This window comes from Centrocercus urophasianus, unplaced genomic scaffold (assembly GCF_019232065.1).
Source record: "Centrocercus urophasianus isolate 14NV4802_14NV808 unplaced genomic scaffold, USGS_Curo_1.0 seq_10, whole genome shotgun sequence".
Lineage (NCBI taxonomy): Eukaryota > Metazoa > Chordata > Aves > Galliformes > Phasianidae > Centrocercus > Centrocercus urophasianus.
The window spans coordinates 97,537,997-97,814,931 of record NW_024884142.1 but is presented as its reverse complement, the minus strand read 5'-3'; the positions used below and the strand labels follow the sequence as shown (position 1 = coordinate 97,814,931).

The following is a 276,935-nucleotide window of genomic DNA, read 5'->3' as shown; positions in this document are numbered from 1 at the left end:
GAAGGGAAGGGAAGGGAAGGGAAGGGAAGGGAAGGGAAGGAAAAATCCCACCCTAAGCACCAAGGAGGCAGTTGGCATCATGACACTGAGCTGAGCCTGAACTTAGCTTGACCCTGTGTCACTCTTCGTGCCTTCCCACAGCTTTTCCTCCAGAATGGAGATGTAAAAACAAAAGATTAAAATACTGAGTGCCTGATTTCGTTAGCATCAAACTTCATTATTGCGAGCAGCTAATAGGAAATGTGGCTTAATTGTTTTAATTTGCCTGTTAATTTATTAAACAACTGTTTCCTTGGAGCACATGGCCACTTCATCTCCTTCTTCTGTACCTGCATCACCAGAGCCTGGAGTGCCACAGCTCTTGTGGCAAGGGCTCTTCCTTGAAGTGCCAGGGGTTTGGAGGCCAAGTGCCCCAAAGCAGCGCCCAGTGGGAGTTAACACAGAAACACTGGAGCTGTTCTGCTCCATTGTGTGCATCCTGTTACCTGCAGCATGGTTGGAGTTTCTGTCTGCAGATGGGGAACAAATGACTGAGAACATAGTTTTTGAAAGGTTTTGAATCACCCATTCGCATGGCACATGCATCAGCAGGCAGGAGAGGAGTTCCTGGGTCTCCACAGGGTAACATTAGCACATGAAGGAGGAGAAAGAAACGCATAAATATCAATAAATACCTCCTTGGCAAAGGGACAGAGAATTTCTTTTTTTTTTTGAAACAGTTTAACAGGAATTTGGAGAAAACCTGTAGCAACTTGCACTGAATTCATGAGTCAGATATACCTCAGAAAGTATGCTGGTGATGGCAGTGGCATGACTTTACTCAACTCTGCCATGCTCCTGAGCTGTACTGAGGTGCTCCATGCTGTGGGCTGCTTTGGGGACTCCTCCCTTGGCTCATGTTGAGTGTCCTTCCTCTCTGCTCTTCACTTTTTCCCAGGGTAAGAAAAACCCATCTGTGCTCTCTGGAGTTCCTGGAAGGGAGAGGAAACACATTCAAACTACAGAAACCCCAACATTACAGGCATTAAAGGCATTTTCTGAATCTGCCAAGCTTGCGCTCCAATGTGCTATGCCAGTGCTTATGTAAGCAATTAATTTACATAATAAAATTTTAATAAAGATGCCTGATGAGTGCTCAGCTGTGTTTTTCCCCACATGCGATGGAGGATTCTGTGACTAAGCCCAGCACTGCAGAGCACAGGAATCGAACCCACTCATGCAGTGTGCCAAAGAGCTGCATGGGACACCTGTCCTGGCACAAAGAGCCCCACAGAGCTGTCGAACTGTCCCTAATTAAGTGTAAGATGACTGTATTCATTCAGAGGTGCCGCATCGATCGGAGCCAGCACTGCGTCCATCACTCACGCCGATTTAAAGTTCCCGACTCTACGGCAATCAATACATGCAAATGCAGCTGCCAGAGAATTAAGATGATTTAATTCTTACCAAAAGTGCTGGGATCAGAAAGATCACAAGATGGAAATGCAGCTCAGGTCCACGCGACACGCTCCGGAGGGAAGTCTTGTAGCACTTGGCTGCCTTCAGTCTGTAAACAGCAGTTTAGATCTTCATCAGGAGGAACTGGGGAAAGGGAGCAGACCAGATGTGAGCAGATGTGAAATCTACTGTTGTTTGACTTTGTGTGATCTCCTATAGCCCTGACATAGAATCATAGAATTATAAAATCATGTGGGTTGGAAGGGACCCATTGTAGGCTATCTGGTCCTACCCCCCTGCACTGAGCTTACAGCCCTGTCCAGCCTGACTTTGGCTGTCTCCAGGAATGGGGCACAAACACCTCTCTGGGGAACCTGTGCTATTGCCTCATAGCCCTTATGGAAAAAAAACTCCTTCCTTATATCCCATCTAAATCTCCCCTGTTTTAGTTTGAAACCATTTCCTCTTGTCCTATCACACAGACCCTATAAAGAGCCTGTCCCTTCTTTCTTAGAGCCCCCCATTAGATACTGAAAGGGCATCCATGGACTTGGGAACCTGCTTGTAGCAGTCTCAGGAGGGCCAGTGGGAGACATCTGGTCCTGCTGGGGCGTACAGCCAGTGCTCCCTGCCTGTGAAAAGAGCCCCATTCTCTGCTCCCTGTTCCTTACTCCTTGACATGTGGAAGAGCACAGTGGTGAATAACATCAGCAGAGGAGAGAGGTTATAGAGGGGAGCAGAGAGGCAGAAAAAGAAGGGCTGAAAAAGATGACAACTCTACAAAATAAACTATTAGACAAAGCTGGTTTGAAGTCCAAATCAGTCAAAAAAAAAAAAAAAAGGAAAAAAAAGCTTTCACAGCTTCATAGGATTTTCAAGCTATTATGATGAAAGAAAGGTTTGGAAGTTGCCATCGTCTCATCATCGCCCATCTCCGCTGCTCATCACTTTCAGGTTCCATCCTAATAACCTGTGGGTGAAGGAATCCCATTTTGAAATGATCCACTTTCATCTCTTTCTTCTCAGGAGATGATGGCACGGAGTGTCTGTCTGCTGTCCTCAAACTCTTCTGCTACCCCAGAGACCACAGCTCCTTGGGACAACATTGCCGCAACCAGCCACCCTCTAATGAGATCCCCCACCACCATTATGCATATCTAAATACCAACAGGAGCCACTCAAAACCTCCAGCATACCATTGAGAAGTAATTGGAGTGTTTCTCATTTTGAAATGTCAGCAATTAAAAAAAGACCAAAATGGGAAAAAATAGATCTTTTTCTTTTGTACTCTCCCTTTTCCTCCTTTCATTTCCATTCCTTCTCTCAGACACAGGCACAATCTGGGGAACAATGCAATTTCCAGCTGTGAAACAAGGGCAGGAGCAGTCAGCTAGCAGCTGGGCTGCTATCTTGGGTTCTTGGCCAATTAGCTGATCTGCCAATAAAGACTTCTGTATATGCAGAGACTCATGCACATCTATCTCCTATTTACCTACTTTTAGAAGTATGTATAAAGACTCCTTTATCCACAACCAAATCATAAAATCATAGAATCATTAAGGTTGAAAAAGACCTCTAAGATCATCCAGTCCAATCCCAACCCATCCCACCATGCTCACTGATCACATCTTCAGTGCCACAGTTCTTGAGCACCTTTAGGGGCAGTGACTCCATCACCTCCCTGGGCAGCCTATTCCAGTGTCTCAGCACTATTCTGGAGATGAAATTGTTCCAAATATCCAACCTGAACCTCCCCTGGCACAGCTTAAAGCCATTCCTTCTTGTCCTATGGCTGTTGCCTGGGAGCAGAGGCTGACCCCACCTCACACAGCCTCCTTTCGGGTCATTGCAGAGAGCCACGAGGTCTCCCCTGAGCCTCCTCTTCTCCAGACAGAACAGCCTCGGTTCCCTCAGCTGCTCCCCATCACACTTGCGCTCCAAAAATGAGGTATGGCTTCACGAGGGTGGATGACAGTGGGAGAATGTCTTCTTTCAACCAGACCTCCAGGCTCCACTGGCAGCTAAATGCCAGGCGTCAATGCTTAAGTAGCCTCATGACAGAATAAAAATTAAAAAAAGAAGTGTGCAAGAGGCACATATTCACCATGCTCAGCTTCCTGTGGAGGTGCTCATGCAGATTCACCACACCTGCAATGTTATTAGAGACGAGTGGACAAAACCAAGGGTTATAGAGCTCGTTTATCTTTGTATATCTCCTTGGGTCCATTTATCAGCTCCTCTCTTTGCAGATAGTGCCTCTGCCAACGCACTCCAAACTCCAGCAGAGCCAAGCCACATCCACCTCAGCATCTGGGTGCCATTAAATGCCAAGGTACACGCAAAGCCCAGAGTAAGGGCAGTGCAGCAGGAGGCTTTAGGTCTGTTTTCTCCATAACACTGCAGATGGCAGCAGCCAGTGGGAGTACTGGAGGTTGGTGGAAGCTTGCAAGGTGCTGCCTCACAGCTCCATGAACTGACTGCCGGTGCTTAAGTGCCTGAGCATGATTGCAGTGCTCTGTGCAATTACTTTGCTCTTATTCTGTGACCCTGTGAGAAAATACAAGGGTTTCATCTGCAGGTTAAGCTTTTATTTCAAGCTTTGCTCAGCAACAAATCCTGCTCAGTCTTAGCCTGCAAAAAACCCAAAGATTACTCTCTAAATCAAACAGTATAAGCAAAAGCAAGAATAAGGGTGCAGATTCATAAAACAAAGTAAGGCCCAGAAAATCAGGTTATATTCCCATTGTTAGGAAATTACAGCGTTGACACGATCATTTTACTGATCTGAAATACTAACCACCCAAGTCACCTCTAATTAAGTGGAAAGCCACAATATTCATTTAAATGTGCTGTATCGATTACAAGCGCTCCAAAACCAATCAATCTATCTTTCCATTTCAAGTACTGAGCTGCGAGTGAAGCAGCAAACACAGACAATGCTTGCTGACAGCTATAGAAAACTTCACCTACCAAAAACCTCCCAGCTGCCCAGCTCCTTGATACAATCCCCTCACCTCAAGCCTTGGCCACCACCTGCTCCTTCTAGAACCCAGAACCTCTCCATCTCATCCACTGCTCCTCACTGCCACTTCTTACATTAGGGTTTTGCAATGCTAAATCAGCTATGATTTCTAGGCTGTGCGCAGATAAAAGAATGGCATGAACGTGTTTTTCAATCTTGGAAGAAAAGCTATGCTGTAAGCAGTGGATCAGCTCTCAAAAGGGGATTTATTTTGCTGTTAGTCTGCTGCACGCAGTTCCTCACCTCAAGTCCAGCAGAGGAGGGCACAGTGTGTCCCCTTGAGGACACTCCACTTACAAGCATGTGGTGGTCCAGAGAAAAGGCACCCTCTGGGTTGACCTTGGTCACTTTGGCTACTTTTGGGCAGATTGTTTTTTTTTCTGGAGTGAGGGAAAGAATCATACAATCACAGAATCATCAAGGTTGGAAAAGACCTCCAAGATCATCTAGTCCATGCGTCCACTTACCACAAGTATTTCCCCACTAAACCATGTCCTTAAATGTTTCTTGAGCACCTCTAGGGATGGTGACTCGACTGTGACATCTTCCTGGGCAGCCAGTTCCAGCACCTGACTACTCTTTCAATGAAGACATTTTTCCTAATATCCAACCTGAACAAGCCCTGGTGCAACTTGATGCCATTTCTACTCATCCTATTGCTGTTACCTGGGAGAAGACCCCTCACAGCTCTGCTGCCCTTCTTTGGATACACACCAGGGCCTTGATGTCTTTCTCGTACTGAGGGGCTCAAAACTAAACACAGCACTCAAGGTACAGCCTCACTAGTGCCAGTACAGAGGGACGGTCACTTCTCTGTTCCTACTGCCAACACTATTGCTGATACAAGCCAGGATGCCACTGGCCTTCTTGGCCACCTGCGCACACTGCTGGCTCATGTTTTGCCAAGCATTGTCCAACACCCCCAGGTCCTCTACACAGTCTTCCAGCCACTCTTTCCCAAGCCTGTAGTGTTGCCTGTAGGGTTGTTGTGTCCAAACTGCAGGACCTGGCACTTGGTCTTGCTGAACTTCACCCCATTGGTCTCAGCCCAGCTATCCAGCCTATCCAGATCCTTTTGTAGGGCCTTCCTACCCCCAGGCAGATCAACGCTTCCTGCCAACTTGGTGTCATCTGCAAACTTACTGAGGGTGCACTCAATGCCATCATCCAGCTCATCAATAAAGATATTAAGCAGGACAGGCCCCAGTTCTGACCCCTGGGGAACACCACTCACAACTGGTTGCCAGCTGGATTTAACTCCATTCACCACCACTCTCTGGGCCCAGCCATCCAGCCAGTTCTTCACCCAGCAAAGAGTGTACCTGCCCAAGCCATAGGCTGCTGAATTGCAGCTCCCTTGCTTGTGGTGGCTTTCTCCTTTTGTTTGGCTTGTGACAATTAAGATGCCTACTGGCACTGAGCAAACTCTCACCACTCAGAACAGTTCTCTCACTTATTTCCCAAGAATCTGCAATCTTATTATCCTTAATTACGCAGCACATTATAATGTCCAAGTATTACACAAGATTTGAACTCTAGAAAAATATGCAGCATGTTATGATTTAAGTTAGTAAATACAATTTCATCTCAATAAACCTTTTTCTCAGTTTCAGATCTTGGTGAGAAAGTTGCAGCAATTGTTTAGGAGTGTCAGACAACTAAGTCACACCAAGATAACAGCAATTAGCCATCAGCAGTGCACGTTTTGCTCAGAGTTGAGCACGTATTTCCCATTCATGAAAAGCAGCAAAATGAAAAGAGGATTTTTTTAAAAGAGTCATGTGTGCTGTCAGAAACAAAGTATGAAAAAAATATGAAAAAAATCAATATTAATGAGAAGAAGATAGTGAAAATGCTATCAATCTGCTGTCTGCACAATTTTCCTGAAATGCTGTTACTTTATTAAAAAAAAAAAAAAAAAAGAGGGGAAATAAATACATAAGTGAATAAATAGAAGCAAAAGGAAACAGAAGAGAGAACAAAAGAAAGGGAAGGGGAGAACAAACCCCAGCCCAAGGACTTTGCTCACAGATGGGATGGTCTCAGCCGCTCACTTGGATGTGAATGGCGGGGCTCTGTTTGCCAGGCTATGAACTTTTCAAATGCTTGCACCATATGTGTGCTGCTGACTGGATGCTGTTTTCCAGCAAAATGAATTACAGAGGCTCCCTCTGGTGCAAATTGGATGAGTTCTCAATTTTCTTAACTTTGAAGCCTCGTGTTTTCAGCCAAACCTAATCCTTAAACACTTGGCTCGGGAGCCTGTAGCAGAATGAAGAAGTGAGGAGGCCAAATGGTGAAATGGCACCTCCCCAAAGAGGCTCCTCTTTAAGAGGCGTTCTGGTCACATTAGTGAGCAGCTTCAGGGAGCAAAGCTGATGGCTGGAGAAGTGGGAATCAAAGAGACCAGATGCCTTTGTTGCTACCTGAGCACAAGATCCAAACAATGTACTTTTAAGAAATCTGTGGGAAATAGGAATTGGATAAACTTGCTTTGTTTGGAAGAAAGCTCTTCTGTATGCTGCCTATGTGGAACAGAAATTATCTTACCAGAAATTAGACTGCACAGGACTAATTGAGAGTATCCTAAAAGCAACCGATGAATTCTTCTGGACTTCTGTGATTCCGGTTAAGGTCTGAGAAAACTTCTCAAACACGTTGCTCTGTTCCAGAAATGTTTTGAGTTCTCCAAAAACTGTTCTAAATGTTTTATTGAGGAAATGAAGCAGCTATACATGTGCTGAAATGTGAAACACTAAAAGATTTAGTGAACTCCTGCTGCAAAATTCAATCTTAAAAAATATGAAAGAGTAAGGAAAAAGTTTTTTGCTGAAAATATCGAAAAATAGGCTTTAAATTTGATAGCCTTTTAAAAAAGATTCCTTTTATTTCTGATCCTTCCATTAACTGCCTGGTTTGGGACAAGCTATAATAACCTGCCACAGAAGGATATATACTTAATTGATAATGTCAGTGAAAGTCTTGTGGAGCCTTCCCTCAAAGGGGCTTTGAGTAGGCAGGCTCCTGTGAACCCTGAACTCATCACTGCATTCCTTATTACAATGACATCAATCCTCGGACCAGAAACCATCTCCCTGCTTCCACAGAAACCTGATAATTACAGTAATTATCTGGTGATCCAGCATGGCTCTATTCTATTAATTGAATCTTACCTCTGTTGTTAGTAGTGCTGTCTTCAGACTGAAGGACATCAGACCCAGCATCGTAGACCATTGGGCTGATCTGTGTTGTTACGGGTCCTTTGGAGCCAGAAAGGCTACAAGCCACAACTAAAGACAACATCATAAGGTTCTCCCCCAGACTGCTTATTGAGTCAAGACATAAATGCTTGGTCAAGAAAGTACCTGCCTCATGCACACACCAACCAAAGTCCAAAGGAGAAACCCCGGTTCTGTTGAAACAGAAGGTAAAGTAAGCCTTGACATTAGTGAGGACAGATGTCCTTCAGCAAATCTCTGGATTTTTGGAGTCTTGTGGGATTTACAAGTGCTTCACAGGACCCTCCTGTATGAAGCAGCCTGTTAAGAAGCAGCTGCTCATTTGCCCAGGGCTCATTTGTCACCAGCTTCCTCATCTTCTCTGCTCTCTGACAGTCCAAAAGACGAGCTGCCTGGATTCCTGATTCAAGAGTGTTTTAAGACCTCAGATTTTATTTATGTTTATTTATTCCTCTATCTTTTCCCATTGCCTTCTTCAGTAATCCTCATCAAATATTTATGCTTCTTTATTTCCCTGCTGCAGACCATTTAATCATTTCTGCGCTGCTATGGGGTTCTGTATCCCTGGTCCATTTCTTTCTTCTTAATTGCTGTGTGAAAACAGGCAATCTCCGATTTCATTCTCACAGATACATCTTTTTATTCTCACTGTGTTCCTTTCCTACCCACCCAATCTGCTTACAGTGCAATGTTTAAGGAGGCAGCCATCACTCCTACTGTCCCTTCCTTTCCTCATGCTTTCCTTTTGATGATCAGAGTACCTTCGCTTCTCTCCCCTGTGACACTGAGATCCAGATCATAATGGTCTGGACTTTCCTTCACTCAAGCTGATGTTATTGATGGCTGTGCAACCAACCTGACTAATCACACAGGAAGCACGTGAGAGAGTAGGGTTCCATCTGGTTGATTTTGAAGAGCTCAATGGGCAAATAAGATGATCCATAAAATGTTAATTGTGGCCCGAACTCTGTCCGTAGCTTGAGCTGTCATTGCTCATCAAGGCTAAGCCAATTTGCACAGACCCACCTCGGGCTGAGGTGCTACCTTGTCAGTAAAACAAGTCAGTGCACTCTTTGAAATGTGTCGTGATAAATTATGTCATGATTATACATAAAGTTTCCCAGGAAAGCAATAAAACTTCACTTAATGTCAAAAAATAATATTTCACTAAAATACAGCAGTTTATGAAGATTCTGATTTTTGGAAAACACAGGACTTCACAAGAAACTATACAGGCAGTTTCTTCAGTATGAAACATTGCACGTGGGATACCACCGTGGGACACTACATGGCAGGGGGCAATGGGAAATGGAAATGAACTCACACCAGAGAAGTGGGAGGGGGGTTAGGGCTGAGTCCTTGGGCAGGAAAGAGTACAGATCAAATCAAACAGCCCTGCTAATGTGAAAGGAGGCAAACGGAGCTGCTTGGCTGTATAGAATACCTGTCACTGCACTTACTCCCCCAGAAAAGAGAAAGCGCAATCCTTTGAGGATAGAGCAGAGATGAAATATCACCGCATATCTCAAGCTCAGAGCTTATCCAGAAGAACTGGGCAAACTGAGTTGCTCCACGTTCCCAGAAAGGAAGGTCTAGGCTTGGTAACGTATGATAATATCATCTTTCTTCCCTGTTTTCTGTATTTAAAAGTTCATCTTGGTCTTATTAAGTCAATTTTAATAGTGGCACATTTACACAAGCCTGCCAATGCACTTTTAAGAGAGAACTGAAGTACCACAGAGACATACACATGCAAGAAGCCCTGCAGGGATGCAATGCCAGCTCAATACCCCAGGAAGTTAGCAGGTTGTTAAGATAAATGATTATCATGAGATTGGTTTTGAAGTTTGTAATACGTACAGAAATTTAGAGGCCTGTTTAAATTATGGCATCAAGACACCACCTTGTAAGAAAAATTCCACTAAGGTCAAGGAACACGGGATGGAGGATATATAGAAAAAAGTCCATTAAATGTCTATAACCTAAAGCTGGGTTTTAAAATCAGTTTTAAGGTTTTACAAGATATTTGAATCCTCAGCTTCTGTTGAATCACAGTGTTTAAAGCATTATCCTAGTGCTATCCTGGTTGTATAAGGAACAGAACATGGTAAATCCAAGGTGTACTTGATTGGAAATGAACCTTTAAAAAAGGGTAAAGAAACAGCATTGTTTTTATTTTAAAAATAAGCAGTGAACAAGCTCTTTGGTAAAAGGAGGGGACACCTTTTCTGTCCTTGTGGTGCTTCGTGCTGCCACTACAATTTCATAGGCAATTAAATATTTTAAGTTCTGAATTATTTTTCAATGGTCTTGGGAACTTGAAGAGGTCCCAGTTATGCTAAGTAAGTTTGTGGACAGTTTTAAATCTGGAGGAGCTTTTGACTACCCTGGGGTTTGAAAGGCCTTGCAGAGATCTGGACAAATTAGAGAGCTGAGCAAACACCAACCACATGAAATTTAACAACTAGAAGTGCTGGATTCTGCACCTGGCACAGGACAATCCTGGCTCTATGTGCAGACTGGAGGATGAGGGGCGGTAGAGCAGCCCTGCTGAAAGGGATCTATTTGCTCATGGCAAGTTGAACATGAGCCAGCAGTGTGCCCAGGCACTCAAAAGGGAACAGTGGAACTGGAACCGTGATAGCAATTAAATAAAAAAAAGCAACCAAGGTGGACATTCAGTCTTATCAAAACAGAGTCAGTGGGCAGGCTGCTCTGGATAAATTCCTGCTGTCACCAAAGTCAGAGAGAGAGTTGTCAGTGCACGTACTAGAGGCACCACGTGAGTGTCAGAAAGCTGTCTTGCCCTATCCGTGAAGTAGGGATGGTGACTCTGCTTTTCTTCCTTGCTGAAGCTCTGCTGTCTATTTACACAGTCCCAGAACATCCTTAGTAGAGCAGGACCTTTTGTTCTTTCACATTCATTTCTTATGTGGGATGTGATGTTTGAGGTCAGTCCAAAAGCCCCTGGGTAAAATGGTTTTGCACTGTTTTCTTCTTAAAAATGATCTTTTAAGACAAACTACTTCCTCTCCTTCATTCTTGCTGGCTCTGTACCTTCTAGTATTGCAAACCCCTCCAGATAATTCATTTCTTGTAGCTCACCCACAGAAGTGGCCTCTACCATTTAGCATGTCTGTGTTTGGAGCAGGTTGTAACAGTGGTTTGCTACCAGCACCTTCAGCACCTTTGCAAAGACAGGCACTGAAGGACATCTCTAGAGATCAGCTATGCACAGTGGGGTGTCCTACAACCCCAGAGTCATCTCAGGAATTGCTCGTCTGTTAGGGAATCAGAGTCATAGAATTGCAGAATGGCCTGGGTTGAAAAGGACCACGATGCTCATCTAGTTTCAACCCCCTGTTACGTGCAGAGTCGCCAACAACCAGACCAGGCTGCCCACAGTCACATCCAGCCTGGCTTGAATGCCTCCAGAGATGGGGCATCCACAGCCTCCTCTTTTCTCTCTACAAAAAGGGGAGACAGAAGAGAATTTGATAAAAGTCATGGAGCTCAAGACCTGTCCTGTGTTTTCAGTTGAAAAGAATAGCTTGAATCAGTATCAGGTGTGATAATGATGAATGTTGGAGAGGGCATTTAGGAATAAGAGAGCATCTCAAAGGCATCCCCACTGGGTAACTGAACAGTTCATGGGCTGTACCTTGCAGAAGGAATATGGTTTATAAGAAAATGTTTCCATGGTACACAGAGTTGGTGTTTGCACTGCAATACTGCCAAAGAAGAAACTGAAATTTAAGTGAGGTTGCAGGAAGAAACAGCAGGCTTTTTATGGTGTAAGAGCTGTTGTTCAAGGTCGGTGATAAATAATTCTTGTGTTTAAGATAACACAAGACATGCAGAACTAGAGATAAAATGAAATTCTGCACTGAAAGTGGACAAACTTGTACATCAAGCCGCCCTACGTGTATTACAAACTGATTGTAACAAGGACTACATCTTTGGTCATCTTCCAGAGGAAAAGATTTGGACAGAAAAGAAAAAAAGCCTCAAGATATCCCTTTGTAGTGGAAGAAGCTCTGTTTCAGATCCTCTGCTGTTAAGAAGATGCTCTTCTTTCTTGAAGAAGACTAAGACTCAGCAAGGAAACATAATTCACATCATTCCCACTTGATTCATCTGCCCAGTGGGTCACTTGCTCTGCTGTCTGGTGTGTAAGAGACCATCAGGAGGTTCTTCAGGACTTCAGATGAGAGCAAGATTATCTGAAAACAAGGAGAGGGCTGTCAAGGTGAGCATCACCTCGAAGATAGTGAAAGGATGTGAGATATTAGCACATGAAAACAAATGGAGAAAGTTGAAATAACTTTGAAAACAAATGTTTGAAAAAGATTGGGAAGATCAAGCAGAGAAGACAGCATGAAAAATGAAACCGTCAAGGAGATAATGAGGCATAAATGGCTGTCAGAGAATAGGAAGCTCCAGTGGGTGGATCAGATGCATGTGACAGAAAAGTGAAAACAGCCAAAACAAGTGATGAAGTGGGAGCTTAGATCTTCAAAGAAAGCCAGGCTATTCACTAGAGGACTAATACACTTTGAAGCAAAGGATACAGTCAGGAACGTAATTGAAAGGAGGTAGGGAATGGCTGGGAAGAAGACAGCTATTAAGTCAAGGGTCAAAGAGAAGTGGTACAAAGCAGGGTGCTGACAGAGACCAAAGGGAGACGGCTTTTCATGTTCTGTGGGAAGTGCCATTAGAGCAAGGGGCACAGACTGGGCTTGTCCAAGTCCATGGGGAAACAGCAGCTAGTTCGGGCTGATCTTTGACAGTAGGCAGGCATGGACAGAGGGAATGTGGGCTTCAGAATAACAACAAAATAGACCCGCTGGTGGTAAATTAAGGGTGTCAGTGTATGGCTGGGAGGGGGTAAGGAGAGACACCAGAAGCCTTGAATTTAGTATTGACATGCTTTCTGTTCATCTGCTTTCCAAAGTGGTCACGGCGAGGTACCAGGAAAAGCCTGGAGTCATTGCAGGCTTTATGGGCGGTGAAGAAGAAACCGCTGGAGCTTTTAGGTAGCTGTCCTACCATCGTTCTGTAATGACACATTTTTACAAGTGTTGATTTTCTGTCCGCTAATTTTATCCTAGTTTAATTAAAAGCAACCAGAGAGAGTAAGAGAGACAGAGGAGGGGGGGAGATAAAGTTACTGGACTTCACATTCCACAGACACAAGCACGATTTGGCAACAAAGTGAAGCTCTTGAGGTTTTCTTCCTATTTTTTTCCTGTTTTTAATGATATGTGCTAAGTTTATATTTATGGAGCCGCAGCTCCCTTGCGCTGTCACTTCTGGCTGGCCTCATTACAGCTCTCGCAGCACATGGCCGTTAATACTAATTCCATAATGACAGTGGAGCACTGAAGTAAAATTTAACTGTTCCTCAGTTAATCATTAAAATTAGCCTATCTCAGTGGATGCTGGATCTTCTAATGTTTGAGAGCAACGCAATTTCAGGTAATAAATGAGATGGTGAAAGAGGGTTTTTAATGTGTTATCACCCCGTGGAGGGCAATATGAGTGCCTTCATCCTGGCTCACAAAAGTTGGAAGGAGCTGCGCGAGCCAAAGCCTTTCTGTAATGGTTCACCAGGCAAAAACTATTTGGATACAGCCATAAGGCATCAAGAGGTCAAAGAGGCTTAAGCAAATCAAAGATAACCGGAGCACAGCATGTGAATGACCACGTCGTATTTTCTGATGTACTTTCAGAGGTGTTGCTGGGTAGAAGGAAATGAAAAGGGAGGCACAGTGTTGGTCAGGATGATATGCACTGCAATTAACCCTGCCAGGCACAGATGCCTGGGGCTTTTTCAGGGCTTCAGTCAGATTTCTTTTATTATTATTATTCACTATTTTCTATGTTATTATTCCCAAATTGGATGGTGTTGCCTGCAAGATGAAATGCCGTGGCATGACCTTGAGATTGATGCAGCCTCAGAAGCTAAGGGGGACATTAGAAATGGCTCAAGAAAGGAGCAGCTATCCTGTCAGGTTAATGAGGAATTCCTGCCAATGAAGGCTTTTCATCAGACAAAAAAACAAAAACAAAAACAAAAACAAAACAAAACAAAACGAAAAGCATTTTATCACTGGAAAGACAAGATTTGCAACAATAAAAGATAAAAATTTTTACAAGCAGATGACTGGTGGGAAATCATTATTACAGACGCTTCAGAAATAGTCACTGTTGTCTCTTCTCAAACGTTTCTGCTTAAAAGTTGCAGACAAGTTTTCTTAAATAATGGTCTCAAAATCTTTGCCTCATTCCAAGAAGAAAACCACTGAGCTAAATAACTGCTGAGCTAATAAACGCTTTAACTTGTGGTCTAGTTGCTCCTTTATGAACTACTGTCTTTAACATTATTGCCTTGAGCGTTGTGGCCACACAAATCTGTCTGTGCTCTGTAGGTGGAGGATTTAGGATGTAAGTTGGTGCAAGCAGGGCCACTGAATCCATTTCAATGGGTGCAGTCCATCAGTGTGGTACAGCCAGGCTCTGCAGGGGCAAGGAGCAAAGAGTGCCCTGCATGGTGTGAGTGTGGAGCAGTTTGGGGAAGGGCATAGAGCAGGGACTTGCACTCATGCCGTGCAGTTGCTCTAGGGCAGGCATGTCCAACCCATCCTGTGGCTGCCCCCTAACCCACACCATCATAGCAGCAGCTCTGCCCCACCGAGAGGCCTAGCTTTATGGCAGTATGCACATCTGTGAACAACTGCTCTCAAAGATGGAGCACACAAAGAGTAAAATGTCATCAAAAATCTCTGCTGAACATCTGAGAGCTCACTGTGAACAGCTACCACTGCCATCAAACCAGCCTGATGTGTTAACATCACAAAAACAAGGTCACACACTCCTCCAGCTTTATGGTTTTGTTGCTCTCTTTTATGTTTTAATAATAAAAAATATATTAAAAAAGAAACTTTGTTACTTACATACATTAACTATATTCTATATTTTATAGGCAGTCTGAAACACTTCCTCTTCACTCAGTGCAGCCCAACCAAGCCAAAAGGCTGGACACTCATGCTCTAGGGACCTTCCCAGCCCCCAGCACCCACTGGGAGCCTGTAGAAGTCTACAGTGACAGGTCCCTAAACCAACCCAGGGATGCACTGACCAGGGCCACCCCACCGTAACGTATCTTTTTCTGAGCACAATCCTGACCCAAGGGAGAAAGGCAGCAGTGCTGCCAGCCAGCTGTGCTGAATTGCCCCAACATCTGAGAGACATGCTTGCTGATGCCTCACATGTCCCTTTCTTTCTCCTCCTTTCTCCTCCCTCTTTGCCTCCTGCCCAACAACATCCACCAAGCCGGGTTTTTCTCCCTGAGCACTTCTGTGAGTCCATGACCAAAAACAAAGCCTAAATATTTTGAACAGGAAGACACTGGTACAAGTTGGGGGAGGGTAGACTGACTGATGGTACCACATACAATGCTTCTCTTCCTTCAGCAATGAAGCTAAAAGGAAAACACATCAGTAGAGAGGAATGCTGCATTTTCAGGACTCAGCATTCTCATCTTTCCTTTTCAGTGTCCACACATACTATTTTCAGGAAAATAGGAGCTTCATAACAGAAGCACCTGCAAGAGCTCACATAACTTTGCCTCTTCTCCCTCCTGCCCTCCCAGGAGATGCTGAGGCCCTCCCTTCATCTCAAAAGACTGCTGAACCCAGGGTTCATTTTTAACACCATTGACTGCCTATGAGAGATCAAGGCCAACCGTAACTCTTCTTCAAGCACAGAGCAGGGACGTTTTGGCTGGCCTGCCTCTGCCCTGTGTTTTGTGCAACGTCACTGCTCCAGGCTAGTGAGCCTGTGGCTGTGGGGCAGGTCCATGGCATGGGGAGAGAAGTGGAGCTTGGTGCTGAAAAGCTGCCTGCAGCTGGGATCAGTTGTTTGGTGGCTGGTATGGCTGCAGAAAACACACCCAAAATACTTTTTTCAAAGCAAACCAATAGTAACTCATCAGGCATGGCACTAAAATGAAAATTGAACAACGTGTTTAACAAGCAGAGAACAAGATCAGAGGGGACTGTTATGCAGCAAGGCCTTCTTTAGGTGGCAAGAACAAAACAAAAATATATGGAATAAGGTTAGCTAACTTTGTCCGTCCAAATGAATAAGGACAGATATTCTGTTCACATGTACCCTTTCAGCAGCGTGTTTAATTTGTTAAGCCCAAGTGGATTCATAAAGTGAGGCCCTTTATCTTCATTAAAACTGATGAGAATGAATTGCAAGACGTGCCATTATTATTCTGGCTTGATTCATTCTGTGCACGAGCCTCCAAAGCGTTCAAGAGCATAAATAGGCTGCAGCATGGCCAGCTTAGGCTTTGCCACTGCTGCACTGACAAACCTGAGCCATCCTTTCCTTCACTCCAGGATATGTAAAAGCAATAGCAGTCCAGCAGCAGCACTAAAAATAATGATAATAATAATAATAATAATAATAATAAGGAGGAGGAGGAGGAATTAGAGGAATTGGTTTCCTGTTGTCAAAAAGGGACTGTCACAAAAGCAGCAAGCAGACTGTGGAACAGCTCTAGAGCCTTTGCAACACATTGCTTCCTGTCCCTCAGTATATGATAAAACAGTTATTTAATTTTGGAAACATCTCTTTCCGGGCTTACAAAGATTTTAATTAACATTTTGTTCATTATACAGAGGCAGAGCTGTGTCTCTTCTTGCTCTCAGATTCCCTGTGCTATGCACCTTTCTTTTGCTGTCTCCTCCTTGCACTGACATTGCTTCCAGAGCTTTTTAAAGCTTTCTGAAACAGCCTATTACTTGGGCCATCAGTCAAAATTAGGCCAAGAAGGAGATTCAAGAGTAAGAAAAGTACGTAGCCCAACTGCTCCAGCTAGTGCCTGCAGGCTGTGCAGAGCAGCCTTGGGCAGGGCCTAGCCATAAGTCTTTTGCTAAACGATAAAGGTTGCATAGGAAATGGTAACAGCCTGTAAGCAGGGACGGTATGTATCACAGCTTCAGGAAAAGGCATGCATTGGACCATCCAGAAAGTTGCATTATTGGATGGGAAGGCAAAATGCTACAGCTGAAAGACAAAACAGCTTCTAGAAAAACTTTGCTGTCCTGGTGGAGCCCTGCATGAACATAGAAGCCCTTAAACTAAAGTCATTGTTTCAGGATCCCCTTAGGTAACTGAACATGTAGGACACAAACTGTCAGCCATCAGAGTTGCCATATCCACAGCTCTGCTTTGCTCCAGCAGTGATGTCCCAGCACACACCCAGGCAGTTTATGAACCATACAGTGCATGGTTTTAGTCAGAGCTCACCAGCAGTGGGACTGCCTTCCCATGCAAGGATGTAACCCTGTAAGTCATTTTTACCTTCTAGAACATGGCTATGGCCTGGTCACCTGAAACAGCTTGGAACAATTTGATCTCCTGTCTCTTCAGGACAACAGCCCTGTTGCTGTTAGTTCATTAACAATATTCCCATCCCTGGCTTTCTTGAGGCAAGCAGATGTACCAGAAATGGTAAGCACTGATTGAAATGCACCTGCAGGGTAAATGAGACCTCCTCCATGGTAGCTTCACTATGCCAAATCCGTACCCTCACACAGGTGTGAGCAGGAGAATTGCCATTAAAAACAAACAAACACCAAACCAACAACAAAAGCCCTCTTGTCCTTACAAAAAAAGTACATCTCATCCCTCACAGTCTGATACATCAGGAGTCAAACCATGAACCTATAAACAGCACCTCTACACACTCCATGGGAAAGAGTGCAACCTGACTATACAGTTCATTCATTCATCAATCACCTCTTTTTGTTACAGTAGGTGCTTTGAGATCCTCTGGCCAAAAATGAGGAGCCTGTGTTGAGTTCTGAGCATGGTGTGTGCACCCAGAGTGCATTCACCAGCAGCACTGTTACTGGGGACTCCTTGGTGCAGTTTAATGGGCTCATGTCATTTGGATCACCCTGGATTTGGATCTAGTTGTTGACCCAAATCCTTGGATATCGGGTAAGCCAATGTGGCTTGCTTCATGATTAAATTCAAGAGCCTGCACTTGGATAAGCAGTTGCTGACTGTAAAGCCCTTACCCGATAGACTAGCACTGCTCTGAGGCTTCTCACAGACACTGCACAGGAATGGAAATCACAGTGAGCTTTGGGGCAGCAGGCTGAAGGAAGTGCATCTGTAAGGAAAAGGCAGAAGTGGATGGCCTGGGGACACGTCCACGCTCACGTTTCCACAAGGGGCAAGTAGATCTGATGATGAGTGCTCCTGAGGGCACACAGCTCTCCGTGAGCAGAAATGAGCCCAGAGCCTCTGGGGCTTCAGCTCATTTTGCTGTTTGAGGACGGGCATCCTCACCAGGTCCCAGCAATCAGATTTGGCCTAGCTCCATGGTGTTTCTTTTTCCTTCTCTCTTGGCTTTGTTAAACTCCAGACAGTTGCTCCTGATCTGCATCGTCTCGCCGGCGCATGCTGCGACATCTGTTTAATGTGCTGTTGAGGAAGGATGGGGAGTGAAATGATACCGGCATATCGGTTATTAGTTTTTGAGGAGCTAATGGCTCTTTCTGGCATTTTGATGACAGCACTGTTCTTTAGAGGGTCTTAAAATACAAATACAGACGTGAGCAGAAGTCCAGGCAGAAGAGGCAGGATGAGACGTTCGGGCTGGGTCTGACCTCAGGACAGGCCCTTACTTGCTTTGCTGGCTGACTTAAGTGATGGGAGGGATGCATGTAACCAGGGGGAGGCTTTTTGTTCATGTGTTTTTTCTTTAACACAGCTGCCAGACACCCAAATTGGTGCTTGGGTACCTCAGGAGGAAAACAGTTCTTTCCGGGAAAACTTGCTTGTGGCTTCTCCACTGGCATCTCTGGGCAAAGCTGGGTGCACCAAATGGTGAGCCTGAGGGTGCCACGGCTGTCTGCAGAGAGCGCAGAGACAGCATGAAGGGCACACACCCGCCGTTCCCTGAGGTCAGAGAGGCACGCGGATTAACAATTAGCAATGAGTATTTAGCTTGCTGAAAGACCTACACACAGCAGCAGGAAGTTCGTGCTGGGGAGCTTTAACTAAACTAACCAGCTTGCAGAGTAACACACAGGAGATCTCAAGCTGACAGAGGGGAAAGCTGCTCGCCAGAAGGGATCCCAGCTCGGGGCTGAAAACGTGCAGCATGGCCGTGCCGCGGGGCTGCCAGCCACTGCTAGGCTCGGCACAGCCAGCTTTGCTCTAATTACACAGCCTCTGGCTGCTGGCCCGGCTCCTGGTGTTTCCTTGTCCCCGGCTGTGAGAAGGAAGCCAGAATCATTCTGTCTGGGATTCTGTGCTCGCGTTTGGATCTTGCAGAAAAGGATGGGGTTTTTTAGACCCTCTCCTTTCCAGTGGCACAGCTCACCCGGCTCAGCTCTCTCAAGATTGAATGCTTTTGTCCCCAGGCTTCTTCAGGCAAGGTTTTGGCATTTGCTTGGCACCAGCATTTTTGTTGCCCTTCATTTGCCTGTCCACTGAATAGGGATGCTCTCAATTTCATTTGGTTTGGAGCCCCAGGTTGAAAAAATCAGGCGCAGGCTTCACTGTCATTTCATTACGTTTTACTGCCACTGCTGAGCAAGGGACATTAATTTGGACGCTGCCTCCTCTGGTTATATAGAGGGGTTGAACAACAAATCTTACAAATAAAAACTCATCGTATAAAATAAACACGCTCATTCACACGTATTTCCCCTCTGGTATATGATTACTAGAGTCCAGCAGTGAACCGTGTGCTTTGCACTACAGCACTCTGCAGCTCCTGAGTGAGCCTGGATTCCATCATTCTTCATGCGTGGGATGGCACATAGACAAGATGATTTTGAGAAAAGCCTAAAAAATCAATGTGTGGAGTAATGCAAATGGATTTGACCTCTATCACAGGCAAAAGCCCCACCCAGCCCCAACTGCTGCCAGGATGCTACTACCAGGTAAACACAGTGAGCATTTGAGTGAAGAATGGGTGCAAAATTCACTTCTGAGTTGTTTTCACCGGCCTTGATCATCACAGAAGGTCAAGTTCATACACAGCTGGGTCGATGCCAGCATGTAAATAATGCCACTTTCTCTCTCCTGCCCCACAGCAGGCAGCTGGATTAACACATCACCATTTTGGGGTTGAATTGCTCTACTGTGACCAGTGGGTGTTCAGCAGAACTCTGGTGATGGCATTTCCTGGCCCAGGAAAGGACACACACAAGAGATGCCAGGCATCAAAACCATTTCCTCCATTAGGCATTGCTACACTAGGTCCAAAGGCAGAGAGCCTGAATGATGTTGGTCACACTGCCACAACCCCTTGGTGCTAGGTGCTGTAACATGAGGGGCAAAGATTCTTCCACCTGCATGCAGACACATGACATGAGGGATGTCAGAGGTCCTTTCTCCACACTGGGGCACATTGGATGCACAGGGGCCATGCTCGATGCCTGCTCCTCTGTTTTCTGCACTGTCTGTGCTCTCGGCAGCACCAGACCATGGCAACTTTTAAATGATGTTTTTGAAGGAGGGATAATTACCAGCTTTTAGCTTGCTTACCAACTTCAACACTATCAAACCTAAATGCACCCTCTCCTTTCTGAGGAATTATCACCCTGTAATGCAATACCTTTGGCTCACATTGATCCAGCCATGGTGGATTATGCACAGCTGTTGACAGATAAGATGGAAAATATGAACCAGCCCCTTCTAAGCGCTGGTACCATACAAAGCATTTATTGAATAGCAATCTAAACATTCAGGCTGGTCCTCTCAGATAACCTAATCTATTCCTACGTTAACACCTCCACGCTGAAAGGAATCAATTATGTCTATCAGTCCATATAGATTGGGTGCTGCGTTTCTGGAAGCTTAGTCTTGTCCCTTCATTATTGGGCAATCAATAAATCCTTTCAGTAGGAGCATTTTGCTGTTACATAATGAAAAAAAAATCATATAAGTTTAGCTTCAGCTGATCCTCTCTGTTGTCCTTTTGGGGCTTGGATTCTTTTTTAATGGGGGTAGGGAAAGTAGATTACAACTATAAATTAAGTCCACAAAGCAAACCTGAAACAGAAACCCAACCTGCATTTTCACAAACAGAGCATTCTTTATGCTGCTTATAAGAAAAGATTAGAATAAAACTAGCAATAACCTTGAATTTTCCTTGAATTAATTACCACTCCTCCTTTATTAATAAGCTGCAGAAGAACTGCCATAGCAACAGTGGCAGCTCATTGAGGAAACTGTGTGAAACACAGCCCTGAATGTGTGGAAGTGGCTGTGTAGGGGGGACTGGAGCATGGTTCCTAGGGCACCCCATGACAAAAAAAATGGGTCAAAAAGATCAGCAAGTTCTTTACATCACTGTTGAAGGCAGTGGACATTGCTCTTGTTCCCCTGTTCCTCAGAGAGAGATCTGCCTTTGTCACTGCATCCTCTTCTATGCTTCTGTGAACTTTCTCTGGCACTGAGCTGAAAGAAGGGTGCCAAGGAGAACGAATTGAACAGAAATCCTTGAAAAACTCATACCCCCTTTAAAAAAAAAAAAATAATCATTTGAGGGGAAGCTTCTAGATTCCCCAGAGAATTTTCCTTATTTCCCCACGGTTCAGCCAAATAACACTGGAGAACGATATAGGTTAGCTTGGTTTTCAGAAGGATGTTCTCCGTTTATGAAAAAGCTTTGCGTGTCAGGTAAAATTGCACCTCAAGACTGAATAAAAACTTAGTATTCCCCACAGGAAATTTTTTGAAAACAAGTAACTGAGTGGATTTATGGCCTGACTTTTCATAAATGTTTTTTGCAGAAGAAAGTTCTGACCAGCTTTTACATTACGCTCAACAAGGGAACTTGGATTTCACATGGCTTCTGACTTTTAAGATACACTTGTGTGATATTTCCAAGCCTTTCTCAGCAAGCTCAGCAAGAGTACAAACCTGAAAAGTGTAGGAGGCGTGGGTGCTCCTTGTTTGGTGTCCAGAATTGGTTGGTAGCCAGGTTTTTGTGGTTTGAGCTAGCCACTGTTTCCTAGGGGAGTGAAGACATTTCTCTGCCGCACTTCCTCCTTCTTCAGCCCATTGCCTCTCTCAGAAGAACAGATGCAAAATCTGGGATGTTTTCCAGCCTGATTTTTCACATAAGTGAGATGCTTGGTGATGGCACCATCAGATCCGTGCCCTCAGCCGGCACCGAGGCCATTAGCAGCGCTGCAGCAGCTCTGAGTGCCGGCTGGAGAGGGGCCAGCTCAGAGGCTGTGAAGAGGAGCCACTGCTATTTGTAAAGCTTTCCTCCATTTCTGATAAGCCAAGGGAAATTTGCACACCTGCCAAAAGTAGTCTGCAGGAAGCATCCTATCTAGCGTGAGTTTTACTCCAGTGATCTGTATTCCTTGTTCCTGTATTGAGAATGCCGATAGACCAGAGCCAGTGGAGGCAGAATACTGTCAGCTTCCATTTCACCTGGTTTGGCTGCTTTGGGTTTCCATTTGGTGGCAGGTAGAGCGTGCAATTTGTAAACCTGATGCGTGCCAGCATCTTGCTCATCATTTGTTTGCTCCCAGCTTGTTCATAAAGATTTAAAACAGCATTGAAGTGTATCTGAAAATGCTTTCAGGCTTCATCTTCTGAGAAAAGCCAGTGAACGACTCGATGCACAAAGCCGTTGTTCCCAGGCCTTTCCTCAGTCATTGTAAGATCACACTGACTGGGTGCAGATGAACATCAAGGTGTATGGCAGCTATGGGAAAGGATGGTCTTCAGGTGAACACATGCAGCCATATAATTACTTGGTACTAAATGTCAGAGAGACTCTGTGAAGTGTTAAAGAAAATAGTTTTTCAAGCTCTACTACGGTGGAGCAAAAAACAAAAACAAAAAAAAACCTGCATATGAGGCCCAGGAGTCAGCAGTGAAGTGACAATTTGTAATTCTCCTGGTAAGTCTGAGAGAACAACTCTGGAAAAGACACCCTGTCCCAGAGCTTTTCAATGGGCAGTGGCAGAGTGACCTAAATCCTGCAAACAAGGAACCTCAGGCACTTGTCAGACAAGTCACTAACTGATATTAATAATATATATGCAAGCCACTTGGAAACAGCACAATGTAGCTTGATTTGGGAGACTGGGAAAATGCTGGCAAACAGTGCTTTTTCATAACACCTTCCACTGCAGAGTGTGTGCAGTGGCAAACAGTGCTTGGAACAACAAGCCTGCTGCTGCTCCTGCTTCCCAGGGACTGCCAGGCGATGCTCTTTGGGTATCTACTTCACAGCATGCTACATCATACATTTATGCCTACAGCCTCTCTGCCCCCAGGATCTCCCTCTGCAGGTGAAGGGAGCACTCACACACACCCCAGTGTATGCCCAGTGCTGTCTCCTGAAAGCCTTGCAGATGCCAACACGCAGAAGAAAAGCTCTGACAGAAAGATACATCTCAAATGTGGCTACAAGTTCTGAAGAAGTAACAGAATTCCAAAATATAAATGGAAATATAGAGCACACAGAGTTTGTATCTTCAGCATATTACGTGGCTGTAGAAATTGGTATTGTGAATATTTCAGTGCCTCTAGATAACAGAAGCCACAGGAGAAGCCTCAAGTTACTGCTAGTGTGAGTTTACTTAGTGTTGTTTCCCTGGTTTTCTTCTCTACGGGTTTTCCAGTTCTATGCTTCACATCAACAAAATAAAATTCATGGATATTCTATAATTAGATGGACTGCTCGCAGAGTTCTGACAGACCTTTACCTCTCCAGGAGCAGCTTATCTACCCTGATAAAACACCTCTGAAGCACCACCAACTGGAGGTTTCAGCAGGCCCCGACTGGTCACATAGCTTCCAGCAAGGCATCATAGAACCTTGGAATGGTTTGGGTTGGAAGGGACCTTAAAGCAAACCTGGTTCCACCCCCTTAGGCTGGCTGCCCCCCACCAGCTCAGGCTGCCACATCCCGTCCGACCTGGCCTTGGGCACCTCCAGGGATGGAGCATCCACAGCCCTCTGGGCAGCAGTGCTCCCTCTGAGTAAAACATCTCCTCCCAATATCTAACCTAAATCCGTTCTCTTTTAGCTTAAAGATATTCCCCCTTCTCCTATCACTATCAGACCACATAAAAAGTTGGTCTCCCTCCTGCTTGTAATCTCCCTTCAAGTATTATAAGGCCACAGCGTGGTCTCCCTGGAGCCTTCCCTTCTGCAGGCTGAACAAGCCCACCTCCCTCAGCCTTTCTTCATAGGAGAAGTGCTCCCCCATTTGAAAGGTACAGCAGCAAGACAGGGCCAGTAATGAGAAGCGCAGCATCACTAGAGAAAAATCTCCCTTGGCATAAAGAAGCAATGCCTTGATTTTTAGGCCATCAACAGAGAGAAACATAGACTTTAGCCACCTTCTTCTTCAGATTGAACACCTAAATTAGGTTATTCCTCTACAAAACTTCAAAGCACCAAGGTGTGTCTCCAGGACTTCTCCTCAAAGTTTAGATGTCTAAATTAGACCCTGCTTATAACATTCTCCCAAACCAATTCCATCGCATCTATCAACCTACATTTTTTCAACTATTCATGACATAATCACTGCTAAATAGTGAAATATGTAGCTATACAATAGACTAAACAGATAACTGTGGTGTTACAAATAAACATTATACATCCTGGGAAGAAAGCGATAGGACACTTGGGAGCATCTGTGTACCACAAAGGATGTACTGAATCCCACAGTGATTCATTAACCAGTGTCCTTCAATCCACAGCAATTCGGTGTTTGTTTCCTGTGCTGGATTATCCTTTGCCCAGTTTGCTTGTGACAGCATAAAACACCTACAAAAGATCAGCTTATGGTAAAGAGGTAACAAATGCACACACACAGTAATTTTTGGCCGCATCTTTGGGAAAAAAAAATTATACATCTACTGGAAGCACTACCACCTGCAGATTTAAAACTCATAAATCTTTGAGTGTTTACATTTTCTCAAACTCAATCACTCTAATATTCATGGTAAGTTTGTTCCCAAAGACTGGAAACACGTTGGTTGTTCCTTTAAGGTAAAGAGACACTTTCCATCTGTATTCACCTAATACAGTCCCTGGGAAGAGGTCCATTGCCCCCACACCTTGCTGCAGTTACACGCACTCCCCTGGGTCTCACCTCTGCAACTCACTCTAAGGCTGTGCATATGCATGAAAGCCAAACAAGGAAAATGAAATAATTAATATGGACCTAATGCATGCAGTTGTTTCTTCAAAGCAGCTTACAAGGCAAGTCTTGAACTTATTACAAAAAATTCAGTAGAGGAGCAGGCTGCACTGCTGCAACATTTGCTGGTTCAGAAAGCCTCAGTCACAAACAAGCCTGACCTCAGTGTAGTCTGAAGAATTTCTCAGTGCAGGGGAAACTCCAATATCAACTGAGTAACTGTTACAGCTCCAAATGTCAGTGGTGTAAACTTGTCAAAGAGGAAAGACTAAATCAAATTATTAAACCAGTCAACAAGCTGAAAATTTACCTTTTCCTGTAGTGCTTCTGGCAATGGCTAAATGAACTACTAAATCAAACACATCATAGCAAATTAGCAAAGTGTGTTACAGCAAAAATGAAGTTTAATGGCACACAGCAATTGCCAAGATTTTTAATCAATTCTTTGCAGCCTGGGTCCTTAAATGTTTAACAATGGAGGCATACTGTAAAGAAGATTAGCTCAGAACACAAAAGGAAATTCCCTGGTGAAGTTAGCAACATGGAAGGGATTTTTTTTTCCCCTTCAGGACTGTCTCTACAATGCTACTATATTTTCACACTAATTTCAATTTGAGTTTCAGTACTGCTTAAATTAAATTACTAGAACAAAACATAACTGCAAACACAGACATTTACCCACATCCCCCTACGTTTTTGGACGTATGAAATGTAAGACAGGAAAATTACTCAGAGATAATCAAATTATGAGCTCCCCTTTCACACCAGCACAGGCTCCTGCCTGGGAGAAAAGCAACATATTGTGAGGTTCTTAAAATTGCTACAGCTGTTTGCATACTTTTTTTTATGCTTTTTTAATGTCTCCATCGAATATGTAATTTGTTTAAGATGTGTTAAGTTTTCTCAGACAAATGTTGACTTTTCCAAAACATTTTGCTACTCCATTAAAACAAAATCATTCTTGAGTGCCAGCTTGGCGCATCCAGAACTGCTTCTGCCTATCAGCCATGCTTCTTGTAAGTCCCAAGACTTTCTACCCCAAATACTGCCCCAAACTGGGCTTCAGTTCATTTGGGCAGAAAGAAGTGAAAGTGGATGTCAAAGCAAGGAACCACCAAACACCAAGGCTGGCCACTTTTCAAGCGTGTCATCCTTTAGATGGCATCCCTCTCTTTTAACTATGCTAACTGCACCACCGAGATTAGTGCCATCAGCAAACTTGCTGAGGGTAAACTCAATCCCACTATTTGTGTCATTGATAAAGATGTTGAAGAGCACCAGCCCCAAGACGGAGCCTTGGGGGATGCCACTCATGACCAGCCACCACATGCACAGAGAGCTGGTGACTACAACGCTCAGGGTGCAACCATCCAACTAATTCTTTATCCACCACATAGCCTTCAAATCCCACTCTCTCCAATTCAGAGATGAGCATGTAATATGGGACCATGTCAAGGGCCTTGTACAAGACAATGTAGATGACATCAGTTGCTCTTCCTTTGTGCATCAATGCAGTTACTCCATTTTAGAAGTCCACTAGATTGGTTGGGCACGATCTGCCCTTGGTGAAGCCATGCTGGCTCCTTCAGATCACTTGCTCTTCTTGCATGTACCTTAACACCTCTTCCAGGAGGATCTGCTCCACGATCTTCCTAGGCACAGAGGTGAGGCTCACCAACCCGTAATTTCCAAGGTATTCCTTTCTCTCTTTATTGAATAAGGGAGTGACATTTCCCTCTTTTCAAAATTTTCCAAAATCCTTACAGCCAAAATTTTCCAAATATGATGGAGAGTGGCTTGGCAACCACATCAGCCAGTTCCTTTAGAACTCTGAGATGCATGTCATCTGACCACAAGCCACTAGGCAAATAAACATATTAGGAAAACAAGAATGTGAAATAAGCACTGGTTGTTCATTTACATCAGGGTAGCTCCGTCAAGGTCAGGATAATATCAGCAGCGTTGGTCACTAACATTGGCATGTGCCAATGACACTAACAGGCACATGCCTATTCCCGTCAGGATCAATTTTGGCAGGTTTATGTTCATTTCCACACTGATGTGGCCCTGTGCCTTTAACAGAGGCAAATCAAAGACCTGTGCAGTGCCCAGGGAGCAGAGAGTGGGATGTGGCAGGGAGCTGCCGCTCCTGTGCTTCTGATCGGTGCCAGCTGCACTGGTTCCCCTACAGCCCAGCTTTGCTTATGCAGTGAGTTGTGCATCTCAGCCAACATCCCAGGCCACAGCACTTCTCCAGACAAGACTGCACCAGCTGGGGCATGAATATTGCATTGGGTTCACTGAAGAGTGCTTAAAAACAGCCAACACACTCTGTGTGTTCCTGCAGGCAGACCAGGGGGAACGAGGCGGCCTGACTTCACCCACAGGAGATAGGAGATGGGGGACCTGCATCTAGCGCAGCAGATCCAACACAGGGGTGAGTTTTTTTCACGTACACAGTGTGGGACATGCCAGGCTGTGGAAAAGCCACAGGCTGACTGGCACAGCTTGCAAATCATAGCACCCCCCTGTCAATGATTTATTTCTCATTGCTTTTCCTGATGGAACCATAAAATGGCAGTGGTGTTTCTCACAGGGATTACTAATTACTCATTATTTGCTTTATTTGTATTATCTCAGAATCTCTAACCCCTGAGGAGCCGGACTTTGTTATGCAACGCTTCCCTGAATACAAACTGAAGTATTACCCCAGCTCCAAGGAGCTGCTAGTCAATGGGATGAGAGGCTGCCAAATGCTTCAGCACGTTGGATCAGGGTGAGTTTTGGTATCAGGTGCCCTTCAATAGCGAGACCCAATGATTTAATCAGCAAATGCATAACTGAAATGCAAAGAGAGTATAATATAAAAGAGGGGAGATTTAGTTTAGATGTTAAGCAGAAATTGCTTACTCAGGGGAAATTCTTTACTCATTGGAACAGTTTGCCCAGAGAAGATGTGGATGCCCTAGGAGGACAGGTCAGATGGGGCCTTGGGCACTCTCCATCATCCTTTGACAGTCCTGGCAGATTGGAGACTGGCAAATGTGATGCTGTATGGGAACTACTGAGTCACGGCCTGAACCTCTGATTGAGCACCTGAGGCAAGCACTGAGCCAGCCAGAGGAGCACAGGTGAAGGCAATTCACCTGTGATGCCAGAAGGGTGGAGCCTGGCTGCACCCCTCCTAGACCTATTGAAGAGCTGGCTACCACTGGGGAAGGTGCTTTTCTGGAGATTGGCTCTGCTGGTGTTTTTTGAGTGAGCCCAGGATAGGGGTAAGTTTTCTGTCCATTCTCTTTTTATTGTCATTGTCTGCTTTGCCTAACTCTCTTGTTTATTTTGGAATTGTAGCATCCTAATATTCATTGATCATACACTTGGCAAGCCAGCCAGGCTAAATACACTAAAATTTACATTATGTCTTTTCTTTGGAATTTCTATAAAATTTCTATATGGGTGAAGGGGGAGAGATTTTCTCCTCTAGAGAAAATGATTCCAGGGCAGATCCCAGGATTTATGGGATCTCCCTATTATGAGCTAGTGGTTGTCATTGAAAAATGGGGTCCCTTATGCGTTATGGTCCCCATATTGCATGGCAGATTACTTTCAGGGACTTAGCAAGGATGTGCTGATCACTAAAGAAAGACAATTGGCTGCCTCCCCAGTGGCATGGCCGTTATTAAATGCCTTAAATCATGCTGAAATAAGAAATAGTACTTTAGAGAATGAAAAACAACTTTTCAAAGACTGAAAAATTAGAGCAAGAACTTGGCATACTAACAGGGAAGAAGCCAATTCCACATCTTCCCATAGGCCAAGTTCGTAACATCTCAATAAACAATGACCAGACTCCTGAATCAACAGACTTGGTTGATCAGGAAAATAAAAAATCCGAATTAGATCTTGAATATCCAATTTTGACAGATCCACTAGAAGTCTGTCCTGTCACAACCCCCTGCCCAGACTCATTTGCATGTAATAGCCCGGCCATACATGGCAACAGAATTGATGAATTTAGTACAGCAATTTCGGCAGAAGCCTAGAGAAAGTGTGCCGGCTTAGTTATGAAGACTGTGGGATTCTGGGGCAGGAAATGTTTTGGTGAATGGTCCAGAAATAGCCAAGTAGGCCACCATGACTGTCCATCCTGCTCTCAGGCAGAGGTTATATGCGAGTAATCAATATCTTGATGAAAACCTTTCTATAATAGAATGGTTAATGGTAGCCTGCCGTAAGGTATGGCCGAATAAATTGGATATGCCTCTACATACAGGGGTGTGGTCCTCCATGGAGGACCTTCACAATTATACCTGTGAGCTGGGCGTAAGGGAAACATCTATGAAGACACATTTGATGGCCCTGATATGGTCAAATTTTCACCAGGGATGAGAGACTTGATTCTACAGCAAGCTCCCTCTCATCTGTATGGTAGTCTAGTCTCTGTATTAAATCCCCTGGTGGCCTCAGAAGCTGTAGTCCAGCAGGCTGCCCAGTTAGTGGCCAACCTAGGAGAAACAGAATGCCTGTGAACTAGGCACAATATTCGGATGTTGGAGGAAGCAGAGGTCCTGCTGGTAAGTAAAACCAAAATGCTGGCTATTCGAGCTCCTCAATCGGGACCCACAAGGGTCTCCCAAAAACAAACGTTTAATGATTTAATTCGGGCTGGAGTCCAATTTGCCAAGATTGACCACCAGCCCAACCATGTCCTTCTCCAGCTCTGGTGACAACTAAAGGAGAATCAAAAATTTCAGAACTACCCTAAGAAATCAAGGGTAAGGGTTATAGAAAGAATACCAACAATGACATGGAACCTAGAAGATTTTGTTTTTCCTAATAGGAAAAAAAAAGCTGCCTCAGGTGTCTCGGGCCACAGTGCCTGAGCCATTGGAAGCAAAAGAATTGGCCTTAGCACAGTTCATGGCGTGACAAAGGATGTTAGTCCCCCTGGGGCCTCCAGACAGGACTGTAGGCCCTATGTAGAATTAACGACTTATTGGTCCCAGAAAAATATTCAGAGAGTTATGGCGTTAGTGGACACCGGAGCAGAAACATCAATTATCTACAGAGATCCGACCAAATTTGGTGGGGACAGAGTGATGACTGGTGGTTTTGGGGGAACAGACTATTCCTGTCACCCAAACATGGTTAAAACTGGCAGTTGGGCGTCTCCCACCCTGGGAGTACAAGGTGTCTATTGCCCCAGACCAAGAATACATCCTGGGCATAGATATTCGATGGGGTCTGGCTCTCCAGACAACTGTGGGAGAGTTCATACTTTGACAGAGATCTATCAGTATCTGGGAGGTGCAGGATGGGCCTACTTGCCTGCCAAAACTGTGCCGGATTACTAGTGTGAGACCGTATAGACTCCTGGGTGGGCAAAATGAAATATCAAGAATGGTGCAGGAATTAGAAAAAGTGGGCATTATGAGACCTGCACACAGCCCATATAACTCCCCCATATGGTCAGTGTGAAAGTCAGATGGCACACGGAGAATGACAGTAGATGACAGAGAATTAAATAAGGTCATGCTGCCAATTCATGCAGCCGTGCCCAATATTGCCTCCCTAATGGACACATTGAGTAGGGAGATAAAAACCTATCATTGTGTCCTAGATCTAGCAAATGCATTCTTCAGTATCCCAATTGCTGAGCAATCACAAAATCAGTTTGCGTTTACGTGGGGAGGCAGGCAGTGTACCTTTCAGGTCCTGCCACAGGGGTACGTGCATTCACCAACATATTGTCACAATCTAGTGGCACGTGACATGGCTGATTGGAGAAAACCTGATGATGTTAATGTATAGCATTATACTGATGATCTCCTGCTGACATCCGACTCACTGGAGGCAATAGGACAGGCGGCAGATTCATTAACTGCCTATTTACAACAGAGGGGATGGGCTATAAATCCCCAAAAGGTGCAAGGTCCGGGCCTGTCCGTAAAATTCCTGGGGGTGGTTTGGTCAGGAAAGACCAAAGTGCTACCCAGTACTGTCATAGATAAGGTTCAGGTGTTCCCAGTCCCTACAACATCAAAGCAGCTGCAAGAGTTTCTAGGTATATTGGGTTACTGGTGCTCCTTTATACCTTACTTAGTGCAGCTGCTAAGGCCACTACATAGACTCACAAAAAAGGGGCAGCTATGGGACTGGGGGAAAACCAAACAGGATGCTTTCCAACAAGCAAAACTTGCAGTTAAACAAGCCCAGGCATTGGGTATATTTGATCCTACCCTCTCAGCCGAGTTGGATGTTCATGTTACTCAAGATGGCTTTGGTTGGGGCCTGTGGCAACACAGAATTCTGTTTGGACCCCCATTGGTTTCTGGTCTTGGGTTTGGCATGGAGCAGAAGAAAGGTACAGTGTGATTGAAAAGCAGTTATTGGCTGCCTATTCGTCATTACAGGCATTAGAGCCAATAACTCAAACAGTTGAAGTTATAGACAAGACCGCTCTGCCGATTCAGGGGTGGGTGAAAGATCTGACCCACCTTCCTAAGACAGGGGTGGCCCAAGCACAAACAGTGGCACGATGGGTCGCCTGCCTCAGCCAAAGGAGCAGTCTGTCTTCATCACCCTTGAAAGAACAACTCCAGAAGATCCTAGACCCAGTGACGTATCACAGTGATGCACCAAAAGAAATACTGGTCGCTCCACCAAGGAAGCATGCTGTTCAAGAGGGAAAATATCCTTTCCCTGAAGATGCCTGGTACACAGATGGGCAAAAAAAAGGCAACCTGAGCAAGTGGAGAACAATAGCATACCATCCTTCCACCGAGACAATCTGGTTCAATGGGGGGGACGGTCAGAGCAGCCAATGGGCAGAAGTGCAAGCCGTGTGGATGGTTATAACCAAGGAACCCGGTGATGGTATCCTGAACATCTGCACAGATAGTTGAGCTGTGTACCGGGGGCTCACTCTTTGGATTGCACAGTGGGCCACCCAGGAATGGACTATCCATGCCCAACCGATCTGGGGCAAAGACATGTGGTTAGATATATGGAATACGGTCAAACACAGGACTGTACGTGTCTACCATCAGCCCCTATGTAGGTCATCAGCCCCTACAGTCACTGGGAAACGATGAAGCTGACATGCTGGCCCAAGTTCAGTGGATTGAGAATTCACCACCTGAGAGCATCGCCCATTGGTTACATCAGAAGCTATGGCATGCTGGACAAAAGACAATGTGGGCAGCTGCTAAAGCATGGGGACTGCCCATACAACTATCTGATATCGTCCAGGCATGCCAGGATTGCGACGCTTGCTCCAAGATGAGACTGAGATCGTTGCCTGAAACAACAGCCCATCTTGCTAGAGGACACAGTCTTCTCCAGCAATGGCAGGTTGATTACACTGGGCCCCTTACTTGCTCTGAGGGGGCAAGATATGTCCTGAACTGCGGCGAGACTGCAAGTGGGCTACTGCAGGCCTATCCAGTACTGAGAGCAAACCAGGCATATACCATCAAGGCACTCACTAAACTGATATCTGCCTACGGGACACCTCAAGTCATCGAGAGCGACCAAGGGACTCATTTTACTGGTGCAATGATACAGCAGTGAGCAGAAGAAAATAACATTGAATGGTGATTCCATCTGCCATATAATCCAACGGGGGCAGGCCTCATCGAACGTTATAACGGTATTCTTAAGGCTGCCCTGAAGACAGACTCCCAGACCCTGCAGGGGTGGACAAAAAGACTGTATGAAACCCTGCTGGACCTGAACGAGAGACCCCGAGATGGCAAACCCAGTGCCCTAAGAATGTTGCAGATGACATGGGCCACCCCGGCTAGGATCCAAATTATGGGCACTGATCATCAGGTAAGACCCCAGATTGGTAATGAAAATAATACTCTGCTCCCTGCCTCTGAGAATTTAGATCCAGGTACCCATTAAGTAAAATGGCCCTGGAAGGTGCAGTAGGACCCAAGTGGTGTGGCCTACTTGCACCTTGGGGGAGGATTGTAGGAGGCGGGAGGCTCAGTAATCCCTCCAGTAATAGGTACATGGCCTACTGATATTGTGGTCAACACTCTGATATTTATTGCTAAGGGGACCCCCATCATGTCCCTGTGGCAGATAAGGACACCTCCTTTGGTGCCTGATCTCATTATGCAGCCGCAGACATCTGTCCAGAAGGTGTGGTACAGGCAGCCAGGACGTGCCCCAGTACAATTGGAAGTGTTGACCCAGGATAGAAATATGGCCTGTATCTTGCTCTGGAGAGCAGACCTTCCCATCCTGGAACCTCTGAAACATCTGTATGTTCAGTATGTATATCCTCTGAAACAGACTCCCGTGAGTCTGAGCCTTCAGGATCACCGGAAGGAACAAAATGCCATCAAGTGTTCCAGTGTTGCTGTCACATCATGTACAACGCCTGGTGATGGTCTGCATGGGACTGATGGGACACAGAACGGACCTGCACCTCAGGACCTCATGCCTCCAGTCACATCACCGAGCACTGGCCCATAGAAGAATATGGACATCCACTGATCATCTTGAATTGATCTGATCGTCTTGAATTGTACCAACACGTGTTGCGATGAAAACTGTATAAGCATCGCGACATAGTGGATCTCTGTATTAGGGAAAGCTTACCCTTTAATTAACCTGATCATTGGTTCATGCTGTGAAGGGGTGGAATGTATGAGAACTACTGAGTTATGGCCTGAACCTCTGATTGATACCTGAGGTGAGCCATGAGTCAGCCAGAGGAGCACAGGTGAAGGCAATACACCTGTGATGCCAGAAGGGGTGGAGCCTGGCTGCACCCCTCCTAGACCTATTTAAGAGCTGGCTGCCAGTGGGGAAGGATCTCTTCTGGAGATCGGCTCTGCTGGTGTTTTGTGAGTGAGCCCAGGATAGGGGTAAGCTTTCTGTCCATTCTCTTTTTATTATCATTATCTGCTTTGCCTAACTCTCTTGTTTATTTTGTAATTGTAACATCCTAATATTCATTGATTATACTGACGCCCATCTTCAAAAAGGGCCAGAAAGATGATTCTGGTAGCTACAGATCAGTCTCACCTTGGTGCCAGGAAAGGCAATCTTGGGAGTCATCATGGATCAATTAAAGGTAAACCAAGGGATCCTGTTTGACAAACCTGATTTCTTTCTATGACAAGGTGACCCACTTAGTGGACGAAGGTAAGGCTGTCAGTGGTGTCCACCTGGACTTCAGTAAAGCCTTTGACACTGTCACTGGATAGACTGGATTGATGCACCAAGGTAAACTGTATGAGTTTCAATAGAGCCAAATGTCGGGTCTTGCATTTCAGGCACAACAATACCAGGCAACTCTACAGGTTTGGGGAGGAGTGGCTGGAAAGCTGCCTCAAGGAAAGGGACCTTAGTGTACTGATGGACATTTGACTGAATATGAGCCAGCAGTTTGCCCAGGTGGCTAAGGCGGCCAGTGGCATCCTGGCTTGTATCAGGAACGCTGTAGTGAGCAGTACTAGGGAAGTCATCCTGCCTGTACTCGGCACTGGTGAGGCCTCACCTCAAGTACCGTGTTCAATTTTGAGCACCTCAGTACAGAAGTGCTGCACCTCAGTACATTGAGGTTCTGGAGCAGGTCCAAACAAGGGCAACAAGGCTTGTGAAGGGCTTAGAGAATATGCCTTACAAGGAGAGACTGAAGGAACTGGGGCTGTTTAGTCTGGGGAAAAGGAGGCTGAGGGGAGATGTATTGCTCTAAGTACCTGAAAGCTGATTGCAGTGAGGGTAGGGCTGGTCTCTTCTCACTGGTGACAGGAGGAGGGAAATGGCCTCAAGTTGTGCCAGAAGAGGTTTTTAGACTGGATATCAGGAAAAGCGTCTTTATCAGAAGGGTGATTAAGCACTGGAATAGGTTCCGCAGGGTGGTGGTTAAGTCACCATCCCTGAATGCATTTAAAAACCATTTGGATGTGGTGCTCAGGGACATGATTTAGCAGAGGTTGTTAGAGTTATTGGTAGAATGGCTAAGCTGCGGTTGGACTTGATGATCTTTAAGGTCTTTTCCAACCTGAGCAATTTTATGATTCTGTGATTTAATAACAGAAGACTTTTGTTCTGCTCCTTATTTGTCACATTCTTCTACATAATGCTGGCCTTTGTTCTCTGCCACTCCCTGGGTGAGTGGTCCCTGGCCAAGACTGTTGCTGCACAGTGACCTTGGAGCCATCAGTGCTCAGTGGAATGGCTCCAGTCCAGGACTCCAAGCTCATTTTTACAACCGCATCATTTACTTCAATAGCACACACACATGCAGAAAACCATTTCAGTGTTTTCCACTACATCAAGATGCAGAAGTGGTAAGCAAAGCTTAAATGGTGAAGATGTGGCTCATAAAAACAGCCACAAATCAAGACAAGGCATCTTCAAAGTCAATCTTTAGCTGCTTTCATCTGCCTCGCTTTTACCTTGCTGTGGTATGGAGAGAAATGGTCTAAAACAGATTATTCACAGTATAAAGCATCCCTATTATAACACGTGCAAACATAATTCAAACTGCAGCACAAGTCCCTTCTATCCTCATCCCCTCTGCAAGCCTGTGACTATCACCTACCACAGGCTTCCCCCTACTGTGTCCTCCAGTCAATCCTCCCTGCCTCTAACTCCCTCACAATGCATCACGAGCAGTTTTAATGCAGGCACTAACCTCCTTTTGTGGAGGAGTACAGGAGTGCTTGAAGCACACACAGTGCTTGTGCATCTAAGCTTAGACAAGCTGGCCTTGTAAATCTTCAATCTATGCAATGCTAGACAGTGGTTTGCCTGGATAAACAAAGTTAAGGGCACATTCTTTGGCCTTACAAACTTAACCAAGCCAACCACATTAGATGTGTCACCCTTTGATACTGGGGGCAGCCTTCCTAGCTGGGCAGGAAGCCTCCCCAGCAGTGGGGTGCAGGCCCAGTCATTTTCCTGCCTCTTAGGGAGCAGCACTGGGACATGCTTTCTCCATTTCTGCTCTTCACCATACATGAGACACTCCCTGATGCACGAGTTACTGACCAAGGCACTGAAAGGGAGGCAGGGAGGAAGAACACTTGATACTACAAGAAATATTGGAACTGACATCTAGGCAAAGCCCTTCTGCCAACGCCTTGCTGCCCTGATCAACCCAATCCCCAATGGCAGCCTCACCTCTCCCACCCCACTCAAGTATTTGTCCCCTTGCCCCAGAGACATCCCAGCCATGAGCCCCTCCGGAGCAGACACAGCCTAAGAAGCCATGCAGGCCCAAAGCAGCTAACAAGCAGAGAGCAGAACCACAATCCAGCTGTATCTCTCCAGATGTATGTATTTTTTCCACGCCTGCTTCCTCCTGAGATATTTGCACATGCCTCAGGCCCTGAGGTGGGCTTTCACAGAAGCCTGTTGCAGCACGTGGGCCAACCTCCCGGCAGAGCAGAAACCTTCCCTTTCTTTTCATACAGCCCACCACTAATAGCTTCTTTTTTTATTTAAACAAACCCTCAGCTATGCATTCTAGCTACGTGAAATGATTCACGAGCAACAGATGTTGGCACCAGTGCTAGCAGAGCAGCATTACTTGCTGTGTAGTTTCAGGTGCCAAAATACCAACGTTTATTAACCATCTCCACAGAGGCCTTGGGAGCTTAAAGGTAGAACTAACCAAATGGGGAAAGGTGAAAGAAGCCAGCGAAGGTAATATCAGCAAGGCATTCCAAAAGATGTATCAAAGCTCAACATGCCCCCGGTGCAGAAAATAAGAGAGGAAGGTGGCTTTCTTCATTTTTGCTTTGTTTGGATTGAAAGGTAAGTGTTGGGAGATTCAGGATGCTTTTAAATCGATAACAAATGCTTAGGAGCTTCTTATTTATTTTAAGGCAATTCTCAAGGTATAATGAAAGGTTTTAATCTTATTTCAAAGGTGTAATTAAAAAAAATCTCAGCTCCTAAGAAGGTCAATATGGCTTGCTAAACAACATTGATTTTTGGAATATCACTGATGCACGCAGTGATTTTTTTTTTTAAAGATAACTTCCATCCCTTCAAGAACTGTGTCAGATATAATTTGATTGGTAAATACCTACTCTAAATTAAACTGGCACAGTAATTACAGGTGCCTCATCAGAAGTTATTGGAAAATTATTCAAGAAGGTGAAGCAAGTCTGAGGACAGCACAGCACATTTCAAAGCAGAAGTTTGTTTGCAGGTGCTACCAGGGATGCTGATCCCCAAAAAGTCTCTGAAGTAAAAACATCATTCAACTGAGCACAGATGAAATTTTACTGCCAGTGAGCACAGAAGATGGATTTGAGCTCTGGTTGTTTGTTGTTTTTGTGGATATTTTTTTTTTTAATTTTTTGCTGAAATGGGGTTTTCTTTCCTGCAATTTGGGGTTTTCTCCTCCCTGTGAATCAGCCCAGCATTACAGCCAGAAGCAGCCATTTTATGATAGAAAGGCAACCTTGCCAACACAGGAGCCTGCAAACTGCCTCTTGCTCTTAGACCTTTCATTTTATGGCTCATTCAAATTATTCCATATAATTAGGCCACAGGAAATGCAATTGGGGCCATGGCCTTGAGAGGTGGGAGGGTTTAATGCATCGCTGCAGCTGCAGAGAGGGGTTTCTGATGCCAGAGAAGCCTTCTCACAGCAGGGACACCTTGTTAGCAGCTGCCATTGAAGACTGAAAATCAGACTTCCCTTCCATAATCCCTGATGGAAGTGGACTGGAAATGGGTTTTGGAAGCAGACTGAAAACAGATGAATGTGTGGCTGTAGCTCCTCAAACAGAGGTGTTAATGAGCACTGAATAAGGCTAAAAAGCTCTTCTTCTTGCTAGGTAAAATAACTAAGGTTCCAGTTAGTGCTCCAGCCACATTGTTGGCTTTCAGTGATGCTATGCTGACTTTCATTTTTATAAATATATATTTTTTTTATCTTCAGTATGCAAGAAAAAAGGTCCTGAACATAACTCTTTACACACCTGCACAACACACCTGGGCTTTGTCTTGCAAGTCTTCCCCGATAGCCTATGTTTGGTGCAGAGAACAGTTCTTTGCCAAAAAAGGTCTCACAAGTGAGAAGGGAACTCAGGTGCTTGTGGGTCTCTGCTAGGCTCCCCTGGGATGTCCTCGTGATGAAGATACCTGGAGGCAGAGATTTGACTGCAGCTTCCCTGCACACGAGCATTGTACAGTAGAGTTACTCCCAGGCAGATAGGGGAGTACTTCTCACTCATTCAGGTTTGCTTTAGGAACATCTGCATGCAGGGTATCACACACAGCTTCTGAGGGATCCCAGGCCACATCACGAGCTGCACACCCAGGGAGCCCCCCACATACCCCATATGGTTCCTGCAAGGAACCAGTGACAGCCTTTTCCGACAAGAGCAAACTGAAATCATCGCTTGAGGCATGCAGGAGATCAGACTGCAGCAATCACCCCATCAGGCTCCAGGGCTTCCACAGCCAGCCCCTAGGCATGGCCAGGGGTGGAGCACGAGCATCAGCCAAGCGTGGCCTTTCATAGGCAAAAAGCATTCCCTCTCTACAGCCTAATGCCAGCAAATATTAAAGAGGTGACAGAGGTGCTGCTTTGCTGCAGATGGAAGCCCCTAATAGCCAGGTACATACTGAGGTTTGTGCAGTGCATCAGCAAAATGAGAAAATCCTAGTCCATGTCGTCTAACTCCCTGCCATTCCAGCAGCAGATCTAAAATAATTCATATTCCACTCATACATGCATAAACATGCAAAATGTAGCTTGTTATTTGGCATTTCAACCTCTTGTACAAGCACCTGTCAATTTGAATTAGAGAATCTCCACACAGTGCCAGGCAGGCATGTAGGACAAAAATCACCAATATGTGGTTTTAGCTCATAGAGAAGAAAAAAATATTATTGCAGTATCTAAGATGCTCCTTTGTGCTTATAAAAGATAAACATTTTAGCCAGCCTGAGTCACAACAGTGACAAGATGGCTGCAGAAGCATGGGTGCATGCATGCATCTGCTCCTCATGCTCATCTCAGGAAATAAAGGTTATTCCACCTCTCACATATCAAACTGGATTCATCCACGTCAAGGGAGAAGAGATGAATTAATTTCTCATTGACTTAAAGAATCAAGGCATAACTTGGGATGTGGCTGCAAGAAGCAGCGCTGCATGAGACACGAGGTTTACCGTTGCTCTGAGATACTGCTCGAGCACCAACCATCCCTCACTGCTGCGTATGCTCAGCAGTAGCCTTCAGCTCCAGTTTCTCCTCAGGGCAGCTAGATGCTGTGAAATGATAACCCATGTCACTCTGGCTAACAGAAATTATATAATAGAGATGCCTCAGGAAGCAAAGCACTGTGTGATGGGGTCAGAATCGGTGCCTGCAGCATCTGGCCTGCCTGCACATGGTCCCCTTTTCCTCTCTGGGAAGGGAGGAAAAGAGAATAGGAGCAGTACATGAAACTGCTATCTCTGAAAGCAGTACTTCTATAGGGCAGGCCTAGTCCTAGGCTTATCTGGTAATTACGTCAGTCTTTTATTCCTGCTGTTCATCCATTCATTCATACATACAGAGAAAAAAGATTTCCATCGCAGTTCGCAGCTCTTATTTTTTCCTCTTTTGATAAATGAGTTCAAAGAAAACTTAATCTTTTAAAAGACAGTTAATTCCCTAATTAGACATTCGCCTCCCTCTCTCATCAGTAACACAGAAAACATATCAAGACAAATTACCTGTATGCAGATGCTTGGCAATAGCATCTTTTCTTCCTAAATCCCCTGGACAAATCCAGTTAGCTTCAGCACGAAGTCTGAGAGATAACACCTGAGCCCCCTCCTGACTTGCAGCAGGGAACAGACATGCCTCTTTTCTTTGCTAAGTTTCCATCTGCTCCCTTTGATCGTGAAGAGAAGACAGAGAAGTACATGGTGGAGATGAACGGTAACTTACATCCTTGCAGAAGGCTCCACTGGCAATTTAGGAGGGGAAATGGAGATGGAAAGGACCGCGCAGCAGCAGTACGGTGAGCAGATGCCCTGGTGAGATGCAAGGATGCAGTCAGCACAGGTACAGGGATGTATGGAGCTGGAGCAAAGAGCTTGGGTGTTTTGGGCTTCCCAGGGTCTGAGTTGTGGCTCACACTACGTACAGGTTCCTATTATCATGTGTGCAGGTCTGGGGGAATAAATCAGAGATGAGTACTGGCATTTTTGTAAATCACAGGCTGAGAAACTCTATGCCTGTTTCATTGCATTGTTATTTCAAGTAAATCTTCCACATGCACAGAAACAAGAACTAGGTTTTGAGCTTTGACCTGGCACCGGTGAGGCCACACCTCAAGTGCTTTGTTCAGTATTGGCCCCTCTCTGCAAGAAAGACACTGAGGGCCTGCAGCATGTCCAGAAGGGCAGCAGAGCAGTGAGAGGTCTGGAGCACAAGTGGAACAGCTGAGGGAACGGAGGGTGGTCAGTCTGGAGAAGAGGAGGCTCAGGGAAAAATCTAATTGCTCTTTACAATGACATGAAAGGAGGTTGTGGTGAGCTGGGGTTTGGCCTCCACTCTCAGGTAACAATGATAGGAGGAGAGAGGATGGCCTCACATTGCACCAGGGGAGGTTCAGGTTGGGTGTTAGGCTGCCCAAGGAGGTGGTGGGGTCGCTGTCCCTGAAGATGTGGCACGTTCATGTGGTGTCTTAGGGGTCATGGTGAGGATGGACGGCTGGTTGGAAGAGATGTACTTAAAGGTCTTTTCCTATCTTAAAAATTCTGAGACTTTGGGAACTTCATGAAAGACAATTGCAGCTGGGAGCATGACTCTAATCAAGGAAGGTAAAGAGAGAAGCCACTGCTCAGCCAAATCTGGGGCTTGGTATCCCTCCAGCAAGGCTGGCATTTGGCCACATGGAGGCTCTTCCTGCATCCCCTAACCATCCAGGGGTCTGCAACACCCCTGCTTGCTAATAGCATACCCAAAATCTCACACCATATCAGTGTGCATGTCTCACCATGATGATTCTGAGACCAATGGGGAATGGATCCCAGACTGCTGTGGAAACAAGCTACCATCAGCCTGCAAATCCCCCCAAGCAAAGCTGTTAGTCCCAAGCCCCATTTCTACTTAGCACCAAGAAGATACTCCTGTCTATCTCTCCCTACTGCAGGAGCCCAGGCTCTGTCAAAGGACCATGAAATGCAGCTAGACGCCAGTGGAAAGAACACGAAGGAGTGTTTGAGCAACATGCTCATCGACGAGCAGTCTCTAATTATGCCAGCAACAGAGACAAAAAGCACACACCAGCTGACACTTCGCTGGATCTCCACTGTGCTAACTGACTGCAATTAATGAGACGGCGGCACTGAAGCTAGAAAGAACCCAAGCCAGAATGAAACCTCACTGATTAATTAAAAATTAAGAGATACCCAGAAGAAAATCTTCCCTGCCTCCTTCCAGTCAGCTGCCAACCTTGTGAAAGCTTGCCGGGGGAGGTTCAGGGCAATTCTGAAAGGAAAGCAAGCCCTGAAATTCAAAGTGATGCTTCAAGACTGGCCAGAGAACTTTCAAGTTGTCCATCAACTCCATGCAAATCATAAAATCCAATGGCAGGTGGCCAGTGATGGCCTGAAAATGAATAGCCAATCATGCTGTTAACACTGTAGGGGACAATTTGCATAGATTTATGTTCTGCTAATGCTTGTAAGGTGCAGTAGAACAGAGGGGGTAGAAAAAAGTTCTGATCAGCCAAGAGCTGGAGTGGAACCTGTGCTGAGAGCAGGAAGAATACACAGAGGAGAGGCAGCCCACAGCCAGCACAGCTTCCCAGTGTCACTACAACTCTTGTCCTGTGAGAAGCAAACCTTTGGCCAGGAGCTGGGATGGAGAGGAGATGAGCAGGTTCAGCTCAGCTCTAGTCCTTTCCTGAATCAAACCCAGACAGGACCATAAACCAGAAAGGATTGTAACATACATGGGATTGAACTGCTGCACAAACGGTCTCCAAGAATATATCAGGGTTCAATCCAAGGCTCAGCAGACAGTGGTCACCTTTTCTCCATTTTCAAATGGCTCTTGGATCCGATCACTGCATATTTCTTGCCAGCATAGAGAGCTATAAAAAAGCCAAGAGAAATCCTTTCATTTTTAACAACAGCAGGACAGTAACACTCACTGACTTCACAGCTGCTGTGGAGACTAGCAGTATTTTCAGTGCATTAAGAGACACAAACAATGCTTTAACCACAAAGCATTATTAGTAAAAACACTCTGGCACCAGAAAGCCTTTTGACTTGTATTATGCTAACCTCATTTAGCTCAAACTTATTATGCTCCGAACTGTTCTCTAGGTCAGATTCAGACTGGAGTCATAAACATGTATATGTGAATATATATACATATGCATAAAGGCATATATTTTAAGAAGATCTGTAAATTTTCACCAAGTAGACAAAGCCGTCTATCAAAAGACAAGGGCTTGATTTCTAAAAGCAAACACAGTTCAATTTGCACTACTAAAAACACAGTCAGTATTCACCCACCCAAGTGAGCCCTGACTGCATGCTGAGAGTTCCTCCTGGCCTGCCCTGGGATGCTCCTATCACAAAGCCAGGTGCTCACATGCCTCTGAGGTCGGGAAGGTGTCCAGAAGTGGAGAAAAAAAGCAAACAATAGCATCCTTCTCCTGTCTCTTTTTCCTCTTTTTTTACTGGCACAGAGGCAGCTCCATCCCATATCAAACTTAGCTTCTGCCACGTACAAGAGTCTATGCTGGCAAAGATATGTGCTGTGTATGGTGACTGGTGTGCACCTCAGGCAAAACTAAAGGGCCACAGAGGGAAGCACCAATACACCCAGCAGGATGCCCTGCAAACCTGTGATGGTGGAAGAACGCCAGCCCTGTGGGGCAGCACATCTGAACGCAGCACTGATTGCCACCAAAACAGCAGCCACACACATACACCTGGACTAGAAAAAAAGCAAAGAGTCCTGATGTTGATATCCATGTTTCCACAAATGAGCCCAAATTCCTCCCCTGGACAGTATGGCTATGCAGTCAGCTTTCAGCTGACTTTACCACTTTAGCTCATCCCATCTGTTTTATTAGCAGAATTAGTATCAAGATATTCACAATCTTTAGGGGGACTTTCTGCTATAAACGTAATTTGCCTTCCATGTCACTCATGGGAAATCAAGGACTGAGACAATCAATGAAGTTCACAGGACTTCTTCTGCCTCTGTGATTCTGAAAAAGTCCAGAGAGAACAGAGTTTCTGTGCCAGGATGAACTTAGGTGTTAATTCAGGCAAATATATTATTTTCTTCAACTGTGCTAACCCACACAGTCGGCGATAATAACCTTCATGTTAGATTGCTTTGACCCATCACCACTGCTCAGTATTTGGAGAACGATAGATCCCAGTTCTGGCTTTCTGCCACATCAAATAAAGTGGAAAAGCAATTTATACAGCCTCTTGGAGGAAAATGACAGCGCTCAAAGGAAAGGTGCTCAAGATATAATTTAATTTAGGCGTGATGAGCTTCACACATCTCTCCTGGGTAAGCCAGTCAATGAAGTCTCCATCTCATCCATTAGAAGGGTTAGATTTTTATTTTTTTTAACCCTCCCAGAGCAGGCTAGGAGATAAGGTCATAGATATTAATAAAGGTGGTTAAAATAACACCTAAATAACTGTGAGATACCATCAGCCTGGAATACATCTCTGGGGAACCTGTACCAGAGCTGGGAGATGCAGCTGAAGCAGTGGAGCTGGACTCCTTTAGAACCCCCAGGGTCCCATTTCCCTTCTGCTGACTCAGGTGACGCACTGGAACAGATTGCCCAGAGAAGTTGTGGATGCCCCATCCCTGCAGGCATTCAAGGCCAGGCTGGATGTGGCTCTGGGCAGCCTGGTCTGCTGGTCAGCAACCACTAACTCCAGAGATCCTTTACTCCCCCCTACAATTTTGTGATTTCTGCTTTCTCCTGCTGGCCCCCATAGCAGTAGGGTCTTTCCTCAGAGTGAAGTTCAGCATATATTTGCATCCTCACATTAACCATCAAGGAGAAAAAAAAATCAACCCTGAAAAGCCCACTTGTGACTACTGCTGCCAGAGGAGGTGTATGTGAAATGTTTACCTCCAGCTAATAAATCTTTTCCTGCAACAAAATGGGCCAAAAGCACAGAAGCGAAATGGCAACTTGACCCTGTCAAGATCCTCCACGGCGGCAGGAGACCATAAAACATGAGGTGCTACCTCTTCCATCACCTCTCTCCTCTGCCCACAGGACACTACAGCCTCCCTGCAACCTTAGGGTGTTGAGCTGAAGCTAAGTTCTCGTGGGGCAGCATGAATAATTAATGGGAAGCGCTTAGTGCAGACATTCAACACAGCTCTTGCACTGGGCATTAATCAGTCAGCTGGCGGACTCTCTAATAGCAACTGTGGCTGCGGTTTTCCCTCTCTGTATAAATGCAAGGCTGACATCACTGTGGGCCCGGCTCACCCACTGTGTTTGTACAACTGGAGCAAAACAAAAACGTCACACACAGTACAGACGCTGGAGAAGGCATAGAGGGGCAGTGAGGCTAGCTAATGTCAGCCACTGCACAAAGGAGAGAAATGAGAAAGTTTGGAAGAGAAAAAAAAAAAAAAAAGTGGATGTTATCAGAAAGAGAGGCAGGAAGAGCAGACAAACTGAGGAAGCCCTTGTAAAAGTTGGGGAAAAGCAGTAACACCAGGTACCAGGGATGAGTAGGAAAGCTGCCTCCCCTAGCTAAAAAACACAACTGTGAGAAAGAGCCTGGGAGAATTAGAAAAACAGATAGGGATTGTAAAGTCTCTGCTGCAAACGAATATTTGGAAAATTTGAACATATGCTACCCAGTGATAAACATCCCTCAGCACGCAGCGAATTAACTGAGGAGCTCGCTGCACCCAGATGCTTAATTAACTATACTGTGCACAACCTACTTTGAGTGGAAAGCAGAGGAGAGCAGTAACCAGCAAAGCACCTTGCTATGGGATGGGTCCTTGGCTGTCACAGGTCACTGCCAGGCTGTGGGACCCCCATGAGCATTGGTTGCTTTCTGCCCAGAGTGCAGCTTGTAGGAGATAAACTTGCACCTGATTTCAGAAGTGAGAAAGTGAAAAGGGCTTTGGTTGTTCTGCATGATCGGGGCATGAACGAGGGCTTGGTAAGTCTGCAGCTGACAGGCCAGCACCACTTTGGGATGACAGGCAAAGGCACGAAAGCTCCTTCCCCACCCTCTGATGGCACAAGAAATAGGACGTGAAGACCTAGAGCAAGCAAAAATTTGTCACCCCTGTTTGAATGCCAGGGCCATTATCTGGAAAATAAAATGGCAGTGTAGTTCACCTAACTGATTTCTTCATACATAAAATAAGAAAAATGAATGCTGTTAGTATCCCTGGGCTTCACAAGACTCGAAGTATCAGCCTGTTTTCTAGCCCACAGGCTGGCACTCAGTGCCCCACAAACTCTGCTGTTCTTGCGCTCCACAGAAGTGCTATGTTCCCACAAACACGATTTTCTCCTATTTGGATTCTTAGGCACAACCAAAAATTATAAAAAGCTGATTTGCCACATGTCCAGAGAGACAGCAAGCTCCTGCCTAGAGGTTTACAGCATTCCTCAAAGACTCCGCTAATTTCCCAGGAGACAGCGACTAAAATTCGGCCTTTCATCTGCAGCCTCCAGTTAAATCCCCTTCAACATGTTAATTTGGGAAATCAGCTTTCAGTCTTATTTTCCGGGATTTTCCATACCAGACTCATCTATGCAGTGGAGCATAGCCCTACTTCAGAGATACCTGTCCTAATCCAAACACTTGGATTCAAATCCTCCATTTTTCTGCAGTGGAGGGGATTCTGATCAGTGGTTGTTTTTTGGTTTTTTTTTTTTTTTTTTGGAGTTGGGTCTTCATCTTGTGAGATGTGTCTTCAGCTTCCTGGCTTCCCTGCACTTAACACTGCAACCTCTTTAAGGTGCACCAGCGATAAAATTTGGGTCAAACCCTTAAGCTCTTGAATGACTTTGCAGCTCATGACAAACTCCTGGAGCAGATCTCTAATGCTGCAAGAATTACAAAGAGAAACCTCACAGACTAATTAAGCCTCCCCTTCCGAGCAATCCCACTTCTGATTTTTATCAGCCCCCACGCTGGATTCCTTGCTGTGTGTGTTAATGGCCTTCTTGTCAAAGTGCAGTTAATCCTCTAGATGCTAATTCCAAAGCATTATTTCTAAGTTAAATATACAGACAGTAACAATGAGACGATGCCAGAAATTAGAAAGTAAAAATCCAAGGAAAGTCTAGCAATAAAAGAGGATAGGGAAAAACATAAGCATCTCCTTGGTTTCAGACCTAGGTAGTGTGAACACTGCTGCAGTGATTTACAGTCTCGTTATATGGATCCAGGACACAGTTACATCCCTGGAGGTTAGCAATACCAACAGCAAAACCATGAAAAATCTTGGCTTCTGTTCGCAGGGCAAAGAACTGACTCAGAAGGTCTCAATAAACTCAAGTCAGGCTTCTCTACCAGCCATTAGGAAATATTAAATGGCATATGTTTGCCTTCCTCCACACATCTCTAGGTTTCAGGGGTGGCGCAACAAGCTGGCCGCTGACTGCAGAGGTTTGCAGGACAACAAAGCCTTTTACCACTCTCACAGTTAATAGCACTGATTTGGTGTTCACACTGCCTGCAAAGACACATCCCTTTCCCCTTGCTCATCTCAAAATAATTTGCATGGGCTTCCCAAGCACTAGCATGGCTTATTTTCCATGCCCTTCTAATGTTGCTATTAGGTGGCTGCTCTGTCAATCACACTTTCGTTCACAGGGTCCCACTGAGGAAAACCTGCTGCACTGTAAGAGGTTTGGGTAAACCTTCCAAATTCTGAGGATTTCATCAACTTCTGTGCTTCGTCTGCTCACTGATCTCATCCTTTCATCTCATCCCATTCACTCTCTAGGAGAATAACACCAGCCTTGAAAACTATCTTGCTCCTGTCTTTTCTGCAGCTGCGCCACTTCCTGTGCAGTTTAATCTGATCCCCAGTCAGTGATATTGTTCATGTCTGATGCGTGGTCAAATCATGGCTTAATCTAAGCAGATAAAGGAAGGGCTGCCCAGCTCTGCCTCACACTTTTATCCAGGAGGAGATTCGCAGAGCAGCACAGAGCAGTCAGCAGAGCGCTCTCCTGAGTTGATTTTGCAGACAATCTGCTTTAATTACACTCATATATGAATTAAATATCGCCCATCCCTCACAAACACATTCTGGACGGTTTGCCAGGCAGACATGGGATACAGCCAAAGATAGGACTCTATTTGGTTGCAGAGTGGACTGCTGTGCAGTCCTGGAAAACCTCTGCACACAACTTTTTTGCAGGCATGATTATTAACAGCCATGCTTGCATACAGACACAGATGTAAACCAATTGCTGGCAAGGTAAGTACTCTATTTAAACATATGACCATTATGTTTTGTGTTTTATTATACTTTTTAAGTTGAAGTTCTAAATATTCAGTTATTATTTTATGAGTTCTGAAGTGAGTTTTATTCTAAGCATAGTCCAAAACCTGACAAAAGAATTTCATGTTTCTCAAATATATGCTTGGAGCATCACTGTATAAATACCCCAGCATTTGGGACACCTGAGGGACAGCTGGAGGCAACAAGGTTTGCTGAGCAGAGATGGTACCTGAAGAGAAGCAAGATACACACTGCAGATCAGAGACTTCATGAATACAGTGAAGGATCATTGCATTGAATGGGAAAAGCTAGAAAAACTTAAGGAGCTGGGAAAAATTGAAGTGGAACGAAGCTCAGAACCTTGCAAGAAGCAGGTCATGAATTTGGGGTTCACTGAAACATTTACTTTGCACAGGGGTTGGTAACACAGTGCTGGAAAGCAAGAGTTGGTCAATGCCCAACGAACCAGACTTGGCAAGGGGTGCAAAGAAGTATAAGAAAAGCTTCTACACACATCAATCACAAAAGTTAAGTCCAAGGAGGCATTTTCCCCCTTAGAGAACAATACAGGTAGGCTGGTAACAACAGGCAAGGATAAGGTTGAGGTACTCGGATCTCATTCTTGATGGCATTTGGAAAGTCATGGCAGTCAGGTGAAGTCCCTGGTGACTGGATAAAAAGGCAACAATCAGTATCTAAAGGGGGGCTGTAAGAAGGAAGGGGACAGACTCTTCAGCAAGGTGCGTGCAACAGAACAAGGGGAAATGGCTTCAAACTAGAACAGGGGAGATTTCGATTAAACATAAGGTTTTCAGGTTGGTTTTGCTTTTTTTTTAAACAATAAAGTGATGAGGCAGTGGCACAGGAGTCCCAGGGAGGTGGTGGTGCCCCATTCCCATGACATTTGAGGTCAGGCTGGACAGAGCTCTGAACACTCATGGAACTATAGGTGTCCCCGTTCAGTGCAGGGAAGTTGGACTAGATGGCCTTTAAGGGTCCCTTCCAACTGAAGTGATTAGATGATTCTGTAACTCTACGAAAAGATTTTGGCAAGGCATTTACACAGTGTGAGTGTCTGAACCACCACCACACCATGCCTGTGTGTGGGGGGGGGGGGGGGCATTTCCTTTCAAATTGTAGTAGGAAAAATATTTATAGCAGAGCCAGAGATGTAGATTGCTGCTTGAGCAATTGGTGCTGCATTTACCATAGTACAGTGGGATTTTAGAGGTGTATTGCTTAGCTCTTACTGCTGCTGTAAGCCTGCCTGCCTGATAAGTTATCTCTCCGTGGAAAATTATGCATGCTACTTCTGAGCAAGTGGGGAAAGGAGGGCTGTGTGATGGAACACTACAAGAGCCTGGCTGTAGGATTAGCTGCAAGGTTGGGTTTGCTCACTTGTGAGTTCTCCTGGGCCAGCTAGCTTGTGCTTACCAGCCCAGCCTTGAGTAGAGGGTGTTACTAAAGCACAAAGGCACACATGAAGGCCTCTCCAGAGTTTACATAGAAACACATGATAGCGTGTGCAATTTCATTAAATCCAGACTACTCTTAGCTCTGAGGGTTTTCAATCCTGATGCTGCGGTGCAAGAAAGAAGCTGCAAACTGTTAACAAATCAGCTCAAGAAATGTGGAAGCTTTTATCAAAACTGGTTGGTTTTGCAGGCACTGATCCTTTGATAGTTTTCCAATTGTGGAGCTTGCTGCTTGCCTCCATGCACAAAGAAGGAACACAAGGATGCTGCTGTGCCCTATGTCACCCTCTGCTATCTACCACCAGAATTTCCCAAAATTTGTCATACAAATAACATATTCCTAAACACTTGCACCTCAGAGCAGCTTGAAATTAGCCAAGAGATTTTTCTCAGGAGCTAGCAGAGGAAAGGTGGGCGTTTTGCTTGTAAGTTGGGTATGCTCTCCAAGACTTGTAAGCTAATTCATCCAGGGAATATGTGGAGCTGCTCTGCTTTTCTGCAGCAACACCACTGCCTATGGGGATTTCCTTCCTCGCTTATCTTAATATCACCTCTCAGTTGTCAGTTCTTCTCTGTATGCACACCCTGCCCCAGATTAACTTCCAGGCAGGTGAAATCCCCAGCCAGATAATTTTGTGGTGAAATCACTGGATTTTGCAGGCTTCTACAGATTCCAGAGAGAGCAACACATACGTACAGCCAATCACTCACAGAACAGTCAGGCAGAATTAAGAAAAATCGCCATAGAAAAATGAGACCGAATTAGCTGAAATTCACAGTAACAATCTATCACAGGTATATCGCAAGGGACAGAGTTCCACATCTGAAAGGGCTTTTCAATCCACATCTGAAGGGTAGTATATAAACGCTACAGGTTATTTAAGTCGGCCTTTCAAGTAGTATAAATTGGCAAGTCAGCTCCAATATTAATCACGAGACAAATTTCCAGTCAACTTGAGTTCTTTTGGTTGGGTTTCTGAGCCTGCAGGGTCACATTTTGTGACCATTTTTCTACAGTCACGAGGACTAAAGAAAAGCAAATGCTTTTCTGATGAAAGCCAATATTCCCACGAAACTGGAGAATCCCCAGGGCTGAGGGGTTTTGTAACCCCCCCCAAAACCACAAGATACACAGCAGGAGCTCACACTGCTATAAACCTGCATGGCTGCACCACCATTTACAGGCAACGCCTCTCACTTTGAACTGCTTCTTCTCCAAAAGCTCTCCTGAAAGATATCACATCTTTCTCTTTGAATGTTCTCTATTCAATCTTCGGCTTGCGTGGCATACCATGATAACCAAATATATCAACTGTCTTTTCCCTCCCCAGTGGGATGAAACTACTTTATTAACAAGAACACAGTGAATTATTTACAAGATATAACAAATCAAATTCATTCTCAGAGCTGTATTCAAACATACAGAAAAGGAATCCTTTGAGCTCTGTGAGGGTTGGTATGAATCACCCTTCTTTCCACTCATTTAATTACTCCAGGATTAAGAGTGCATAAGCTATGGTCTGCACTTCTATTAATGAAAACAGCCATCGTTATTCCTTTACGTGGAGCACCTGGAGGCCTTCTGCAGCTGAGCCCCCCTTGCCTGGCTTCGGAAAAACACTCCCTTGGTCACAACAGGTTCAACTTCTTGTGATCCCAGTCTAATCATAAAGCAGTTTTGAAATACTACATATATAAGGAAAAAAATTAATAATAATACAAGGCAAGTCCTGCAGGAAACCAGCCTTGGGCATATTTCAGAGATAAGGGGTGAACATGGCTTGCTGAGAAGCAGCACTTCAAGTTTGCTCCCAATTGGATTACAAAGGATTAAGAGAACAAATGGGTTGAGCCAAGTCAAACACACAGGTGAGCCCACAGCACTCATCATCTCTAGAGCACACTGGCTATGTAAGCCTATAACCAACTGCAGAAAGCACCCAAAAAGCTCACAGAGGCTTTCTTTGGGTTAGAAGATGCACCAGGTCTGGGCAAGAAGGCCATACATGAAGACTCAGGGCAGCCTTGTGGGTGTTGCATGTACATATCAGGACATCTATCCCCAAGCACTAGCTTAAAGGAAGGAAGGTTAGCACATACCCTTTCCCTCTCCATCAACACCAAAACAAGCTCTTGCAGACTGCCCTCCATAACCATAGCATCCAAATTCCACCTAGACTTCACAGCACATAAAAGCAACTTTTTTCCATATGGGAAATCAGTATCACAGCAAGTAGTACTCTACTAGCACCAGTCATTGCTCACCTTTGCTGTCCCCACACCTCCCCTGCACAATAGGACTTGCATCCATGTGGTTGGCCTGCAGAAGACACAAAGCCTGTATGGGAAACCATCTCAGAGGAGCTCTTGAACTCACTCGAGGCCCACAGAAACTATGGAGGCAAGCTTGCGGGTCCCTCATTTAACTGCTCTGGTTAATTAGCTCCTCCCCTAACACAGCTGTCACCAATGTGATCACCAAAAGTGCCTCCTCTTTCCAGGTGGTTCATTACACACAGCTGCCTTAGGACCTGCAACGATGATGGTGCAAGGCCAGGAATGTTTCTTGGCTTCTCCTTCCACCCTGCACACAAAGGGCAAAGCCATGGCAGATTCCCTTCAGGTTAACCAGGGGACAGATTTCTGCTCGGGAAAACCTCTTTGAGTTACACAGCCCCTGATGAGGCAATTTATGCAGCACCCTAGATAGGTAACTGATTACCCAGAAACACTGCTCAGACGTGTGGGCTTTTCCTTTTTAAAATCAAGGGAACTGCAGTGAAAGGTAGACAGATCAGAACTGTGAAGAGAAACAGAAAATGGTGCCTGTTGACCCCTTCTGAGCTGCATGGATGACAGCCAGGAGCTAAGAGATCCCCAGGTCACCTGTGAGAAAAGCACAGACGAACCAAAAGCAAAGATATTTGAGTCCAAGTGGAATTAGATGTAAACGACAGGCACTCCAATCTGCAAAACATCCCTTAAGAAGAAACACCAGTGGCTAACTCCTCTATTTTCAATTTGACATCCAAACTTCCAGGGGACAACATGTCCAGTAAAACATAACCCTGAGCTTACAGCGACTGAGAGGCAGCAGCCACAGAAGCCCACAGCATCCATTTTTCAGCTCTGGACATTACCGTGAGACTGCAAGCAGCAGCAGGGGAGGTATAAGGAGATGGCATTATGCTTGTTTGCAGAACTTTTATTGCTAATTGACATTTTTGCAGAGCTCCCCAGGCGGCCGCGGGCAGCGCTGGTTGGCCGGGCCATGGAAAGCAGCCCAGCACCACATCCTGCACAGTGCCCAAGTGGGGACTGTATTTCTGACACAGACTCTGGAAAAGGAGTCAGGGATATAAACTTGCCTAAATGCGGTAAATCTGAGCAGGAGCACTTGTAGCCAGTCTTTGTTCAAACAATACGATTGTCTTACAAATTGCATACTACCCTTAATTTCCACATTGATTGTGAGATGAGCTAAACCCCTCAGGGGCCATCAAAGCAGCTCACTGAAGAAATACCGACGTGTACAAAGGAAAGCTTTCCTTTCAACCAGCAAGAACAGCTCTGGCGGCTCGCGAAGGGCTTTCTTAGTTGTGTTTTTTTTTCCCCTCTGCGTTTAGCTCATCCATCTATGGAAGTAACAAGGTGTGAAGACAAACTTTGCCATCACAGAGGAATATTGCTAATGATTTCCCTTTCAACTGCTTGCTCAGCTTTACCTTTGCTAGAACGGATTACCCGGTGCTGACAAAAGGTGTCATCTCTGCTCAGATTAATTGTGCTGACATTAATTACAAGTGCAGACTGAGGCTGACTGTGTGTGACATTATTTCAGTGCATTAACACAAGCTGCAAATAGTTTGCTCTAATGGGACTGCACAAGGTTCTTACAGTCAGATACAGAATGGCTGACCCTGTTGCTCACAACAAAATAAACCTTTCAGGGTGTCTCAAACCATGATGGTGTGGTTTTCAAACCTCTTCTCTCTCATTACTTCTTCTCCCTTTATGTCTGCTTTTCTCCCCTTCCATCACGGTACATCATCGTGGCATCTTGCCCCGAGCTTTATTAGGTGGCTCGTGGCAGCACATTTCCCAGCTAAGAGCCCTGCAGGAGCACTGCTCTTCTCTGCTGAAATTGCATCCCCTAAAATACGCTGCTTTCAGGATTATATTTCCCCACAGTGAGTGCCTCAGACTCTATAAAACACAGCAGCACTGCCAGCTTCAGCTGAACCCAGAAGCATTTGTGGACTGAGGATGTGATCCAGCCCCAGTGGCACTGGTGAAGGCATTCATGACGCTAGCAGACAACCAACTGGTCCAGCTCCTGGAGTGAACTGGGCTATGTTGGGCTGGCTGCAGCCTTTGGATGATGTGCTTAAGCTCTAGGGAAGATGACCTGCAACAAACCGAACAGCAGGTGACCACAGTTTGGTCTCAGTTTCCTAATGGAGTCAGGGCTGGCTGTAACTGTGCATCAGTACGTGTTCACTTGGTCCAGCACCTCCTTAATTAGCTATGTAAAAACATGACAAGCACAAAAAAGAAATCTCAGAGAACCTGTTCCTTAAGCATTTTGCTCTATTAGTAACCCAACCATCACTGCAACTATGCTATATCCCCAGAGAGAGAGTGTTGAGCTAGAGCCCTGCAGAGACACTCCTTTTCCCAGCCAGCACCAGCCCGGAGATCAGAGGAGCTGAAGAGCACTTCTCCTTCCCCGTCTGCAGCTGCACCCTGCTTTGAGAGGCACGGCAGCAGAGGCTGGCCAAAGCTCTTTAGAGGCTCAAGAGCAGTCCTGAGCATAAAAGCAATGCTCACAAGGGAGTTATAGGACTTAGTGCATTAGAGGTGAGCTTAAGGCTGTGTAGGACAGGGCCGAGAGCTGACTTCAGGGCAAGCAGAACATCTTGCCAACAAAGAGCTGGTAAAATTAAGCAATTTCTCATATAAGACACAGGGCAAGATGTGAGAATTGGACCAAAGAGCTTGGCATTTTCCCATCTTTCCCTATCATAATGATGCATTAGCTCATGGTGCCAGAAGCACAGCCAGCATCTGCCCAGCACTCTGCAGGGCCATGGCTCTGCCTGCATGGGGACCGGAGCAGGACGTGCAGCACAGTGCAGCTGCTCTGCACAGCCACCGACTGCTGAGGAGGTGACACTCCAGCAGTGAACAAACCAACCTGCAGGCACCGCTGGGAGCAGCACTGGAACTAGATCTTAGCCAAGCCTGCTGTCCTTACACATCCATGGCCATACGGCCCTGTTGCAAAGGGTTTTGTCAATACACCGGTGAGAAGCAGGGAGGTTAAATCAGTTCAGTTCATGCATATTTAAGCACCATGACCTGCATTATCAAACTCAGGCTCAAAATATTTGTAATGGCTCAATTAGCCTCAGGCACATTATCTCACTGGTATCAGCAACTGTATGTATTTATTTACAAATGGCACAGAGGGGAATTAAATGTTGCTGTTGCTGTTGTCAGGGAAACAATCTACTTCTAAATTTTTAATTTTTTAATTTAAAATGTTGTATTCTAAGCAGGAATGGTCATTAAAATTGCATGAAGAAAAGGGGGAAAAAAAAACTGGTGTATCTACCTATGATGGAATTGATGTACACTGTAATTACAGCAGGTTACAGAAAAAAAATGTATCCTTCATGTGAGACCATGGTTATGAATGTTTCTGCACATTACTTGTGATTACTGTTGCTTAAGAATGAGAAATTATTTATTCTCCGTGTGCAAATCCTCAGCCAAAATTGCAGGTTGGAATACATAATTTACTTTGTGCACTGCAATTTTTATGTAAATACTAGGATCATCACCATAAAAGCGGGCACTCAGTAAAGATAGATTTATAATGATATAAATGGTAACTTGCATAGCAGAATTTAATAACTAATATCCTAATTTAGTATTTTCACAGAATTGGTGTTACTGGGCACGCACCTTCCTTGAGCAAACACGGCCTAAAGCTGCTGCAATGGGGACTGCCTATCAGTCTGTCTGCAGGTCTGCTACAGCATCTTGCCAGGACATTTCTGTAGAAGTAAAACCAGGTTATGCTAAGAGGGAAACAGCATATTTTGAATAAACACAGAATGGAAGTGCTGGTCTCCAGCTCACAGAGGGTACAATTGCTTGCAATCAGAATCATAGAATCATAAATGGCCTGGGTTGAAATGCTCACCCACTTTCAACCCCCTGCTATGTGCAGGGTCACCAACCAGCAGACCAGGCTGCCCAGAACCACATCCAGCCTGGCCTTGAATGCCTCCATATGGGGCACTTCACCAAGAAAGAGCACAACACATGTAAATCCTTCTTGAGCCCAGTCCTCCAAAAACCCAAATGCCCAAAGAGTTGCCAGGCTCTGCAAACCCACATTCCCAAGCACACTCCATTACTTACACTCCCTTGCTCATCTACCCGCATTCACCAAGCAAAAGCTTTTTAAACTATCTCCTGTGTGCTCAGACAAAGATGGTGTGAGCGCTGTTTGTACCCATGCAGTGCCATGGGGAGCTGGGCAACAGTGCTTGTCCCATACACCTGGGTCCTCCCCACCACCTGCCCACAGCTTCCCTCTCCCACCCCATGTACTGCAGGAAGGAGCATGCCGTGGTGGAGTCAGCTGGAAAGATCTTGCTCCCTGGCTATTGGTGCTACATGAGCTGAGAGGTGGAGGAGAGGGGATCTCTGGGGTATCCCACGTGCCTGCAGAAAGCCTGGCTTTAGTTTCTCAAACATGAGAACCATCTGTCTACACTGCCATTGTGGGGAGCGGACAGCGGGGTGCCTTTGGGCTTCTTCCAGAGCATCCACATGTCCCTTCTGAGAGCAGCAGCTGTGCTGGTCCCAGCAGGCTCACACACACTGTGTGTCAGGGCATGACAGCACCCCAGCACCAGCACAGGGAGAACACAGACAGATACACAAAGGGAAAAGCCCTGCAGGTCGCAGCGCTCTGCTCCCCTCCCACCTCACCCACAGGGCCATCACCAAGTGCCCGTTTCCCAGCACAGCCCTGGCGCTGACCCCTCTCTCCCAGCCCCTGAGCATCACAAGATCCTTGTGTCTCCTTGCAGAAATCTGTTTGGTGCCATGGTCCCAGTGGCGAGCTTTCCTTTAAAGCAGCACGATGCCATCCCTGGCAATGCTCCGAGAAGGGAAAGGTGGAGGCGGAGGGAACAGCGCAGCAAGCAGCTGAGGATAAACACATCCTGAGGGTATTTTTCCCCTTACATTTCTTGTAATTAAGAGTTGTTCTTACCCTAAGGACCATTAGCATGAGACATATTTTATTTTTTTCTTTTTTAATTACATCTGCTTTCCACTTCCAGGCCCTTTATTTGTTTTCACTTACAGCTCTTACCGTGACTCTGTTTGGTTTTCTCCCAAGTCCATGCCAAACAGAAGACCTAATAATATGAGTTCTGGGACATGTTTGCAGTGGGGTTAGGAAGTCACAGCACTATTTGTGAGTCTGTAGATTAAAGCTGGGGACATTAAATCGTGGCTAATGGGTTAACCCCTTGGTGTCAATAGGTTGCTGGCTTCACTAACTTCCATTTGATAGAGTTAGAAAATCCTTGACATTCTGCACCAAAGGGTTAATTTGAAAAGGGATGAGAATTCAGTTTCAGTTACAAGCATAGCTTTAATAATAAAGAAATGAAAAATTTAGGTTTCCTGGAGACCAACCGGAGTGTAAAATTATCCTTGAAGGTGCAATTCTATGTGAAGGTGAATACAGGGGGTTTTGAACAGCATAATGTCGGAACAAGGAGGAAATATGAAAGCAAGTGGGTACTTCCACTATTTTTCCCCATCATTTGGTAACATGTAACAGGATAGTAAACAAATTACACTGAGGGAGTGAAAAGGGACCAGCACAACACATACATTTAATCTCCAAAACTATTGGAACTAAAACATCATTTACTCTTAAAAAGAGATTGAGCAAAGAAACTAGAATCATCGAATGACTTAGGTTGGAGGAAACCTTAAAGATTGTATATTTCCAACCCACCTGCCATGGGCAGGGCTGCCAACCACAGAGTAATAGAATGTACTTGCAAACCCACAGAGAAACACTGGAGCAGCTCCTCTGCCCTGATTTGAGTTCAAGTGGTAGGAAGTGAACTTCAGCAGGATGAAGCCACAGCAAAGTGAAAGCAGCAGCTCAAGTGAACAGATCCCAGCAGGAGAACCTGGGGAAGCAGCACCAGTCTTAGCTCTTGAGGTGCCCAAGTGGCACCAGCTGAACTCTTGGTCCCTTCTGCCTTGGCTCTGCCTCCCTGCCACTGCTGATTTCCAGCATTTTCAGTGGGCTCCAAGAACAGGAAGGAAAGCTTCCCCCTGAACAGGAAATATCAGCCAAAGCACAGACAAACCACAGGCTCACAGAATAAACTATTGAGTTCTGCGTATCATCATCACAACCTTTTCAGCAGAGAGCTCTCGGAAGCCTAAACAACCACAGCCCATCCCCTCCTATCTGGATAACTGATCATTCAACACGAGATGCTGCTCTCACTCATCACCAAAGCGCTATGATTTAACAGTTTTGTCAAGTTCTTGTTGGAAAGATACTGCAACAGCCTTGCTAATGGCAGAGTGACAATTGCTACAAGTCCTGCGAAGTGTGGGATGCCAGGCAGGCATTACTGAAGCAGCAAGACTTGTCCTGTAAATCTTACCCCAAATGAAGATAGCAAATTACTCAGAAGGATTTGCAATGCTACTCTTGATTTATCTCACACAGAATGAAATGCATGCAGCCAGAGTACCCTAACGGAGTTCCAGTTTGGACTGGGAAGCCCTCGGCATTCCTCACTGATACCCTTTGCTTTATTGTACTGCACCATCAAAACAGAATAGAGTTAAGTGAAACTCTTTTGCATATGAAATGCCCTGTGCTGAAGGATGCTCTCACTGGCTGGTGTGCTTGCTACATTGGAGCAATGCTGGCTCCACTCAGTAAAGCAGATAACACTATGCAAATGTTATTGTTACCACAAGTTAAAAATTTCTAATATATATATGTAGGCTTAGTACAAGCACATTGGGCTTCTTCTTGTTGTTACATTCTTAATTTTCTTGCAATGTTTTTGCATATGTAAATTCCTCAGTGCTTTTCCTAACAACACCCACTGCTACTAACAACAGCCAAAGTCAAAGTCTGGAACGTAATTAAGATGTTAGGAGATTGCTTCATCTGGACACACAAACCTGAGCACCTGCTTATGGTGGCAGGTGCCAGAATCAATACACTCAGGCAGCCTGGAAACCCGTCTGAGGGGCTGATTTCACACCCAGCCAAACAACCTTGTCATGTTAGAGCACTGAGGGCATCAGCCGTGCCTCCTGGAAGTGCTTGCTTCCCACAACTGGCCATTTCTTTTATCCACGCTGTGCTGCCAAATGCTACTCAGCTCAAAAAAAACCAGAAAATAACGGGTCAGATCTGATACCAGACAATTGTAGATAGATAGCTAGTCCCTCCTACAGCAGCATGCCAACTTGCTACCCTACAATCAGAGTGGCATTACCTTGGCATTGTCCGGCACTCTTCCCTTGTTGCTCAAAGTAAAAATGATGAGAAACAGAGAAGGTTATGGGCAGAAATGTGCCATGGCTTATTTTTTCAATAGTTAATTAACTTCTCTCCTGTTAAACTGGATGGGAACAACAGGTGTTTTGATGCTTGGATGGTTTCAGTTTCCACAGAACAATCCTTCAAGCTCTCATTATTATTATAGTCATTTGCACCACGAAAAGGACTTATTTCCAACTCATGCACCACCTAGTTGTCTGTGTGCAGGAATAAAAGACAGCTGTGATGCAGAAGTCCTGAAAACACACTGACATTTCCCAAATCACACAATCTTTTCTCCATTTGTTTTTCCCTCCACTTTTTTTGAGATTCTGATTTCAGATATAAACCGAACATACCAACAAGCATAAACATTGATTATTTGCAGATCACAACTAAAGCCTCATCTCAGTCGGTGATCTCTGATCCTTCCTGAGGAAAACAAATTGCCACAGAGGAAATGCTTGTCTCAAGGCGACATTAAAACGGGTTAACGTGGAGGAAATAACACTGTTTGCAAAGATGGTAACAAAAGACAGAGTCAACAAAAGACAGAGTCAACGAAAGACCTTCTGACCTAAACAAAGAGATAGCATTAGGCTAAAAGGTTCCCTCTTCTCAAACACGTTTTTGAAGAAAGGCTCATGTCAGAAGTTAATTATAATGGAAAAGAATACAGGAATGATCATAAAAAACTACAATGATGCCCCAAAAACTGTCGCCGTACCTCTGGAGGCTCAACGGTTCCAAATACATAAAAAGATCAAAGAACTCATGTTCCACATCAGAAGATGATGAGATAACTACCTCTTTTCAAAAAATAAAGGGTTTTCTTTTTCTTCGAATCTTCCCAACACATTCTTCTAAACTGTCTGTAAAGCAGGAAAACAGAAAGGAAATAATTGAAAATTTACAAAGAATGAGAACAAGCCATTTGGACAAAATTGTTACGTGAAGATAGAAGGAGCTATCAAAAGAAACAACCAAGGATTTTGACAACGTCTGCAGAGACTGAAAAATTCAAGAAACAGGACGATTTTGTAACAGCAACAACAAGAACGCCACTGAAACTGCATGAGCACACGAGCAGCGCTCCAGAAAGCTGACACTTCAGCTGTCAGCATGACACTGGAGAAGAACAGCAATTATAAAGCAAATTAAACTACAAAGAAAATGGAAAAGACAACAACAACAACAAAAGCAATATGGCTTTCCATACTGCCTGCATTTTTTGCCGCTAAAGCTTTTTATGCAGGTGAGATGCAAAGCTAAATGCGCTACTCCAAGCCCTTCTCTCCATTTCATCAAATATTAATGCCATCACTTTACAAGTCCTTCTCCCTCATACAAGCTTTAAAACCACTTTAAAAAGCTCTTAAGAACCAAAAGACCAATTTCTCTCATGATCTGGTATTTTTGTCCAGTTGTACAAGATCTTTTACTGATTTAATCACAAGTATGCAAGATAGAATGGAAGCTTCTATGTTTACAAAAATCATTTGTAGGCCACAGCTCCATTAGCCTGTTCTTTGTATTCCTCATCAACTTTCATAGACAGGACAAGGGGGAATGGTTTTAAACTAAGACAGGGGAGGTTTAGGTTAGATATGAGGAGGAAGTTTTTCACACAGAGGGTGGTGAGGCACTGGAACAGGTTGCCCAAGGAGGCTGTGGATGCCCCATCCCTGCAGGCATTCAAGGCCTGGATGTGGCTGTGGGCAGCCTGGGCTGCTGGTTGGTGACCTGCACACAGCAGGGGGTTGGAGCTGGATGAGCATTGTAGTCCTTTTCAACCCAGGCCGTTCTGTGATTCTATGATCTGAAGTTGGAAGGGATCCACAAGGATCACTGAGCAGCCCCACACAGCAGCACCAACCCCAGTGTCTGAGAGAGGTGTCCCAGCACATCCTGAGCTCCAGCATCAGGGACCTCAACAGAGTCAACAGCTACACCCCACATAGTGTCATCCACGAACTTACTCAGTCTGCATTGAAATAACTTATAATAACTGAAATAACTCATTTACAAAAAAAAAAAGTATTTTTTCCCCACAACAATGTCAACAAAATGTGTTCACAGCAGCATTCTGCTCTGCAACCAACCGTTAAAAAAAACAACCACAACAACATGAAACAAAACATGGTTGCACGCAGTATATGAGAAATTCACTTCATAGGTCTGCCAAGGAAATATTTGAGGACTGCAGCCCTTCAGCCAGATCTTAGGGCCTGCTGTGCTCCACAGATGTTAACTGGTCACAAAGACCTCTCTGTGAGCAAGCATTTACATCCTATGAGTTTGGAAGCCAACAAGCTCCTGCTCTTCAACTTAGCAAAAGTTATCTACTTTTTCCCCAGGCTCTACGGAAATAGAGAAAAAAAAAAGCAAACCCAGGGTTGGATATAAGAATCTTGCTAAGTTGAAGAAATTTATTTCTTAGGGCTTTAGAGCTCCAGTGGAAAGATAAAGCAGCAAGCTGGCACATTACAAAACTGCAAGCTTTTCTCAGCCCAGTACACGTTTCTCATTTTTGTATACAGGATGCTTCACGTGGGCAACAAATAGGAGGTTTTGCAATAGTTTTTAAAAGCTTACTGATTAAACTGAGGAAATTTTGTCTGGATGTCTGCAGCAACACATCCATCGTCCTGAACAGTTGTTTTTTCGTTCGTTTTTACTTAGTTCAGTTCCTCACCTTATCTGCAACAGCTGCAAGAAGCCTGAAGCAATCAACCAAGTTCTACACAGTTGGGGCTTTTTTTCCTCACGCAGCAGCTTTAGGACTTAACCCACGGGCTCTTGCAGAGCCAGGAGAATGCTAGGAGCTCTGTAGCAGCAGCAGGGCTTTAGGGCTGCCTTTCCTACACGCAGCAGCACATCCAGAGGAAAAGCATTACGTTTGAAAGGAACAGGGCAGGTGTACGGCCGACCTGTGGGCGGCAAGCCGCCCGTCCTGCAGCCGCCCCCCTTCCCGCCATCATGGCGGCAGCTGTGCCTCACTGAACGGCCCTGCCCGGCCCTGAGCAACCGCCCCGCGCTCCCCACAGCCACGCATCGGTGTGCGATGGGCACCGGCTGGGCTGAAACCAGGGCGCGGGGAGGGCACAGCGCAGTGCTGACTCGAGTTAGGGCAGATACGAAGTGCACTAAGAGTAAAATGGCATCAGAAATTTGTCGAACGCCTGAGAGCTCACAGAGAATTGCAGCCGCCGCCATCGAAGCAGCCTGATGTGTGACACAAAGACAGGGTCGCACATCGCACTGGTTTTATGCTTTTGTTACTCCCTTTTTTTTTTTTATGTTTAAATAAAAATATTAAACATTAAAAGAAGTTTTGTTACGTGTACGCACTACATTTTTTTGATGCTTGACTACTGATGAAAAATTGTTATGGGGTCAAGCAAGGATAGGAGCCAAATGGGCTGCTGACTCAAACAGAGGCATAGCTTTAGGGAGGAGAGCAAGAACAATGGCCCCAGTTCAGCAAAGTACAAATAACCATTGCCTTTAACATATAAATAGTCCCAAAACAAAAGTTAAGCTTTGGCTTAAGGGCTTTGCTGACATGAAGCCCGCAAGCACAAATACAGAGGAACGCAGCAAAACGACCAGCCCCGGAGATGACTCTTCCACAAGAGTCAATATTTTGAAAGTAAAATTAATGGAAAATTCTATAGCCTGAGGAAACAGGGATGCAGTTTGGACATCTTGAAAATGGCCAATAATTTCAACATGCTCCTCAGCGTCTACTGAAAACTTCTGAAGAGACATAGCCTGACTTAAAGGTCATAGGTGATGATATTATTAAAAGATGCCTCTTAGTCTCACCTTTGGTCGTGATCATTTATTACACTCCGGATCACACTGAAGAATATATAAGAAGGTGGGAAAAGCTGATGGGGCCTGGGGCTGCAGTCCTAATTGCATGCTTACACTTGCGTTTCTCTATCTTTTAACTTGGTGACATTTTAAATTGAGTGATTAATCAGCCTTTACTTTGTTATTTGCAATCTACACATTAAATGCTACAGGCCAGATAAACTAGCCAACACAAATTAGCCACCTTATTGGCAGATTTATACCACCAGAGCGTCTGGTCCTCTCTGAATTAATTTGTACTGTAGACAGGAACCAAGCACAAGTCTTCTTTTAAATCCTTGTGAAAAATAGAAATATTCATACTTTTCACTCTGTCCAACTGTGATTTTCTCCAAATCCAAACTGACACCAGGCACGTGACTTGTCTCTGGGAGTCCTGCACACTCAGCCCTTCTTGTAAATGAGCATTTGCATTTGTGGCATGACAGTTTCTCTTGTCAGGTGCTGCACTGGCTGCTGAGGGAAAATGCTTGGCAACACCAATGGTTTTTCAGGTAGAAAATCTGCAGAAAGTGCTTTTGCACAGCAGATAAAGCAGCCTGCTATTTCTTGCTCTGCCAAGTTGGTCCCTTCACAGTAGCGGGACTCTGGAAATGATCTACAAACAACTATGAAAAATTCATTTAAAAAACTATTTAGCACTAATTCTTTATCATATGGCAGTGTAGTGAGGGAGAAGTAGACCAGGACAGGAGAGACTGAAAAGACTTTCTGGTACTGAAGCGTGATTTAGGGTCAAAGTTCCCCTGCCAGAATGAAATAGCAATGGGACGCCTGATTTCTACCCCTGTGAAGCACTCATACATGCCACCAGGGTAAATACAGACAAGTGAAAATAGCAGTCTTCCATTAATGTTTGCAGCAACATCAAACAACAGTCATTCCACTTGCACAGGAACCCAGCAAGCTCCCAGACTTGTCCTTCTCCTTCAGGACGCATCAGCAAAGCTGAATGAAAGAAGCAAGCTATGGAGTGGAAACGAAAACATGGCTTCCTATACATGCACAGAATACAATACATACACAGAAAGGTCCTGAGAGAGAAGGGAGGGCAGAAGTATGGGGCATGGGAAGGATGACAAGGCCACGTCTCTGTTAGTGATGGTGCGCAGTTGAAAAGACTGTTCCAGTGTGGACGTGCACAAGGAAGACTGGGAACAGCTGGGATAAGGGATGTAAAAACCAGCTTGGGAATCAACAGGTTTGACTGAATGTTTTGCTTTTAAAAACCTGGCTCCTAATTCGAGGTGCCAAGAGACAGGTATTTTAACAGCATTTGGGTAGAGTTACACGTATCGAAAGACATTCAAGCCTACCCTAGTATCGCTTTGACAAGAGGCGGCTTTGAGACTTTACCTTCACATCTGTTTTCACTGAAGAAAAACAAAACAATCATAATACTTTCAAATTTTAAGTGACCCATTTTAGTCAGTTTCTTCCTATTTTCCTTTTTTCCTGAATTTGAAATGCTTACCATAGCAGGATGGTCTTAGTAGTGGAAAACGGTCTTTATTTATCATCCTAAAGATAAAGCATTACTGTTTTTGTAATTTAGGTCCTGAAATGAAAGTGTTACCAGTGTTGTCACTTCAGGTTTTAATAATCATTGTCCACAACAAGAAATATTTGATTACCAGGACCTACCAGTGCTCAATGATGGCAACTCACAGATAATGCTTCATACTCCTAAACTTACATTCCAGGATGCATTTTAATAATAAACAAAAGCGATTAATTCTGCTTTTTTACAACCAATTATACATTGACATGTACATATACCCGGTTCCAGTCACAGTGTATACATATTTTTGGATCTGCAGCAATATGAGTTCTAAGTGTATATACATGTGCAAGTTTGAATATGTCCTGAGTAATTTTGAAGTACTATTAGTAAAATCTCATAAATTTTAACTGATGCAAATAAAGTTCAGGTTTTACAGTGCGATGTTATTATGAAGAAGCTGTTTTCCAAAAAAGAAATAAATATAGCACTCTGAGTTAGCTTTATGCATAGCTCTGAGCTCTGTACACTGCACAGTACCCACTCATGGTCTAGGTAATTAGGAAACGTGAAAAGATGCCGACTGCATTCTTCAGTAACTATTGCTTCCTTTACTGCTTAATTAACAGCAAGTGATTCGTTCTGCTTCAAAATACCCAAGTGTGGAAGACTTTTAAAGGTTTTAAATTATATTCTTTCTGCTGTATATGTTTTGTAAACATTCAAGTCACTCAGGCTCTTTAAATCTTCTGAGAAAAACTAAATCACGCAGACAAACACTTAAAATATACGTTCTGGGAGAAAAAAAAAGAAACAACAGTGGAGTATAAGCATTACCTTAAATACCACAATATGCTGTAAGAAATCAAAACAGGAAATGTTCCTTAAGGAGCAGCTTGGGCAGAAACTGAAAGGCTGCTCAGAAACTACTCTCTGTCAGTATGACACGCCAACACAGCGAACACGAGATGATCTCACAAGACCATAACAAATTGTCTGAGCAAACACGAAGAAGTGCTCCCACTGAGGAGTGGATCCAAACCCAGCATGAGTGTCAGAGCTTTCGTACGGTATTAACAGCGCAACTCACGAGCAATGTCTGTGTACTTCATGCCAGGAAAACACAGGCACTAATATGAGAAGTGGGAAAGAACTAAAGCTAGCATCAGGGTGTAGCAGTCTTTAGCTAGAGTTGGTTTGATGCAGCTTTTTAGGCATGAAAGAAGATATGCTTTCTTCCTCTCCTTCATTTCTCTCTCACCACAGAAGTGAAGGCACCACTGACTGTGCTCCTCTGACACGAGGGCCCTGGCACAGAAGTTAGCTGGTCCCATGACTGCTATAGTCAAAAACTCCTTTCCTGAAGAACGGTGAGAACTCACAGATGGTGTGTTTTGACAGAGTCGACCCCACTTTATCAATGTGCAGCGGAGATGATGGAGATTGCAGCATTGCAGTGAAAAAGCTCCTGAGGTATGTCTGTGGAACAAAATGCAAGATGTTGTAAGGCTTTCTTCATCCAGTCACACTGATTACAAATGCTTGGAAGAATTAAACAAACAGCAGTACCAAAAAAACCCACACAATAACATCTCCGTGGACTGAGTTCTTCTAGTAACCATCAGCATTTAAATCAATCATAGAACACATCTCCTGAAATGTCCATGTTAAGATGAGGAAAAGTAGAAAATAAATATTTCTCATTTTCTTTCCCTGCCAAGCTTGTTAACTGCTTTATTCTGCACTAGTGTAATGCTTCTGCTAATCATGACATGCTAATACTGCTGTCTAGCATTACAAAACACTGCAGCAGGTGCAAATCTCAAATCTATTCTGCAGGAATTTCACTACATATGGACACAAAAGGACTTCAGAAATCTTCCTCATCAAGGCTTTTGAACCTCGTGTGGAAAAGGATTTGTTTTGATCACGTCCATCTGCAACACTGTATGACTTCCATAGCATCTCAGAACATAAGAGTATCTTTTCACTGAGTTGCCCTCTCACCATTTTTTATTTTTAAAGAAGTCTGACACGTAAGAAGCATTCCCCTTCCCAAAAGTTAATATTCACCAACTGCTGCGTGACTTGCATCCATTTATATCCACAGAAATTGTGACAGATGTATATTAACACAAAGTTAGCTTTCAGAAACCTGATGGGGTTTCCTTCGCATATGGGCTGAATTATTACAATCATTTAGCATAGTTTAATAAGCCATAGTTATAAATTCTGAATGGTCACAGTAGGTAAGATGTTGATCAGGCAGGTGATAAAACATTACCAAATGTCACCCAAAGAGCTGCAGGGGAAATCTCATCTTGAACACCTTTGCTCCGTACAGACTGACCACAGAAAAAGGTAATTTGAGAAGTTATTCGCTAATCTGGGATGCAGTGGGAAATACATCTACAAGACAGAATGGCACAATAACCTACAAAAAACACAAAGTTTAGTCGTCTGAATGCAGCAACTTCTGGGTTATGAAAGAGGACCGTTCAGCAAGCAGTCCCAGTTATTTACTTCTCAAGGAGAATTTCTCCATAATGTAACAGCCTGTTATATATTTAAAGTACCTTGGAAACCAGCTATATTAATATCACAGAATGCAGGGTAACAACAACAAAAAGTAGCAGCTGGCACGTAAGGTATTCTCTTGGCAGGACTGGTGGATTTTCTTTTTTATTCAGATCTCCCACAGGTTGTATTAGAGCTCATGAAAAATATTCATTACAAAAAATACCTTCAAGATGAATTCCAACAGCCTAAGAGGTAATTTAAAGTGAGCAACAGATGTCATATCAGCATTTGTCATAATTAGTTCCCAAAGTAGGGCCCTTTAAAGCAGTCCCAGTCCAGTAATGCCTGAAGGATGAGTATGGTGGAAAATCAAATGTAAAACATAGCATACCATTAGAGTTTTAGCACTGTGCTGAAAAGTTACTGCAGTAATTTCAGTTTATGGCTACTGAAGGCTCAAAGGTACCAGAATTTCTCGCTGGAGACATTATAAGACCTATTGCCTTCACCTCGGTATGTATGGCCAGATAATTGAGTGTCATGCCTTTGCTGTAGAGCCATTATTCATTGTTTTGGCACAACAGCTCTAACGGAAGAGCCATAAATAAATAAATAAAATCCCTCTGCTATAAGCCTAACGTTTCTCTGACAGGGAAACACTAGGAACAGCAGGTATACTTATTTCCCCAGATCCGCACGCAGGAGTTGCTCTGTGAATATCACAGATTCTTTGAACATGAAGAAGATACTTGGGAAAATGACAACAAGCAGACTATACCAGATTAGGATGGAATTCATTTTCTGTGAAGGTTTCCAGCCATATGGCTTGGCATTATGTGCTCTTCAACAACCATTTCTGAACAAATTAGCCCTCTTTTAAATCCCATATCTGCATTTGCCCTTGTTTGCAATGCTGATATGTTAGCACAGCACAGAGCTGATGTGCCCTTGACACAAAGAAGCTGTTGCTTCAGTGCAATTAAGGCTGCTCTGCCCAGATACGCTGATTAGGAGTTAATTCCCGTGGATGGAAAACAGAGCTCACACAATTAGTGCGTATGCCCCTAATTAAAGGGCTGTGGAGAGGCAGCGAGGGGGAAGGTTGCTCTGTCCTGTCTTCTGCAGTGTGGACAAAGTTGAAGAATGTGGTAGGAGAAAATAAAGAGAGCTCCTTATCGGTGCATGGAAACAAGCTTCCCTAATTCAGATAGAATAGGCAGAGAATGAAGGTGACAGCAGGCAGGGAGAGCAGCAGGGCCACATCAACAAGGAGCATGGAGAGAAAACGTTGCTGGAGGTGTGGAAGGGACTCGACATGGAGTTTGTGGCAGCCCAGGAGGCCACTGGAAGCTGCTGGAGTGGCATCAAGGCTAGATGAGATTACCTCCTCTGCTGGGACCCAGTGAGCAGGGGGAGAGTTGTTTTCAGAGCTTTCATATTAAATTCACTTCCAGCAGCAGGTATGATTTTCGTCTGTTTACAGAGCAATGCTGTTGTTTGTGCTGAGTTAAAACTGGGTGAGAAGCACACTGGTATCTTTTGATGTGCTCCCTTCAAAAAATAAGAAGTCTTTGATGCTGGCAAGCTCATGGTGCCAACATAGGAGCACGTACAGATTTTATATAAATTAATGCTGTGACATCCTACCAGCACTTCTCGAATAGCATCTAAATCATTTTTCCTTGTATAAAAAGCTCTATTTTATAGCAACTTCACTTTTCTGAGGCTTGCATGATTAACTTTTAAAGAAAAAGCTACATAAATGCTGCAAATACACTAAATGTGGTGTGTCACTCATTTTTGCCTGTTAGCCTTTCAGGCCTACAGTCGTTTGTTGACGTTTAGTCTGGTAATCAGTATTCTTCAAAATGTGCTTAGGAGTTTCACTTCACCTGCTATGTTGTTGGATTTCCAGATAACATCCTAATTGCAAATCTGTAAATGTCTCAATGCGGGGTTACAGCACCCCAGCAGTGTAGCAGGAGCATAAAATGGATAACTTGTAAACAGTCCACACTGCTTACTCAGCCTAAACACACATCCAGGAACAGCAGTTTACAGAATGGAAAGACTCTTGGCGAGATTTGTAAAGACAGAAAGCCAGGTTTTAAAAAAAAAAAAGTCAAAATAGGAAGAGCAGCATTTTTCCTCTCTTGGCATGCATCATAATCTTAGCAGACTTTATCTTAAAATTTGTGCTACCACACTTGCAAGCTTTCATCTTGGATTCCAAGCATTAGAAAGTGATGCAAGACAGGAGAAAGTCAGGAGAGGCCCAAAGTTTTCTTTTCCTTTACTGGTTTGAGTAGCTTTCCCTCCAGTTTAATTATGCTAAAGGCAAAATGGTAACCATTTTGAAAGCTTACTAAAAATTATTATTTTAATAAGGTTCACTTCTTTATCAGAAGACCAGCGTTCATCTCAGGCTTGATCCATCAGCACAGCAAAGTCATTCTAATGATTTCTGCACTTCGTCATGATGTAGGGACCTCATAACTTTATATATTTTAACATAAATCCATAACTTAATTTAAAGTTATTAAAGTTATTATAATCAAAAAGCTTCCTTGCAAGTCAAAGTGTTCTTATCATCCTTTCGGTTGTGTCATATTAAGAGAGAATTCAGTTCAATGACATTGTTCTCATAATCCATTACAAACAGCGACAGCCTCAGAGACCAATAGCAGAGCTTAGGAAGAATTGGATTTTTCATTAAACTTTGGTCGGTTTCAAATCTCATCAACTCCAGCACTTCCAGAAAGTGAAAGGAATTTGGAACACCCTCCCCTGCTGCTGTTTCTAGCAATTTCCTCCCAAAAGAACCCCCCAAAAAGCAGTTTTAAATTCTTTCAATATAATACTTTGCAATTAGCATACTAAATACCGCCCACTGATATCTGACAGAGCTGAAAGCACCACAAATTTTCATTAGATAAGACTCACCAAGCTTTGGGGATTTCTGAAACAATAGCTCCTTTTTCCCCCCTTTCTTTTGACACCCACACATCCACCTGACAGTGAAAAATCTCTGCCCCAAGGTCACAGGAGGTCATCAGAGGCAGAGGCAGGAATAATTAACTTGCTCATCTAACTTTTAGCATCGGCTCTCCTCTCCCTTTAAAATAGATGCTAGCTTCCCTCGGCATCAATCACATAATTATTCTGTTGACTAGTGTTAAGTGCTGCAAGCTTTAAATCAAATCTTGATTTGAATTATTCATAGAGCAAAGCATATGCAGGTATCAGCAGCTGTTTTCTATAGGAAAGATATCTGATTATAAAAAAAAAGGAGTCTGAAGCATATCCCTGACTCTGGAAATCTGCATTATGCTACAATTATTGCACCTATTTCAGAGAGAACGTTCACAAAGTCAGCTATTCTTGAGGAAGAATCTGTCCCAGAACAAGGAACATGCTTAGCTGCCAATCTGCCAGCACAAAAGTAAGGATCCGCTCAGAAGGCAAAGCCTGCTGCAGGAGCCCCTCGTTACTGCAGAAATCAGCCATCTCCTGCCTTTGTCTCCTAGAAAGAAGCTGTCAGCCATATGCAAAGGGAAATGAACATTTCCGGGCCCTCTCCCAAATTAAGCAACTTTCTATTTTAGACCATTCACTGGTGTCTGGATGAGGAGAGAAACAAAGACTTCAGGGGAGGTTTTTCAAATACGAAGAGCTAGAGAAATGCCAGCCATCATTGCTAACAACAACCTCTACTGACAGAAAAAAAGCCTGGCTTAAATGACTCTGACAGGAGATGGTGTCTCATGGCAACTTCAGGTTGGCAGAGGGCCCCGTCTGGGGTGATTCTATATACAGAATCCAAAGAGATCTTATGTCTGCCCAACAAAAATAGGATTCAAACTCCTAATTGGATCTGCTTCTTCTGTGGCTTGTTGGTTTTTTGTTGTTTTTTTTTTCTTGCTGGCAAAAGTCAGAGGGAATCAGCAGGCTACCAGGAGAGGAAAGCTGTGGTTGCAACCAGCTTATATCAAGTGTGGAACGAAAGCCCTTAGCAAGAGTGTGGCAAGCTAAGCTGGCTCTGCCTCCTGCGAGACACAGAGATCACATTTTAAACACCAACAGGACTGGATTACCTGGGTCAGGAGCAGATGACAGGGACAGGAAGATTTGATATGAACTGAGTTTCAAGGGACCATGTTCTCCAAATTCTGCCAAATATCCCAACTTTATACAGCGAGGGGTGTTTGAGCTGCCTGAATGGAGGCATTCCATCCAGCCAGCAGTTCCAGCAGGCTTCTCTGCAAGGATAGCTCAGTCCTTGATGAACAACTCAGTTCATCACGGCAAAGCTCCTGCCCTGTGTTTGCCACTAAAGCAATCTCCCCTTCCCTGAGGGACCTGTTGAGGCTAACCGGCTAATTAGGTGTGAGTAATTGCCAGCATAATGCTCTGATTGCTCTCTAAAAGTACTTTCAGATCCATTTCTGGATTTGTTAAATATGAACGAGCGGCGAAAGAACTGGCAGGCAGCAAGAATATAAAATAAAGGTGGCATTGCTCTGCAGTAAACCAGCATGGAAGTATGGGGGACCGTACACAGACTACGATTAATATCATCACCTCCAGCCATTCTCCACCCGGCAGACAGAACTGCTCATGAGTGTTTTGGCCTTCTGTGATTTTGCTTGCTTTGTTGTTGCTGTTGTTGTTCTTAAAAAGAAGAAAATATGCGGCTTCGCTTCTTTTTCCCAGCAGTTTGACGTATATTATAAGATATCATAAAGCAGATCTCAGTAAAATATGTGAGCAGGACAGCAGGTAATATCAGTACCTCAGGTTGTATTTCAAGCCCTTCAGGATATATCTAATGTCACCTCGGTATCTGTACACATTCATCTCCTGCACACACCCCTAGGTCATTATGTGCCGTTGTGATTTCATAACAGAGAGAAAAGACTTAGTGCCTGGGAGACTACCCTGTGCCTAAAGGATCTTAGTCCCGTGAAATATATGGAATGAAAGCTTCTAGAATTACAGCACGATCACCAGGGCCGGTGTCTGTTGCATAAAGACCAGGCAGGCTGGCTGAATTCTCCTAACAAAAACGATAGTGTGAGACACTATCAAAGTTCTGCAGAGCTTCCTTGGGAAGTCAGAGGTAATAAATGCCTCCAGAATTTATCTGTCCCATGGGTATCGCAGGCCTTGCTCTGGTCTCACATGGCTTGTGCAAGCACAAGGAGATTTTTCAGGGGAATGAAGACAGATTCAAAATTGTTTAAAAATGACAAATCACAACTGCTAGCCAGAATATTCAGCAGAGGGCTGTCTCCTTCAGACTGGCAGACATTAATTAGGCTCAGGACTGGATTAACTGGCTTCACATTATACAAGCAAAGAATAAAGGACTGACTTGTTTTAATCAAATCCTTCCTGTTCACTTTGATTAGGCCTAATCAGAGGCGAGACTGTTTACAGATAATAATACCTAGTAGTTAGGCAGAAATGAAGGCCTTCCCAAGCAAGTATTGCCTCATCCTACCCCATAATCGTATGCCTCATACCTATACAGACAACTTCACACAGCAAAAGCTTGCCCCCAAAATGGAAGCTACCCATGTTAAACTTCCAGATGCCTCCTCAAGAGTCTTTGCTCTCATGTCCTCTTTCCAACGGCAAAAAGAAAACCTGGAAGCACAGGAGCACGTGCTGCTGGGGAAGAAGCAGACAGACAGCTGTGTGGGGAGCAGAACGATTGTTGCAGTGCAGGCAGCAGAAATCAGCTGCTGTGTGGTAGCCTGGCTGTGTTTCCTAAGAAACCCCTATTTAGGGGTTTCCCTTAACAGAAATAATGTATTTTTCTTTAATAAGGCAGCAAATGTCTTGCCAATTAGACTGTGATACACACAGGCAAGCTCTTAGCTTCTTAGAGCAAGCTTGTTTGTTAAGGAACTACATAGGAGGAGATATGATTGAAAAACCCCATCAAACAACGTAACGTAGCTCATTTGTTAGGGAACACATTTACTTATGCTGGATCTAAAAAATAGGGTATTGCTTTCGTAGCCAGGAACTTAGCTTTTGCTTTTGTTGGAGCTACCAAACAGACCTATGGAGCCTTGTGCACATGGCTGCTGTAAGGCACTGCATTGCCACCAACGTTGCAGCAATCTGTGCTGCTGGTAGACCTAACCCAGGGCTAAGAGAGAAGCAGCGTTTCTATCCACACCTTCCCTCTGGACACATTTAGAGGTACCTAAATGACTTTGGAACCAAGCTAGAAAGAACTGAGATCTTCAAATATCTAAATTCCATTAATAAAAGAAAACAGAACTTGCATTTCAGCCCCTTGGGAAATTCTGCCTCTGTTTTTAAGCCCAGCGTGTTGCAGATTCCTTGAATCAGGATTACAGTTTCCTCCATAGCATCTCCAGAGTGTTTGAGTGCCACTAAAATTTAATTTTACCCAGGGTGGCACTAGAATTTACTTGAATGCATACACCTTTTTGAATTTTTGTAACGTACAAGCATTCTGAGACATGCCAGTTATGATTCAAGGTGAAATTGCTCTCCTAGGTTTTCAAAATCCAAACTATTCATTATACCTATTTAGAGCATTTTTCTGTGCAAGTCTAATGGCATGAGCACATTATGTTGAATTACTATTATGCTGCATCGAATTAACTGCTGAAATCAGTCTACTTCCCAAATTACAATCTTATTCTACCTGAAATTCATTTAATTCTACAGGACTTAATATTTCTCACAACGTCTGCATGCTAAAAGCTCCTATTCACTGGCTTTAAGTAACTCCAATGAAAAATGGAAGAAAAAAAAAAAAAAAAGATGAGGAAAAGATAAAGCCAGTAAGGACTATGATTTACAGGTGGCCCATCAGTGTGATACTGCTTTGGGAAGTAAAAGGCTATAAAAAAAGATCAAAAAGACCCAGCTAGTGAAGGAAACCAATCTTTTCCCTGGAGCACGAGTCAAAACAAGTCCTGTCAAAATCTATTCAGAAAGAATAACAACAGAATTGATTTTATCACACATCTCTGGGTGAGCAGCGACGACGTGTCATCTGCTGGAGTGGCCTTGGCAAACAGCTACCAAAGCACTTGACATGCATCACCCTCTGCTTCCTTTGGTGAAATCGTATGCTGGAAAATGACTGATACTCTTGCTTTGAAAAGGTACAGCAATGAGTTCAAGCCAGTGTCCTTGGTCTAGCACTCCCGTTATTCATCTACCCACACCTGACTGTGGAGTGCCATTAGTGGAGACCAATCGAGGTGCACAACTACAGCACTTGATTTGCAGGAGGATACTGAGAGATTTATTCAGAACTGACAGCAGAACTCATTATGATGCAGAGCTAAACTAGACTTCATACCGCTGTCACGTGTTCAGAACTTCCTGAATCAGAATAAACGTACCTTATTTTTTGATACTCTAAAAAAAAAAAAAGGAAAGAAAATAGGCCCAGAGTTATACATTCTATTTAATTCTTTGTTTGAAACATTTTTAATGAACATTTTATCACAACAGATCTTTTTTTTTTCTTTGGAGGTAGGACCTGAAATTGTACACCTTAAAAGAGAAACACCAGAGTTACTGTAAAGGAGAATGCATTCTGTATGGAAGTTACCTCTAGCGAGCTCTGTGAAACAGGGTTTCAGACCTGATCTTGAATGAGCCACTGAGTTGGAGCAAATGAGACCAAGAGGTTGCTTGCATTTACTGTTCTTTCTTCATCTAGCAGCACGTTGCAATGAAGCTTGATCGGATTCATAAAACATTCATAAAACAACCCCAGGCTTTTATTTCACTTCTTCCAAACTATAATCTTCCTCTTCTGCTGCTATTATAAGACTAGCACCATTTGATGTAGGCCTGGCTGAGATTCATGGCTTGTAACCAAAGTAAGATTTTGTTGGTTTGGAATCAACTGTTGATGCACTCAACATCCTTAGTTCTACTTATTTGTATCTAGCGGATTGAATCCATCAGTAAAATGAAATGTACTTCCTTTTTGAAGCCAATGTGACCTCACACAAGAAGCAGTGACACCCAAAACCGATGACATGCTTTACTGCTGAGAGCTCCTACAGCTTCCTTGTGAAGGCTGCCACTTCAAAGAAGAGGAGCCAGGTGCCCTGATGATGTGCTGAAGGCCTTAAACCTGACACAGGAAATTATTCTCCAGTGGTTAACTGCAAATGTTTGTTGTCTGTAGGCATGGCAAGACTTCAGTGTTGTTGCCAAAAAGCAGTTAGCTTTCTTTCAAAATATTTTTAAATAGTTATTAGAGGTTATGAAAGGCTCTTGGAGCAGACTGACTACACCTAATCCAGAAACTTGTGCTTGACGTGGATTTCACATTACTGATATTCACCATTTGGTCCCCCTTCCCAAACACAAATGCCGTTTTTCTCTGTGGATGCATCTATACTTTCTTCCTGTGCTTTTATTACATTCCTGTTCCTCTACTGGGAAATTAAAATCATCACTCTAAAATGTAGTTCAGACTGTGGATATGAAACAATCTTCTTGAGGATTATCAAACACTGCCATTTGCAGCAGTTTGCTTTGCAGCAGTGGTTGTATGGTATGCAGTCACGTCTATAACAAAAGGAAAGGCTTCCTTTCATCTTTCAATGATTATCAAATACATTCTGTGTGCTTTCTGAAGTCCATCTCACTGAAACGTTTCTAAGAACAGTATTTACAAGTGTGCAAGCATTCAATCTGCAAGTGCCAGGCTGGTGAGCAGTCGGCTTTAAAGCCCTTCTTAAAAAGCTCTGGTATTAGGGATGTTGTTGTAAGCTGATACCAGAGCCTAATAATTTCCTTTGAATGGTCTCTTTGAACTGACACCTATTTAATAGCTTTGAAAGGTCTTTGTGACTGGTGCCTGTGTTAAGAAAAACAGAAATGAGCAACTGGCCACACCTGACAGGGATTTTGCAATACTAACATCAGTTCACCTGTAACTAGCATGAAGCTGGTTGTCTCAGCTAAAAAGATTAAGGATGCACTATGAAGAAAGACTGGTAGGATGTGCTCACATTCTCTGTCTCCTCTCTCATACTGAATATTCAGACGACGAATCACCTAAAATTTCATTACAGTGTTTCTGCCCTCACAACTTCAAGGTGGACCTCAAGAAATTAGGTCTTAAAAGTGGCTTGAACACACTCAGTTTGCTCAAATTTGTGGACACGTATTCTGCCACGTTTTCTCAGGTATCTCTTGCTATTATATCTCTTGAAGTGTGAACTCAAACCAGTAATTCATTTAAATAACAATAACAAATTAATATTTGATGAAAGGTGTTCATTCCAGTATTTTGTGCTGTGCTTAAGAACCAGATTCTTGCAGACACACAAAAAGAGCAGAAACCCATTTCAAAGAGAAAAGTTGGAGGGGCTACAGCTTTAGAGCTGTGTACAAAAGAGTTACCGCCTTCAAAGGAAGGCAAGTCAGAATACAAGTTAAGAACAAAAGAAAACATTTGGCCTCTAAGATAAAGAATCTTACTCTGAAAGCTTAATTCTGACAGAGGAACAGCAGTATTTCTGTTTAGTGCCTGCTTTGCTTGCACCAGCCAATTCTCTCTCAGGACTGGACAGAATAATTGAATAATGCAGTTCATACAAGATTTACTTCTAACTCTGCTTTCACACCTATCATTGAAAAACTCCTCATCAGACACCAGGAAGTTAGGAGGTTAAGGACAATTGCATTATTAATTTTAAATAAATTGAGCGTGTCTATCTCTTAAAGAGATTCAAAGTACAAAGGAAAAAAAAAAAAGGACAGAGAATGACAGAAAGATGTATGTGCTCCTTCAAAACTCAAAGTGGATTTGCTTTACTCTGCTGGTACAGGTTGACTTACTTTTGTTCCCTGAGCTCTGCAAGGAGCAGCAGAAGGAAATGCATGATTCCTACCAACTGTTGTGCTGTCTGCTGGCGCATCCCCAGTCAGGCCTTTTGTCTGTTGTCCCTTGCTGTCCACAAAGAAACCTGAGGAAATGCAGCAGCGGGGATAGGGAAAGTGAAACAATTAACAGAGAGGAGACAGGCTGAGGTTTGAAGGAAAAGAAACAAAAAAAGCCCCTCAAGTAACAACCTGCTGGGATTTTGTCAGCTTAGCAATTGTGCTTTTCTGAGTACACTGGTGACAGCAGGAGTAGAAGAGAAAGGCAGTGGGTCCATGGCTACAAGGCTTCTGAGGAAGGAGTCAAAAAACACAACTATCTACTGTGTTGGTGCAGGCATTTACTTGTGCACTTTTCCTGGCTGTGCAATGGTTAAACAGGGCTAATATTGACCTGCCTTACTAGAACAAAGGATGTGTCCATGAGAAGAAGAAAATTAAGCAGGGAAGGATGATAATCAGTTCCCTGCAAAAATGCAATATCCAGGGCAGCTGGGATTTTGGGAAAACCTTTTACTGTCATCCACAGATCTAGCAGCTCCCCCAGTAATAAAAGGTACTGGGCAGATAGAACTGAAACAGATACACTCACTGAGCAGCATACCTCCTGTGACGTGTGCTTCCTTTAAAAAGTTTTTGCTTGTGAACTGAAAAAGGATGTATACATCTTCTGATTTCATCAGGGAAAAAACGGGATCCCATATCTTTATTTACTGGTTTCTAATTGCATGAAAGGATAGATACACACTAACTTCTACTCATTAACTTTAATCAAAAGAATTCTTGGCTGTTTCATTTAAGGCGGATTTAATCAAGCAAGGTTGGCTCTGAAGTGAAATTACAGCCTTCAGACTGCAGAGCAATTAATTTAGAGTTTTGCCCTGCAACAGGTCCCTGATGAAATACTAAATTAATAGATTGCAACAGGGCACTTAGGACAGGTAATTTTAAACACAAGTTAGGTGCTTATTCTCATGATGTATAGGTGAGACCCCTGTGCCAATTTGCAGGTTATTTTTCAAAACCTCCATGGAAATGTATGACATTGGTCAAACGATCACTTTGTACCAACAAGCACCACAGTATAAGTGTACCCTGCAAATACGTATCTTGTATATCAAAGACTTCTCTCCAGGTTCATCTCATAGTAAAAGATCACACCTAACGTGCACTTTCTTTCCTACACTGTATTGTGAAGCTTTTGGTTATTAAGCACTTGCACTAGATACGAAAAAAAAAAAGAAGAGAGAGAAATAAAGAACCCAATGTTTAAGATAAACTGAATTCATTGTGATTTTAAATCAAAATCCTCATAATTTGGGGGCTCCCTGGAGTCTTTTGCTCCAAATAAAATCCCCTAAAATAATATGCCTGCTTCTTAACTGAAGGTGAAACAAGGTAATACTACATGGCAATCTTAAAAACAAAACAGCCCTCCCAAAAGATCCTCGCCAGCATTTCAGCTGCACTGAACACAGCCACAAAAGCCCTCCTGCTATTTTCAGTACTTCTGCTCCTGTTGTGGCTAGAACCTGAAAGGTGCAGTGTAGGAAATAAACAAACTCTTCCTAAACAGCTATGGGTCCCACAAAGGATATTTTGGCCAAATGGTTTTGTAATTAGGCACAAGGAAAAATTTCCCAGACTGCAGCCACAGGGAGGCAATTAAAACAGATGCTGAGATATATGCAATAGAAGCAGCTCTCTGCTGTACATTTAGCTAATTCTGAAGTTGAGGAGTAGTTTTGCTCCTACAAGAACTCCCAGTCTGCCTAATTTCCCAGATCAGATCGAGTTGCAATTTAGCTTTGACATAAAGAAAAGAGCCTATGAGGCCATTTCAGTAACCCACTGCTAATTCCAGCAAGTACTTTAGAAAGGTGTTTGACTGAAACGAGAGCTTCAGTTGTTTTATCTTTTACACAGGTGTGCACTGGATTTTGAATTTTCTTTTGTGCGCATACTTGGAAAAAAAATGTGAATTAAATGAGAAACTGCTTCTCCTCACAGATGCTGCTCAAGAGTGCCCTGGGCTAGCCAGAGCTCTACTGTTCCACTCCAAAATTAATCCAAGAAGTCCAGGAAAAACAACACAAAGCCTTTTCAAAACATATAAATATCTAATGTAAAAGCTGAAAGAGAAGAGTTATTCCTTCGTTATCCACCACAGGGATGACAGCTCTGCTAATGACCTTACAACACGGAATATTTGTTCAGAACAGACTGATATTTGTCAGGCTGTCAGATACTATCAGTTGAAACAAATCAGCTTGGACTTTGGATAAGAATATACATTTTTGTTGGCCTAGAAGTTGAGCTTTCATGTAAAAATGCTGTATTAACTCATTAGCTCTTGCCTAACCATGTGAAACAATCAAATAAGGTTTCAAATGATATTATTACTGGAATAACATCACCTGTGAGGCTTGCAAGAGGTTTTTCAGCAAATCAGGCTATGCCATGAGGTATGAAAGCCAAGTGAATAAACACCAGCCATCTCTCTGCTCGTTACCAAGGTCTGACTTCTCCACCTTCTATTTGACTGAACTCCCACATGAGAAACATGCCCCGTTCAAAAGCCAAACTCCCTTACAGAGGCAATCCATCCACTTTCTGCTTTCAGGTTAGCCCTCTTACATATGCTTATGGTTCATCGTGAGAAAGTAAAAGCAAGCATTTTAAATAGAAGCAGTTGCCTGTGCCATGGTGCATTATCACACACTCTTTGTCTGCCAAATAGTTTCCCAGTATAATTCAAGATGTGCTTTGAGTCTGCAAAGACTTATATGACTACGGAAACAACGGCAATGTAGGTGGTTTATTCCACTGCTTTGCCAAGGAAGCTGCAGCTACATTATCTGAAGCTCATCAGCATTTGGTCTAAAGTGCAAAGCCAGAGCAGAGCACTGCAAAAAAGCACAGGGGATAAAATTAAATGCTAGGAACAGAGATCCAAACTTAAGGCATTTTTGCCATCTTCATGAACTGGTGACAAGCTTATGGCATCAAATTCCTCATGGCAAGGATGGTAATACTTGGTTCCCTGTTTTCTTTCTATACCTTTCTCTTGATCATTGGAGATCTTATGTTTCTCTAATGCAGAAAGACTTGCCAGGATTACTGAATGGCATGGCCTAGTGCACTTCTGCCTAGCATATGGCAAAACATATTCATGTGAATTAGAATATTTACAGAATATATTGGTAATAAAGTTTTAATGACATAATTTGGCTAAAATAGATACAACTTAAAGCTAAAAACTAGCCATATTGAGAGCTACAATTACTACATGATTATGATCAAAGCATCACTATACACAGAGTTTTAAGATTCAGAAACACTACAGTAAAGTTGGTTAGCAAATCAATAGAAGGTCGGAAGGATTAAGGGATTAAATTTCTTACTGGTACAAAAATATGCAAATTGAGTACTAGACTGGAATGTGGCCATGCCTTTATGCCCTCTATGGAAGACATGAAACAAAAAAAAAGATTACATTTTGTGCTATATGTAAGACAACCTCACATCAAAAGACAGTGGGGGGATGTTTTGTTTGTGGATCAAAGAGAAGGTGAAATACATGGGGAAAAAAAATCAAGACATGCAAGAAAAGATTCCAGTTGGAAGCAATGTACTTTTATATTAAATTTTCTAAAGCTCTACTTAATACTATTTCTGCTCTACAAAGAAAGTAATTCTTTATGACTTGCATGATTAATTTATAACTTGATCACCTAACCCTAACCCTAATCCTCATGTGGATACAAAATAGTTGTAGACTGTATGCTTTAGTCTTTGTTTCCTCCTCTTCTTTCCCCAGACTCCATCACCTGCTCTCAGGCTGCAACAAAGTGTACATCAGAATCACAGGATCATAGAATGGCCTGGGTTGCAAAGGACCACAGTGCTGGTCCAGTTCCAACCCCCTGCTGTGTGCAGGGTCACCAACCAGCAGCCCAGGCTGCCCAGAGCCACATCCAGCCTGGCCTTGAATGCCTGCAGGGATGGGGCATCCACAGCCTCCTTGGGCAACCTGTTCCAGTGCCTCTCCACCCTCTGGGTGGAAAACTTCCTCCTCCTATCCAACCTAAACCTCCCATCTCAGTTGAAAACCATCTCCCCTTGTCCTATCACTATCAACCCATGTAAACAGTTGTTCTCCCTCCTGTTTTAAACGCTCCCTCCAAGTACTGGAAGGGAGTATAGAAATATAAAGACCTGAACTTTTACAGGAGTCAAGACTGTGCCGTCCGCACAGCACTGCTGAACAAACCAATAAAAACCAAACCCCACCCTCTGTCAATCTTGTCCTCCATAAAATTAAGCTTTCAAATGAATTCAAAGAAAAATACGCTCCAAACTGGGTTACAAAATAAAGCTCAGAGATGCCTATATATTGCTTTCCTTCTGTCATGAGCTATTTGGTTATAGTAACTACGATAAAATAGTAAATCTTCAGATAACAAACTGCATTTCAAGTAGCAAGTTGTTTTTTTTTTTAATCTCGTCTTGCATAGAGACCATCTGTCTACAGAGAACACTTACCTCATCTCCAACCTTTCCCCCCTAAATAAACACACCTCTAAAGAGATATCCTTTTTTTTTTTTTTCCAGACTAGGATTTTTTAAAGGTGTGCTTCATTGCTTTGCAATCTGCTGCTGCCATCTCCTGTGTTACATGAAGCAGCAAGTAACTCCGTACTTACAGGTAGGCTATTTAAGTGTGATCATACGGGAACAGTTTCTGTTGGTCAAGCAGACAGTGCTCCACCTAAATACACTTCAAAAGGCCCTGAGAAAGATGCCATTACCTCTAAGTGACTCCGCCGCTCTGCAATCACTCGTTCATCCTTGTTTCCAAAGAGCTTCTTCGGAGGGAATTCTAAAGTAGCGACCTGGAAGATATTAAAGGATGAATGGGCATTATAAATGACAAGCTAAAATGAGAAAATTCTCTTTAAACTACAAGGCGTCAGGAAAGAGGAAAAAGCCAAATAGTCATGAGCTACAGTACATGCTGTTAGCAAATATCCCATTAAGCATTTCTACTGACATTATGATCTGGTCCACAGCACTGCTAAAATAACGACGTATTTGGTCACACAAGAGAGACGGGAAGCAAATTTAGGAATTAGATGTCACATTTATAACCATTTTTTTTTTGCTACAGCAAATTGGATCTAATGTTACAACATCTACTAAGAAGTCAGAAAGATCTCTTCAGGAATGCTGCTTTTGTAAGACTGCACTCAGTCTCTTAAAAACTGTGCTCTCCAACCATATTGTCATTTAACCTGTTCCTCTTCTCTCTTAGATCATAAACGTAACATTCTTGCACCTAAAATGTCATCATGACGTTATGCTCTGGAAAACAGTAATACTAGATTGCCAGCTGATTCCTGAGCAGGACCTGAGGTATCTCCATCTAGCCTTAAAGTACCACAGTCATCTTCACAACAGCAGGAGAGAAAGAGCATGGAAATGGCAGCCATAATGATGACAAGAAACACCTCCAGAGCCACAACTCAACTGAGTTTGAAGGCATGCAAATGTATGTCCATAAGGGAAGGTGATAACTTTAATTTCTGAAGAGAGTCCACATAAACATGCAAAATTCTTTTTACTACATTAAAAATGGAAACAAAGAAGGAACAGAACACGTAAAAATGGCTGTTCAGATCTGTCCTTCTAGGAGTTCAATACAAAGCTATTTGAAGCTCTGTTTTTTCATTTCTTTTTCATCCTGTAGGAACTGCAGCAAGCCACTCTAGTAAAGGACACAGCGAGAGAAGCGTATTCCTTTCTTGTACATCAGCAAACATAACACTTCAACAAATTCCAGACAGCTATTATGGGAAAACACACTCACAACTCAAGAGGTGGTAACAAGCACCAATAAAGTTAGTCTGCCAAACCATGGGAATGATGCACAAGTCCTCTCCAGTTTGTGTTTGCATTTTAAGGCAGTTCAATACAATTGCTTTCTAGCTCTCACTGCAGATAGAAATATGCAACCTCACATCACTATCACTAGAGTTGTTTTGCAGGCAGAACCCAAGGGTAAAAAACGCCTGGTGCATGAATTCCCCGGGCTATAGGATAATTCTGGAATAATAAACAAGATGCATCATCTCCGGCATATATGTGGCTGCAGAGAATTTATCCAGTTACTGGGAGCTGTAGTACACTGAATTAAATGAGGAACCTCATTATTAACATTGAGTGTAGCTATTCTTAAAATGCAGAGGAATTCTGCAATGCACATAATTTATCCCTACTCTCTGGTTGAACTTTGACATGGATAATTTTAACAAAGTCTCTTCACATGAGCAGCATCAACTGACGTGGAGCATCTGAGGAGGCAGAAGAGATGGCTGTTTCACATCAGATTTGTCGACTGGACCCAATTATATTCCTCAGGTTTCTCCAACCATGTGTGCCCGCTTCTTCATGTTGCCAGGACAAGCAGCATATGGTCAAATAGAACCCTGTAATTATGTCCTTGGGACTTATTTTCCCTGCATTACTCTCACCTTAACCTACACAGAAATGTAAGTGCTAATGTTTTCAAGGGCTTCCCAACCCCCCCCCTGCAGAAATTAAATTAATTATTAAATTGTACTGAATCGTGTAACTGCTAGAAACAGGTAAGATAAAACAGCTTCCACCAGCATCCCCTCCTGGCCCTAGAGAGACTGTTTGTCAATTTATTTCCTAATAAATGTTTATTTATAGAATTTTAAAATAGAGTCAGTTAAGTAGAGGCAGATTTGCCCAAATGAGAAACATTACTATTAGCACTTCCTTAGACAAACCCTATGTAGTCAAAGCAAAGTATCACATCTTAAACGAAGAATGATTAATGAAGTTTGATTTTAACAGATTTTGAGAGACTCATTCAACAAAACTTTGGGACGAGCAATGATCTCCAAGGTGTTTTCAAAAGCTGTTAGCTTTTTGAATACATCTTAGGAGAAAAACACTCACTTGCATTTTCTAATAACAGCAAACCTTGATAAACTCATTCTAACCAAAGTAGCTGATCTCATACTTTTAATATTCCACAATTCCCACGTCTTTGGGATCCACAAATCTCTGAAACCAAAACAACTGAAGTTCATTATTGCAGTCATTAATTTAATACGCAAAGAAGCATCTCAGCCAACCTTGCTCTGAAGCATTGCAGCTTACAATGTGGACCTAAAAGAAAATCATAACTTCACTGCTGATCAACATCTGGACCTGAATATTTCAGGCTCGGAGAAAGCTATTTAACAAAAACCTACATCCAGACCAGAATGCCACTGTGCCAAACATATTAGGTACACATATGCACATTTCTTGTGTTTGCAATACACGTGTTTACAGAGCACACCTATCTGTGTACCTGGAAAGACCTTGCACTCCACAGAGGATACGCTGCAAAAAAACTATCCATAGCAGTCACCACTTGTACGGGGCTGGATGCAGAAGGTGAATAGCCTTGGGTCTTCTGGAATAACTGTGTCCCTGCTTTGCCACTTTCTCAAGGGTCCTCTGGCTCCTCTCAGCCAAACATTTGGCAGGTGTCCATCACAACAAAACAGGAGAGCATCCTGCATTGTTTGTCCATCACAAACGAAATGGAAAGTGTTTCTGTCGCACGACAGATGACCTCCCAGCCACACGGCAGTAAAACCTCCATCTGTGGGCTTCATCATCATTTCAGCAACCTTGGAAGCCCTAAACTATTCCCGTATCTCCTACTCCACTTCATCTCAAATATCCCATGAGATACAAAAGCAAACATGTTATCTACAATACACTGCTAACTTAATTTTCCTTGTTTGCCATTACAGCAGAAGCACTGTCAGACTGCAGTCGAATACACATCAAAACAAAAAGGAGACATCCAAAACTCTGCAGGCTCGAGTTTCAGGCTGTCCAAATGCTTAAAAAGATACCATAACACCAATTCCCACCCAGTTCACAGCCTGAAAATTACCTTTGCAACATGAGAACCAAAACTATTTATGCGGCAACATGAATTATTTAGTCCTTTATGCGACTGTAATTTTATTGCTGGAGGAAACTGATCCATTGTAGGATATTTATATAAAAATACAATATTAATATATTTACCTGAGGTAAATACATACATAAATACATACACACCATTTCTTTCTGCAACTAACTTACAAATGTAGTATTTCATCGTGGAGGAAAAACACTTTCCTTCATGAGTTCCAGAAATAAGAGAAGTGATTATAAAAATGTTATCATCTTGTCATAATTCCTGTATATAATTCCATAATTCCCTAAAAAATGCAGTAGTATTACAGTTAGTAGTGTTACAAAGACTTTAAGGACCAGCACAGCAGCTTCAGATGAAATTACCATTGCTATGGGTTAATACACACACTGCAGTATGTCACTGAGCCACGTTTGTTCTTATCACTTAAATACGTAAGATATTTGCAGGTGTAGATTTTGCACAGAGCTGTTTGCCTCAGCTCAAACATTAAAAAAAGAATTTCACACTCACCAGATTCAGGAGTATAAATTATTCTTTCAGAATTAAATGACTGTGTACCCTCTGGCTCAAAGGTACTCTGGAAGGGTCACATCTTGACTGAGAGATGAAGGGTTTGCAGTAATATAAAGCATAACAGGGGGACACTACAGGTAGCAAGGTACATTATTCTGCTTTCCTGAAATTTCTACAGCATGCCCCTCCTCCTCTTCCAGTCCCCCTCCTCCTACAGCAGTGGAAATGAAAGTGTTTGGCAGTAGGGCTTCTTTCTGGTTTGGACATTTTGTCATTTTCTAGGGCTGCTGATGAGGTGATGTGTTTTCTGTCATGGGAAATTAACAGGCATATTCCCCAGCTTGACAGGAACAGTGAGCTAGAATGATTTCCTGAGAAGCTCCTGCATGCAGTGTACAAGATTTCTAATTTTTATTTTGGCTGCAGAATCATTTTCCTACCGTACTTAACTATAGCACCATGATAAAGCAAAATCCATCATATAGAAAGTAGTGTGCACGTGCATTGGTACATATACCATGGGCAAGACTGGGACTGCCCTTAGACCCCAAATACAGAAAAAGATAATCCTTTAAAATAGCACAGAGTCATCTCAAGACTGACTATCAGCACTCCTAATGTCTTTTTAGACACTGAACTTCTTACAGTTAATGATGTTTATCCTATCTAGCAATCGTTGCTAGGCAGTAGCAGGCTCAGGGAGAGGCAAACAGTCATTTGCAATTTATTCCCTAATTTCTTCGTAATAAATAAGGGCCGTGTTTTATTTCTGGTCTCATATTACTTGGGGTACATTACTTGCCTGTGTTTCAGCAGCCTCATCTCTAACTAATGATACCTACCTACCTGCCACGATAGAATATGTGTGAGATTAATATGATCCAATCCTCTAGTGAAAGGGGCTCCAGACCAACCATGTATTATCCTAGCAAACTGTAAACAGCTTATAGGATTCCTGTATTTCTATCCAGTTCCAATCACAAGATTGCTTTTAGCTAGCTTATCGGCAGGCGTTTAATACTGGAAAGAGCAGCTGGTAGAACAGCAAGAGCCCTTTCTTTATCTTACAGCTCCTTGACCTTCAGATTCACCCAATTCTGGCAAAACTTACACAAAAGCACACCCTTTTAGCAAAACCATGCATCTTCATTGCCTTCAACTACTGAGCCACAGAAAGAGATGCAAATCTGGGGACTGGTGTTTTGGAAACCAAGAGCATAACCCGAGGGCCCCGATACCTTGATAGATTTTGCCTGGGACAGGGAGCACCCTCATTTTGTGTTTTTTGGGATACAAGTCTCATTTGGAGGGTATCCTCTAATTTCTATATCCAGTTGGGACACTTCACTCAAACTAATGGAAGTTTTCTAGGGACCTGCCGGATACAATTCGGTTTCGGGTTTTTGCAGTGGAACATAACATGTTAATATAAGTCTTGCAAAGTACCTTGCAGATGATATTTCAGTATGGAGTGGTCCAAGGTAAAACACCACATAATGCAGCCATGTAGGCTTGTCACTTCTGAAGCGTGAAATTGTTCAAAGTGTTATGCTGCCTAAACATTAAAAAAAAAAAAGTGCCATTTTCCTACATCAAGCAAAAATCTACAGGATTTGAAATATCTCATTATTTCTGGTGGCTAAAATCTATGTTTTAGTGCCTACAATATGGTAAAAGATTTTTTTTAAGAAGAAAAACAGGGCAGACATTGATGGAGGCTGAGTCATCTTTAATCTTTCATCCCAAATTCTCTTTGTACTTCAGTGTTTTGATATATTTAAATGGGGGGGAAAAGGGGAAAAAAGAAAATTAGGGAAATGCTAACTATTAAATTAAAAAGTCAGTCTTCTTTAACTCTCATGTTACTTTCACAACTCTGAATTTTCTCATTTTTCAAAGGACATGTCTGACTTTTGATCCTTTGTACCAGAATTCTCTGTCATAGATGAGAAAAATCAAAGAGGAGAATGTGGCATGGGTTTGCAGCCGGTGTGGTGGCTGCACCTGACTTGATTTTGCAGCAAGTAATGAAAGAAAAAACTGTCCTAGTTTCACTTTTTGAAGTTTAAACAAAGTAACTTCAGCCTCAACTTCTCAAGATGTACCAAGATTTCCACAATCCGAAGAAATTGCAGTCCTGACCAGGAGCTTGGGCTAAATATTTAGAGATTTGACAATAAAGTTGATGTCTGTTTTTGTTTTTAAGTATATCTTCCTTATTTGTATAGTAATTCTGTCTGAAGTAAACCACCTATTCTATACAATTTCATAAGAGAGCCTTAAGCAAAGGGAGAGCTAACGTTTAATGAACGGATTACTTTCTATATGGGTGTACCCATGGGATTATTTTCTGGATATTCAGTTTGTTATTTGTTTTTCTTTTCCATTTCTCATTTTCTCTCTTCTTTTTAGGTCTCTCTCAGTGTGTCTTTCTCCTCTTTGAGCACATCTCTATTTTATTGGTATCTTTTTCTCTGTGCCTTTCCTCATTCTTTCTCTTACTCCTGTGTTCATTTGCTACATCCAATTTTCTGTTCCCAAAGCTTGCTCTCTGCTCTCCACTAGAAGGGATGAGAGTTGTGAACACCTCAGAGAAGGATATCAGAGCAACTACAGGTCAGCCACAGCTCTGAGGCTGCTCCAAGTCAGCATTCTGACACATCAAACTCCCCAGGGAAGACTGAGTATCTTTTAAACGGCAACAGAAGCTCAAACAAATCAAGTGTAACGGATCTCCTACACCAAAAAACCCTCAAGTGATCAGGGAACAGAATGGGGAAAAGCTTTTACAGCACTGTCTTTCTACCCAGAGGTCCCTGCAGAGGAGGCCCCACAGGAGGTCCCCAGCACCAGCCAAACACAGTTAGTTCTTCACCAGCTCTGTGCTCCCCAGGTCCTTGCAGTGTTTCTGAGACACAAGGAGCTGCTCTAGGCTCATCCCTGCTGTCTCTCAGCAGATCTGTTGGAGCTGCAGGCTTCCAGCTTTCTGTTCTCACCTACCCTTGCTGCTACAGCCTGCAGTGTCTGGATCCCTCTCAACCATGCACAAAGGAATGAATTCCTCCCTCCTCCCTTGAGGAAATTCACCCTGAAATAACTCCCTCCTGACGGGCTGTGTTGCAGAGCAGCACACTGGAGATCCTATTTTCCTGTCTTTCCCAAATATGATTTATGCTCCAACACAGCTTCCCACCCTTTTACAGCACATCCTTGTCACAAAGAGAAAGCTGTTTTGCCCACATGCATGAGAGCACTGCCTTCTCTCTGCTCTACATCCCTTCTGCTCTGTGCCAAAGATTTACTTGCCCACAGAGCTGGCTTATCCAGCATTGTATTTCTGGCTGGCTACAGCAAGACTCCTAGTTTCCATGTTGCTTCCATCACTTGCTTTTTGCCTGGCCTCCTGGAGACCCAGGTCTACCTTTTCTCTTCAGAAAATGCCTCATTGAAGCCCAGGCATACAGGAAGCCCTGCTAGAGTTAACTTGCTGAAAAGCAATCCCACATCTGACTTTCCCTGCTGTGCTCAAAAGGGCTACAATTCCTTGCCTTTTTCCTACTTATTTCTCTGGAACATCACCAATAAAGTGAGTAGCTCCTCTACATCACTCCCCTGCAATACTGCCATCTCCTCCACATTCATATGAGTGTCTTCACAGGATGTACAAGCTCCCACAACTCTGGCATCTCTAATTCTGGGTAACCTTCTTGGCAATTTGCACTCTTTGAAGTTCTAAGATCTTCCTGGCATCCTTTCCAGTCACTATCCTCAAAGACAGTCATCTCCAAAGAGCATTTCAGCTTCATCTGTCATTGAACAGAAATAAGTACACACACAAAAAAAATTCAAGTCCCTGTGAACCTCCCTGCAATCTCCATCTGACAATGCAAAATTGCCAAGCAGGGCTGGACCCCAGAAGTTCCTTCTTTTGCATTTTGCTGACTGGGGTTCACTGTTTTTAAATCATACCTGCCTCCCTATCAAACAATCATCTGTAATTATCAAAACTATTAAAAGAGTTTGCATATCCAAATTCCTGCTTTAAACAAAGCAGGTAGACCTAAATTCAATATGCTTTTTTGGAACTCGGCTGAGATGTGGAGGCCACTATTTATTTCATTATTTTAACTCCATTTAGTCTGCCACCTGCTATTGAGAAAATCAAATTAAGTGCGGCCAATGAAGTTACCTGGAATTACAGGGCTGCTTTTACTTTCCTTAAAGCAATTTTTAGACTAGTCAGAATAATAACACACCAAAATTGAGCCATAAATGATACAGAATATAATATTTGACAAATTACTTCTTCGTTTTGTTCATTATAAGCAGTACGATAGCATTTAAATACAAAGCACCTATAAAACTATAAAAATGACTGATAGCATATATATCAAAGTTCATGCAAACCTTTCACAGTTCTATAAAACTCTGCAGTTTTCTCAAATTTTAATCTTGTAAGAAAACTGGAAAGCAATACAGCCAGGGCATCTTTGTAAATACAAACTGCTACCTGCATCGCAGAGAATTATTAACCAATGAAAGGGGGACAAAAATTGGCCCAGACGCCAAGGAAAACACATTAAGTTCTCTACACAGGCTGTAGGAAGGCAGAATAAGAAGGTGCAGAGACAGAACATACCAACCCAAAGGATGCAGTTAACTCACATGTAAACCAGTCCAAGTCAAATTAGAAATAATTAAAGATGCTTCTTAGGTAAAATAGGAAAATATCTCTTAGATTATAAAGTTAAACATACAAAAAATGCAACACGCTCTTGCAACCTTGGTTTTGCACCTATTTCATCTGCTCCTTGCTCCCAGACAGAAACCTTCTGGGGTAGTTTACTGTTGCCATGTGGCAGACCATGCTCTAACACAACGGTACACACTGACCTAGAGAGTCCGTGGGCAAGTTTAAAACACATACTCAACTTTTTTTTTGTCTCTGATCTTGCAAACTAAACATTTATATGTGTTGTTTCAAGTCACAGTGCCTGTTTTACTTTTTTAAAGAAATGGCAACAACTGCTGGGTTTGCAAGGTCACGTCTTCCAAGCTCAGAGCATCGATCAGTCTTCATGAGCCCGCAGCACAAGTCTCACTTCTCCAAAAGAAGAAAAAAAAGGAATTTTATACTGCACTATATAGGGTTTACTTACCTTTCAAAAATAATTTGGGATTTGATTCATTATCTTCCCATTGGGATTTCTAGGAGATTACAGGAGTGCCCTGGCACGGCAGACACCATCTCTGCAGCACCCACGTGCAGCCTTGCCCACCCTGCACCACGTTCCTGCTGCTGTTGCATTTGGTTCTTTGGACACTTGGGCTGCACACAGAGAAGTCCCAGTGCTATTTGGCTCGTGCAACAGAAACAGTCCAGGTAGGAGAAGTTGCTGAAGCAGCTTTAACAGCTCTTCCTGAAATGATTCCTTTGGTGCATACAAGCTCATCTCGGTGACATCTGGCAGCATTTATGAAACATCCCCGTCTCGTGTGACCAGCTGATGCCATAAATTTCAGTTGCCCTTGCCTTTGAGAAATGCTAATAATGAAAACTCATCAAAGAGCAGCAATAATTTCTACTGCTGACTAGATGGATGCATTCCTGACTACTCAAAATTAATGGCAGATCTCAGGGTCTTAAAGAACAGCTGTCACAGAGAAATATATCTGCAAACAAATACGTAGTATGCCTCTAAGTTTGATTTGTTATAGGTATAAAGCAGCAACTCTCACAACAAACAGGACTGATTACAAGGAGAAGTTAGCTAGTCTTCTGTGTCATTTAAAATGATAGAAAACACAGAAGGAGTCATCTAAGTAGGCAAATGGGAAGTTTAAAAGAAACTACTGGCTGCCCCTCCAACAGTAAGAGTGGTTTATAGCCACATAGATTATACATACATTTTCACTTATGTCTAGTCTTACAAATACTATAAAACTAGCTTCTTTATCACAGAATTAAAAACTAGCTGCAAGCCTCACACAAATTAAGGATTTTCCCCACTATCAATGCTGTCACTAGGTACAGCTTAAAATGACAAACTAACATTACTAACTGCAATCAACCTAACAGATACGTTTTCAGGAATTTGTTTGGCAAAGCACTTTGAAAAAGCAGCTTTGGGGAAACAAAAAGACCACTGCTGCCATCAGTTTCACAACCATTACCCTCCCAAGATCCTCATGTCATGGAACTGGGTGAGAATGTCTGTTTCCAACTGAAAAACAATTTATTCATCATGCACCCGAAAATACACGCTTAGAAAGCAAAACCTTTCTATATTCCACATATGCAAAAGCTCAACAACACACTTGACTAAATGTCATGAAACCGAAGTCAACACCATTACTTGTGGGGGCTGGAAAACAGGGATATGTTTAACTTTTGTGTGCATTTGGTGATACCCAATTACTGCCTGTAAGCTGACTTCTAGGAGAATGTAACAATTCTGCCCCCAAAAGGCACCACATCATTGAGGCAGTACTGATGAGGCAGCTCCACCTACATGAGCTTCAGTAACCCAAGGGAATGGGGGCAAGATTTATGACCAGAGGGATTTTTTTTCCATTTTTTTGCATTCTTACAATGAGCTGCAGCACATGAGAGCCCTCAAGCACAATCAGAATGAAAATTGTGCTGCTCCAAAAATGAAAAAGAAGCCTTGAAATACAGCAGTTTGCAATTACTTTAACAATTTTGAAAATAGTTAAAAGCTGGGCTAATCTTAAGGGCATCGCTATGGACTCTGATTCAAAAATAGTTAAAAAAAAAGGAGTTAGAATTTAAAATGCAGTGAGTAATTTAATTATTTAAAATACTGCTAAATTGCTACCATTTTTTTTTTTTTTCCAAAAAACACATCAGAGCAGGACATGGGGTGTGCAGATGAAGTCTGAAATAAATTTAAAGTATTTCACAGAGAATACAGAGCGTGCATTCGAACAACCTCAGTGCTGCATTGCCAGCAGCACTGAACAACCACGCAGTCAATAAAATATCATTAGCACCCAGTAGTTAGAACTAAGTGTGATAGAAAATAATGGATTCCATTCAGAAACAAACAAACAAAAAAAACTGGCCTGAACCTCAGCTTTGGTTGTTTTCATCATTCACGGCTTCATAATCATTTACAAATAATTATAAATTAATTGAATGTTTTAGCAGTGGTTCCCTAAGCGCTGCACCCAAGGAAAGGTGTGCTTTTCCATTTCACTGGCACTTGTATCATGGACATGCCATCATACATTTTGTCTTTTAAAGGAGTTTCCATAGCTTCTCCTCCACACTAATATTTCTGGCTGGTTCTGAAATATGCCCTACAGTAAACCACACTGCATCCTCTACATTCAGTTTTCTCCTCCTTGACATTTTCAATTTGTATCGGCAGCTCAGTATTTTTCTTGAGCCACGGCTTCTTTAGGTATATTTTCATATTAAACCACAAGAGATTGTATTTTATTGATTTTTGTCATGCAGAGATGTCTAATAAATTTTACTGCTTGGGTTTTCTTGCTTTGGGCTCTTTAATGGCATAGAAAATATTCTTGTAAGATGGAGCCTTCTGCATGCTCTGTGCTGCAGACACAGATGGTAAAAAGATCTGATTTTTTATTATTATTATTTACTAACTTTACAACAGTCAAAAAGTTGTTCCAAGACCCTTAAAGGAAGAGCCCATTGTGAACACACAACCAAAGGTGGCTCATTTAGAAACAACGTGCATTATCGCCTGCACCGGTTCTAGAAATTTGTTTTCTTCCTCGCTTCTAAAGCCAAGTCATTTTTAATTAAGAAACAGAACATTATTTTCACCACAGCAAGTCTGAAACCTCATTACCAGAACAAGATAAACAAATATTTATAACAGACCCTTAGGTAAAAAGTGCCTCTTAATGGTTAGCATCGTTATTATATTCACGTTGTGTTCCGTAGCTTTGTAGGTTTTTTGTTTCATTTTAAAAAGGAGAAATTCACCCTTTAAGCTTCCTAGTGAAAGCATCATATATCAAAAGCTAGGGAATATTCACAACACATCATCACCCTGATATTTCATTAGTCATTGATCCACCCTGGCAGGGCCCTGGACTTGGTCTGTTTGCTCACCTTGCTGGGAGATCACTGACCCTGTCTCAGGTACACTGGGCTGTGCCCCACCACTGAGGTCCCTGCTACCCATGCTGCAGCCACCCCCAGCTCCTAGGATGCCCTTCCTGGTCATCAGCCCTGACCCTGCTGCTCCCCAGCAGGTGTGTAGGATACCCCAGAAGGAAGGTCAGGCCAGAGGACTTGCAGTAGATGCTCTCAAGGGCTGCATGAAGGCCCTTCTCTCTCTGTAGGAAAGGCAAATGGGGTCCATGGAAGTAAGAAACCGTGCTTCACTGTAATCTTTACATACCATAAGTATAAATGACAACTCAATCCTTCATAAAGTAATATAATAAATATTACATAATACAATAAGTATTATAAACATAATAAAATACACCTCTACTTCAACTCTTAAAGAGTTCCTGGATAAACTGCAAGCCATGTTTATACTGGGACATGCAACATCTGTTGTCAAATACAGAGGGGAAAATGGTTTTTCAAGAGCTTTTCAGTCCTTCAGAATACTTCAGCACTTCCACCAATTAAGTCATACAAATGGCACCTCCATTTTTATATTTTATTAAGTCACCTGTATCTCAATCCCAGTTAGGCAATAAGTCATTTCCTCAATACATCAAAATCAAAATAAACATCTAAATACTTGTTGTTCTTCACAAAATTATTAGAAGATAGTGAGACTGTCAATAACAGCTAATGATTAACAGAGCACAAGTCTTAAAAGTCTTCTAAAGCAAGGCAATTATTTAATTAAAAAAAAAAGAAGAAAAAGAAAGGAGCAGCAAAAACTCCAGTCCTCCTTTCTGCCTTTCGCTAAGCATGAAGGAAAAACAAAGACAGGGTTGCAGCCTAAGGCATTCCCAATGCCTACGGATACTCAGGAGCAGCTAAGAAACGCCTGAATCTCAGTGAGCAAACAACACCCACGTTAAATTGTCTGAGAACTCTTCCTCTCAGAGGCATTCCTCTCTCACAGACAGCTGTTCTCCATCTATTTTACTGATTAAAAGAAAAAAAAAAAAAGAGTATTTTGATATCATGCAAATTCACTAGATAATTGAGCAGAACTTTGAAAATAAGATTATAAAATAATCAAAGCAATTATGCTGTCAAATGCTTTGTGAATTATGAAGCGAAGAACTTATCCCTTTCAAGGGCTTCTATTTTTAATTTATGCACTGTTAATCTTATAGATTTGCTATGGCACAATCAGTAAGACCTGGCTTTCTATTTCTGCCTGTAGGTTAACTGTCTCATACTGAATTTATCTATCTGGAGATCTCTAAAACCAATGGTATTTTCCTACAGAATTGTTGGATACTCAAAGGTTCCATTAGTTGCTGAGGAGGGACATAAAAGTAGGTCTCATCATTGACCAAACCATAGGAAGAGGGAAAGAGAAGGGGGAGAGAGAAGCAGAAACTGTATGTCTGCAAAATTGCATCTACCAACCCAAGAAAACGTTGCTGCACAATCCTAGCACACACAACAACAACAGTCACAAATTAATCCCAAAGCCAGGTTTTCACAAGGCTCTCAAGACGTTCGCATTCAGATATTCAGACATTGAAATCATTTTCACACTAGAAATTGAATAACTGCATACCATGCTGGAAACAAACCAGTGGTTTTGCTATGCCACAGATGCTCTTGTCCTGGTTAGCAAGTATAAATTCAGAGATGCCACATGGAATAAATACACTCCCCCATAATCAGACTTGCACAGACTACATGATGATGCAGTTAGCAGGGATATTTTCTGCAGTTTATTACAGGAAAAGATTCTCCTGTTCGTATGCATTTATAGATTGATGCACTGAGCAAAGTGCTAAAAGTTCTTTTAAAAGCAGCAGAAAAGTTTCGAGCTGCAAAAAGAAAGGCCAGATTAAGCACTTAGGGATCTACTCACATTACCTCTGTAGCTAACAGCAAACCGAGGCTGACATGGAAGCACCATGCATATAAAGCTACAGGCTTCCACAGTTCTCTGAACATAACATAATTAGGAATGTGAGCTGGAAAAGTGTATATGACAAAATATGCTTCCTGTGTTTGTACTTCCTGGCTGTTACCAGTGACAAGAACATAAACGTTAAAATCTAAAATTACCCATACCATAATTACTGTAATTTGCACTGAATAAAGGTGAAGGCTATAATCACATGCTTGTATAATAGAATTGTAAGGTTTACACATATTTAAGGATTCTAAAGATTACTACTCTATTTTTCCTTCAATATTTATGGAAAGATGTATTAGTAAGGCTAGCAAAGTGCCCAGCAAGAGAGCAAGAATTAAGAATGCCTTTATGATCTGTACTTCAAGAACTATTTCTATGCCCTTTTCTGTATGCTTATGATCCTACTAGATGTATTATTTTAATAGACATCTAATATAGAACATGGCATTTGCTATTTACAAGCACACTAGTGTTGTAAACAATCTTCATTTTAATCTGTGGCCAAATGCCCAATACTTCTAGGGGGAGGAGAGTGGTAGAATGCACAAAGAAACAAAAAAAACCACAGTTTTTAGATGATTTATGCATGTTTGCTAATTGTCCTAAGATTTTCTTGGAGATTTGGTACTCCATTACATTTCTCTACTGTATGAAACAAAACTGCAGTATACACTCTTGATTACTTCAAAAATAATTTCAAGCTTGATAGCATTCAGAAGCATCGTTCCAGTCAAGTCAAAAACCATCAAGAAGTTCATTGCTTTCCTGGTTCAGCTTTTCAAATGCAAAATAAAGCTTGAAATGTTGTTTTATATAATGCTCTCCCTAAGGGACACAGAGTTCCTAGAAGCTGAAAGAACCTGAATTAAGAATACAGACAAAATCAGACTTTCTAAAATAATAAAATAACACAGCAAGACCTGCACCACTGTGATCATTGCTATTTGCTACACCTTGCTCTCTCTGGCACTTGTAACCTTTGATTTTCAATTGCCATTTGGTTAGGAGTTTCTCAACATCAACCTCAGCAATCACTGTAGCTGTGAAAGATTGGGATTTCAGTCACTGAAGGTTTCAGAATGAACTCATTTTAAACAGTGTCTTAGAAGTTTGCAGTTATTTACAGCTATAGTGCTTTACATTTCCTATGACCAAACACTAGAAACATTCAGATGTCCAGAATTACGCATTCAATGTAAATGTATTATCTAAATCTCATCTCTTAATGAAATTTGCAGTTATGGACACCAGTAAATGACAAATCTGATGGTAAAAGCAGCAGAGCTTCTGACAGACCAGCTCTGGTGCAACAAGCTTTTGCTTCCAAAGCAGCTCTTGTGCTCCAAAGCTCACCAGTTACATGGCAGCTGGCTCAGCAGCCCTGTAAGCCAAGCACCTCAAAGTTATTGCTTCCCCATCCTTTTGCCTCTTGAAGTAATCCCAGGAGATTAACATGAGTTTTACATTTAATGAAATGCTGCAGCTGCACAGTTACAAGTCAGAAAGCCGAAGCAGTCAGAAAGGTACACTCCCAGCTGAGAAGCTGCAGCTGCCCTAAGTGCTCTGCACAAGGAATGCTGACTTACAGCTCCCTCTTTGTTTAACCCATCTGGTTGTATTCTTTCTTGTGAGGGAGACTTAAAAAAAAAAAAAGATTACATGAATGCACAAAGGTTGATCAATTACCTTTATAATTATCTGGACAAAATAATGAACAACAACAAAAAATCACTAGCCACATCTTGAAAGTTAGCAAGAAGTTGCCCTTATCTGCCCGTGACCCTGGAAATAACCTCTCTCCAAATCCAGGGATGCTCTCCTAAAATCAACAGCTTCACCTCATATTCATTCCCTCACCATTAACTGTGCTGGCATTTTGTGCTGAAGATTTCTTCCACTTATTACTTATCAAAAGCAAGACATGTACGGGCCATTTAAAAAGAAAATGTGGATCCCTCCCTTCCCTGGCTGTCACCCAGAAGGGGAGGATGGAGGCGAAAGGAAAGGACCGTGAGATCAAACCCTGATAGCTGAATCAACAATTCATGCCTCTTCTCATTACTGCACGGCAGAATTAATCCTAGGTAATAAGTGGGACGAGAGAAGAGTTTCAAAAGAACTTCAGAAGGGATTAGAACACTGATGTCCTACATTAACAGCAGGCATTTACATAAAGGTATGTGGTTGCAGGCAGTATGGTTGGATGAAACACAACGTGAACTCACTGAGATACAAAAAGTTTCTTGCAGCTCATCCCTAAAAGAGAAAACATTTTAGAAGAGAAGGGACAAACTACTTTGAACGTTAGAGGGGAGATTTAGATGGGATATAAGGAAAAAGCTTGTTATGATCATAGTGGTGAGGCAGTGGCACAGGCTGCCCAGAGAGGTGGTGGTTCCCCATCCCTGCAGACAGCCAAGGTCAGGATGGACGGGGCTGTGAGCACTGATGGAGCTGTGGGTGTCCCTGTGCACTGCAGGGTTGGACTGGATGGCCTTTTAAAGTTCCTATGAATTCAAACGAATCTACTTTGAATTTTCAAAGCTCTGAAATACTTAAAATATCTAAAAAATAAGCTTACAACAAATAATTGGAATTCATTCTACTCAAAAACTTTCATATGTTATTTCTGACAAGCCTGAGAAATATTTTCTGCTCTTTGAGTTTCATGCAATTCTTATGCAAAGCAAGAAAGCAGGAACCTTGAGTTCAATCCAAAAGAACTACATTCTGTCAAATAAATCACTGATTAATAGAGGATGTTGTTTTCAGATGTAAAAAGGAGTAATATGACTCCCTCTGACACTACCAACAAGAGTCTTTCCTCCTTAGAAGTCTAGACTAAAAAATTTAAACCAGACAGACAGCGTTTTTTCCTAATTATTATAATTGTTATAAAATGGAACCTTTGCTGTCCAATACTTAAGTATATGAAAAACTCTACCATCCAAGCAAAAGCTCCCACTGTCTGCAGCAGGCAGGCATCCTAACTTCCAAGATACATGACATGAGATGTGTAACTACAATGTATCTCACTCATTTCCCCAGTGTACAGCATACAGCATACAGGGTAGAGGCAGAGCACATGGGAACTCTGGATCGAAGGCTCAATCTTCTGTATAACATTTCCTGCTGCTTCAGTTATGGATATTACACATCCTTTTGGTCCCATAAGATGACATGAACCAGACCAGTGGAAGGGGAAGCTGGATCAATTTACGAGGCTTGAAATTCTTCAAAAATAATAACCAGTATCCTTGTGCTTTAGACAGCAAAAGATATAAATATTACTTTATACACAGACCACCATACATCATATATGGATACAGAAATTATTAGATTCTGTTAAACAGGCTACAAGCCAATAGCTTTAGCACTTCTTTCAAAATCTTGCCTGCATACACATCCTTATCTTCATGAATTGATCTATAAATGCAAGTATGCATTTTAACTGCTCTTTGACAAGCTCTGCATGGATTTACAAATATTTTAAGACAGTTATTGACTATTAGGACTAAAAATGCCTTAATGCTATGTGCTTCCCTTTACACCATTTAGAGATTTTTGTATACACGAAGGAGGTTTCTAGAGAAGTGACAGTGAATGCTGTAAGCAAAGCTGACAATGAAAGCCTGCAAAACCTGGACAGAAAGTGGCAAGTATGGAATCCCAAAATGCATGAAGATCTTTACAGACCCTGGATTCAGGTAAGGAATGATAAATGGTCAACTGTTCCTCTGTTTTCCCTTGACAGAAGGAAGAGACAAGAAAGCTTTAAGAAGGGGGGAGCAGTGGCCAAATTCACAACACTCAAACTTGCTGAACTAACAGAGATAGGAGACAGCATTCCTCTCATCAAGGCAGGCAGAAAAGTTTTTTTCAGAAACCAGCACTCCAGTACTATTCCAAAACTGTTAATCTATAAGAAAAGAAGAAGGAGGAAAAGTTCTTATGTCTCAATTGAAGAGCCTATTTGTTCCTGTTTCTGACCAGTGGTGAACAAAAAGTGTATTTCATTACGTAGGCCACTGCTAATGAAAGCCAAGGTATGATCTTCAATAAAATCCCAGAAACAAGCGTGTCATTTACAAATACGTAGCATAAGAAAGCTGAAGATAAGCAAATGACAACTGTGTAGATCTGCAAACAACATCAACAGAAAACCCAAACCAACCAACCAACGAAAAAACCACAGCAAACCAGCAGGGAATGCTGGTGTTTGTCTGCCTTTGGCACAGCCTCATCCTGCAGCAGCTCCTCCAGTCTTTCTGAATTTGCAAGTGACACTTCTCTTGGACAAGCAGCCATCACCATCCAGCCATTTACGTAACAAGGAATGTGAAGGTGCACAAAATATAACACATACTGAGAATGTAAGACATTAAGAGAGTTCCTGCTCCTGGAAAGACAAACTTTTTAAAAAAATCTTCCCAATAAATCAGTTTTCCAATGCATTCCTTTGGGAATTCAGTGGCAGCAACATGAAATGCAAGATCAGCAAGTTATTAAAATACTGATGTAGTAATTCAGAACCGAGCAACTAATGAGCTGCAAAGTTCACTTCTAAAAAGCAGGACACTCATATGTTAAACATATTCCCAGTATTTTCTCTGTCCATTATAAATGTTAATTTAGAGTTGGAAGGTAAGCGATACAAAATAAAATCCAACTTTGATGGGTTCTGATGACATTTAAGGATTAAATTTCTTTGCAACAAAATGTAGTAACTATGGAGCCAACTCTGCCAAAATTGTTATTAAATGTACTTTAGTGTCATAATGAATGCCAAATTAGGTCACTGGAAAATGTAAGGAGACAGATGACTTTCAGTTTGCCAAACAAACCAAGCTCATTCCCACTTCGCAAAATTAATCCCAAATTTCCATAAATTAAGGCTATTTAAAAACAAATAGGCTAAAATATAGGAAAGCACTGCTCATGTACATACATCACACTGATAGTGAAACTCCTTCAAAGAAAACAAACTCCAAATCTTTACTGCAGTGAACAACATGAAAAGTTTCATTCATCATAAGGACACCGTTTGTGGAAATGCCAACAAGCAGAAGAAACCAGCTGCATACTTGCTAGGTTTCTTTAGCCCATAGGCTTGCCATTTATTTCTGGTGCTCTAAGTCTCAAAGTACTGAACACAACACAACAACCTGCACTACACAGAAGAAAGCAGGCAGCATCACTGCTGAAGGGAACAGTGCTTCCAGAGTAGATTCTTACTGACAGGAGAAAACTACCAGAGATGCAGTGGATGACTTGATCAAACACCCACCTTTCTTCTCCTGTGCTTTACAGTGCTTTGTACTTAGAAAAGATACGCATATTGAATCTGACCAATAATGCATTTGAGGTTGCTTTGAAGAGGAGTCTAGACAAAAGGTGGAAGAAGGTTCTAACAAAGCTATAGATCTGCTGTTTCAGATAGTAACATGGTTAATCATTTCTTTCAAGCACACTGGAAGCCAAAACACATTAATATGCTTCTTCAAAAAGTACCCCACTTTAGGGAAAGGTGTACTGACAAACTTGTGCGACTTGGTATTTGCCCTTACTTACACAGAGACTGCTGAGGAAAGAGCAGATGACTCAATAAAACATCCTGTGATGCCTCTCCTACATGGAAATTAGAAATTTAATCACCTGTATAGTTAAGCCAATAATTCTGTTAATGTACTAGACGTCAATCTCAATAAATTGACCTAAAACTAAATATATGGCAGCACGGAAGTGTCAATAAGAAACAAATGAGCACATTAACATATAAAATATATTGAGCTTGTCAGCATGGCTGCAGATAGTGAAGGAGCATAAGGAATGAAAATTGCTTATTTGAAGCATGTATTCTCCTCATTTGAGGAAGATAATTATTGACCTGTAATTGTTCTCAGGAGATGCATGGAGATAACATAACATCAGAACCCTTGCACCTCTTGCTAAAAGCTACTAAGAAAATCTGCAGGAGGTGCTACTGCTTTTCTTTTCTGACCTACTAATATCACTCCTAAGCTCTTCTGATTCTTAAGAAAAAAATCCTCCCCCTGTAACACCAAAAAGCCTCAATTTGTCAGCCTGCGAGTCACATACGCTCACTTCAAAAAGTTGACAATAACATGCTGCAGCACAAGGGACAATTTAATGGAGGCTTTAAGAACATCAGATTCCTTCTGAATTTGATTACTACAAACCACTATGAAGTTGATCTCCTGAAATAATTGTAAATGTCATATTCAATTGTTCCTCAATGTACTGTCAGGACTGATAACAGGCTCTGAGCAAGTCTGCTCGAACACGTTTTCCTAAAAGGGGGAGTTCAGTCTGCAGAGGGATTCAGGCAACCCTTTTCTATTTCAAACAGCTGACAGTCTAGCCATTTGTTCAGGAGCTAGATGCAATTAGGATATTAGTGTCTACATACCGTATCTCTGCAGCAATTTATTTGAATAAAAAATATCACAGTGATGTTCGCTCAAAATAATATTTTTAAAAGCACTTGTGAAAAGAGAATGTTTCAATTTTCTACTCAAAATTCATTTTGATCTTTTAGAACTTCCTGACAATCAGAAAAGATGACTGTAATTTTCTTCTTCTTAGGCTTGCTCTCCTTTAGATAGTGTGTAGTTTCAGTTTCTGGGTTTCATACTCTTCTGGAAGGGGAATGGAATTAAGTTCCAGAATCTCCACAAGACACAGACTCTTGGTATTCTACTCTTTAAAGCCTCAATGATTTCCCATGCTCAATACATTTTCAGCTTAAAGAATAGATAAGAAAAAATAAAGAAGAAACCCTTTGCATGCTATTGCATCACACTCTCTCAGACATCAATGCCTTTTAGCATACAGCCCGTGAAAATACACGGTCTATGCTTCCTTACTTGAGACAACTCTCAAATTAGGATAACTTCAATTGCTTGAATGATTTATTTCTGCTAATATCCACCAGAACAAGGAGAAAGAAAGCAAAACATTAATAGTTAAAAGCTAGATGTGGAAACCAAGAACTGTAATTCTGCAAACACTCACTCCAATGAACTAAAGTGTTGTCAGGCACAGCTCCTCACATCCTGAATGCTCGAAGTCTCAGAGGTGGTCAGAAAGATCAATCTTCCATTTTGCAGACACCTGGAAACCACTATCACAGAAGGGTATCTGTGGAACAACGCACTCCTTCCAAAAGAGGAGTTGTCAGGATGACGTGGTCTGACTGCAAGTATTTTGCAATGAACAAAGCAGCAACCTCCAGGGAATGACTCCAGCTGGCAGCACAGGGAATTAATGGCTGGAGGCAGCACATTTAGTCATGGTTTCACTGTAGTAACAGCATGCAACAATCCATCCTGGTTCTAGCAGCCTTGGAGCTTCAAACTGCCAAAGGGCTTGCCATTTTTACTAAGAATCAGACTGGTTTAGTGCAAGCTTCTCTTTCCCCCTTCTCCCAAAAAAAGCAAAAGAAACTCAAAAAAAAAGCCCAAACAAACCAGCAACAACAAACCCACAAAGTTATTTTCAAGGCTCCACTCTTTCCTGCAAGATAGATTTTCCCAAAACTTACCTCTGGGTACTTCAGTTTTAAAGTTCGATGCATTTCCCGAAAACGACTGTATCGCCTGAACACTGTCCATGTCTCATCCAGAACTGTTATCTGTATCAGATGATATAGAAAGAAAAAACAGAAGTAAAAGCACATAGCACACCACACTAAGAACTATGCAATACAGAGATCTATCTGATTAATATGGATAACAGTAATTTCCTTAAATTCTATGATTTATGGTTCACTTAACTTTTCTGTTATTGCCCAAGCAAGTTTTTTGTGTTTTTTTTTTGTTTGTTTTTAAATAAGGATCACTGCAAATGAAAAAACTGAACACATGTATTCCATTTTCCAGAGCAGACTGACAAACCTGTAAATACCTTAAAATATCCCAATCACTTGTCAGTGCAGCTACGCAGCTCACAGCATTACAATTAGTGGCTGTTCCATTAATGAACAGCACCCAGCACAAGTGTAGTGTAGCCCCTCTGTATGTTGATGTAAATGCATCTATACTCATATAAAATTATGCATATATGTATATAGAAATACACATAAAAACATTAAACACACTTTTCCTGTAAACAGTTTGTTATCGTATAGAATGTGGTTCCAATTTGTACAGTAAAGAACAACACATATTGCCTTTCAGTGGAAGATATTCCTTTAAAGCACTCTAGGCCTGTGCCATCAGTATGTTGATGAGCATCCCATTTATACAGGAAGTTTCATTAAAATCAACAGAAGTGCTCCTGTGAAAAAAAAAAACCAGATAGCAAAGGGAGCCAAGAGGAGGGCAATTCAGTTATCTAACTTTGCCATCAGTTATACTCCAAACCCTCACTGGAACTGAGAAACTGGCATAAAAATTTCAGTGAACGAAAAATTTTTCACCACCTAAAATTAGGTGGAATGAAAGAAATTCCTAAGTGGGTCATAAAAGTGATATGAAGAGCCTTTGATTTCACAGCAAAGCCCTTCTATTGCTCTGATGATCTAATGCTATCGAGTGATGCTGCGGCGAGAGGAGGGCGTTTTGCTACACCAACTAGCACAGCTGAAGAAAACCAACTAGCAATACCTGAACAGGAAAGCTTGCGGCTTTTTTAACCTAATAGGCCTAATATAAGTTCTGTCCAGCAATGAATTTGTACACAAAAATCAACAATATGCATTTTGCAAAATGCATTTTACAAAGATATGGGCTTGGGTTTAAATCCAAAAGTGACTCTTAAAATGCACAAGCAACTCCCATACTACAAAGCATATGACAGTCACAGGACGATGGAAAATGGGAATGGAGAAGGATAACCAAGTAAGAGAAAAGGAAACTGGGACGAAAAAGCCAGCATCCTGGTTTGACAAGAGCCAGTAGTGTGCTCCTGCAGCCTGGAAGGCCAACTATACCGTGAGCTGCATCAAAGAGGGGTAATGGGTAGCAGAAAGGCAAGAGATGCGATTGTTCCCAACTGCTCAGCCCTTGTGAGGCCCTATCTCCATCACTGTGTCCAGGCCTGGGGCCCCCAACACAAGAAGGATGCAGAGCTGTCGGAGTGAATCCAGAGAAGGACCACAAAAATGCTTAGAGGGCTGGAGCACCTCTCCTGTGAAGAAGTTGAGGGATGTGAGCTTGTTCAGCCTGCAGAAGAGAAGGCTTTGGGAAGATCTCACTGAAGCCATCCAGTACTTGAAGGGAGATTATAAGCAGGAGGGGAGTGACTTTTTACATGGTCTGATAGTGGTAAGACAAGAGGGAATGAATGTCTTTAAGAGAGGAGATTTAGGTTAGACATTGAGATGTTTCACCCAGAGGTTGGTGAGGCCCTGGCACTGCTGCCCAGAGAGCTGTGGGCGCCCCATCCCTGCAGGTGCCCAAGGCCAAGCAGCATTTCTAAGAGTTGCCAACTCAGCCTTTCCCAAAGCGATCTCTGACCCATGCTTCCCCATCCTATCTGCCTTTACAGGGGTAAACTAAAAACACTGATACTGGCAGAAGTGCTTTGGAAACCAAAAAAATGATATCAGGAATTAGGTTTTCTTTTATTGATTGATTTTTAGTTTAAAGATATATGTAAACAAAACTGGACTTCTAAAATCTAACAGTGCTTTTCACAGCTATTTACTTTTCACAAATTGCAGCTGGACTAGATGACCTGTGGAGGTGCCTTCCAACTGAACTATTCTGTTCTAAAACAAACATTTTTCTAGCATATCTCCTCAATGCAAAATCATTATTTCTGATATAATTCATCTTTCCTGTCACCAACATGCTTGACTGCTGCTAGGATGTCTGCATGATGGACTGCATTTCCTTACAAATAAATTCACACAGTTGCCCTCCCTCAATGTAATGTTAACAATCTCTCAAGCCCTACAGAGGAGGTGATTGGATACAACCTGCACGGGCAGGTTTAACTACAATAAATGAGGGATTCAGGAATATGCATGCTGCACCAATCTTAATTAACCCATTATCCATTTTGTTCTCAATAATCACCTTAAAGTAAAGCACTCCGTGACTTAAATGTTGTTTCTAGTTTGTTATTGCTTTAATTCTGCATTGTAATATTGCCAATTGAACTGTGGACTTTTACTGTGATCAATTTCATTTGCACATGATATTTATGCAAAAATGACCTCTTTTCTTTCCCCAGAGCTTTCACACTGGCAATGCCTTTCGGGAAGCAATCTAGCCTGAAGCATCCAGGACTCTCCCAGTTACACAGCCTGGGGAAAAGCAGGTATGTCAGCTTGCCATCGATGCTGTTGTCTGAGCATCTGGCAGCTGTCTAAGTGACAGGGCAGTGCTGAATGTACCCAACTGCCTGCAGCCAATTTTATTACACTTCTTAAAAGGATCTAATGAATACAACTGTGTTAACCACTCCAGGAATACTTGATAGAACTACATTGGAAAGCAAAGCCACGGATCTGTGCTGCTGAGTACCTGAAACTTGCTCTCTACTTTGTTCGCTGGTGGCTTGATTTGACTCATTCCCTGTCATCCCCTTCATTTACTTCCCTAATTCTTCTATGAGACCAGTAAGTGCACTCCAATATCTTCTTGTTGTTAATGAGCCTTTTTTCCTCTGCTGAGGTGAAGTGCCAGCAGTCACTCTCTCTTTCCATACTGCTGATATTACTGGAAAATAACTTTCAAAGCTAACCAACATCTTAACCACTCCCCAGAGCTCCACAACAATGTTGTTATGAAGGCAGATGGGGCCAAATTCCACTTGTATAAGCAGAAGAACATAAGTATATTTGACATAGCAGTTCTAAATGTTTCTAGAACATGGCCTTGTACTCCTACAGCTGATACAGCCAGTTTGGTCTGGGATTCTTTCTTCCATCCTTCAGTAAAGACTGTATGACAGATTATACAGAATGCAAGTACGGGACTAGGATAAATAAAAATCTATTGAACTGTAACAAGTAAAGCAAATTCAAATAGCCCTTTACTTTTTACTTGTAATTTACTACTAGTAATAAATACATATAAATACATACATATGATTGAGTAAATCTATAAGACATTTTCAAAACTCTTATCTGGGCACTTACGTGACCTCAGCCTTGACTTATAGTTGTGTTACTTTTTTCACTCCAGTGAAAGTGCTGTAATTCCTACATAAAACCCAGACATTTGGAAGGAAGTAGTGCAGTCCTGTTTCCTTAACTTTCACTCTGCACAATGGCAGACAATCACTTCACCAACATTTTCTACCAATTTCACTCTAAGTCACTCAAAAGATTTGTTCTCCCACCCACTCCCATACAAATAAGTAAACCCACAAAAATAGGTGGATATTACACCTACTTCTGAATCCGTCAGAAAAAAAAGAATTCCCATCTTACATGTCTGATCTGAAACAGACACTGTGAAAATTGACTTTGTTGAAATTACTCCTCCCACTGTCAATGAATACAGCCTATGAAAATTTAGAACCTGCAGGACACTAAGAGACTCATCATGGCCTTTTTATGGATTTTTTTAAATTTATCTTTAAGGGTGTTAATACTGCTGAGGACTATTTTTTAACTGTGTTCCCCATGGGGCATGCAATGCTTCATGTATTAATGAGCACTGCTTGATGAGCACTGCTTTTGCTTTACTCCAATTCTGCATTAACTCTCAGAGCACAGGAGAAAATGCTGATGAAACCCATCAATGTTTTTAGCAAACCCACCACAGCAGCTGGTGAACGCAAAAAAAAACAACCAACCAACCAAAAAAAACCCCCAACCCACTGCTTTGGGATGCATCTGCCTTGATCTTCTATAGAGAACCCATCAAAGATGACTGGAAGGCTTTGAAACACAAGAAAAAGCAAGTTTTGATAAAATATCTAAGAGGATGAATAAAATGAAAGTCGTAATAACTGAGGAAAGCTGAACAAAATGAGAAGGCATGTATGTGTATATTTATATATGTGTATATATATATATATATAAGCACACACCCCCTTTTGCTCTTGTCAAAGGATCCCAGCAGGGCTATGCCTGATTTCTGGTTTAGTTTCCCACCTCCTGCTCTTGGGAGACCCGCTCGTGTCTTTGAACTGGAGGTTCCCCCTTCCCTGCAACCTCACTGCTCCTCCTGCTTCCCACAGATGCTGTCTAGTAATTTCAGGTACTCTCTGTAACAAATGCCAACAATGCAAAAACCTTACAATGCAAAAAATCTTCCCACATGCTGTTTCTACTGTGGCTTTGTCTGAATATTTTGAGTATTAGAGCAACACAAAAGGAAGCAGAGAACACACGATAATCTTCAGGTATTCTAATTCAGCTCTAAGGTAACTGTGTTTAGACCTGATTAAGTTACCGCTGCTTCATCGTGTCTTTAAAGACTGCATATAAAACCACCCAAAAGGAAATTTATTTGGAAAGTTACCTATTAGTATCAAATATTTAATAGCAGAGCCACAGAAACAACTCCATGATTTTTCTTGCAGCAAAAGAAGAAGTTGCTAACTCTAATAATTAAAGTGTCTTGGTTTCTATTTTGCATTCTCCCCAGAAGGATCTTGTGGGCCTTGCTTGACATCAGAAAGCATGACCTGTATTGTGTGATAGAAGGTGAGCAGGTCAGAACACCTTTCCAGAGATCATGTCCATCTAGACGGACGAGATGCTGAACTTGCACTAGAATATTGTTGGATGGTATAGAAGGATTGAAAGACTTACGAACTAACACAATACTACCAAGAAGTGTGGAACTTGTTCTCTTTCTCTGGGCATATAAACAAAGCAGTTTTTACTATTTCATTTTACAAGAAGAAATTTATACAAAATATTTGTCAGATTTGTTCCTCCATGTAGCAATATAATATACAAGGATTTCACTGCAAACACAATCATTAGAATCATCTGCTGATGAAAAAACTTCTGAGATACTTAGGATTCAAAGGCTTTGAGTCTCTTTTACAGTTCAACTCAATCACCTTGACTGTGACAGATTTTTAAGTGCTGCTGCACACATATAGGTCAGCCACCCATTTTCCCTACAAGAACAACAACCTTGGTGAAGAAAGCCCATTTGGGCAGCAACAAAGGACACGAGACAAACACAAGGGCCCCCTTCCAAGATTGATGTACTTTCTAATGCACCATCACCTCGAAATTAACTAAAGAAAAGTGGGGCTATAATAAGGAATTATTTCTACAACTGACTTTGTATCCTCACCCATCAGGAAAGGGTAAAACATGTTCACATTCTCTCCTTCTTGCCTGCAGAAAGACAATTCTACTTTCCTAGCTTTTAGGGGGAAAAAATAAATCACTATATCACATATTCTGATATCTTACAGAATATGAGTAGGAACAGCTGAAGGATACTAAAGATCGAAGCAGAGATGGGAGCTCTGCAGGGAAAAGATTTAAAACAGAAAAGTTTGTGGAAACTCTGCAGACTGTAGCTTGGAGCAAAATCCTGACCATAGCAAAAGCAGTCTGGTGTGGCACAGAGATCTGTAGGCAAAGGGGAAAAAAAAAGTGTACACTGATGATTGATTTGTGTAAGGGAGCAACTAAGATATCTCACAGAGTGTCAAACTAAGGTTCACAGGAGTTATAATAAAAATATTTATTGCTCTAAGGAAGTCGGAAACAATGGAACACAATTACTGAAGTGATAGCCCATTCCCTACTCTGTACCATCATTTACTTGCTTTGAACTTGATCAAAGATATTTAAGCAGCAGTTTCTCTAAGAGGCAGCCTAGAGTTGGTACAGGAGAGAGAAAAAATGATGGTACTGACAAGTACAACAGAAGAGAACAGCCACATCATACACAAAGCTCTTGGTCAGAGGACTGCATCAGGTCATTCCATGCCACTGGAGAAGCCAGCCTGTGAGTCTCGCAGAAACAAAATACAAGCAACAGAACTGCTGAAGCCTAATTTAATGTGTTCTTGTATTTTTTGTTTGGATATTATCCTGTTCTTTCCTCATCAAAAACCCCACCTTTCATTCATATTTCTCCCCCCAGAATAACATCATCTTCTGCATCAAGTGCAAACCTTCCTCCTATGCTCTTTAACTACCTCTTCATGCCAGGTCCCCCCTCTATGCTTCCATGGGTTTTAGGGGTGAAGAAAGAGTACCTGGAGAAGAAATCTACTGATTGTGACTAAAAGGACATAACACTTCTTACTTTATCTACCTGTACTATCATTATCCAGTTTAGTAAATCCCATCTGAAGAAAACAGCTGGCAAACAAAGCAGTCCTTGGGGAAGGCTCATGTGCACTTACTCCTTTCTCAGCCTCTCTGATAGGTGCTGGGCTTTCACTGACCCCAGCAAATTCAACATCCAAACAGCAAAAAGGAGCATTCCATTCACAGACAGTGCAATATGTTTCAAGATGACAATTTAATTAGCAATAAAAGAGCTAAGACTGACTGTCTCAATGAAAGACTCTGCAAAAGAGACCATGAACATAGCTCAAAAACAGACCTGCACACTGTGAAGGCAGGTCACTCCTCCAGCTATCACCACCTGATGAAGCATCTGGCAATAGATTCAGTGTAGATGGCTGCCAACTGAGTCTCTGATGCCATGTACATCAGTTATGCTACATGTCCACATGCACTGAAAGCACATTTCCAATTAGATTTCACATCTTGCTTTGAAATAACTGGCTTAGTACCAGAGGAAACGTAATGAATATGCATTTTTTCCAGCACTTCTGCAGAGTATTGACTGGGAGAGAAACTAGAATGGAGGGGAAATAGTTTGGAAAAGAGAGACCTTGTAAACGCAAGGTGGGAAGAAACAAAACAAAGAGCCAGAAATGAAACAAGCTTTTGTTGCAGAATACTTAACTTAGGCTCCCATTAGGTAAACATTTCAAATCCAAACATTTCTGTACCTTACACTTGCATCTTAGTAAGACCTGGAACTGTCTTTCCCAAAGGTCTGACAATCAATCATTTGGAAAATACTATCTTCATAGTGTCCTGTACTGCGCATGCTTCCCAAAACCCCTTGTGTTCAGTAGTACAGAGGGCACTTACACAGAAGGACAAGAACTGCACTCACTGGAACAAAGACTACGTAGCACTGGAATTAGCAAGGTGATTTCTGTAATTTGGAGCTTCTCAGGTATGCTTTCTATTGCTGTGTCCACTGCTACTAACTACGATGTGGCTACAGTGAACACCTATGGTTAGACAGAGATAACTAGGAACTAGATGTTTTTAAAGAAAAGGCATTTTCCTATTGTTATTATTACTACCATGATGCTATTTCTATGCTTGTAAAACATCAAGGAGAAACAAGAGAAAAGCACTTACCTTTATTTCAAACTCATAGTGTTCATCCTTTCCCTGCCCACACAGGACATAGCGTGGAATACTAATTTTAATTGGGTCCTTTAGGTCATCTGGATTTGCTCCCAAAGAACGACAGACCATCCGCTTTCATGTGCATACCAAATAGGAAGAACAAAGGAAAACCAAAATCACTAAGTAAGGAAAAAGAAAAAAAAAACCTTCACTAAAATTGAGAAAGTATTCTCAGCCAGAAGAGCTGAGAGAGAAAGAGTGGCAGTGGCAGAAATTAATTTGAAAGTGAAGAAATTACTTGCAAACAAAGTGGATATGCTTTTATAAGCAAGTCCTAGCATTTCACTATGCATAATAAACATGAGGTGAATTTACTGCAGAATACTGTTTTTTCTGTGAAAGGAAATTTTCAGCTTAGTTATCAAAAATAAGGGAGAAGACTTATTAACACTGCTTGAAAAAATAAACATATATATGATTAGTTCGTTCTCATACGCATTTATATAACAAATCTGTTTACAATAACATGTAAAGCTGTAGGAGGTCCAGGTAATTCAGAAAGCTCTTAAAGCTTGGATTTAAATCCAAGTCATTTTACAGTTAAAGAAGGTATAGGTAACGTAGGAATCCATTGTCAAAAGAGTTTCCTATTATTTTCTTAAAATTCTAACCCATAACAGAAATCTCAACAATGATAAGCATATAAAGGTATGGACAAAGCTATAAAGTGTTATTTACAGTGAGAGCACACTGTGCTAACAGTCAGATGGAATTTATAATTGTCAAGTTATGTCAATAATAAAACAGCTCTGCAGCTGAAAAGATGGATGTTTCATAGAGATCCTGTCCAAAAGGTAGCATAAGCATTTGTAGTGCATGAAAACAGAAACTGCTTTTTAGGAAGTCATCTACTGACTCAACTGAGAGCTTTTGCTCTGAAGATACCCTTGAAGAAGCAACTGCAGCACAACAAATATAAGTCAAAAATAACAGAAAAATAAGTTGAGAAACTATCACTTCAAATTTACGGCCACCCTGCATACTTGTAGCTAGAGATGCTATCCATCACTTCATCTGTAGCTGTATTCTCAACATTTACTCTCAGTGCTTCAATAGCCTTCATGAAGCATGCTGCATGGTCAAAATCCTTCAGTCTTGACCAACACTACCCAAAAATCTGAATGTGGTTCACATTCCATTCACATGCCCAGTGAATTGGATCCCTCTGTAACAACTTTGGTTGTACACTACATATGATGATACTACCAAAAGTGGCAGCTGCAGAAGAGTTTGAAATAGTCACAAATGCCCCTCTGAAGGCTGTTACATACAGCTTTTTCATATTCACATCTGGTTATTGAGAAAACAGGCTGTTATCTCACTATTTCATTAGTAGTCACTTATAAATGCCAATATAACTTTCCTTAATGCTAGCATTAATAGTAAAGGAAAAGAAAACACAAAAAGAAAGACTATGTTTGAATAGATTAAAAAAAAAATATCTTCATTTACTAAACAAAAATTTTCTCCCCTCCGTATTGTTCTTCTTTCACTTTCCCCCCAGTTACCAGCTTTTCAACTACATAACAGCTTTCTGAAGTACAGAAATGTAAGCAGTTCTATCCTTGGAGAAAAGAGGAGTTCACTGCCTTGATGACAGTACGATCCATTTTAAAACAATAAGAAAACCATAAAGTCACTCTTAAAGCCACCTCTGTCAAGACGTAATTTATTGGCAGTCATTTTGGGGAAATTATTACAAACAGCTAATAGCCAGAAGAATAATCTCAAACACAATGTACTGTGAAGAACTTGCCCTAATACATTAAATAACTCTTTGATAGTGACGAACATCCATCATTATGCTTAATTTACAGTGGAATAAAAGATTCCATAGTGAAATCTTTTTTTTTTTTTTTTTTATAAATGTGAATTATATTCAGCAAGTTAGATTTGAAAACAAAGAAGAAAACCACGTTATCTGGAACACAACATGTGCAAACATCTTTAAACTGCAGAGTGTAATCTAAAAAGAGATTTGTTTCAGTAATTGCTGTCATTTAACAGCCTTGACTTAAGACAGTCCTCACAGAAAGCACCACTTCACATTAACTTTCAGCAAGACTAAAGAAATAACTTAATGATGTGAATAAGGGAGTTGCTCTCCAACCAGGCTGATACAGTGTCATACTCCAACACAACCATACCATGCTCTGTGCTCTGTGAAATACTTGTATACACTTTTTTGGTTAAAAACAAAAACTATACTTCAAAATAAACCAACGCGCTTTGCTCTTGTCTTTGGAATTTCTTAGGGCAGTATAGAGTTGTGTTATGATAGAATTACTTACTATCCAAGTTACCCTTCATCCTTCCAGTCACAGCTTCCTCACCCAAAGTAAATTGCATCTTTTTAAATCTCAAGTGAATTACATTACCGTGTCTTAACGTAAGGTAAGAACCAATGGGAAACATTTGTATAGCAGTAGAGAGACTGAAGTCTAACTGTCTGGTAGAAGATTGCACCTCTCCTGGCAATATGCTTACACAGTTTAGAATTTCAGATTAGATACCACCATTTTTCCTGCCAAGGACCATCTCCCACAAACAAGGCAGATGGCACATTCATACTCTGTTCCCGTTGCAGGGGAAGAAACAAAAGATGGCTTAGTTTTAATTTTTGAAGATTGGACAGGAATACAGGTAAAGAGAATCCTTTTACTAAGCTCAAGGCAAGACTTGACTATTGCAAAATGGAAATGCTCTGCCTATTCTCAATAGCTCCGTTATTTTTTGGAACGTGGTATTGAAGAGCCTGAAAGCAATGTAATCCCACAGCATAATCAACCCCCTTAGTTAACAAGCAGAAAATGAGGAAATTCAGGCCATGCATCTGACACATTACACAAGACAGTTCTAGGGTTAAATTTGCTTCACCCTTCAGGCAGTATCCCCAGCTGCTAACTATCCATTTAACAGTATGGAAAACACGTACACAAATCATAAACCTTAAAGCTTCTGTCTTAACACAGTTGTAGTAGCATTACCAAAGGTCAAATTGCTGAAGCATAACATCTTTTCACACCCTGTAATCTCCTTCATTTTCACATCACATTTTCCGTAAGAACTTGTATCACTGGGAATACAAAGGCTTGTGTGGGAGTTCAAGCTGACTGTTTGGACAAAATAGATAGGAATGACTCAAAAAAGCCTTATGCTGTTTCCCTGCAAGAAGAAAGTGGGGTGGTAGGGTAGGGGGAATGAAATTGAAAAAGACAGTTGGATGCTCTCTGCATTTCTGTTGTTCTGTTTCACTGCTTCCATGTAGCCCATGCTCTCTTGGGCCTCAGCAAAGGGGGAAGACCCAGAAAAAAAGAGATGGAGTAAATCCATCAATCCCTGGTACCTCAGCCAGCATGACTTAAAGAAAGTCAAACACAACTCCTTTTGCACTTGTGAGAAACTTTCATCCAAGAGGGCGTTAATCCTTCATGCAAAACTCCAAGGCAACCCAGATTTGCCAGTGTTATTCTCTCCAAAATTGTAGCAATAAAAACCATCAACATGCTTAGTATTAACAGCGTACAGTGAACTGTAGGCTTAAACACACTGTGCAGTTCCGACAAAGAATACTGCAAATATTTGGAAGCACTGACATCAGCAGCACAAAATAGATGAGAAGTATCAAAAACAAAGACATTCAGGCAGATTAAGAAAAAGGACAATCAAGGAGATGTGGAGAAAATACATTAAGATGGATAGGAGATGGAGGAAGCCAAAAACAACGCTCAAAAAGGAAATCAGAAGATACAGCTGCAATTATAGTTTTGATCCATCTACTACTTAAAATAGAACCATTTAATTTCCTCCTCTTCCAAGGAAATTTATGTACAGCACAAAAATAAGCTATCACGTAATAGTGATTTTGGTAAGATGTGTTCACCCATCCTAAGGTATTCTCTTAAGAGCCCAAAGGACTCTTTTTTTCTCTTTTCTTTTAAAATAAAATCAATAGACAACAGAGTATTTTATCAATATTCATTAGCCTTCCTATTTTGAATGTATCTAAATGTATTTCGATTTCAACACCTAGTCAGATGCATAATTAGCCAAATGGCTTCTTCACTTGAACTGAATGTTAATTTCCAGATTTCCGATGGGATATGCAAACTGCTTTGAGGAATTGATGGGACGACTGTCATTTGAGTATTTATTTCTTTTCCACAGTATTTTGAAAAACCAACTCCTGAATCAGATCCAACCTTGCTCCTTCTAGAAAACACAAGCTCAATTTTTGTGCAATTCTCTTTGTCTGGCAAAACTACACATCGGATATCATTCAAACTGTACAACTGAAGGCTGTCAAATTGTGATCGCTTGCATGAAGCATCCAAAAAGCTAGGTGAAGGATAAAAGGCACTGTTCTCCCTTAAGAGACCGATATGAGTAGTAGTCAGAACCAGAGATCTATACACAGCCTGGTTAGCGCAGTTTGTTTTCACGGTGGTATACAGCAGCACTTGAATGTCAGCTAATGAAGGTTTAATATCTCCCATATTTTCGTGGAGTAAGTAAACCAGATCAGCTAATACAGTTCTGAATTTACATGACAAACGCACTCCTTGTGAAAGGACTATGTCATTTACTTCTGACGTCCAGTCGAGCGAAATCCGCATCAAATCATCTTTCAAGAGCTGGTAATTTAAATAAGCAGCATCCTCCGTTGCAGAAATCAAAATGCTCATTATGTCATGGCAAATTCTTTGAGTGTAGTGTCTGTTATAGGTAAATATTGTGAGTACATCATCTTCAGCAGAACACAGGAGACTCATACTCTGTCCAGCAAAGCCAACATGAATCTCCTGTATTGTGATGATTGGAACCTCATGAAATACTGCCAAGGAACTCTGACCAATCTCTTGTTTGGCTGACGAAACAATAACATATAAAACAGAGCTGAACAGAAGCAAGCAAGCAGGTTCTGGATCGCATTTTTTGCAATTGCCAACAGCAAACCAATATATGCCTTTCAACTCCTCCATACTAACACAAATTTGAGGTAGGGCACAGGTTAAAAAGTCCAGTGTTTTTTCAAGAGAACAGACCTGAAGCTTCATAAAGACATCAGGAAAATGCAGAAAAGTCTGTCTTAACACAAGACTATTTTCCAACTCTTCATTCTTACAGCAGCACACAAATCCTTCAGCTGGCTTTCTCACACAGGCATCTGACATTCCTGTGTTTCCACACATCGTGACATCTTCTTTCACAGAGGTGTCAGGCAAAACAACATTTTCAGTATCAGCTTTGGTGTCATCAGTACAGTGGGATACATCTTGATTCGTACAGGACTTGAAGAACACATCTACTTCCAAGTTCCTTATAAGTGGCAAATGCTTTATTAACGACACCACCTGTGCACATCTCTCACTTTTGTCACACAAACTTGCCAACTTCTTAATTTGTTTAGGAACCACTGTACTGTTGAGCAACTGACTACTAGTATCTCTGTAAAAGCAGGAAAGCTTACTGAAAAGATATCCCGGACCATAGGCATGTTCTGGTCTGACATCAAAATGAGAAGCTATTGATGTACAGGAGGTTAAATCAGAAGCTTTTTCAATTGGAAGCTGAGAACTACTCGACTGGTCTTCTATTGTCTGCTGCATGGTCTTAAATGATCTGCTTTCTTTAACAGTTACTTCAGAAGGTATGTTAGACTGAGGGAAGGCAAGGCACGATATGCTGTTAAAACCAGCCTGCTCATTAGCACACATTAAGGATCCTAAAGGAGACAGCTGTTCCAAGTGGGAACAATCACATTCAGTTCTTGAGCTGTCACAATCCTGAGAAGTAATTATTTTATCGTCAAAATGATTGAAATTTTCAAATTTGCAGAGTGAGTAAGCCACATTATTTAAGTCATGACTTTGTAAAGAAGTAGATAAAACATTCTGATAAGGAACGTTCTTACTCTTTGAAGTACTAATATTTTCAGAGTGAGTTAAACTACTTTCAGTGTCATAAAGACTAGCAAAGCTCTCCTGTTCTGCATTTCTCCTTCCATTCTCAAATGCCTTTTCTGATGTAAAGGCGGAGGAGATTCTTCCAGGCCTGGAAAATAAGTCCCACATCTCTGTATACTCCTTCAGTCTTTTATGATCTGTTACTCCTGTGTTTTCTCCACACAACTCAGAAGCACATTTGTCATCTTTAGAAATAAATGGAAAGTCACAATGTGGCTGCCACTGTTGATTTTTCTGTTAAAAACGCCAAAAGAAGAAAACAGGAATGTCTTTAAAAAACCTTCTGATTTTAACATCTCTTAAATTCAGGTTTGATTTTGATTGGGTTTGTATATTCAACCAAAATTTGTACAATCACTGTGTAATCTTGCTCAAATTAGAGAAGGAAAATCCAACAAAACCGATTGAGATCTGATTCAGGAATGATTCATCCAAAGCTACCATTGCTTCTACTTTGTACAGTATCCATTTCACTTGGTTTGTATTTGCTTTATTTAAAAAATAAGAATAAAAATACAGGAAAGTCAAAAGGGCAATGAAGAAATTTGTAAGACTTTCATTATTTTTCCACACATGTACAAAAATACGATGCTATACTATCCAAGATCGTGAAAAGGCAAGCACAAGATAATGTCAAAAAGTCCAAGACAGTTTAAAATAAACTACGGGAAAGTCCAAATGAAAGATACTGAAGTCCCCCTTCCTCCATAGAAGTTTAAATACAGTACAATACTCACCATGTCAAGTCATCAGCAGTGTTTCAAGCAATTGCAAAGGAACTAAGGGGTCTAAGTCTCAGTGTGAGGTTATATGTATTAAACCTTCATGACATTCAGGGAAATTTGCCTAATGCTACTGCAAATACTACAAACAATTATACAGTACTGAGCTCAAGAGACACAACAGTGCAGTGGCATTCTGAATTCAAACATCCTGTCCTTTTATAACCTAACAATCAGGAAAGGGATACTGTTCCAAATTAAGAATCATGAGAAAACAGGGAAGAAACATTCACAACAACATACCTTTCAATCAAGGAAAAGGCTATGCCCAATCTGAAAAAAATCACTTTCATTCCAAGATAGCAAAATAAATTGCTTTCTCTATTAGCCATTAATCTTGCTGTGAACTCAAATTTCTAATTATGCAGCTAAACATTAAGAAATTTAATTACAGGGCATGCCATAATTTAAGACAACCACTTAATTCTGACAAATTATGACCTACCTCATACTTCAACTTGCGCTGAATGGTGCCATTATTAAGCCTCTCATTATCCTAAGAACAAAAAAAGGTACAGGTGATTATTAAATAAAGCATCTTTCTTGTGTTAGTTCATTTTAAGTACTTATAAGAAGACATTTTTTAACAGCCCAAAATAACTGTTTTCTTATTTATATTTATGAAACCACTGGCACAGAAGTCAACCAAATCGTTCCTCAGATGAATCAGACTATCAATTTTTAAATCAGCATATGTTTGCAAGTACAAACAGCTCCTGATCTTCCAGAAGAAACTTTATCAATGTATTTCAAAGGCATAACATGAAAATTTTGATTCAATTCTATCTGCAATCTTCTTACGGCCATTCACACAATCTTCCTTGCAAAAAACTGAAATAAAACAAAATACAACCACTAGAAAACAAAACCAGCAAGATCTAAATTTATTTATATATCAATGGTATATTAGAGTTGATGCAGGAAAACATGAAAATTGTTGACCAAAAATAATTACTTTATGTGCGCACACGCTGCACTGAAGGTCAGGATTTCTTACCCTTCTTTGCTCACCTTTAAACTTTCTGTAGACCAGAACAGGCTACCATCATTATCCTCAGCTTTATGATGGATCTTTTGGAGCCTTCTCTGCACTTCTTGTTCAATAAAGGCATTTATCCTGCAAGATACAAGTAAGAAAAGTAGCATATCCTTAGACAAAACCTGAGACAGGCGCTCTGAAACACTTACAAAGCCAACTGCACCACTCTAAACTGGCAGGCTTAATGTTAGACAAGCTTTATCTCTCCTTAACCAACATAGATTTTTTGAGCAACTGTTCATTTAACAGCCGATGGTTTACAGTTTTAACAATTAGTTATCACAACTACACAATTCAATGGACCACAGGTTATGTCACCACTTTGCATCTGTGTCTACACACAAGTGGCAATGAGGACAAGGGAGATGAAGAAACAGAGGCTGAGGTTGTATCTTTATCACTCAATGGTTTGCTTTTATAGGTAACTTATGCTACGAAATGCGTGCGGTCTTTGAAGAGAAAGAACATTCCAAGAGGTATTAATGACTGTAAGTATAAGAATAAAAAGAACATAAAAAGGAAGGAATAGATTTAAAAATAGTAATAGAGGGCAACTGTCCTGTTAAGAAGGCTTAATGTAATTTCACTTGTTTTGATGCTTTTAGTGCATATAAAGCAATATCATACAGGCAATAACTGTATGTGCAAAACCAATTTGAGCTTAGAGTTTCACAAACCTGTATTCAAAAAATAAAATGGCATAAGAGCAACAAATAAGTCTGTTGTTTTTTTTAAAGCACAGCAAATTTATTTCCAGACTCTTCTTTAAGTACAGTTACAGTATTTAATTACAGTCCAATGCTGGCAGGACAATCTTACAAAGTATTTATTTTCTACTCCATTTATATCAAAACACTGCGGAAATCCAGGTTACCTACCTGTCATCAACCAGTGGAGAAAGGGGTGGCTGTGGCTTTGTTGGGCTTGTTGGGGAGTTGCTATGGGACACTCTCTCCTCTGATGTTCCATGATTTCCTTTCTGACCAGCATCACCCTCGTATATTTTTTGCTTCAGTTGCTGAATTTCCTGGTCCAGGCTACAAAGAAAATCTAAAATGTAATTTGGGTTGTCTGTTTTAAGGTGTCATTGCTGCCCACAGTTCTTGTAATTACACTGCAATCCATGTATGCAAGATCTTAGTTATAAATATTTATGAAGACATGAGCATACTAATTGTTCTTTAGGCAAATTTAGATAGGAAAGTAGGGATGGCTCAATAACAGATTACCACAGCAAAGCTAAACTAAATAAAACAACACCAAAGTCTTTCAGTGATATCTACGTCAGTGCATTAAATATTAATTCAGGAAGACTAAATCTATCTATTAGGGTAATTTGAATAAGCTTTCCCTCATTACAGAACTTTATTGAAGATCTCAGTTATTCACGTTCTAGTGTAAAGTAAATGAATACATGGGGAAATAAGCTGAGGTATCTCAAAATATAGCAGTAATCCCAAAAACAAAGACAACCTAAAACAGCAATGAGGCAGGACACATTTCCTGAGAAAATCTTAATAACTGTGTTATATACATAAATCTTCTATTTTTTCAGTTATTCCTCCTGTCTGCACGCATATACAGTTGAAAATTTACCAAATAAAGCCTATAATTGATTTCAAATTGTTTATAAATCATCTTTTGAATGGAGAACACCTCACTTTCTCTAACCATAGAATAAATATCCTATCAGCCAGATTTATGCACAGAATAGAATATATAAAATCAGACACAGTAGTTTAGACTGAAACTGCCTGAGGCATCCAGTATAAAACAAGAAGGACTTCTTGCAATATTTATCACCTCGTCAAACTTTTTAACAAAGTAATCTGCAGAACATGATTTTCACTTAAAATGTGGCCAACATTAGATTAGTAAGACAGTAATAAACTTCCCCATTGCCCTTGCAGCTTTTGTCTCTGAAATTAATTGTTTTTCTCAGGTTTACTCAAAAATTACAGAGTAAAACAAAAGTTCTTGCAAAAGGAAGGGGAACAATCCAAAGCAAGGATTCTAGCACCTCAACTGCAATTGCGTGTATCCAGATTGAAGCATAATGCTACAACTATTTTATCCCTCCCTGAAGGTTAGAACAGAAAACTGAAGAGAGCACAAATGCTGAGGGGCTTAGGCAGGAGTAAAGCAGGCTGAATTGTTACTTCATTTTTTGAGTACTTTATGCAGCACAGCCAGAAACCATCTGTTTCTTATGATTAGCAGGAAAACAATCTTGCATCCTGCAGGAAAGTGGATGGGAGATGGCTGATGGATACGGGGGAGTGCTTGCATCTATGGAAAATCAATTTAACCACAAAAATCAGAATTATATTAAGGGAACATATCTTATCCCCCAATTTGTAAACATCCTCCTATCAAAAGGTATCATTTCCTATAGCTATACACTTATCCAGCTGTGTGATGCATCTGCCAATGATCTGCTCCTTGCCCCTTCTGAGCAATGCATCCCACTGCCTCAGAGGTTATATGACGCTCATTCTACTGCTCTAAATCCCTGCTAATAAAGACAAAGCTCGCATGAGATATTCCAGCACAAATTCACTTCAAATTATCATTTGAGGGGTTACCCCTGTAGGTGAGTGAGATTCTGAGCTAACATTATTCAAACTGGAAATTTCATCCAGCTAGGATGGGCCTAGGTTAATATGACATTTCAAATGAACACAGGATTTGCACATTTTTAGATAGTTAGCACTATCTCTTCTTCCAGAGCACAGCATCACAAAATGCCTCCTGGATTAAAATAAGAAACGCACGCAATTCAAGTGCCCAGGACATCACAATTTACACTGTGCAGTGTAAACTCAGACATTCGTGCATTAGGTTTATATAAGTAGGTTGAAATATTTAACGATTCTCTTAACATTTTCTTTTGCCACATCATTCACAAGAATCCAGCTCTCCCTGTGAGCAGATAAACGACATTCTGCACTAAGTTATTCAGGGCTCTGGGGCACTCACTGAAAGACTACAAAGTTGTATTTAGTTCGTGCAAAAGGATTTTAAAGTAAAGAAGGGAAAAAAATAAATCTTTTTACTTCTGAGGAATCCTTTTCCAGCTTCATTCTTCCAGCTGACGATACGTTTTTTTCCACTTACCACACAACCCAGCAATCTCTTGAGGGCTAACTAAGAAGCCACCTATTTTTCTGGAACCTCCAGCTGCTTATAGATGGCTTTATTCAAGTGAGATGCTCAGTGCAGAAAGCTAGATTACATGTTCTTCAAGACAATTACAAAACATAAAGGCAAACATCTATGACAGAATGATAACTCAGTATTGAAAACGTCTAACTAAAAGCCATACAATGCAGCTTTAAATGTTGAAAAAGTGCTCTCTATGCAGGGTGTAGAAAGGAACTATTATCTCCTGATAACAGTTTAAAAGAAATGAGATACAGAAGAGCTCACGGATTTGGCTACAGATAGGTATTTTTTTCTGATTTTTCTCATTGAGCATCTGCTTTGAAGTGCTTGCAAAAGAAGAATCCCATAATCACTATAAAATTTAAAAATCAAACCACAAATTCTACCTCATGAAAAACAGAATCATTTTTTTCCACCAGTAATGACAGGTTTTCAAGCTGCAGCATTAGCAAATCAGACAACATGTTTTAAAATGCCCATTTTGCCTTTTTCCAGACTGCATGGATTGAGTCCACCAATCCCAGGGGATTTTTTCTTTGGCCAAAAATTAAATTAAAAATTCTTCCTTTCCTTCTGCAAAGGAAGAACCCTCTTTACCTGAACCACTTTCCTCTCAGCCTTCTACACTTGGCATGAATGCTACAGTACAGCTCCAAATATCATGTGTACGTCAAAGTGTGCAGAAGGGTGCAGACAATGTTTCTGTACCTAAAAGGGTTTGCCATCACATAGGGCTGGATGCAAGCATCTGAATTTTACACCAATACATGGCAGTCTACTTTACTTAGTCCTAAAGCCAGTAACAAAAAATTAAACATCCCACTGGTTTACTTGGATTAACTGAAAAGCAATATGCAACCTCAGTCGTGAGCAAACTACTTAAAATTAGAAGCTCAAACAGTGAGACACACAACAAACTGTCCCCTCAAAATCCAAGGCATAAAATGACTCACTTTCAGTGAATTACAGGCTCTAAATATTGATGCTATCCTAACACTTACCGCTCCCGATCTTGTTCAAGGGCTTTTTGCTCAGCTTCCAGACTCGCCTGCAGGCCAGCCTGCTCACTGCAGCTGTTGTTCAATGTGGCAAGCTTCTGCTTCTGCTCTTCAATTTCAAAGTCTATTGTAGAACGACGTTGCAAAGCAGAGTGCCTTCTTTCTAACTTAGCTACAGCTTGTTCCAATGCCTCTCTCTGCTGTTTTTCCCTTGATTCAAGGATTTCTTTTTCCTTCTTCCGAACTTTTTCTTCCTGCCGAGCTACATTGGCTGTGAATTCAAATGTTTCCTGAAGCTGCTGCAACTGATTTGTGCTAGCTCTATATTGTGCAAGCTGCTCTTCTTTATCTTCTATTTCTTTCTCTATTTGATACAGAGTATTATCTAATCCTAACAAGCCTCTATCAAGGACTTCAGAGGCTCTTTGCTTTTCTTCCAGCAGAGCTGGCAAATGATTACTCTTCAGGTACTCAAACTGGCGTACTTTAGATTGAAGCCTGTATTCCGCTGGCTTTATCATGTCAAATTCTTCAGCCTTGAGCACAGCATCCCCAAAGTTTTCATCATCCTTCTTGAGATTTACATGTTCTTCCTCAACAAGTTTTAAATGCTCCAGAGTTTCTCTTTCACGTGCTATTTCCTCCTCTAGGTGATTCAGTTGTTGAACCAAATCTTTTTCCAGTATAGTCAACTGTTCTAGCTGTTTCTTTTTAAACTCCATAAAGCTATGCTGGGCTTTTTCTAACTCTTCACAGTTTTCCTCACCTTCAGATCGGGCTTCTTTGACTTTCAAAAGAGATTCCCTGATATCTTCAAGATCTCTCTTCTCCTCTTCGACTCTTTGTACGTCGCCTCTCTTGAGGAGCTGTATCATGACCTGTTTCTCTCGAAGCTGCTCCTCTAGATGAGCCACAAGCATCATCTGCTCCCTTTCTTGTTCTTCAATTCTCTTTTTTTCTGATTCCAGCTTGATTTCCTGTTCATCCTTCTCCTTTTTAAGTTTTTCCAGTTCTCGGAAAATCTGCATTTTTTCTGCTTTTTCTTTATGATTAAGTTCCTGTAGGCGCTGCAATTCCTCTTTGACACGGGCAAAAATTTCCTCCTGCTGCTTCTTCTTTTGAAGTTCTATCTCCTGTTGTTCCCTCAATCTCTCTTCTTCGAATTTCTCTTTTTCAGCCAGCAAATCCTTCAACCTGCTCTCAATGTGAACACTTCTGCGCTTCAGACTCTCCTCCTGTTTTCGAATTTGCAGCTGTACTATTTCTGTTTCCTTGCGCTGTGACTCTACTTCTTGTTGCATTCTTACAAGCTCTGCTTTGTCAGATCTTTGTTTTTCCTCCATCTCTTCTATCTGTTTCCTACAAGAAAACATTTACATGAAACATATCTACCTTTTTTTGTTTTTACGAGGGTGGATAGGGATAGGTCAAGGGGGAATGGTTTAAACTGAGACAAGGGAGGTTTAGGTTAGATATGAGGAGGAAGTTTTTCACTCAGAGGGTGGTGAGGCACTGGAACAGGTTGCCCAAGGAGGCTGTGGATGCCCCATCCCTGCAGGCATTCAAGGCCAGGCTGGATGTGGCTCTGGGCAGCCTGGGCTGCTGGTTGGTGAGCCTGCACATAGCAGGGGGGGTTAAAACTAGATGAGCATTGTGGTCCTTTTCAACCCAGGCCATTCTGTGATTCCATGACAACAAAACCCTAGGCAGTTAAAAATGTTTAGATAGGGATTTTAGAGTATATATCACTTTTTTTTTTCTTCTTTTTAAATAATTTTGTTTTGCTACAGGCTAAAATCTTATACTCCTTGGAAATGAATGAATACTTGAGACAAATAGTACAGATTTCAACATGCACAGCCATAGATATATGAAACTATAAGAAAACATATTAGATAGCATTTACGTGGAATACTATTAGACTGTTAGCTCTATCCTAGCCAGTAAAAATACTGATGGAATACACTGCACAGTGAAGAGTAAGCATATGTATTTACACACTTATATTCATACAGACAACATTTAACCAAAGGACTTTATTTGCTATTTGCCTCACCAAATTGGATTCAGTAGGTGAACAGAAACCGTGCCTTCTCTTTTAGTGAACCCAACAGAATGACTGATAAACAGGAATATAAGCTAAGGAACAGATGCAGTTGGAATAACTTTAAGATAAATCACGTCCCATGCAATAACCCATTTAAAGTTTCTAGTGAGCTCCAAGTGAGATTTGAAGAACTGAGACTTCAGAAATTAAAGCACATGCATAAGCTGAACTCAAGGCCTATCAACATAACTAAGAGGATAAGTATCAGTGATTCCATGTCTCCTAATTGTTCTGAGATTGGGTTTGAGGCTTTTTGGTGTTGCCATTTGTTTTGGTTTTTAGCTTAACTTATTCTAACTATCTAAACAGCTCTTTCAAAACCCAGCAAACAATTTAGAAAGTGTCTTTCAGCTTTTGAGTCTAGTCAGTGCTGTGATCTCCAACAAGATGAAATCTATTACTTTTAAAAGCCTAGCAGGTATGATGAATCTGATCAACCAGGTCAGTTCTCCAGTTGACAATACTTCCTTTTGTGTTTTAAATCGTGTTCTGGTAAGTATTATTAATATGCACATATCATTACTACAGCTGCTTAGTATTTACTTTGCTACAGTGAAGCTTGTCTATCTGGTTATTAATCAGTGAGAATCTACAGTACTCCAACTAAAGTTTTATAAAGGGGAAAAAACAACTAACAAGACACAAATATTTGTAACAGCATCCTCTACTTACCAACACTGTGATTCAAAACTGATGATTTAAATGAGCCCATGATGTATGTGTGCATACATATATACAAACACATAGACACAAAGACCAGAGAATGATGTTACCTTTTGCTTTCTAATTTTTCAAGTTCCTCTCGTTGTTGTCTTTCAAATTCCAGTCTGATTAAAAAATATACATATATATTAGAAAAAGAATATACAGTGCACTTCACAGTGTCTGCTTAAAAGATTATAACAATGATGTGAATGAAAAAAGTTTTATGAACTACTTTCTACAATAAAAGAAAATATTTCCTTCATTAGAGTTACAAATTAGATATCATGCTGTCAGACACTTGAGAACAAACAGAAAAATGAATTCCTAAGAGAAAAGAAAAAAATCTATTTAAAAAGTAAAGCCAAAAAAACATAAATGATTAGGATAGCCTCTGTAAGTTAACTACACGCGGACATGGCAATCAATAGATAGGAATTGAATTTCTCTACCTTAAACAGATCGGTCCTTTTACAGGGAAAAGACTGCCATGGGAGGTAGGGGGAAACAGAGCAATCAATTAAGAGAGGAATTGATAGAAAAAAACCACAACAGCAGTATAGAATATTTTAACATCGCCAACAGTTTGTTTTATTAGAGGTTAAGTAGGTTAGATCTGTGGAACAGTCAATTACATCACAATTCAAAGTAAAATTTACATAGTGATTCTTTCTGAACATGTTTTACAAGTGCCAATGGCTGTTAATCGATCTGGTAATCCTATGGTTTATTAGCTTGGCCTGCTCTGAGAAGTGAAAGAGCTCTGAAATGGTGCTACTGCATGCTCGTGGTTCTGCCTCTTCCTCCCAATAGAAACAACACATTGCTGTGATGCCATCAGTGAGGCTGAAAAAGCACGATCCTGCAAAGTGAAACACTCCAGCACAGAACACAACACAAACTTCTTTACCTCAAATATTTTGAGACTTCAGTGTGCTTAGTTTGATACGGTTCTGAGTAATGATGAGGAGGTATTTTCTGTCACTTTTAATATCGGCTGTTATTACAGTAGTACAGAAGTCTCCCTCTTATTTTAATTTCCTCTAACAGATTTATATTCTTTAAGGCAGTCTTCCAAAATAAATATTTCCTGTGCTTTTTTAAAGCGTAAAGAGCCTAAATGTGGGCTGAAATATTCAACTAAACACACAAATCTCCAGTTATTCCAGACCTCTGACAGCTTTAGCAGTTTGCAGGTGAGATGGTTCATTAACACTGAAAAAAAAGCAAGACTGCACCATGAGCTAACTTGAATTATTTGTGGAACTGCAATTTAAGACGTCATGACTGCAATTAAATAGGCAGGTGTTTTAGAACTATGGCATATTTAATATTTCTTTCCAAAGTCATGAAATTACCCATGGCAAAAAGGAACTGCCCTTGGAAACATGCAAAAAAATACACTGCTAACGTAATGTTTAGAAAACAACTCAAGTAAACCATGATTCCACAATGCTCAAAAAGCATCATTCTGACCATTGGATTAGTGAAGAAATACCAGTTTTAAAAACACCACTTTTTCCCATCTCTCACAAACTTATATTAAAAATGCCTTCTGCAATGCCTAAGAGACTAGCAAATATGGATTTCTATACGCAGCTCCAGACATTCAGAGCTTTCTAATCAATGTTTCACCAAGAGCTCTCTTTCACCTTTACACTAAGAGTACATCTGGGATGGACACTTGTAGGCACTATCTTAATGACAGAGCATAAGAAGAGATGAGAACTGAAGTATTTTTAAATCCATCACAATTCCAATTTCCAATTTCCATCACAATGCAAAATCCACAAAGTTATGCAAAAAAAAAAAAAAAAAAAGGCAGGACAAGAAGCAATCTCAACAGATCTTCAGAAGGCAAAAGCCCTATCCATTGCTTAATAACTTTTTTTTTAATATGATAGTTGAAAATCCCTCTGTTTTGCTCCAGTCTGCCTCCAGAATTCATTGCTGCTAGCTCTCACTTCATAGCCAGGGCATGGCCACATTCATCATTGTCTCAGTCCAAAATAATACAGATCCTAGGGATCTGGAGTTCAGAAATACAGATGTCCATTAAGCACTGTCAGATGCAAGCCATGTTTGCTAAGATAGTCAGCAAAGATGATTTACAAGTATGCCCGTGATTAGTTATGGCACAGAGAAATAAAACATTTCTGATCTGCTAACATAATGCACAAAACCCAAAGCAAAATCTCTTGATGTTGTGACAGCCTTGTAAAACAGAAGATTTGGCAAACATTTGATATATAGACATAAAAAATGGTAAGTGGCTTTTCATTGAGATCTGACAGAAGGAAAACAATACGAAAACAATACAAAAACAAGTCTGCAGTGAAAACTATGATTTTCCCTTTGATGAAGCGTCTCTACCACCTTTGGCAGTGGCAATCAGTCCTACTTCACACCAAAGCAAAGCTCCAGCTGCTGAAAGGGCTCTTTGGGAAAGACAGGAATGAACTATGCAAAAGCAGTTCATTCTCCCAAGTAAATGGCTGCTTCCCAAAGACAAATACAGATCACCACCAACATCCCGACCAACAGCTTCCATGCACCACATCCACCCGTTCTAAAAACCTGCATTTAATGCATTTTGGTAAAGGTAAGGTACAGTCCTATGAACAGAAGGCCTAATGCAGCCCTGTCTATTGCCAGTGCACAGATGCACTCACACCCAAAGAGGCTGGAGCTCCACTGAAGGTTTTCTGCTGCCATGTGGATATTCAGTGTCTCTGTTCTCCATCCCTGGTGCCCACACTGCAGCCTTTATTTCCACGGGGGTAAAAACAACACGTCTTCCTCATCCTGATGCTCATTTTCTCCACACATTTAGGAATTCATTACTTTTGATACCACTACCTCTGCAACATTTGCTTCAAACTGGTTATGAGCTCAGAGTTCTTTCAGGACAGGAGAGGATTTGGGGAAGCAGCACAAGCAGTGATCACAGGAACCTTCCCTCTTAAAGAAGTTGCTAAAATAAAGACTCAGCATCACCAAAAACAGCACTGGCTGTAAGAAATCACTGCCAATTTGACGAAGTACAGATGCGAGACTGATGTTCTATGGTTTAGTCTATCCTTAATAAAATAGTTTGTCTCATGATCTCTATTCTCTTTATTAATGTGAGCACTACTGTGAATAGAAAAAAGTATAGCTTGAAATTAAAAAAAAAAAAAAATAGAGATATTAAAGACTAGAATTTACTCTTTCTTTTGTAGATCTACCATAAAAGAACTTAATCTGATCAGTGTAGAATTAAATAGTCACCATTTTCCTGGAAAACATGCTATATCTAGAGATAAAGACAATGTAGATAAGCTGCAGAGAAAAGGAAGTCAGTTGGACTGGTTCAATGCCACAATAGCCTAATTTACACAGCACAAAAGTGTGATCTGGTACTACATCTATTAGGAAAGACTGAATACTAGCAAGACTACAGAGATGCTACAATGCTGTTCAGTAGCTCAATGCATGAGATTAATTAAAAAAGAAAACCAACACGCTGAAGACAAATGAAGGTTTCTCATGAGTGGTTTCACAGTTACAGTATAATACAGTTTACAAAAGGCCCATAAATGAAATCTTCAACACAAATCTATGAGAAAAACTGTTTTACTCAGAGCTTATTACCTTAAGCAGTGTTGCATGACACTGGATTAGAGAAAAAGATTGGGAATGAGCAGAACAAAGGATTTTGTACAGTAAGACAACATTAACAGGAAATCAACAACCAACTCAACAAAAAAAACCCACACAACAGAAGCCACACACACAGACCACCCACCTGAAAATACACTTCAGGTAACTGATTTTCCTATGAGGAACACGCAAATAAAATGAGCAAAAATCTACGTGTTACCATCTTTAAAGAAAGCAACATTTCAGTACACAGAAGTTGGGAACAACCATATGCAGCTGAGAGTGGAATGAAGTCTCAACGAACTCAAGTGGCACTGAGCAGACGTGCTAAGGCAGTGCAGAGACCTTGTTATACATGATGTCCCAGTGACCACCAATAAATGTTTAGGGACTGAAAAACCAAATTTAAAAATCAACTGCTAATTTGGACATTGTTCTTAGCCTACAGAGCTAATTTGGTGATATGGGTTTTCTTCCCAAAGAAAAAAAAAGAGTGGTTTTATTTGCATTTACTTGCAAGAACCTGAAGTCTGTTCAAAAGCTGAATCCTTTTCAAAGGAGCATAAGCTGTCCCTATTCTCTCATTTTCTTCATTTTAGAATAACAAGCACAATGTACTCTGAAAACAGGGCCGAGAAACTAGCTAATGCCACGTGCTTTAAGAGGTATTACCAATCATTACAAGTTTCTTTGGTTTTGTTTTCTTTTATTGTTCTTTTCAGTAAGCAGTATTTTAAATCAGGAGCTAACACTTTCTCTCAGGCTCTGAAATAAGTCCAGATCGCATACAGCTTCAAAGGAAACAATCTCTTAATGACACATCCAGAAATCCAAAAACTTCAGGCAGCTACACACACACGCACACACACACACACACACAAAGCAGCTGTCATTTATGTTATTTGTTCTGAACTGAAAGGGGTAGCCCACAGGCTCTTCCACCACTGACTGGTATGGATTCCGGACGCTACGTAATGTTTACTGCAGCCTCCAGAAATTGCTAATTCAGCTACCAGCCTTTAGGTTATCAGAACTGAAACTGGAGGGAGGAAAGGCTGGAAGTACCAAATTAATGACAGGCACAATGCAGGCCACCTACAGACATCCCACAAACAAAGAAAAGCATACCACAACTGGCTTACCACTGAGCCTATCTCAGCCCATTGTCGTCATGGTCCATGTCCTGTATCGCAAGCTGACTCTTTATGGATATTGAACCACTTGTCTTGTATATTACTGAGCCCTAAATGCTTGGGAACTGCTTTACTCAAAGCATGTTTTCTAACTTGTAATTACCTCAGCCACCTGTTTCCCTTACAGTGATACTTTCTGTGGAATTACACCTATTTGGACAAGCTCAACACATCATCAGGAAAAAAAACAAAACAAAAAAACAGTACTGTCACAATTGAGGAAAAGGAAAGAAAACAGTTTCAGCATCAATATAAATAAAATTGTCATGAAGCCTAAACTGAAAAGCTGCTACTGCCAAACTGCTGTCCAGAAAGCTGCACTGATTATGGAACAAGCTTTCTTCTACTAATTTACAAGACCAAGCTGTGCAGTGCAGGCTTCAGAGTCTACCTAGTCTACCTTCTTGTTGTAGCAGTCATAAAAGCAGTAAAACCAGCCATGTTTGAGATATTTTTTCTTTAGTCACTGATCTATTAGAATGAGAACCACCTCTGCCACACGCGGGCAAAGTGTATCATTAGGTATGGCATATATTGTTTTAAACATTGTTAAAGTATCTAAATGTAGGGATAAGAGTCTAAATAGTGAACTGACAACTACTAGGAGCTTCCTCACCCCAAAAAACAAATGTACTTAGCAGTAGCTGAAACAGACAGGTATTATTAATTAAAATCAAGTGACAGACATGCATTCCTCCTGTAATGCGAGCCTTAACCAAAATGCTTGCTTGTATTTACAAGTCAAGTAAGACAAAATACTGCAAGGCAATTCAGAAAGATTAACTGACTGCAGAATAGCAGGACAAGATTATTAACCCTCTGCTCATAGTTTACAGTCCAATGAAGCACAGGCATGAAGGAGTTCAAGAATATGAAGAGGGTTTTCACCTAATCTTCTATTTTACCAGAAATTGCTCACTGTTATTATGCCCCAAAAAAGCCAGGAACAGACAAGTTACAGAACATAATAAATGGAGAGAGTTTCTAAAAACTGTTGAATACACTGATAATTATATCAGTCATACTGTATGAGCTCCAGAAAATAAGGCAAGCTAGTGGAAAATATGATGAGGAAAAAAGAAATGATATTCCACAAAATGTTGGAAGAATTTAAAAAGAATTTGCGAGAGCTGCTCCATCCCAGGTCAAGCAACTTTTTTTTTTTATTGACTTTTACAAAAGGATCATGGAAAAATTCCTCTCTGCAAGACAGGATGTAGCAGTATGAACTCACTGGTAAGAGAAATTCATTCTGAACCCAACCTTCAAATAGGCCATGTCCACGCTGTTATATTTTGCTGTAAATCTGAAAGGCTAAAAGTGAAGCAATTCTGAAACAATCTGTCCTAATTTATGCTCTCTGCAAAGTTAAGGCCAGCACTGTGCAGTAGAATGCAATTATTCCTAACAATATGTGAGAAATAACACAGGGAAAAGCTCGTGGTACCCCAGTGTAGATCAATACCCTGAGTAACAAAGAAAACAGGAAATTTCCACAGCCCTCAGGAAATATAGTGCTAACAGCTGTCATTAGAAGTTTTGGTCTAACCATTTGAAAAGATTAAGGACATAGGAAAAAAATGATACAAATATATCCACACTTTTTTTTTAAAACCTTCTCTTACTTCTCTGTCTCAGAAAAAAAAGACAATTTATGAACAACTTGCTGCCTTGCCTGTGTTCTCTGTGGATAGTTTAGCAGCAAAAGAACAACAATTACAGCATTTGATGCAATGCTATTACACAGGGTCTCTTGTAGGTAGTTAGCAAAAGAGCAACAGTCACATTTAAAGCAATGTTGTTAGATACACTCAGTATTAAAGAGACTGTTTAACTTCAGTTATTATTATCTGTCTGATCTTTCTAAGTTCTAACAGATACAGAACAGCCCCACAGTAGAATTTAGGAATAAATCTGCTCTACCCAAGCCTGTAATTCAATTTACTGACAATTTTTCAGAAGCACATGGGTGGTTATGAGTATCATCTCATTCTCAATGTAAAACACATGCACTAGCTACTGGAAAAAAAAAGAAGGAAATAGAACAAAATGCCATCATTCTCCATAAATCACTTAAAGAACACTGGGAAAGACATTAAAATCAGCTTCTCCACAACAAACATTCTATTTCTTCCCAACTGCATAATAAAACGATTTTCCACATCCTAACCAGGCCACCTACTAAGACATATATAGTGAGAACTTACAGACATCTATTTCAAAGCTTTTTTAATGTCTTCATTGGGTTTATACAAACTTTAGAAATCTTAAATTTTCTGTTTACAATGCATTTGTCTTATGAAAAATAGTTAGCTTGTAATTATGAAGAAAGGATAAAATTTGTAAAATTTGGGATATCATTACTGTGCTGAACAGCCCTGGTTATATAATGCCAAATCTTTCCTCTAGAACTCCAATACAACAACTTTCTTTGTGCCAGATTTGTTACTAAGGCTGTTTGCTGGTGCAGTTACAGTTCTTGCATTTCAATAGTGAGATCCCAGCTAAAAGCAAGTTTTAAGCAGGATGGAAAGCTCCTTGGTGTCCTGTCACTCCATTTTCCAGAATGAATGTGAAGTTCTAGCTCAAATAACATTTTGTGAAAGTTCTCACCTCATTCAGAAGCCCATTATTCAGTATGTATGTACTGTTAAATTAAGAACAAAATGGTTTCTAATACTGCCATTTGGAACATTCAAACAACAAAAAAGAAGAACAGTTGCAATTTTTACGACAGCATTTTTGAATATACTCACCCTGGATTATAAAGCATAACAGCTGATAGGTTCTCACAAGATTTTGAAAGATCTGTCATAGACAAACTGAAGGAAGACAGCAGTCCACTCTAACAATAGACCATAAAATGTACGTGTTAGACAAAAAACTGATGTCTTGTTTCACTTCATGAAATATTCTATGTGAAGCAAAACAAAACAAGTTCTACAATGATCAATGTGCGCCTGCATTAGCAAGAAAGTTGTGAAGGGATTTAAATTCCCCCAGATGCTGATTTAATCTTACCTTTCTTTTTTCCCTTAGTTTAGCAGCTTCTTTGGGATGGTTAAAGCGAAACATATTGGTTCTTCCAAGTAATATCACAGCACCTGATGAGAAAAACACATACCATTTACTGTCAACAGAATGTACCAGGAAATGCCAAATGATTTTTCAGTCATCCAATATGTAAGCAAAGCTTCCCATTAAATCAGAACAAAATGAAAATGCATTTTGACAATTCAAGTGTATAACAACATTTAGTCACAGCTTTGTTAACAGATGTGCATATTTTATTCCTTCTTCTTCCTACTTAAAAGAACACATGTTCACACACACAAAGGTCAACTATACTCATGCAGTTTAGATTAAGGATAGGAAGAGAAAGCAATCATAGCAACTGACCCAATCTGACCTATACACTCTACAACAGTACTACTTTGGAGGCTACCAGCAGGTACCAAACACCATGGGAACATCCATAAATATGACTGAGAACAAACTAATCATCATTCATCCACTACTGATCGAAGTAAAATTCCATTTCACCTCTACTTTTCCTTCATTTGTAGTCCCATTAACCTTTTTCTTCTTTAGGTAGAAGAATGCTGAAGTTTGTCATCACTCAGAACAAGATTATTAGTCCTTTATACTCAGTAGTTATTTTCTCAGGGAAGAATCTTGAATAATTCATACTGCTCACTTCCTATCCATTATGCTTTTTAATCAGTTATGGTACAGATCCACATATAATGTGATCCTGGGCAATTCTTATAACATTGTAAGTATGGTATGCCTAGATTAATACCTTCCTACTAAAAAGTAAACTGTCTGTGATGTTTCACTACTCTTGTAAAAATGAAGCCTTGCAACTTAATCACAACAAAATCAAGCATTTATCTGTCAGTGTGAGTTACTTTTAGAAGAAAAAGGATCCTATTACACTTACAACCTGGAAAAAAATGCACTTACAACCTCTTCATACAACTTGTTATTGTGTGAGAATGAAATGCTGTCCTTAATGAGGAACGGTCCTCATAAATTAGCTCAGTTTGGAACATCGACCCCATTCAGTTCTGATAAATCAATGACAAAAGGCTCCACAATCACAGTATCACTTCTTGTTGTCTGCACAACAGATCAAATCTTGGACCAAACAGTTTACCTTGTCAAATCTTAAAAAGAGTAACGCTTCACTGATCCGTATGCAGACTGTATCGCAAAGGCATTTTGATACCACCTTTGTGATTTATGTGACACCACCAGTTGACCTTTCCTTCATCTGTTTTTTAATGTAAGCATATTAGAAGGGGTCCCTGGTAGTCATGGTACTGTAGTGGAAAGGGTGTAACAGTTGCTAGTCTTCACATGCTGGCAAAATAGACAAACACCTCTCTATCCCATTCTTGATATCTGCTGGGAAGGCTGTTTTGATGACTTTAGCAGAGGAGACGGTGAGGATGTCAGTAAAATGACCTTGGTTACTTTCAGATGAAGATTAATATAATTGTAAATATTTTTGATTACACTACACTACTAGGTAGCAGGTAGGTACTTAAATAAATGAATACAGATATAGATTCGTGTTCCTAACTTCACGCATCTAAAAATATAGGAGAAAGGCTTAAAAGCAGCACATGATATTCAAAACCAGATGGCAGCTCATATGAACAACGACTGTGTTTCTCTTCCAGGGAGGACCTGGCTTCAGTTTGAACAGGGGGAAAGAGATGTGTGCATGTCACTTTCTATACTTACGGAAGTATTTAAATTCACAGAATGCTTCGGGTTGGAAGGGACCTTAAAGATCCTGTAATTCCACCCACTTGTGCCACGAGCAGGGCTGCCAGCCACTGGACCGCTTTGCTCAATTTAGTACACCACGATGGTGAAAGAGCAGATTACATGGAGAAATACAATTCTTCCACTTCTCCTATTACATTCCTCCTTTTTATCCTAGGATGTCATAGGCATTATTATACCATCATGCCACTTTTTGCATGATGGGACCTCCACATGCTTCTTATTTTTTAATTATTCTACCATTAAGTAATAAGTACAGTCTTAACTTCCATTTGACAGAACTGAGATATGCAACATGAAAACCTATTAAAGAAAAAAAAGTTTTGATCAAAGCTACACTGTCAAATAACTCCTAAACATCAGGTTGGATTACCTGTTATTATACAATGCAGTTCCCCATCAGAATGCAAATGCACAGTGTTAATGTTGTCATGGAAACATAACTGGATTTGCTATGCTGTTTGCTTTTTATTTGTTTACTCTAAGCAACAATTCTTATTCTCCTTGAAAGTCAAATGGCAAAGAACAAAAGGTTTCATAAATACACTGACAGTATGAAGAACAGCAACAAGAACCATACAGAACCAGCCTATCATTTACGGACCTTTGATCTGGTAACTTAATGGGTGAACTCCAACACAAAAATGACCAGAGAGCATAGGAAATAAATATGAAGAATGTATATTCAAATATCATCTACACACAGCAGTATTTTGGAACTGCACAAACAAAAGTATCTGTAATTAAGATCTGCCTAACTTCTAACTGACTTTCATTTTGTTTTTAAAACTACTTCTATTAACTATAAAAAGAAACAAACATTGAGAGATTATGTTAACTACAGAAAGGTTGGCAGCTTAGCTTAAAAATGGAAAATGCAGTTTAAACTGAGGACAAATTCAAGGTAAAGGACAAGCTCCAGTGAATAGTTGTTCAATTACTTTTAGAAATTCTACCAAATGCTCTTAATAAGGTAAAAATAGTGTAATGAGTTGCATTTACACAGAGGCCACATTAGCTAGAATTCACAAATGCAGGAATTAATCTGAAGAAGGAAGTGGTAATTAACTGCTATGCCTCTTTTTTATTATTATTATTAATAACTGTTCATTTGAAAATGTGTCGAATTTTTAGATTATCATAAACGGAAACACTTAAATATATCAGCAGATAATCAGCAATACCAAATCAGATCCTTAAAGAGGCTGGCACTTCATGCTGTGAGACTAAATGCTAACACGGCTACGAGACACGCGCTGTGCACAAGTTGTTAAATCAGTTGATTTATCAGCTTTGCTAGCCCGATGTCATAGCTGTAACCCTTCCTTCAAACTCAATCTGGTTACACGGTTCACAGGTCAGCCTAGGCAGCTGTTTTGCACAATTTAGTAATTCAAAGCAACCCTTTCCTCTGCCCCCTTTTTTCTGAGTTGCAAATTTGTTTAGACAGAAAGTCAGAAGGCAAAACAACAACAACAAAGCACAGTTTCACCCTTTACAGTCCAAACTTCAAGTCGATACATCACCCAGAAGAGAGAAATAGCATCCAAACTTCAACTTCCTTCTGAGGCCAATCAAACCTGCACTGCCTTTGAATGGCAGCAGGCTAAAGAAAAGATGAGGCACTGCAACCGCAATTCACATTAAGTGTTTCTTGCCAATGTTTCTAACAAGATATCAATAGCATTTACTCAATTTCAAGACAAAAGGGGTTGGGCTTTCTTTCTGACTGTAGAACTCTCATTCTGCATGAATAGACACTTGACAGAATCAGCAACATCCCCTCCTCACACCAAAACTCCTTGCTTTCTGTAAGCAGAATTTTAAAGCATTTGAGTTCAGAAAGACTGAAGTCTTCTCTCAGTGCTATTCTGTCCACTGCATTCCTCATTTTTTAGCGTAAGTTTATTCTGAAAGCTAATTTCTGGGGATGTCAAATGGCACTGCTTTTCAGCAGCTGGGCTGCAACAAAACCTCCCTGCTCAGTGGGTTTGCAGATCTTAGCTAAGTGAGAAGATATTCTTGGTTCTCCTGGAAGATCCTCAGAACCATCAGAACCTCTGCTGCAGTGATTAATATTTGATGTCATTTCTTTCCATGCCAACAAAACACATCTTTGGTCCAGTTGTCCAAGGAGCTTTTTCCATTTCCAGATTTTAAAGCTTTAATATTAAACCTATAATTCCCTGAATGTCACCTGTAAGGGTTACTCTCCCCCTATTTGTTATTTCCCTTCAGCTGCAGCTAAAAGATGCTCCAGCTGAACTTCCTGTTGTGCAAGAGGATTTGGCAACAGTGTATTAAGTGGGACTGGCCTGGACTTCTGAGGAGCTGGAAAAATATCTCTAATGCCACTGGTTTCCACACGACTAAAATATTCTTTCTCTTAATATCACAGCAGTCTGCCATGGAGTTTCACTTTCCACATAAGCCTTGAATGAAATCAAATGGTAAGTATCAGTTCACACTGAAGATCAAGAAGTAGCTTAAATTAGTAAAGAGCTCTCTTTACACCACATAGCAGTTCTATGACAGAACAAGAAGTCCATGGCTCTCCTGATCACCTTGGGCTGCAGAAGAAATTGAATTAAAATTAAATGAATTAAACTGTAATCCCTCTATATACACGTAGATTTTTCAGTGGTCTTGCCAGAGAGAAACAAAGACAGTAACACAAACTACACAGTGCTGGGTAATACCTTGGTTTAGGTGCGTGGCCTCAGTGATCTGAATTCCATTCACAGAACACTGTGCTCCATTCAGTGGTATTAGATTCACAGTACCATTAAGATTTTCAAAGATGCAATGCTCACTTTCCAAATCCAGACCATGAAGAACTAAACATACAAAAATAAAATAATTAGTCTTTTAACAACTAATAAGATTTGCATGCTGATATTGATTCATTAAGGATGTACTGAGTTACTTATTTCCAAATGTCTTTTCTCATTTTTTTCTGGGTAATATTTGCTCTTTCCTTCATCGCTTCCCACATTCCTTAAACACTGACCCCATTTTTTTTTGTTATTGCATGAGAAGTGCTTTTTTTCTGATTTATTCTATGTGATGGTCTTCTCTCACATGTTTTGGCACCAGATTAATAAGTTCCTATTTTTTTCTGATAAAGAAAACAGGAAAGGAAAATTTATAAATTTGTAGAGACACTTTTTTTGCCTAATTTCACTGAGATGACCTCACTGAAAGCAGCCCTGTAGAGAAGCACCCAGGGGTCCTGATGGACGAAAAGCTGTATGTGAACCAGCAGCGTGCTCTTGCAGTCCAGGTGGCCAACAGTATCCTGGGCTGCACCAACAGAGGGGTGGTAGCAGGGAGAGGATTGTCCCCGTCTACTCTGCCTGCGAGGTCCCATCTGCAGTGCTGTGCCCAGGCCTGGGGCCCCCAGCGTAAGAAGGATGTGGAGCTGTTGGAGCGAGTCCAGAGGAGGATCACAAAGATTCTAGGGAGCTGGAGCACCTCTCCTATGTAGAAAGGTTGAGAGATGTGGGCTTGTCTAGCTTGGAGAAGAGAAGGCTCTGGGGAGTCCTCACTGTGGTCTTCCAATACTTAAAGGGAGCTTACAAGCAGGAGGGGGACTGAATTTTCACTTGGGCTGATAGTGATAGGACAAGGGGGAATGGCTTTAAACCAAAAGAGGGGAGATTGAGGTTAGATGCTAGAAGGAAATTTAAACTCAAGATTGTTGCAAGGCACTTGAACTGATTGCCTGGAGAGCTGGGGGTGCTCCATCCCCAGAGCTGCCCAAGGCCAGGTAGGATGGGGCTCTGGGCAGCCTGAGCTGGTGGGGGACAGCCAGCCTACAGCAACGGGTTGGAACTGAATGAACTTTAAGATCCCTTCCAACTGAAGTCATTCTATGATTCTATAGTAACATGCAATTCTAGACTGAAAGGCTGAAAAAAGAGGCACTTATCAATCAGACTACTTTCTGTGCACTATGTGTGATTATCTCCACCCATATTGCCTAACATCACACGGTATTTATATAAAAATTTTAATCCATGCATCTTTTAACCACAGGATATATACAAAATTACATTATCTGACTTCTCAACTTTTCATTTGAGAACTTAAGGATGCAGCTTATTTCATGAAACTGCCTCTAAGCAACATATATGACAGGGCAGTTCAGCAGTGGCAATTAATTGTCTTTTTAAAAAGTAAGAAATACAGTACAAGAAGCCTACCTACTTTTCACTTAACTTCCAGAATTTTCTTCCACCCAAATCTAAAGACCTGAGACTGCTTTAGGTACAACAATATAAAAATATTCTCATTATACAAAGGTTAAGAGAATGATTGTGCAGCAGTTGTGACAGGTGCTGTATGAAAAAGGATAATATTTTTTTTACAGAAGGCTACTTCAAGAGTAGAAAGAAATAAGAAACAAGTATGTGAATATGAATAGATTTGAATCCCACAAGCTATTTTGTAAGTCATGTTCCTTGAAGCATATCCCACATAATACAGCCTTAAAAATCTTCTAAAAATTACAATATGCGAGAACATATGAACAACTAACTGAAAAAAAAGGAAAATTATAAAGCTCTGTTAACAGACTGGGATGTTAAAAAGAATGGAAAAAAACAATGCAAAATTCCATACCAATATCCTGTTCCGTCACAGCGTCTTCTCTGCCAACATATGTTTGGCCCTCCTAGTTAAGAGAGAAACATACACATGTTCAGTTGAAATCTCCCTTCCTCTCATACAGAGAAATGGCTTATCTTTCTCAGACTATCATGGCCCAGTATATGTTTCAACATACTACATTCTTTCCTTTCTATTTTATCAGTTGTTAGTAGATGATATATTAGCAAATTCAACTATCATGCATAGGACCATCATTTTAGTTTTGAGACAGTCTAGCTCTGGATTTCAAGTCAAGCTTCACAATGAAATTAATGGGAAGAAAAACCATACGTAGGTAGATACAGACATGTAATGAGCACTTGTATGAGCCCTGTATTTTGACAGCAAATTAATATTACAATTTGTCTAGTGAAAAAATCACACAGCCTACAAAGGTTATGGAAGCAAAGATATTTATTTACCTTCAAGTGATACAAGATGATGCCAGTACTAAGCAGATCATCATCAATGCCAATTAAATGAGGCAGTTCAGAATCTAACACAACACCTATCCCTTCTTTCCTCAGAGCCAAGGTTTGTTCCTGTAAAGGACAAAAGTATAGTTATTCAGATATGCAGGAAATACTCTTCATTCTCTTTTTAAACTACATTTAAAGTAACTCATTCTCTGTGATACCACAAAAAATTGGCAGGGATTTTTTTCCCTAACATTTCAAATGCAACTTTTATATTTCCAGTGAGTGTTCCAAGCTTACCGTTCAGGAAATCTGTGAAGGTGTTATTTGAAAAAGGCCAGACAAACAGCTGAATTATACCAGATAAGGGAGATCAATCAAGAGAATAACAAAGCAGGTTCTAGAAAAGCAAGCTCTGAATCGCCATACATGATAGTAAGAAGAATTTAAAACTACATAAAATTCAGTATGGCTAAAGAATAGGAAACTGAAAACTTTTTTGGCAGTCCTTTAAATAAAGTGAATCTTATGCAATTAAAAACCCAGACACCTGAAAGCCCAGTAAGCTTAAGCAGGTAGAACATCATCCAACCTAAACAAAGCACTGGCATAACAAAGAAATGCAGGAAATATTTTAATTGTTTGAATTTCCTTTGGCCACACTCTGCAGCATCTGTGGGAGAAAGCATCATTCAGCAGGAATATAAGTGGAAGGCTTTAACATTAGGAGAAACACAGAATCATTTGGGTTAGAAAAGACCTTGAAGTTCATTAAATCCAACCACCTAACACTACCAAGGTTACCAGTAAACCACATCCCTAAGTTCCACTCCCACATGTACCAAACACTTCCATGGATGATGAGCCCACCAATTCACTAGGCAGCTATTTGCAATGCTTGACCAACCTCTATGTGAAAAAATTCTTCCTAAGATCCAGTCTAAGATTTTGACACAACATATGTCTATCACCCGTCACCTGACAAAGGAGACTGATACCCACTTTCCTACCACCTTTCAGGCAGTTGTAGAGTGCAATGAAGCCTCCCCTAAGACTCCTCTTCCCCAGACCAAACAATCCCAGTTCCCTCAGCCACTTCTTCTAAGACTAGTTTTCAAGTCCCTTCATGAGCTTTATTGCTCTTCTTCAAATGCATTCAGGTACCTCAATAGCCTTCTTGCAGCAAGGGGCCCAAAAATGAATGCCAGCACCAAGTACAGAGGGATAATCACCTCCTGCTCCTGCTGGCTGGCTGCACGAGAGCTGATACAAGCCAGCATGCTATTGGCCTTCTTGGACACCTGGGCACACTGCTGGCTCGTGTTCAGCTGGCTGTGGACTAAGATCCCCAGGGCCTTTTCTGCAGGGCAGAAATCCTTCCAAATCCTTCTCTCCAGCACTCTTGTAAGATCTCTAGGCAATGATTTCTGTGCCTCCAGCTTTGTTCAGATCCCCATGCAGAGTTATCCAGGACCTATACCCTGAGGTATCCAAGGCTCAGTGGTACACAGGAGGCAATGGAAACAGAGCTCACATTTTGACAGCAGGCCATTCAACCATGACACTTTTGGCAGCGTGGAGGGAGTTCTCTTACTCTAAGGAGAATTTCCATCCAGGCCTTATAATGACTTGCTTCAGAAGCCCCAAGCCCATGCAGAGTTGTAAAGGTGCAGCCCTTCGAGCCTTCCTACAGCGAGGCCTGGCACCATTCAGGCTATGTGAAGACAGACAGTCAGCAGCAGAGCCACCCATTGGCTTATGGGCAGCAAAGGCTCCTACATGCCCTCAGCTCTTTGCCACCATCCCCACAGAGCTGGAGGGGCTGGGTAGGAGGCAGCAGGTCCCTGTGGCAAGGCTGCAGCCACAGCCCCTTTGCTCCTGGCCAGGGTAGGGCGCCTTTCCTTGGCCCACCATGCCCCAGCCACCTCCCATCAGAAGGCCAGCTGCAGCCATGCACCCACAGTGCTGCTGATCTGAACTTCTTTACAGTGAGGGTGATGGAGCACTGGAACAGGCTGCCCAGGGGGTTTGTGGAGTCTCCTTCTCTGGAGATATTCAAGTCTCGCCTGGACGCCTACCTGTGCGACCTGTTTTAGGGAACCTGCTTTGGCAGGGGGGTTGGTCTCAATGATCTCTCTTCCAACCCCTACAATTCTGTGATTCTGTGATTCTATGAGGCTTGTTGAGGACAGATAAAAGCCTTGGAGAGAACACAATTAGGACAAGTGGGCCAAACTGGCCAAAGGGATCTTCCACACCATGTCCTGCTCTGCAATAAAAACTGAAGGGAAGAGTGCAGATGGAGTTTGCCAGGGCTGCTCTTGTTCAGGGTCTGGCTGGGCACCAGCTGGCTGGAGGGTACTGAAAACATCATGTGCCTAGTTCTATGGGTATACACAATATATAAGGGACTAACTATAGCTATGAAATAGGCTGTAGTATTCCTAAAGTTTACTTCGCAAATTGAACTCAAATCCTACTGGCTTCCTACACCTGGAAGGTAACAGCAGCAGACTATGAATGCGCACACGCTGCTTCTTGAACCAGTTTTTCTACCTAAATAACTAAGCCATTATAAGCCAAGGAAGAGTGACAACTTGGGAAGGGGAGGCAGCATCAGCTTCTGTGTATTGTGAAGCACACACTTTTCTCCTGGTGCCAGCAAATACAGAAAACAAGTTTTCTGACAACAGCATGAATACTTCTCCAGTCTTCACTCTTCAGAGCCAACCGAGACATTACAGCAATCTATCTGCTTCCTCTTACAAATGCTATGCGTATTTTCCCATGTTGAGCAACTTGACAAATCTAAGAGAGAAGATCTACTACTCCATTTTTTTTTCTGCACAGTATAAAACATCGTCAATATCAACGATGCCTAAAATGTTCTCCACTGACTGTGCAAAAATGGGCAAAATGAGATGGTGACAGCACAAAAAAGACTCCAAAACAAAACCAGGAAATCCCAGACTGGTCAAAGGTGCACTAAAAAGTTCTCCAGCCTTCAGAAAGAAGGGAAAAAAACCTGTGATTAACGTTGCCCTGCAGCTCTCTGACATTCAAACTGCATCCAGCTATTCCTTGATATTATAAAAGTGTCACCTCATAAAACCAAAAAATACAGTTTAAATCACTGTTCAAGTGAAAAAGTAATTTCAGTCAAAATATCTATCTCATATTAAATATTTATTGAGTGGCACTTACTGTTACACATAATTCATAACCTTCCTAACATGACAAGACTGAAGACTTAGGACAGTGAATACAGGTGGCTGTATTCAGGCACAGGCACACAACTGCTGGCACCTCTGGCCCAATGCAACTGATTAAACATTAAGAGCAGAACATTTTTTCCAGCATAAACAAAGCATTTGCTAGCATCCCTTACTGAGGAGAAAAAAGGCATCCCAAAACATACTGAATTTTTTGCTGGGAGAGAAAAATCTGCCTCAAATAACGAAGATGAAAGTTTAAAAAAAGCTTCCATTTTCAGTCTTTGATATTTAACACATTTACTGTATACTAAAAAAAAATAAAGTGCATAGAATTGTGATTTAAAATCGACGCGCTATTTATTTATATCTAAAATTAAAGAACACAAATTGAGTTTCTAAAACCTTACTTTGTATAAAATTACTATTCACAAATAGAACACACTCTTTTGAGGGAAGCATTAAAATAAATGCAATGGCTTGTAGTGAGATTAAGTAGAGAGATTAAGATATCGATAGATGTTAGGAAGAAACGCTTCACTCAGAGGGTGGTGAGGCCCTGGCACTGCTGCCCAGAGCTGTGGTGCCCCATCCCTGGAGGAGACCAAGGCCAGGTTGGATGGGCCCTGGGCAGCCTGAGCTGGTGGGGGGCAGCCAGCCCATGGCAGGGGTTGGGCTGCAGGGCCTTTGAGGTCTCTTCCAACCCAAACCATTCTATTATTCCATCATTAGGTTTTTTTTATTAAAAATCCTGATGTTTAACTGGGGCTTCTGCTAAACTTTTAATCATTTGGCTGAAAATCTAATTCCAAATTCAAAAGAAAACTCTGAACTGTGCACTTTTGTCCTACACTGAAATCCATAAACACTTTCAACAATCTGTGTTACTCTGTTCTCCCACATTGAAAGAAAGATAAGAAAATGGCCAGAAAGAAGCAGCAAGATTGCCCCTCTTTCACCCTTGATGGCAATAGGAAGAAAACTTCTAAAGGAGGAAGGAAGGAAGGACCTTTTTTGAAATCAGTTGAAGGACTGTATGCTATTCTAAGTCAGAGAAATTATTAGGTATGTTCCGCAACTTGATTCGCTTTCATTTGTGCAACACCATTTTAGAAAGCAGTGAATCCATACGCCAGAACTCCAAGAGCAGGAAAGGTCATCGTCCCCATTAAAAAAATACTAATGCAGAAAATGAATTAAAGCCTCAAGGCAGAACTTAAAATACTTGCATGCACTGCATGCATCTTATCTCGAATTATCCTTGAACAAAAAAAGTGCACATGTACTCCCTCTGTATTTAAGATGCGCTCATAAACTGTGGAAAATAAAGCAAGTCAAGTATTACACACAAAGGAGCACTCCAGTGAATACAAATGCCTGCACTGTGCAGAGAAAAGTTTTCTTCTTTCGGAACCTCTAGATTAAATAGACTCATTTTGTTGAAATTCATTCATAAAATAATTCTGAGTCAGTACATAAGGAAACACCTTCTCGAGTCACAGCAAAGATAAGAGGATTAAATTGTTTGCATAAATGACAGGCTCTTGGAATTCTGCTGCCAGAAACATCTTGATGGGGTAAACTCACGAGCACTTCTTGGGCGCATACAGGAGCTACCATTGAATCCCTTCTATGCTGCTGTACCACGTGTGCTGAATTAACTGCATTAAGGCATCTTCAGGCTTGTAGATTAGAAACACATTTGCATAAAGTAACTGTATGAACCTGTAAGTTGAAAAATAGTGTTGTGTAGCTGAGAATTTGCTATATCAAACAGTATTACTGTGCTCTTTGTATCAGTTGTGGTTTCATAGAACGGCCTGAGTTGAAAAAGACCACAGTGATCACCTAATTTCAACCCCCTGCTATGTGCAGGGTTGCCAGCCATCAGACCAGGCTGCCCAGAGCCACATCCAGCCTGGCCTTGAATGCCTCCAGGGATGGGGCATTATTTCCATGGAAATAAATAGGGGGCATTGCTTTTAGAGCAATCTTTGCACAGTTGCTCATGCTAAAGAACTTTAATGACGCACAGCATTTCTTTCAGTGCATTCAATACAGATAAATAATATAGACAAAGGCACACAAAAATATTCAAAAGCATGCAGAATTAGCACAGTGCCCTCTTAATGAACAGAATTCCTTGGTGAAGTCTAATTTCTTCTATATTTTCCATCATGAAAATTTGAATTCTTTTATTTAAATATGCAGTGGTTAACTGCTGGTACTCAGTTCTGAGAAAACACCGTGCAGAGGCTTTCAGTAAAGCATAACATTATGCTAGCTAAGTAAATTGTCCAGATGTCTATATTTAAATTATGCAAAAAGGCATAATACCAGATTAAAGAAGTTATGGGTAAAATTGTGCAATTGCAAAACTCTTTGCATTAATATTTAACCTGATTACATACTACAGCAAATTCTTATGCTAACAGGTATTTTGGGTGCATTAGATCTCATTGCAAATCTGCTATTATGTCCTAGGTTCACAAAAATGTCTGAAGACCTTCAGTGGTAAAGCACTAACATTAAGCTCCCTATAAAATATAGATACGTACTTTGTACACAAAGGAAGTTCTTAATTCTTAATTTGTTTCCCTCCAGATAAGTATTCCCGATATTTTGCATTCCCTTTAAATCAGCAGAAAGAAATGCTTCGTACCTACAGAAAAAGATACTGTGAATCACTCAGAATTCAGAGGCATCTGAGAATGTTTATTTCAAAATCCAGCAGATACACCAAATCAAAGAGGCTATGCACACGGAGGCCGTAAGAAGCACGGATCAGCTGGTCGTCCCTTGAACAAGGTGGGTAACAAACCTGGGACTTCACAGCAATTTTTATCACCCACACCAGTGAAAGATTAGGGGACTTACAATTACAGTTCCACAGCAGATGTTTTGGCAAAAGTAAGAAGCAAAGTTGCAACAAAAAAAGATATGCATACCGCAGTCAAAGCTAACTTATGCATGTGTCCTGTATGAGGTCTGCACTGCTTGCATTTCCAGAACTAACCTGCCAAGAAATAGGAAGTGACACATAACTGCAGAAGAGGCACCCTGATGGAAGCGTACAAAACCCAAGCAGAACTCCCCAGTGGTCAATGCTCACTGGCTATTACCAGTACTAGGGAGCAGAAAAGAAAACCATTCAGCAGCAGATCAGAAAGGAAAAGCGTTCCCTTGCTAAACTGAAGGATACTGCTGATACAACTTACATAGGTGCAAGAAAAACTGGACAAATGGTGAGAAAAGAAAAGCAGGCAATGACTATGCAAGGGTATCTATCACCTCTGGTTCCCTAATGCCAAGAACTGCAGGCACAAAAAACATGGAAAGATTTCTGGTAGAAGGATTATTGTCTTCTTGTCCTCTTTTATTTTGCAGAAGTGGGCACTGTTGCCTAAATTACTTCATCTACAAGCCCATTTAATCTGATCCAATATAATCTTTAACAGCTGCACAATAGATGAGAATGTTTGGAAGTCTGATTTGAAACCAGGTTTACTAGCCTTTTTATAAAGTATTTTACCAGTAAATGCACTTAGAAACATGTGTTACCAACAAAAAAAATCTAAGTCTCTTTTGTATCCCATTGATTTTTGCCTTTAAAAAAATTTTAGAGCAATGAATTATTTGGCTATTATGCATAAAAATCAACATAAAAAAACACTTTACATTTGCTGCTTTAATACAATAAATGTTTTTTCCTTCTGTGTTCTGATCTTAAGATGGATCTTAATCCATCTTACTCCTTGAAACACAAATGTGTGATAAGAAAATCTCATAATGATTCATTATGCAGCATCTTCTGCTTTTAAAGAGTTACCTTTCACGAGATAGCTGCAGTGAAATGGCAAACATGACAGAAGCACTTCTGACTGAAGAGAAATGCCTCCTTCCCCGGCTGCCTCCCTGCCTTCGCAATCCGTGCACTCTCCTATGATTCTTAACATTTTGGATGACTTTCTTTACCTAGACCTTTCTTTTTCTTCTTAATTTCTTCAAATTCTACTTTAACGACCGCAATCATGATGCATTTGCATGTACACATATTCGCCCCTTTTAGTAACACAAAGCTTTCTGAGTTTTCACAGAGTACAACAGCAATACTAGCTCTATCCATACTCATAGCTTTATACTTCAAAGCCAAGGTACACTTCATGTCTTATTAACAGAAAAAACAACAACACGGGAACATTAACTTGCATTAGACAGCAAAAACCTGTGTCAAGCCTCTCACCGAACTCTGACTTACCAGCACAAGGAGTTTTTCATGTTAACTTCATTAACCTGTAAATCCTTCTGCACTGAGCTGCAGGTTGCCACCCCATCATAAAACTGAGCAAGCTAAACTGTAGATCACCAAGGTTTTAGAGAATAAACCCCAGGAATTGTTTTGCTGAATATATTACTAGAGCTTCCATCACACAATTACAGTACACAAACTAGATTATTCTCCAGTTTTCTGTATTAATATATACCGCTTTGACATCCTAACTAAATTATCAAATAATCAGGAACTGAAATTAACCAAACAGTATCTTATTATCATATGATCTATGTGTTCCAGAGAACTCTAATTTATCTTTCAAGTTACAAAATCTTCCAGAGTTGACACTGGGATGTGAGATGCTTTTATTATTCCTACACCACCCTCATGTAGCAGCACATTCATGTGTTTAGCTGTGTTAATCAAATACTCTTATGAAATATGAGTCCTTTCAATGAAAGTGAAAACAGACTGCTTTCCTATTATGTTTGCCCTCCCTCCTCAGTTTTCTTCTTATACAAAGAAATACTTCTACCTACTTAGAGAAGACAAACCATCCTCCAGCATGCAATTACCTTCTGCAAGCTTTGAGGTTTTTTGCAAATATATTAATTCCATTAGGTATTGGTAGACAGTAACTATCCTTCATGAAAACATCTAATGGATTTACCTTTCATGCAAGCCTCAGTGTCTCATGCAAAACCCACTAAGCACTTCTATTGTGTGTTCTCAGGTGAGCAATCTAACACTTGCGAAACACCAACCAAGTCAAAGTCTGCATCAGAGCTCTGATAAAAGCCAGTCCTGTAAACTCAAGTATGCCACAAGATCACTAACCCAGTGTAAACCAGCTGTGGAGCATGGCCTAGGTCCATCCACACAATTCATTTCCCTTCCAAACACAAACTTCTGAACTTAATTGCCACTCAAAGATTATTTCCACTATTCCAATCTACAGATCTAGAGTGTGGAGAGGTTTTAAATGGATTAAAAATAGCAGCATTTAAGAGGAATACACTGCAAGTAGCCTGGTGTTTCTATTTACAGAAATTGTCTTAACTGCAGATTTCATTCTTCTGAAAGAAACGTGACACATAAACAGATGGACTACTCTGAATTTTCGACTGCTTTGCATGCTAATTATTATAAAGAATGCATGGCCCACTATTAAACTTGCAGTCAATATTACGAGATGAGCATACTAAAAAATTAGTGAAATTGCCAGTTATCTCTAGAAACAAGAGAATTCCTTTAATTCTGGAGTTTCAGGAATTTTGCTTCTGCTTTAAATGCTAGCAGTGTTCCTCCAATCTGAAAAAGGAAGAAACAAATGTGACCTCCTGCGTTGCCAGTGCAGTTCCCAAATAGCTTAATAAATCACTTGATGGATTCCAACTCAGGCTCTCATCCACTGCATAACTGAAATTGTTTTCACATATTTGGCCAGAACTTACTAATAGTCAGTTCATACTCCTGAATTTTGAATCACTATCTGCATTCAGCTGAAATAATTATTTTGCTTCTTGCGTGTGTATTTATTGATATAATTACTGTCAGTGTTTGCATCCCCCTTTTCTCACTGCTATTTTAGCAGGCTGACCCTGAGCATCAGCTTTCACCCAACCAGCATGGCCACACCACAGCGTTTAACGCTTCCTCTCTCTGCAGCTCTCACCTGGACTCATCCTCTTTGACCTAGATCACAGAACATCCCAAGCTGGAAGGGACCCCCAAGCCCAACCCCCAGCCCCACACAGCACCCCAGCTCCAGGGTCAGAGCGGTGTCCCAGCGCTCCCTGAGCTCCGGCATCAGGGCCGTGCCCACTGCCCTGGGCAGCCTGTGCCGTGCCCACCGCCCTCTGGGGCACAGCCTTTCCCTCACCCCCACCTGCCCTCCCCTGACGCAGCTCCATGCCGTTCCCTCAGCCCTGTCGCTGTACAGAAAGCAGAGCTCAGCGCTGCCCTCTGCTCCCTGGGAGAGCTGCAGCTGCCATCAGGCCTCCCCCTCAGCTCGTCTGCTCTGTGCTCAGGGCCCTCAGCCGCCCTTCAGACCCTTTTCCATCTTTGCAGCCCTCCTTTGGACGCTCTTTCTAGCTGTATGCCCTTCTTATGCTGCAGCACCCAGACCGCAGGCAGTGCTGACAGTGAGACCTCACAGTGCAGAGCAGAGGACAGCCGCTGCCCTCACCCACTAGCACACAGGGCCTGGTTGCATTCCTGCAGAGCTGCTCTCAACCCTCACATCTCCAGGTCTGAGAGATGACTTACATACACTGTTCCCAAGGTACTTAGAATTTTGCTTGTGTCAGACATCCCTATTTTCCTCTCACTACTCAAAACATCTGTGTGATCCTCCCAAGCTCTCATCTGTCTTTCGTGCTGCCATACTACCTTATAACAGTGAAGTCTCAACCATCCTCCTCCCCATTCCATGGGGCTTTAAATTTATATCAGTCCCCAGGCTTTTGTACTTCAAACTATCTGCCATCAATCTCCTTTCCATTACTCTAATTCTAAGTCATCCTATTCTCTGTGAGATGCTCTGCTTGAGAAATGATGTCTCTCCACTTTATTATCAGTAAACTTCACCAGTTAATGCACCTAAGGAAAAGATTAAAGATGGTCAGGCCCAACAATGAGCTCCTACTACCAGCTTCCTTCCCTCACAGTATTTCCTCACATCCTCTCTACAACTACTTTTTATTTAGGTTCTAATCACCACGCTAGTTAAATAGGGGTCCCAGGGTCAGGTGGCTTTATTGACATCAGTAAACTACAGCTGTTTCTGGCATGGATCACTGACGGACCAGAACACAGACAGACTTCAGCACATATCAAGGGGGCAAAGCACTAACGACAAGCTCTGGAACCGACCGCAGGATCATAGACAACGTTGGAAGTATTAATTTGGAAGTATTAACTAAAAAGGAAACAATTGTTTTTACAATGTTATTTTAGAAACAATAGATTTACAGTTATGCTTGTTCTATCTTTGAAAGACGTGGCAGAGTTAAGTATTCAGTTTTAAAGACATTTTCATTAAAAAAGGCATTCCTTGAAATCAGTCTCCTCACTAACCTTGCCAATGTAACCCATTTAGGAAGTAACATCAGTCAAGGATTTGAGTCCCTCCACAATTTACTTCAGCATAATGAATGTAGGTCAGAGCACCAGCTCTGAATTTAACATCTGATTTAGCTCTGAATGCTTAGCTCCAATAGGTAGCACTTTTAACAGACTTCTCCTTTCATTCCATTTTGAGAATAGAATTTATAATGACTTTTCTAGTGGTTGATGAAGGTATTATCACCTTACCTTTTTTTCCAGAAATAATATGCTGGTTTTTAGTAGGTCAGTGACAGCAAATACAAGTTGACACTTTATGTGCAGTTTTTAATGCAAATTAAAGGACTATTGAAAAGTCAGAAATTGCAAAAGATATATTCCCTTTGATCTCAAGTCAAATGTTTGAGGATGCTACAAAAAGACAGTAAAGTAACCTTTAAAAATTACCAATCTTATACTGTGTACCTTAAGCATAAAATAATTAGTACTTTAAGCTGACAAATGTCATTAATAATTATTTGCACATTATAAAATGAATATGATTGTTGATACTCTTCTTCTGAAAATCTGGTGAAGTCATTTGGAAGAAATAAACTTTTCTTAGCTACTATACTTATCCATACTTAATTCAAATTCCAATGAAATAAACCCTACCTAAATGAGGATACACATTCTACCACTGAAAGCATTCTAAGACCTGTATATAAACATATAAATATACATAAACTGTATTCATACATATGCCAATGGAACTGATCACACAACTACTGAACGCCAGACACAGGAAATGCCTATGCCCATTAATTACAGTTAAAGAAACTGCAGCTTGTTTCAAGATTTTAACAACAAAACATACATGAATTACTTACTCCAGTTTGCAATAACCCAATATAGTCATGTAACTGCTTTTAAGGGAACAGCATGAGAGGACACCAAATATTTCAAACGTAAATACAGTATAAGGATCTCCATTACTGTCATCTGCCTTGCAGTCTCAGGAAAGCCTCCATGGGGCCTACTTTTTGCCAGGTAACATGAAATAATAAGGAAGACAGACATGTTCACCAAAGGAAGCATGACATTAGCTACGTTCACATACTGTAATAAAGAGAGCTAGTCTTCCTTCTGCAGTGGCAGAGCTTTCTGTTATTTTTATACCCGTACTGAGATTTCCAAACATCAGTGCACAAATGCTGCATACTGTAGCAGCTTTGCTTCTCACGTGAATTATCAGTGACTTCTGGCAGACATCAACTGCATCTCAAAAATCATACATCTAATGGGAGGTAATTCATGCTATGTAAATGAGCTCAAAATAAAAGCTCATGCACTGGTACAGAATGCAGTGCAGCACTTTTCAGTAACTTTAATGACTGGCAAGTAAATCACAGAATGGCCAGGGTTGGAAGGGACCTCAAGGATCATGAATCTCTAACCCCCCTGCCACATGCAGGGCCACCAACCTCCCCATTTAATACCAGGCTGCCCAGGGCCCTATCCAACCTGGCCTTGAACACCTCCAGGGATGGGGCATCCACAGCCTCTCTGGGCAGCTGTTCCAGCACCTCACCACTCATAGTAAAGAACTTGCCCCTGACATCCAACCTAAATCTTCCTTCCCTCAACTTCAAACTGTTTCCCCTTGTCCTGCCGTTATCTCCGCTTTCAAAGAGTTGATTCCCCTCCTGTTTGTAGGCTCCCTTCAGGTACTGAAGGCTGCAATGAGGTCACCCTGCAGCCTTCTTTTCTCCAGGCCGAACAAGCCCAGCTCCCTCAGCCTGTCTTCGCAGGGGAGGTGCTGCAGTCCACAAGGAATAGAGGGTAAGTCTACTGCATAAGCCTCAAACTTTGAGATAGCCCAGGCACTAAGACGTTCATATTTTCAGAAATTAAATCAGATCTCCTTGATTAATTAACCATTTATACAAAAAGAGGCGTTTGAAATATTCGTTTGAATGCTTCATTAACATAGACAGTTGGATTAGGGAGTCGTGTCTTCACTGACTGAAACCAGAGAAAGAAATACTGGGAAATTTCTGATGGATAATGTAAAGACTGTGTAAACAGAGGTAGAGGGTGGGGAGAGGTAACTGCAGATTAAACATAAACTTTTGAACAGCTGAAATGTGTAACATTATATTTACCACATTATCAGTTGCATCTGGCAATGAAAAAAGCCAATTAAGTAGGTTTATGTAAACAAAAAGGCATATGGATGTGTGCTTTTCCTATAGGAGCATGCTAGCAAATAAAAGGAACACCAGAAAACTGGAACCATACTCTCTTCTTTCTTGCTCTTCTTATACAGTTAATTCTTTGTTATACAACGATCACTCTGCCTAAGCATACTTTTTTTCCCCCCAAATATTCTGAGCATCCCTGCAGCACATTGTCAGTCAATTAATTAACTCTGCAGAAGAATTGCCATATCAGTATTCCAAACCCCAGTTTTCTCAGAGTTCCCATTAAAGAGCTGCCACCACAGCAGCTGCAGAAGCACAAGTGACAGGTAGATCCCACTGGGAAAAAAAAAAGCAACTAAGGACATGTCATCCCTTCATGCAAAACATAATCCACAATTAGATATCCTGATTTTTTTTTTAAAGCTTCAGGACAGCTTACCTTACTCGTTAGAGCAATCAAGCTTCCAATCATGGCTAAGATATGAAAGTTTGAATTGTTACCCTGAATCCATTCATCTTCAAAATAAACATCCCAACATCCAACTGAAAAACAGCAAAGACCAATCACTGCTTTTTCCAAGATGACATCTTCTTGAGCTGTGTCAGCATCCTTCTTTGCCTAACATTACCTTATCAGAACAAAATAACTGTACAAACTTTAATAACTAACGATTTAAAGATCTGCTCATACGGATACATTCTTTTTAGCAAAAATGTGCTGATGGAAAAAGCAAAGCTGGAGTAAAAAAAAGTCAGAATAGATCCTTCAGCAACAGTTTGCCCAGATGCTGCAAACTAGATTTCTCAAGAAGTTAAATATTTACATTTAATAGGAAGCTCTACAGAAGTTGGTATTTTTAAAACAGATTGAGCTCGTAAGTGGCTTGTTGCAGACTGATTACTCTTAATTATTTCTTTTGAATTTACCTAAGAGTAAAAATTCCAGATGTAGAAGAGCAGTGAGGCATTGGAAATGGCTGCCCAGGGTGGTGGTGGAGCCACTGTCCCTAGAGGTGTTCCAGAAAAAGGTAGGTGTCACCTTGAGTGATAGGGTTTAGTGGGCACTGTGGCAATGGACTGATGGTTGGATTACATGATCTTAGCGGTCTTTTCTAACCCTAATGATTCCATGATCCTACGATGAGAGGAGCAAACAAAAGGAGGGAGAAGAAATGATTTCAAGACACTGTGAAATCTGATTTGGGAGTACTAGAAGTAATTCCTAAAAAGACAGGAAGAAGCAGACCTGACCATTTCATTTAAGTTTCAGATTGGAACTGTTTACAGACTCTCTTCTTGCTCAGCAGTCTGGATCCCTTCCAAAATACTTGCCACAAAGTTCAGCCAATGCAAAACACTATGGGCTAAAAAATAAATAAAAATCTGTTTCAAAAGAACTGAAAGATTTGAGATTCCTAATAAAATGACATCCCACACAATAATCAGGAAAAGATGGGTTTTTCGTATTGTATGAGTGAAATTCATTAGTGGGTGTCTGGTGAGCGACCTTTTTCTTTATTCCACAGAGTTGTATATATATTATCAAATGTCTCTCTTGTGTTTATATTATGTTCAGCATGATGCAGATTCAGCTTCTAGAATAAAAATAAATAAGTACTAGTCCTCTGCCATAAAAGTAGACACTATTTGGAGGGCGAAAGGAAGAGATGAGGAAACACGGACAATACAGTCTTTGATGAGGTATCACTGATGGGGAGGAATCCAAATATGTCTTGTACTATCCTATAACTTCCATAAAATGAAGGAAGGGAAGGGCATATTCCTTCATTTAAAAGCAAGAGATTAGTTATTGATATAATCATGAATTATGAAAGGTAATATTGGCTCCTTCACTCATACCCATGCTAAATAAGGCAGAAATTCTCACCAAACATGGTTGTTCTAGTCAACATGACAACAAATGTAGCACCATCACACTGGCTACTAGAGTCAGTTACAAACAATTCGTACAATTCAGACACTTCAGTCTTAAAAGAGAAAGAAACTTCTACTACCCGAACCTTCCACTATAAAGAAAACCACAACTAAGAGGAAACTCTCTAATCAGATTTTTGACCATCCTACAGTTTTAGGCCACATCGCCCTCATCAATCAAGAAAAACCTGTAAAAGAGTCTGTAAGAACCGAGATCAGAACATCGGAGCTCTGTTGCAGGCAGCTTACTGTTAAAGCGCAGGTGCTCCAGCAGCAGCCCGCACAGGCATCAAGAGCTGTCTAAATAGCAATTAAAAATGCAGATGCAGGATGCAGAACTGCTTAAATGAGCAACTGCTAACACAGGGAAGCTAAAATTAAAGCAATAGCTTCATTAGTTTTCCATAAAGAATAAGAGATTTATAGGGCTGATAACACGAGCAGTTATCGGTCTCCTAAGGCCATCGTACCCTTTCTGCTCTTCATTGATTTTTTCCCCACTCATGTGCTCACCATGGAAATGCAGCTTTCTATTAATATACAGACACCCTATTATTGTAGTAGTGCCCAAAAGCAACACTATGTTTAAATGTGTTGCAAGTATTTCCATTAGAAACCTTGGCAGATTCAAAGTAATTTTTCAGGAAACTTGGCCTTCATTCCTGGAACTACAAGGACAAACTTAACAGGTTGAAATCTCTGCTCCCCGACACTTCAAACCTAGCACAGACAGAACTGCTATTGACATGAGAGGGAAAAAAATCTCTGAATAGAATTGCAGGATTTGGCTAATTCTAAGTATAGATGCCTGCTTGGCTGCTTAAGCTTCCTGGACGTTCGTCTGTAAAATCCTGTTTTCCAGTGGCTTATAAAACTTCAACCATCAAAGCTGCCACTTTCCATGCTGGAACATCTGCTGCAGGCTGGTTTGTGCCGTCACCAGCTTGAGTTTAAGGGAAAACTATTCTTCTATTTCATCAAATGAGGCACACTGAGTATTTCGCAGGTGAGCTACGCCTGCAGCGGGGCAGGTTTCACCTCTTCACAACCTTCTATCTGTGACTGCACTAAGCATATATTATTCTCAAAAGAAAAATAAATCTACAACTTTCAACACTGACATTAACAGCAGAGAACAAGGCTTTCTTTTTTGCCATTGGTGATCCTTCCTAGCAGGAGGTATTGTACCTTCCAGCTAAGAGACAGCAACTCTGCCCTCAGTATTCTCTGTGCTGGTATCTGAAAAGGGGAAAGGGCCTGGCTGGAATAGAAAGAAACGGGTGATCTTAATTCATCCTCTCCTCCCATGTGCATTAGGATACAGTCTTTAATTACACCATCATATATTGTCTACAGGATCTGTGAATAATTCATTCCACAGATTGTACTCTGGGAGTGAATCAAGAGAATGCAGGGAACTAGACTTGTATCCACAGGACTCCTAATTCATTTGTTGCTCAAGCTGCATGATGAATGAGTCCTGGAATTGTAAAGGAAAAAAGACTAGTCTTGTAGCAAATGCACTTATTCCTTTTAAAAACTATTTTATTGTCTGTGTTTCTTGAGAGATGAGAGAATTAATGAAGTGTTACACTTCTCTGGAATTCTGTTTTGTTTATCTACCTAGAAGATCATCTTTACTTCCACAGATTACTTTAAATCTGTCAGTACCCTACCACAGCTGAAACGTCCCACTCTGCTGAAAAAAAAACTGCAGAAAAGAGTAGGACTATGCAGAATAATATCCATTAACTACCAAGGATTAAAAACAGACTTCTGGACTAGCAATGCAATGGCAACATCTTTTGCAGAAGCAGCAGCTTGGTTGCCAGAGTGTTCTCATCCCACACAACCCAGCCACTGAAGTACAGAATACATGAAACTGAAGAGGTGTGTGGCAGAAAAATGAACCTGTTCCTCCTTTGAGAGGAGGGTCAGACTGCAACAGCAGCAGATTGAGCCATCTTAGTGGATTTCATTAAAATATTGGCTCCATAGTTGTGAAGAACAAAGAATGAACATCACACTAATGGCATTTCAGCAATAGTAGGACTGCATGAATCAACACTATGCTCAGTAGCCAATTAAGACATTAAGCTGGGTGCACAACAGTACAGTGCATTCAAAGCTATCAGAATTGTGTAGTAATAAGCTCCTAAATACAAAAAAATCACTAGCAGAATGAAATGCTTCTTGTATTTCATACCAAACACACATTTCCATACGATTATTTGAAACAGTTCTGTGAAAGTCTCAGACAAACTTGCTTTTTTCTTCTAAGATCATGATGTGAGAATGTTTCTTTAGCCTCCCATAACCAAGCCCAACAAGGACTTCACATTCTATCATTGCTGCTTGTTAGCTCTTTGCTGATCCTTTAGAAGAAACAGCTTTCAGAGTTTATTTCATCTTGTCTTTTTTGTACAGGCTAAATCAGGAGCTACCTCTGCTTTCAGTTTAGCACTCCTTTCAGCCACAGGAAAATTAATAGAAAAGCACCAAATGCCCAGGAGGAATTGTTGAACAAGTGGCATCTGAGCTACAGAAAGAATTTCAAAAGCAACCCTTTCTGTCTGACTCTCTCTATTTGAAAGCTGCCTACAAGCCCTAGGGATGGATTAAAGCTAAATGTGGCCTGGATAATCTACACATGCAGGGCCTCAGTTGTATGGAGGATGGAAGCAAAATACTTGGGAGTATGGTTATTCCTAGAAACCAGAGGGCCTCTATTGGAATGCACAGTCAGGATCAACCAAAGTATTCAATCCTGTCTTAATCCACGGCTGGTGAGCTCAGAATCTACAGCCCCCAACTGTGCTTCTCTGATGGTCCAGGTGGTTTCAAGTGGGAAGAAATGGCTTAAAACTGAAATAAAAAAAAACAATCAGTAGTATTAGGCATCCCTTGATTGCATCTTTCTAGTTGAAACTGAAATTTCAAAGTGGTCAGACCACCGCAGAGGCATAGCAAGCAGCTAAAGAGCCTACAGGACAGAAAGGAGGTTTCTCAATAAGATGAACACAGGTGGCAGACACAGACTTGAAATCAGACATCCATTTCTTTTGAAATCTACTTTTGACTGCTGCACTCAGTGTTCCCCAGGTGGCTGGGACATTTTCAGTAGTGTTTCTATTAGGAAAAAAGCTACAGTGCATCAGTAGCACCAGTTCCCATTTAGTATTTTTTTCCCCCTTTCTCTTACAACAGCAAGTCAATGTTGTTGTGGGCAAAGTACTAAAAACAAAAAATAAATCACTGGTGAGCAATGAAAGCTATTATCTTAAAGAAAAAGCAATGTTAAAGTTTTTGGTTTTTAGCTTTTACAGGATTTTCTATTTTCTTCTCTCTTTGTTTATACTATGCTACAATTAAGGAAGGGAGGTGATCAAGTAAAGCAGTAATCATCATTCAATAATGGCATCTGATTAGAAATATAGTATCAAAAACAATGTCTGTTAAAGGCTGGAGGAAAAAAAAAAAAGTTTGGATGATCACTGTCCAAACTGAAATACCAAAGCAGAAATCTGTGTGCTGACTAACAGCATTAAGATCCTGGCAGGTAAATATATTCACTTTATCAAACTGAGAGAAAATCAGAAGTATGTTTTCTTTCCTGTGTGCTTCTGTGAACCAAGCCCCAGAGAACAAAAAGCTTATATGACTACAACTACTGCCAGCCACATTTTAGAAATAAGTAAACAAAAACAAAGCACTGGGCTAGGGATCAGAAAACAAACGCTGGTCAAGGTGACAGCTAAACCAGACATCAGATATCATGACTCCAGGAGCAGGAGTTGTGCTTAAATGTCATACAAGGACTGAGAACTATAAACATCTCCTTGTTATCCAAACAACTTCCTTAAAAAAGCAGAAATTAAATGCCCTGCATCTACGTCTACAGTATATTACCTGGTCAAGTAAGAGACACCATCCCTCCCAGCACCCGCTCTTCAATATCCCTAAAATATCCGAGCTTTCAAGTTGAGAAAATAAATATATTTTTAAGTCTTTAACTGAAGTAATTTGTCAAACATTTTAGATATACAGTAATTTGAAAAAGATACTGACAAATAACTGTGATAATCCTGAATGCACACAATCACTTTACACATCATCCCACCTGTGAATTGTTGTTCAGAAACGTTTCTGTCAAAACAGTCTCTCAACTTCTTCAGGACCTGCTCCTAACCCAGTGTTTTGGCATTCTAATAATCTTATTTCAGTATTTCAGCAATGAAAGTCAAGATACTGCAAATCATTTTGCCTTAAAATATCTGAATTAAATCTGAATTAAACCTGAATCATACATCCAGAAGCAGTTTATTTTTGTATCTGTAGTGACATCTAGTGTAAGAAACAGGTACTGCATTTAACAGGCTTCTAGAGGAAAAGAATCGATCATTTACTGCATGATTTCTGACTGAGAAAGACAGACATGAAAAATTAACATCCACTCTTCTGAACCCTTCTAAATATCCTGTCTTCTTCATAGCCTTCACAGACCAGCTGAAGGGAACCACATCAAGCATAACGTAAGAGGCCATTTAATGCAAATGTGCATTCATACCTTTCCATGCAAAACCAGTTTGAGGTATGTGCATACATTATGTAACTGCTGGGTACAGAGGATGCTCTGAGCAAACAACCAACCTCAGAATTAGAGCTGGAATCCTACTTGTTCCATCAGCTTATCAAAAACAGAAAGGAAATGCAGGAATAGCATGCCTTAAACTCTTCATAGGCACTCGATTCTGTTTTAATTTTGCAGCGATCCTAAAGCCTCATCTTTAAAATCCACATGCAGGGGACATAGCTTGTAAAAATGAAACAGAAACTGAAAGCACGCTGAGATGATAAATAGAAGTTATACAGTAACAACTAAAAATTGCTTAACTAAAGTACAGATTTAAGTGTCATTGAAACTGTACAGTTACGCTTTAGGCATAGCCAAAATTACACATTCTAACCAAAATGCAACACCAACATGTCTAACTAGCAACAATTTTACAAAAATTATTCACTTACTGCTATGTGAAAAATCCTTAACAAGTGTTATTCCTGCCAAACATACAAATAAACACATATGCCAAAGCTGAAAATGAACAGCTTAAATACACTATCATGCATACATCGGTTTGTACATAAATACACATCATTCCTGTAACTTTTTTTTTTTCATTGGCCTCCAACAGAATCGTTTTAGGGCCTGTGTTTGAGAGGCACACAGCCAAAAAGTCCCAGTCACGTTCACATTCTGAGGGCTGGATTAAATCTTATACTTGTGTCCTTTGTGAAAACTTGCATTACGTGCAATCACCCAGGACCTACTAGTAAAATAATTGAGGTGATTTGAATGATTACAAATACCTGTTGTTTTTGTCATCATTTCTACATACTCACGTGTGTGTGTAATGAATAAATATTCAATATATATTCAGCTATTCATTAGTTATCTAGGACAACTATATTAAGCATTATGTTCCTAATGTTGGTTTTACTGGTTGCAGAAGTAATTAGTGGGAGAAGTGCTATAACTACTGAAGCACACTATGAGACATGAACTATCATTAACCAATGATGTTAAAAACTTTAGGAAAATAAATAAAAATCTAGAGTTTGTTCTTCAAGAACCCAAAACTTACACATCTCTGCTTTGTAACCATGTGCATTTAGTAGACAGGAGGATGGAATGTGAAAGTTGCAGATATTAATTGAGAGCCCTTTGCACTTGAGAATTGAGCATGTTCAAACAGGGGAGAAGTCCTTCAATCTGTTTTATCCCCGCCTGCTGCCTCTCTCCTTGTAAGAGTCACTGCAGAGAAAGATGGAGCTGAGAAAGATGTCAGTGAGGATAAAGAGGAGCAGACGTATTAAGTCAGAACAGACAAGATTTAGGTTAACATGACTAAATTGCTGAAGTGAGTAAAGCACAGAAATAAGCTATGGAGTTATTGGAGGCCAATTCAAGGAAAAAGGAAAGAATGCAGAAAACAAACGCTGAAAGGGCAAAGTGCTGAGGTAGAATACAAAACAAGTGAGAAGAGGAAAAGGACCTCAAACAGTCAAGGTTAATATAAACTAACAAAGCGGCATAAAGCAGGAAATGGTGATGTATGTTTAGCCTTATAGGCAAGAGAATGGAGATAAATGTGCTTAAATATCACCGAGCAGCGTGGGTTAAAAAATATATATTATCTGAATGTGCAAGTAAGTGCCAACTAATGCAGAATTTATATAGAACACAATAATGGACTGCTCTTGACAGAGTTTACTTCAGTATGTAAGCCAGCACGGATAGGAAATGACTAAAGTCAAAATCTATTAGCTTCTGCCACCCTAATCCGCACTTTATTCAGAGGAACACAATTTCTTTCAGTTTTGGTTTCCCAGTGTCCTCGCTGGATATAGCTGCAATTCTTAAAAGCCATGTTTAGATGAACATGTCTACCACAGTAAGTGCTTAATGTTAGTCTGTACTCTCTCATCATGGCAATGCAACAGTTCTTCGCCTCCTTCAGAAAGAGGTATGCATAAATATTTTTCTTTAATTTATACTTTAACTAAGTAAAAACCCACAAACAACAGTAGACGTTAACGCTTGGAAATGGACATTATTAGCAAGTTTCCTTATGTAGGTAGGAAAACCAATTGTTAAAGCCATGAAAATGTACTATTAACTAATACTCAACCAAAGGGTGTGAAAAAGAAAAAGGTCAAATAAGCAGCGCTCAATAACGTACTTACACAATGCAGTCAAGTACTGCAGCAGAATTAGTGCCACTGATAGAAGCGGGGCTGTGCCACTCAGTCCAACTGGACAAAGCCAGAAGCAGCAGCTACTACTTCAAATATTGATCATGAGAATTAGACACACACACACAGAGGAAAGACCTCTGTCCTTTCAGACTCTGGAAAGACAATCTCTGCATTCTCTGACATCACTTGAGCTCTCCTGTACAGCACTAATGACACCATCAGAAGCCAATAACAGCATAATGAAATAAAACACTAAATCTACTGTAACACATACACACAAACATGCAGAAGAGCATTTAAACAACACTAGGTAAGAATAACATGCACCAAAGAAGCAAAAAGCTAACAATACTATACAGTACTACTAAACTACTATAGCAATCTCTCCACAAAAGTAAGAGGGAGAAGAAATTTAAAAGACAGAGGGGAAAGAGCACTAGAGAGTACATTTAAAGAATTAATACAAAAGCTGCTGAAGGTTACAGAAAGCAATTGGAATATGCACAAATTGGAATACTAGTAAAACAATGCCAGTAAATGATGGGGTTGGTCTCTTCCCATTGATGACGTGATGGGATGAGGGGAAATGGCCTCAAGTTGTGCCTGGGTAAGTTTAGGTTGGATATCAGGAAAAACTTCTTCACAGAAATGGTTGTTAAACACTAGAATTGGCTCCTCAGGAAGGTGGTTGAGTCACCACCCCTGGATGTGTTTAAAATCCATTTGGATGTGGTGCTCAGGGACGTGATTTAGCAGAGGTTGTTAGAGTTAGGGTAGTATGGTTAGGCTGTGGTTGGACTTGATGATGTTTAAGGTCTTCTCAACCTGAGCAATTCTATGATTCTATGATAACACATACGGTCAGAACAGCCACATCCCTGAAAAAGAGGAACAGGAAAGAAAAACACTAACAGAAGGGAAAGAAAAACAAAGAGCAAAGAGATTCAATGAGAGGAAGAAAACAATCAAAATCGTGGAGTTAAGTAAGTGCTGAGGCTGCAAGACACCCGAAGACAGAGAAGTGATGTACAGCAGTGTTGTTTTGTACAGTGCAATTCTTGTGAGAGCTGATGACATTTAGAAAACAGCCCAAAGTTTATGGGCTTTAGATCAACACCATCACTTAGCTTTTCAATGCAGTATTTTAACAAATGCTAAGCATCATTCTCCCTACTTACTAGCCAAAACAATATCCTCCATTCAATTAAAAAGAGGCATAGAGGACAGAATCTACCAGTAGGTTAGAAAGGTTAAAGTGTCATACTGTATTACAGCGAGGAGGTCAAGAATGAAGATAAACATCACTGTCAAAAACAACGCTTGTCCCTTCAGACACATAACAACTCTGAGCAGCTGCCATGCTACAATGACAGATTCTTCATGAGAGTTAGCATAAGTTTAAAACCCCTTTCAAAACCCATTTTAAAAATGCATGCAGTATCTTAATCTTTGTATGATGATAGCGGGAAGATTTTGGCTTTGGATGTGATTTGGCAGTACTTCAGACTCCATATGAACTCAGACAGTCTCCCTACAAAAGAGATCCTTCCAAATGCATGGAGAAAAGAGTACACTATCACCACTACCACCACTGCTCCAGGATGTGTCCAGTCAGGCAGCAGGACATATGGTTCATACACAGCATTCACAGCCAATACAAGCATTTGGCCATACAGATCCAGCACTGTACTCAGAATTGACAACATTTACAGACAGAACAGCTAAACATCCTCAAACTGGTAATGCACCCTGTGATGGCAACTGTAACTTAAGAGTCATGGAGAAAAAATGGCAAAGGGGAATAAGCACGTTAAAAGCTACAAGCAGAAATAAGGAAGAATGCTGGGATGTGCATGTTAGCTGTACCTGTGGCACAGTACTGACTGAAATCATTTAAGCTGCCAAGTATTTTTTAAATCAAAAACTTGCCTTCACACAGTATTCTTTCTTCCTATCTGACAGAATTTTCCATTCTGCTTTATTATTTAGCATTTAGTTGTTGCTGGTAACACATAAAGCAAGGTTCAAAGTAACTCTGAAGTGTGAACAAGTTGGAAGAATTTCAACAATTTCTTCAACTTCTGAACAATAACAAAGAGATTAGAAAAGAATGGATTCAGCATTAGTCTGTCCTACTGCAGTTATGGGGGGGGGGGGAAGTTAAATACTTATAGGTTTTAACTGAATGACCACAAACAAGACTCACCTGCTCAAGCTCAGTTCAAAGAATCTTTCAATACACATATCCCAGATAAAATTACCATTTAACCAAGCTCAAATCACACAGTCAAGGAACAACACGCAGCCAAGAAATTACCAAAATCCTCCATACAGCCAGCATCAATCTCCTGCAAACCACACTTACTTACCCAGGGGGAAGAAGGTAAGGAGAAGCAGCTTTTAAACATGACAGTCTAAGGTCCTTAATGAAGAATGTTCTGAAAGCTACTGGTGAACAACATGGAAAAGTTGCAGCTGTGATTGCAGTGATGCAAGCAGGAAAGGATTCCTTTTATTGCTTTCTCTGGTTTAAAACCTGCTTTCCCTATGCAGCCTGGCAAGCCTCTATATAGCCCTTTCCCATTCATATGCTGACAGTGAACTCCAAATTTGTTAAACAAGAAGTGGAATAACAATACAGATAGCCTCAGTAAAACGTGGGAAACTAAAGCAGTAAAATCAGGAATTCTTTTGCAGGTTTTCAGTTTTTTTTCAGGGCCCAGAAAAAACTCCACTGCTTTTAACCCAGAAGTGAAACATGCTAAAATAATATGCTCAAATGGCAACATGTAGAAAAATACAGAAGCTGGATGAATTAAACTAGCAAAAGCTCTGTACCAGAAGGGCAGAATTACAGCTTCCCTGTTTTGAAAGTTTTTATGGCTATTTAACAAATAAGGCTCTCCCTTGTTTCTTTGAGCTGTTCAGTCCATAGATCAACGCTTCATACAGCCCTGCAATATCTATGGAAGACTCAGTATATTTCCAACATTAAGCTAAGACTTTCCACAGGCCAGCTACATCATGTTCACCTTGCAGACTAGAATTTACCAATTCTCTACATAGAACTCAACAATCCTCATGTAACTCCCCAGTCCACACCTGAGTAAAAAGAAGAAATACCTGTATATAGAAGTATATCTGTGTAGATACTTCAGAATTACAAAACAGAGAAATAATGTAAAACTGGACCTAAATTATCTGAGGAATATGCAAATGGTAATTCCCAGTTCAGTTTCTGGACAGACATTAAACAGCCCATTCTGTCATGCCATCTGCTAGGCAGTTTCCAGTCCTGCTCTGTTCTCTAAGCTCTTTGTGCTTTATTTTTAAGCACAGAGTCATTTGACTTACTTGCAAGTCAGATAAAAGACACAGAGGTGAACTTAAAATAAAAATTAACACAATTAAAAAGTGATACACAGCAAAAATCAACTGCAAAAACAAGTCTCAGATCAGTGCTAAGGAGAATTTTTTAAAATACTACATGCTTGCTTGAATTCCACTCTGAGTAAGTGTCTTCTCAGCATATACTGCAAGTCATGAAAGCTTATGGTTTGTTTCCCAGATTTTCATTTAACAGAATAGTTAAAACATTTGGCAAAAACATCAGTGCATTCCATGGAAACCAAACTGTGGGAATTGCTCTTCTGGGTGCACTCGTATGGAATCATGAAGTAGCCCATTAGAACATCACCTAAAAATACCATTTTCAAGAGCCACATGCCAACATAATATCCTACCAGAACAACTGGACAGTAGAGAGGCAAAGATATATGCTGATAAGACAAGTGTATCAGTCTACATCATTCAAAAAACACAGCATGGAAATCACCAAGTTGCTCTCTGGGATCTGCACTCAAACTGCTAAATGCAAGAGAGTACTGTGTGGATTTCACTGCTTCAGAAGTATTCTGGAGTCATATAACAACTGCACTCAAGCCAGCTTACATGAATGAGCTGCAAAAATCCCAGTGCTTGGGGACTCAGCTTAGATCCATCTGTTCTGTTTGATGGAGACCTACTGGAGGATACTCAACTGAAAGCTGTTATTCCAATTTTAAGAACTGCTTCTGACTGAAACAAATCTGAAGGCCAATGCAAAAACCCATATTCTCTATGCAACGCATTCACAGAGATATCCAATACAGCATAGAAGGTGGTTATTTGCAGTTATGGATGCAATAGAAGCACCAAGGGGATGAGGGAGCCTCTTGCCCTTGCCCCAAGCTCTCTTCCTTTGCAGTAAAATGGAAACATTCAATACGGTAAAGATTTGTAAGAAGGAAAAACTCTAAGATTAATTCAAATGCCACATTGAAAAAGAATGTATTTGTCTTACTTTCAGAATATTTTGGGTTTCGTTCCACTTGTTTGTCCATTCTTTGGTCAGTTCTTGTACCTGTAAAAGAGAACAAATGTCTGAAAAATCACATCCCTTCCAAAGTCCATAATTAATTCTTAGACAAGTATGAAATACTTGTGCAACTCTTTATGTAAAGTTTAGGACTTAAACGTTTAAAAGAGAGCTACTGCTCCTTCACTAAGAGACTAAACCATCACAGAACACTTCATCTGATCTAGACACAATCTGGTCAAAACAAACTCCAGAAATCACAGAGTAGGGCATGCAGAAGAAGCAGCAGCAGGCAGCCATCATGAGAGAATCAGAGCTAAGTTTGCTGCAACACAGAAATCACTCAGCTGAAATCAGCACTGAAGTCAGGGTCTGCTTGCAAATGCGTTACTAACAGGGGCAGAGCACTGCATATCAATACAGAAGTGTTGTCCTGCCTTTCCTAGTCACTAAGCTGCCCACCTCAAAGGGCAACTTATATGCACCAGGCTCTTTTCATTTCAAATCCCTTCTAGCTTTTTAGAAAGCACTGTATAGAAAGCAATTCGGGCAGACAAACCTAAAAGCTCAGGCTGAGTTGGAATCATTGTCACATCACATATAAGTGTGCATGTGCACATACCTATGTACACACACCAGCATACACATGCTTCAGTTTTTGATATCAGCAGATTTCTGCACAGGAATTAAATACAGTGATTTAAAAACATACACAATCATTTATTATTTAAATCCACTTCATAGTGCAGAATGGTGAAAATCACTACGGCTACGTCCCTATAAAAATTTGCTGCAAGTAAAAAAAAAAGGTCTTCACAGTTCCCACAAAGACCTCCTCATTTACAACCAACAGCCTACACCCTAGCTGTCTTGGCAGTTGAAATGCAAATGAATCAACAAGAAATAAATGTATTTATCTCATTTCTACCTCTATCTCAAGAATCCAGAGAAAAGTAAATACATTTTTCAGTGCACCATCAGTGTTGGTGGTCAGAATGTTAAAGCAGGAAAATAACCTGAAAAGACTGAAGAGAACTATTAAAAATGCCCATAAGTCTATTCACCACATCACATCTCAAAAGTTGTTCTCACATAAGGACAAGACAACTCATTAATTTACCATGCATGTGTCACACAATTTAAATATGGCAATAAAGTCTTTACATTTGTGTGAGCATTATTATTGCATCCATTCAAGTATTAAAAAAAGCTACAACCTCTGCAATACCTACTTAGATTTTTCAGTAATCATGTCTGCAGGAATTAGGTTAAATAGTAATCAAGTGACCTTCTAATGAGGTTGAGAAAAGATAAAACACACTCAGTATGCTTTCCATGCAGAGGGCAACACTCCTGAGCAGGACAAGCAGTTATTATTGCCAGAGTACAAATAATGTACTTTAATTAGTGTGTATACAGCAGCTCTTATTGCTCACTACACCTAGATAAAAGCTCTGTTTGTGCACTAAAACAAAATTACATTTCAAATGTTTTAAAAGCCTTGCCTGAATATGAGAAACATATTTACAACTGAAGGTTCGTATCACCGCTTTGCAGGTTCCACTCAAAGTATACAGCACCACACAATAGGGATCCCTGTGTTTACCACAGAGCTGTAAAATGCATTCCTAGCAGAAATGTGGCTGATGGATAAATCCAAAGTGTACCTCGTAGATATGGCTCATACTAATATACCTTGTTTTTTAATGGTCTAATGGTTGTGTTTATAAAAATAAATGGCTATCAGTTGCACCAAGGCCCCCTTACTTCATTTCTTTGTTTTTAAGTTGATTTATGGAATAACTCACCCTTGCTTCGTTCTGCTGAAGCTTTTCTTCCATACTTAAAGCTGTTGGAGAATCCAGGAGAGCAATCTATAATTGTAAAAAAATAAATAGCATCAAGTTAATAAAAGATGAAAAAAAAATACAATTCTGGCAAAATCAGCTGAAAGAAATTATCTGCTCACCTACTTTGATATTTAGTATGAAATACTTCCCACTCTAACGTATGCCATTTGACCTTAAAATACTGCAAACTCTCCAAGTAATCAAAGTGTTGTCAAAGCAGATACTCTCAATACAAATCATCAGTTTGGGAACATTATTTCATTCCCTCTGAATGCACGTTGTCACAAACATGCCCACACAGAAACCAGACAAGAATATAACACACAATTCCCCAAATTTAACTCCTTTTTCCTGGTAAACATGAAAAGTTATTACGCATCAACACTTAACAACTTTGCTGTATGACATATCTGTGTTGCCCATCTGTAATTAAAAACTGTATATAAGATAATAGGCATTAGAAAAGGAAAGTATAGACACAGAAGCAGTACTCATTGTTATATGACCTCCCACACTGAACCCAGCACTGCATTTCAGTAACCAGTATCTTCACTGATCTACAGAAGCATTTGCAATACAGTATTCTGGGAACACAAAGGAAGATCACAGAAGAAATTATGAAGGGATTTATATTCTATTGTGCATACATAACACCACTTGCTGTTTTACCAAGCACCACAAATTCAATTAACTTAAGCAAATTGTCTATTGTCTGCCATACAGCCATCTATCACATCCTACAGACAAACCACATTTATTTTGTGATATCCACTGTTTTACAAATTGGAATTAGGACAAAGCATTACACCTTCAAAGGGGTCTGTGCTATATCTACCTTGCTAACATATTTAAAAACCAAAAGTGATCAGACAAGCTAAGGAAGAAACATTCATTTTTCTCTGCTTAAGAATACAAAAGAAGTATAAGAATACAAGAATAATTCAGCCCCAAGAGGAGTTTTCTAATAGTTCGTAGCAGAGCAGAGCTCAGCTTCAATCATCCACAATACCTATTACACCTTCATACTATGGTCCCATTCCCTTTTTCAGGAAATGTTTTATGGCATGAAATCTAGCTGAAGCACTAAACTTACATAAATAAAAGGTCTGTGCTGCACTGACATTTCACACTGCACAGTCTATCTAAAATAAACTTAGGTAGTTCTAGAGATAAATCTAGAGAATCATGGAATCATAGAGTATCCTTTCAGTTGTCTCCCCAAATCATATTTGCTCAGGCATTAAATCCAGCAGCCCCAAGTGGCATTATTTAGAAGAGATGTATGGCTTGAGCAATTGCACATTCCTTATTGTTAGCTCAGTTTTATCATCCTGGAAACAGAAGAGAAATTAAGCTTAACAGAGCCTGTGCAGCAAATGTTTAGAGTAGCCAATACTGAAAAGAGACAGAAAAATAGCACTGAGCAAAAGAGAAATTCTGCAAGTCGATACAGGTGGAGAGGGAGAGGACACAACAAAAGGTTGTTTTTCTTTTTTAAAGCAACCCAGCACTCTGTATAATTAAAATAAAACACTTCCAAAGAAACTATTCTTCATTCTGTACAGCCCCATAAGTAAATCAAATATACTGAACTATTCTCTCCAGTATGCAGAAGCTCTGCACTGAGCAGGGTGCTTCTGGCAATCACTCCTACTGTTCTAAAGTCTTCCACTTTGATCAGTCCCAGTTCCTTAGTTCTCTGACATTCCAAATCACGTAGTTTGGTGACCAGAAGCGCAAGCCTAACTAGCACACTTCAGAATGAACCAACAGTTGTTCAATCTAGTTGAGAAACCCTTCTCACAGTAAAAGACACACAAAAGCCATACAGTTTTTAACCACTGGCCTAACGTGGCCATTTTAACCTCCTGTGTCTAACAGGTGTAATTATGGCATGTGTGTTCACAATTATCACCACCATAACCATCATCTGTTGCCATAGAAACAGTAAAGTTAAGCAAGCAGTCAGTATCAAACTTTGCAAGTTTTACAAATCCAAATCAGAAAACTGAGAAATATCTAAGATTTGTGCTTTTATTACTTTGGGATTATTGATGTATCATTCCCATTTTCTTTGCTTTCTATTATATTTACACATTGGCAGAAGCTGATATTTTCTGGAAGAACAGAATTACCAACTCAAAGAGGCAGGGCCTGTCAGCAGTTCCCCTGCCTGAGACATAAATCTAACTAGGAGAGTTTTCAGGCTGTGCCAGTAAAAAATATAAACCTTTTCTTCCATCACAACTGAAAGTACTTTTGCACGTTCAGCACACAACGTGCTCTCTAACGTACTGTGTAGACCAACACAAAAAAACCAACAACCATGTTACCCAAGCCCACATCAATATAAAAATGCATGGCCATCTTAAGTACTTTATGCCTTCTGCTACTTTTGAGAGACCAGCAGTACATCTGCAGTCCGTCAGGCTAGACACAGCAAACATGTTCTGTTCAGTCTCCTTGTGCTGAGTTGAGTACCTGATCCCCAGCAAACTGCAATCAAGGCCTGATTACATTAAGAGAAGGCTAAAAGCTTGAGATTGATACTTTTTCCCCCTCGTGTTAAAAGAGGTAATCTACTGGCCATATGGAAACTGATTCAATCAGTAAAATAATATTCATTCATAGCCTCGTAGAGCTTGTTTACTCAAATCAATATAATGAAAGATAATTATCTCATTACATTCTAGAAATAGATGTTATAGCTCAAGGAAAATTACACATAAATTTCAAGTAAAGCTAACCTGATTCCCTTGAGCAAGCAGGGCTTTTAATCGGGCTATTTCAGCTCTCAGCTCACGGATCAGTTTGACGTTAGGATCTTCATTAATAGTAGGCTTGTTGATGATGTTTTTGGCTCTATTTGCATAGCGAAGTGTACTTAAAGTTTCTCCATAATTGACATCAGCAGGTGAAATAGCTGAGGGGATGAAATCAGAAACAGTTTATCCAGCACCACGTGTTTTATTTAGTAAAGCTAGTTTATATTTTCAGTCTGATAAAGTTAACATGGATGAAAAGACAGAAATGCATAACCACTACAACAGCAATTTGTTGAGTTCTTCATTCTGTTCTACTGCCTTCATGGCACTATAATTGTGTTTAAGTGATTTAAATAATTAGGTCCAGCAATCAAGAGCTGTAAAGCAATCTTTCAGTCAACTTATGTAACATTTACAACCCATTGGTAAGCATAAGTATCCTGTGTAAATACTTCACAGGCTCCTGTGAATTTGCACATGAACAGTGGAAAAAATCACCACCTATTTTATAGAGGATCGATGTAATAATCCAATGGAAAAGTCATTTCAGGTAGAAACACTTTTGCTCCAAGTTTTGAAAGTAACTTAAATACCATTAAAGTAAAAGATAGATATGAAAAACAAAGCAAAAGAAGAGCTTCTATCACCCATTTACAAAACTGTCTGTTCTGCTGAGCTGCAGGTGTCTGGCAGCAAGCAGAATATTCCTAATCTGAGGCAGCAAGACAAATAAGAACTGTTTTTACAGACAATTCAACAAGGAGACGCAATGGATTTTTAATGAAAGTGCTGATGCTGTATTTCAGCTAATTTTCCTAACAATTTGCAAGATGTCTAAATTAAAGAGACTATCATTTGGAAACGAGGGACCAGAAGTCTTCTTAATGATGCAAAAGAACAAGAAACCCAAAGAACCAGACGATGAAAACTCCTGAAAAAAAATAATTAAGCAACCATAATTTTCTGGCCTTCCACATTCTCCCAGCAATACTAAATATTCCTTTAATGTTAGAGATTGTCTGAATTAGGGGAGATGCTCTAGGCACCAGACTATACCTCCTCTAACTCACACTACTCACTTTCCTACTTTATTTACTGCCTCCCTCCCACTACTCAATTATTCTCTTTCAGGACATATGCTACAATGTTTTATAGAAACAAGACATATCAGAATCAGATGTATTTTTATAAGAACCTTTCTTAGAGCCTAAGATGATCTTCCTGTTTTTTTGCATGAGCTTTTAGTTACAGAAAAGGCATGCCAAACATATCTGGACAGCCTGTCAGGCTCTGTTAGGCAATTCAGCCACATTATCACTAGAGTTACTGCTGGAGAAGAGATCAACCATCAGGGCTGTGCCTAGCAGATGCATCATTAATAAATGGAAAAGTAGCTGAAAAAGCAGCTGTGCACTATAACCATTAGTAAAGGCACTGAAAGCTCACTGCGTTTTTAAAGCCTCCTCACTCCCCACAACAGAATACATGGAGTTACTCAACCATGTAACTGTAAGAAAGCATCAAGGAAGATGTTAGCACAGCGCTAGTCGAACAGCCAGAAGAACAAAGCAGCATCTGGCCCATGATGGCCTTCTGATCCCGTGAGCAGTCTTAGGAAAGGAAATGGCACCAATTCCAGAAATATCCCCAAAATCCTGCAGTGTAAGAACTCAGAAAATCCAACCATAGCAAAGCAACTGAAGAACGAGAATTTGGTTCAATGCATTTTACAATCTCGACTTCCCTGCCCAGCCATTTCTCAAAAGAGGAGTCCATCAGTTAAACTGCATCACAGTTGAATAGGGGAGAAATACCTTCACACTTACACCTCTGACATCCCAAATTCTTCCCTCCTCTGAAATGCTAATTTTTAGTAGTTTAAATAGTTGGTTTTTAATGAGATTCCCATCCCAATCTGTTGAAAAACCCTGCAATAGATGCCATACACAGTTTTTAAATTAAGTGATCCTTACAGAGCTTCCTATAAGTAAAAAGAAAGCTGTAAGAGAAGTTGGTTGACTGATCATGAATAATTAAACCTGTACAAAGTTAAAATGCTGTACTCAAAAAGTAAGTTAACAAAAAATGACATTCTCACCCACTGAATGTCAATGTCAAAAAAGACCAGGCTGTTTCTGCCACTAATTCTAACAATGTTTTGGAAAAGTAAACTGATTCACACCTTAATACTGACTAGATTCACAAAACCCTTCTTTGAAAACAAAACAAAACTGAGGATGAAAGGCTGCAACCTGTGGAGGAAAGGTGTAAATAGAGAGAATTACAAGACTTCATCTAGATCCAGGCTTGTGCATTTATCACAAATATCAGAGCTGTCCTGAACGCAAATGAATCACAAGAACAAACAGGAGATATTATTTGAAGATCAGCTGGTCAGATTAGCTTATCATTACACTGTGTGTGTGTTATAGACTAACACAGCAGTGAGCTCATGTCAGAGCAGATGCAGAGAATTAGGCACATACATTTGGATGACCCTTATGTATGCATAATGACTGTACATATACAATCTGAAAGCCTTGTTATGTGACCAAACATAATGCATCCAGAAAGAGATCACAGAATCATAGAATCCTTAAAGCTTGAACATAAAAACGAAATTCTCAGGTTCTGGAGACACAACTGCCATTGTTCACGACATTACTGAACAGATTAGACTGTTCCTATGTACATAATGAGACCACATACAGTTGTACTGCTGCAAGAGATGTTCTGTAAGAGTGCAGGTATAGACAGAGTGTTACTAGAGAAGTCACAAAGAAAGAAAAAAATTAAAATGTGTAAATAATGCTCTGCCTGAATGAAGCATCTGGAATCTAAATATTTACAGCTAATCCTATTAAGCATGACTAGTTCAGGATGCGAAAAAAAAAGTCATTTGAAAACACTTACTGGCAATCATTATAGTTTTAGAGTTTCCTCCTAGGCTATCTTTTAACAGCCAAGTCAACACAGAGTCTCTGTAAGGCACAAATACTTGTTTCTTCTTTGAAAGAGGATTTGTTGCATCCTGAGATAAATCAGCTGTGATGTGAGGACAGAAAAAAAATAGCAGTTACACACTTTCATTCATTTTCAAACACAGAATATATTCTAGGTCACCATTTCATAGAACCACAGTCTGGCTTTGGTTGGAAGAGACTTTAAAGATCATCTAGTTCCTAAATCCAGTACTGGTGTAAATAAAAACTGTAAATTACCAAAACGATATTTAACAATTAACAAATCCACAACAGCATAAAGCACAAAATCTAATAACTTACCTAAGGCAGAGATGACATTTCCCAGAGTAACAAGAGATTTGTTAATATTCCCGCCTTCCTTTAATCTAACCCCTGTGGCACCGGTGGCATCTGCTCTCTCACTTCCAGCAAGATCTACCAAGTGAATCTTGCTAACAGTCTCACAAGGCATTTCAGAATCAAATTTAGCCTAAAAATAATTTTAAAAAAAAAAAAGGTATTAAGCTACAAAATTCTGAAATCTTACTGAATTCAATTTAATCACCTCATTCGTGTCATTGAATTTTACTCACAACAGCAGAGCATCGGACGGCAGGTATATTAGGGTTGTCAAAGAAAGGCATTTATTGTGGCTTTTTTTCTAACTCCCACAGAAGTGGTTACTTTGTGAAATCATAGCACTTCCAATTCCAAGCCATTTATGCACATGTGCCAACAACTGTGAGTTGGCATTTACCTGCTGTACTGCAAGTATGTGCTGTATTCATATTATTAGCCTTCCAACTAACATCTGAACTTACAGCTTCCACACACAGACACCTACACTCACGTTCTCCTCCCATCTCCAAGTTTAAGGAAGTAGCAATTAGGAGTTTATGGCATATTAAAAAAAATAAGAAATTAAAAGATTACTGTGCTCTGAAAAAACAAGTTCAATCTTTCCACCAGTAAATGAAGAAATATAAATAGGTTTCTTAGAGTAAGAAAGGAAAAGTCAGTAACAAAACACTCAGACAACATTTCTACCCCATAATTTGGGCCACAAAGATGTTTTGTTGTTTTGTTTTTAAGCTGATTTAGCTCAGATTTCCAACCTGAATTTCCTTGAAATCTATTAAGAGTCATTTTAAATAATCATATTATACTGTTAATTTTAAGGAATGTGATTACTGATAAAGGTGCTTCCGATTGCCAAAACACTACTTTCATACTTCTATCTTTCTTGTCAGAAGACAACATACAGTCACTATTTACCCATACTTGCTGATTTGAGAAGTATATTTTATTATTACCATATGAGTTATTGAATGCAGATACATTAATATAGTATTTTTACCTGAGTGAAATTGATTGTGAAAATGGCATGAGACCTGCTGCTGACATCATTCATTCCAGTTGCAGCCGTAGTTCTGTTTATGTTTCCTGCATCCATGAGTTCTTCTACATCACCATAATTTTGCACTAAATGTTTTGACAAATCTAAAGAAAGGTACAGTGATTCAGTATGCCCATACATGCACTTGATTTATTTTTTTTTCCCAACAAAAGGACTCAAATTACCATCACTTCGAAGTGATGCTGCAATTACAGTGTTTATTGCTGTGCTTTTTCTATTACTCTTATGGAAAAGCATGAGATCTCCTGTGAATAACTGCAAACTTATATGTTTACAGTAAATTAAGAGAAAATACACATTCTTATTGAAGTATTTGGTGCTTAAGTATAATCTCTCAAGAGACAGGAACTTCCAGTGGCAGAAGATGGATTACTTCATTCCATCTGAAACATTATGGATTTATAAATCATATTCAATGAATTCTTAAAACCAATTGCACCTCTTAATATTACTTGAAATTTGTTTCACTTAACAGATAAACTGTATTTAAGTTAGTAATCTTAGAACTGGGAAAGCAAGTAGAACTAGAAAATGAGGCTATTCACATTTAGTGCTTTTATAGCAAATGGAAGTTCTATATCCACCATCATCTTTATTTCAAAGGAAAAAAAAAAAAAACAACCATGCAATTAGATCTAACACTTTAAAATATACAAAGGTAATAAAATATCCAATGCAAAATGGTTAAAGTCTTTCTACCTTCAACATACGGTCCTTCTTTTGGATGTTCTCGGATTCGTAAATTATTCGTTTTTGATGACTTCCTCCTGAGCAGATCTCTCACACGTTCATTATAAATTTCCAAATAGCTGAAAGTAAAGGCCAGAAAAACCACTGACTGAATGAAGATTCAGTAAGAAAATGAAAGGCATGTTCAGACAGTTTGAAAGATGAAACGCCTGGGGAAGCAAAACCAAAGTCGGCTTAAGATAGTAATGACTGCTGCGTCCTTGAGGAAAAAAAACAAGAAATCAAAAGGGAGCAGACATTAGCAAGATCAAGAGCACCTAATGTCAGCCTTAAATAAATAGTAAAATAAGAAAGATGCCTTCCAATAGTAAAGGCATTTTCATCATCAGGTAAATAAAGCAAAGTACAGAGTTGTTGGATCAAATTTAGAAGTATTGCACATTTTGACTGTGACTGCCAACAAAAATCAATTATAGGACGGAGGCCAAGCATGGAAAGTTATCTTAAAAACTGGCCTTTCTCAGAGATAAGTGAAACAGGGTTGCAGGAACCGAAACAAGTATGATAAAATAGCAAACTACTAGATGCCAGGACCTACCTGACTTCTGTTCGAAAGGACGCCTCATTCCGTTTTGTTTTTTCACTTATTTTGCTGAACAACCCTTCACAAATTCGAGGTATTAAGCCAGCATCACCCTGAAACAACAACACTTCTTATTCCCAAGGCTACATATGCATGTGAAATACATTTTGAAAAATAAAATCTTGAATCAATTGTTTCACACCCATAAACAGCAATGGGAGGAATCAAACCTTCTCCTGCCCCTCATTTTACTCTATTCACCTTGCCACTTTAATTCTTATGTATGTAGGAACATACATCCTAGCTCCAATTCTTTACTGTTGGGCTATGTGTCACCTCTCTCACTAAGTTTCAACATCCCCAGCTACTTAAGGCAGAACTGCTCCCCAGAGCAACGTAAGAACTGTCTAATTCCTCCATCTACCTCATTACACCATGGACTTGGCAGACATCTGCAGTGAACGTCTTTCCCAACCAAAGCCAAGGTTTCCCCAGCAGCAGAGGGGTGAATGAGAACTACACAGCTCTGATCCCAGCTGCCATGCTCCCATGGAGAGCTGGTTTTGGCAGGTACATCAGCACCCACCTACCTGCTGAGCTCCCCACCTCCCTGCCACAAAGGCAGAGGCTAACACTCCTCCAGAGCTGAAATGAGTGAACAAAGGCAGAGGACACGCATACAGATGAGCTTTGGGCTCAGAGCTGCTAAAGCAGAATAGCTTACAAAACAGTCTGTCAGCCACAATTTGCCTCCAGTCCGAAAAAGCATAGACTTGATGCAATGGACTAATTCTAATTCTATGTGCTGCCAAGGCGAGAAATGATGTTCATTAGAGTTAGTAGCCTTGTAATTAGAAAGAAGGCAAATCAGGACAAACTACAACAAACATCCAGCGTGAAAACAGCCCAGGCACTCCAGGCATCCAAGAAAATTTTCCTAGTGGGATTCTAGAGATATCTGACTGCAGAAAACACACCCACAGCAGATTCATCTGCACCGGGCTCTGGCAAGACAGGACTGCACAGGCAAAGATTTCTCTTCTGTTCTGCCCCCATTCCAAGGTCACTCCAGCCTGCTTCCACACTGCTCCCATCTTTTCTCATTCTTCAGTTTCTCTGTTCCGTCAGCATTCTCCCAGATGCCATCACAGAGCTCCTCACCTTATTTCCTTGGTGCAGACAGTATTCCTACCTGGCTCTTCACCCACTCTCAATCCTGTTATTTCAGATCACTGCACACCCACATGCTCTCCCCCCCACTTTCCCTTCTTCCTAGCTTCCTTCTCCAAGATTTTAATGACAGCCAGTTTGTCCTTCCTTAGCTGGGCTTCATTCTTCCAAATAATTATCTACTCTCTCCTTCAAGCATATCTAGATCTTCCTCTGACCGCACCTTGGTTTGCAACAACCAAATCAGAATAAAACAGCCTTCAGATAAAGGGAGAAACTTACAAGTGAATAATGCTTATTTTGAGGGTTGCCTTTGGTAACACAGGAGCATCTTTTCCCATTATTTTCCAGAGCCCAGTGTTAGAATTTCCCACCACTTTTTATTTTTTTATTTTTATTTTTTTTTAAGAACACAGAGGAAATTAAAAGAACTTTCTTTCATCTCATGCTTGGAAACAACTGAATAGTTTTAATTACAGTTTAAGGAGAAAAAAAAAAAAACCATGAAAGATCCATCATAGGGCTTTAGGCAAGCCATTAGTTACTGACACAATTCAGTAGTTGCAAGGAGAGTCTTAAAATAGAAAATATTACTCTAATTGAATAACGTCAACTCTGGCAGGATAGTGATGAGAAAGTAAGAGCACACACTCCCCAGTACACTTTGTCACTAAAACGTACATCTTACAGAACATAGAAACTTTATTAGAAACTAAAATTAAACATTTCCTCCCCTTTCATCCCTTACTGCTCCAAAGTAGGATCAAGTATACCTTATCATCTCTACCTTATTTTTTTTTTTTTGGGGGGGGGGGAGGGTTATAGAATTTCTCATTGTTAAAGTTGATAGAACCAAAATAAACAGTCCACTGCAGAACTTAATTTTCTCATTAACAGCTTGTTTTCCTTTTGTGTTATCTAACCAGAAACCTCTTTACTGTACTTTAAACATTCTGTTGCTTGTCCATCTACCTAACAGGGGAAAAAATATAAAAAAAATAAACGATTCCCTTCCTTTCTGTAGAAGCCTTTCACATCTTGGAAGAGTTTTGTTGCTCCACAGTCTTCCTTTCTCAGCATATGCAGGTCAGATTTTCCTGATAGAACATATTTTATAGACCTCCAACCACTTCAGTATCCCTGCTCAAGACTGCTCCACGGACTTCTTGAAATAGTTGAGGCACACACTGTTAAAGAAGCAGCCTTCCAAAGCCAAGAACAGCATACATTTAAAGGAAAAGGAGACTAGAATTCATATTTGTTAAGGAGAAGTGGGAAAAAGAAAATTTATTTCCAATTCAAGTTTTCTTACAGCACCACAGCGTCTCTGACAGGGCCATCAATTTTCAAGCATTTAACTTGGCAGCTGAGTGTATTTTATACACACAATATACAAAACCAGATTAAAGTATTTATGTATCATGGCAAGAAGATTAGACCTTTATTATCGAATAGTGTCAAACAAACTCCAGCACCTATTCATTTGCAACATGTCTTGATGATTATGGTCATTACATATAGTCAGGCAGTCTCATAAAAATGTCACGTATAAATTTCCAAAACAGAAATCCACATCTAGGTCATAAGATCTTTTCTGGTTACAAAAGCCTATTTTGCTTACCATCGTGAAGCCACTTATTCTTTGACAACTGAAACAAAAAGATTTAAAGCTAATTTACTCTCCTAAACTCAAGGAGGTGCAAGGTGGCATTTCCAAAGAGTGAGCTAATGAAGGACAAGAGGCAATATTCCCCTTTTCAATTCTGCTGGGAGCAAAAGTATTTTTTCCCAAGGATTAAAGGGGAATTAAACTTGTAAAGGCTGCCTTGCAAACACGGTACGTCAGCTCCTCGTACTGCTCCACTCCCAACAGCTTTGCCAAGGCTTTCTGTCCTTGTCCTTGAGCCATTTTGGAGGTAGCTGCAAGAAACTACTCTTGCTCCTCACTCACAGATTGCCACGTGCACTTCCTATCACACCTGCCCTCTTTTTCAGGGTCTTCGCTGCAGTGCTAAGAAAGCTGCAATCCTTAAACTCAAAGTCAGCATTATCTACCTAGTGAAACTTGCATTTAGCTACTCTTACCCAGTTCCTACTCCACACTTGATAGCCTTTTCTGAGCAGGAGTTTCAATCTTCTAACCCTTCAAAAGTAGGCTAATAATGGAACTTCTTCAAAAGAAAATTGATCATTTATGTACTTACAATGCACCTTCTTTTTTTGCTTCAAGTCTAACATGGAAAATCAGTGGTAACACTTGAGACATTTGGTTCTGTTACACAGTGAAAATGATTGCTTTTTGTTCAGTGTAACAGAGCATCCCTTAAAGACACTTCTTGCGGGGGTAAATATTTACCTGGAGATGATATAAGAGCTTCTAAAACCTCTTACTACTACTACAAGTTGTGATGCAAGGGAAAGTTTGTTAGTACTATCAAACACATGCATATCTTCAATGCACTGCTACAGAGCAAAAATGCACATTTGCAAAGTGCTACATACCGCATTTCCCATCATGGTGTAGGACTTCCCAGATCCAGTCTGTCCATATGCAAAAACACAGGCATTATAACCTTCAAAAGCAGATTTAAGCACATCTGTACCAAGATTTTTGAAAACCTAAAAACAAAGAATTTTTTTTGTTGTCAGTCCAGCACAGCAAATATTCAACAACCACAGTAAGCTACCATGTAATAAGCCATTGGCATCAACCAACAATATTTACTCCATGACAGAAAAGAAGTGCTTCTAATCAAACTGCTACATGTTACTGTCGTGTTTAGTTTACAGCCACACAGCACTGTATTTCCTACTTCTTTTTCTCTCAGAGATCTATGCGACTTGCAGAAGTACAAAAAGCTAAACACTATTCTTTCTGCAGCTCTCTTTGTTTTCAGCTCATCTCAGATGTCTTTCACTTTTCCTTACTGTTAATATCTATTTATTTTTTGCATCTCTGCCAACTCTGTGCTCTGCAAATATTGCCTTGCTCTCAAAAAGAGGTGTTTATCAATCCTGTTAGCACTTCTCCACGGTGGGTTTTCTGGCACAATTTAACCAAGTCTATAAAGAAAATGGCCCTGTTATTCTTGAAGTAGCTTTTAAGAATTATTACTTCCTAAGCAAACAGGGCCACGTTTTCTACAATGTCAAGTGATCCTGTTTTCTCTGCTAGCCCCTTCCCTTTTAATACAAACATTTGCCTCAGAAACTGGATGTGGCTCTGGGCAGCCTGGTCTGGTGGTTGGCAGCCCTGCACATAGCAGGGGGTTAAAAATAGATGATCATTGTGGTCCTTTTCAACCCAGGCCGTTCTATGGATTCTATGGTTCTATCACATCACATAATACAGGTGACCCATTCTCACCTGCTAATTCAGCTCTCACCAAGTGCCTTCAACACCTTTTTCTGTAGCACTGCCTTCAGCTTTCTCCCCCCAGGTACCTGACCACTATTAACATCACCCTTCACTTCCACCCATACCCTCACTGGCCCAAGTAACACATGGTGCAATTTTTCTCTCAATGAAAACATTTATACGGGTCTCCCAAACCATAAACGAACTTCAGAAAAATCTCACAGATGTTTCCTATGATTTGGCTGTCACTCCTCCATACACGTGGTTTGAACTAATCAAAGTGTACAAGTCACTATTAACACTGAATGGCACATGCACATACCTTCACTGTAATCACGCCACTCCTCATGGAGGAGCACTGAGTAATTCCTTAATCATTGATGCTCAGTTGCAAGCCAGCCCATGTAATACTTAACTTGATCTTCCCTTGAGCAAAGAAGCTACAATGTTGTAATCAGTAATACTTGTCTAATAGGAAGAGTACAAGGATCAGCCAAAGCACAATTTCCCTTTCTCTTGCCATCTGAGAAGCAGCAGCTCAGTACAGTTCTCTCTCCTGTGTACTCGCTACATTGATTTTTCCCTTTCATCCCTTTCTCTATAGCCATTTTTTTCCTCACCAGCTGGATTAAGCCTTTATGCATTACTGTTTTGACTACAGCTCTCTTGAAATTCCCACCTGCATTTACATCCTGCAACAATTTCAGGACTGAGCCATAAGCCCTCCAGGGTGCAAAGGCTGCACCTTCCTGTGGTCACAAAAGCATAAGATTTTTTTTATTCCCACAGAATAGTTCTCCCTATGCATCTTCTACTCACAGCAAAGATTCAAATGTTTTTTTTCTTCCCCCTTCATGATGTTTGTGGGCTTTCCTCAACACCAGGCTTCATAAAGAAGCATTGCACTATTCTTATCCATGCCTACCCAGAAAATTAGCTCTTGTTCCTTGCTGCATTGTAAGAAAAAGCCTCCCTTCTGTTTTCTCACCACGCTGAAAAAGGTTTCCAGTACAATCATAGAACCACCGTCCATCTACCACCAATGTTCCCCACTAAACCACGTCCCTTAGTGCAACATCTACATATCTCAACTGCTAGTGACTCCACCATGTCACTGGGCAGCCCATTCCAGCACCTGACCATTCTTTCTGAGAAGAATTTATTCCTAACATCTGACCTGAACCTCCCCTGGTCCAGCTTGAGGCCATAACTTGAGTTCTTTCTTCTTTCTCGTCATTCTAGACGGCATTAAATGGGAGCCACGTGTCTGCTCAGCTTTATGTATTTTCCCTGTTAAGAATCTGTGTATACCTTGCTCAACAGTCTGGAGCAGCACATCGGCAGCTAGTTACAGGCAGCATGGTCTGAACACAGACTTAATGCACAGGTTAGAAGGAAATACACTGTTAGGATTTAATTTCTTCAGGACAAATGACTGCAATAGTGTTTTGTCACAAAAGGTCAGTAAGCTCATCAAAGTGCTATTTGTTCCTCCCATGTGAATATGTGAATACAAACTAAGTGGCTGGATGGCAGATTGCCACTCCTACTCTAATTTTTTAATATGAAAGCATACTTTACATCTACGAGGCATATTAATGGAGCATGTCATATTAGACAGAATTTCTGTATTATTTCTCTGCTGTTCAAATGGAAAAACCCAACAGTCACAAACAAAGCACACTACCAACAGTCAAGATCAATTTTATTCCAGGCAAAACGAACGTGAACGAAAGCGCCCTTCTTCTATGCCACTGGTGCAGTAAACTGGAAACTCTGCAGCAACTCGATAAGAGCTTAACTACAGAGCCTTCCAATTAAATGTGGAATGAATCACACAACCAAAATAATAGCTTGTGCAGCTTTTGTTTCAAAAAAACGCACTTCCATTGTTCAAACATTCCTTTTGTTTTCACACATTATAATTACTGTGCTTGATATAGGATGACAACTTCTTTGAGACTGAGTAACAGAAGTTATCCTTGCCAGTACGGACCAAGGAAGCAGAGCCTGGCATCACGGGACACACTGTAACAGCAGAATACTGGACATCTAGGCTGTGTTTAGGATTTATTTTAGCATCCTACTACTATGCACCATAAAGCTCACAGACTTTAAAATAAAATTTTAAGTTGCTCAAGGCTGCTACAATGATCCCTACACAGGTAGATTTTTTCCTTGAGTTACTAAATTTCCCACTACAAACTTGAGTTCCAGTCATTGCATACAAACGTGTTTCTCAAATGTCCAGCAGCACTAAAGCAATTCAGATACCTTTACATCAATCTCGAGTAAATTCTTCTTGATGTTTCAGAGAATATAGCAAAAACTGTGTTACTTAATAAAGTTTAAAAAAGTGTTCAAATGTCCGTATCATGCACCACTGGGTTTGTAACTTTATGAAATAAAGAGGATTATGGAAATATGATCATCTCCTGCTTATGCTGATGCTTGAAGAGAAATGTCAAGTATAAATTCCTAATCAAGCACTTTTAGTCACTGTTCTTTTAAATATTTTAAATTGGCTCAACTTTTTGTTTCCTCTTCTTAGTTCTATTCTGAGGCTTTTTAGGATTAGCCACACCAACATCCCTGAATTTGGGAATTACAGAATAGATAAGAAACAAACCAAAAAGGTATGTAGTCATCTGACTTACAGCATTTCCAGCAGCAAACCCTTACATCACCTTATGGGGAAAGAAAGACTCAGATTTTCAGCTCACATTCCCACATTCCACAAATCAAAAGAGAAGATAATAATAACCAAAAACTTGAAATTTACTCAATAAATATATTTGGGAATGTGAAATAGTAAAGATGTCCACGTGAAATGCTAGGTCAGGGTGGGCCAACCTGTTCTAACCTGTGTGTATCATTCAAAGTTGGATTTTCTATTCTGTATGTGCAGGAAGAAAGGCATTTTTGTCCTTTCCTAAGCCGAATACTCAAGGGACGAGAAGGAAGAAACTATGACAAGCAGGTCCTTCAGTGTGTACCAAATATTTTTGTGGGGAAAAAAAAAGAGCATGTCAACTAGCAAAGAATGTTTCTGTCTAACTGAATTAAAGATAGATGCTTGCTTCTCTACAGTCATTTTTTTCAAAAAGCTTTTCCAAAACAAACCTGCACAAAGCAGCTCAGAGAAGCTGTCTAGCTTGACCTTACAAGACAAACCAGACAAGAGAAGGCATTTAGCCTGCTGTATTAGAAAACACAGCATTTAACCATGTTAAATAAGTTGGAAAAGGAAAAGGACAAGGAAAGAGAAAAACATTCAAACTCCCAGGCATTTAGGGAATTTCTAAATTATGAGGGAAGCACTTCCAGTGGAAAGAAGTTTCAGTAATGCTTTTACCACAGAGACAGAGTGGGGTGGGGGAGGGAAGAAGAAACCAACTTCTTTTTAACTAGAAATCTTACCGTTTCTTGACAAACAAAGCTGGGACTTTTATTGTCTGCAGAGAAATAGGAAAAATCATAGGTAAAGGTCTTAGTTCTTTCTCTTCCTGTATCGCCAGTACCGCCCTCTGGTATCTACAAAAGAAAAGAAAATGAACTGGTACAATACATGCTGATGACATCATTAAAAACATTTTTTAACAACTAATCTGAATGCAAATGCAACTTCAGGCTACACAACAAGACATCTGCGATGAAGGCTAGCCTATTATTCTAACAACAGTGAAAGAACGTGCACGGCTCAGAAGTAAGGATTGTCACATTACATGACAGCATAGCAGGAATCCTTTGGATTTTAGCTTACTGCTCACAACACTATATTCCTGTCACAATTCTTATGCTTAGCCCGATTATACTGAGGGATCTTCCTACACTTCTAATTAATAGGAGCCAGAAACCTTTGCACCACGATCAGCATTTCAGTACAGAGCCCTCATTAAAACAGCACTATATACCTGTTGCTCATGCTATCATTTTCTCAAGACATGACAGTTAGTGAAGCACTTCAGCAATAATCACTGCCACCCGAATCCATCTGTCTGAACAAACCGCACTGAAATTCCTGTTTGCACATTTGTCATTGGAAACTATCTTGCAAAAATCTATTTGGTTTGCGTGATTTCTCTTGGCAAGAGAAATGTTAAAATATAAAATCAAAATATTATAGCAAGCGATGGGTACTTTGTGTTTAGTTACATGGGAATTCCAGGAGACTGCTTCTACAGATAAATTGAAGGTTTAATAGCTACTGGGCATGTAATTCTCTTCTACTTTAGGTTTTCATCTTTCAGCTAAGTAACGCTCATGGCAATAAACCTAAGAGATACAGCCTGCAGACTGGCTATCAAAAAGCTGCAGTATGTTGTCATACATTGATCCCTAAGGATTACTTCAAAATTCAAAAACTAAGGGCTGTTCTCCATAACGTAGTAAGCACCACTGTTTCATGCACTCATCTTTGGACAGTTATTCAGTTAATATTTTCTTCTTTAAATTGTTTACTCACCTTCAAGTTTGTGATTGTCGTTTTATTTTTCTCCATTGAAATAATAAACTTAGCATTGAGATCTTTCTCCCTGAAAGTAGAAGTGAAGCTTGAGTACATTAAAGAAAACATATCATGATCATCCACAGTCGCATTTTCATTCAATAAGTTACTTGCCACAGTCAATTAATCAAGTGAATTCATTTTTAATTGCTGTGAGAAATGTTTATTTATTGCTGTGGGATATATTTGAAGTACTTGGGCTTGCCTCCAAATCCAGATCCCTTCATCTAGAAGCAGAGAGGCAGCTTGGGGAAAACTGCTTCAGAAGTTTGACTCTGCGAGTCAGCTAAGTGGTGGGATCTTAATTTGAAGATCCAAAGCCCAGTGAAGTCAATTAAGTGGCTCTGAAGCGTTTCAAAACAGAACACTGTACGATGAACCCTAGCTGCAACCACTCCCATATTAGTAGCAGTGCCCATCCATATGGCCTAGGTAACAGGGACTCGGTCTTACACCCACAGCACACTCATGGCTTAATCTCACTTAGCAGTGGGGTACCCAAGGTGTTTTGGGAATGTGATGCTTGGCAGCACAAGTGAGAGACTCTGCTACCAAGTGTTTGCTGCATGAGATTGCTGCCTCTGAGAACACAGCGATCCCAGAAAGAAACACAGCCCACTTCCACAGCAGTGTTGTCATGCATGCACACGTGTGTCACAAGTGTTTGTTCTCAAAAGCATCGTAAGAAATGTTAGCTCAGCATCTAACACCTGCACACCTCCGTTTGTTTGCTACAGATGGGATTTTCTCATACCTAATCAAAGTAGCAGCACAGGCTGCTCTTGAATGATAGCCCTGAGCATATTTCCTGCACACACACACAAAAAGAGCAGGAACAAAAAGTGAAAGACCGCTACGTATCATGTCATGCACAACCTGGCTCTTCAAATGCTAACAGACACTCCTACTCCAGCATCACCTGACAAACCCATAGGGCTGACTGGTACAAAAGGAAGCAAAGGGCTTTAAAGCACTAACGTGAGCTTTACCATACTGCACGGTACCTCAGAAACTACTGGATACACACCTACACCAAATGAAATGGAAATCATTAAATCACAGAATCACAGAATGGTCGGGATTGCAAAGGAGCACAATGCTCATCCAGCTCCAACCCCCTGCTGTGTGCAGGTCACCAACCAGCAGCCCAGGCTGCCCAGAGCCACATCTAGCCTGGCCTTGAATGTCTGCAGGGATGGGGCATCCACAGCCTCCTTGGGCAACCTGTGCCAGTGCCTCACCACCCTCTGGGTGAAAAACTTCCTCCTCATATCTAACCTAAACCTCCTCTGTCTCAGTTTGAAACCATTCCCCCTTGTCCTGTCACTGTCCACCCTCATAAACAGCCGTTCCCCCTCCTGTTTGTGCTCCTTCAAATACTGGAAGGCCACACTGAAGTCTCCCCAGAGCCTTCTCTTCTCCGAGCTAAACAAGCCCAGTTCCCTCAACCTTTCCTCGCAGGAGAGGTGCTCCAGCCCTCTGATCACCTTAGTGGCCCTCCTCTGCACCCGATACAAGAGCTCTGTGCCCTGGACACAGCACTGCAGATGAGGCCTCACAAGAGCCAAGTAGAGGGGGACAGTCACCTTCCTGAGCTGAAGCTTTTTGCTGTGACATTTTCCTTGCCACCAGACCACCCGATTCTCCTGCATCCACCAGCTGACTGCACAGTCACCCTGTACCCACAAACATCCGTACCCACAGTCTTCCAGCAGAAATTCTTAAGAAGAGCAAAAGCCATTTTTTAAAGCTACATTCATGAATAAATATTAAGTGAATAAAAGTGCTTACTTAAATATCAACACATTAAGTTATTTTCTAAGCTAATAAAATATATAATTGTAATAATTGCAGCTATAATTACACAAGTGAATTTAGATCTACCACAGAAAAACATCAGAGGCATGCCTTTACTGATGCCTTAGTCATTTCCATGTCAACCTCAGTATCTTTTACTAAGTCTATAGTTAAGAGAATCAGATACCACCATAGGTAATAGGGAAAGGAGCTTCCAACGATATTTTTAATAGGAAATAGCCTTCTTCATTATGGTAGCAATGCAGCCTGTGCATAGATACTACTCACCTCACTCACTGAACAGCCTCTTCTTGTCACTAATTGCCTACAGAAGGTGTAATGAGCAGCTTAGCCCAATTAAATGGCCCAGCTTATGAAAATGCTTCAAATAACTTTGTAAGCATGTTCCTGTAGGAAGTTTGGAAGAACTCCACGTGGGAAGAAGTTTGTGCCTAAAACACTGCTTCCTATCCGAGCTCCTCCATGCTTTAGACAAGAGGAAACATTAAATGGGGTTTCTGCTTTCTGTCCTGGACCCAGCCAGCTCTCCACAGTACAAAACCCAATGCTACTCAATAGTGAAAAAGTGGCACTAAGTGTTTAAAGGCTAAAACCCCCCCATGGACAGCCCAACCTTCTGAGAAGCCTCGAATCATCAACACTGATAATACCACTAAATGTTTTTAAAAACTAAGGGTTCCAAAGCAAAGAAAAAAGCATGTCAGAAAGGACCAGACAACAAAAAGAATTTCAAAAGGAAAAACATCATGTTTTTCATTTTTGTAGGGGAAGGTGGAAAGCAGGAACAATATGAAACAGCAATACACTGATCAGAATCAATGGGGCAACCTGAAAGACGAAGGAAGAACTGACACAAGAAAGCATTAAAGTCAGATACTAAAGCTTCACTTTCATATCAGATGGATGAGTACAGTTTATTGTACACATAAAGAGCTTGAGAGGATCCCATAAAAAAAACAATTGCTTGCACAAAGGCAGTCACTTCCAGGCAATCATTCTATGCAGTTCACAAGGGAACTCTACTCTCTTCAGAAAGTTGTGACTGCAAGTTTTACCACCATTAAAGGTTTGCACAGCAAGCAGCTGTACTTCAGTTCTAGAAACCCACCCAAGAGCATCCAGGGCTGGAGGACCCCAACTGCAGCTCAGCTTGGAGATGCCAGCCACAGAGCAAGAACACAGCCCCAAAAAGTGCATCCTCTCCTTTACCAGGCCACAACAAGGGGCCAGCTGCCAAAATCAGTTCACAATTAATACTCTGACAGTTTAAGAGAATTTGATTCCCCCGAAGCCTGACCTGCTTCAGGGTAGCCTGCAGGCTTTCTCTGCTGTTGTTTCATGCACCATGTGGACTGCCAGAATCACAAGGGAATGAAATTTATAACCCATGATCCCTTGGCTCTCAACCAAACCGCAATGTGATCCAGCAGGCAAGCTCCTTGGCACAAATACCAGGAAATTCATCAGCCCAGCGTTACATGAACACTCTGCTACTGCTAACTACCAGTACAAGATATGCTTAAAAGAACTCGCATACTTCCCCTATAACAGGATAATCTGACAAACAGTTCATTTGTGTTAAAGATAAGTTACTAAACGTAGTCCAAGAGGATGCAAATGAGTAAGAACTGCCTCGACTCAAGGTGATTCTGCAGCAGTTTCATGGAAGAATCACAGAATATCCCAAGTAAGAAGGAACCCACAAAGATCTTAGAGTCCAACTCCTGGCTACAAACAGAACCACCACAAAATATGTCTGAGAGAGATGACCAACTATTTCTTGAAAAGAAAACATAATGTAGATATCTCCAAGTCTTTCTCTCTTTCTCTCTCCTTCCCTTATATTCCCCACCTACTGTCAGAGCAAAGACATGAGAAGTTTTGCACCTCCATGTGTACCTAATCCAAGTAAAACGTGGGCAGTATCTCCACATTTCAAGGCAACCTCCTTGCTTTACATCATTTATCTTGTCCTTCACAAGGCTTCCTGAAGATTCTCCCATGGAAAGAAAGGAGTGGAATGTGGAAAAGCACTGTTATTTTGTATATGAATGAAGAATGGAAGTATTACAAAGAAGCAAAACGTGTTTGGTCTTCTTCCAAGTTCATCTCTAAGGTTCTCCAGTTGAAGTTTTTATTAGTCTGGTCTGCACTATTCAGACATCAGAGCATTTATTACAGCTTATCTCATCAGAAAATCATGATATTGATACCACATTAATCTGCTGTGGTTACCATAGCATCTGTCAGAGGTGATTGAGGAAAAGAACAGAAAAAAACAATGCATTTCTGCCACGGGGCAGGAGGGAAAACCAAAAAACATAGAATCACAAGTGCCAGCAATTTTCCCAAATACAGTGTTTCCAAAGACCACTTCAGCCCACACACAAGTTTATGTGGATGCAGGTACTCCCCAAGCTGCTGCTGAGCATCTCTATGACAAAATGAAAAGAGGCCCAAAAGAATACACTCTTGGAAATTCACTGTAGACATCTAATGGACTACCTGTTGAAAAGGGTTTTATTGAAGAGCAGATGTGTGATTTTGTTTTTCAACTACTGAAAAACACAGTCTGAGAACTTGTTAAAGCAACTCAACCACGCTCAGTGGCTTTTCTTTCCTTTTTTCCTTATATTTACACTTCAGGCACAATGCTATGGATTTCCTATTTTATCACTCTGTTCACTATGCAGGTGTATTTCTGGGGTCACAATGTGAAAGCATGAGGGCTGCTTAATGACCAGGAGAATTCAAGGTAGATTTAACTAAAAAAAAAAACAAACACAATGTGTCACAAAAGGAACTTGGCTTCTTGTCACTTGGTAACACTAACTGTACCTTGCTGCCCTCACGTCTCATTGAATCACACAGCCCAAAAGCACTTCCCCTCCTTTGAGTAGCTCCTAAAACATTCGATTCAATTCCATGCTTTAAAATGTCAAATCAAAACCCCCACTACATGAGGATGCTTTTGTTACAAATCACAAGAGAAGTAAAGTTGATCACATCAAAAATGCCACAAAATTCCTAATTTTCTTTCTGCTCTCTGGAGTTTTCTGTTCTTAACTTCTTCAGTGCTTATTGAAATGTTCTTACAAAGTGCATCTTTAAAAGGCAGTTTATTTTTTTAAACACACACAGGTTCACATCAAAAATAAAGAAAAATACTTCACAGACAAAACGCCTTCAGCACTACTTGGGTCAAGGACACTTTTCCCCAACCATCAATTTAAAAAGTCTCAATGAGTTTGTTGAGAATCAAAATCTGAGCAAGTCAGTCAATCGGATTCAATCCCAAGATTTCAGGTAAGAAGAAATAGCCTCCTATGGCATGATTGTGATTGTGTCTCAGGAAGAGGACATGGTGCACATACCTGAGGCTTCAAAAGAACAGTTCTATCACGATGCCCATTTGTTGTGTGATAATCTTTACACTTTGCTAGTGTGGACTGCTGGCTTAAAGTGATAGGCTCATTCCCTTCTTTGGTAGCAGTTGATCAGAAGTCAGCAAACTATGCAAATCACTAAATGAGAGTTCTGCCACTCCAAATGTTGTTTCACAAAGCGGGTGAAACCAGAATAATAAACTTAGTGACAGAGAATGTGGAAAGAGGGAAAACACCGTACATCTCCTGAAACAGAACTGGTCCCTTAGTTCACAGACCAGTACACACATTTCACTTCTTATACGAAGGACAATGTAGATTAAATGCTTTTAGTCATAACAATAAATTTCACCAACAATACTGAAATGCAGCAGTTTAATCTCCAGCAGTAAGGCTCTTCTGGAAATGAACACATGGTGTCCTTGTGCTGTCTTATGTCAAATGATAACCAGCTTTTCTTGGAACATTATGCACACTCATGGTAATATAGTCTGGTCACTGCATTAAATCATGTACCTGACCTGCTTTTTAAGTGTGTCTTTTTAACTGTATTACAGGTAGAACTGACCTCCCACCAACTCAGGCCTAGTCAATATCCACACATGCAGATTTTGAATCATTAGTAACAGCTCATTTAAAAAAGAAAAAAAGCTACCATTTCCACATATCTGAGGTCAATGATCACATAATAAGCCAAATAATATTAGCAAGCTATCTTGATGGCTACTTGTCTGGTTTCCCTGCACAGACAGAGTGCCAGACCAGGCTTGGCAGTGGCCTTACTTTCTTGTGGTCCTCCATAGCTGTGAGCTGTAAGTGCTGCACACAACCTCAGATGCAACCAAGTTCATTTGAATGACATCCTGGAATTTTGTTGTAATTATTTTGAAAGTTTCTCTAGCACTCTTAGATTTTAGTCTGCACTGCATTTTGCTTTCAATATCCTGTTTCTCCTGATTAGTTCTGCTGTTACTCTTGCTATTCCAAGTCAAACAGTATCAACTTAACCTCTTGCACACAGCAAGGCTTGATTCAAAGAAATCAGACTGCTTCCTTTCATTGGTTGCCCTTGGCTTTTGGGGAAAGAGGTCCTCTAAGTAGAAATGTTGCAGTAAAATTTGTGCCTGACCTCACCCATCTATGAGCCTCTCAGGTAAGTCATAGGGCTGTTCTTTGGTTACTCCTTCCCTTAACTGCGATGCACACAAGCAATCCGGGTTGAACAACAAATGACTTCAGTTATCTAAGCACAAACATCTCTCAAACATAAGCAAACAGAAACATACCGGTACACTCCATGTTTCTATATCTCACTATGCTGCTCCATATTTACTTTTTGGAGAAAAGCATTCATAAATCCAATACTTGAAGTGCCTGAGTGTCCAACAGTAAGACCTTTAGTCCATCAGCAATTAAGACACTACTGCCATGTATGCTCTCCTGTTAGATAACTCTAATAATCCCTCCCTCAACAAATAACCCTGGCTTTGTATCTGCAGCACAGGGAGGACTTTGCTCTTCAATTCAGCCTGCTGTTCACCCCAGAAATACCCACCTTCAACAAAAAGCAGAGCAAGAAAATATTTTATTGTTTGCCATTTTAGTGATATGACACGGATGTAACCTGATAATAATGCATTTGGTAATACTGAAATAAATGAACAAGGAAACGCTATTCTAAAACCAACTTTTGGTGTTGAAAATACCTAAGATCATAAAGATTTGGAGGCTCACGTTGTAAATGAGAGCACTGAACCACATTGCTGCATGTGCCCACGCTGCTGCTGCACTCCAGCCACATCAGTGCTGGGAGGTTTTTGTCCTTTGGTGCTATGGAAGGCAACAGGAGAAACAGGGAGGTGATTGTGAAAATCCCACATGCTTGGAAAACTTTAAGGCATTCATATTAAGCATTGAAAAGGTCAGAAAAATGAGCTATATGTGGGCTTCCTGTTCCCTGGTGGTTCATGCAAGCTAAGGTGCCAGCCCCAGGAATTAACTCGTCACTAACTGGATCACAGCATGGTGCTCAAACATTCAGAGCTCCTTCCAAAGCAGTCAGGTCACCTCCAGTTTTGCCACTCACCAAAGTGAGGATACAGGTCTGCAGGTGGGACTCGTCCTCTCTGAAACATCTTGCTTCAGCCATGAAAATGGCAAGATATCAGAGACCATGTACACAGTTCAGTTTCGGTTCTGTGCATAAAGCCATGCAAAAAACTCCACAAAGGAGGCCAGAGGCAGAATGGCAAACACAGGAGCTACTTAAGTCACCTCGGTCTCCTCTCACCTTCCTATTCACATGAGATCACATCCTATAATGACTTTCTTCAAAGGAATTAGCTCTTCCCAGCAGCTTGGGCTTTCATTCCCCATGGGAGACTGGCTCTTCCACCACCTAAACTATCTCATTAGCAGTAATTCCTTAGATACAGTTTAAGCTGATGCATTACTAGCTTAATTCCATTATTCCCAAGACACTAGGAAGGAGCCATAACTAAATATTTAATTCTCCTTTTCAATATTTAAGCCTAGATTTGCATCTCGTAATCTATTCCAGCAGTCATAACGTGAAGTACACATACAGCTCGATATTTTTTGAATTAATGACTCCAATCATTTTTGTTGATCTTTCCCAAGCATATTCAGATAATGAGGTTCCAGAAAAAGAGCTTAAGAAGGTACCAACACGGGGGCTCATCAGGAGAAGCACAGAAGGCAGCTTCTGTTTGGCTGTGTGATGTATTTGCGAGCGGGAGCTGAGCTGTGATCACACCACACTCACAAGCTCAAATTCATCTCCTCTAAGCTGAAAAACTTCAATAATTAACCACAGAGGAAAAAGGTGCAGAAATAAAAGAGAGAAGCAAGGCACAAGCCACTGATGTTCAAAAACTACGTGCTTTAATACAGGTGAGAAGTTTTGAAGAAACAACACCGGAGAACGCTGGCAGTCTTTACTGCTTGAACACCAAAGCTTTGGTTTGCTTCTGCACTGCTGATGTTTTCTATTGCAGAAAGGCCTTAAGAGAGTCCAACTAGTTTTTCTAGAATATCTTGACCTGCAGCATCCCAGTTCCCAGCCAACAATCATCCCTGGTGTTCACTTCTCTCTTTGGTATTCACTTCCTACCTTAGCTAAAGCCATGGACTCATCACAGCCCACTCCTTCACATAGCCATCCAATACCACACTTTATCACTTCTCTGATACATCACTCAACCATTTGTCATTTAAATCACTGAAAAGAGATCTTCACTTTTAGGCTTGCAAAGTTCTCAGCATACTGTGAAGATAACTTTGGCATTAAAACTTCCCACAATCATGGCCACTGCTTCTTCCATTCCCACCCAGACAGGACTGGACTCCATATTGTAGAATCACAGAATGGCTTGGGTTGGCAGGCACCCCAGAGATCATCACGTTCCAACCCTCCCTGCCACAAGCAGGGCCACCAACCTCCAGATCTGGTACTAGACCAAAGATCTAATATTTGCTTGCCTTAAGCAAGAAAACCCTGAAAATACAATCATACCCCATGCTACTACACTGATCATAAGAATTCCGTCCCCTCCTTCTTGTCACTGATAACCTAGACTTCTCTGTCAGCCCACTGTGCTCTACTGTGGTTTCTTCCCCATTTGCTTTAACAGCAAGTCCTCCAGCCTTTCCTCAGTTTTCCCATGGTCTGCTTGCAGCCTTCTGACACATCTTACTGCACCCCTTTCTCAGACCTGACTCCTCTACACGCCATCTGAGAGGGCTCACAAAACGCAGCACCTCTGTTTCCCAGCTCACATGGTTAGCTCAACATTCCAAAACTACAGACTGCAGTAACAGTCCCAAACTACTATCGCTGAGGCCTCTACAATCCTTCATGGCATTCTTACATAATTACAGATGCTTGTGTTCTTCAGCAACTGCTAGATAGTGACACCTTCCCACCACGTTAACCTTAGGTAGGAAGCTGGCACACCCACAGGGCATCATCATGTCATTGCCAACCATAACCATCTGCTAAGTGCATCTTCTCTTGGGTCAGCTAAAGGGTAGTGATTAAGGACAGATGATGTGTACACTGTCATGCTGATGCTCCTTTCCCTCTTTCACTCATTACAATTCAGAAAACTTGAGTGTAACCAAGTTGCAGAATAAAGTTCTTTCTACTGGTTGCATCTCTTGACAAGAAGAAATAGCAAATAGCAAATAAAAACATCAATTTGCATCCCACACAAAACCAAGACCTGTTATTTTGAAGCTCCATTCCTCTTAGCATGAACTTTACATGATCCAAGAACACAGATCTGAACCCAAATCTTTATGCACTGATCCAATACCAACACTGGAAATAGCACACTGATGATAACATACATTTGCACCGATACATACACACACACATACATCCAGAGCTTATTTTATGGCAGAAAAAGTGCATCTAATGAGACAATTTTCCCAAAGGAAAAATCTGCTAAAGGGTCATTAAATGGATTCAAGGTTTTGGACTTGAAAAATGGCAAAGTGAAAAAGTCATATTCAGAACAGTTAGTTCACCTTTCCAAGTCAGCATTCAAGTAGATTTACATTGGATTCAGTCTCTCCCCTTATAAAGAATGAGATGAGACACAGTACAACCTCCCCGGGCACACCACAGCCTCACCTCCCCTCACAGGTCTTTCAGCTTGTGTCCTTCTTCAGAATCACTTCACCTTGTCTCACTCCCCTCTATGTTACACTGATAGCAGGTACTTTGTCAAAACGTTCCATCTTTTGCATCTCAACTCAAACAAGCATAGATAGCTAAGAAGTGTCACAGGCCCCATCATCTCCTGTGCGGATCACTTGTAAACATCAAGGAAATGAAGGTTCCAGCTGGCTCTTCACTGTCCCCTTGTTTATTGCAGCTGCAGCTAAAAACACTCCAGTCACAAGTTTCACGTGAAACAAAGCAGCTTATTTTATACCTCTGCCCTTTGCATTGCTAGATTAATTTGAGCTGTTGAAAACTCTGCTACAGATACTAAGGCATGGATTGTGCAAGTAGTTATTTATAAAAGGCAGCATAATGTTGGTTCTAGATTTCCCAAGGTGCTGATCAAGATTTAAAATATGAAGAGCAATTGATAAACACATAGGAAGAAGAATTTACTGCAGGGCTAATGCATATTTTGATGCCAGCTGCACCTTCTGCAGGTAAAGACTGCGTATAATCCTCCCCTCGTATATCCCACTAATTACATTCGATCACAAAATGGAATATATTGAATACAAATACAAGAAACAGAAGTAAAAGGTTCAAAATCATAAAGACCTTGTGTTCCTCTATGACTCCCTGAACTAAAACCAAATAGAGTAGAGCTATCAGAGTAGGAAATCAAGGAGGAATAATAATTAGAAGAAGCAAATGGATTCTTGAACTGTGCAGATACAGCACATAACGAGAGCTGGAATTGGGCTCAACAGGACCCCAAGGCCCAGCCATTAAGCAGGCAGTGAGTAGCCACCAGCAGCCCTGTGAAGGCAGCCTGTATGTCGGCAGCAGCGTGCCTTGAAGACCATCACATCTCTCTGTAACCTCATCATTCTGTCCTGCTACTGGACATTCTGAAAGGATCTTGACGAGAAACTGTCTTCTGAGAGGAAATGTATGGGATCCTCTAGTCAAACCCTCCAAATTATAAGTCAACAGTTTAACGTTTCTAATGATTGTTTTAGAAAATGAACCTTTCGATTAACAGTAATCAAACCTAGCGAGAGCCAAAATGCATCAACCACCTAAACTGAGCTCCACGCAAACTTCTGCTCTACGAAGAACACCTACTCTTCTGCCAGCTGACAGGCTTTGAGCCATTTTGCAAATATAAGGACAAATGTCACTGCAATTTTGTATTGAATTAGGGAAAGCAAAGAGTAAATAGAGAATTATTACGTAATTGAACCTTCAAGCTCAAGCTCACAACTGATTTCAAAATAGTGACTATAAAGTCATTAGATATCACTTTTATTATGTCATCCAGAGATGCAGCCTCTGCAGTATAGATTTGGGATGTTAACTTCCAGAAGAATAGTCGAGGGCTTTGACAATAGCACTGAAATGATCAAACTCCTTTCAGATCAAGCCAGTGAAAAAGAACAGCAAAACGAAATCACAGCAGAAGGGAGAGGAAAAAAAGGAATATCAAAATCAAAACCAAAGCCTGTCAACTAAGCAATGGCACAGCACGCAATCTGAAAACAAACCCCTCCCTGTCACACGATTCATTCCAAGGCCCCTGTTCATGACTTATTACACCATTAGCAGTACTATTACACCATACAGTGTAACTGCTCCATAATGCAGGAGTTTCCCAATAACTATTCATTAACACTGTCTTCTCTAATTAAAAATGACTCATGACATAAGTTGCATTGTATGACTAAGCTCAGAACAAACCATAGCACATTTACAGGCACACATGAGATTAAATTTAACTCTCCACAGCAACACGTCAAAAACTTTGGCAACAAGCGCTGCAGAGTGAACACCCAACTGGAAAGTCCCTTTCAGCTCATAAAAAGGCCCTCTGTCTAAAAAATACTGCAGCACTCACAGCAATGACCCATAAAGATAAGCATGGCTAAGAGAAGACAGACACAAGGGAGACCAGTATATGGAAAAATAAGACTACTGGTCCTTACAGTTTACAATTCTTCTGAAGGAAAAACAGGGGGATCCTCAGCTTATAGCAGCACATGATCTAGCTGTAGGTGTCCCCGCTCACTGCAAGGGAGTTGGTCTAGATGACCTTTAGCTGGGTGACTTCCACCTGCGGCTTATTAGTTGTTTTCACCCCCTGTCACAGCCACCCTGTTTGCTGCCACGCATTCTCCTCTCTTTTTTTACCTCTGAGCACATCACAGCTTCAGCACAAACCTCTCCACGCTTACCAACACTCTGAAGTCCTACGCTGCCTGTTGTTGGAGGCTGAAGTGCATACAGAACCATGGGATCTACTGAGGATTTAGTGAGTACTACTGGTGATAGGTGGATGATTGGACTGGATGATCTTGAAGGTCTTTTCCAACCTTGGTGATTCTGCGATTCTGTGATCACCAAGGCTGGAAAAGAACTCCAAGCCCATTTAGCCCAAGTGTTCCCCACTAAGCCATGTCCCTCAGCACCACACCTACGTGTTTCTGGAACTGAAACTGTTCATGGACAGTGACCGTGCTCCACGTGCAGCTTGTGCCACTGCCTCACCCGCTCTTCCACAGAAGGAATTCTTCCTGCTATCCAACCCGAACGTCCCCTGGTGCGACCTGTGCCCAGGGGTAACGTTAGAGATTGATAAGCAGGACGGCGTTAAAGACAGATCCGAACCACGTTTAACAACGAGGGGTGTCGATGACAAACAAGATAACACGCGGACCCGCACAGCTCAGCTGCTGGACTCCGGCTGCCCGACACAACGCTCGTCTCTCACGCCATCGGACCCCGCCGAATGGAGCCCCGCGGCGCTCCGGCCCGCCCAGCCGTTTCCCCTCCCGAAGTTGCAGCCGTCCGCCGAGAAGCGCCCCAAAGTTCCTCGCACCGCCCTCCCAGCCCACACCGCTACCGGCAGCCCCGCGACGCCCGGCACTCACCGCCGGTTCATGGGCCGCACCCGCACGGCCACCTTCACAGAGGCCATGGCGCGGCGCGGCCCGGCCTCGTCCCGCCGGGGCCGAGCGCAGAGCCCGGCCTAGGCCATGTCGCTATGGAGACCCGCCCCCGCGCCGCCCTGCCCCGGCCGCTATGGGGGCAGCGCAGGGACAAACAACGGCGCGAGGCGCCGCTCCGCCCGGCCCGGCCCCGGCTCTGCCCCGCCTCCGGGTGGCTCCGCTCTGCCGGGTGGCGGCCCCGGGACGGCCGGGCTCCTGGAGGTGGCTGTACACAGCTACGGACATAGGCGCCTGCCTCTCCCTGTCCGCGGACACAGCGGATGCAAATCTGTCCTCTGCGTTATCTATGGCTATCTGTGTTTTATCTAGATAGGTATCTGCAGTATCTGTGTATACAGCATGTTCCAGTGCTGGCGTCGGTGCTGGTATCTGTGGATATCTGTCTCTGTCACACATCCACGGTATCTAGAGGGAGATCTGTATCGATCAGTACTTCATAGAATCATAGGATGGTTTGGTTTGGAAGGGACCTTTAAGACCATTCAGTTCCAGCCCCTTGCTGCAGGCAGGGACACCTCCCCATAGAGCAGGCTGCTCACAGCCCACCCGGCCTGGCACTGAGCACCTCCACGGAGGGGACATCTATAACCTTGCAACCTGTTCCAGTGTCTCACCACCCTCACAGTAAAGAATTGATTCCTAATATCTAGCCTAATTCTGCCCACTTCCAGTTTAAAGTCATTTCCCCTCATACTATCACTACCTGCCATTATAAGAACTTTCCTGCAGGCCCCTTCAGGTACTGGAAGGTTGCTATAAGGTCTCCTCAGAGCCTTCTCTTCTCCAGGCTGAAGAGCACCAGCTCTCTCAGCCTGTCCTTGTAGGGGAGGTGCTCCAGCCCCTCTCATCATCTCCATGGCCCACCTCGGGACCACTCCAACGGCTCCATGTTCTTGTGTTGGGGTCCCAGAACTGGACGCAGTACTCCAGGTGGGGTCCCACAAGAGCAGAGCAGAGGGGCAGAATCACCTCCCTCGACCTGCTGGACACATTTTTCTTGATGCAACCCAGGACATTGTTGATTTTCTGGGCTGCAAGCACACATTGCCAATTTATGTTGAATCTTTCATCAACCAACACCCCCCAAATCCTTCTCCTTAGGGCTGCTCTCATGCCATTCTCTGCCCAGCCTGTATCTGTGCTTGGGATTGCCCCAACCCGGGTGCAGGACCTTGCACTTGGCCTTGTGGAATTCCATGAGGTTGGCATAGGCCCACCTCTCAAGCATGTCCAGGTCTCTCTCGATGGCATCCCTTCCTTCTGGCACGTCAACTAGATCCACACTCCCACACACCTATATACATTTCTAACTGTACTTTTGCTCCTGCTGTCTGCAGAGCTGAACAGGAGCAGCCCCTGGTAGGTCGCCAGTTCTGTGCTGAGTTACCAAAACCCAGCATGGCTGCACATATCCTTTATCACTTTATCACAGATCCTCCTGTAAAATGGAAATATATTCTGCTTCCTATAAGCAGTTTCCATTACAGATGGAAGTTGGAGAATCTGATGCACATACGTCGTGGCCAGTGTAAAGAAGCAAGATCTATCCAGGCTCTCAGGACTTCTCTGTACCCCTTCACTACTTCAGAAATGTATTTCTCCCACCAGGCTGAAGTATGAACACTACCACCAGCCTACTGACAGCAGTGCCAGGTTTGGTTTTGTCAGCAGGACTCATTACACCTTGCATGGGGGCTCTAATTGGCATCAAGAGGCTGGAAGCTACAGAGAAGCACGGAATTGTATTTCAGTGTAACATAAATTATAGCCAGCAAAGTAGCAGAAAATGTGGGATAGATTAATCCACTCCATAAAACTAAGCAGAACTCAGTTAACTATTGCTCTGGTTAGAGATGCTCAGCATCTGCACTACTTGCCTGGCTTTACCCCCCATTCACATGGAGAATAGTTTTGTTCCTTGGACTCATTTCTGTCTGTGGCTTTCTCTCTTCTGATGGCACTGTCCCTTTGTACAGCAATGAGTTAATAATTGACTTGAAGTTAGTATCCTGTCAGTGACACATTCTCACACTGATTATGTAATGCCTTTTGCAAAGTCACAAAATTAGTTGTATGAGAAGGGACCCAGGAAGAAGCCTGCTTCTTTATGGACATGTCCTGTGATTAAGCAGTTTGGTGGATGTTTGAAGGAGTCTGAGGGCTTAGGAGAGTCAGCCTATTCACAGTCTAGCCAGAATTAAATATTTTTGAGACCTCCATGCATAAGTTACAGTTTGTAGATATCAACAAAGAAAAAGCAAATGTAAAGGCACACATGCATATCCACAAGTGCATCAACCTCCGTTTCTTAAAAGCCCACTGGAAAAAACAGCTGTCAGTTTCTAAGTACTAAGTATTTTACACTCAGAAACAGGTGGCAAAGTCTGTAAACCAAAATTGGAACCAAACCCAAAGAACACATTCCAAAATATTTCTCTACTTCCTTAGCAAAAAGTCTTTAGAAGTAAATGCATCACTAGATCCAGTCAGTGAAACATATTCAATCAGTGCTTTTCCTTGCATTATAACAAAGTCTCTTTGCTACCTTTCACTCTTGGTTTGGAGAACATGTTCCACCTGCTGTAGAAATTAGGCTTGGACACAGAGATGGGATCTTTGGTGTTCCTGTGAGCCTCCAGAGGAGATAAACTGGGCTTCATCTAAGCCTTCATCTATAGCCTTCTGTGCTTCCTTCTTACTCTTGGCCAGTTTAATTAATCAGACAGCCATCTCCAGAAGCCCCACTCAGCTGCGCACTCAGAGCCTGCATGTTTTACTTTGCAGCAGAAAGCTCAATGCTCACTAGCTAAGTTTCAGGAGTGCCTTCATACTCACTTGGCACAAAACACGTGCCCACACATCTCTGCTTTGAACTCACTCTGATCCCAGTCTAAGCAGAAACAAAACCAAGCAGCACATGTCCTCTGCCAGATTTGCAGTGGCACATGGTTCCTTCCTGCTTAGGTTTTTCTGCAGCTGTGCCCAAGCCAACATTACATTTGGCCACACACGTGGCCAACTTAACAGGCAATGGCTGCCCTTCTGCTCACACAGAGGATGCAAAAACTTCCTCAGGTCATCCTGATGGAGTATCTAAGTGGAGCCCTCCAACGGCTAAAAAAGAAAGGATTTTGTTATATTAAAAATTAAACCAAGTGTTATACGCACCCACACTAAACAAGTAGAATTATCCAATTTCCAGCCGGACTCAGCAGGCAATTTCAAGTAAATAAGTATCAAGCTGTCAGCTTGAAATTCTTCTTTAGAACTGTGGGTTTTGATGAGTTATTGCCAGTACTGGATTTTGGCATCTTCCCCCTTGCTCCTTCCAGTGGTTGCCTTTGAGTTTTCAATGAAATGCTGGGAGCAAGGACATCAGTCATTCAGCCAGTCCTTTTGGCATGGTGCTGCTGGTGGCTCAGCTCAGAGCAGTGCTTTTGGGACAGCCTGGGATGGTCACACAGAGCTGCAGCAACTCAAGAGAGCAGAGGACAATGGCATCACCTGGTGCCTTTGGTGGCTGTGTCCAGGTAGAATAATGTCCTTGCCACCAACGGGGAACCCTGTACAGCTTTCACTCAGCAGGTCCATTCCTCTCAAGTCTTCATTTACATCCAGCCCTCATGCTGACCTCTGTGTTTGCAATGATAACAGATCAGAACAGAACTCCTGTCGCACGTAGCAAACCTCCACTAAAAACCTGCTCGTGGCTCACCCAGCAGCTGGATGTATGTGGTTAATTCCATCCTCCCTCCCATGTTGCCCCTTCCTGAGAACCCCATGCCCATCACTGGTTTGGGGGCAGCACCAAGATGCATTTGCACTGGGAGTTTGGGTTCTTGGAGCAGAGATCCCTTCCTTTGGTTTCCCACATTGAGCATCGAGAGCAAACCCTCTTCTGGACTGCAAAAAAGAAGGAACAATTTGTAGATAACTTTTGAGTTTCGTCATCTGAGGGAATTAATCAAACCTGGATGAAGCACCCATTCAGGCTGCTGGATACACAGTGCCATTGTCAAGTGTTGTTAGACTGAGCCAGAGATGAATCAGAAATGCTCCAGCCGAAGCTGAGCTGAACCAAGAAGCTACGGGTCTGCCTCCCTGCTCCTTCGATCAACTGCTAATTGCTTCATTAGTGCTTCTGTGAATTGATTTTCCTGCTGCTGCATTTTCCACCTACCTTTAGTTTCCAAGCATTCTAAACATACCTCATGTTGGAATAATCAAATAAGGTGAAACAAATGCGCTGCTTATATCCAGATATATTTGATAGGAGACCACTTCAGCCTGCGCAATACAATCATCACCTCAAGTTATAACCATGAAAACAAAAGCACTTAATTTCTATTTTATAACACAAAGGGGAGATGTTCTCGCACAACAGGAAAAGTCTGTCCTGCACAGAAACTTTTCTCATTACAAAGAGCACTCATGAGTTTCACAGGGTACATTGTAGCATTTCAAATGCATTGTAGGCTTCTCTGAAATGAGGTTGGTTTTGTCCCCTCTTGTTTCACTTTCAGTTAAGGAGCCTGACAAGAAAAAGTATGGTACATAGAAGCAGAAATGAAGAATAAGTGGTTGTAGTTGACATTTAATTTCTGCACAGTTGGAAAGAGAAATGAGACTGTCTATTGTTCGAGCCATTATTTTTCTCAGCCATCCAGCAATTTGTTGTTTCTTTATTAAGTATAATAGGGAGATGTTCTGATAATTTGTCCTTAACAACTTTTTATTATTTACAGCTCATGTACGGTGGCAGCCTCTGAGCTCCTTCCTTTGCTGCATTTTCTGTTACATCACTCAATTAACACAGAGACAATCTGTTATGTCAAAAGGTAACACGACAGTGCTTGATAAGCTAGCAAGCCACAGAAAGCACTAATAACTTCTAATGAATTATCACAATGCTGTGTTCTGAGATGTTCTCTCGCTGGCACTCTGGGATTTACACGGCACATTAACACACAAACTGTGTCTGGATGGTGCTGCTGAGATTAGGAAGTGTCACTGCTTGGTGTCAGAAACAGCTGCACACCTCACGGCTTTCCTTATGGAGACCGCAAAAACAACTGTGAAATAGCATTTCTAAATAGGAGAAATCCTTCCATTTGTCTCCATTTTACCTCGTCAGCAAGAGAGAGAAGCTACGAGGGGCACTGTGCTCTGATTGCTTCTCAGTGTCCAGGTTTAGGGCAAGAGAGGGTCCATCATGTCCCAGCCCTGGGGAGCAGCAGGCTGCAGATGTGTGCAAGAAACTGAACAGCATGAGAAGCTCTCCTGAAGGCCAGAGGAGGGTTGGCTGATGTCATACAGGAAGTAATAATTAAGCTTTCATTCTGTATTTCTGATGCTATTTCTGTTCCTTCTCATGCAGAAGCTCTCCTTCCCTCTTCCTACAACAGTTTGGGATGTGAATTACTGAGCAACTTCTACTGTGGGTTGAGGAGAACTGATGATGAATGGCACTCTGCACATAAAGTACAGCTGCATGAATTTCACTCTTCATTGGCTCCCTCATCTTCATCAGCTACTGGAATTCCAGTGGAAATTCAAGTTACTATTATTATAGCCAAACAACAACAGCAACAACAGAACCTAGGAAAATATAAATGGATATGAAGCCCGAAGTAAAACTCTAAATCACTGAGCAATCTTGTATTGACTTCAGTACAATTTTAATCAATATCTGCAGGGGCAGACAGACAAATGTATTCTCGGAATAATGTTCCCTGAGAAAACACTTTGAGGATTTGGATAAGCCAACTTTGCTGAGAAACAGATTGCTCTTGTTAGTATAGAGCACATTTATTTCTTAATATGCTATTCTATGTGAAGTCTTGTTGTATTTAGTGTTAAGATTAGGATCAGTGGAAAAATAGACTGAGTCCAGGTCAGCCTTCAGAGGAAGATAAGGCCTTATCTGCAACCCCCAGGGAGAGAGCTGGAGCAGGCCTGAACTGCTGAATATGCTAATATTCATAAGAAAACTATTTCAGGAGGTACTTCAAAGACAACACATACATCTTCAAAGGATCTACAGATTCCGCTCAATTGGAATGAAATATTTAGGCACTCTGGAAAAGCCATTTTCCTGATACTTGCTCATGAAAAATAAACATAACCAGCTTTCTAAGAAGGCTCAGAGCAAGCATTAGCAAGCCAAGTCTGCTGCCCAGCGGGGGAGCAGGAGAGTCACGCTGAGAATTTCAAGGGGCAAAAGGGAAGGCAAAAACATAAATAGCAAACAGAGGCGGGCATGTGATGACAGATTGCTATATGGGGCCGGGAAGGGCAGGCGGTCTCTTTCTGAAGAAAGGAACACATGGGAAGCGCTGGTGCGAGAAGAGCCATGGCCTGATGAATACAAGCTGTGTTCCTGTGTGGGGTGGACAGGGGGGATGGAGCCCACCAGGGGCACATCATAAGCAGCCCATTGCTTGCATCCAGACCTGCAGTTCCTGTCAGGCCCCTGGAGATGTATAGAACTGACTCTGCTTTTTTTTCTCTATAAGATAAAATAAACTTAATCATGCCAATGGCTTCAAAGGCCGGATTTGCCTGAGTAAGAAGGAAGGACTGCAGGACATGGCCTCTTTTGAAGGACAGCCAGATAGGTGGAGTTGCTTCAGCTGCAGACAGATCCCCACAAAGTGCAGGCCTTCATGAAGCTCTGGAGTGTGTCCAGAGAAGGGCAGCGGAGCTGTGAGGGGTCTGGAGCACAAGTGTGATGGGAAGCAGTTGAGGGAACTGGGGCTGTTCGGTCTGGAGAAAAGGAGGCTCAGGGGAGACATCATGGCTCTCTGCAGTGACCAGAAAGGAGGCTGTGTGAGGCGGGGTTGGCCTCTACTCCCAGGGAACGACCATAGGATGAGAGGGGATGGCCTCACGTTGTGCCAGGGGAAGTTCAGGCTGGCTGCTAGGAAATACAGGTTGCCCAGGGACTGGTGGGGACATTGTCTGTGGAGGTGTTCCAGAGCCGTGGGGATGTGACACTGAGGGATGTGGTCAGTGGGCATGGTGGAGTTGGGTTGGGCTTGGGACTACTTAATTCTTAGGGGATTATTTTCCAACCTTAATGATTCTTTGATGTGCCAAGGTGCCAAGCCTGCAATAGCCCTTAGAGATGACTGTCGATGACTCCTCCTTATTCAGCCATGCAAAAGAGATTTCATACACCGTCCATGAGCAGCAATGGAGATCTGCAAACATGTTCATGGAACAGCTCTCCCAGAAAGAACAGATTTAAGAATGGTGTATATTTAAAAACACACACACACAAAAAGTGTTTTGAAGAGAATATAGGAAGAAGCTAAATACCAGAACACCAGAAAAAGTTTTTCCTTCCAGGTTGCCAGTGTTATCTGGTCCTAGTTCCCTTTAGAAATAGCCTTTACTAAGAAGGAACTGCTTAGTTATCAAGCAATTCTTCAACTTGCACATGAATTACTTTTTAATAATATCTGCAAAGGACATTAGGCAATGCCTGCCGTAATCTGCACTCAGATCAAGTCAAATGAAGTATTCTAATGAAACTGCAGCTTGTAATTTTTACTTCATTGTGTTTCTTCAATGTGATAAAATTAGATTAGGATCACACAAAGCAGAACACGAAAAACAGGCTTTGTGTGTCAGTAATTGCATACAGACGATGTCTTAAACATGAATGAGAAGCACGCACATCCAGAACAAATGCATAATCTATTCTCCCTCTAGTGGTCAATGTTTCCCTTCTTAGGGGAAAAAAAAAAAAGAGCAAAGAATGGCTACAACTGCTCTTAGCGTGCTGGTCCTTCTCCTCTGCTTAGTGCCTCACTGACTGATGTACCATCGCTGGTCAATGCCAGTGTACTGACATCTCACATTCTCGTGCATGAGCTCCACCAAGAATCATCCATTTTAAAACTACAACCAAAATGATGTTGTTGGAGAGAGGCCAGCTGTATTTCAACTCTCTGAACGATGGATCCAGCAAGGAAGCTCAGAAAACATTTCCACTCTGCCATATAATGATTACATTAAAGAGTCACCATTCTTAAAAAAAAAAAACTTAAAATACAAACTGATTTACTCTAAGTATTTCAATCGCTTTGGTTTCCTATGTTTGATACGAGGGATAAGCAATGCTACCATTATTTAAAGTAATATCACTTTCTTGAGTGGCAAAAGTTGTGCATAAACAATAAAACACTGCTAGAATATTTTGGTAATACTTGCCTGTACTAAAAACCACCGTGACAGCATTTGTGTTGGCTATGAGAAGTGTCATTGCTGCTACGATGATTAGAAAATTTACATGGGATGTTGCTGTACACATACTTTCAGATGAAAAGTATTGCCATCGAGGAATTATGTTTCTCCTGCTCGCCTTGGGATAAATATGGTAATATTATTATGGGCAATAACAATTTTTGCTGCCACATAAAACGTCCGGAGCACCCACTCACACAAGACAGAAAGCCCATTGCGGTAGCGGTGTTGCAGCATAGCTCCTTCTGTGCAAGGAATTCACAGCCCAGGTAGGGGAGGATGGTGAAGATGCATGGAAAGGAGATACCACAGTAAGAGCAGAGGGCAACAAGCACATGAGAACAGAGGTTTCACAGACGTGCTTGCAGCTCAACACCCAGGTCACATGGTGTGATCAGAAGGAGAAAAACAAGTGGTTGGCATGGTGGAAAGCCAAGGAGCATCCCCTTGCTGCCCCCCCATCTCATCTCATCCCTCCCCTGGCTAAAGAAGAGCACAAGGCTGACAGTATCACAGCACACATGCATCTGGCTCACGTACCTGCCCAGTCTGGCGTACTACAGAGAAACTTGTCCTGCCTCTGAACAAAAAGCTGCCTGCTCGTGTATGAAATTGATTCCAGTAAGCCAGTAAAGTACTGAAATTTAAGTCAGTGCAATTTTAAGGTGTATTTACCATTTAAAGGCTGAAATGAAACACCTTGTAACAACGTGTAGTTGGAAGACACGTCGCTAATCCCACATGGAAAAGCCGCAGTAATCAGGATGCTTCTGCATGCTGGTAGCCAAAGAGAGGGAGACTGCTCCATTCCAGATCCAAACGCCCCTCTGTGGTGATGCTGCACTCCCGGAAGCCATAGCAAAGCAGGGTGATGTAACTGAAGGGCCAGGTTCAAAGTGAACACTGGGAATGGAGAAAGAAAGATGAAGAAAAGGGTGGCTGGGCAACTCCATAGCAGGCAGTCTGTGCATGGCCTGTCATACCATGGAATTCAGCACAGTCAGCGGTCTTCCACAAATCAAGGTAAAAGTACTCCTCCTGGTGCAGGGCCTTCTAACAAGTTTTAATATGGCTGATAGAGCCAGTTAAAGAAAGGAGGGATTTGAACATAAAGTCAGGATCCTTAGGAGCCTAGCAGATGTCAGGGAAGCTCTGGACAGTGACAGCTCTTACAACCAAATAAGGATCAAATATTCAGACATTTTGCTTCCAGTGCAGCCCTAAATTACCTGTCTCTTTGACTAATGTAGTTGGCTTGGCTTCTCCACCACAGACGTCTTCCACTCGCCACAAAGTCAGTGCAAGATTGGAGTTGTCTCCCTGAGGAATGACATCTGCCCCATAGCATGAAACAGAGAGGCACAGCAAGAAAGCACTTGCTCTAAGAGAGAAGCAGCAGCTACATCTATAACATGCTCCACAGTGCCAGCGAAGCATCTCACTTCTCAGTTTCCCCCTGAATCTGTTTAGATCAGACCTCTAGCACAAACACAACTCTTTGGGTCAGTTTGTTCCCCTCTAGCAGCTCCCATCTGACAGGCAAGCTCTTTCATCTCCCTGTTTTCATGCCTTGCTGGCTGGAAAGGCCAAAACACTGGGCACATTTGCTGAAGCTCCTTCCCTGGAAGCCAGGCAGTACCTCTCACAAGATTATTTTTGCTTCTCTCAAGAGATATACTTACCAAAGGTTAGCACACTTTTTTCTTTGGAGGTGATTGCTATCAGCTCCAGATGAGCTTCCCAAGATTGCTATAAGGAAATGTCATCTCACTGTATCTAATTTCCAAAGAGCTTGTACAAATAGCCTCTCTGTATGCTACCCCAGAGCTCCTTTTCACTGCAGCGTTCACAAGTTCTGTGCTGCTTTGTCAGGAAAGCCTCAGTATTTTTTTGAACATTGGCTGAAAAGCTGCTATTTGAATAATTAAGACCAAGATGTAGGTTTGCTGCTTTCAAAACGACTGCGACTGAGGGCATGCAAATGGCAGTCCAGCTTTTTAGAGAACCAGCAGCTTCCCAGGGCAATGGGCACTGCTCACAGCGTGGGGGCTCACAGCTCCTACTGATACCCACAACCTCAGCTGCAACATCGCTTCAGCCGAACCGTGCTTTCCACTGAGGCTTTGTAAAAGACATAGAGAGTCATTTTAGAAAAGCCATTCACCAAAACTATTCTTCTTGAAGATTAAAGAAGAGAAAGACTGAGAGCAGGCTTTGGACTTCCATTATAATCAACCCTCTGAACTGGTGCGAAGTCTCCTGTAGGAGATTCCAGCAGAGCTCAAGGATGCTGACATTTTTCTCTCTGTTTCACAGGGCTTTTCCCCACCTTGAAAATCCTGGCCTAATGAAGAAAGATTTGAGTGAAAAATAGCTGTTGCTTGAAAAAAATATCTATATTTATGACTTCTCTAAAATCTTCACTAATAGTTCAATATATTCCTGTTACACATTCAAACAAATGACTCTGAATGAGGGGCAAAGGCCAAGAACTGTGCTCACAAAACTGCTAGATTTCATTACTCTTACTGGGAAGTGATGTTAATCCCTTTGAAAGTCAGCAGGACAACACAAAGTGCCCTATGTGGGACAAACCATCAACAAAATTTACCATTTTATGAATGCACAAACATGAACCTTATGTCTTCCCCACTGTGCAAGCAATAGGAAATACAGCACACGAGTCCAACAGCCTCCAAATGCAGGCTAAGTCCTAAACACTACATCTCCATCCCTGTGACTCCTTCATTAATTCTGCTCACAGGAAAGCCTATCTAGAAAAGCCCTGTCTTAATTTACCATGTTCCTCTTTTGCCTTTTTGTTGTAAAAGCATGAGCATCATTTACCCAGAGAGTGGTGAGGTGCTGGAACAGCTGCCCAGAGAGGTTGTGGATGCCCCATCCTTGGAGGTGTTCAAGGCCAGGTTGGATGGGGCCCTGGGCAGCCTGGTTTAGCATTAAATGGGGAGGTTGGTGGCCCTGCGTGTAGCAGGAGGGTAAGAGATTCATGATCCTTGAGGTCCCTTCCAACCCTGGCCATTCTGTGATTCTGTGATATTAATTCTATAACATCAGAGGGCTGCCAGTCCTTGTCACCTCACTTAGGCTCTCCACGCTGATGAAGCGAACAGCTCGTATACTTGTGTGCATGCATCGCATCCCATACAACTGCATTTGAAGGGAGGACATGCTTCCAGCGCCATGCTGTTGTTGGCTGGAAGCTTTTTCAAGTTCTACATTTCTACAGAACGGTTAGCAGAATGACCTCCTGGAATTCCTGCCGCCTTGCTCAGGCATTCATGTTTGCAAATGATAGAGATCTTGTGTCTGCAGAAGGTGGGATTAATGCAGCAGCCCTATCCCTATCATCGGGCTGGCAATGCTGTACTTTCATTACCGTCTCCTGGCAACAAAGCACCCAGGCACTTTCATGAATGCTAACAATTCTCATTCATACAGCCTCTAGACATTTCCTGAGAGCTTTGCAGAAATGAATGAGCCTATCAGTGTTATCAGCTCCCGGAATATCAGACTCAAACACAAATCATGTGGGCTTTTTTTCCTGCACAGGGAAAGCATTATTAATGTGATTTTATCGAAAAATCACTTCTGTTTCTTTCTGGACATATATTTTTTTTTGAATCATACCATATTATTACACACAAAAATATAACAATACAATTTCTGCACCTATTGTGTAGAATAAGCCTGATTTTATCAGCAGGTTTGACTGTATTCGTAGGGTACTTTGATGTTTGGGTTTTTTTCCTCCAGTTTACAGAACAAATGTGTGGTAATGGAAGAAATATAGTACAGGGGATTAAAAGAAACCTTTATTTTAGAAAGGAAAATATTTCCATTTTTGAGCAGAAAGATCATTTCATTAATACTAAGACTAAAGAGAAAGAACCAAGCCATTACTTTCACCTGTCTGAATGATGCTACTCTTGAGCCTTCCCAGCATGAAACTAAAGCAAAAAAGTAGACAGAGATACTTCTTGCATTTCATACTGTGGGGAATGCACAATGAGAGATGATTGTGGAGGCGTGGTAGTGAGGGCAGCAGGCATTGTGGGGATGGGCTGGGGTTGGACTGGATGATCTTAGTAGTCTTTCCAACCTTAATGAGTCGATGATTCTCTAATTCTATGCAAAAGAAGGGAACAGACTACTACTCTCTGTTCTTGTTTATGGAGAACTTCTGCCAGCATTTTGATCACGTTGGTTAAATCAGATTATGGAGAGTATCTGCAGCTCCCTGCCCCAAGAGGACAGCTTTGTCCCCTCTCCTTACAGCCCTTCCTCCCAGCCCTGGTGAAGCTTTAGTTAACACTGCAGTGCTCATTTAGCAAATGAACATGCTCCTAAGCTCTGTGCCTTCCCCAAGGGCTTGCTCATGCCTAAATGCTGCCCGTTTTACAGCAGGCAGATACAAAGAACATGCATTGCGTGGACTCATTATCAAGAAAAAAAACCACTTTATTGACAAAGAAGAGAAGCAGAGTTCTGTATTGATACTGCCAATATTGTTAGTACTTTAAAGTCCTAAGGCAACATTTGTTTATCTTGGAGAAGAATCTGAGCGTGCCCTTGATCAGATGATTTTCTGTGCTTTTCCCTTTGGCAGCCGGCTCTTGTTTAAAGCCAAGGTAAAGAAACCTTTGGGATCGTTACCCGTGTTCTATGGCCGTCTGCACAGGGAGTTTTTCCCCCAACGATTGTTTTCTCAGATAAAACTGTCCAGGTAGTGAGGAAGCCTGTGAGTAATGTGTTTCAATCACACTTAGCAGATATAAAGGGTTAGCGGCCCCTTACGTAATATATGGCTCTGACTGCGTTAGCCTAAAATGAGTTTAAGATGGATTCCCTGCAGAAACGGTTCATGGCATATAATCTGGCTGCCAGGCGGTATTTCTTCGGGTGACAGCATCCTTAGCTGACTTCTCAAAGGCAGTGGCTGCAAAGCAGGTTTGGTGAGGACTTGTCCTGCATATAAGCAGATGTTCCACAATAAAAGAAAAACTTTCAAAGGACTCCCCAGAGAATGGGAAGCCAAGCCCCGACATGTGAGCCGTGACACACTTCACTGCTGCTGTGCCTTGCTACACAGGGGCAAGAGGTGAAACCATTACAGCCACCATGGAGCGGGGAAAGTCACACAGGGCACAGAGATGTGAGCTCTGTGCACGTCAGAGCAATATTCATCCTCTCCTCGTTGATAGACCCCCTCCAGCTCAAGGACACACCGCTCCATCCCTGGGGTATGGATTTCTCCATTGTGAGATCATTTGAAATTGAGAGCTCAAAGTCTGATGAAGTCTGAAAGGGCAATGACAGTCCCAAGCCTTGCTTGCTGCTTAGCTATAAAGTGCAGGCGAGGACGCAGCATGATAAAGTCCAGGTGCAACTGATTACTCTCTCAGATGTGGTCTGGACACCAGTTCCCTTTCACAGCCCTTGTTTCCAAATGCTTAGAGGCAGATCTGCCAGAGCTAAGAAGCTCCGTCCCTCATGGGGCTGTTTGCAACCAGCATCTGCTGCTTGGATAGACAGCAGGTCAGAGGAAAACAGCTCCAGGAGCCCACGTCTGGTATGGGAGGGTTGGAGCAAAGGTGGATTTGTGCTTTACTTCACAACAGTACACAGGACTGCGTTTTCTGTGAAAGAGAGGAAATTGCAGTTTCTGCAGACCAGGTTTGGATTTGTCCTCACTTGCAAATGATTAATGCTGATTTCCAATGCAGTGTTAGGGAAGACAAAGTATTCAGTTACTGATGGACTAGTTAAAATACAGACCAAAAGGAAACCAAAATATTTCACAACTAGCAAATAGAAAACGACTGCACCTATTCTACAGCTTCAGCCAAGAGATTTTATATGGTGCAGACAAAGGTAGCATTATATTTCTAACACTTGATATCAGGTTTGGGAGAGTGGAGCACAGAAAAAGGCACTATTTAAAATCAATGCCACCACTAAGTGCCCCTTCACTGAGGAGTTCAAACGAATAGCTCAGCTCCAGCTTCTGAGATGCCCACACTGCCCTGGGCTCTGCAGGCCGTGCAGTATCCATCGCAACAAAAAGCCTGTTCACAAACATAGTAGTGATGGAAACATGTGAAAAAGTAACCATAGCAGCCTGAAATGTGGTTGGAAGGGCAGAAGGGACACAGCCGCAGTGCTGAAGCAGAACAAAGTGAAAAGCTGTAGCCAGTGAGGAAGAAAATGACCAGGAGGAGATGGCAGCCTGTTCAAACGAGGCTCAGCAAGTGAATCCATTACCTCTGCTCTTGCCTGCTTTCTGGATGCAGTTCTCTAGCATTCCTGAACTGAGCATACAGGAAGAAAAAGGAGAGAACAGTGTTCTCCAAGCATCCAAAATCAACACTGCTTTTGCAGAAGTCATCTTTCTGTGCTTTCATCACCTTGCTACTATTAATTACTACAGGAGCTAGCTGGATTACTGTAAGAACCAAAACATCTCTGAAGATCATCTGATCTTCACCAAAGGAGAAGTCACTCCTTTGGTGGCAACACAGTCCACAATTCCACATTTATCTGAAAGGCTGCTAGCCTCAAAGTAATGAAGCAGCATCAGTTGAAAGGGATTCTGCAATATACATGGTCGCCTCAGAAGAAATTCAGGAGGCAGAAGGAGGACTGCTGAGAGAACTCCTTAGTTCCTGTGTCTTGCAATAAAAGAAGATACTTTTCAATAGAACTTTTCAGTCTTCAAAAATGTCTATCAGTTTTATGAAAAACAAAAACCTTACATGAGAAGTTTAATACTGTTTATAAAATATTCTGAGGTAAAACATGTTCTGTCACTACTACTTTTCTCTTGAAAGACTGTAACAGCTATGTGTGGAATAATTGCTTCTCAATCCAAAAACCAGGAAACTTTCATTGATGTAGGATGCTGGCTGCTGAATATTGTATAGCCTTACTTTGTAACCAGAAATTCAGTGGAGAGGATTGTCTTAATCCTCCTGCATGCTTATTTTTAAGCCAGCAGACTCATACATCCATATATATATATATATATCCAAGCACCTGTTCTCATTTCACTCTGTGTAGGTGAAAAAATTTATTCCTTCTCAGAGCTAAGATCTCATCTCACGGAGCTGAGATTTATTTTTACATTACTGAAGGCAAAGCAGTGTAAATCATAGCTGGAATGGAGTATTTTAGGAAGCTAACACTCACAGAGCTGCTCCAGGGTGGAATTCTGATGGAGAGAAGATTGAAGTCCCATTTGAAGCTCTTGACCTACAACGTTTTTATTTTTTCTTTAAAGAGGATGTGGCAGACAAGAACCTTAACACTTGAAAGGGGCTATACTACACTAGGACTACATGAGAAATAGGTGCTGAGAGGCTGTCTGCATTCCAGCACGGCTGCAAACAAGGCAGCACATCACGAGCAGTCTTTTCCACAGCCAGCCAAGCTGCAGGAACACAAAAACAATTTACAGCCAGCTTGAGTCCACCAGAGATGGTATGATTTACCATCAGCTCCTCAGCATCTGCTGGGAGCGAGAACTAAACGATTTAGGTTGATGAACGTTTGAAAGAATGAGACCATCAAAATAACCCTCAAGCCTTCTTGGTATCCACACCAAGAACAGGCAGAGCCTCAGCACGGGCCTAGGCAGACTTTGTTAGGGAGGCTTATTGCTGCTTGTCCCAGCTTCAGTAATCATTAAGAACAAGACTTTTAATCACAAGCTTATTTATGGCTTCCTGGCTTGAAGCTGGCATGGGCCTTAGCAATTTCAAGGCTGAGTTGGCTTGAGAAAGAAGCTTTGGAAATCTGAGAGCTTCTTTATGGGATCTTATGCCCCACAGAGCCCCACATTGATACTGAGGGCAAGCTGCCATTAAGTGCCGTGGAAACCCTCCCTGCTTAGGTGGGATCGGTGTGACAAATTCTCAGCTTTCAAGGTCCTCCTGACAGAACTTACCTCAGTTTCCTTGTAAACATGTTCCTTCAGGTGGGAATTTCCCTTTCTGCTCAGTGCAGGTTGTGCTCTCCCTCCCTATCTCCGGGAGTTTCTTCAGCTTCAGAGGGGTGCCACCAACTGCGTAGCTGTGCCCACTCCCTGCCCTAGATTTCAGCCCAACAGCACTGCTTAAAGCAGAGTGAAGTTTCATTCGCTTCTTTGTCATAGATCAGACAATGATCTCAGCAACCATCAGCATATAAAGCTTTGGGCCCCACCATCAGCAATCTCTCAGGCATTAGCAGTCTGCATCACTGCCCTCACCACATCCCTCCCAGCTGTTTGTGCTCAAGAACAGCACAGATGTGGCATTGCTGGGTTTTTTCTCTTTGTGTGGGAGGTGTGTTTAAACCCAGCCTGTTGTCTTCGGTCCCTATTAGAGATCTGGCTGGGTGCTTTGTAGATCCAGACCCGCAGGCTTGATATTACACCTGTGTTTTTGTCTGGTCAGCACGTAGCAGCCAGCTGGGGCTGCCATCACTGGATCTGCTCTTTTTCAGGTACACTGGGACTGTGTCCTCATTACCACTCTGCTGCAGGTAAAACTTTTCTAGTTTGTACTGACACAGATGAAGACCTTCATGACACAGAATGTTTGTGAGATTAAGGAGAGAAGAAAAAAAAAGAGGAAACAAGGCAAGTTCATATGACTAAGCAGTTCAGACTTGATTTCATTACTCTATGATGTTTCATATGTACTAGGATTCAAAAGTATTTAATTCAAAACGCCCAAAGTAATGTAAGTCACTTCACTTACACTATACTAGCATGTCAATTCCAGTAGAACTAAAAGAATTAACCCAAACTGAAAGGAATTCACGCCTTCTTCGAGAATAATAAATCAAATCAGTGTGCTGCTGTTTTTCCCAGCAAAAAGTTAGCGAGGACAGATGGTACCACCACCAATCAATACTAATAAAGGGGAAACCCAAGCACCCTGAACTAATTTGGAACCATCTGTACGAAATTAAAAGCACAACCCACATTTCATCTTTTTCAGTATATTAGCATACTCAAACAAATTGGGAATTACTGTAATGCTAAATCTAATAAATGTGAGGAATTCTCTGTTCTGTTGGGGTGGTGTTTAGCATACCTGCAATTTCTGATGATCTTTAGCCTGGAGGAATTGATGTAGCAGTGAAACATAAAAGATGGAAAGCCCTACTGTTGCCAGTAGGAGCAACTGACAGGAGAATGGGAAAAGCTCTCTGATAAAGGAAAGGACAACTTCGAAAAAGAACACGACCACAGAGGAAACAGAGCTGAGGATCTGCTAAGGGTTTCATCATGTTCTCAGGGGTGCAGGCCCTGCATTTCTGGTTTTCTTTATTTGGAGTGGATAGGGGAAGTGGGAGAGTCTGTTGCTGGCTTCCAGCAGCCCCAGAGTTAATTGAAACGTTTAGGTATGAATAGAGCAGTTAGTTACTGTCATCTGTTCAGCACTAACATTGAAGAAATCAAGCCGAGATGGGAAACAGTCATTGGTGAACTCACATGGGCTCTGCTGAAGGACTTCATTGCGTGACCTATTGTTGTCCACCTCGAAGTTCTGTTGATTTTTATTCTTTGCAGCACGGTTGATAAAACACAAAGAGACAAAATGTTCTCCTTTCAGCTTTATGCTGGATACAGCTAATTAACAATGAATAGCAAGTATCTAAAATTCAGTGCTGGTTCATTTAACCATGGTAATCAGTTGTTGTTTTTAAAGCAATGCAACTGTTTCATGTTGTCGTAAACCAGAAGTACGCCAAAAGAAATTGTGCTGCAGTTTTCTTTTGTTGGTTTGCTTCTTTTTCTCCTGTGTGCTCGGAAAGGTGAAAGTCTGATTTGGCCAAGAGAAGAATCAAACAGCATATTATAACCATGCCAGAGCAATTTTTCTCTCCAAATAATTGGTTGTGACGGTGTGCTCTTCTCTCAGTTGGTGAAGCTTCCTTGACCGACTTGCACAGACTAACTGAAAGGTCAATCAGGTGGTGTATTTAATCATTAAAAGCATAAACTGCCAACAATAAATGTCAGAGGACTGTGTGGTTTTGTTTGATTTAGAGCAAACAGTAATACAGTCAACCATCTGTTTAGGGATTATGAAACACCTCATGCAGTACATTTGTTTTTCTTTTCCAGTCAGTATGGTGTTTTTGTTTGCAACTTTTCCTACCACTGGGTGTTTTATTGTCCTCCAGACAGGGTCACGTAGGTCTTCTTCCTGAGTGGTTATAGTTAATTCAGAACTCCGCTATGTGTACTTCAAGTGATTCTTTTCTGAGTGCCTGGCCACATACTCATCAATACTAAATTTCTTCTGCCACCACATTGTCCATTCACTTTGCTTTGTTAGTTGACAGACTGTGTAGCCTAAGCCTTTGAACAACAGTCTGTAAATCACTGCAGCCTCCTCAGCTCCTTCTGGCAATTTGCACTTGTGGATGGCAGGCATGATAACTGACCAGCAACCACGGATTTATAGGACACTGTACTTTCTGTTTTGCACCTTCCAATTGAATATAGATCTGTAAGTTGCTCAATCTTCAAAAAGCCTTTTCTGACTAAAATGTGAGGTTTTATGCACTTTAGCTTTGCAGCTGCTCGCACCACTATCATGTACTTGCTAGGGAATTTCTGTATTTCCTGTCACTTTGCCCATTGTCTCTGTGCGTTTCCCACTGTTTACTGATGTGCTGTATTATCATGCTTGACACAGCAGAACAGATCAGTCAAAGAGTGGAACCAAACTACAGAAGACAAATCCACCCATGTCACACAATGCTTCTTACTAGCATGGGATTCCTCCCTGCACTGTTGAGATTAAAACACTTCTATACAGATAGATCTGGGTAAATTTAACAATACCACAATCTTAATACTGCAGGATAATTACTGTGGAAAATCTGAAGCATTGTTATGTGCATGCGGACTCAGTCAAAGCTATGAAGATTGCATGATGCTGTGAAACCAGGACCAAAACTTCCACTACACGCTGCTCTTGACTGTTGTCTTACTTCAATGCAGAGAGCTGCTTTTAGAAGAATAAAAATGAATCTTATCACAGGTTTCATAACAAACAACAGCAACAATAAAGCAATGCCAAACATCCTTGACCTTGAGCAAGGGGCTGGAATAGAGAAGTGGCTACGAAGCAATGTTAAAAAACTCTCTTTTCCAAAACAGCTTAGAGTAACTGGAAATCAGCTATCTGTTAGTTGCAAGCCTGATTCCAGCATATTATATTGGTGATATATTATAATTGCCTACTAAGTTGCCACAGGCATTCTTGCTAAAAAACTTGGAATAGTTTTTACAATTCTTCAAGCTTTCACGGACTTTTAAACAAATAACTGCTTTAGTGAATAGAAGAGTACTGCACCTCTCTGGGGATTAAGAAAACAAAAGTAATCTAAATAAATCGTGGGGGGAGCCTGAGGAATGAATGTTCCTTCTATTGAACCAGCAGTCAGACTGAAATCCCACCTGAGGAGCAGGAAAGGACGGCTTTCTGCTTTATTGCATTCAAATTCTTCAAGAATAAATCATCAGTGCTTAAAGTGACTCTGAGCAAGTACAAGTGTGGCACTGAAGAATTATAGAAGCCATGAATTCTTCCTTACTTTCTGTCAGGTTAAGGTTTTTTGTGTGTATGTTTTCATTAGTTCTTCTCTATGAGCAGCTTAAAGACTTTAAAATAAAGTCATTCATATTATGTCAATATTTTTCACTCCAGAAGACAATCAAATTCCCTCAGCTACCCTGATTTAATAACAAGTAAGTAGTTTCAAACTTTGTAACTAAATTATGTTATGAGTTATGTGGACTGTGTTGCCAATCAACACATAAAACAACACACACCTTTCTGAAAAACATTTTAATACGTTGTTCATGCCTGGATTTCAAAGACATGCTTTATGTTAGCTACTTATAAGACAATAAGCAGAGAAAAGTGCTTAGAAATGCTGTCTAACACCATTTAGACTTGTGGTGCACGCAGCTTTGTACTGGCACACCATTTCCCATATTCCTCATACAACTGAAGATAACACTTTTCCTCCACCAGTAAGTAACATCAACAGCTCCATCAACAGCTTTTGGGCTGTTATTTATTTATTTATTTATTTATTGGTTTTGCTTTTATATTCAACTCACTTTAATCCATGTTGTTCTTTATAGAACCATGGAATTGTCTGAGTTGGAAGGCACTTTTAAAGGCCATCCAGTCCAACTACCCTGCAATGAGCTTGAAGTTCTTTACAGAGAGAGCAGTGAGGTGCTAGAACAGGCTGCCCAGAAAGGTTGTGGATGCCCCATCCTTGAAGGTGTTCAAGGCCAGGTTGGATGGGGCCCTGGGCAGCCTGGTCTAGTATTAAATGGGGAGGTTGGTGGCCCTGCGTGTGGCAGGGGGGTTGGAGATTCATGATCCTTGAGGTCCCTTCCAACCCTGGCCATTCTGTGATTCTGTGAGCTGGGACACCTACAGCTCTATCAGGTGCTCAAAGCCTTGCTAAGTAACAGATTTTCCTTTTGCTCAAGAAAACTCCAGAATCCAGAAGGAAGGTTTTCCCTTTTTTTATGCACTGCAGCTGAGGGAACAGCTCTTTACAAAGAAATGATTTTCAGTGTGAACTTGCTCAAATTAAATTAAATCTAAGCACGGATTTTCTTGTGGAGTAAAACTTTTTGCAGTATTTTCTTCATATGCAACCAGATTAAACTTCTGCAATTACAAATTGCTTCTGGAAGGCGGTATAATTGCTCACTCATAGAAATGAAGGTATGCAGCATGTGGAATTATTCCAAAAATTCCAAGGCTGCAGCCCCAGTTCTCCTGTTTATTTACCCTGAGCTGCCACCACTGCAGGGCCCCCAAGAAATCGTAGAATAATAGAATCACAGAATGGCCTTGAAAAGGAGCACAGTGCTCATCCAGTTTCAACCCCCTGCTATATGCAGGGTCACCAACCAGCAGACCAGGCTGCCCAGAGCCACATCCAGCCTGGCCTTGGATGCCTGCAGAGATGGGGCATCCACAGCCTCCTTGGGCAGCCTGTTCCAGTGCCTCACCACCCTCTGGGTGAAAAACTTCCTCCCAATATGAGGTGCTCAGATGCACTGCCTTTCAGATATCAAAACTAAAAACAAATGCGGATAAACATTTTATAACAGGTGCCCCCCAGAGTGCTGTTTCTCTTCCTTCTTTACAGCACACACGGTAACCGCAGATACACAAACACAGCTTTATGTCACACAGGAGCACGCTGCTTCATCGTGGACGCAGAGCCGACCGGAGCATTCAAGCGAGCCGTTCACCCAACGCCTCACGGCAACCCCCCTTCACCCCATTGCACTTCGGGGCCCGGCCAACATGGCGCCTGTCCGCGCACCGCGCATGCGCCGCCCGCCATCACGATTCCGGCGCATCGATCGCTCCAGGAGCGGCTCTGCGGCGTGGCTGCGCATGCGCTCTGTCTGCAGGCAGCTCTGCGGCCGGCTGAGAGCATGGACATCAGGCCCAACCACACCATTTACATCAACAACATCAACGACAAGATTAAGAAAGAAGGTACGGGGGGTCGCGGAGCGCGCTTTCCTCAGGCGGCCCGCGCGCTGCTGTTCCGTGCCGGGCTGCCGCTCGCGTCTCCGTAGAGAGGCCGCGGCTCGGCGCCTGGTGCTGAGGCGGCCGGTTGGCCCTGCGCCTGACGAGCCTCCATCAATAACTGTTTCTCATCGTAACTTTTAATTACGGAGCTTCAAATGGCCTTCGTAGCCCGCAGGCGTTACCGGGCTGGTAGTGCTGGGTGTCAGCAGCTGCGCCTACATAGCTGAGCAGCTCTTGCTCTTAGGAAGCTAATACGAAGTTAATACAGTTTCTTCTCTAGCTGAAGGCTCGTGTTGTGAAGCCGATACACCTACCTGCCTGAAGATCAACCGCGGGACAGCATGCTCTCTGTAGATGCAGACATTTGCATGCAACTTGTTACAGCCTTTTTTTTTTTTTTTATGTTAACAGAATTGAAGAGGTCCTTATATGCATTATTCTCACAGTTTGGTCATGTGGTTGACATCGTGGCTTTGAAGACTATGAAAATGAGAGGACAGGCTTTTGTTATATTTAAAGAACTAGGATCGTCTACCAATGCTCTGAGGCAGCTGCAAGGCTTTCCATTTTATGGGAAGCCAATGGTAAGTTATTTTCTTCCTTTTCTGTGGAAATAAAATTACCGTGGTCTGTTGCAGTGCTTTGGTACTTGTGCCTTGTGAAATAACTCTCAGACTTGCTCGCAATTGTGCTGTTACTCAGTGATGTTCTGTCTTGACAAATATATTTATGCGAGCTTGAGAGGCTCTGGAGAGACTATAATTGGAACACACAGTGAACCTGAAGTTGGTACTTAGGTTTCCTAAACTTTGGCTTTATGTTCCGCTGCAGTAAGTTAAAAGTTTTCAAGATCTGAAACGCTTTCAGCTTAGATATAGACAGAGGGTTGAGTATACCCTCAGCAAGTTTGCTGGTGACACCAAGCTGAGTGGTTGGTTGGAGGAGGGAAGATTTAAGTTGGATGTCGGGGAGAAGTTCTTCACTATGAGTGGTGAGGTGCTGGAACAGCTGTTCAGAGAGGTTGTGGATGCCCCGTCCCTGGAGGTGTTCAAGGCCAGGTTGGATGGGGCCCTGGGCAGCCTGGCATTAAATGGGGAGGTTGGTGGCCCTGCGTGTGGCAGGGGGGTTGGAGATTCATGATCCTTGAGGTCCCTTCCAACCCTGGCCATTCTGCGATTCTGTGGTGGAGCAGTAGCTGCAACAGAAGGAAAGGAAGGGATGCCATCCAGAGGGACTGCTTGAGAAACAGGCCCCTGTAGACATAATGAGGTTCAACAAGGCCAAGTGCAGCATGTTGTGTTTGGGTGGAGGCAATCTCAGATATTTGTACAGTCTGAGAGAAGAACTAACTCACTGAGAGCAGCCCTATGGAGAAGCACTTGGGGGTTCTAGTAGATGTAAAGCTTAACATAGGTGTAGCCCAGAAGGCCAGCTATCCTTGGCTGCATCAACAGAGGGGTGGCAGCAGTGCGAGGGAGAGAATTGTCCCTCTCTACTCTTCCCACAAAGATGCTCAGAGGCTGGAGCACCTCTCCTATGAAAAAAGGCTCGAGGAGCTGGGCTTGTTCAGCTTGGAGAAGGCTCTGGAAAAACCTCATTGTAGCCTACCTGTTCTTAAAGGGAGCTTATTAACAGGGAACAAGACCAACTTTTTACTTGGGTAGATAGTGATAGGACAAAGGGGAATGGCTTTAGACTGAAAGAGAGGAGATCTAGTTTAGATAGTAGGAAGAGATTCTTTACGTGGAGAGTGGTGAGGCCCTGTCACTGCTGCCCAGAGAGCTGTGGGTGTCCCATCCTGGAGGTGCCCAAAGCCAGGTTGGATGGGTCCTGGGCAGCCCGAGCTGGTGGGGAGCAGCCAGCCCATGGCAGGGGTTGGGAATGGGTGCAATTTAAGGTCCCTTCCAATCTAAGCCATTCTATGATTTTCATTGTGTCTTCTGTTGAACGCACAGAATTTCCCATATAGTGTTTTTGGGATTAGGTACTTTCTATTTAATTTATAATAATTGAAGTTACTCTAGATGTTTGTGAGACATAACTAGAATATGGTACTTCCATTTCAAAGCAACAGTGAGAAGGGTGAAGATCTATTCAGTTCTGCTCTCCAGAAATTGGCAGACATAGTCACTGATTTGCTTTGGAAATTGATGAATAGTTTTGTTTGTGCTTACATCAGATTAGCAACCTGAGTGATTGAATTCTGACACAACTTCAGTGAAGCTGGTACAATATCACTTGACAAAAGCAGATTTAATAATGAACCATCCTGCCTGTAATCAAGTACAACAGTCGACATGTTTCTGTTGCTGCCTGAGTAAACTGGGCATCTCCTAATCTGAGGGGTTGCATGTGCAAATGGTCTGTTTGACTTCAGTGGTGTGTGGATATGCAAATGCTTTCATCTCATGGCTTTGGGCAATAAGGAGAGCTATACTGTTGTGTTGTTGAGGCACACACTTCTCTCATTAACGCTCTCAGATTATCTAGCAAAATTCTTTCCAAGGAACTGTGCGAGCTTAGTTCTGTCACTTATCCTTAAAGGCCTTTGTGCTCAGTAAAATGCAGTAGAGAATTAAGGCATTATAAGCTTTCAGGTGTATTTCCCTCTTTGAATATTGAGTGCAGTATGCATCTTATGTGAAGAAATGAACAAACAATAAAAAAACAAATTCAGCTGCTTTGTAGTCTTTGGAGTAGTCTTCAATAAGTGCTAGGATTGTAAAATAAATAAATATATATATATAGTTTTACTGAACTCAATTTTCTGCAGAGATCTGAGATCACTGGAACCTTATCACCTCACCCAAACCCCAAATGCTCTATCTCCCTAGTTTTATTTTTTAGTAGCAGCTGGTGCCAATTTTGTTAACTGATGTTGTATAGCTTTGTACATCTGCTACCTTGACAGGCATGGTAAAGATACTATTTGCTGGTTAGAGTTCTGATTCCATTGAGTGTTGTAAAATCAGTAACTTCTTCTCATGAGAGGTCTATCCCAGTCTTTAGAAAGTCCTTTAGTTGTGATCAGAATGAATTATGAACGTTACATACTCTGTAAACATATCCGTAACTTAAAACAGTATTTTTAATACAACTTTCTACAGACGTATTGTGTGAATGAGAGAGAATGCGTTCAACGAAGTTGGTGTGAGATTTTCAGTATAATAAACAGTACTCTGTTGGTGTTTGTTTTTTATCTTCTAAAAGCGTATTCAGTACGCCAAGACAGACTCTGATATCATCTCTAAAATGCGTGGTACTTTTGCTGACAAGGAGAAGAGGAAGGAAAAGAAGAAGGCCAAGTCTCTGGAGCAGTCAGCTAATGCAGCAAATAAAAAGATAATTCAGGTAAGCAGCTTCTGTATTTAAAGAAAGAAGGGGGGAAAAAAAATATTCAAACAATGCGTCCATTTTTTTGTCAGTGTAATGTTTTATCTTTTTTTTTTAGGACTAAGTATTTTGGTACTTTAAGTTCTTTGAATTGTTGTCTGTTGATTTGTACTGCTCTTTAGCACCCATTAAAGCTGCAGGAGGGGATATAATTATGTAGTCCTTAGTGCATTTTTTTATTTTTTAACACTTTTTCTTCTTTCTTTCTTTTTCCTCATTCCTATTGTAAATGAAAACTAAGGTATAGAGCAAAGGTACAATAAACCAGTGTAGAAAGTAACATTGTGTATGTATGTGTACGTATGTGTAGAATGCCAGATGGGTAGAAGGGAACAATGTGATCCATTTACGATTAGATGAGAAGGAGTTGGCGTGGAATATATCTCCTGTAATGCTTGGCCTGACCAAGGCTAGCAACATTTAGCAATTTATTTGCAAAGACAGAAAAATAGACCAAGGCACAGGGTTTGAATATTGTCTTAATTGCTGTTTCTGCAAAGGCACAGTTTGTTGTCAAGGGAAGAGATGCGATCATAAAAATAACTTTTTCTGCATAAAAAATTCAGTTTCCTCAGGATTTATTCAAAATCAATTCTTATATAGTGATTTCCTAGAAGTAATTGTTTTTATTTATAATGCTAATGGCTTTAGTTATGCTTGCTAAACTGGAGTCCTCAGTGGAAGCATGTAATTTTTTCTTACTGTCTATCATGTCTTGTGTAGGTCTTCATTTTCAAAGCTACTTCTGTCTAGCTAAACTGAATTTAATGATGGATGAGTAGTGATTTGCTGTGTCTGCTGACTCAGCCATTAGTTCAGTTTTAATTCTTTGATTGTCTGGTTTGGGGATTCAATGCAGTGCACATGTTGTTGTTCCCCTCGGGCATAAATAAATGTTCCTTGGGTTGCAGCTTAAAAAAATAGAAAAAGCCAAGCCATCTTTCATACACTACTTGAGCTGTACACAAACATGGTGATGTGTGTTTATCTCTAACTAAATATCTTTTAAAAACTACCTTGCTCTTACTTAACAGGGAGCAACACAAAATTCAACCAGTGCCCCTGGGACTTCACCACAGAATCAGCAGGTAATGCTTGTTTTTGTGACCAAATCTTGTAGAGATTCTGAAGCTTAACATCTAATGGAGTTTGTAACCAATACATTTGAATAGTGTGCTGTAGTAAAACAATGTGTTTTCAGTGGGTTTCAGTTGCCCCAAAGATAACACTAGTTCAGTTCTGCTGTAGATGAACAAGGTGTTTATCATGGCCTCCAGCTACTTCACAGAGAAGATGTGGAAGGCCTTTTCCCAAGCTGATGTCCTCACGCAGGTATCTTGGATGGCCTGTGAAATCTGAACTGGCACTATAGTTTGTCCTAACTGTGGCAGTGCTGAGATCTAGTTTGGTGGACTACTGCAGTATCAGCTGTTAAGCAGAAAAGCAAAAACCACCAAGATCTATGCCTGCACATTGCATGAAGGTATCCTAAAGCCCAGCTTCTGGTGTTACAGCCAGAACGAGGGATTTGTGAGTCTTCATTCAAATAATAATGCAGACAGATTTAGAGGGGCAGGCAGCTGTGGATAGTCCACTGAGTTTTGCTCTTCTCTTGTTGCAGGTGCCTGATAACCCACCAAACTATATTCTTTTCCTTAATAACCTGCCTGAGGAAACAAATGAGATGATGCTGTCCATGTTATTCAATCAGTAAGTTTTGAATGGAGAAAATTTTCCTTTGATTCCTTTCGTTACCTTTATGGTTTTGTTTTTTTACTTTCAGTTGGCTAGCTGATTATTAGAAAAGAGAGTTTTTGAAGGTATTTCAGTGCTCTGTGTTACTGCCAACTTTACAGATGATTGGGTGCAGAATGCAAATCTGACTTATTTTTTTAAACCAATTTTGATTGTAGAAGTTATCAGTTATCAATCTGCGGTGCTTTAAGCTGGTGACTAATGTTAAAGACATCAGAAACAGTTTTAAAAACAGCTTTAATTGCTTCTGCAGATGTGCAAGGCTGATTAAATTACTTCAGCAGAATGATCCTTAAGAGAAGCAAAGTTCTAAGGCCTGGAAATAGAAAAATTCTTCAATCGAATCTCTTGTTAGTAGTAACTATTATTCTAGGAGATGCTTATGGGAGGGTCTTCTGGGTGCTGAAGGGGGGTAAATTATCAATCTAGAAAGCACTATCTGACTCTCCTTAAATTTATTTCAAAGGTTTCCTGGATTCAAAGAAGTACGTTTAGTGCCTGGGCGTCACGACATTGCATTTGTGGAGTTTGAAAATGAATGTCAAGCAGGAGCTGCTCGAGATGCTCTCCAAGGATTCAAGATAACTCCATCTCATGCCATGAAAATCACTTATGCTAAGAAATAACCAGACACTCTTTGGAATTCTTTGTATTGATTTTTTTTTTTTTTTTTTTTTTTTTCCCTTTTTTTAATATGTGTCCAGCATGTTTCTGTTCTGTGCAGGAAAGATAAGACTGTTGTGTGAAATGGCTGCAGCTCTCAGCACAGTTGCAAGACTTCTGTGGATCTACTGAATAGTAACTTTTTGTGCTAGAATACTAATTTTTATAAAATAAATTCAGCTTATGCTGTTCTCAAACTGTTTTTTATTGAATCTGTCTTTTTAATCTCTTAAGCTTGTGTGGCAGATGAGAATTGCTAGGTCATGGCCTGAACCAGTGATTGAGCACCAGATGAGATGGCATGGCTAACCCACAGAGGTCAGGTGCAAGCAATGCACTTTGCTTGGGTCCTCCCTCCTCACCCTCATTTAAAGTTTAGCAGCTGAGGGAGCAGCATCTCTTTAGAGATCTTGCTCTTCTCGAGATGTCATTGGTCTTCGGACAGGGTGAGCTGACTTCTTCTGTACTGCTTTCTAAACTAAATCTTAATGAGTGCCTTTATAAGCTTGCTCTTGTCCTAGTAGAAGGCATTATATCATCTTCCACTGCTGCACGGGGGGCTAATTCGTAATACTGGTTTAACTACTTTTAAGGTGACTTTCATTTCTCAGAAGTGAGAGCTGGGAAATTACACGTGTCTTCAGAGCGAAAAGCGTGAGTGGGAATGTTTTATGTCAGCATGTTCAGAATAAATGCAACACTCAGTCTTCAGCCTCACTATCAAGGGGGCAGCTGCTTCTGACAGCTGCTTTTCACTTCTTCAGAATAGTTTTGTCACTTAAGGAAAATAGACCATTGATTTTTTTTTTTTTAATTTTTTTTTTTTTAGTTTTTTAGTTTTTGCAGGCTATGGTAGAAATTGGTTAAAATTTGAGAGTTCTGTTCAACATTTTGGTTTTGTTGTACTGTGATGGCTGGTGGTAGAAGTCATTGTCCAGAGGGCACAGACAAACTTAGGGTTTTGTTTTGGTTGGTTTTGATTTTCCAGTTGTCTGATCTTTAGCAGTGATTTTAATAAATAGTTTAGGAAGAGCTTTCTGGCTCATTCCAAAGACATCGCTGATAAGCTTGACAGACTATTTTTAGGCAGGCTTTACAAAATGCATGTCCTATTTCTGTGGTTCTGTTTTTTTTTTTCCCCCTTCTTTGTTTAAACCGTTTAAGGATTTTGTTGGACACGAAATACACTAAATGCAGTGAAGTAATCCAATTTAGTATTGGGAAAAATCACTTCAAAAGCTGAAATGTTTTGTTCGGATGGTGTAAGATGGAAGAAGATCTAGAAAGATATTTTTAGATGTTTAGAGAATAACAAAACCTAAACTCTAATTTTGGTGAAACTCGCTGGATTTTCCATGGTGTTGTAGGAGAATTGCAATCAGGCTCTGGAAAGTTTGTATTTTAGAAATGATATTGTGGTGTTCGTGCTCTTCACGTTGCACCATTCCTCAGTTCTTCATTGCTGTGTCTGAGTCCTCCAACGACCATTTCAAGGAGGAAGTAAGTATGACTTCTTTCAGATGTAGTTCGGACAAACAGCTGGTCTTAAGACTGGGTAGTACAAGGAAGAATGTTCAGATGAGCACAGCAGCTGCCTTGTGAGTGTTGAGGCTTCTTTGTTTCCAAAGTAAATCAATTGGAAAATGGGGAAGTAGATTGAAGTCTGTAGCTTTTCCTCTATTGTTGCAGCTTGGTGTATTCCCTGCCCGTGCTGTGTGAGCTGCAAAGCATGTGTTTTTCCCAGTTGTGCTGTGAGGTGATTGAGGTCTGATTTAAGATTGTTATTTTGGCCAAATGCTTTGCATCCAGGAAAGCTTGATTGATTTTCATAAAATACTGTGCAGAAAAGCAGTTTTATGGAGCAGTTTCGGATGCAAACAAATTCATCTTCTACACTCACGTTACACTGCAAGATGATGCCCTTCCACAGCTGTGTTAATTCTGTATTTCTATACATACATTTTCCATTCTTTTTAGTGAATTCACAAGTTTAGAACACTTGCAAGTGAAAATTTTTGTGCACCTGTAAAGAATAAAAGTGAGTGTATTTTGTCATGAGCTTTATCTTACGCAGTTAGCACTGATTAACAGCTGTTTGGGGAGCTGCAGCATTGCTCTTGGTCATTTTTAAGGACTGGTTTTAAGATCAGCTTCTTTGAAGCAAATGAAGGCAACTGTGGTGTGAACAGCTTACAGAGTGTATAATAGCTTAGTTTTTTCCTTTTGGGCACGTGCATCTATTTTAATTAATATTGTACTTTTCCTCATGTGCTATGAAAATATATTGGGAGGTTAGATGAATGCTACGTGTCCTCTCAGACATAACAAGTACCTCTTAAGTCAGCTTATGGTACCATTCAGTGTCATGTCTGTGAACTCTCAGCTGAGTTTGGCTACGTGAATAAATGAGAGATGGCCGCTGTCTTTGCTTAACCTGTGTATTCTGCTCTGTTTCTGTGTCCGCCTGTGTAAAAGAAATCTTACCTCTACAAGTAGCAACGCTTCCATTCTAGATTTCAAACTTAAATTGCTGAGTTGAAAGGCTTTTTTTTTACTGAGTTATATTTGCATCCATATTTACTGTTGTGGTAGGGCATTGCTACAGACTGTCATGAGGAGGTTGTTGCCGTGGAGAGTTTATGGTCCAGGGGGGCGATTATGTATGTTAGTGTGTGACTGTGACAATAAGGGACTGAAGGATTTGAAAGGATATCATTTTCTTCCCTGTTTGTTGGGGTCTGCCTTATTTTTTCATTCTGAAACAAATTTTGCTTGAGGTAAGCTTGAGACCGTGTATGAGTAGAGGAAAGCTTAACGTTCTTAAGTAATACAGTTGCTCCAGAACTGGTTTGGGGAAGGATTCTGTTGCATAAGTGCAACCTGAGGTTTCCCTCTTGCCGGCGGCTCCTCTTGTTGCAGTGGAATGTCACCCTGATCCCTTCCCATTGGCCAGGGGTGTTTGTCCAGATGTTAGGCTGTTCCATAAAAGATAGAGATCCCTGGGCACGGTAGGCATTTGGGAAGTGCCGCAGCAAAGAAAAATGACACAACGTGTTTATTTGATTATCTTATTTTTGTGTCTTGGATTAATGAATCCATTTGCAACTGGAATTTTTATGGACAAGCTTGCCAGCAAGAAGCTGTGTGCTGATGACGACTGTCTCTGTGAGTAATTTCGTTTTAATTTTAATTAGAATACATTCCCCAAAACAGTTGTGGGGCTTGGAAGCCGTAGTGTGACAGAAAACGACTCTGCTTATTTAGCTCATCTTTAAACTGGTCTGTCAACTTTAAAATAGAGTGGGAAGATGAATGTGGAGCATCAAATCCCGTTTTACTGCAGAAAGACTTTTCTAAGGGACCCTTCTCATGAGTGAAAGGTAAGAGTAGAGAAGAGACAGAAGGATTGTAACTTAGGTTAGGATTAAATGATGCATTCTGAAGCTGTTATTCTGCTTACTGGAGATGGAAAAATGAGCAGGGCAAATTATTGGCAGACATTAATTTCAGAATAACCTACTTTTGCCTGTAGAAATGGTTTTACACGTGTGCATCCACACACTTCCATATTTTTCTTTATAAAAGCATGTCTTTAAATTCATCCTTCTCATTCTTGATTTTTATTTCTTTTTCCTAGACACCATTTCCCTTGTCAGAGCAGAAGAGGATTATAAAGCTCCAGACTGCAGATTCATTAATATTAAAAAAGGGCAGTTGATTTATGTTTACTCAAAACTAGTGAAAGAAAAAGAATCTGGAGAATTCTGGGCTGGAAGTGTAAGATGAGATTCCTGTGTATATGAGCAAACCAGAAGTAGAGTAGCATTTATTTCTTGACAAAAATGTGTTGATGTTGAGCTACTGTGGGTTTTAAAGCAGCAACTTGGTTTTCAGATTGGTGTTTAAACTGACTGAGGAGTCTAAAGGGCCTTTTTTTTTCTTCTGGTTTTTGTAGCGAAGTTAAAGTTTCTTCATTAACTATTCAGTAATTATGAATTTAACCCAAGTAAAAGGGCTCAGCAATTCTTTTCTGCGACTGCTTGCTGAAACTGCAGGAGAAAAGCTTTCATTACAGTTGCTCATAAAACTTAAATATAAAGGAAGCAAACACTAATATTAGCTGAATTCATTTAAAAAAAAAATAATTAAAAAAAAAGCACACAACAGCAAAACTGTGCTGTTGTTTTATTCCAGAAAAGAAATACCTATCTGTATTAGAACTTGTGTTAATAGTTCATTTAATGTGCTGCTTAATTGGGGAACTAGGAGATCCAGAATTAGTTATGAGCACTGTTAAGTAGCTGCTTTTGGCTAAATTATGAATTAGCTTAAAGCAAACGAGGGCTGTTCTAATGCACCTAATTATACATCTCCTTGCTTGAAGGTTTATGGAGAAGAGTATGAAGACCATATGGGGACAGTTGGCTACTTCCCTCGCAGTTTAGTCTCAGAACAACATGTCTATCAAGAAGCAAATAAGACCGTTCCTACAACGGTAAGGAATTTACAGAACCCCAGCTGTATATAATTATCTTGGCTGTGTAATGCTAATTTCCTGTAAAAACAAATCGTAATTGTGGCTCTTGATTGTAGCATATCACAGATGCTTAGGGATGCTATCTCTGATGCAGGCAAACGTTCTCAATAAAATCCTAACATAAGCTCTGATATCGTAGATTTCACAAATGCTGAGTGGAGGCCTTGATCCTATTATTGTTCCTACTGATTGGAATAGCATTGCTTGGAGGCCCCTAAAAGTCTGACCCAAACTTCTTGCAATGTGTTGCAAATGGTTTTCTTTTTTTTGGAGACTGAACATTGTGCTGCATATTTCAGTAAGGTGTACAAACCCCTTCTATTAATGGTCTAAATAGACTGACATTGTCATAGAGTACTTCTGTTTTACACTCCTGAACACCCTTCTCACGCTTCAGTGAAAGCAGGTCCCTGGAAATTGAATGTGAAAACTCACTTTTCCACTGTTCCTCTAGAACACAGAGTATTCTTGAGTTGTTTCTACAGTAGCAGCATCACTTGGGTTAAAATATTGGAGGAATTAAAAAATAAAAATTAAAAAAAAATCTTAGTTTTCAGAATACTGCGTGAGAAAAGTATTGCTGTCTCATAGTTGTCAGTACATCTATCAAAAGGTAGAATTGCAAAGCTATTGGAAACATGTTTCTAAATAAGCTGCATTTCTGAAAGGATGGTTCTTCCCAATCCTATTAGTAGTGTGTCATGTATCAGGCAGATCTTACCATCATTAAAGATCTGAAATATGCTTTGCAGAGAAGTGGAAGAGGGTGGTATGGCTTGGCTGTTACTGGTAGCTTATATTTATGCCTAAAACACATTGCTCATAGCCTGGAAATTATACATGGACACTTCATCCTAGCTCTTGATTATTAGGTAGGTTTCATTAAAACGAGAAATAATTGAAATGAAGTGTAATAGTTGCTAGGATTTGTGTTTTAATGTCAGACAAATTTTGCGTGAAGAAATGCAAATCTTGAAACAAGCGATTGCTGTTCTTGACACTTTGTTAGGTTATTCTGAATTTGGCCAGGAGCACTGTAGCAATTAGTCATTCTTTCATGTTCCGTGACTAAAATACGTTTCTAGGCTCTTTTCTCAACAATGTGACAGCCATTCTGTTGAATGGCAAGCTGAGCTGGAAGCAGAGGTAGGTTAAAGTCATGTCTTAGTCTGCAGGCTGGCTGTGGGTCCAGAATGGGCCATTGCTTTTGCCAGGCTACCCTGCAGAACTTTAATTGGCAAGTAGAAATTCTGCAGCAAATCTTTTTGCAAAACTAATCACCAGGGATTAATTGTTTCACCCTTAGTTCACGTTCTTGCTTCGAAGCAAAACCTGATGGTGGTACAGATGGATTCTTGTTCCTCTGTTCTCTTTTGTGTTGCAAATGTGGGCTTGAAGGATATGACTTCAAGTTTGCATTTGAAAGTGTTTACAGCAGGTCTTAATGGATCTCTACCTGACCATACTGATTCATCCAGAAGTATCCTTTAAAGGGTACTGCTTTACACAGAGCGATTGTTGCACAGCTCTTGTGTGCTTGTAACGCTGTAGCTGGTCTTATGTTCGCACTGCTGCCATCTTCACTTCAGCTGCTGGTGATGCTTGTACCTTGCTTTCCTGGCCTCAAACCTGTTAAGTCTGTTGCTGTTGTTGCCACTGGTGTGAGAACCACCTTCTCCAACTGCCCTCTTCTCTAACCTTTCATTTATTATTTCATTTATACTATGGGAACTAGTGATGCCCAAAGCTTAATGATCAAGCAGCCTGCAGTTCCTGTCCACTGAAAGCACTGAGTTGGCAATTTCACAGGTATCTTGATGGGGGGACCTGCTGCACTAAAGAGGAGCACGAAAGAGGACATTAGTACAGGGGGTCTCTGTCTCCTTCATTTTCCCCATAGTAACTGTCAGAACTGCAGTCAGTGTATGTCATCAGCAGCAGACCCTCTTAATAAATTCTAATGCTTGTGAACTAATCTCAACATCCTTTTTGCAACACGAGGCAATCCATACCTTTTGCTGCTGATAGTGATAAAGTGATAAATCTGATACAATATTTTCTTCCCAGTGCTGCTACTTTTGAGGCCACTGAATACAGTAGACTCCTTAAAATAGACTGTGTACTACTGAGGTGTTGGATTGCTTGCCATCCTTCAGTGATTTTAAATTGGTCATTTGCTGGCTAAAATGAGAGTACTTTTAATGCCAGTAAGCCTTTGCTCTGAACCACTTTCCAGTGGACAGCTACATGTGATAGGCTGGTCTAATGTAAATGTTGCTGAGTTTGAGCATACAAGTTGTTAATTCCTTGCAGTATAATCAAGATGAGAGCTATGTAGCCAGATAAAATACCAGCAGAAAGCTAGATGAAAGCATATGCTATGAAAATGTATCCCTTGCTGGAAGTTTTCAAGCAAAATGCAAACTTTTTTTTTCTAGTCAGGTTTCTCTGTAGCAAGTGAATCACAGCCTCAGTCAAATTAAGGCATCCTTTTCATGTCTGGTTAGGAAAAGTTTAAGGATAAGGGGTTACATACAACTCAAATCCGAGTGTGGATGTAGGAAAACTAAACAGAAAGATAAAGGAATTGTTTGAAGAAAGAAAGAACATGGCATCACCCAATCCACTTTAAAGATTTCTGTCAGGAACAAATCATCCCAACCACATAAAAGGAGTTGAAAGCAATAAAAGCTTTCTTCTCCAGAATTCTGTGGAGTTAATTTATAGAGAACACACTTTGAATACATTAGCGTATTCAGTGTTTGCATCTACTTATCTACCTTTGGGGGATGATAAAGGAATGTTAATCCTTCAGTAATCTCAAAACATCTTTCCTTTCAACTCTCTTTCAGGACATTGATTTCTTCTGTGAGTAGTGCTGAAGATGGCTGGGTAATCTCCAGGGTGCTATCAAGAAATGCTGACAAAGAAACTTGGAACCCTCCACCGAACACCAGCTTTTTTTTTTTTTAATACCTAATTGTAAAATAAGTCACCTTTCAAGTGCAGAAGTTGATTTAAAGGCAGTAATTTGGGGTGGGGAAAGTAGTCTTATACGGGATTTATTCGTTAGAAATTATTTACCTGCATATACCTGTGAATGCCTCTATAAGCCTTTGCATTACTTTGAGTAGTGCAGATGACATGTAGAATTAAATGTGCCATCTTGATCTGCGTTTTCCTTCCATAACCTCATCTAAACATTAAATAAACACTGAAAAAGCCCTTTCTTTGTTGAGCACTATGTGACTTGCTGATTGAAATCATTTTTCTTGCAAGAATTATGCTGCAATGGAGAAACTGGCAGGAAGAAAACCAGGAGCATTATTCCGTGCGAGGCGCGATCCCTGCCCCCAATGCCGATAGTTATGGGATGTGCTCGAGCTGAAGCATCTCTGTGCTGCCACAAGAGGGAGTGCACCGAATACCTCATGTTGTTGTTGTTCACATTTCTGCAAACATTGGGTTTATTTTCAGTAGAACAGGTTGCCCAAGGAGGCTGTGGATGCCCCATCCCTGCAGGCATTCAAGGCCAGGCTGGATGTGGCTCTGGGCAGCCTGGTGTGCAGGCTGGTGACCCTGCACAGAGCAGGGGGTTGGAACTGGATGAGCATTGTGATCTTTTTCAACCCAGGCCGTTCTGTGATTTTATTTTCTAGGTGGGGAAGCGCTGTGTGAAAGGTCAGTGTGCTGCCCTCTGAAGCTACCTCGTTCCCTGTGCTGGCAATATGGGGGGAGATGATGAGCAAGGAGCAAAAAGACGCTCTGGTCACGTTTCCAGTTAGGTGTATCAATTCTACCATTTCGGAACAGGCTGCCCGGGGAGGTGGTGCAATCCCTGTCCCTGGAGGTGCTCAGATGTGGAGATGTGGCGCTGCAGGACGTGGTTAGCAGGCAGATCGTAGGAACGCGCCTCTCCTCAGGTGCGATTCGTAAGTGTGGCTCGGAGCGCCCTCTGGTGGTCGGTCAGAGCCGCACCTCAGCGCCGGGCGCGCCGCCTCTGCCACGAGAGAACCTTCCAGAAGGTCACGGGGCGGGCGGGTTGTGTCGCACACCACTGTTAAACGGCATTTTTGCTGCGTATATCGAATTTTTGAGTTCTACTTAAAGCAGATTTCCAAGACAAGTGTTGGAAATGCATCCCACCCATGGGCATGGTTGAAGTTACAGGCGTGTGAAGATGCACGCAGCAGTCAGTGTTTGCAAACAGCAGACAAAGCGGATTCAATTGCACTGTGGATATCAGGAATGTAAGTGGTGGGTTCTAGCAATTGTTATTGGAAAATGCAAGCTTTTCCTGCAAGGCTTCATCTCAGTTGCTGGCAGTTAACTAACGTACCCAGTTCTATGTAAACGGATATGAAGATTTAAGTTTCTCCACAAAACTGCCACAGAAAAGTCCAGGACAGAGTGGACTTTTGTGGTGTAAGATGAGACTGGTGCTTACAGACCACAGCTGGGACACAGAATGCTTCCAGTTCAGGATGCATACAGCAGGGACTATGCACACACACACATCTGTACCCTTTCTGAACATGCACGAAGGACATTTGGCCTGTCAGTGAAAAACATCCTGCTATGACTTCTTCAGCAGTTACACTGAGCCTGGGGCCGTCGTGGCAGCATGTGGACAGCATGCATTTCTTTTTGCTTTTTTCTAGCTCTCTTCAGAGTCTGCGCTCTGGTTGGTCACCTCCTCTGCGCAGAAAATAACTCAACGGGCTTTCAGGGGGCATCAGAGTCTGCTTGACAACCTAATTTCAAGGAAAGTAAGATAAGGGTTCAGTTTGCGAACCACTGCATGGTCTTCGTAAAGCACCTGGCTGTGGAAAAGCATTGTACTGGTGAAGCTACTTGTCTGCTGAGTTCAGTCTCTGATGTACAACTGTCAGGTGGCTTCCAATTTAATGAAGCTTTACAGCACTCTCTGTCTGCCTGGTGTCATAGGTACTTGTTTTATATGATGACATTGTGTAAAACTGTCATCTCACAAGCACTGGTGGCCTATGCTGCAGCCTGAACTCTGGTATGACAGGCTTGATCAGTTTATAGCTTCATCCTGTAACGTATTGGCAGGATCCTCTTTTAAGTTGTCCGAAGGAGACTTGTGACTTCGTTCAGTAGTCACCAGGGATGTGATATAACAAATGCAGCCATTCCTGATCTTTAGGCTGCTCTCTCGGAGGGCAATCCCTTCACAGTGTGAATGCTGAGCAGAGAAAAGAAAGCATGCTGGATGCGCTCGCTTCGCAAGAGATGGTGTCTCTGCTCGGAAGGGCAGAGGTATTGCAGTCTGACACTCTCCCTCTACAAGGGATTTTTTTCCGTTTCTGCTCATTCTCTTAATCAGTGCTTGGTTCAATTTTCAGTACGCCGCTTTTCATCATTTTATTGCAAGTGTCGTGAAGTTTGATTAATTTTAAATTCTCATTGTTGAAGCCTGATTATTACTTGAAGGTCTCTCTCCTTTTTAGAGCAAAGTCCAAGTTTCTACCCTTAGAAACGTAAGGAAGTGTGACAACCATAATCTTAACAATTCTAGCACAGAAAGTAAACCAAATGATCCCAGACTTGTCTGAGATCTGGAGCAGGGAGGAAGAAATGGCAAGGGAGCGCAAGACGTCTGCAGAAAACTTTGGAGTGTTTGCAGTTGGCAGCACTGTTAGTGTAGGCCTGACAGCTAAAAATCAATAGTTTTGACACTGAGCATGGATCTGCTTTCTGCATTGCACGTTCTTAGGTGAAGCTTGTTTCAGAACAACACAGCTTGCCGTTCAGACCCCTTAGTGTTCATGCTGCAGTGTACCTGGCTGAAATAAACAGGAGCTTACAGGAGAAGGAGAGGAGGATCAATATTATGCTAGCAGGCAGTGGAGGATGCATTTGATTTTCCAGTTTTTCTTTTTCCCCTACAATGATGATTGTATTTGCAGTTTCCTCGTTGAAATCACAGCAGTTTCACTACTACTGCTTTAGTAATAAGTAAAAAAACATCTGACATGCCAGGTGTGTTATTTGTCTGACGGGACCTTATAGTCTATTTCCCTTCATTGTATCCCACCACAGGGGAAGTAAACTCATAGCTTGTTTTAAGTTTTGTGTTTAAACATTGTTGTTTCCAGCTCTTAAGGTGGCCTCAAACTGCATTCTTAACTTGTAATCTCTCGCTATCCATTTGGGTGGAGATTCAGAAGCCTTGAAACTAAACTGCAGTATATATTTTTTTTTCAGCAAAGTTGGTTTTGGAGAAGTGTGACACCATATGTAACTATCTAAAATAAAAACCTTGTAATTAGGAAAGCCTGGGGATTTGGGCCGGGGATTTGATGCTGCTGCACAGTGAGAGTGGTGCTGTTCCTTGAGCTCGGGCTGACATCTAGCGGTGCTGCTGCCTGCTTATCTTGTTGGCTCTCAATGAGATGCAGAACATGCTCAAATTAAATGGCTGCGGACAAGGTTTCTGATGTGGCTTGTTGGTAATAGTAAGGGTGACTCAGTAGATGAAGGATTGAAACCTTATTTGTGATGGCACTAACATTTTACACTGGAGATTTTCTAATTATATACGCTGCTGTAAGCATCTTATTATCTATTCTAACGATTAGCTCGCCTCAGGGTTTGTGACAGATGCTAAGTTCATTAAGGGCTTTCCCACAATGTGTTTTCTTTTTTCCCCACAGAAAGTGTGTTCTTGCAACCACAACTTCATCATGTCACTGCACTGTGATGACCCTACTGCTATGTGTTCCTGAAGTACAGCTGGCCCTATGGCAGAGGCAGTGTGTGAGATGCCCGTGCCCACAGCGTGGTGATGTTACCCTCAAGTCCCTTTCTGCACATGGGCTACAGCATGAGCAAAGGAAGGCAAAACTACATCCCCACCTTGACAGAGAGAAGGCAGAAGACAGAGGCTATGAAGACAGGTTGGAAGAAGAGGCCAGGCTGGCAGGTGAGGCAGATGCAGGACTAACAGAGGATGAGGAGTGGTGTTTGGTCACTTGAATTATCTGATGAGTTGTGCTCTTTGTTACTAGAGCTGGCTGTTGGAAGAAAATGTCTTTCTGATGAAAATTTGACCCATTTGTGATCCTCAGAGGATAGACTTGTTCTGTGGCCAGGCATCGCTGACAATGAAACATGTGAGATGTGTTCCTGACATTCAACTTCCAGTTGCGTTGAGTCCTTGAAGAACACAGCACGTGTGCAAATAGGTTGTTCTGTATTGCACCTATGTGGTAGTGGAGGAAAGGTGTGGCTAGAAAGTAGGCTTCTGCTTCAAAGCAAAAATGCCAGTGTGGATGTACCCCGAGTGTTTCCCAAAGAATGGTAGAGGAATGGTTTAAAAATACTTTACTATCAGAACTGGTGGAAGTAATGTTATCCAACTGGTGAAATCATTACCTGGTGTGCAGTAAGTCAATCTCACAGAGATGAGATACTGTTCTGTTGTGAAGTTGCACAAGTGTGGGTGCTAGGTGGCCTCCCACAAATCTAACACACCCTGGGATATTTGTGACACTTTTTTATACGTATTCTTATCACTTGGCCACTACCCTGATACAGCCTTTGGCTTACAACTGGTCAGTTAAAGGTAGGGCTAATCTCCCTTCTTGCCAGCTATGCTAGTTACACTACACAAGTTTATTTTAACTCCCAAGATCCTCCTCTAAATGTTCCTCTTCAATTTGTGGTTTGAACTGTAGCCTCTGCCAGGAAGCATACCTGTATTTTATATCTCTTTTGCTTATCCTTTTGTTTTGTCGTATTCTTCTTTCTTTTTTCCCCTTTCTTACTTACTCTCTATTGTTATATAACTTACAAGTGATTTCAGTCAGCTGTGAAATAGACATCCCTGAAATCCTGTCAATCTTCTGCATCTTCTTTTGGATATCAGGAGCTGACTGTCCACTGAGCAACATATTAAACGTAGGGTTTTTTTTTATCTTCCCCTTCCAAATGAGACAATATTCTAGCTGTCTCAAATAACCTCATATAAAATGCTGATGGTCCTCAGTTGGGTTCTGGTATAATTTGGAGGTATTCTTTGTTTTGGATACTGCATGTTGTACCTGTATAATATTAACTGCTGGTTCTGTATAATCATTAGCTGTCATCCCTGTCAGTATTTGGATCTCATTTATGTTCTATTTCAAGTATAAACTCTTCTGGATCTTTCCTTTCATTTATGCTCCTGTTTTCCATATTAGCTTTCTCTAAAACCAGTATTTTTTTATTGTTGTTTTTTCGTAGAGAGTAACAATGTATTCATAAAAACCTTTATATCTTTCCAATCACACTTATACTTCAAAATAACCATTTGAAGGACTCTATGAACTCTCTGTGTTCTCCCCATGTGATCTAGAATTCTTTTCAATTCATCAAATCAGAGGTAGAACAGCAAACCTGCATCCATACAAGCAATCCAGTAGATTTCACAGCTTGTCTCACTGGAGCCTGATGACTGCTGATTGATGACAGCACAAAACTGGGCTAAATCATTCTCACCCCATGGCTCAGCTTTCTCTTAGTTCTTCCCCACTAACCATTAGTGTGTCATGATCCGTTCTCCCATCTATGGAACATGCACTAGCAATTGCCCATCCTGTTCTTCATCATTTTGCTGAATGCATTTCTTTTCAAGGACAGCACTGTTTAAAGATAGACTTTGGGATTTTTGTGACAGTCCTCTTATACGTGTTCCTATCATTTGGCACTGCTCTGGTGCAGCCTCTGGCCTACAATTGGTCAGTCAAAGATAGGACTAATCTCCCTTCCTGCAGGCTACTCTACTCATGCTAATTAACAACATGCTTTTTCAAGATGCTCCTGACTTCAAAGACAAGTGATATTGTGGTTAAGAATTCTTCTAATTAATCATGTTAGCAGTTTCAGGCATGGTCATCCTGACCTAGATAAAAGTGCATATTTTCTGTATCTAAGGATACGTGTACAAAGACCTGTACAAAGATTAGTTGTTACTTGACTAACAACAGTAGCAGTAGCTTCTTCAAGAGGACTTGTTGGCAACTTTACACCCTGTGTAAAATAATAGGTCAGAATAGCATCTTCTTTAGACACCAGGGTATCTGTCATAGAATCATGTAAGGAAAACAGTAACTTGAGAATATTATTGCTGACCTTGGGTTGATTCTGAGAATTGTGCTTGCTATGAAGTTTTCCTGATTGATGTATATTTACTGGGAATATCTGATTTAGGCTGGAAGATAGCTGCCTTTGTGTCCGTTTTGTTTTTCCTGGCAGAGGAAGAATGATTAATCTTCAGGTGGCTGATGCTGACCTGTTAGCTGGGCTTTCTTCCTTATAGTCTCCCACTCCTGCTTTGTTTTGTAGAACTGCTGTGATACAGCTCTGTCTCCAGCCCTGAGAGGTGACTGATAGGCTTATGCAGCAAAATGATTTTCAGAATCACAGAATCACCAAGGTTGGGAAAGACCTTCAAGATCATCCAGTCCAACCGTCCACCATCACCAATAGTTCTCATTAAACCACTTCCCTCAACACAAGATCCAAATGTTCCTTGAACACCTCCAGGGTCAGTGACTCCACCACCTCCCTGTGCAGCCCCTTCCAGTGCCTGACCACTCTTTCAGAAAAGTGGTATTTCCCAATGTCCAGCCTAAATCTCCCCTGGTGCAGCTTGAGGCCATTTCAGGTTTAGAAATAGCTGGTTTTTTAGGGATTGATTGAAGGGGAAAAAAAAAAAAAGCCTTGGAATGAATAGTGTTATGTCAACACAAATCACAAGGAACCAGTGTGAGGCTGATGGCTTTCCTGCTCAGATTGAAATTATGCTGTCAGCCAGGGAGAAGCAGGAGCTCCAAATATATGGTATTAGGTAAAACTGTATGAGTGCTTAGCATATAGCACTGGATTTATATATATAAATGTACATGTAGACACAAAATACTAGGGGTTCTAAGCATCACTTAAAGCTGTGCATGTCTCTGAAGAGCGTAAAATGCGAAAGAACACGTGATCTTGAAGTATCATTGCACAAATGATAAAGCTTGCTGTATGCAATGGAGAGAAGAGAACACAAGTGAAATGCAGCTCTTCCTTCTGCGCTGTAATGCTCGTTTTGGTACGTGCTTCAGTAAAAGCACTGCCCACAATCAAGTCTTCAAACAGTGCTAATATTTATTAGAGGGTTTTCCCGAGGGCGTTTTTATTTTTATTAGATGGGGAAGATTCTACTGTACTTTTAGCACAGGAATGTGTTAAATTGCTTAGAGGATGAACTAATTCTGGGGGTACAGTACTCAGCTCTACTCATATTTTCCTTTTGATACTGCACACCTCTGAACATAGGTATGGAAGAGAAGAGCTGCTAGTCTGTTTGCTAGTGGTTGTAATGGAGTATAGCCCACACTGGGCAGTAGTGTGCTGCTGATCTACCAACTTCAGTGATGTTTTGTTGGCTGATGATTGCTGAAGTTCTAAGCAGAATTTTTGGAAGCCAGACGTGGGCTACCCTTAGCCTGCATGTTAACCTAGGGGGCTAGACACTAGCCATGATTTGGGGAAATTCTATTTCTAATTTTGGATGGTTGAAGCTCTGGCTGGCTGCACTCATTTCTGAACATTAATGGGCAGCCGTTGGTGACAGAATGAACTGAATCCTAGTTCTAGTGCAGAATAGAGAAATTTCTCAGTAAGGAAGTTTCACAGGAGGAAAAAACCTCATACTTCCTTCTGAACTCAGCATATTTTATGTTATCATGTTGAGACAAATGAGCAGTAGAACTTTCAATGAATGGTACTTGTAGGTGGTGTAAGCTGCCTCTGTATTCATATTTACTCTTCTTGTATATGGTGACACTGCACTGTGTAAACCGAATACAGCTAGTTTTGTGGCAGGAGACAGTAAATGTTAGAAGCTGGGCTTGGTTTTCAGTAGTTATGGAACACTTGGTTGTGAAGATGCAATAGAAAGCATCTGAAATAATTCACATGCTTGAGGAGTACTCTGTCCATCATGTGGATGGACCAAGAAAGGCTGCTGTAGCATTCAGCAAGAAGAATATAGCAAATGAAGGAGCTTATTAAGTCAGAGAACATCTCCTGACTTAAATGATACCAATGGAGGAGAATGAACTGTGGAATAAAAAAAAACAGAGAAAGACCAGATATCTGACCAGGGACAATGAGCATAACAGAACTTCCCAAGAGCTGGGGGAAGGTCCAAACTGAGGAAACAAAGAATGGGCACTCCAGCTTGTGCATCCACAAATGCACATCTAACTCATGCTGGATAACATGACAGATTCATCCCTGCACTCCCTGGACCAGAGATAACATGTTTCCAGTAGCTCTGGGTGGATTCTTCTTTCACAGGACTGCTTATTTCCTTTTTGAAGCTACTGTAGATTAAACTACAATATATTTGCACAATTCCACTTTGTGTGTTGCAAGGATACTCAACATGAACCAGAATTAGTTACACCAACCCAGTATCGTATCTTGTTGTTCCAAGCTATGGGCATAGCTTGTAAAAAGATGCTTGGCTGTGTGAGTTTTATTGTACCTAATGTAAATTAATCTGTTTTTTCAACTCAATAAATGGCCCTTGCAGAGGACTGTAATGTTATAACACTGGTATCCACAGTATGTTTTTAGCTAGCTCTAGGATATCTTCTTTATGTTGCTTTTTACAGTGTAGATCAACTTGTAGAGCTTGCTGTTTGCACAGGAGAAAAGGTCAGAGTGCTGTGGTCACGGTGTCATGTTTTGAACAGGAAAGCCACATGTACAGAGTAAGCCTTATGTCATTAAACCTGACTGACAGAGGGAAGACAGTAAAATCTCTATCCCTAAGGCATTGACACCTCCTCTTTCCCTGGGGGAGGCATGGTTTTCTGCCAGAACAAGTTCAGTGTGCTCTTGCTGGCTGGTGGTTTGTTTGTAACGTAGAAGTGTAAGCAGGTGCATTGTGTTCTTAAGGGTTTGAACTGTTACCTTTTGTTTCAGTTCCAGAGCTCTTTTCCAAATACCTTGCCTTTTTTTTTTTTCCATTCATTTTGAGGTGAGAAAGTGCAGAAGGAAACAGCTATTGGTGGGTACTCAGAACAACCGTGGCATCAAGTGAATAATTGTGTGGTTCAGACTTTTAAGCTGGGTCATCCTTTGCTGTTTACTGCATGCATGCAGTCATAATGTGCTGCTGAGCAAATCCCTGCACGCGTTTAGATCCTTTTCATTTGTGTGGGTTAGACAAAGCCACAGCCCAGGAAAATAACAAATTGTTTCAAGGCTTATACAGTTTCCAAGTAAATGTTAGTGTGCTTTGACATCTACTGGAGTTGCTCCAAATTGTTTGAATGTGCCCAGTGAACATAAGGAGTTTTGCAGGCCATCCCTGGAACTTTCTCAGAAAAGCAATACTGCACTAGTATCTGGCTAGTAGAATTTATGGAAAGGTTAAAAAAAAAAAAAAAAAGTAGTGAAAAAATCCTTGTTTTGACTCTTTCTCCAAGTATATATACTAATTTCCACCCTCCTCCCCCCTTATCTGTCAAACACATACCACTATAAAAATGTTTCTTGCAAAATGAGTGATGGAGAGGCTTCTTCAAGTACTCTTCATACTGTGAACCCTGCAGCTCTACTCTGTTCTACCTGCAGCTGACTGTGACATGCTCTAACTGTGCTGCATCTTAAATCTGGCCGTGTAAAGGCTGCTGACTGCAGGGTGCAGGTAGTAGTGGCTTTCTCATTTTGTTTAAATTGGTGGCTGCTGATGGCTGGCATTGTGTGAAGACCAGCTGGTGCGATGGGAAGATTGGCAGCTTTTAAAGCTTTTCTGTTTGTGGGAAGTGCAGCTCACCGTGGATTTGATGTCTTCATGATGTAACAGAACTCACTGCTTTGGTTTTCAGTTGGCACTGATTGCAGTGCAACTTAAAGCAGCAGGGTTCTGTGTACTTAATGCATGATACCATGGTCCTCTCGGTGTGACCCATCATGAGGTTCCCACTCATAAGCCAGCCTTGTTGGTTTCTTCATCTGCTTGCAAGCACAGCCGGATCTATTTTTTTTTTTCTTCATTTTTTCTGAAATTTTGAAGTCACTTGCTTTGGAATTTTTCACTTTTTTTTCCCAAGCTATTCGTGAACAAGACAAAGCTGCTTGTAGCCACTCATTCCCATTGATATCCATGGGACCAGATGTAAAAATCACCCCCTGCTGGTTTTGGCACAATCTTTGGGGAGAGAAGAGTGGGCAGCAAATCACATCTTGCACTGTGACACTGGGGTTGCAGTGATGTAATCAGAACAACTGCTGACAGGAATGATGGCAATCCTAAACAGTTCTGCTAGCTTGTGCTTTAAACTGCTAGCTTCTCAACATAATTGACAGTGCTATCAAATTCCTTCTCCAATAACACTAAAAACATGTTGTAAGTGAATCTCCTGTTGTTCTACTTCTTTTGCATGTTCTCTGATATGCACAAACAAGGAAGGTGTGTTGGCCTGTTGTCCTATCCCACAACAGTTTTTTAACTGAAGAACTGTCAAGATTCACAGAACCATCCTCAGTCACCTTAAAATGCAAGAGCTGACTTTTTCAAGGCATAGCTTGTTACGCATGCCATCATATTGAACAAATTTCCTGCCAAGCACTTCTTTGTAAGCTTGGGTATCACTGTCATCCTGTAGATTCTGCAGGCTGAACTGCTGTGGGAATCCAATCAGCTTCTTTTATTGATCTCAAGCATATCCTCAAATAGCTTTTTTTTCAAAAAGAAAAAAAAAGTGTTTTGCAGTTGGCACTTCTTCCAAATTAGACTTGCCAAGATGGACATGCACAGAAACCAACCTTTTCTCACAAACCACTGCAGGAAAGAGATTTCAAGTGATTGTACCACCAAACAAAACTAAATGCTTTCACAAAGCTAGCTGCAAGCACAAATGTTAGTAAGATTTGACAGGTAGTATCAGTCATCCCTTCTAATTTTTGGGGACTACGTGGTTGTAGTCGTAGTAAGAGCTGGATCATGAGTAACTTGACACTGCACTGTGAACTGCTAATCAAGTCCTTCAGAGAGCGTGCCTTACTGTGGCTGTTCTTGGATTTAGGTGGTTTGTTGCCACAGACAGTGTTTGTGGTGGAGCTGCAATGATGCCTGTATCCTGGACTAAGGATACAGAATCTGCCTCTTGTTCAGCCATTCCTCATCTCCTTTGAGAAATATGGGTAGTGACCTCCTCCTACCCAAGCCTCCTGCACAGTTAGCACAGTAGGCTTGGGAGAGACCTTATCACTATCTACAAGTCCCTTAAAGGAGGATATAGCCAGGTGGGAGTTGGTCTCTTCTTCCAGGTAACAATGATAGAATGAGAGGTGATGCCTCAAGTTGTGCCAGTGGAGGTTCAGGTTGGATATTAGGAAAAAATTATTCTCCTAAACAGTGGTGAGGTATTGGAACAGGCTGCCCAGGAAAGTGGTAGAATCACCATCCCTGGAGGTATTCAAGAAATGTGTAGATGTAGCACTTATGGACATAGTTTAGTGAGCATGGTGGTGATTGTTGAACTAGATAATCTCAGAAATCTTTTCCAACCTAAACAACTCTATGATTTTCTGAAAAAGTTGTGAGCTATACACAATTAGGAAGAGATTAGAGGAGGCCCAGATTGGATATCAGGAAAAAGTTCTTCATTGGGAAGGTGGTCAGGCACTGGAACAGCCTCCCCAGGGAAATGGTACCTGCAACCAGCTTCTCAGAGTTGAAGAAGCATCTGGACAGCTCTCTCAGACATATGGTCTGATTTTTGGGTGGTATGTGGAGCCAGGTAGCCTTGATGATCCTAATGGGATCACCCTTCCAACGGGTGATATTCTGTTTCTATGATTTTTGGTTAATGATGACAAAAATAAGTTGAAAGAGCCCTCATCTTTGAGGGAAACTCAATTCAGGAGTTAAACTATTCATTTAATTGTTGTCCTGTTTCAACATGTGTTGACATCCCTGTCCAGCTGTGACCTAAAGGCTACTTCAAGCAATGGAACAAGGTTATTTGCCAGAACCAGAATAATCTAGGGGTATTCTCCACTTGTGCTGAAGAGTCACAGCATTCATTAAGCAGGCTGTTTGTTTCTCTGAACTGTACCTGGCATGAAGTGCCTTGAAGACACATTCTGTGGGCTTTGCTTTTTATTTCTACAGCTTAATTTGCCAGTTGCTGAATTTTTGCTGTAAGTGGTTGCAGAGGCTGTTCTAGTAATATTTGTGGAAGTCAGCTTTACTTTGAGTACTGGAATACAGGAATGTTCTGGGTTTCCCATCATTATTACCAACTTGGCTACAAAGAAAATGCTTCATTCTGCTGAAATATAAGATGTCTATCCTCTACAGAGTAACCTTACACAAAAACATATTGAAAGCAGATAGCCAAATGTGTTTTCATTAGAGGAACTGGATTTTAATACTTGCCTTGAGCTCTAGATGGCCTTGTTGTTTAAGTTTAGGTGCTTAAATATCTTATTTAATGCAAACGAAGTTCTAAGCTTACTTAACTGCAGATGGTAGTGCTAACTCAAAGCCTTTGACAAAATGTTGACAGAATTATGTTTTCTTTATATAAATACAAATGATGTTTTCTTTGAACAAGCTGTGATGTCAAGGTACTTCTATTTGATATTGTTCAGGAGCCAGTATTGATTACATGAACTTTTGAAGTCGTAGTTTGTGAGTTTGATAAGTGTAGCCCTAGCATGGAGAAAGGGCTTCTGCTGGAACAGATGGTTTGCTCAGTGTTGATGCAAGGATTCCTGATTGCAAGGACTGGGAATCAGCAGATATATGGCGACTGCTCACGGTTGTTTTTTCTGTGTACTTGCCAAGTCCAGGCTCAACCTAATGAAATGTTCTATTTTCATCATTCTTGCCATTGGTCTGACATCCCTGTTGCAAAGATCTGTCAAAGGAATGCAGTGTTAAGGGTAACAGCAGACTTCCCAGGAGATGTGCTAGCAAGGGCTACAGCATAAAGGCCTGCAGCACCATCACAGAGCTGTGTCGGTACTCTGGGTCTCAGAGTGATTTAATAGTATACACAGCTTCATATCTATTTCTAGAGGCTTCCCCATCACTTGTTTTCCACTGGTGTTAAATAGTTTCTAGGTTCAATAGAATTTGATGGAGCTGAAGAGACAACTATCTCTGTGAGAAATTGGAAATGGCAGTTGCTGAAGCTTTCAAGACAATTGAAATCAGTTAGGATTGGTATTTGAGAACAGATACAAAGGACCTTTGGGCACAACGCTCCACTAGCAAAGGCTTGTTCTGCTTTTTTTTTGTTTTGTTTTAACCTTTTACAGTAAGCAAGCTGCTGAAGATTCATTGTTACTTCGCTTTAACTTGTGGGCGCTCAAGAAAGACACTTTGCAGGCAACTGTAATGTTAATGGCCCCATAATTCTTAGTATTGCGCTATTTTTTTGCATTTAAAAATCACAGAGAAAGCCTCCTGCTTTGTCTCCCCTTATCTATTTATAGGGGAAGGGGATTTTGGCATCTTCAGTTTAAAATGTTTAGGCCTCGGTATCTGCCACTTTCTTTAATATTCTGGGTAACTTTGTTGCATATGCTTTTTTTTCCCCCTTTTCAGCCTATATTTTTCCTTTCAGACTGTACCAATTATGTCATAAGATCAGTCTCAGCTACTGTATTGATTTAATTCAAAGAGATTAATTTGGGCTCTGCAAGTGTAAGGGCCAACAGATGGAAAGATCTTGATCTCTTAACAATCCTTCCACACGGGTTTCCATCTGAGAGTTGGTGGTTGTATTTCAAAATCCTTTTCTATTTTATTTGTAGTTGTTTGAGATTCTGCACACTCAAGCAAGCTGACTTTTGTTGCTGTTGTTGCATGCCAGCTAAATGGAAATCATTTTCCCAAAGGGATGGTCTGTAGATGCTGGGGAGGCAAAGTGAATGAAGGAAAAGTCACTGAAGTCATTTTACAGATAACTTGCATTCTGTTTTTAGAAGTCTCCAGTGTAAAATTCTCTAAAGGATAGCTTAAATTTACAGATCTCCATATATGCATTTAATCCTAGACTAGGTTGTATTTAGCTAGAACGTGTTATTGTATATCAGCTACAATGCTTGGAAGGACTGCCTTCAGCTGCCCTTCCTGCTTAAAATAAATCAGGATAATAGCAGATTAAAAGCACTTGTTTAGCACTTCCAGGGGAAAAAATATTGCTTGCAAGGTAGAGAGCAATTATTAAGCCTGGGCTCAGGGGAAGATGCAGGAAAGGAGGAAGACAGACAAGTTTATAGGGCTTGAGAAATGCAAAAATAAAAATTAAAATTAAAAAAATCCAATCCCAAACCAAAGATAATAAAAAGGGAATAGCAAAGGGAAAAGGAATAAAACATTCAGAATTATCAGATACCATGAAGAAAAATAAACTGTTAGAAAAGGAAACCCTCCCTCTTCTTTTCCGGTTCATTCACGAACATTTTTGTTTTTATTTAAGGCTGGAGCTTGAAATTCCTAAACAGACTTCAAAGTTTTGTTGTTAGTGTTTTTTTTTCAAAGCACATAACAACTGCATCTGGAGGAGGAACACTGAGAAATAGTTCTGTTAAAAAAAAAAAAGATTGATCTTGGCGTTGTCGGAGTCCTATGAATGTAGGCAGAGAAGACAGTATTTCTTTCATAGTATTTTCAGGGGTGGTTTGTTTGTTTTGTAATCTAAGCTATCATTTGGAGCAACACGTTTATGGAGAGGGTTATTTTTTATTTTATTTAGTGTCAAATATTTACAGCTAAATGAAGTAATTCCAAGGTTTGGGTTAACTGTGTGCTACCAGCTAAGGTAGGCCCTCCAATGCTGAGTATGGCATGGACAGGAGCGTGCTGGTACTGCAGAATTGGTCACTGCAGATAGAGCTGGCACCTCAAGTCCAAATGTCAGCATGCAAATTTACACTGGTCTCTGGTAGGGTAAGGCTCACTAATTCTTAGTCTTACCAGTTAGTCCAGTGAGTGAAAACAGCAAATTTTTGGATTGATGCTTTGGAGAAAGTACAATCAGTTGCAGTGCGCTGAAGTTTACTTAATTGTTTTTAAAAGAATTCAAAAGTAAATTAAACTACATATCCTAGTGCAAGTTTTCTTGTTTCCTTTGTTAGTCTAAATCTATATTTCAGGCTTGCCTGTTCTTTCTTAAGGCTTGGCAGCTGTGAAAGTTAAGCATGTGGGAACTGCCAACCCTGCAGTATTCTATGTACTTGCATCCTCCTGCCCTGTGGATATCTTGTTGCTGAAATTAAGCTGACATGCATACAGGCAGTATGTATGACTAAATAGAAACATCACTTCAATTTGGGCAATTTTTCTGAAAATAGTCAATAACTGTGAAATTAAAATGCAACTGAGTTTTGCAACCCAGATCACTCTATCTATCATATCTTACCATGTCTTCTGTCTTTACACATGCTTTATCCCACACTGACTGTTAGCTAGCTTAGTATTGATTTTCCCTGAGTACACAAGAAAAACTAATGCTCTTTTTTCTTTCTTTTTTTTTGTCAGGTTAATAGATTGAAACATTCAGCTGAAGTCGTTAGTTGCTAACTTGCTCATATTTCTTTACCAAATTAAAGACGAGTCAATGTATGCTGAAATAGATAATCTGCTCTTGCAGATAACGTGAAAAGGCTACAGTGGGCTTAACTACCCATCTGTTGTCAATGTCTTTTTCTTGAACATGTCAAGCTGTATTTACCAAGTCTACCAAGTGACTACTTTGCATGCATGTCTGCTTGTGGGGCTATATTCTCATCATATTCAGCACTGCAGAAAGCAGAGCCCTTTTCAGGATAGCTGGAGCTGCCTGTGGTACAGCTTGGCAGCCACTACTGTGAAGATTTTATTTTTAGTCCTATTTCACACACTGCTCTGCCATCCCAGCATATGTGCTTACCAGCACTGCAGGTAGGATCTGCTTAATGTTACCAAGGTGCTGGATGGTGTTTGTTAGGTACTTTGAATAGAAGGGCTGCAGTGCTTGCTTCTTTCTTTTTTCCTTCATCCACCTCCAATTCCTTGAATTTACCATCGACAGGGAACAGCCAAAAAGGAAAGATTAAAACAAAGGCAGGAATCTGGGGAGATTTTGGCTCTAGCTTTGCTACCTTGGAGAGAGAAAAAAGAGGCTGGACTCTGCCACTGTCCATCTTCTGTGCAAAAGCGTGCTTAGAGCTGTATGTGAAGCCTCTTGGGGGTTTGGGTTGGACGTGGACTTTGTGATCGCTTGCTCCCATTTTGGTGACTATGTAAGGTTTTGCTGTCTGTTGACTTTGAAGCAATTAGTTACTGTCTTTCTAGAATGCTGAACTCATTTTTGGGTAAGAGCTTGTTTATCTCAATCTAATTTGTCAGTTGTCAGTGCACTAGATGGAAGAGGTCTTCAAACAAAGTCCAGTTCATCTCAAGAGTGATTCAGCAGCAATAGGTTATTGTGTATGGGTAAAGAACTTCCTTTTGCAGTTGCAAAGTATCTAATGTATATTGGAAGAGCTTCTTTGTTTTGTACGTATCTCCACAGAAATTTTTCCTTGTAATATTGCATGCTGCTGCCCCTCAGCATGGAAATACGTCAGCCATGTTCTGAAAGGGAGTGATTCATCTTGGACTTAATGCTCCACCAGTCATATAGGCTTAAAAGCAGACAATGACAACAGTTTTGAATAAAATGTCATAGATGTTTGAGGGCCAAGGCAGTGTTGTTCTGACTCATTTTCTGTACAGGCATTTGAAGTAGTCCATATAAGCAAAAACATGAAATTGAGATGAGGTGAAGCTTTCTTCTGCTTATCTTGAGTTGTTTGCCTAAGCTGCCTCTTGCACATATGGGTAAATGAAGGTCTCCAGCTTCCAGGGCTGTCAAGACTCATTAGATAAGGTGATACCAAATACGTCAGCAGCATGGAGCTGAGTGGCTGGCTAGTAGCTTTCCATCCAGTGCTGATGGGCCTTGACAGCTTGTACAGTCTCATGTAAACAAACCTGAGAATTAAAATGTGCTTATTGATGTAGTTGAAATAAATCCAATGTGGCTTGCCTGAAGAATAGTTTTTTTCTGCAGTCTGGAAGAATGGTTTCTTCACATAAGCTCTTTTTCTGGAGATTGGCATGTGTACATTCCCCCATCATCTCAAAGAGAGTCTTAAGTAGTAATTATAAAGCAGTGAATTAATTTGGGGAATTCTTGCACTTGCTTTTACTTTATAGATGAAAACTGAAAAAAAGCAACAACAATGTAGGGCATGACAAAACCAATTGTATCATTGCCTCTTAAGGTTATCTAGGCTGAAACCAATGATTAAGCCAGTGTCTCATAAGAATGTTTCCCTCAGTAGGTCCAAAACATGGTTCTTCAAGGACATACTGTATCTACTCAAGCTGAATTAAAGTAATTGAAAAATGTGGCTTTGGCTGTCTTTGAAAACTCCAGGAAGAAACCCAGAATATTGTATTTTATTTGTACTCACATCAGTGGACCTGAGTAGTTGGGGTGGTATACATAGTTCAAACATTATTAACTGAAGAGGTATCAACATGCCAAGGGTGAGAGTTAGGCTATGTATGAATTTGGAAGTGGAGAGACAAGAAAGTCAGTGAAGAGGCTTCTCAGATCTGTATAATTATTTGCTAAAGAGTCAGGTTTTCTTAATTGTTTGTTTGTTTGCTTTAAGGATGGGAGATGGTTATCTTGGAAACTGAGAGGAGAAATAAGTGGATAAGAATTTTGTAGTGGGGATGTGGGGTTGAGATCTAGAGTGAAATGTAAGGAGTAAGGAGGCTTCAGTGACAATAGTGTGTTGTTACCTGCATTTATCAGGAAAAGGGAACAGACGTGTTCGTGGGTAAGTCATCTTTGTCGTGCTGAGTCAAGACATGGAGAGAAAAAGTGCTGAAAATAAAGATGGTCACATAAAAATGAAATTGGGGGAAACAGTGGGATAAAGTAGACAGTATTAGCTTTCTGCAGTCTTGGAAGGAACTAAGTTTAATTTGTACTCAGGACAAACAAACTGTGCAGCCTGAATGAGTCGTTTATTTTATTATTATTCTTTTCCTACCAGGGACAGGTATTAGGAGGAACTCATGCAGCACTTCATGAATTTGGAAGAGTAGAGTTTGGGTGTATTACCCTCCACAGTCTGCAGAGGACCTCAGTCTGTATTGCTCTGGGTTGGCCTGGAGAAGAGAGGGAGATCACTACTGAGCCCTGGCTGATTGTGAGGTAGGGAGATTGCGATAGATGTTAGCTATGTCAGGAGATGATTTCTGTCTCATTTCATTGGGAAGGTGAATGCTAATTGAGAATGACATAAATCTATGTTTGCTCCCCGTGAGGCAGAAGGTGACCAGACCAAAGAATTGGAGCTATTGCAGAAATGCTTCTATTACAGAGTAATTTCTGTTTTCAGTTCAATGGCCATGAAAATCTTCACGTAAATAAAGCCATTCTCGCTCTAAGAGAAATTGCAAGCTGTTGGTAGGTTTCATTTGATTAGATGCTGAACAAACAGCTAGGCCTTACTGCATTCTTATCAGTGTAGAGCAAGGTCAAGCACCGTCTCAATGGCTGAAGCAATGAAGCTGTGTATTTCTTTCACTGTATTAAACTTCTTTGGGGAGGGAGATGTAAGGGAAAAGTATGTGAGACCTTTTGAAACATAACAGGGGACTTTCAGAAACTATTTCCACTACCACTAACATGTAGTCTTCACATGTTTTCTAATACATCCAAGTACTACATAAGTGATATAACTAATTTGGTGTTAATTGAGTGAATTGCAAGATTATTTTCTTAAAAATGCATTCTTCAAAACTGTCTTCTCAGCACAGTGGTAGCCCTACTCTTGTTCTTTTGTACAGCTATTGAAGACCAGCTCACTCCATTCGGAAGTAGTATCTTGCATCTTCTGAGAGTGGCTAAAATTAGGAAGAGGTGTAGAAAATAGGGGAAAAATAAATGAAATTCTGTTGTACTTTGTTTGTGGTCAGTATATTGATTTTTCCTACGTCCATAAGGATGGGAAGATCCTTATAATCTTTTTATTTTTTCTTTTTGTATAAAATTGAGCTATTGATCACACACTGAATTTTCTAAGATGACTTTTCAGTACGTCTACAGACTAAACCTGCTAAGCATGGATATACAAATAATGCATGTGAAGAACATGGAGCTAATGGTGTTGATATGCATATTATTTCCACTTAGTGCTATTTACTTTTCTTCTGTTGAAATTTGGCTTATTTGCACAGCTAACTGGTAAGTGCTAATTTGTGTATAACTGAAAAGTTTATCTGCTTTGAAAATACAGGCTTTACAGATACATTAAAATCATAGAGTGCCTGATGTGATTTTGCTCTGTGGGCTGGTTTGGAAAACTCAGTTTGCTGTAGAAAAACAACTGCTATATATAGGTAACAAATTCACTAATATGCAGCAAACCTTTCTGACTTGGGGATTCATAAATATGGATAAGATAGTGGCAGAAGACTTTGTGTGCTAGCTTTACTTCTCTGCCTCATTATTTGCAAATTGCAGCAGCTCATGTCACTTGCAGATCCAAGTCAGGGTAGCTTTTGCTCAATGGCATTGCTAGCTCCTTGTTTTAACTCTCGTCTCTGCCACACTCTAGATTTGAAGTAGATTGGATTTCACCCATTAAGCACTCATTTTCTTTTCAGCAATTTATATGTATTTTAATCTTATTGGCAATTTGCAACGTGTTAATTTAGAGTGGAGGGTTTTTATTCTTTTTTGTTTGTTTTTAATGGATTCTGGAGGTCTCTTCAGCTGTGTTCATGTCTGCATAAATGCAGGTACTTCATTAGCATAAAATATTTAGAATATATTGAGGAAGGTTCGAGTATACAAGGCTTTCTTGGTAGCATTGCAGGAAGGGTGCATTTTATTTGGAAGGGAGGAAGAAAGGGATGGAACTTGAAAAGGTCTTAAATGCTGACTTCACCACCAAGGCTGACTTCACCACCAAGGACAGTCCATGCAGAACAAGAATGTGTTGTACAGATAGGCTGCAGTGATAATACAGGTAGTTACTGTGATGGATTAAAATATACAGGCCAGATTATGGTCATCTATCAGAAGGTATCCTGTCCCAACAAGCTATGCAAGTCAAGGTACAGATGATCCTTTGAAGTGGTGACTTAGAGCAAGGACTTTTCTACTTGCAAAAGCATTTCCCTGGCATAGGAGGTGTTATCTGTTGTTACCTGAGAGAGAGCAAATATTGAATGAGAAAACAAAACAAAAAGGGAATTTGGTACGTATCAATAAAGCCTTCTTTCAGATGGTTGGGATGCAGTATGAAGTCTGAGGCAAAGTCACAGCTTTAAGTACTGGTTGAGAATCTGGTCAGGAAGAAGAGGAAAAATTTTCCTTCAAAGCCATTGTAACTGTCAAAAATCTGGCTGACTTCCAGTCTATTGAGCATCTGGAGAATGTGCATGAAAGTGCTTCTCTTGAACCTGGTTCTCTGGGGTTACTTGATCTACAGCTCCTTAACCTAAGTATGTGTATGAGTGAGTCTAAAACAGACCTGGTGCTTCCCTGGTCCCCGTACACCTCCCCAGAAGCAGATGCAGATCAGCTGCACTGTTATGAGCCCTCAGCAGCCCTAGAATGTCAGTGTCTCCTTTGGCTCCTGTCACGCATGCTCTGCTGTCCTGCTTTCAACACGGAACACCTTTGGTTGTTGCTGAGTGATGGCAGCCATCCTGCAGCATTTCCTTCATCAGCTGCTACCCAGGCAGGGCGGTGTGACCAGGATCTAGGATCTAGAAGCCTCCTTTCAAGTTCAGTCCGAGTTCGAAGCCAGTGATGCCAATCATAGGTGGGACAGATCTTCTAAAGAAGAAAGATGTGTGGTTTCTGTTTGGTATTGTCCCCTCTGCTCAATTTTTAGAACACTGCTAGCATCCTCAGTAGTGTATTTATGGTACATCCATATGCTGATCCCAATTAACTTGTGTAATGTGGAAAAACTACGGATGGGCTTCACTATGTGTACTTCTAACTACCAGGGAGAAATGCCTCATTCCTTCACTCTTTCCTAAAGTCAAGATACATACTTTAAAACTTCAGGATGCTCCATTCCCCTAATTGTGCAGCCACAGCAGAGACGGGGAAACACCACAGTGTTCCAGGCACAGCATGTTTCATACTGATAAGTGCAAACATTTTTAAAATTTATTTGTACCACTCTGTCTCTAATGAATCCTGTTTGTAAACTGCCATTTTCTTGCTGTTAAATAAACGTTCTCTGTTCTTCAGAGCCCCAAAAGAGACATTTACCGAAATTGCCGTTTCTGACAAACTAATGAGCTTGGTCTCATCAGCCAAGCTGAAAGTAAAATCTCTTACAGTTTGGTTATGTTGAAACAAAACAGCTCCCTCGTGTACAACATTCTCCCAAAGCTACAGAGCTGCCAGCTGAGTGCTGTTGTCCCTGCTTTTGAAGGGCTGCTTCTTTCTGATGGTTTTTCCCATCAAAGGCTTCCAACTTTTAGCTTGCCAAGTATCCCTACTCAGCCCTGTGAGTGTGGTTTTGATTTGAGTGAAGGAGGAGTAGGAGTAGGGGAAAGAAAGGTTCTTACATGTAAGCTTTGAGAGGTGTACCTCTTTTGCTTGTGTTTTTTTTTCTGGGTTTTGTTTGTTTGTTTCAGTGAGGGAGGGAAGAAATTATGCTTCCAACAGAGGCATCAGAAAAAAAAAAAAAAAGGAAGAAGGAATAAAATCTGCAGAAAGCTTAGGGGAGGGCCCTGTGCCACCAGATACGTGATGGGATGTCCCAGCACAGTGGTGGCGTTCTCGGTAGACCAGTTATGAGGAGGACGTGTTGACTAGGGGATGGGAGAATACACTGCTGACAAAGCGATCACCAGCTCCCCACGATAAGAAAAGATGCCACCTACACCAACTGGGAAAAATCCTGGAGACAAAATCTTGTTCTTTCACGTTTGGTGTGGCCTGCTTCTGACCCTAGCTGTCAGTGAGGCAGCTAGCTGGAGTACTGCAGACACAGAGAAATTGCCCAGTGTAGGCTCCGGGCAGTGCATATGCAAGCTATGAACTGTTGCTCACTGTAGGATTTTTAATATATTCCAGCATCAGAGTCTGAGATACAAAAGTTATGTGGAGTTGTTGGAGAAGTGATGGTTGGCAGGTGTGTGTTTGTCTTTTGGGCACAAGAGACTTGTGCAAAGGTGGTTCAGAAACTTTGTGGTGATAATTGGCCTTTTGTTGCCCGATGGATGAGCCCGTGGTTACTTCTTACGTGAAACTTAGTTGGGGTTCTGTTGGGAATCTTCGAGTGAAGCAGAACATGTGTGTAGGAGGAGTTAACCAAACTTTGGACTTGCGATTCTGAATCCTTGTGGGCTGGTATCTGAGTGCAGTAACATGCTGTCGTGGCTTATCCGTGTGGGTAAAAATGTTCGCTCTTCAGGGCCGACCTGAATGGGAAATTGAGTACTAGCAAGTTGCAAGATGGGTGAGAAGCCACTGGGTGGCAGATGAGACTAAACCACACAACAACTCAGCTTGGTTTTGCCTTCCATCAAGCACAGAGAAGAGCTCAGACAGAATGTAGCCAACCTCCTTGCTAATATCTTCCAGTGTGTTTGTCAGGAGTTGGAAAACCAGTGAGGAGGAAAAGATTGCTGTAGAACTAACTGTGCTGTGGTGCACTTGAATTGCTGCACCGTGTAAATGAATTTTAACATCACCTAACTCACAGCTGTGTGACAGGTTTTGAATGTGATCAAAACCAACATCTGCTTTTAACTGCTGACCTTTATTTTCCTATTTGTTTATTATCCAAGAGGTAAATTACTGGCTACTTTAAACAAGGAAAACTTGCATTTGTGTGAGGGTATGATCTGATGCATGTGGCAATGGGGTTGCAGCTTGATGACCCTTTCCAGCCCGAGCCATTCTATGATTCTATTATATGATTTATTTTCCTTTCTCTACTGTACTGGATACATAAATTTCTTCAGTAAACAGTAAACAAAAATACAAAACTTTCTTCAGTAAGATAGTAACATTTTCCCACTGTTTGAAGGTGGGACCTGTTACCCTGAACTCTGCTGTCTCTCACCCTACTGTTCTAACTGTGACAAGGTTATGCAGGGACTTCAGGGTTATAGCTTGAAAACATAAAAGAAAAAAATGAAAAAGGTAAAATTAAGTTTTCAAGATTGGAATCAGTATTACCTTAATGCAACAGCTCTTAATTCACCTCATGCTTAGTTCACTCAATTGACTTTAATTAGGTTTTCCCTGACTTGCAGTCAGTGATGTGAGCCACGGTTCTTGGGATCCCTGCGCTGGCCCACAGCCAGCAAATTCTCATCCAGCAACTCAGTTGCTCACCATGAACCAGGGAGATGAGGTGAGGCGTCTGGTTGCAGCACTGCCAGGGACCCGAGCAAGGTTGGTGGAAGCAGCAGCACAGTCCCTTTCTTGCTCTTCCTGCATGCCATGGGGTGAACTGAGCACCTGGAATACCACCCTTGATTTCTGTTAAAGCTGCACCTTTAGCTTACCACAAACTACTTTATTCAGTATATACGTACATATATTATACATATATATATATATAATATATATTCACACGCACACATACATGTACGTACACAAGTATAGCAGTATCTGGTAGATAAACAGCAATCAGCACATAATATTGTCAGTAATATAGTCCTGTTAGTCTCTTGCTAGTGAATAATCAAGCTTATTTCTAGCTGTGTTGAGGAATACTGTTAATTAGCTAAAACTTTGAAGTATGGGGTCTATGTCGCTGGTTAACAACAGCTGCCTTGGAAGGTTTGGCAGGAATGCCACCTGTTTTTTTATTAGATTTTTTTTCAGACAGCACAGTTTCCTACATGACTGTGTACAGAAATCAAATACCAGGGGAAATGTAGGCAGTCCTAGTTCTTGAGAAACATGGGTGTTACAAAAAATTGTTTGCTTTGTATTTTGAAACAATTTCCAATGTGTGCTGTTCTCTAAGGCAAGCAAGTGGGGTACAGTGTCAACGAGCCCATGTTTTCCTTTGCAGATAGGGCCTGTGATGCACAAGCATTCTTGTTCTGGAAATGTAATTTATGGCTGTGACTGTTTTCGGATTCATTGAAGAGCATGGAAACCATTCACCTGAGAGCTGAATGCTCTGCCATGTGATTCCTTTCATGTTTAGAATAAAGCTTATCTTCCATGTGCTAACCCTTCTTCACTCCACGTTGCAAATTAAAGTAATTAGCAAACAAAAGCCAGCTTGGAGACTTTCCATTGAAGCTGCAGAAGTAGAAACAGGCACAGAAGCATCAAGGCACTTTTCCTTTGTTTAAACATTACAAATGTCATTGATCATTTCATGGAATTAATCTTGGGAGGTTAAAAAAAAATCTAATAGAGAGTGTGGAAGGGTAGGCAATGAAAAATGGTTAGAGTGAATGTTAACGCGAGTACTCTGGTTGTCACTGGTATCTATTCAAGCAAATGAGATGCTTTGCTGTAGCCTGGCAGAATATTTTTATAGTACAGAAAAATGAAGTGTGTAGCATAGGCAGTGCACTCTGAAGAGCCATTTCCTGGAAGCCATTTTCATTTTTATCATACATATCCCATTCTTAAAGAAGGCACGGCTGCTCCTTCCTCGGCTTTTGTACTGGGACTTTCTATTTTCTGCTGGGAGCTGCAGCAATGTGTGGTTTCTGTTGAGAGAGGAAATGTTCCAGGAAGGCATAGATGCTAAAAAAAAAAGTAAAAGTTTGCTTCTTTTTGCCATTTTTCTTGAAATAGCCCAGAAAACTGTTTTCAAATGCCCCTGCAGTGTTTTAGGTTAACGGCTTGGTGACATTTTTATTTTTCCATTAGATGTTGAGAAGTTTGTGGGTAGTTTCTTTTCGCAGATCAGGTTGTTTAAAAGTATATTTTCACAGTGACTCGTTTTGATTTCTTTATTACATTATGGGCAACTGTAATGGTGTCTTTCATTTTCTGTCTTCTTTTTTTGCTTATTTTCTTAAGATCCTCTCGTAGGACTTGAAGGCATTGATGTTCTGCTGAGTGCCTTCATCATGTAACAAGGACTGGGTACTGCCAAACTTATGGACTCTTTTTCTGATAGGAACTGACCAGATCTGAAATGAGTTACAGAGCTTTGCTGTTTTTGTTAGAGAAGACTGTAGGAAACAGCCCAAGTGAACAGGGTAGGCTCACTTTGTGTCTTTTTACACCCCTCTTTTGGTCTCTCCTGTGTTGTGCTCTAGAGAGATGGATCTGTCTCTTGACTGCCCTGTTGCTGAGTTCACGACAGGCTGACTCATGAGCCTCATAAATTAGGACAAATAGCAAGATCCATGAATTAAATCTACAACAATGAGCCTGCCGTTTCATTCGGTGTAAACAGTTCTGATTTACCTCTGAAAAACTGAGTATGGGAAGAATACAGTACTGGTACTTTATCCAGGAGCAAAATACATTTATGTTATATATACAAGTAAAAACTTGTTCTGTGCCACAACTGGTGTTGAAATTACATGTCAGACTCTAACAAAGGTCAAAAACATGGAGATCTGAGCACAACTTCTGCATAACTACATAAATAAGCTAATTATCAGGTCAGATTTTCCCATTTTCTTTTGACATTAAAGGCAGCCATGAAATACAACATTTTTTCTTTGAATAAAAATTCTTATTATATTTGTACTTGATCTTAAAATGAGTCATGCCATCAGGCAGTGGATAAGAAAGTTTGAGAGAAGGAGGCAAAGACATTTCTCTATGGTGTCATCCCTACCTTCACTGTATGAGTCATGACACAAAAAAACCCCATGGAACTGACTCCAACTCTGCAGCAGGGGTCGTTCATCAGACTAAAGATGTAGAAAACTGTCCTACCCCACTGAGTTACAATCCAAACATTGTTATGAGTGTAAACATCTTAAAATCATCCTTTTCTGAGCTTCAGCTCAAATTGCACTCTAGCAGCGCTTTTTCAACTCTGCTTCACAGGTGAAATTTGCAGGGTTTTAGATCCTAGCCATCCTCTTGTTCAAGGGTGTTTTTCTGGCTGTTTTTTTCTTGATATTGAGTAGTGTTTTTTTTCTCGTGGGGGTTGGTGGTGGTGGTTGTCAAATTGTGTTGAAATTTAAAAAATAAAAAAAAAAAAAAGAATGTTTGACCCAAGTCTGTGTTTTTCTTATTTTTGCTGGTAAAATACCTGACAATATTTAGACAATATCTAGTTTCCTGTGCTGAGCATTGAGCATTGTTCAGGGTTAACATTTTTTCTGGATTCTTTGGATTTGATTTGTTTTGATTTTGATCTTATTCCATGTGAAGGTATCATTCTTTCATCTGTCAAACTCTGAGAACAGTAATAAGAGTTTACAGAACAATGAATCTGATTGTTTGTGAGTAAATCAGCAAAATTCCACTGAAATTAAGGGAGCTGTGGCAGAATACGATACTGGGCAGCCTGTGATCAAAATCAGTTCTGTTAAATGAAGGGATCTGCTGTTCCTTGCAAGAGAATGTAAGAAATATGTGAAAAAAAAAGTGTTGCTCTGGCATTTGATGAAACATTAAAGTGTGTCTTCTCTCTCTCAGAATATGACTGGCAGTTGCTGCAGCTCTGCATGAGCATGGGAAGGAATGGTTATTCTGACTTCAGAATGAACTACAAAGAAACATGTGGCTGGAAGAAAATGTGATCAGAGCAAAGGTGCTGTTTTGGAGCACATCTAAGGTAGCCTCTAGTTTTGTTTGTTAAGGACCATTCACTTCATTAGCTCCCCAAAGGTTTGAAGCTGTTTGAGTTCCAGACAATTTTCTCCACTCTTTTTCCAGCTTTGTTGGTGTTCTGGGACTCTGTATGACTTCATTTTCTTTCTTTGTGTGAGACAGTGTCTTCTTTGGAACAAAATCTCTGCAGGAGCTACTTACTGAACATGGAAAACAAACGTAAATCTTAACATCAGGTAAAATCTCCACTGAATCAGAGACTGTGAGCAAGTCCCACATAGACTGTGGGCAGCTCACTTTTAAAAAGCTCTGAGCTAACATACCACAATTAGTCAGCAATGGTTGTTAATTATGTTAACTAAAAAATTTAAGTATAATGGCAAACAGGCAAAACCATTTGAGTGGCTGGGGAGAAAACTGATGACTGTATGTTGGCACAAGGCTTCCAAGGAGTAGGGTACAGTGTGTGCCAGACAATGTGTACTGGCAGAATGGCAGGTAGTGATTTTAAACCCTTGTTGCTTTTCTTCCTGTGAACATGGTCACGGAAATGTATTGTTCTGAGTACCTTGTGGCATTGGGAATAGAAGTTGCTCTCAATAATCCTCTGTTTAGACTGAGATTCACTTGACAAATTTGCTGCTTGCCATCTAGGTGTCTTCTTCTAGGTGCCTACCTGTAGGTTTCTACCTGTAGGCCTGGTGGCTTCTTTCTGGATGTCCAAAGTTAGAATTTCTTGAGCCTTGCTTTTCAGCATGGCTAGATAAAGTATAAGTGACATGATTGGCCTTTTTGCATTATTTATTAAACTTTACTTTTATTAAAGCATTCTAGATGACATAAAATAATTTTATATGCAGCAAAAAAAAGCTTTTCAAAAAGCTGCTTATTTTTAAATGAGTTATAAACATGTGTAAAACACAAACAGAGTTTTAGCCCTGAAACATGCATGGAGATCATGCAGTATCAGAAGGTAAATGTGATGAAAATTTGTGGGCAGATACTTGCAAGCTGCTGAGCTACGATTTGTGCTGGGTTCTCAGAAAGCAATAGAGCAGAAATACCAAATGGGTAAATGTTTGTGGGAGGAAGGTAAACTTGTTTGTGATGAGTGCTTATCGTGAGCCGGGTGAGGAGGGCAGCTAGCACATGTCACTGAAAACATCATTTCTGTTCTCTGCAATTTAGGTACGTATCTTAGCTAAGTGCACTAGAGCCTTAATTCAGATACAGTTACATTCTGCCTTGTATTGCTTTGTGCTGTGGAAGGATAGATCTTTTCCAACGAACTAGAATGAACAGATGTGGTGGCAAACAGCTAGCAGATGCTGGAAGCAAGTGAGCAAGAATCAGCTTGAGGGGCCTGTCCCTGGGGAGGGAGCCAGCTCTCCCTGGAATTGGGAAGGAGCTATGGAGGTTTTCCTTGAAGAGCTATTGCCCTTTTATTTGTTTGTTTATTTTTAAAAGAGAGACCACGTAACATGTGCTTGTTGCTTGGCAGCCTAGGTAAGATGGCTACCCTGAACACTGGTAGCATGGCATTTGAGTAGAGATTATTTAGTACAAAAGGAGAAAGAAATAGAGGCTCATTGTCCATGTTATGCTTGCTATCAGTTAAAACTAATCTGCAGCAACAGAGGAGGGTAGTAGTTAATGGCATCTTTGCTATATTTTTAAGACAGGATGTGTGAAGTCTAAGAGTACATTGGTATTGTATTTTTATTGATGAGAAGGTGGGGGAACTTATTCTTGCACCAGGATCTAATAAGAGCCAAGCTTCTGTGCTAGAGTTTCATTTATGGCCGTATCAGTGGTCTTGCATTGAATCTATACTGAAACAAGCCCATCTGCCCTGCTTTGACTTGCAGTAGTGGCTGTTAGACTGTTCAGCAAGTTATTACTGCTATTTTATTGTAGTTTTGAGATTCTGATCCCAAAGCAGCTTAATACCACCTGTAACAGTAGCCTGATCCAATTTGATCTGTGACCTCCAGATGACTTTCATCATCTTGTCTGTGCTCTCTTAAAAGTAGTGAGTAGATCAAAATTAACAAGAGTTAGGCCTCTCAGCATGACCAGTTACTGGTAGATTAGGACTCTATAAACCAATAAAAAGATATTCTGGGTCTGTCTGCACCCTGCTGTAAGTCCTGTTCCTTGCGCAGTAGTAATGAGGGGCCCAGTGGTGGGATATAACTACATCTCTGAGTCACTGCTTTGAGGCCCATGCAACATTTCTGGCCAAATTTCTGCACACTCTCAGCATTCCTGAAGAATGATTCCTTTTCATAAAGTTCAGTTAGAACATGTGTTGTCTAAAGGTATAAGATGTTGAAAATGTTGTCTTGGCAATGGAACACAAAATCATTGGTCTGTTAATCCATGCAGAAAGCTGTAGGCTGGCATATAGATTGTCACAGTATGTAACTTTATTTCAGTGTGTGTGATTAGAGGTGTATAATTGAATGTTTTCAGAATTCACAATCATGTGTTCAGCCAAGGCTAGCAACTAGGCTCTATGCTATATTAATTGCCAGAAGCTATGGAAAGAATTTGCTCCCTGATTGCATAAACTAATAAAATAGGCATTCTTGTAGCTTGGATTTGTCTTGGGTAAAGCTGCCAAATTTGTTCATTGCCATCTCATAATCCCAGGATTAGACCAAATAGTTTTAAGGAGTCACGATTGAATTAAAATCCATAGGAAAAATAAATTTGATATTTTTTTCTGTGATCATGACCATATTATTGCTCAGGTTCAGTGAACACGTGTGTGTTTCATCTATGTATAATTAACGTGTACATCTCTTACGATATACTTATGGAGGAAAACAAAACATCCAAAATACTACTCCTGCCTTTTTTATTTTATGCGCTACCTCTTAGTGATTCTTATTAGTATGGAAAGTGTGTGACAGAGCTGTCATCACAGTGTCTTGAGCAAAGATGAGATATTACTGCAGCAACAGCACACGTGAGTGTGTGATAAAGTGTGCTTATTAAAAGAGCAGATTCTGTGAAAATAGGGAAAAAAAACGTTGTGTTTGTAGATGGCTGTTCTGTATTTAGCAGATCTGAGTAATGCCAGTCTCCCATTCTGTCCTCACAAAGGTTACCATTTCCCTGGTTACACTGATTAAAGTGTAAGCCATTTCTGATGAATCTGGGAAACTATCAGTATTTATTTATTTTTTTTTAAGAAATAATAATAATTAAAAAAATTCAAACAAAGTAAATATTTTACTCCCTAACCCAAAGAAAAGCTGGCCAAAGACAGCTGTGATTTGGTTTTCATTATTTACGTGCCATGGACATATTTGTATAGAAATCCAAAAACAGGTAGATGGGATTTAACAATTAACTGGCAGAACTGCTGATGTTAGGTTACAAGGGCAGTGCTAGGTAATGAGCCATCAGCTGATATTAGTGAGAATTTGCATTATTTCCACTGCTGTCAACACAATTCATGTAACCCATGCCCTTGGTGTCAATAAGGAAGTGTAAAAAATAACACTGTAGGTTAGCTGAATTTTTCCTTCCTGATAGTGGGGTCATCCTGATGTCGGACATTCCTAGGATTTTGAGGAGACAGATTTAAGGCTCATTGCAGTTGGTTACTACTGGGATCCTCTGATCTGCTAAAGGGACTAAAGTAGCTCTTAGTAGTTTTAGGTGTCAGATGACTGTATTCTTCTCTTCTTCCCTATTACTTTGGTCCTATACTGAGAAGATTAAGCTACAAAAATGAGTACTAAAGACAGAATTTTGAATATGGGGTGTGTGGTTGTCAGGATTGGATTGCATTTTGTACAGATGTAATAGCTCTGACTTACAAAAACACTGGCTAACGTAGAGCTCTACTAAGGAACAGTAAAATCTGCTGTCTACGTAGTTAATTTGACCTCAGGTTCATTCCTTGTCTAATGCTAGTGCCCATCTGAGGCTTTTCTTCATTTGGAAGAAAGAAAAAGCAGTAGTTACCTTTTAGAAATCTTTTTTTTGTTTTGTTTTGTTTAGATTGGCTTCATTTCACAGTACTCCAGTATCAGGTTGCCTGTTGTTTCTAGAAAAAAATTGAAACTTTATTACGTTTCCTCTTTACATCTCTCTCCATATTTAATGTTATTTTTGGAAACTGAAGAAAAATTCAAGCCCAAAGAAAGTACAATTTGTTCTTCTATGAGGCAGTTTCCTCATTCCTTATTTTATTTTTAGTTGTGTACTATTGATAAAATAGATTGTGTACAGGAGAGAAGAGACATGAGCCTCTAAAATCTGGTACTAGTGTTTAAGCTGCAGCTATGTTCAGTGAGATTATTACATGTCATTCTGCAATTAGAAAAGGAACCAAACACAGAAACAAAGAAACTGAATTAAGAGTAGTTAAGTAAGATATTGGTGAAAGCTGCAAGGGTTTTAGAGGTTGAGTGTTGTGGAACAAAAGCATTGAACAAACTCAAGAGTTGGGAAAATGGAAAGTAAGTAAATCTTTGGAGTGTTCCAAAGAGTTGTCAGTTTATTATTTTTGCCATCAAAAATAAAACATCGGTGGGCAACTTAAGATGAAATCCTAGGCTTCTTGATCTCCAGTAGTCTTTACCACTGACTTCAGTGGATTCAAGATCTTAACTATGTTTCTATGGAGTTTTTTTCCTAGGATAAGTTTAAAATAAATGGAGTGTGGATTATCACTAACATAACATAGTGTCAAGTCACTCTGTTTTGCCTAGTTACTGATAAGCATTTCCCTCCCTTATGTGCCAGTGGCTGTTGTACTATTGGTAGTCTTTTCGATGGTCTCACAGAGGTTCTCTGGTGTCTTGCCATGAGGTCTAGCTAGGAATTATAACTTTCCAGACAATACCAATCTTAGGTGATAGCTTGGGTGGTCTCAGACTAAAAAAGGCATTTAATTTCTTGAGCATAATTATACATAGAGTAGGTTTTCACTCTCTATAAACATAAAAGATTTTTAAAGTACCACTGTGGTGCCCTTTAACAATAGTTGAGTCTGAATTACACAAGGAAACAAATACTTCTTAAATGTAGAACTCCTTACTGCGTGTTCATGAACGAGCCTAATGGAAAAGATTTCAGAATATTGCCAGAGGAGGAGGTGATGCATACTGAAAAGACTCCATTATACAGTAAACTGCCAGAAAATGAGAAGAAATGAGAAGAAATACACCACTGCAGAATATAAAAACAACCAGGAGGTGGATTAGGCTGCTAGGATGGATGAGCTCATGACACTTCAAGGCCCTCAAGGAAGAGATGTAACATATAGATGGGCTCAGGTCTGAGGAGTGGACTTGACCATGGGCACAACTGCACAGGTTATCCACAAATGCAAAACATGCGCAGCAATTAAACAAGCCTAGTAGATAAAGCCTGTTGGAAATGGAAGACAATGGCTGAAATATAAATATTGAGGGGTCTGGTGGGTTGATTATATCACACTCCAGGGTGTTTAGCAGTTTGCTGGGTTGAACTACCACAGTCTCGATCTTTCCTTTTTCCTTGTGGCTTCACTGAGACAAGTTTTCACAATGCAGAAATACCCTTTGGATGGTAACAAATCATTCTTTAGTGGAGATGAATCTAAATCAGTAATACCATCATTCTCTAAGATGTAGCCTTGCTCTCCTGAGCTTCAAGGAGTGCTGAAATGCTGTGGCTTATTAAGGGCACTTTGATCTGCTTGTCTTAAAATTTGTGGCAGTGTGCGATCCTTTAAAAGGAGCTAAAAGGGCAGGTCTTTGCTATTCAGGAGAGAGGTGTCATCGTTAGTCAGTACTAAGAGACTGCTTTCAAGATAAACTTTCAGCATTTGTTCCATAAAAGAATTCCTTCAATCATTTCAGTACAATCATTTCTGTTTAAAACAAACAAAATCTCTAACCACTAAACGTGGGCTTATCATTATCCAAATAAAGCATTTTTGTGTGTGTGTGAAGTAGTGAACTACAAGAAGAGCAATAAGAGTTTATTCAGCACTACAGGGATCACTTTCAGAAAGTTACGATGCAATTCAGAACTGGAAAGACTGACCTTAAATTTCAGCATCAGCACTGGCAGTGTTTTGATGAATGCAAACCTATAGGAACAGCCAATAAAGAGATTTTTTTTTTTATTTTATTTTTTTGTGGACAAACAGATTTTAATGCTATTATGGATATTTAAGAGATTGATTAGAAACAACTTCTAGTCACAAGTGAAAATGAACAGTATTCAATTTGGATCCTAGTTGAAGTCTACATAGCTTAATTGAAATGCTGTTTTGGAGTGTGATTATGGTCAGTGCCAAAGATAGCTGAAAATAAAACCAGCAAGGTTTTCTTGCCTTTGCTCTCATGCAGTGTGTAATTCAGTGCTATATTTGGATCTTACAATATTTACAAAATCTTTTCTAGCATTCGCTCAGCTTTTAAATCTTCTGTTTTACTCAGTGCATGTGCTCTGATCTCAATATGACTGGCTTTGTACATGAACTGTAGATAAACTATAGATAAACAGCTGAAGCTTACTGAGAACTCTAGGCAGTGAGGCACTGTTGCTGTGGATTGGAAATCTAAGCAAAGGTTTTGAGTGTGGAGGGTTTTCTGTTTTTGTTTTTTTATTCCCACCCCTATAAGTGCAGAGCACTCATCTGCACCGCTTGGCTAATTATGGATTGTACTGTGATTAAAAGGATCGAGAAAGAGAAATTGGAAAGGAAACGAAGCTTAAAAACAAGAGCAAAAAGCCCCTAGGGTTCCTTGGCAACAGGGATTTACAGAGTTTTGTACTGTGAGATTGTTCTTTGAGAATTTGCCCAAAAAGCAGAGTCAATGCTTTGCTTTCCACTTTGGGGCAAGGAAAGTAATTTCAATGGCCCCAGGTATGATGTGGAATGGAAGTCTGGGTGAGATGCCCTCTAGAGATCATATGCTTCAGACTTCAGCCTTCTGCCCTTGGTTTGTCTGGTGATCCTCTAGGAATGCATTCACCTTTTAATTAACTGTTCTATTATATTTTGTGTTGCTTATTCTGTATTTTTTTTCATCTCCTGCAATTTTGTTCTAAAACCTTACACTCAGGTCAGATTAATCGACCTGTAATGTCATGCTTGGCTAACCTTCTACTCCCACCTAAGTCCTCAGAGATAAGTTCTAACGTGATGTTCTTTACTCAGTGGTTCAGCTCTTTGCATTGTGGACAAAATATGAAATCCATACTCATTTTACTTTTCATAACTGGAGCCAGAAGAAAATATCTTAATTGTTTAATGTTGTTTCTGTGTAGTAATTTCCATTTCCAGGTACTTACTAGACATTCAGTCTTAGTTACTGTGTTTCACTCACTTCTTTCATGGCTAAGTATCCATGGGTTATGGAGCTGTCCTTCGAGTCACTTTTCCACCATCTTCCTTCAGTGAGGAAGCCCACTGGAAGCAGAGTGATTTTCTGTGAGGTGGATGGGGATATTCCCAACACTGAGTTCAAGCAAATGCCTTGTCACTTGTTAAAAACAAAGACACCTGATTCTGCTGTACTTATTTGCCGGTGCTGAACTTACATTATTCCACTGCTCCTCTCACATCAGCCTTGAACACATGAGCACTTGTGGGCTCTTATGGAAATGCCAGGAAAGAAAGAAAGGATCTCTAATACACAAAATTTACATTTCTGATTCAGGATTTGTTTTCTATACTGAGATGCATTTTAACATCAGGATCAAACCGGACATGTACCTTGGGCTATAAAAATGGATCTGCTTCCTGTCGAGCAATAGAAATAGGCAGCTGGGTTTTCAGGAGTGTTTTAAGGGTTTGCTTGCAGCCTTTTGCTTAGCTGTCCAAGAAGAAGCTGTGCTCTTCCAGCTCTATGTGCACAGACGTCCCTGGTGTTTCTCTGAGGCTCCCTCCACAAACCCTTCTGTTACAAATGACAGTGTGATTACAAGAGTTGAGAAGAAAATGTAATGAAATACTTGAACTCAGAGGTATAACTGATGTTTTTTTCCTAGCCAATGACATTGCAAAAACACCTCTGTATATCAATTGCCTTGGTACGTGCTGTACGTACCTCCTTGTGCTCTGGATAGGAAAGACAGTCTTTGACTGCACTTTGTTAGCTGGCACTGCTGAATTCTGACCTAAATTGAAACTTCATATGCATAGGGACAGTGCCACATTCAGCTTTAGTTCATATGACTGTGTAGGATAATGGGTTGCTATGGTAAAAACTGTAGTGATGACAGGCCGTGTGACGTCAGACTAATGTAAGATGGTTTTAGCAAAATGAAGAAAATATATTGAGATAAAAAATTAGGTAGATGTTTTGGATGAATAATGCTTTTTATACTTAATGAAAGGAAACACCAGGCTACCTGCATTACTTCTGTTTGGCCAGTGAATCCAAACCGGATGGGGCTCATCTGAACATCTGGTCAATTGTTCTGATCAGTGTCCTCAGAAAAGTGAGATCTAATTGACAGAAAAGCATTACCATTTCTCTCTGTGTAGGCAGTTTCTAAATTTCCAAAGATGAAGCTGAATCACAGATGCTCCTGTGCTGTATCTGTGTCCAGAGAGGTGTGCTCAGCTCCAAATGTTATCTAACTCAAAACTTAACTTTCCTATTACTACTCCTCACAGAATTATGAGGTAAAATGTTCATTGTGTCCTGGGACTTGTAGGAGTTCCTTGAAGTCCAGTGGATTCATCCTAAGCTTTATTGTGTGTTGAGATGTAAGGAAGGGGTATTTGCCGGTCTTATATCTGCTTTTCAACTCCTTTAATGAGTCTTATTTTTATGGTGTGATCTGCTCCCTGATTGTTCGTGCAGTAGAAATTATTTTAAATACACCATACTGTTCAGAATAGGTACGCTTCCTCACAGTTCATTTAATTATATTTATAAACAAGGGTTTTGCAAATTTTTTAGGTAATATTTTTCATTCCATACATTTGTATGTAAAAGTAGAGAGAGAGAGAGAGAGAGAGAGAGGGAGATTTCAGTAAATGAAAACAATTACCATTTTTAGTTCAGAGGAATGAAGGTACTAGAATGTATTAATAAATAATCAAGCTGCAACATAAAGCAGCTTAGAAATACTAAGTATTTCCTACAGAGCTTGCTGATAGGACACCATGACATTTACATGAGTTCTTTTATATTTTAATTTGGCTCGTTGCCTTTATTTGCAGTTGTGCTGTTTTCTATAGAGGATGCAAAAATGTTCCTCGTGCCCTGGCAGTGGTTCATTTATAAAGCAATAAATTAGCAGGCATAAAGCAGGTTTGTGCACAGAAAAGCAATAAATCTGCTAGTAGCCTGAAGAGGGGCTTCAGTCTTTTTTCTGTGTTAAATACAGCATATCAAGTATTGCAAACCCTGCAGTTGTTGCATCTATTGATCATGTATTTATCATAAGTAATCTGAATTATAGTGCTGTATGTTGTCACAGTCCTTGCTGTTCTCACAGAAATGCTGCGTGGCCACTTTAGTAAGGATGGCTGACACGTAACCAGGTGTACCAGTTTTCTTCCTTTTGGGATTTTCTTGTAGGACTGCATACGCTGACTTTCCCTTTTGTTCCAGTAGCTCAGTGCTTACACTGCTGCTGAATAAGATTTCACTGATTTTTGTTTGTGGTTTTATGAGCCCTACACATGCTGGTCTTACGCCTCCTGAAGCCCTGATGATAACAAACTACTGTGAGCACAGACTGGGAAATGAAAGTGCATAGATGAGATTGCTGACTTGGCTACCATGAAGTCACTCAGCAGAAATTGGTTATGAAATTGCTTGATCCTGAGAATAAGGAAGGTAATTGGCATAAATGAAATGGAGAATGGCTGGTACAACACTTGAAAGAGATTTCTTATAATTATCATTCATCAGTTAATCTCTTTTTCTGTTAATTGCTCTTAAGTGTCTTTTTTCTCATTTTGTTTTCAAAGGGAAGAAAAAAGCCTTGTGCTTATTTTGTTTACAGTTTGCAAGTTCTCTGTCATGTGGACTCTCAGACTACTAGGCTGAGAGAAATGGCTGCAGGGCTCCTTTAGCACTTGAGGTTATGGCCTTCCATTCCTCACATCTTACTGTTGATGTCATTTTCATCACAGAGAAATGATTTTCAGCCCATTCTTTCAGCTTTACTTCTGTGGTTTTTTTTGTTTTTGTTTCTGTTTTCTTTTTTGAAGCTTTTCCCAGATGTTTTTTTCTGAACTCTGTTGCATGCTGGTTGAGGAATAATGTTTTATATCCACGCTGCATAGACAGCTGCTGTTGCCTCTTCTCAATAACAATTTTGAAGCACAAGAGCACCTGTGTGCTGTGGTTTAGTAAGTGCTAAGCAAATAACTGATGCTTCTCAGTGTTTGCCCCATGCTCGTTCACAGACTCTGTGGTCTTCATGTTGACTTGGGCTAGGGGAAAGGGTTTACTGGGACCTGTGATCTTCTCAGACACATTGCTAGGAGGAACATGGTATATTTTCTCGTTTTCTAAAAGGCTTTTCTACATTGCTCTTTTTTTGACTGTTTTTCATTTTCACACTGTGTTCCAATTTACTGTATAGAATGTATTTCACTTGTTAGATAATTGCTCTGTTTTCTATTACCCCTAAAACCAGTTTTGTTCAGCTCCCAGCTTTGCATTTTTTTTATCTGCCCACTGGTGAGTTGTTTATAGCCTTGGAGTTTCCAGTGTCAGCCTGATCGCCCTATAATTGTATTTCTTACATGGCAGGATTTATTTATTTTTAATAAGGATCATAGGCAGCCTTTGGAAAGGATAGGAAAGTCTAAAATGTCTTCAGCTAGATGGTGATGTGGCCTTGCAGAGCAGCTGCTGGAATGAGCCCCTAAATCTTCTAGTTCTTGGCCTTCCCAGACCTGCCCCAAATGCTTTCAGTGGACAAGCAGCATACAGAAAACTGTGGAATAATACAGGCAGGGCCTAAAATCTACTTTTCTACTCATGTCAGTGATGGCAGATTTAAAAATAAAAAGTCATATCTATATTCTTCCTGTGTCCAAACAAAACCATCCTCTTTTCCTCCATCTGCAACACCTAAAATGCCTTCAGTAGCATTCTAGCACTTAGAATTCTAGGGTTGAACTAGGGGAGAATTCAGCTATTAAATGGACAGATGACTTTTCTATTCTACAAAAAAAATCAGCTAAGTGCAGGATATTGTGCCAACCTCCAGATATTGAAATATCAGTTGCATTTCCTTCCTTCAGCCCCATCCCAGGTTAATTTGCTGGATATACACATCCTGGGCTACTGACTTTGGAGTCTGAGAAGCTGGTTTCAGTGCCCAGGTGCATAGGGGACAGGTATGTGTTTTGGTTTGTGACTCAGAGGAGAGGAGCTGCTCCAGCACACTGGTCTGTTGAAGACATCTTTCTACCAGCTATGCAACCAGCAGTGTCAGCTGCAGTTGCCGCAGGCAGTTTTTGAAACTGGTCCAGCATTCAGTATGCCTTACTCTGTCCTTGTCTTGTGGTTTATTACTGTCACAGTCTGTTTTTGCACCATCTTCTCTATTTTCTAGCATCAGTTATTCTTTACCTATCTTTGTGTAACCAATGTTCTTTTCCTCAGTCTTATCCACCCAAGAGACTTAATTTACGGTGCTGAGGAGAGTAAGAACAAGTTAAGAAGATTAAGAGAATGAAAACAAAGACCCAACAACGCTGTCTTGATCAGAATTTAGGTGATGCTGTTGGAAATGCAAGTGAGACCATGCAATGAATGATGTATTCTTTTCATACAACCATGTCTCCACTATTCTGAGAAGAGTCAGTGGAAGAACTGCAGGTTCTTTCTGCCCTTTTAGGAGCTTTGCTTCATTTAAAGAAACTTGGAAGTAGAGGTACTTTTTTGGTTTATCTATTTACTTCTCATCAGAAGAGGTGCAAGCATCTGCAGTGGTGAATGCTGTGTCAAATACAAATGTTACAATCCATCCAGCCTTTGATGAGTAAAGTAAATGTCTGGGTTATTTTTCTATTCAATAAGCATTATATTGCATTTTCAGGACTTGGTAAACAGTGTTGCCTGCCAAACCTCACGTCTTAAAATTTTTGGGAACTATCATTAATCTGAAAAGTCAGATTGTTCGCTTTTGTGCAGCATCAGAGTGTTTCAGGGGCAGCAGAATTCATTCTTGTTTGTAGATTACAATGTTTCAAACTTGTCCTCTGAATTTTATTTCAAAGGCATTTAAGGTAAAGGGCAAAATTGTCTTTGATCACTGGAGTTTCACATAAGATTCCAGTAGAGAACACTTCCTTACCTGTTAGGTCTACTGTTCAGAAGTTTGACCTGTTGTTCACATTTTCTGAGTTGTTACTCCTTAGTTTTTAGCAGCTTTCCTATAAATCCATTTGAACCCCTTGACTTTGAGGAAATGAACAATTCCAGGTAAGCATGTGTCGTAGCAAACGTTAGCTTGAATTTTCCTTTTCTGTTAAAAGAATACAAAGCAGAAGAGGTGAGTGCTGCTAAAGCTTGGCCCTGTGTTGACAATTCTTTGGTGAATTCCAGTATTAAAAGCTGAATATCACAACCATACCACTCCTATTGCTTCAGAGGAAAGGGCGTGAGTAAGCAGTCTCGTAATGAAAGCAGTCCCCTTAGCATGATTAGGTGAAGGTATAAATGCCCCAGGCAATTTGTGAGAGTCAATTCCTGCGGTGCTGTTATGAGGGCTGCAAATAAAGGCAGCTTCTGAAAATTCACTATTTGCTCATAAGTCAGTGAGAAATCTCTGCTACATGCAGAGAAGCAAACACTTTTGTATGGAGGTCAAAATGAGAACCTGGCTCTTGGTTTTGTTAATTTTCTATTTCTGCTTGTTTCAGCAGCGCATGTAAACACTATTTTCCAAGTGGAAGATGCAATTAAAACTTGTAAATGATGCATAAGAATATCTGCACTATATACTGCACTACTGCAGTTCTCATGATTCATTGGCCACTGGGTTCAACCTACAAATCGGTGTGTTCCCATGGACAACAGCGAGCCCTGCCTCATCACAGTAGAAGGGAAAACACCTTCCAGTCTCTGACTTGAATCCAGAAGCCTTATACATTAAATCACTTTAGTTATACTTCTGTACACATGCTTGCACTTGTAAGTACAATTTCCAGTAATAACACTGATATATCTTTCTGTGCAAGTATGGAATTGTGCTAAAAAGTAACATTTAGGTTGAAAATGGTTGCACACATATGCAGTATTTCACATCAAATGATTTCAAACTACCAAACCTTCCTGGATTTTTCCCTCTTCCACAGCATTTTTCCTGTTGACATCTTTCCCTTACTGTTTAGATCATTCCATTGGGGTTTTTTATCTCAATATGTTTGTTTTTATTTATTGTTTCTTTTCTTTTTTTTTTAAAGCATACATTAAGTACTCTTTTTTTCCTTCTTAGGTCTGAAAGACATTACTGTAACCAGATGTTTCACTGGGAATAGATGTGAAAAATGGGGCTTCTAAGTGAACATTTTTGTTTTCCGTACCAAAGTTCCTATTTTCCCCATAAGATCTGACGTGAGATTGGGCATTAGCAATCATAACTGTATGAACCAGTGGATCTCCAATCTGAAGTACAGAAATGTCAAACTATCTTTTCTGTTCAGGGCTAATAATCAAGTTCCAGGTTGCGTTTATTTAATAAGAGATTTTTTTTCTTTTCATATTTTCCTTCTCTAATATTAAAAATAAACTACTTTCAGTAAAGCAAACAGAGACTAGGCAAAGCTTGTGTGATTTGGTAATTTATCAAGTGTGGCTGCCAGGGAATGAGACACAAGGCTTTCATCAGCTGCTTGAAAAATGTATGTTTGCTTTCCTAATGGAGTTGGAGTGTAGGCGAGTGCATGAGTTAGAGTCCTAGCTTATCTCTTTACATAGAAAATGTTCTTAAGAAAACATGCTGATATGTGCACAATCATAATTAGTAACGATGGCAATTTTTGAAAGAAGGGACTGAAAGGGCTGCGTTTTTATCCTGTTCTGTAGAAAGCATTACCTCAGACCTAAGCTAGTAAGAAAAGACAGCAGAAAATTAGCAGAAGCTAGAATCCAGAGTGACTTGAGGGAACGGCTTTTGTTTAGCACTTTAAGTTATTTCCAGTTCAAACATGAAAAATGCTAGACCTTGGTGCATAGCTAATGCAGATCAATCTAGCTCCATTCCTTCTCTGTGGACTACGTCAACTTTGTACCACGGGAGAATCTGAGTGGGTACGGGCAGCCCGTGTTGGTGTGACAGCAGGAGCTCTTGTGTCAGTGAAAATATTGGCGTAACTCAGTTCAGCAAATGCAACTCTGGTGTGCAATGTGGAAGTGGCAGAGTAGTCATTCAAACTATTTCAAGAAGTAAAGTTATTTTCTCAAAATGCAAGTTCTTATAATTAACTCTTATAGCAGGATATGTATTGGTCTGGGCACATCTGTGCTGGTTAACAGTGGAACAGTTCTAAAACATCAAGTCAATGGAATAACAGAGTATATTTCTACTGCAGCTGCACAGAATACTAATACCTTTCTTGCTGCTATTTATTCCCTGCAATTCACCTCCCATTATACATGGGGCTCTTATTTTGCACGTAGCTTTCTGTGCATGGAACTGCATTCAAGTAGTTCTTTGCACTGCACTACAGAAATTGGGAGCAAATAACAGTATGTTTGAGATTTTACTGAACTTGGCATTTACAGACATTGTTATGCTCTGTATAACACTTTCAGTAGTGTGCCATGAATGCTTTTATACCAAGGCACAACATCACTATTTCTCTTCCATTCAGTTGATATTCTGTAGTGAAGCAGCACTTCCAGTGGCGCAAAGCTCTTCCGGCTTTTTGTAGATTGCATGAAACTTGCCTCTACATGACATCCTCTGACACTCAAGCGGGGTTTTTGGTGGGAATTCTGAGAGAAGCGGTTAAGAAGAGTATATTTTATTGTGGCAGATGTCAACAAAACCATTTTCCCATTGAGTGTAAGGATGTAATTTATCTGAGTCTCTTTAGAAGAATTCTGAATTGAAAAACACAGTGCTAAGGATCACTTTGTTTATAAAACAACTAAAAACTAAGTCTTATTTTTGGTCTGTGTTTTTTCCTTAAAGTTTTTAGATTCTGCTGTAAAGCTTTTGAAAAGCAAAAGGTGGAACTGACGTTTCCATTACAGAAAGGTAAACTTTCTCTTCAGTGAAACCTTCACGTTTTCTGTTTCACTTTTTTCAGTGTAAACAATAGGTCAGATATTAAGTCCTCCAGTCCTTAACTGAGACCTCCTGAAGTAATTCATGCCACAAGCATTCATCCAATCATAAGGGTTGGAAAGAACCGCTAGAGGTCATTGAGTTCAACCCCTTTTTTTACTTGAAACAAATTACAACCAAAGATTCTTTAGAGCATTAAACTTTCCATTTATGGTTCTTCTACAAAATTGGATCTGCAGGTCATAATGACACAGCATTAAATAGCGGATTATACTTACTGAAGTTAAGGAGATATGAAATGTTTTTGACATTTTCCAGAACAGCTGCGGTTGTGCTGTCTGAAAGATCAGATCTGGATGGGAGCCACAGTGCCATAAGATGAGTAGGAAGAGGTACAGTCACAGAGATCTTGTTTTGTGCAGGTTTAATAGTTTACAGAAAGTCTTTGACATCTAATGTGCTGATTTGGGAGTGGATGCCATGCCCATTATTCCAATCCCAAGCGATGACTTCGTAGTTAATAATTCACTGTTGCTACCAGTGTAGGTCACTACATACAGAAATTTGGTACTCCAGCTTTGTCACCTAAGGTACAACTTGCCTTTGCAAGATGCTTACTCTTATTTTGGAAGGCAGGTTCTTGAGACAAGGGAACACTTCACAGTAATCTTTGGTGACCGTATTGATTAATACCACCCCTGTCATCTCCTGTACTGTGGGAAGTTGGGATGACATTTCTTCACTGCATCTTCTATAAACTCACAAAATAAAGTGTTAGAAATAACTTGTAACTTTGTTGCTACTTAGCTGGGTTACCAGTTTTAATACTTATTACCACATACTTATGTGACTAGAAAATTGCCTATACTTCTTTCTCATGCACTGCAGCATTGGTGCTCAAAACTGAGCGCTGCAAGACTGGTAATTCAGAGCTGAAAGTGAACTCCCTGCAAATGTGTCTGCATGCTTTATCATGGCTGTTTCTGTACAACACATGAGTTTTGCCATTCTGCTGTGAGCGCTGCCATCTCCCAGCACTGAGGCAAGTGGTGGCAGGAGCAGATGGCTCTCTGTGATGCTGCTGATCATGCAGGTAGCTTGATGCTGTCCAATGCTGCCTCGTGCTGTGTAACCTGAGTCATTGGAACAGACTGGAAGAGGGAATTGCAGTATCTGCAGGCTACAACTTGGCACTTTGCTTCTTTCAAAAACAGAAAAACAAAAGACCAAAATGTCTCAATTATTCCTCATATAACTAGAAATAAAGGCAAGAGTCGTTTGGAATGGAGGAGGGAAAAGACCATATAGTACTGCCCATAGAGGATAGGTGAGGGATTACAAGCAGGAGAGCTACAGGAAGAAAGAGATTCTGACATGAACTGCTGTTATCTTAGCTTTGCTGCTGCTGATTCACAGTCAATTTAAGAAATACACTGCAAATTTTTGTGCCGTAGTTGTAATTCTGCACAGGTTGTCCTTATGGGAAAGTGAAACACTGCTCTGTACTAGTACCAAGTTTGCAACTTGTTGTGTAAAAGGCATCAGCTGCATAATGTTTAACAATATTTTAGGGGCATGGTCTAGTGGGTGTGGTGGAGATGGGTTGACAATTGGATGGTTGATCTTAGTGGTCTTTTCCAAATTGAATGATTCTGTGATTTTTTTATTCAATTCTATGATCTATTGGTAGATCTCAATGTATTTGCACTGATGGTCCGCAGGAAGGTGGACCAACTCCTTTCCTCCCCACACACTTGCTTTTCAGAAACAGAATGATCATTAACTTGCTAAAGCTGTCATGACCTTGAGTATGACCTTGCTGCATGACCCCGTGTAAATTGGCCCCTCCTGTTCAACATCATTATTGATTACTTGGATGAGGGCATTGAGTGCACCCTCAGTAAGGCTGCAGATGACACCAAGTTGACAGGACATGTTGATCTGCCTGGGAG

General features: G+C 41.2%; 3 protein-coding genes and 2 long non-coding RNA genes across 14 annotated transcripts in view; 3 read left to right on the top strand and 2 right to left on the bottom strand.

Annotated features, from left to right (window-relative positions):
- LOC122156201 overlaps positions 1 to 1,580 on the bottom strand; it is a 60,160-nt gene extending 58,580 nt beyond the window's left edge. For 6 of the 7 annotated variants that reach the window (XR_006167409.1, XR_006167406.1, XR_006167405.1 and 3 more), the window contains exons 1-2: positions 1,447 to 1,580; positions 486 to 971 (exon numbers count right to left, since the gene is read on the bottom strand). This is a non-coding gene — a long non-coding RNA (uncharacterized LOC122156201). The remainder of the gene's footprint in view (positions 1 to 485; positions 972 to 1,446) is intronic. The other variant, XR_006167407.1, reaches the window with a different exon arrangement.
- Positions 1,581 to 33,757: 32,177 nt separating this feature from the next.
- On the top strand, positions 33,758 to 43,954 carry LOC122156217. The gene is made up of 3 exons (XR_006167413.1): positions 33,758 to 33,798; positions 36,528 to 36,700; positions 39,773 to 43,954. It is a non-coding gene; the product is annotated as an uncharacterized LOC122156217 (long non-coding RNA).
- Positions 43,955 to 63,847: 19,893 nt separating this feature from the next.
- Positions 63,848 to 197,727, bottom strand: KIF16B (kinesin family member 16B). Of its 4 annotated transcripts, XR_006168172.1 has the most exons (27): positions 197,651 to 197,727; positions 184,785 to 184,854; positions 183,740 to 183,853; positions 179,464 to 179,580; positions 175,807 to 175,904; positions 175,218 to 175,327; positions 174,459 to 174,601; positions 173,423 to 173,591; positions 173,052 to 173,183; positions 170,121 to 170,296; positions 167,332 to 167,397; positions 165,509 to 165,568; positions 139,748 to 139,867; positions 139,299 to 139,350; positions 137,375 to 137,512; positions 132,900 to 132,982; positions 132,635 to 132,723; positions 125,115 to 125,168; positions 122,238 to 123,593; positions 118,950 to 119,108; positions 118,044 to 118,149; positions 117,478 to 117,528; positions 110,234 to 110,356; positions 102,452 to 102,541; positions 81,099 to 81,182; positions 76,246 to 76,373; positions 65,256 to 65,343 (listed from the first exon to the last, which is right to left on the bottom strand). XR_006168172.1 is itself a non-coding variant. In XM_042814757.1 (26 exons), exons 1-26 carry the CDS (start codon positions 197,695 to 197,697, stop codon positions 65,185 to 65,187), a joined length of 3,966 nt encoding a protein of 1,321 aa, XP_042670691.1. In that variant the 5' UTR covers positions 197,698 to 197,727; the 3' UTR covers positions 63,848 to 65,184. The 4 variants fall into 4 exon arrangements, 3 of the variants coding, with proteins under 3 accessions (XP_042670691.1, XP_042670703.1, XP_042670683.1); XM_042814757.1 differs by lacking the exon at positions 76,246 to 76,373 and having other exon boundaries at positions 63,848 to 65,343; XM_042814769.1 differs by lacking the exons at positions 65,256 to 65,343; positions 76,246 to 76,373; positions 81,099 to 81,182; positions 102,452 to 102,541 and having other exon boundaries at positions 110,317 to 110,403.
- Positions 197,728 to 219,421: 21,694 nt separating this feature from the next.
- Positions 219,422 to 225,584, top strand: SNRPB2 (small nuclear ribonucleoprotein polypeptide B2). Its single transcript, XM_042815804.1, has 6 exons — positions 219,422 to 219,540; positions 219,988 to 220,160; positions 222,787 to 222,927; positions 224,004 to 224,057; positions 224,591 to 224,679; positions 225,191 to 225,584. The coding sequence occupies exons 1-6, from the start codon at positions 219,477 to 219,479 to the stop codon at positions 225,348 to 225,350; spliced, it is 681 nt and encodes a 226-aa protein (XP_042671738.1). The 5' UTR covers positions 219,422 to 219,476; the 3' UTR covers positions 225,351 to 225,584.
- Positions 225,585 to 228,428: 2,844 nt separating this feature from the next.
- OTOR (otoraplin) lies at positions 228,429 to 233,081 on the top strand. Its single transcript, XM_042821583.1, has 4 exons — positions 228,429 to 228,552; positions 229,025 to 229,164; positions 229,772 to 229,882; positions 232,777 to 233,081. The coding sequence occupies exons 1-4, from the start codon at positions 228,429 to 228,431 to the stop codon at positions 232,798 to 232,800; spliced, it is 399 nt and encodes a 132-aa protein (XP_042677517.1). The 3' UTR covers positions 232,801 to 233,081.
- Positions 233,082 to 276,935: the final 43,854 nt, after the last annotated feature.

Bases quoted from the DNA above. Each gene is read 5' to 3' on its own strand.
- KIF16B (XM_042814749.1), bottom strand. From the start codon at position 197,697: ATGGCCTCTGTGAAGGTGGCCGTGCGGGTGCGGCCCATGAACCGGCG. The intron at 170,297-173,051 runs GTAAGTGTTTTC...TCATCCCCTCAG, and splicing joins TAAAACTATAATGATTGCCA to CTATTTCACCTGCTGATGTC. The intron at 167,398-170,120 runs GTTAGCTTTACT...TTACAATTATAG, and splicing joins TGCTTGCTCAAGGGAATCAG to ATTGCTCTCCTGGATTCTCC.
- SNRPB2 (XM_042815804.1), top strand. From the start codon at position 219,477: ATGGACATCAGGCCCAACCACACCATTTACATCAACAACATCAACGAC. The intron at 220,161-222,786 runs GTAAGTTATTTT...ATCTTCTAAAAG, and splicing joins CATTTTATGGGAAGCCAATG to CGTATTCAGTACGCCAAGAC. The intron at 224,058-224,590 runs GTAATGCTTGTT...CTCTTGTTGCAG, and splicing joins CTTCACCACAGAATCAGCAG to GTGCCTGATAACCCACCAAA.
- OTOR (XM_042821583.1), top strand. From the start codon at position 228,429: ATGACACAACGTGTTTATTTGATTATCTTATTTTTGTGTCTTGGATTA. The intron at 229,165-229,771 runs GTAAGATGAGAT...CCTTGCTTGAAG, and splicing joins GAGAATTCTGGGCTGGAAGT to GTTTATGGAGAAGAGTATGA. The intron at 229,883-232,776 runs GTAAGGAATTTA...ACTCTCTTTCAG, and splicing joins ATAAGACCGTTCCTACAACG to GACATTGATTTCTTCTGTGA.